General features: G+C 41.1%; 3 protein-coding genes across 10 annotated transcripts; all 3 read right to left on the bottom strand.

Moving 5' to 3' along the window:
• Window positions 1-2,652: 2,652 nt before the first annotated feature.
• On the bottom strand, window positions 2,653-60,257 carry LOC118236199 (capping protein inhibiting regulator of actin dynamics-like). Of its 4 annotated transcripts, none has more exons than XM_035434352.1 (12): window positions 59,947-60,257; window positions 16,601-16,680; window positions 13,367-13,535; window positions 12,849-13,005; window positions 12,093-12,281; window positions 11,212-11,277; window positions 9,116-9,274; window positions 8,445-8,556; window positions 6,601-8,163; window positions 5,220-5,347; window positions 4,819-4,906; window positions 2,653-3,498 (listed from the first exon to the last, which is right to left on the bottom strand). In XM_035434352.1, the coding sequence occupies exons 2-12, from the start codon at window positions 16,665-16,667 to the stop codon at window positions 3,329-3,331; spliced, it is 2,868 nt and encodes a 955-aa protein (XP_035290243.1). In that variant the 5' UTR covers window positions 16,668-16,680; window positions 59,947-60,257; the 3' UTR covers window positions 2,653-3,328. The 4 variants fall into 4 exon arrangements, with proteins under 4 accessions (XP_035290243.1, XP_035290242.1, XP_035290244.1 ...); XM_035434351.1 differs by lacking the exon at window positions 59,947-60,257 and adding an exon at window positions 23,025-23,147 and having other exon boundaries at window positions 12,873-13,005; XM_035434353.1 differs by lacking the exon at window positions 59,947-60,257 and adding an exon at window positions 23,025-23,147 and having other exon boundaries at window positions 12,093-12,239; window positions 12,873-13,005.
• Window positions 25,879-29,094, bottom strand: LOC118236203 (lysozyme g-like). 2 transcript variants are annotated; one of them, XM_035434360.1, is made up of 5 exons: window positions 28,954-29,094; window positions 28,479-28,562; window positions 27,495-27,691; window positions 26,860-26,998; window positions 25,879-26,743 (listed from the first exon to the last, which is right to left on the bottom strand). In XM_035434360.1, exons 1-5 carry the CDS (start codon window positions 28,955-28,957, stop codon window positions 26,610-26,612), a joined length of 558 nt encoding a protein of 185 aa, XP_035290251.1. In that variant the 5' UTR covers window positions 28,958-29,094; the 3' UTR covers window positions 25,879-26,609. The 2 variants fall into 2 exon arrangements, with proteins under 2 accessions (XP_035290251.1, XP_035290250.1); XM_035434359.1 differs by lacking the exon at window positions 28,954-29,094 and having other exon boundaries at window positions 28,479-28,602.
• Window positions 60,258-73,734: 13,477 nt separating the features above from the next.
• LOC118234858 (AF4/FMR2 family member 2-like) lies at window positions 73,735-241,012 on the bottom strand. Of its 4 annotated transcripts, none has more exons than XM_035431675.1 (22): window positions 240,646-241,012; window positions 200,054-200,174; window positions 191,794-191,847; window positions 190,378-191,256; window positions 143,929-143,973; window positions 136,861-136,947; window positions 133,771-133,807; window positions 133,497-133,551; window positions 119,307-119,358; window positions 113,075-113,112; window positions 89,608-89,767; window positions 86,812-87,843; window positions 86,486-86,601; window positions 84,663-84,921; window positions 83,785-83,921; window positions 83,262-83,325; window positions 82,027-82,163; window positions 81,517-81,588; window positions 79,878-79,971; window positions 79,465-79,514; window positions 77,281-77,510; window positions 73,735-75,960 (listed from the first exon to the last, which is right to left on the bottom strand). In XM_035431675.1, the coding sequence occupies exons 1-22, from the start codon at window positions 240,696-240,698 to the stop codon at window positions 75,839-75,841; spliced, it is 3,894 nt and encodes a 1,297-aa protein (XP_035287566.1). In that variant the 5' UTR covers window positions 240,699-241,012; the 3' UTR covers window positions 73,735-75,838. The 4 variants fall into 4 exon arrangements, with proteins under 4 accessions (XP_035287566.1, XP_035287567.1, XP_035287568.1 ...); XM_035431676.1 differs by having other exon boundaries at window positions 84,663-84,918; window positions 240,646-241,011; XM_035431677.1 differs by lacking the exon at window positions 191,794-191,847 and having other exon boundaries at window positions 240,646-241,010.
• Window positions 241,013-288,358: the final 47,346 nt, after the last annotated feature.

Genomic DNA, 288,358 nt, shown 5'->3' with positions numbered 1-288,358 from the left:
TGAGTGCATCAACTAATCCCAGTTTATCCACATATAATAGCTTTCTGTAATTATTCCTGACATGACCAGCCTGGTTAAGAAAATGAAACCAAACCAAATGCAGAGCAGAAAACACTGCCTGATATATGTTCCTTGTTAACCCCTTCTGTAGCGCTCCCCTTTTAATCCTGAAAATGACATACCCAAAATAAAATAGTTACTACTCTTGAACCCGTTGCGACCCTGCCCAGGATAAGCGGGAATAGATAATAGATGGATGGATGGACTATTCTTGAACCTTTGTGACGAAAGTCATAATTCTGGTTACTTCTGAAACGTAACCCTTGGGAGTTTGTTTTACAAGAATCAAAATGACTGTAAATACTGCTGAAACAGTAACAATAACTCAAACACAATGGACATTGTTTTCTCACCTAAACTATTTTTTTGAGTAGATATAGATGCTTGTGGCTGTGGCTGGTCAGCTTAAAAATACAATGTTTGACAAATCCTGGTTAAAATTTTGGTGTATTCTGCATTGTTTTTTCTGAGCTATGTCTAAGCAGGTTTCCAAAAAGGCATTTGGAGACTCCAAAAGGACACTTGGTAACCAAATTATATTGGTCTTTAGAGGTGTAAAATATAGATTGCATACTGTATGCTTGTGGAAGAATTGCGATGAAATTAGCTCATTTTCCCACTGCCCATCACCCTCCCTCTCCCTCTCCTCTCTCTCTCTCCCCACGCTGTTTCCTTGCCGTCTCTGACTGTAGCAGGTCTGGAAGATTGTAGAAAAACTATATAACGATTTGCTATCTAGTTTACTAATCCATTGATTGAGGTCCACTGATTGAGGTTTTAGTCAAATACCACACCCCCGTCGACATGTAAAACACATCCAGCAATTTCACATGCCACATTTATTATTCGAAATCAGACCTGAGTATACATCTGAAGAAAAACGTTTTCAATGTACAAAAAATGCCAAGTTACTCACACATACAAAAGCACTGTATACAAGTCATTAATTCAAACTTCAAAATTCAAAATTTAGGCCTGTCATTAAAAGTACTGATATCAACATTAGGCCAAGTTGTAAGAAACAATATTGGCTGTCTTAGCTCAGACAAATTAAACAAGCTGTATTCCAAAGCAATGGTACCCAATGTGTCCAAAAGTATTTAAAGTAATTTGACTGATTGTTGGCAATGGAAGGAGAAAGGTGGGCGAGAGGGGTATGCTTATGCTTTCCCTCTGCCAATCATCTGATTCTCAGCGAAACTGTAGACAGAACTCTGGGTAAGTGGAAATATACCTTAATTTCATTTTTTTGGTGAACTGCACCTTTAGGGTATTTTTTATGCACGAGCATACAAAAATACATAAACACACATTACAACAAATGATAATAAATTGTTTTAATATAGTAGTATCCTACACTTAAGGTGCTTGAATAAAGCACATTTGGAACAGGACATACATCTTCTAAAATGCCATATTTTCTCTCCAGAATTAATAACACATTTTTCCTCTGAAAGAAAAACCAAGTGGAAGGCCTTCCTCAGTTCAGTGTCCACCACATTTACAAAGAAAACCTTTTGAAAAACTGGACCTGGAGACTTTTTAAAACTGACTGGGTTATACTCACAACCCACATAAAATGTGAAAAATAAACTCAGATTAAATTTCCTAATGTATACTGGTAGTTCTCCCATTTTCTTTAGCCCTTTCTCTTTGTGCATTTATAGGTTCTTTAGTTCCCTCTAGAGGCAGTGACTATGAATTACATGTTGGTATTTTGATGACTACACCATGCTGTTCCATTCGCTGCAATTTAGAATTCAGTCACTCATGAACAGATTTGAATGATAAACACAATATGGTTCATATATGGTAGGTCAAGAGGTTATTCAGTCAATCACACGTTGACCCAATACCCTCAAATGGTTGTTATTGGGCCACAGGTTTCATATATAGTTTTCCAGTGAAAACTGAAGACCTCTTCATACTCTGTCTTGGAGGCCCTCCAATCACCACCCCCTGGAAGTCCCTCCCACCTTGTACATGTATTCAGGATGTGGAATTATTGGGGTTATTTGTTTCTGTTAGGGCTTATTATGGGTGTAATATTTATGGTTCGAGAACTCGTATTTTGGTTATTGGTTACATTATGTTACATTACAGGCATTTATACAGCTGGATATATACTGAAGCAATGTAGGTTAAGTACCCTGCTCAAGGGTACAATGGCAGTGTCCTACCTGGGAAAAGACCATCTCTTTACCCATTATACTACACTGCCATCCCATAGCATAGTTAACTTGCACTATTGCTTTAGTGATGTTGTATCTATACACACTTGTCTGGAAATGTTGTTAGCCAGGTCTGGCACTGTTGCTTATATTCATCAGGTGAATGCACTTGACCTCTCCTACATTGTAAGTCCCTTGAGTCAAGAAGTGTTTGCTAAATTAATATAATGTAATATATAGGAATAAAGCTATAGGACACCAGTTTAACATATTTTTGTTAACTCACTCACAACTCACATTTATCTCACTCACTCACCCACACACCACCCCTCCTCTCTCACTGTTTTAGCACTTAATACCGGAGAAACTAATAACAAATGAAATTGTAATACTCCACAAAAATTAAAATAGAGATCACAGGTGTTTTAAACAACACGATCTTTATTAATAAAAGACAGGGGAAAAAAATCAATTTTGTCACCAAAGGCACAACATTACTAATCCTACTACTTATGACAGAAGGGAGGTGGAGGCCATGGTAGATTTAATTATACTGAATTTGCGCTGAATATTTGTTCATTTTCTTCTAGTGCAGTTTCTATATATTAGCGACATACAACCCAGAGTGAGGGAAGTTTGACACAACGCTAAAATTCTTACCTTCCATTTTAACCACTTGGGACCATGGAATCTTTTTATTCAGACATGTTTCTATTTGGAGGAAACAACCCAAAGACCTTTCACAGTGTACAATATTGATTTCATTATTTTAAGCTTCACATGTTATATACCACCTCAGTCTCTTCACTTACAAATTACAAGGGCCAACACAAGCCATAGAATGCATAAAATAGGTCTTTCAATCAGTTTTATCCCCAAAATAAATCTAAAGGCTGTATACATATACATGTACATGCATACAAGCACAGACATGCTGACCACCCTGAAACCCTCATAAACCGTAATAAAAGCCAAAGTAGAAAAGCTGTAAACGTCTTGATAAGAAAACAATTTTTTTGTTCAAACTGTTCAAACGCAAATGTACTTGTGTCTTTTTGGGGATGGGGGAATGTTCTGGATCTTCAGGAACTCTTTGATTACTGCACTGTCTGGGGCATCTCGCTCCAAGCTTTGGCCTTCTTCTTGGCCTGTGCCAGCCAGGGAGGCTCCTCCTGGCCCAGAGGAGAGGGGGGGTGGGAGTGAGACAGGGCACTCTTCCCCTCTTCCACAGTTGCAGGTCTGGAGATCTCTCGGGAGCAGGATATTGCTGGAACAGTGCAAGGGAAAAGCTTTAAAAAAAAGCTCACCGTTTTGGGTCGATGATATGTATTAAATGGACTGTATCAAAGTGCGTCGGTATGGTGGCAATAAGACCAGTGACCGTTGAAAATCAAGCTGGCTTATGGTGTTGGAAAGTTGAAAACAATGAGTTTGGACTACATTGTTTTGGGATGGAATGATCTCATAAAAGCATGGTCATTTTAGTATGGAAATGCAAGCAGTTTTGCAAAATTGTGGGGATTTACTAACTTGTGGGCGACATTTGAGGCTTTAGACAAGCAAGATTTACTGTGTGCACTGAAACAATGTGAAATGCACTGTTTAATTGACTGATGAAAAAATACCATATTTAAAAAATGTTAAACCTGTTAGACTCCAGTAAAAAGTCTGCAGATTAATGAGAGGAAGCATCCATTTACATGAGTATTACAAAAACATTTAGTTCATATGGCTTTACAATAACATGTTTTCTTGAAAATTCTGAGAAATTTGCGCAGATCTGGAAGAATTTTTAAAAATGTATTGCCATCTGAAGAGTTTAAGTACTTCAAAAACTTATTTGGCCCTGATATGTTTGCCACACTCAGAATTGAGTGACCACATCAGACAATATCAATGTTCCCTCCATTATTGTATGGTAACTTTGTAATGCAATGTACCACTTTGTCCACAAAGGGGCAATATTTCATTACTTACAGCTGTCCATCACACTGTAACTATGGGTATTTTCACACTTGGTTCATTTCAGCCTCTCAAGTGGACTGAGATTGATGACTTAGCATTTTTGTGCATATCTGAACACACCAAAAGATCTCAGGCTCCCCTGAAACAAACTGAACTCAGACCACCCCTTTCCTTTTCGAGGTCCACTTAATTTGTGTATTGTGAACCCAAAGCAGCCCCAGTCCGCTCTGCTGTACACTTCAATGCCTCGAGACTTGCCATACATTGATTCTAAGCAGCGACTTCTGAGTGTAACCAGCTAAAGAGAAATAGCAGAATGGCTGCTGGTGGCATTCAGGGGGTTGTGTGGTCAGAAGAAACCTGTGCTCTTCTTGCATCAGCTTCCTCAAAATGAAGCCCAACTAAATGATAAACACATCTGCAGAGACCATCTTGATGAAAATTACCCAATGATGAAGGGTTGAAATAAGTGGTACACAACTGCACATTGACGGCAAAAAGATCAAAATGCACTGCAATTTGAAATCATAACAGTAGAAATTATGGCCATGCATTTAAATATGTAGTATAGCAAAAATGATTTCCAATCATTAAATGAGTAAAATCACAAAGAAGTAAGTACCTGTTAATGGTGAACTTGAAGGCTCTGGCTGTTCTGCGTTGGTCTGATTTAGCGATATTGGCAACAATATTTTCCTCTTTGGTTCAATCTGCACATTGAAATAAAAATATGAAGACTGACACCAACCACACAATTATGTACGGGAAAAATATTCTTTCTTAATATGCACTCTTGTGCTCATTGCAGTGTGAGCTAAAATATTCATGGACTTGCACAGATAAGATCACTTCTTCATTAAGACCTGAAAGGGTGAAACAAGCAGAAACAGCCTCTGAGATTTTCACCACCTTACTTCACAATATGGAGTAGTTCTGAGAATGAAAAGCCACCCTGATATAGCACAGCATCTGCAAATATTAAATTCATTTCCCAGTCTTGATCTGTCATCCAGCAAAGCTCACCTCTAAAGGGGATTGTCTCGTAGGCGTCTCTTCCTGCAAGCTGTTTTTGAAGACTTTCTGCTTCTGCCTGGCGGCAAAGATCCAGCTTGCTGAAGCCACCTTTCTTTCAGGTGCATCAAGCCCCAGCTCTGGAAGAACACAGGTGAGGGAAAGACAAGGCTTTCTGTATCATTCAGTGGCCCGGTCAGAGGAAGAGGTCATGACTTGTCGGAGAATGACAAAGAGGTATATAGAAACAACGATGTTCTCAGTGACACACTGCTTTGAAACCATCACAGTGTTTTTCTCTGCAGAGTCTTTTTTCCTTGAACAAATCAGTAATAGTGAGTGTGTTGTAGCTCAGGCTTTTATGGGGTTCTGGAGATCTCACTCTCCCACCAGTTGGCAGCAAAGGTATGCATTCAGATAGGATTTAACAAAAGAATTTAACAAAACAACTCCCCAATATCCAAGCAGTGAAAGCAGGCTTTTAATGTGATGTCCTCTGAAACCTCCCAAAATTTTGCAGCATGGCTGTTGAGTGGATACTGCAATAAATGGCTACATTAACTGCTATCAAATTAGCTTTATATATTTTTTATAAATACTGAAGTGTAGAGAGAAATTAATTGCTGTGCATTAATAATTACTTTGCTCAATGTGCATTTTGAAAAGACTAGAGTTTCAGATTTCATAACCTTCATTACTTTTGATCTGGATCAGAGTCATCCAGTCCTATCTTTAGAACAGCCAGATTAAACTCGCCCCAATTAAAATGAGTTTCAAAATGAGGATTTACAAAATCTCATGAGCCAGATGAAAAGTTTTTGAAAAACAGCCTGAAAGTACGGCAATGTCTGGGCAGCACTTCCAGATTGCAAAGAGGCAGTGGCCAGCTGAATGTGTTTTGGAGGAAATGCATGCAAGTCTGTGATTTGGTGGAGGGCACTGCAGAAACAGCCTATAAATATGAATGGCATTCCAAAATGGGATTACATAAAATACAGATGACAGAAATATGTTCAGAAAACAACAGCACAAACAAATTACAGTTGGCAAATATGCCTTTCTCTGTCCTTATTTAGGTTTCACAAATTAATGTCTAGTTTACAGAAACAAAAATATTTCCATGTCATGCACACTGCTGGACTCATGCAGGTCTGTGAAAGGGGTTAACTGTGAGCATCTGCTGAGGAATGAGGTCAGTGGATCTATAGTTGCCGAAATATATACACAAGGATTTTCCCACATCTGGAGAGCATTAGCAAGCATAATAATATGCTTCAGAAAACTTATGCTTATATATGCTTAAAAACACTAAGCAATAAAGTTTACTGTAGACCGACTTAACTGCATTGCAATAGACAAGCCACAATCTACTGTAGAATATACAAGCTTATACCTGGTGTCTTTTTGACTTTGGCAGTGGTGTCGTCCACCTTATTGAGAGGGGAGGATTTGGTGTTGCGAAGCTGAAATACGGGTAATTGTGGTGGGTTGAACGGTTCTTTTGGTGTAGCGTTTTCCAGGACCACCGATGAGCCAGAAGCGCTGTAGCGGAGCAAAGCTGAGGTCCCCCTTAGCTTGACCCCAAACGGATTCTCTGCACTAGCCACCTCTTCAGGTGAGTGGCCTCGAGGTGTAGAGAGGAGTGCTGCACTTTGGGCCTTATCAGGCCAAGACAGGGCATCTGCCTCCTGAGGGTGCAAGAGTCCCTCATTCTGGTCCATCATCTTGTGGTGAGGGTCTCTTGCACCATGTGGCGAATCCTCGAATGCCTCAGGTTCCACAAGGGCAGTGAAAAACAGCTCTTTGGAGCTGCCTGTCGGTAGTAATCTCTGCCAGGCAGGGGCGATAGTGAAGTGTGCTTTGCTCCCTGGACAGGCTTGTGGTTTCCTAAGATCATCTGAGGCTTGTGAGAGATCATGTTTCTCTGTGCTGGGTTCTGAGTCAACCCTCAAAGAAATGTTTGCTGTGGTTGAACTGGTTTCTTCTAGGCATGGCAGGACAGAGTCTGAGTTGAGTGAGCTCATGATTGGTGGCTCAGGAGTACATTTGCCCCCTTCCACGGCTTGGACAGACCAAGAGAACTCCATGGTGCATTCCAAGCTTGTATTGCTACCACACTTGGAATAGGTGTTGGACAGCAAGCCTGCTTCATCTGCAGAGTCCTGGACAGCCTCCTTCTCCTTCTCCTGCCTTGGGGAATCCTGCCAATAGACGTGTGTGGCCACCTCCACCTCTGCTTTCATGCAGTCATCCTCAAGCTCCTCCTCCCTCTGAGACAAACACTGCTCTTCCCCTTCCTCCTCCTCCTCCTTCTCAGACAAACACTGCTGTTCTCCTTCCTCCTTCTCCTCTTTCCCCTCCTCAGGCAAACAGTGAGTTTGATCTCCAGTGTGGCTGGCAAATTCCTTTTCCCCATCACACCTTCCCAATTTCTCACGCCCCTCTTCATTTTGTTCTGGGCTGACTCCTTCACGGCCAGGTGACGAGAGTTCCTCAACATGGGGAACGTCTGGGGTAGCTTGACCCTCACCTAAACTGACCTCCAATCTGCACCCCTGCTGTGTCTCTGGGACCTCGCCCTCAGGCTCTGAGGCAGGCAGGAGGGTGGGGGTACACTCCATAGAACTGGGCATCTCCAGAGGCAATGGACCAGGTTCCCCATCGTTCACCTCACCCCATGTCTGAAGGGGCTGCTGGAACTCCTGGACCAAAGCTGGGAGGATTTCCTCTGTGTCCAGTTTGCACTTGGTGATGGAATGAGACATACCCATGTGCTGGGATCCCATATCAGAGAGATCCTGTACAGCACTCTGTTCCCCCTCTCTCAGAAAGAGCTGGACCACAATTCCAGGATCCTCTCCTGTCTGCTGGAACCTTGAGAGATGCTGGGCTTCTGTCCTTTCTCCCTGATCCTCAAAACTGTCTTCACCTGTATGCATCTGCTCCACCGGCACAGCTGTAACAGAAAAAGCATGTTACCTCTCCTAAGAGGCAAAACAGATTTACCTATCACCTCCTGCCTGAAGTCCTGTTGTGCCTTTGAGCCAGGCACTTCAACTGCTGATGGCAAAAAAACAGCTCTGCACTCAAAATGGGTAACTGAACGGGAAAGGATTCCAAGTCACCTTGGACAAAAGTGCCCGCCAAATAAAAAAAATATAATGCAATTTTTCCAAACTATATCTTCCAAAGGATAATTCGGTGAGAGATCACAGAGATTCTGCAGACAATTGGCACCTTTGCATCCCTGTTCTTCTGCATCTGGCTCTGTGCTGCCTACGCTCAGTTCTTCATTTAGCCCCAGCGCTTCACCCAAAACCATTGATTTACTGCCATCTGACATCTTCCTCTGGAAGAGAAACATTTTCAGCCATTCAAAGGTGCTCACATGGTGTGTGAATACTACAGTGCTCACCAATGTCAATTCTGTTTTGTTACTACTCATATTCTGTAAACGATTCCTTCATGTAGCTTTATGGAAAAATCCATTTACTTTACTATCGCTTATCCATATAAAATATGGGTAACATATTTTTTTGAATGTTTTTTCATAAATGCATATAACTCTTTCATAAGTACTACACAGACACTCAAAATCTTATAAATAATGGAAAATAGGCATGTTGGGCCACATTCATGAAATGTGTATGATCACATTTGATCGTAAACTGGATGTAAGAATTTTTCGGCATTCATCATTTTTTTCTTATCTGTATTTGTTCATGGCTGTTTCCTTATGCAAATCACATGAACAGGATTGTGCATAAAATTTACAAACAGTCAGCTTTCATCATCTCACACAAATGGGATATGCATGATCGCATGGGCATTCCAAACGGGGTTGAAAAAAGGGAATGGCTTAATAAAAATTATAACGTGCATGCAGGCGAACTGAGCGTTCTCCTTACCCTGGCAGGCTTCCGTTTAGCGAAGGCCTTGTGCTTGATGGCAATACGGTGGTGGGCAGCTGAACTATCTAAACAACCAGCTGGACTGGCGGGCTGGCTGAAGTCCACTGGGAGGGACATGAGAGGGGTGGCTGGCCTGGAAGAGGCGTCACAGTACAACTACGAGAGAGAGAGCAAGAGAGAGATATGCTCTAGAGAAAAACAACTTCTGTTTCCACATTTTACCATTGCAATGCAATTTGATTCCTTGCAACACATTATGAAAAATACATGAAAATGATAAAATTACAAATTACAATCTGCGCCAATGAATAAATGTATCAAAATAAATGACAAATTATTGGTTTAGCAAAATGTATTTAAAATACAAGCCTACATTTCAGAAATTGTAATTCTGGCATTTCTCAAAACTGACTTTGTTCAGTTAAGCCATACCATTGTTATGAATTAATGATAGACTTGTGTGTTATGTGTCATTGAGAATGACAAATATGTTCCAAGGCCACAAGGCCAAAGGAATGCATTTGTAGAACAGCATCAACTAAATTACAAACCCTGCATGCAACATTGTTCAATATCCTACACATCACAAGAGAGATCTCGTAGAGATTGGACACCCTGAGCCATCCTAGAAGATGGAAATTATTTTTTGCAGCTTAAATAAAACAAAAGTGGTGGCTGCCATTTTGATTCCATGCGAAACATAGGGGAGCACTGCTAACAAACGAAGCCCATTTTAGTTGCGATCACCATTAGCAATTTCCCCTCAGCTGGGGTCGTAGTGTGTGTGCACGCCTGTGTTTCAGCAAGCCTCTGTGTATATATAGTGAGCGGGCCACCGCACAGAGTAAGAGCTATTGATAAATATGTCACGAAAGGAAAATAGTTTTGACTGGTGGTGGGAACGTTCCGTCTGTTGAGCAGTTTATTTATTTCTAGGAGGCAGCAGATGAGACATGATGTATCCCCATGGGGCAGCTAAGAGCTGGCCAGCGGAACCTCAAAAAAAACAAAATGTTAATGCCCTGCTGCATCACACTCTCAATCATAGATGTGAAAAAGCTTTTAAGTCCAAGGGAAAAAAAAGGTTTTTAAGACTTTAGAGGTTTAAAGCAAAAAATCTTGTGCTGTGCCTACAGCACTTAATAAAATAACAAATGCAAATGTTTAGTATGTTCTGCAGAACACACTGCTTACTGTTAGAATATTTAACAGTTTTACTCCAGAGCGAGTATGTGCTCATGGTACATTACACAAAATTGCATGCCCCTTGTACGCAATTGTATCCAAAATAGATTAAAAAGTTGCTGAGGGTTTAATGAAGAAGTGTTGCAGCTGAAAGGAAAGCCGAATTTCACAATGGCATGAAGACAGACTTTCACAAAATTGTTCAAAGGTAATGCCAGGCGATGCATGTCCTCATTGTTTTAGCCACAGAATTACAACAGACACAAATCGACTGATTTTCCTAATCTCAGTTCTGCTTTATGATGAATAGTGTGCTTAAAATTAATTCTATTTCCAGTTTTCTACGGATCAATTGTTATAAGGAAACAACATGTAGCATATACATATATATGTATGAGCATACACAATTTAACCAGGGTCAATAGTTCTTTGAAATCATTAATGGGTAACAGGAATCAGTGTAAAGCATTTTTCATATAACTCTGCCGTGATACACTATCATTAGTCAACACTGCAGCTGTATTTTGAAGTCATGGCTACTTTTTCCAACAAAGCATGGAGCACTAATCAAAGAACGAAAGCATTTGTCCCAAAAGCTCTTTACTCAAATTTACATTTTTGATTAATCTTTTAACCATATTATAACAGTTTGTAAACCACAAAAGGAAAGTGCAACCTTCAAAATAAAATGTTGTCATCTGTGACCTTTTTATCTGCTTAGCTAAAATAAAAAATGAAAATAAATGGAGGAAATAAAATTCTTTCTAAAATATGAGTAATGCATAGTCCTTTAATTTTCAAGAAAAGCACATGTAATTCAATCTGCAATCATTACACCTTGTATAATTTACATTGATGCATTTTAAGTGGTGATCGAGTTTAGTTTAGACAGGTGTAGACATAGTTACCTGGTCATTGTCAGTGTCCGATCCCTCAAGACTCAATGAACTGGTTCTTTGGATAGGGTTTGAGGACTGGCAGAAGGGGACAGGTAAAACGCAAGAGCAAAGACAGGTGAGGGACCCCATCATTGCAGAAGAGAAAAACAACTATACCAACAAATGACTGCATGGTAGAACTAAAGTAAAGAAAACCTGAATTTGCAATATAGGGCCGAGATGCAGCTACAGAATTTGTTAAATTATTTGCTAGTGCTGGGTGTACAGAAGGTCCTGGGTTCAAATCCCAATTTAAGCAATTACAATTACTTTTGTGCCCTAGATAGTGAGGTCAAACCTGTTTTGGCGATTTTTCAGAAAACATATTTTAACAGTTTATTTTTCATGCATGATGTCATAAATGCTACAGTACAATCAAATTACAAATCAAATAAATGGCAAACTTGTCAGAAGATAATGGTTGTTTTCTTTAATACGATTTAAAAAAATTAGCCACTTCCCTCAGCATGTATATTGTTTTGGGGTGCAAAATTTGGGGATACTGCACTGTAGATTGTTGTTCAAACTATTTTCCTGGTGACTTAGCCACCAGAAAACATGCACACTGCCAGCATGTTAGCTATATGTAACAATCTCATCGTCCAAACTAGGTTTAGCTGTCTAGTCAGGTAAGAAAACATTTTCTAGGGTCTCTTTCCTTAATTTGGTATATTTCTTTGTTAAATTACCTGTTAAAGTAAGCCCCGATGCCAATTCTGTTTTATGTTTATGTGTGGAACGCCCATTGTGACTATATTGTGGGCCGAACATTCAACCTCACTACTCTAGGTGTGACCCACAGGAAAAGCAAGAAGTGTATTGATGATGCTGTCATGAGGAACGTGACTCACCCTGTGGGATGACCCTGCTAGCACTGTGTGGAGGGTGTAGATCTCTGGAGGACTGTGAGGCAGGCCATCATCCTCTGACAAGGCCCCTGTGTCATCCCCTTTCTTTGGGCAGATGACGGCTGGGTGGGGCCCCACACAGATGGCCTGCTTCAGTTGCAGAAACCCACGTAAACTCTCAGCAAAGTCATCCTCCACACAGCCACAGGTACAGAAACCAGCATCATCTGTCAGCGAAGTCCTTCTCCACTTGCATATTCCTATATTTGTCATTGAAATGCAAGCTGATTGAACTGGGATTCATCAGTCTAGTTTGCCGATTTATTTGCACATTATCAGTGAAAAAATTCAGCCTCTTAAGACGATCCTTCTACACACCAGTTGAAATAAAATCCTCCCTTGAGCAAATGTAATCACATTCCTGCTCTTTTCCCTTTAAAAATGGGAGATGCAACTGTACATGCTTTATGACTTTAGTGTGGTTATGCTGCACAGGAAGACAGTCAGTGTCTCTAAGCTTACATCACCTTCAGTACATCCACTACTAAAACCCTCGGGGGTCAGTACACTGCAGCAGGCAAGGTCTGGGAAGCACTATCTCTATGTCTGTTGGGCTTACGAGAGAGTTTCTAATTCTATAATTCTATGCTGTGCTCAATCACAGTGGAGACTACTGCTTGTCAATTATAGATCCAAGCTGCCATGTAAACCATGTAAAAGAGGCCTTTTCTTGTTGGATTCGCATTTGATGATCATCACCTGGATTTGTGGAAGATAAAGTACCTGCAGAGACTTGACTTCCCCATGAATGTTCTCCTGTGAGGAGATCAAGCCATCGTTGGGTTCAGATGAAGGCGACTCAGAAACGAAGACACTGTCACGTGACAAGGCCTTGGTTCCCATGTTAACCTTAGACCTTGGAGAAGGATATGAATCCAGTAAAATATTCAAATTTATGACTTCAGACAAAATAAATGAGTCTTACTGCAAGTTGACATTGACAATTTGTGAACCTTACATAAAAAATAGAAAGCAAACCAAACTTAAGAGTAGCTTTCCAGACCCAAACCTATTGTCTGAGAACAGGTCATGGAAATGCATGTATCAAGCATTACAGCTAATGAATGAAAATTGGGAGAAACAAGTTCAATATGTACTGAACATTTCACATCGTTTAAAAATAGCTATAAGTGTTGAACATTCAGAGTGAGACTGATGCCTCTGAGTAGGCTTGTTTGTGGTAGCTTGCAGCAGGTAGGATTAAAATTCAGTCTTACGCTGAGTCATGGTCAGTGTTGGACTGGACCAGCAAGGGCTCAGGGGTGATGACATCATCTGTGGACTGACTGGACTTCAGAACAGTAACCCCGGTGGGTGAGGGAGCCTCATTTTGTTTGTTCTTGGCAAATAACTTCTTAAATGCCTGGAATTTTGACCTTTTCTTTCCTAAAGATTGCAACAAATACATTTTTTCGACACAATCGCACATGGTACACTTTGCCTCATGCATTACACATCTACAAATATAAACTGTTATCTCAATGATGTTCCTCCCTACAAATATGGGGTTTAGCCTGGACTGCATAACAAAGCTCACCTTCTATACTTCCTCTTTCATTGGTTTTTAACAACACACGTGATTCAATAATAATAATCACTCTGGATTAAAATACAGAAACACAATTAAGAATAAAAATCATTGTGCATGGTTTAAGTGGGCATAATAATGGTCCAATTTTGGTTGCAATTATGGTCACCACAGAAGCAATGTATTCTGAAAGACTCCATGTCTAGATTCACACTTGACAGAAATAAAGGAACATTTCTGCTCTCTGTCAGTGTTTCACCTTCATTCATTTGCCTTTTTAAACCGTGAACACAAGTACCACCATGAGTGACATTTAGACTCTTAGCACTGTAATGCATCATAAATCCATATATACCAAGTGCCTGATGGGTGACCTGAATCCACATAACTCAAAAATCAATCATCATCTGACAATATTCCAGCATGAGCACCACCTGGTAGTTCAGCATTCCCAAGACTCTTATATCAGTACCACTTCACTGGCAGACTCTTCTGTAATAGTTCATTATTGTCCTCCGATTCATTTCAGTGAACCATTTCAGAGAGGAAAGATCCTTGGTCAACATTAAGGCCTTCCTTTCACTGCACTAAGTCTTTTTAGCATTTAAATTCTGGGCTCATTTACCAGCTGAAACAGCCTCACCTCAAAACCTGGCCTGATTTGATGAGCAGGAGCAGGCCTGGCAATAGGCCATAGTAATTTTGCTGTGCCCGTAATAGGATTTCCCTACTCAACCCCTAATTCAGAATTCATTCCAGTGATCGATCAAAATATTTCCTAATTAAAATATGCATTATGTACCCATAAGGATTCATTACGCTGTCCCTGCTCATACAGTCCTTAAAAGTGGGATTGTTGCACATGAAATAATAAGCCAGGGGTTATTATGGGAGTTCAATGAAAACACTCCCAATCCTTGTTATTTGATTTAGGGGTGATGGAAAACTCATCACTTCAGTTTTATGACCATATTAACTTCTCCCCAGTGTAAATCCTTTCCCCTAAAACCACAATATATTTCACTGCACTGAGAAATCAGTTCACTATAACAGGAGACAGCACTGCCTGCCAAAATCTGATCAAGAAGAGCTTTACAGAGCACTTTTAGTTACTCATTAAAGTTACTGTTGCCCTTATTCTTGCCACAATGTAAACGTTATTATTTAAGATAGTGCTGCTCTCATTGATCATTATTTGGCTGCCCGTTTAGTGTAGAATGATGCAGTTATGTTGTACTTAAAAATAATTGCAATGCACAACAATGTTATTATTAGGTATTCATTTTTTAACTCTGGGTTTCACCTTTAATGCTGTTATTTTTGCTGCTCTGTTCACCACTTTAGTTTTTTCTTGTTCCTATATATGTTCCTATACTATATTAACCATACAATAAATTTGTCAAACGAATACCATATGTTATTGTGTAAAGGCAAAGTTAACTCTCAAGTCTGGTTGGATTACAGTTACAAAACAACTCTGTAGGAAGTCCAGTAATGTTTTAAACATTGCTGAGATGATTCCAGGGAGTGAATTGTAATTGCTTTGTATAGCATTAATGGAATACATAGCTCACCTACTGTCCGTGTCAGCAAAACTGTGAGACTATTTTTACCAACAGTAACATTTGGTAACATTTTTTATCACTTTATTTCAGCAGTAGTAAGAAACAACCTAGCTGGATGGATGTCTTAATGAGTTAAGTCATGTTTTGTGTGGTTTATCTATCAATGTTATGGTTTTTCCTCACTGATGTTGAAACAAAAGATTTACTGTGATGTGTGTGAGACAGAGAAAGGTTGTGTGGCTACAGTTGCTGGCCTCCCAGTATTGGAAAGATTGAATTGGGTCAAAAAACAGTTTCTCCTGTCAGCAGCAGAACTATCAGGTGAGATTAGATACAGTGGAGGACAGACTAAGACTCTTAATGTTCAATAGATATCTAGCCAGGAAGACCTGGTTAACTTAAGTGAACCTTTCTGAATAGGACTAGGTTCTGATGAAAAAACTATTAATCAATTAACAGTAGGAGATGCCCTACTCCGGGATGCTGTTTTTGAGTACACAGTATGCAAGGCAGTGTACATCCAAGGTAAGATCAGTGTTGATGTGTGCCTGTGGTACAGCAACAATACCCCTAAACCTTTGATGACCTAAGATGGACACTGGTGCCTGTCTGTGGCCGATGCCTGGTGACACCTTGCAGTCTTAATGCTATTTTTCTGTCAGATCAGGCTCAAGTAGTCACAATAAACCTTTTCACTGTTCCCCCTTTAACAGTTGGCTACATGGTTTAACATGAGGCAGGCAACAGAGGATTACCCTGGCCTGTGGTGAAGTGTGTCTCTGCAGTGTTCAAATAATTACTTGAATGGACTTTGCAGTACCCTTTTCTATCTTAAGTCCTACAAAATAGATTATCTCCACATGACAGCGTGACCTGCTCTTGAAGAAAATGGCTAATCCAGTCGTGACACCTGTGACCAGACTGAGCTTGGACCAACTGTCAATTGATTTCTCACTTGCACAACACAAACCCATGGTGTGTGTGTGTGTGTGTGTGTATGTGCATGCGTATGTGAAAGGGAAGACAGAACAAATTGTAAAAGAAAACAGCTCATCTTCATATTAACCCACCACATGTATAGATAGCTTTAACCATGTTAGTACAAGCTCCACTATTTCATGCACAGAAGACCAGTACTTAGAAAAACAGCAGCACAAAAAATTCTAAATACATCGGCATACATTAGTTTAAAAAAAACAAAAAAACATCAGTTTTTCTCTAAGCAAACAATTTATCTGAAACAAAACATACCGCAGGGTAGAATAACACCAAGGGACATATTGCACAATTTTCCATTTAAAAGGAAAAATGAGACATGGTGATATGTTGAACTGATCAAAATCCATAAAAACCTTCACCTGGGCATTCATCTGGAGTGCCTGTTGGCTCCTGGTTTGCTGCCACATCTGATAGCCCTGAAGCCATTATACTGCGGTCCCTGTCAGAAACAAAGTAGGCATTTTCAACTTAAGAGTGGAACAGCACCTCAGTGAAACGCAGAATCCTTTAAATGCTGTGGCCGTCAGACAGAACTGAGATGTTTGGCCTAACGAAAACTGCTGTTTTCGTTTAGCTTTTCTGATCAATTTTGCATGAGAGTGTTGTGAAATCAGCACACTTCCAAGTGTAAAATAGCAGGAAAAAAAATTCCATCTTGTAACTAAAACAGAATATTGAAATTTAAATAAAGAAACTCCTGAGGCAGCGGCTGCACTTAAAAATGCATCAGTGCTGTTTCTTTGAGAGAGTAAAAACCAGAGAAGATGTTCAGTTGGATTTACCAAATGATCATTAATCAGCCTTGCAAGGGCATTAACCACACATACTTTCTATGGCCAAATTAACATTTTCAAGTACTTCTGAAATTTTTCCACAGAAAACATTTAAGGAAGAGCCCATAAGAATAAAACCATTGTTGCTTGCTGCAGACAAATTTCCTGAAGCCTATGAGTGGGAACTTGATGAAAAGATGAAAGAAAACCCATATGCTGCATGGTGTTTGTGGTTGCTATTACGCTTAACCCATGAATGCCTAGATTTTTCCCAGAGATTTCTTACATAAGCATCTATAGTCATCCAAAAAATATTCAGATGGAAAAAGAGTGGTAGAGACTTCGGCAACTTTAGTTGCCCGCGAGCTTAAATGGGTTAAAAAACATATGGTAATCATTGATATGGTTTATCACCCCACTTCAATCCACAAAAGTTCTCACAATGAAGCTCTTAAGCTGTTTGGAATGTGCTGGACCCTGTGACCATCATGTGAGCATCATACCCCATACATACACAATATTTATGTTCATATTTTTGAAAACCATATCATGAACAATGCATATCATAAGTTTACCATGAGAGAGAAATAGAGTCCATTTTCTTCATTCCTTCTCATTGGCTGAGTAATACCTGCAGTCACATTAGTGAGGTGAAAGGGGAAGGGTGGAGGGTGGAGGGGGGACGGCAGCGTTGACCTGTCACATCTCTGAAACACTGCGGTGGACTGTCATCTCAGTTCTCAAGGCAGCCAAGCTACTACTCCTCGAGAGAGAAGCGATTGAAAATGGAGTTTTACAGCCAGAGGGGACCCCTCCCACTCCTCCTCCCCACCCGTCCTCTTTAAAGAAACCCGTGACCTGCTGCGCAGCTCTGCAGGCCCGTAACCATCGACTGCGCCCCTGCTGAGACTGACATTAATTGGTTGCAGCTGGAGGCCTGGCTTCTCTGAGGGTGTGCGGAGCAGCGGAGACAGGAAACGCCTTTGGAGTATCTGCGCTGGGTCACTCTTCAATGAGACTACAATCACAGAATAAAAGTTGGGGCTTCTGTGAGATAGCCCTTTGCCCGCTGCAATGGCTATCCTCCTTGCAAATACCCACTACTGTATGATGCTCAGGATCATTACTACTGACACCAGGACAGCAGGACATGCTTTTATTTTGATTATTTCTTTACGTGTTGAATCTAGCCTTTGATAACAGTGGAGGCCAATTAAGCGTTACAACGTTTTTCAAATGTAAGAATGACGCAGACTACCATTTGAGCAATTACAACACGAGGGATAACACTTCAGTTATGAATTCATCAATCAAAAAATGTACTAAAAAAATGCTAAATTTGTATCTTTATTAGCAGTTCCCCTTTTCCCAATAGGGCACCAGTGCAGTGCAGCAATATCATAGGTTCTGCCACAACTTTGTTCAAACTTAAGGTAATGCAATCCAAAAAATTAGATTTATATTTTATGATACAATAACAGGAGTTATACATTTTAAATGTATCAATTTGAATATTTTAAACTGTGAATGCCTCCAAACTGATGATCTGATAAATCTTTTTACATAAAAGTTGTTTATACTTTTATACTGGATTTGAGGTTAACCACACCCCCTTTCATACAGTCCACAGCTGCATGTAAAATTGCGTGGAATGTGACCATTTACCTAAAGGATTTACCTGCACCATTTGAAGCCTCTGACCGCATTTCACCATCCTAACTTGAAATTTTAAATCTCTCTTGGGTAGACATTATCGGCTCATCAAAGCTGCAACAGCAAACTTGATATTGCACAGTTCTTGGTTTCTCACATTTTGAGGGCATAAGGAAAAATAAGTTCAGATAGTGCGGAGAGGCATGCTTGGTGCCTGTAACAAACTCTAAACTCGAAGCTTCCTTTGGGATATACATGCCAAACAGTTGGACTCAGAACAGCAGACTGGCTAAAGGCAATTTCACTTAATTTCCAATCAGGAATCAAATTCATAAAACAGAAGAGAACAAGGGAAATGGTTTTGTTTCTTTAGATCAGTCTACACTACCAGCAGATGTCAGAGTAGAACGAAGACAAGCAGCACTATTTTACCGAGAATTATCTTAGCAAGACTGTGTTGCATTTGATTCATTTTCCATTCTGTGAAATTGGTGCTTTTATCCTGGGACTGGAACACAGACATACTTCTGTAAGGAGTACTCATCTACACAGAAGATTCTGTATGGGAATTTGGGAATTCAACTACTAACAGTGTCTGATGTTTGCACTTTAAGCCTTGTGTAGAGATTTTGTAGCTGACTCTCATCAAGTCTTCTATGAATCAGGAGAAATCCCATGCTGGCTCTATCACATGATGCCAGGCAGCTGCCATCCAAGGACGATATGGATTGTTAGCATCATTTTGATCTTCATCTGATTGCTTTCTGAAAAAAAGTGTCCTTTGTCATGGTCAGGAAATGTGTGCTGTTAACACTAAAGCAAGCAAAAAAACAAAAGGAAATACACAAACCTATACATAAGTAATTAAATAAAAACAAAAAAACTTGTGACCCATGTGGGCCTTGGAGTCACAAAACTTTATGTTTACAGTGTAAAATCTCAGATTTTTAAGCATTGGCATACCTTCTTAGCATTCCGGTAGTCTGTAATGTAAATTGCCTGGTGACACAGGAGGAAAGAATCTAGAAGGTCGGATCCTGTCCCTGTAATGTGTGCAGTGTAAACCATGCTCGTATGTACAGCACTTGCACAAGGTGGGCCTAAACTTGGCACATAAATGCCCCTTTTCCACTGCTGTGCCGCACCGTATAATGGCGCGAAACCATGGTCATGGGTCTGGATGTGTTTTCAGTGCCAGCAGAAAGAGTTCTGTGAATAGTAACTGGAACTAAATTTTGCAGCCCTTACAGAGATACCAAAAAAAGCACCAGGAAGTAGCTAGCTGTCTTGTACATTTCTAATCGGTCAAATGCAAATTTCTTGTGAATCTGAGCAATCCAACCAAAACGCCATTCTTAAATACGCAGCTACAAATTAGTCGACAAATTTGAAAGAAATTCATTTAGGACAGTCTTACCAAATGAAACTACAAAAAGAATATCACCAAAAGCCTTGCAGAATATACACTATCTGAGCAAAAGCCCGGGTTGTTTTTCATGGTTTTAGTTAGGCCCCTTAGTTCCAGTGAAGGCAAATCATAATGCTACAGCATACAATCACATTCTAGACTATTCTATGGCTCCCCGACAGTTTGAGGAAGGCCCTTTCCTGTTTCAGCATGACAATGCCCCCAGGCACACAACAAGCTCCATATAGAAATGGTTTTGCCAAGAACATTCAGGAAGAACTTGACTGGCCTGAACACAGCCCTAACCTCAACCTCATCCTTTCGGATCAATTGGAAAGCCAACTGCGAGCCAGACCTAATTGCTCAATCAATGCCTGACCTCACTAATGCTCTTCTGGCGGAATGGAGGCAAACCCCTGCAGCAATGCTTCAACATCTATAATTGTGTTTGAGTATTATTGCAATAATTCCGGAAATTACACATTGTGGTGACAGTGTAATTCAGATTTTCAACTAGTAAACTGGTATTAAAATGCTATTTTGTGAAATAACCTAGTTATGTGAGAATGCTATAGAGACTGAAAAAGTTTGCCAGAAAAAGATGAACAGCCATATGTGGGGACAACATATTTCCCCCTTTATTATCAGCAAAGTAATTAATATCTGCTTGTTAAATCGATAATTCTTATGGTAAAAATACATTATTTAATCTTAAGCATTGATGAAAGTTTTGTAAAGAGTTCCAGTAATGCTTTGATTGGGCTAATCACAGCTACAGCCTTTGATATTTTCAGCTGACAGATGACCCACAGTTAGCAGGGAGAAAATCGTGATTCGTTTTGAACATCAAAACAGAAAAGTAGGAGGCCATTCATCTTCCAGTCCCTGCCATTGCCGGATAATTACACAAGAGTTAATTCTGTCATCGACTTATATATACAATGACCTATTCTTGGCCATATGTCAAAAACATCCTGATACTGGTATCTTGCTGACTGAATTTAAAAAAAAGTATAAACAAAAATGTCCCTTCTGCTTTAGTGTCACAGTGCATTCTTTTTTGATGATACTATCACGGAGTTCTTTTTTTAAATTATTGTCAAACCGTCTTAGTCGTACACAAATGTTTGGTGGAAGAGGAATAATGGGTTGGGCCTGTTTTTTATGGTTTGGGCTAGGCCCCTTAGTTCCTGTGAAGGTAAAGGTATGCATGGATCACAAGCAAGCACACATGCAAGGCTCTAGCTAAGATGCAGATAAAAGTTCATTACACATTATTGATTTTTCGGCTCATTTATTTATCTTATCCATCTCTCTGAGATCACTCTGTGCATTCAGCAGTTTGAAAGGGGAAAAGATTCATTTAAGCATGTGTTTTACTGTACTACTGGAATAGGAGTGTGTGTATGTGTGTGTGTGTTTGTGAATATTTTACGACAGATCTGTTCTTAGAGCTGTTACAGGATATCATATGTAATACAGGGTCTGAACAAGTGGCAGGTTAAAGTTTCTGTTCGCTGTGTTAATACTTCCTACTCTGGGAAACCAACAGTTACCATTCTAGACCAGCCTGAATGACTGCATAGCCTATATGAGCCAGATATTTCCTGCAGCATCAAATCCTCTAAGTATTTCAATGTCCTTCCAGATCTAATAAGCCACCAGGTCATCTAGTTAACTTTCAACAGGATTCTGTTAAAGAATAGGCAAGAATACTCACCACTGCACTTAAGGAGGCTCACTTTTGCATTTTTGACTGATCTCTGACATACGTGAAAATATTTTTTTTAATTTTTTAATGCAAGGACAAGCAACCTTACATAGCTGAGTTATGAATACTTCTAGTCCCACTTTCAGTGAGTTTTATTACCCGCTTGGCCTAGCGTATCCTTGATACCATTTAACATGTGCGGCTACTGTATGCACTTCTGCATACATGCTGGCTGTAACTTAATGAGGGACAAATTCAGGAGTATACAGTTCTTCGGTAAATAAGGATTTTTGGCTCATTTTAGTGGATTAATTCTTTGGCAGATGCTACACTTCAACTCAAGAATGCAATATAATGTGAAGACGTCAAAGTTCAGCATTTTTTGTGGGATTCTGAGGAAAATTTATTTGTAAGAATCTAATTAAGCTAGGTAACGTAAGACAAAAGGATAAAACAATGAGACATCAGAGTGAAACAGGACATTGTAGACCATGCCTGAAAACTGCTTCTAGAACATGAAACTAAACAGATGACAAGCAGCCATTTGCCAGACCCTTTATCACAGTATCTTTTTTACACTGAGCATCTGCTCTCTAATGCCAGCCTGAAAGCATGTTGTCACTTAAAACTAGACTATCAAAAAGACACAGAAGGAGTATGCAGTAGCATCAATTTCAATGACCCAAGACCAAAGAAAAGGAGGGGAAGGCTTTGGGTACACAATGTGAAGTCAAAACTCATTCCCCAGACAGTTATGACTACTGTCAAACAATCGTGTCACACAATCATACTTGGCAGCTCTTATATTAGGCCACTTATACCACAGCCACTTCTTGGAAAATGCTTTTAAAAACAGTGATCCAGTCAAATAAGTATAAGTAATCACCAACATTTGCCTCTGTAAAACTATGCTTCAGTCTTCATGGCATCACACTTGCATACTTACACACAACCCGCTACTTGTTCAGACCTCATACACTATATGATATCCTCTAACAGCTCCAAAACAGACCTGTCATTAAATATTAAAGATTAATCATTAAAGACTAATATACATTGTAGACTTCACAAAATATTTTTTCTTTATTCCCTTGCTAACACCATTAGCATCAGTGTCCACAAAAGCACTTAAGTCTGGAAATACAATATGTGTAAATATGAAACGGAGCTACACGCATTGAAAACAAATGGCTAGAGACCAATGGCTAAGGCTTATTTTAAAAGCAGCTCAGACTTACGTTTTACCTCGTAGACAGTTACAAAATCCAGCCATTGTGATACACATGTGGAAAAGGCACTCCAAACAATGTTTCTTCTCTAGTTCATCCTTTTCAGTGAAATACTGGGCATTGCCGATGAGGGGGGGGGGGGGGGGGGGGGGGGGAGTCTGTCTTCAGAGCCTGCTGTTCAGTGAGCACATCTTGAAAACTCCAAGCAGCATGCTGGCTCGGTAAGTAGCCGGCTAATGACATAGTTAAGCTTGACCAGACCCCTGGCAGTGCATGGCCTAGAGCAGCAGGGGGAGGGTTGTAAGCCTGCCCCATACTGGTCTGGCCACACCCCTTTCTCCCCCCTCCTCTCATCTATGTCACATGAGCTGCTGATACTGTCTAAAGTCTGGAGCTGTAATGGGCGGCTGTGTATAAAAAAATACTGTCATTTCTACATGGTAAAACCAAAATTTATAAAATACCCTTTGATAACAGCTGAAAATCTGCTCTTTAACCACATGTGAATTGTATGATTACAAATCTAAAATTGTAGAGTACAGAGACAAATCAAGAAAAAGTATGTCTTTGTCCCAAACATTCTGTATATTATGTACAGTATAAATGTATAAAATATATCCAGTATATTATATAGAATTGTAAATATATATTCTATAGACTTGGTCAGAACATGCATTTGAAGCAAGTAATTAGAAATTACTTCTCAAAGATGTTTTGAATGGAGCTTATTTACTTACTGTTCTACAAAGAGCCATTTGACCTCAGGTGAAACTCAGGGCAAAGTTGTGCTTCAGGTGGGTATGACGGAATGTTCTGGCATGGGAAGCACTCAGCTCTAATTGTGACAGCTGTCCTAGCTGCCACCCTAGGCTTTGAAATCTGACTAACCCTGCAGAACGTGATCTGGTCCATTACAATGGCCAGGCCAGAATGCTCCATCTGAGATAAAGTATACTGTGCTGCTTCCTATGTGGAATCCCTGATATCAAAGGAGTTTGCAAAATTCTCACTCAAAACCTTTATGTTGGGACAGCAGAGAACACATAAGGCCTACTGGTCTTGATAAACAGCCAGAACCTTTATTAAACTGCTTCAGCAGCTGCCATGGTAATTTTAAGGCAAAAGGAAGGCCTAAGCAAATAACAATAGATGCTATAGGGCAGCAGACTGTTATGCTGTCCTTTTCATTAGTCTAAAGATATTTGCTGTCGGCATGTCAAGGTCTTCAGTTATTGAATTACTGGGAAGTGCATTTTCTGCTGGTCTGACTTGTATTTTCCCCTGGTCTGTCAGGAACATCTGCGACATGCTTTGGGAATTTTCCTTTATTTTCAATCCACCGGAGTGGGCCCAGTCAGCCGAGCTGCTGCTGCACCCACATCACACCGCGATTAGATCATAGTTGGCGCAAAATCAACTCCCAATGCAAGAATGAAATGAGGAGGCCAATGAACAGCCTCAACAGGGCACAAACCCAGTTCCTTTTTAACCTTTATCTGAAAACAATGTTTCACAAATCTGAAGTCTCCTAAACTCTGCTTTTATACAATGTACTATTTATAACAGATGATTTGTATTAGGGTATACAAAGTATGAGTCTGTCCCTTAACCTGAGCATTGTGAGTTTGAATCCCATATGAGACACTGGGTTCATTGCAATCACTTATTTTCACTCCTTGCATCTCTTCCTCATGTCCTTTCCTCGCAATCCCAGGCCTGGAAACCATCAACAAAACCTAGTTGCCAGGGTATCTGAAGCTGTGGTGTCTGATATGACCTCTAACCATGTATCCTACCATGGGCCTATCAACGAAACATTGATGAAGGAGGGTGCCCACCTGAGGACCCTTGTGAAGCTTCTTCCCCTCCACCCTGCACCACCAGAACAGCCACCTCAAATCATCAAGGTGCAGGTAAGAACCTATCAACTGAAGGGATTGTGTAATTAAGTCCTATGTACTTGAATTGAAGGGGGAGGGTAGTGGTGCAGAATTTGTTTTTCCCAGCCCAACTTGACCTGTAATTTGTCACATTCATCCTCCCTGGTGTGAGCCAGGCCCTCAAAACATTTATGTTTAGGCCTTTTCACATCATCAAATGAGGTGCTGCACGTGATGGTATTTAAACTGTGCCCATGGTGATTTTTCATTTAAATGCCACTTCACTCTACTTTGGCAGACCAGTAGGTAGTCCCCAGTTGTGAGGGGGCTATTTTTAGAAGCAAAATTACTCATATTTTTCAGCTTGGCAACTGCTGCCGCCACACCTCCAATTCATTTTCCAGTGAATTACTGGAAGGGCCAATATGCAATGTACCCAGCAAGAAAGATGTGGAGAAAGAGAATGATACTGTACTGGCATATTTTTCCAAAAGCTGCAAAGGCAATAAGTAAATCAATTTGACAAATGAAATTATTAACAATTCAGCTTAATATCAGTTCTGGAAGGGTACATAATAAGAAAACAAGGCACAGCAAAACAGAGGGGCAATTGCCATCATTGTAGTATGTGCTAGTGTATCAGTGTCATTATTTCATGTCCACTCACTATTTAGCAGCTTTCAGAGGATAATACAAGAGCATAGCTCACATTCAAGAGCATACAGTTCCATTCGGACACAGAGAAGACAAAACAATCAAGGCCTCCGCACATTGTTAATCAGTTGTAAATAAAATGACTGAAATTTCAGAGTAATTACATTAGGAGGATCAACTGCATTATTTGTTGCCGACGCCTGTCCTCAAGGCATTTTATGCTGCCAAATCACCTGGTATTGAGGTTAAGCTTTTTCAGCCTTGAAAAATTAATAAACTATTCAACAACTCCGATTCCATTTCTATGCATCATTCAAAGGCATGAAGAATAAGATAAGAAAAAGTTTATTGTCCCAAAGGAAATTTGTCTTGGACAAACAATGCATGCTGTCTAATTAAACAAATTTGTTATTTAAAGAAAGCACAATGGAAATAACACACACACAAAGACGCAATTTGAAAAAGCAAAGGGAGTACAAACAAAAAGGGATACACATGACTCAAACTACTACCAGTACCTACCAGTTCCCTTCCCTTCATATTAAAGGTACTCCTTTTAACTTCGTAAACATTGTGCTAAACACTAAGCCTATTGACATTAATCATTCTACCAGTGTACCTTCTGGTACCTTGGAGACTCTGCTTGATTTAAAATCATGTACGCAAGGGCTTGGACTATTACATATACAGTAAATGTTAGAAGCATCATTTCTAAAATGGATTTATTAACATACTTCAAACCAATCCAGACTTTTTTATTATTACTGATTAATTGTATATATTTCAGATTCTGATATTACGTTGTGATGCATGTTATGTCATAACCAAGAAGGGCCACTGAGGGGACGTTGCCGAATATTCCCTGAATGGTCTGAACTAACTAAGAAAAGCAAAATACTTAAAGCTTTTTATAAATTCATCAGATGAAAAGCGCGCACCCAAATCAGTCCCCAGAGTCCACATCAACTATACTTATGTAATTGTTTTTGAATTAAATGATTTTAATCCAGCCATCTGAATTTCATTTCCGTGACCAGGGTCCAAGGCTTATTTTTCTCTTTTAAAAGCCATTCCGCTTGAACCACTGGGCTCTGGCCACTGTATCATTGGAATAGTCACCTCCAGTGGTCCCAACGTCCATGCGTTCATAAGTTTGGACATTTTTGTCTCCGGCATTGTAGGCTGATATTCCACCTAGAAGACATGCAACACCAAATGTCTTTGAATGTACAAACATCACACAGCCATACAGCTTCAGTGTGCATGATACCCATGTAGTTGACATGGAACTGAGGAACTTGGAAGGATACCTTTAAATTGGTGCTCCTTGGGCCAGCCTGGGAATTTACTCTGGATCTTTTTTATGAAGTTTATCAAAATCTGGGTGCCTTGGGTGAGGTGCTCCTCGCTGTCCCATGCTCCCCTTGGCGTGTGGTACCGCTTGTCAATCTATGGCACGGGTCAGATTTAAAACCACTGTCATATGTTACACAGCAAGTTAATCGATAAAGTTCTTCTTTGTGTGTGTGTATTTGTGTGTGCACATGTGTGTAGAATGTTTAATTAACTGATGGAAATGTCCATACACATTTCAAGAGCACAGAATCATAGGTTTCTTTATAGATTTTCTCAGAAATAAAATATTTGCATAGGAATGCTCTCATGTTTTGCAACACAAAACAGTAAGCACCTGTGTGCTAACAATACTCAGAAGCAATGAAAAACAATGCCACAATATTATATCAAAATTCTAAAACATCATATTTCAAACTCTACTATCTGCAGATAATACCCTAAAGTTGTAAGCTCTCAGTTCCTGTAAACTGAAAAAAAAAAGAGAAAGAAACGAAACTGGCTAGAACAAACAAAAGCTGTTATTTTACTTCCTCTAAATCTTTAATGGACAGAAGTTTCAGTTCTGGTTACAACAGGCAGTTCTCTGTACCTGCATGAGTCCAAAGCCATTTCCATGGTCGCCCCAGCCATCCTTCAGTGCAGCCCCAGCCCGAGACTCCCGGGAGATGATTCCACTAATGACAGCCGGGTCCATTTGCTGAGCCCGTCCCACCTTGATGATGAGGTCACGGTATTTTTTCATCCCGTTGAAGTCATGTTCTGCAAGCTTGTAGGATGCATCCACCCCTTTGACAATGAGAAGACACAGATTAATCACAAAATGTTATCATTTTAATATGTCAGCATGTATGAGAAAAAAATATTCCTGGCCAACCAAAATGACTAGAACTATGTTTGTAATATTTGTACCTTGATGTAACTTTACATATTGAATTAATTGAAAAACAAATGAATGCTTTTTAAAAGCATTAACAGGAAAGAGAAGGATGCTGGTTGAAAAGATTGAACTGTAAGCTGCTGAATAATAAAACATCCTTTTGGAGGACTCACAGCTGTATACAGTTTAAAACTTTATTCACACTTAGCTTTGGATGTGCATTGTATTAATAAACATTAAACACAAACCATGTAGAGATAATATTGGCAAATGGGATCATGTATTTTAACAACCAAAATGCATTCTGATTGTATTTATCACTTCAGCTTGGGTTGCTATCAGTGGAAATAAGCAATAGAGACAGAGAATAGAGATAGTATACCTGAGTGGGATAGGATATTTAATTACTAGACCTTCTTTATGGTTTATAGATTTTTGCCATTTAACAAGAAGCCTATGCCTCTATACCAGTGATAACCAATCCTGGAGATCTACGATCCTGTAGATTTTCACTCCAACCATAACAAAGCGCAATTCATTCAACAGCTAGAGATCTTTTTGAGCTACTAGTTAGTAGAGTCAGGTGTGCCAAATTAGGGTTGAAATGAAAACCAACAGGATCTGCAGGAACAGGGTTGGTTACCACTGCTCTACACCATCCAAACAGTGAATGTTTGATAAAATGTAGGTTCTGACCTTGAACAGTCAGTTTGTCTTGACGAGCAGTTTTTTCTGATGCTCCTGTTGTGTCAATCTTCATGACATCCCCATAAATGCAGGCTAAATATGAAATGGCACAAAACATGCACTAAAAATTACACATTTCATACTTCATACAAACAAGCAAAGGAAAGTGGGACTTAGTTATAGCATATCAATACACATGGCAGTGATGAGAAAACATTTCTGTGAGGTCAGGATTACTGTTTGACTGTTTTAGCCAATTTAAACCTGGATGAACAATTCATTTTTTGGACCACCGTAAGCAACGTAATGTAAACTCCTTGACATTTATGACTGTTCAAAATAAGTTACTGGTACAATAGCTTCCTATTAAAGAACGTTGGAGTGCATGTGTACACAGTTGTCGTATCAAACTAGATTTGACTGCAATGAACTCATATGAAAACTTATACGGAATAATTTTGAGAAATTTCTGAGAAGAACTTACTCATGTTGTTATTCTTCCCCGTGGGTTTCCTGTTGTGTGCCGTTACAGTGCCAACTTCCTATTTACGTATAGAGAGGCGTGGAAATATGATGTTTGGGAAAGGAACCCAATGGACAGGTCCCTCTGCATTTTTTCCTCTGATGCGCGTACGGCAGTTGCAAAAGCTGGGGAGGAGCTTGGCACAACTGCCAACAGTTCAGCACAACTAGAACTTCCCAGATCTTTGCAAAAGGCCTCATGACACAAGCCTCTTTCCATGGCCGCATGTGATTTTCAGCAATGCCAGGAAGTTTTCAGAACAGCAATTATTACAGTACAACTTTCCCAACGATGAAACTGCATTTGTTTTTGCAAAAATAGTGATTTCTTCAGGAACATACTTGCCTTGAGTGAGTCTTTTCACCTGTTATTGGCAGGTGAAAAACTTTGTCTATGTCATAATACCCTGCAACCAATTCTAATTGGCAAAACTTCAGTAATGACATATATTATTTGCTGCTACTTTTGAAAGGATTTTTCCTAATATAATTATGAAAAGTAATACAGCTGTATGAGGATTAAACACAGGAGTTTTCACCTACCAGTGAAATTAATGATATGACTGGTACCTGGTTGTTGTTAAAAATCAATACTATAAACTAAAATTGCCAATATAAATGTACTCTATCGTACACTAAAAAGTACAACACATACGTTGACATTTACTAGAAAATGCACCTGATTGCTTTTTGAAAGGCTTGAAAATGAGGTTTCTCTCTTCCTTTCCACTTTAGCTAATGTGTGGTGAGCGTTCTGGTGCAAAATGGCTGCCATGTATCACCCAGGTGGGTGCTACACATTGGTGGTGGGTGAGGTAAGTTCCCACTCATCACTGTAAAGCACTTTGAGTGTTCGGAAAAGTATAAATGCAATAATTCATTCATTCATGCATATTCTTCAAAAACCATGGCCACTGAAAATCCACTGGGTTTGCATATGGCTGACAGCTCTCATTTCCATATATCATTTTTATGGAGCTTCATCTTATGCCTTTTTTGGCAAATCATACAATTTTTGATGGAATAGCTTTTTAAGTGTTTTTCAGAACATTTTAATTGGTGGAAAATACAATGCAGAGATCATGATTTCTTGATAGGCATTTGTTCCTCTTGAGGAGAGAGACCTGTGAACCAAATTTGTGAGAGCAAAATGAGCAGGGGGGATGGCCTTGTGAAGATCAAAAATTTGTCACATGCATTATACCCCCACCAGGTGGACAAAGTACAACATATGCTACAGGATCCGAGGGTTCAGCCAACCAAACAAGCTGACCAAGTTTTATTAGCCTCAGACGTACCAAATATGCAAAAATTCTTTGACGTTATTTAAAGGGAGCAGAAAAAAAGAATCCTAAAAAAAAACAGTAGAATTCCAGCAGCTGCGGTGTTTGGACCCCTAAATACAAACGGTTTCCAGCACTATGTGCCTTGACCTCTAATAATCATCGCAACAATAATAATGCGACAAATAGTTGGAAGAACTTGCTAATTATTTGAAAGGATGACATCTATCTATTCCAATGCATTTTATGAATGGCAGTGTACACAATTAAGAAAAATACACAATGGCAGATGTGTACATGGCAGCTCTTAACTTGTAATCAAATTAAGACATGTTAAACACCTTCCCCAACTGGCACGCAAAAATTCAAGCAGTTTAAAAGCATTATGCTATGGTTTTGCAGCCTGTCTTTATAGCCGTTTTGAAAATTTGAATAGGACAGCATGTTCAGTGCCTCTGGGGATCTGGACTTGGCTGTCCATGGAAACCTCAAGGAAGCTAGAGAGATTTTGCTAAAACAAGAGAGCCAGAGATATACTTTTGTAGTTGGATATTGCAAACCTAAAATCTACTTACAGGCAATTACAGGTTTTAAAGGCACAGATTCCACCCTGACTGTATTGAACCAGAGTAGGCAATTGCTGGCCTGATTGGTAAATTATACACTGTTATACACATTGTCACCCACAACTTACCCTGATGAGAGTCTACTGAACATTAACACAAAATCCACTGGACAGGCCTGAAAATAAGACAACAAGGGCAGAATTATGTGGGCACCTGACATTCAACATCTCATCCAAAATGATGGGCATTAATATAAAGTTGGTCCACCCTTTGCTGCTATAACAACCTCCACTCTTCTGGCTTTATACTAGATGTTGGAGTATTGCTTCAGGAATTTGCTTCCATTCACCCAGAAGAGCATTAGTGAGTTTGGGCACTGATTGGGCCATTAGGCCTGGCTCACAGATGGCTTTCCAATTCATCCCAAAGGTGTCAGATGGGCTGAGGTCAGGGCTATGTGGAGGCCAGTCAAATTCTTCCACACAAAACCATTTCTATACGGAGCTTGATGTGTAGCTGGGGGCATTGCCATGCTGAAATTGGAAAGGACCTTCCCCAAACTGCTGGGAAGCGCCGAATCGTCTAGATTGTGACTGTATGATGTAGCATCAAGATTTGCCTTCTATGGAAGTAAGGGGCCTAGCCCAAACCATGAAAAACAGCCCCAGACCAAGGGGTGTCCTGATACTTTTGGTCATATAGATTCACTATAGATTAGATAATGTTTATTATTTTTAGTATTTTCAAGATATAAAATTATGACCGAAAGTATCTGGACACCCCTTGGTCTTGGGCTGTTTTTCATGGTGCACTTTCATGAAGTACCCTTTTCCATCCACAAGATGGGGTTAGAAGGACATCACAATTATTCTCTCATGCTGTCTCCCGCTAGCACAGGGATGTCAAACTCCAGTCCTGGGCGGCCGCAGTGCGGTGCCTATTCGTGGTTTCCTTTCAATCAGCAGCCAATGAAGGCCTTGCGAACAAGGCGTGTAGACTCTTTAACCAATCAATAATTTAAATAGTGCTGAAACTCACCAAAAACCAGTAGATACTGCAGCCCTCCAGGAGTGGAGTTTGACACTTCTGTTTTTGCATGTTGTTTGGAAGACCTGCTGCCAGACTAGTTTACCAGGTACAGAGAGAAATTCAAAGTTTGAAAAAATTATGCTACTCTGAATACCAGGTTTTACAAAACACAATTGTTTAGTGCTCATGCTAAATATGCTTTAAACTGATTTACTGTGTTGTTCATTTTGAAGTCACAAAGGGCATTTGTAAATATCTGACATTTTTTTTAGCTTGGCTCAAAGCATCTTGTCTTTATTCTGTTTTCCTGTAAACCAAAATGTTCGTACAAATTTTCTCCAGCGGTAGCCATCTTTGATCATTTAAAGCATAAATTATCATTTTTACTTTTTTATCCAGACTTTTTCTGCAGTGCTGTCTATTCTAGAAGATGAATATCAAAAATGTTTTCATTGAAGAAACCTAGTGAAATAACCTTGGACAAAGCACCAAATATATTTAAAGCTTGGTGTATGAATACGTTTGTAGCAGTCATTTGTAACAGACGATTCAACATGTACTCTAAAGTTGAAATAATGGTTATTCTGCGTCTGTGCAGATTGACCAGGTGTGAGTGCAGAGAAACGAGCCAAGCACAGCATTGTTGATATGCACGAGTCAGCTCTTAGGACTCTAAGAAAATATAACCGTCTCCTAATCTAGACATGGTCAGGAACTGAAATAAAGACGTTTTTTTTTAAAGATGTTGTTCTAGTCTAGTTTTTTTGTATGGGGCTAAACTGAGACTTGGAGCTATAAAGCTCAATGTCGCTTTATTGGACTGTTTTTACAATCACATCCATAATGAAAGGAGATACAGTATATATGGCCCATGTTTCATTTGTCTGATGACTTGAGCTGACCATGCTAATAAAATTATCTAAAAATGTTATACCATTTCTCAGATCCAAAGTTTTTAAGCTTATTGCTCATGTTTGTTGCCGTTCTGCTGCTCTTTTATAAGATCTCTGTGTTTTGCACAGGTGATAATGCTGTTATGCTTCTGCCTCATACAGTGGGGTGTCATTTGTTCAAATATCACTTTTTTACATTCAGATAGATTCAGAAATTCAACATTTTACAAATGGCACTCCTTATAAAACTGTGAGGCCTGACTATTCTGGCTCCATATTAGCAACTTATCACTCTCACCGATAACGACAGCATTCTTTTGGAGGTCACCATTTTACATTCTTCTTCTTCATGCCAGAAAATTACTTTCTGCAAACATTCTATTGCTCAGGATATGCTGAAAGTCCATCCATCTACAAAACTACAGGTTTTCTGTGTACTGTACAACAGAGCACAGTTTACATGGACAAAGTATTATTAAGGACTTCAATAGCAAATGCAATATCATCTGGTCATAAATTACTTGAAGGCATTTTTTTCCTGGAAAGGATGTATTGTAATAGCAGTGTTCCATTTCAATGAGGTATGAGGTCTGGAGAAAAATGTATGCATCTAATTCTTGGCTTTTGCTTAAAATATCTCTACTAAATAAAACAATGCTGGGCATAACCTTGCCCTCAAAGGCCCTGCATTTCCCTTACAAAATAAACTGGCAAGGAAGCTGAGGCTTTAAAACCAAATAATTTGTTATTGACAAAGTGGCTTGTAAAGGCATTAAAACAATTACATAGATGAAGATGAGTTGAAATGCCTGGGGAGTATGTTTGGCAATTCTCATGTATTAACGGCTCCCATGACACTATTGAAATTAAATTGCAGTAGGTTTTACTTAAAATACACACTGCTTGGCAAAGAGGAGCTACCAAGTAATCAGCCCAACCCTTGTACAAAAAACCTTCAAATAACATTGCTCGGGCGCACCTCAGAGTGCTCATGTCAATGCATTGATCTCAAAATGCAGCCGTGTACTGTGAATCAGCTCCAGTAAATTCGTTTTTCTTTATTTTGGTCTGGAAAACCCCGAGGCATTTCATGGGATGGCCAGTCCTGCGTCCGATAAATTGTTTTCTCCCCACATTTCCTATCTGTAAAAACTGCAGCCTCTCGCCACCCCAAACCCCCCCCCCCCCCCCAAACAAAGAACAGTCAGACCCCAACGACTGTCCTGACTGTCTGGCCCCTCCCCCTTCCCCAGCGGATTCATATAAATGTGCGGCACAAGCGAGTTGCAAGGTGGGTTCCTCAGAGACCACCAATGTATTCAGCCCTAGCAGACAGGCTTCATTGCCAGCTGGGCTGGAAAATTCCACTGCCTTGTTTTTTTGCCATCTAAAAGCAAGGTCAGGCCAGTCGGAGATGGATTCCCAGGCTGATTGAAGCTGATATTTTAATTGCTCTCGCCAAAGCAGAATCTCATTCATTCTCTGCGACTCTGTGTCAGTGCTTTTAATTCCCCGTCAGAACAGGTACTTTCAAGTGATAAAATATTTTGCATGAATAATTTTACTTAGTTGTAAAAAAAAAAAAAAAAAAAAAAAGTACCTGTATGAGCGCTTGTACAATAAAATTTGCGGTGTAAGGGATGAATGTTAATTCAAAAAGGTGTCTGCATTATGTACAGGTCATTACTGGCCAAACTAATATTCTGCAACCTGTGAAATTCATTTAACAAAAGGTTGTGCTTAAATCATGGTCCACTGTGAGCACCTCAAAAGCAAACTTATACAAAATATTACAAATAATACCATTACAATTTAGTCATTTAGCCAAAGTGCCTTTACGAAATGTGGAAAATAACATGCCTAGAGACACCTCTTTAAATGTGCTTGCAAAACGTCTACGCCATGAGAAAAAAATGCTTTAACAATTTCAAAAAAAGTTTAAGAAGAGTCATTGAACAATATTAACAAAACCGCTCAAGTTTTACCCTTGAAAGAAGGTAGACCTGATGTTGTCTCAGCACATTAACATTTATGCCAACCTATTATAGAATTGCCCACAAGTCATATGGTTCCTGAGTTTGAAAGAGCACACTTATTAAATGAACGTAAATACACTGTTAATGGGACAAATTACTCTCACAGAAAAACAATCCTATAGCAAGCATGTTTCAGACATCTAGATAGAGGGGTGTACTGAATACCAATCATGAAACACATTTGTTAATCATAACTCACTTATGGTAGGCAGCAGCATGGAAAGTGGTTCGGGAGCTAATTTTGTTTAAAGATTTTGCAAGTTCAAATCTCGTGTGGTATGGGAAACTTTTTAAAACCCGAACTGCATTTAACATCTGGTTGCATATGTAGATAATGCGAAAATGTAGGCAACTCACAACGGGCTGGGATTTCTGAACAAATAAACACCAATAATCGTAGAAAACAGGCTCCTCTGAGTTGTGGGTCCTCTCTGTCTCCGATAACTTCATGCAACAGCCCAGAGTAAACACTGCACATGCTCAGTGCAGCACGGCTCTCACCGAGGCTTTGGACCTGTGTGTGTCACAGTTGGGTGTTTAAGGGCTCAGTCTGTAAATCTGGGATGCACTGTGCAGTGGATGAAGGGATGGATGGAATTTGGGGGAATGGATGAAGCGAGTGGCTCCCGGCGCTGCCTGTGCTTTTTTTGGGACACGGTGACTGACGTCTGGCCCCAGGGAGGAAACATGGCTGAGCCGCCAAGGAACGACGGTTTCTTGGCTTGTCTCAGACGTTTCTTGTGATGCTGTGACCACCATTGTGAACATAAAGACGATAATTGTCAAATTCATAATTTAGCGTGTCATGTGCTGGCTGCATGGGCTAGATTATACTTGCTGAATGGTTAATAGTTGCAAATGTTTTATGCGTTTATGTAAGTTGTTTTGTCCAATTAGCACCAGACAAACTATGTGTTGGATCACAGTTTCCATGTAATACCACCCATAAAATCAAATGACTATTTAGTCACTGGAATGATGGGAAATTGGAGACATGCAGTAATTTTGCACAGCCGGGTTATTTACTGAACACAAGAAGGATTTTTTCTTCAAAGTAGCATTGCCAGCATCCTGACTCCAAGTTACAATATATGCTTCAGGCCAAGTTCAAATTCTGTGTGTACACAAACTTCGAAACAGCCAACTGGGCTGCATCATGAAATAGTCTGTGACCTATTACTTTCTGCAATCAAAGAGACTTTGTGATTATGAGCATTCCTTTAATTAAAGTTGAAATTCTTGGGATTCTGTCTGGAGGGTCTGGAGCCGAGCTCATAAAACAAACCCTCTGAACACAACTGGCTATGGAATAATGCAGCAGGAATCCAGTCTTGCACACCGCAAACGTGTATTGTTGATGTTCATGCCCTGAGAGATGTGAAAGAAAGCTCTCTTCTGCTCATATTTGCACTGTGGTGGAGTGCACCTTTGTGCACACATCAAAGGAAAAATATAACATTCCGTCTGTAGCTTCCAGTCTAGCTGGCCTCACATAACTCGTAGTGTGAGTATGACACGAGTAAAACCTCTCTCTTTTTGCTCAAATGACAACTTGTGGAACTTTCCCGTAACTTGGATTCACAAAGATGTCTGTACCATGATCTATTCAACATCGTTGCATCCCCAGTAATTCACACCCTTGAAATAAGTAAATGGTTCCGAGCTGAGATATGTCACACAAACCAGTGTATTTATTGTATAATGGTGTGCCCCACCTCCCCAGGGCTACTGGAACTCTCTTGAGGACTAGGGTGGTTAGTACTCATGGTACAGGGCCCATCGTATGTGTCTGTGTCACAGTGGCACATTCACAGACAAGCACTAACAGATGTTAGGATTTGTAGCAGACACTGCCTCACAGTCCCAGCATGCCCGTTTAACATCACAGGCAAGGACAGGCACTGAGGTACAGAAACGAAAGCTACCGCATGCCTAGAGATACATGTACTTTATACGCAAGTGTCTTTGTCAAATGTATCTCAATTTATTTGGAGGACAAGAACAGAAAAGCATTTGCCTGCCAGCTGACAGTTGGCTGTTAATGGCTGGGCACGCTCAGTGCTGAGGTCTAGGCGACTGTGCCAGAATGGCACAGATAATTCGGCTGTCCTCTGCAGACCCGCCATCTGCCACAGCAAGGGGGGCATGCCCATGGTGAGATTCTCTCTGACCCCCTCTTCCTGGGTATGCAAGTGCCATCCTGCTGCTCATGAGTGGTGTTTAGTGATGTCACAGAAAAACATCAAGACCTGTCTTGAGACTCTAATTATGAACCAGGTTCAGAGATAAACCTTCTCTTCACTTCTCCATGTATTTGGAATCAGGAGCACAATGGCTCATTACCTTCGTAAAATGTCACAATAGTGTGTGTGCCTGGGACTAGGACAAGAAATGGTGTCAGTCCAAATCCAAAGCCACCACCTGTAAATGAATTATGACATCTGGGATCCCCTACTGTTTTGATGGCACATCAAACAGGTTTCTGAACAAAGGCTGGGAAAATAGCCGGTGATGACATGTTGCAAATCAAACCACATCATTACCCATCTGTAGCAATTGGGATTCTTGTAAGAAGAATCAGTCAGCATGAAAATTTCTTGGGGTGTTTCAATGAAAATTGACATGAAGATTGGATAAATAACTGAATGCAGTGTTTTTTCAGTCAGTCAGTGTGAATGTCTTGCTAGCTCTTTAAGGCACTTATATACTTTGTCCAGCCACAATATTATCTTGTATACACAGAAAAATAAGGTTTTTATTTCCTTTCACAGGGATCAGGATACAAGTTGTCATCAGTCTACATTAAATACAAAATACCCATCAAGTAGATTCAATAACATGCCATTTAATGTAGTCAGATGTGCTTTTATTGTCAGAATTCTGAAGGAATAGGTTTGTTTTCTTTTTCCAAGATAATTTTTTTTGAATAAACTTATTTTTCCATGGGGTATGGCATTCAATTGTACAATTTCCATAAATTATGTTTTTAAATGGACTATTTCCAAAAGACATGTTCTCTCTCTAGCATTTTCAACCATAAAATGGATAACTGATGCATGAGATAGAACAAGTTCATTGTGAAACCACACCCATTTATAAGGAGACCCCAGGACAAATTTTACTGGTCACATTTATCTCTCTGCTTTGACAAATCTTTGTGTGCATCACAGTTTTAGTTACCATTCTACATGTGCCTCTAATGAGAACTAACTTCAAAGACACATATTTATCATCTATGACCTCATTTTCAAGTGACATGCACCATATGTTTAATTTCACTGAGAACCTTTCCCATGGAGATGCATTAAAATGTCCAGTAAGCACAGCGCCTGAACAGTCTATGAAAGCACAAAAATGTAAGATTTGCCTACTAACCAATAAAAGTGATTTGCAAGTGTGTTAGAAAGCTCATGAGCTATAGTTGTTATTAATTCACACAAAAGCTTGCCAGCAAACCACATTATTCCAGACCTCAAAGGATAAAAACTTTACAACGCGGATTCACATTATTAAATCAATAGATAATCCGAATGCTCACATATCTTTCAGATAAGTGGGTTTTCAGTCTTAGCAGAGGCTCAAGCATTTTGTTTTTATTGTTGATAAATGTCAGTTACATTTTATGGTCTGGAGAAATTCACAATTAATTATCTTGCAAATTAATCTACAAATACCATTGTGATTAAAATCACTCCTCTGAGTCAGCTTTGCATGGGATGTACTCATATCACACTATGTATTTTGCACAGTAGCCTTGCTTTCTCCCTTACTATATCTCTTGTTGACATGGACTGCCACTGGAAGCTTTAACAAAAGATTCGCTGTAAACATCAGCTCATCCATGGCTCTACTCCCAGAATCCTTCACTCCGCTGTCACGTTTCCTTCCTTCTTTGACATGGATTCTGCAATTTGTGCCCTTCTCCGTGCCATCTGCTCTGACGGGCCATCATCTCAGAGTGAACGGGACCATCTGCTAGCACTCTCCCCGAGTCAAACCCTTTCCTTGGGGCTATGAAGTGGCATGGCTGTAAAACCTGAATAGTAATAGCCTCGGGGAATTGGACGTTCGGAGGAGGATGGCACCTAGCTCTGCATGGCATCCTCGAAAAAAATAATGGTGAGGAGGGAGATTTGCTCAAGATCAATTTTTGTGGGATTTATGTCAAAGTCAAATTGGACAGCATATGATCCATGAAAATCATTGTTTGGTTGGCACACATTGCATGGGAAACCCCCAAAATTAGCAATCCAGCCTACACTTGGCTTTAACTTACATTTCAGACCTGGTCTGAGCAGGTGGGGGATGAGGGCACATATCGTAAACCAAGAGGTCCCGGAAAATTGCAATGAGCTATACCAGAATTGCAGTCCGCTGCTCGATCTTGACTGACACTCCCCCAGCAGTGAAAGCAAGGCGAGTCAGGAAATGACCAAAAAGCTCAGGTATGTCAAAATCCATAACAAAAACACCACTTCTCATAACATGCCATGCGCTGGCCGAAAAATAGAGCCCTTAGTATTAATACCACTTGTTCAAAAGAGACTGTTTTATGAAATGTAATCAGTACCTATGCTGACAGGAAGCCAAGTCTCAAACATATATACTTCATTTAGAATACATTTACAACACTCTTAAGCCATTGACTGTCACCACAAAAGTCATTAGCTTTGCAATTAATGTTGCAGCAAATTACTATATTTATGTGAGAATGGCTTCAACAGCTTAAGATACTTTCAATTTGAAAGCGAAGGATTATGTAACAATTTGAGCACGGGTCTCAGTGGAAATAAGCAACATTACAGACCATGCGCATGCAACAATTTAATGTACAGGGATTAAAAGCTCCCAGTGTCACATTTCACACACTTTATAATAGATTAACATTTTCCTAAAAGACAAAACAGTGAGCTCTTTAAATTGATAATTGCTTTGAAATATTTTGGCAGAAAAATCATGCAATAATTCCAAAAAATTCCTACTTATTGTGGTACTGCAGATGCCAGTTAGATATAAATATATAATATCTCCTTCTGCCTTTCTATGTTTCTGGCTCTGGTGAATGATGGAGACTCCTAGAATTCCAGTACTGGATTTCGGAGGTCAATACTTGGATTTTTGCAAGAATAGTTTTTCACGTCATTGAGTTACAGAGCAGGACAACCCAAAAACCAATACTACAAGAAAACAATATTTTTCTTCAGTCTTGACTCCTGATCAGCCAAACAAATGTGAAGGCAGTAAAAAGCTTTATGTAACTGGTGATGTTGGTCATCATGCAACATAACTGGATAACCTAGTGTACTTCAGGAAATTGAGTTGAGTGTGTGCAAACTACAAGGGACAATGAGAATGGGTAAAGGAACTAATGAGGGTATTATGTTTTGCATTTCAGTACTGGTATTGTAGGGGACTTACATAATGTCAGGTAGGTAATTCATGTTTAATGATAAAACTTTGAGAAAGCATGTGCTCTGCCAGTTTAAATGTAATAACATGAAGCCAGATTTTGAATAGAAACTAAACCTGTTACCAATGTTGAGGAAATTCAACCAAGCTGGTAGGAGTCAGTGAATTGCAGTGACTTGCTCAAACTAGACAGGACAGACACACTGAATAAATGTAAAGTTCAAGAATAAAAAACACTTGCCTCAGTGAATATTCATATAGAGGACACTATTTTTCATGATTTATTTAGAAATTTGGTTCAGGATAAAACCCCCCTGAGATGAAACATAAATTTTATGTTCTGTAATGTCTACATACATACAATGTAAAATGCTGACATAAAAAAGAAAAACAAATATGACAAGTAATTAAGAATCAGCATAATAGCTTGGAATGAAAATTCTGTAATTATGTTAAAATGAACTACACTTGTATTTTTACTTCTGAGATGACATACTTGGCCATTATTTAAATGTTCATAAGTCATTTTGACAAGAAATTACTCTCATGTAGATTATTACCACAGCAAATATGACAGCCAAACATGAAGTAATCTATACACAGCGACTTGACTTGATTTCCCCCAGCTTAGCAGCATGTCTGTCCGTCTGTCCTCAGTTTTGTTGAATGGTAATGGTTCTTCTTGTTCCTGTTACCATAGCAATGTTATACCATGAAAATAGGCAGAGCTGCGGCTTCGCTGGCAAACTCAATCCAGATAAATTGCAGTCCACTGACTGGACTGTGGACTGACTGACTGGAGTTGATTAATTCCATCACTGGGCTGTGTTTGCTAACAGATTCCACGTGACACTGAGCAGGTACTAAAGACCGGAGGTCTGTTTTCAGTCTTTTCGTGACATGCATATGTGGTACATTTTGGCAGCTGCAACTACTTGAGTGTTTAATAGGGAGGAAGAGGGGAGTACTGTGTCACACCGTGAATATGGTATGGGATGTTTTGGCATTTTGGCAATTTCTCATTTAGGCTTAATTTAGGCCGTTTGTCAGTTAGTCATGTAATGGTAACCTCATGAATCAAATGAGCTTGCATTCCCACCTCCTCACATTACCAAGCCTCTAAAAATTAATGTGCACAACTGGTATAACCCCACCGCAGAGACCGGATTAATTTATTTCCTTGTTTACTGGCACATATATTCTCTGGGTGAACTGTGCGGCACGGTTGTAGACTCCTGCGCATTGTTGTTTACTGGGTGGAGAAAATATTACCTTTTCATGCATGATTCACCAAACGCTCCATCTGTTCCTCAGGGGTTAACAAGAGCACACATTACCCGCTCCTAAACGGCCCATCTGTGACAGGGACCAGCTTTTAATGGTGCTAAAAACTGCTCTTGAATAGGGTCACTTCACAGGAAGATTGGAGACAACGTCAAGACAGCGTAATTAGTGAGCGCTGGATCTGATTACGTGACTGGTTCATTAGCAGGGCCCCTTGGTGCACTGTGTGAGAAACTTATCACTCAAAGCAATAAAAATGTAAATGACCAAACAGCTATCATTTCTATGGCCTTCAAGTGGCTTGTCTGTGGTGGATGCAAGCAAGGGAACGAGGGGTCAGATTCCTTATGAGGCTCCGTAGTCCAAGATATCAATAATTCACCATGCAATCTACAAAGATGAAAGAATGAGCACCATCTCAGAAGTAAACAATGTATTTACACTTTTGTTCTTTTGTGAGAAGCGTATGGTTGTTTTAGTCATCTTAAAAAAGGTGTGGATCTCCCTATCATCATTCTGACAGCTTGATGAGAAGATCTATAAATATTTATAAATATAATTAATATTTAATACTGATAAGATTACTGAATATTTAATGTACACATCAAGAAGGGGAAATTACATTAATTACTCTACTCTCAATTTGTGTCATTTTTAAAAAATCATTAAAGAACTGAAGGGGTTGGATGGGGAGTAATGTGCTGTCATATCTTGAATCTTTTATCTCCCTCTCATCGATGCCTGAAAAACACTCCTGTTTGAATGAGTCATGCAGGCCTGTGATGTAAGGCCATTCATTCATGGTCACACAGCCACACATAGTGCACACCAATTGTTCTGGCTTCCAGCAGTATTCAACTGCAGGAAGTACAGGTAAGTGAAATGATTGAGGAAATATTTCAATTTTGAACTTTAAACTTGCTAGAATACTTGCTTAATTGATCGGAGTGTGCTCCACATATCATAAGCGTGTATAGATAATGGATGGATGGATCAAGCTTTTGCATCCGAGTACACCTAAACCCCATTGGAGAGATTTTGCATGGATGAATGCAACCTCCCATGTCATTAGACTGGCGGGGCGGCAGTGTAGTATAATGGGTAAGGAACTGATCTTGTAACCTAAAAGTCACAGGTTTGATTCCCGGTTTGTACACTGCTGTTGTTCCCTTGAGCAAGGTACCTAATTAACCTAATTGCCTCAGTATATGTCCAGCTGTATAAACAGATGCAGTGTAAATGCTATGTAAAAGTTGTGTAAGTCGTACTGGATAAAGAGTGCCTGCTAAATGCCTGTAATATAATCAGACATTACACAAGTAAGTTTGGCAAAGAATGGGTGCCAAGCTAATACTTGTGACACATTTAAAAATTATTTTTTGTTGAATAATCTTTTTTTTCCTCTGGGCAATGGCATCACAATAAAGATAATTTTCTCATTTTACTGAACATAGAAAGCAAGTAATTAAGTGAATTTTATCCAGCATTTTCTGTCCATATTAATTTTTGGTGCCAATCATTTTGGAGGGTATGTGTTTTAAATATGTATTTTGCAAGCTTACTAATAATAGAAGTGATTAAATTATTAGTATTAGAATTGGAATTCTGCTAAGTAGCATGTCTAGCCAAAGCACCAGTCCTTTATGCAGTGATGCCCCCATGACCTGAGCTCAACTGTGACTAGCAGTCCTGCAGGCTGACTCATAATTGGCCATAGTGTTCACTCAGGGAGGGGGGATTTTGGTCTGCAGGGCATCACCTGCCTCAGTGGCTTCTGCGAATATGGCCAGTTGGACTGAATGCTGGGATGGACCTTCAAACATAATCTAATGTACCAACCATGAGAAAAATCGAAACTAAGCCACAGAAATATAGCTAATTATTGGAATATTTACAAAACTTATTTCAAGAAAGGATTGGTTTGGCTATACCCATTTTCAGATTCTGGCTGCTGATAAAAAACAAGTGTTTTAATATGACATCTGGACTGACTCACGGGAAAATGAATCCCCTTTCTCCAAAGAATCTAATTTGTTGCCAAGGAGTTGTCCATGTGAAACATTCTCCATGGCAACGGGGTACATTTTGCCAAAACCCTCAACCACAATGCTTAACAATAATTTCCATTAGGATCAGCCTGAGAGAGGTCATGATGGTCTGTGTCAGTCCGAGGACACCGGGCAGTACAGGTGCATATACACACAGTTCAGTGAGCCTTTAGACGGTAAAATATTACATCTTTCCCTCCCTGGACACTCTAGTCTCTACTGATGGCTGTGAGCTCCAGAGACACATCCTGTCCATTTAATTACCGTCTGTCATTCCCTGTTTGAGAGATGAGGGAAGCCCATTCCCCAGAAATACTTCCTCGCCCTATGTAAGTGGATCCGTGTTAATAGGACACCTTCCCGGACTGACCAGATCAAGCTTCCAATGACCAAGGGTCGCGGTGAAAATTGGATACACTAATTCAGAATCAGACCCTGCCGCAGGCAACAAGATCAGACAAATTGTTATTTCATACAGTAATTATGACACCCCTTTGTTAACTAACTGTGACTGCTGAGGTGAACTGGGAGGTTATGTGAACTGGTTAGGGGTGAAGCATAACCAAAAACCCATGGAAGAATGTTGCCAAGTGCAGCAGCCGTTAACAAACCTGGCCCTTACTAATTGACAAAATGACACACCGGCAGAGAAGGGGAATTAATTGGGCATAGATGGTAGGCCACAATGTCCACCCTGGGGACCAGGTGAGAAGTAATTGTAATATCGACAGATGGTCTTTGTATGGACTCGTATTTCTTCTGTAAATAATTAGACTTCCACTTTGTACCAAAATGAGAGGAACACAATTTTCACCATCCTTGATAGTGTTTCTGCTGCTCTGCTGACAGGAAAAAATAGCAAAGAAATTTGAGAAGAAATTAAATATTGGAATGATTTGCATTCTGAGCAATAGCAAATAAAAATAAAGAAAATTCTAGTATGTAAAAAGACAGCATTATATGCTGTAGCAATACCAATAATTATGGCTTTGTGATAGGACTCTATGGACCACGATCATTTGCATATGTAGAGGGTATAAATGACTCAAACAATACGAGTAATGCTTTATCTTATGTTTCCTAGCTTGTAATTGGCACCACATTTGATCTTTGCACTTTTCATTTTCATGGGAATTGAACAATTCTCTGAACCAGATAAAGTCAGATCTTTGAACCACATGTTAACAGAGGATCACAAATACACAACTGATAGACAATTCTCTTTAGAGCGAAGAAGAGCAGGCCTACGAAACAAAGCTTCTGACATGTGCACGAAGGGCGCAGAGATTCTAATTCACTCCAGCTTTTGCCTTGATCTTGAGAGGTGCTGGTTCATTTGGTTACAATGCAGCAGGAATAAAACTGGGCAGCGTATGTTACCTACATACATCTACATCACTAATGACATTCATAAAATGCTTGAGCTGACAAAACACAGACTGTCTTAAGAGAGTACTGTATGATGGAATGAACATCCAATAATGTCTGGAATATACAAATCTATGCTCTAAATATACAGAAGATCTATGGTAATAGCACACATTTGGATCATAGTTAATCCAGTGAGTTCTGAAGGGAACTATATCATAATTCATTCATGTAAACAGAATGTAAATGGATCATTGGTAAAAAAAATCTACCCATTTAAGACTAAGCACACATATTGATCGGTTTTTTGACAAAAACAACAGAAATATTGAGTTTAGAAATATGTAATTGCACTACAGAAGTAGTTTTGAACACAATTTTGAGACATTACAATCTGTACTAAGACCTGAATCCAAGCCTGTGACCATGATTAATATTCACGTTGTATTTTTCTTCCGACTTGGAAGGATTCCATTTTTGTTGCGGAAAAGTTGGGTTGGACTCCATTTTGTTTTGAGAAAGGGCCTTCCTGAATCACAGTAGCTGAGGACACATTTTCAGGGGGAAGAGCTGAGCGACTGTCATAATGAGGGGCCTTGTGGGCCAGCCTGAGAGCATAATCAGTTTGAAGCACTCCCGGCCACAGGTCTCTGATCCCCAACGTAATTAAACAAGTGGCAGCGAGGACACTGGTCCAACACAGAGTAATGAGATACTCAGGGCTCCCATCCAGCCAGAGGCACTTCACATTAAACATTTACTAGGTTAGAGAAAGTTTCTCTACCTTGGAAAGCCAAAAAGGGGGACATGTGGAGGACAGACTGAATGGAAAAACTAAAAATCCTGAGGTTTTTTTTTTTGGTTTTAAAAATCATCATGCGACAACAGAGCCTGACATGAACTAAATTATTTATTTTTTGACGCCAGTTCTGGGTGGCACCATTAAGAATGTGAGTATGAATGGATTTTTCAATTGTTTTTGACGGATTAAATAACCGGTAAATAGATAAATAGCACATTTACCATTTACCAAGCCATTTATCTATTTAACTATTAATTATTTAGCAAGCAACTACAGAGTCAGAACTTCTGAAAATTCAGCAAATGCAGTCTGCACTACAGTGCTGAATTCCGCATGATGTTACAAATTTGAATTACAAAAGTGGAAGAGTGTGAACACAGTTACTATGCCATTCATGGACGTCAGGTAGCCTCTGGACACCACAACCAGGAAACATGCGCTCATCTAATTGTTACAAAAGGCTTATGATGAATATACTGTCCCTGTCGCATGGTTGTATGTACATAATTTCAACAGAATGTACCATTAATAACACCCGGATAAAACCATTACCACACCTGCTACATTGGGCATCTAGGACAAAAGAAAATCTGATTTTTTAAAAATTAATGCATTGAATGAAGGTTCAATTCACAATTTATTTTTGCACACCCTGCATCAACAATTTGTAAAGCCCAATCATAGCTGTAGTGCCGTTCCACTGATGCAAGATCTGCCAATTTAAAAGGTGCACAATGCACAAGTACATGCAGTCAGCTAAGGATTTGCACTTCAGATCCAAATAAGGGCCGTTGTACTTTCCTATTGCAAATGATTAAACATCTTACTTTTCAAAGCACTGGCCTCAAGTTCTGTCATTTTTCTATTCTATAACTTGAAATTGCACTCATACTTGAATGACTATACAATTTTCAGCCACTGTATTCTATCTTTAATTAAACGGTTTTACTAGTTTTCAACCAGCTGCTGCTCCTTTTCAATTCACTCTCCACTAGCTGAGCTGTGCATTCATTGTACCAGAGGATTGCACCACTTATGCAGCTGAGACAGGTATATGGATAGTCAAACAGAAGAATTCCAATGACATAATCAAGTGGGGAAGGCCCTGCTTCCAGAGGTTCAATGGGTGAATCTATGACTAATTGTGTGTCACCCGGCAGGATTTGATTTCAGATGCTGGGCTGCATCACTGCACTGAGCCAAATGCTTTGTTTGGGTATAGCACCTGGGATTGCTCAGTTCACTTTCCTGTGGAAAAAAACCCATTGCACTTTGAAATACAAAACTGTTTGTTGTGTTACAAATTGTTTCAAACTAGTTACACTATCCTATTCTAACCAATCAAAGAAAGGAGGGAGTTCAGCACTTTGACTGAATCTTTCAATTAATGATGAGCCAGTTAACTTAGATGGTTTAGCTTTTCATTAAGTAGGGCTTGGCACACCACATGTGCTGTTTAAATACATGCTGCATAATGGAAGCTCAAAAGTGTTTGAGTGCACTGGAGACTACTTTGTATTTATTAGCAAAGATTTGAGAAGACCTATGAAACAGACAACTGGAGATGATGGCAATGAAATGTGAACTTTGTGAAGGATTCTTGATTTGCGAACACGAATGTCTGTGTTTGACATCTATTTTTTCTGGCGTACTACCAAAAAGGACAGGCATGAACCACAGTGACCATACCATGGTGCTGAACAACTTATTTCATTGTTTTGGTGCTTATTACATCTGATAAATTATTATTACATCTGATATTATTATTATTATTAATAATAATAATTTAATAATAATAATAATAATAACATTTATATAGCACTTTTCCAAATGCTCAAAGTGCTTTACAGTGAAGGGGAACTCACCTCACCCACCACCAATGTGTAGCACCCACCTGGGTGATGCACGGCAGCCAATTTGCGCCAGACATAGGCGTAGGGGCGACATAGCTCAGGAGGTAAGACCGGTTGTCTGGCAGTCGGAGGGTTGCCGGTTCAAACCCCGCCCTGGGCATGTCGAAGTGTCCTTGAGCAAGACACCTAACCCCTAACTGCTCTGGCGAATGAGAGGCATCAATTGTAAAGCGCTTTGGATAAAAGCGCTATATAAATGCAGTCCATTTACCATTTACCATTAGAACGCTCACCACACATTAGCGAAGGTGGAGAGGGAGAGAACTAGTAATATACAGTGAGCTCCATAACATTTGGGACAAAGACATTTTTTTTCTTGATTAGGCTCTGTACTCCACAATTTTAGATTCGCAATCAAGCAATTCACATGTGGCAAAACTGCAGATTCTCAGGTTTTATTAAAGGGTATTTTAATACATTTTTCACCATGTAGAAAGCACAACACTTCATTTCATAATTTACATTTTAAAAATTTTACGTGCCGTGGGGATGACAGTTTGTCACACAGCATGAGGATGAAAAAGGCTTTCATACCAATCGCTGACACTAAAAGTTGTCAGAATTTGAAAGAAGCAGAGGAAATGTACTGTACAGTATCAGCAGACAGCACGTACACATTTCACAGCCATGGACTTGACTGATCATTACAGTAATTTGAATCAATCCCTTTGTGTGTCTGTTTATCAATGCAGGTGCTCACAACATTCCTTAAATCCTTTATTATAGAACTGCATTGCTTAGTGAAGGAGATGTGGATTGAGCACAGACATATTTTAATTGAAAAGAAAATGGCAGAAGTCACATTATGCCAAAGCATTCTTTTAACTCAAAAATAGCTTAAGCTCAGCTACCAGTTTAGAAACATAAAATCTATGAAAAAAGAAATGTATATAAAAACTGGCCACTCATAATAAATACTGTACGGTACCTATCCATAATATGGTTATTAATAAGACTTTCTATTTTTATAATCTGCATTGCTCTGCATTGATAGGAAATGTTGAAATGATACATTCCCTGGAAAATAAATTTAAATGAACAGCACATAAAATGTACATTTTAAAATGATTATTTCTAAGCACTTCCAATGGTTAATTTGTAACTTTATTTGGTAGTTTTTCCCTTTTCATAATAATGCATAATTGATGAGCAGTAGCTGCATTTATTACACACCATTACATATTGTACTTATAACCGGCCAATGAAACCTAGTGACTTTTAAGATGGCTGCGATAACTGCTGCAGTTAAGGGCATCATCGAAACAGGAAATTCTCTACAGGAAGACAACTGTCAAATGACACCACAAACTGAACTCTTGTGTAAGATAAAATATTATGTCCATACAGACCTTCCTCACACACTCATACCCATGGGCAATTTAGAGTCTCAAATTAGCCTAACCTGCATGTCTTTGGACCGTGGGAGGAAACCAGAGTGGACACAGGGAGAACACACACACTCCACAGAGAAAGGCCCTGGCTAGCCTTTGTGTTGTGAGGCGACAGTGATGCCCTCGACTTATCGTTGATGTGGAGTCAATAACGCTGGAAAACAATACACCATAAAGGATGAACCCTGAACACAAGCTAGAGAACAGGTCTGGAAATAAACTACAGAAATCTAACATTTTCACACCTTTTCGTCCAACTCCAGGTTTCTGACTCCCAGAAATTTGCAGAGCAGTACTTAACACAGAGAGGTTCTACGAAGGACAAAATAACAGAGATCCTCCAGCCCCATGTCCACAGCTCTTAGACAAATTGGCCCATTGAAGCGTGTTGCCAGTGTAGCATTATAGTTCAGGAACTGGGCTTGTGATGCAAAGATTCTATTGCCAGCGGGGAGTCTGCCATTATCCCTTGAACTGATGTTGCTTCAGTAAAAAATATCCTGCTGTATAAATGAATTGTATGTTTATATGCAATCTGTGCAACTTGCTCTGGATAAGGGCATCTGCTCAATGCCTAAATGCAGTAGCATCTTTGTTTCACACTTGGTCAGATAACAAACATGTAGACTGTGTTGAAAAAGGCAGCTGTGGTTCCTCCATAAGAAAATAAAACCCAGGGGATTTTTTGGCTGGACCGCAACAGCGGGGCCAGCCCTCAAACGCGAATGTCTGTGACTGAGTGACTGCGTGAGTGATGAAGTTACACCATTGGTCGGCCAGAGAGGTCCAGCCATATACTATGTTTTGACCTGGTCTTGTTTGGTTGGCAATGCTGTGGTTTTATACATTAAAACTTCTGAAAAGCATTCTTACATACTATCTGAAACACATGCTGCGTGTCCCCAGAAAGGTATAGTTAATTTCAAACCCAATAAGATGTGTTTGATCTTGATCCATCCCAAGTGATTTTAAGCCAGTTACACACAAATCAGGCTCATGCATTTGCAAATTATTGTTTTTGTTGATCTTAAACCTAGCATAGAGAAAAACACTATGATTGCTACATTTTACCTCTGGTGAAGAGAGAGAGAAAACAATCAATTTTCAATCACTGAATACTCAAGGGGGAACCTAGAATGTTAGAAACATCAGTTGAAATGCAAGCAATTAAAGCACCAAATACATTATTCACAAATATTAAAACCTTATAATGGGTATCTGCCATATTTCCTTAAATATGGTCTCCATCTCTAAAAGATGATACCTGCTCTGGCTGAAAGATGACCAGGGCTGCCAAATGTCCACAATGATTTTCCAATAACTATAAGGTCAATTGTATTTCCTCTGACCCCTACTGTTTTCTTTAAGACAATAACAGCCTTAAATCAATTACTAATCCTGAATAAATCTATTTCCACCATTTTAAGCTGAGGGCTGAAAAATCTGGCTGCTGGGTGGTTCATCTGATGTACCCTTGAGTAAAGTACTTTCTGAATTTCTTCAGTAAATATCCAGTTGTATAAATGGATTATATGCAAATGATGCGGTGAAGTCAGTCTGGATAAGAGCATCTGCTAAATGCCCAAAATGTACTGTAGATGCCCAGGAGCAGAGACTTGCGCCAAACTCTCAGACATTACACATCTTTCATGATATTTTAAACTTATCTCTAATGTGCAAGTGTGTGGCTGTGCCCTGTATGGTGCATGTGTGTGTGTGTGTGAGACTAATCGAGCCCTTCCAGGTTGCAATGTGTGAAAATGCAGTTAATGGAGAAGGACTTTGATATTTTGTCATATGAGGGACTGGTGCAAATGGGCTTACAAGATTGATTTGGCACATCAACTGACTCACTGTTCCAGGAACACTAGGACAGGGAGTGATATGGATTTCCCTCCACACTCAAACCTCTTTTTCACTTTACATTATGGCACAACTACACAGGGGCCTGCAAATAACTGCCACAAAACATCATCTTAGGCATTCAGCAGAATTCAGCTCCAATTAATCTTTCCCCTTAAATTTCCTTTCAGCTGTGCGGAAGAGCTCATTTATCCATTATCCCTCTTTGAGGGCAGACCAGATTTTTGATGCATTATAATGGAAACAGTCAAAACAATGTGTGCTACCAGGTCATGAGGTTCAGCGCTTTGTACAATTGATTTTGTGTTCATTCAAATGTAACCATTTTGCGTAACGTGAATATTGTGCCAAATGGACTAGCTTTTTTTCCTCCCCACATGCAATTCTCTGAAATGAAGGGGTAATTACAAACAAAGCAGGCACAGCACTCCGTAGACTTTATATCAACTGAATTATAAATAATGATTGCAGAGATGGCATAAAATACAATCATTTACTTAATGTGCTACAAGAAGATTCACTCTATTTTCTATGGTCTACAAATTGATAGGGAAACAATAGATATCATACTATATAGCATGTAGGCTACATAGCTATACCTCATTGAATACTTAAATATTTTAATGGCGTGGATGTTTTATGCACCTCATTCTGAACGTACACCAAGAACGCCTTAATTAAATCATAATTCTCTATGAAACCTACAGCGGCAGTGTGATTCAAACACAGGTATGCGTTTCACAAAGACAATCAATCAGCTTGGTTTCCTGGAGCCCAGCAGTGGAGCCACTCACGCCCCACCTGCACTCCGCAGACTCCTGGAGCCCCTCCAGCATTGAGCCAGCACTCAGCGGAGAGGTGGAGGGAAAACAGACCAAACACAGCAGCCCCTCTCTTCGCCATTCTTCATATGTGAAATGTGGCCTGTCTCAGGGGGTGCCAGGCGGGGGGAGCGGGGATAGTGTTACATCATGTCTCCGTCGGTTACAGTGATCTTGGGAAGGCGTGCTCCCGCGTTCACCGCGTAGGCTGAAAATCAGTCACACGTTCTGCCGAAGTCAAAAGGTATCCCCTCGCCCCCCCCCCACCCCCCAACCGCACAACCTCCTTTTGAAAATCACTCTGCAAAGGGATTGCGGGAATGGTTCATTTTTTTTCTGTGGTTTGACAAAGTGAAGGGGTCAATCACTGGCAGGCATTGAGCACAAACGATATGGGGCACCTTGTTAGCCTGTGACGAAGGGTGCCCCTGAAAACAAATTACCGCAGTGATTGATAAAGCACCCATACTTTTTCGGCAATAGATTTCAAGAAAGCCATCAAAAATAAGGGTATATCCATGTATATCTTATAGATGAATAAGAAGTACCTCCATAAACAAAGTTTAGTTAGGTTTACTAGTTGTTTTATGGCTCTCATTACCAAGGGACCTGCAACACCTGTATGATTTGAATCGCGGAGAGCAGAGTGCAATGGCAAAGTGGTGACTCAATCAATGCTGCTTTGTAATGAACAGGCTTGGCGTGGATATGGCATTGAGACAGAGCCACTGAACAGGTCCAAGATTCCTCTTCCCGTAGCTCATGGAAACATCTTTCTCATCGGCATAAGAGACTGTGGCTTGTCCTCCACTGAGTTATGTTCTGACCTGAAGGACTGTATCCCGCTGTTGACATTGGCATTCTACCCGCCATGTGAAAGAAACCGGGAGGGGCTAAGACGCCTTTTCTCCGTTTCTGAAGGTGGCCTCTGGAGGCATTAACTACACTCCAGATTCATCAGGGGAGATATACCCTTTCCAATTTTTCGTCTCACAGTTTTAAGGATAGGCTTCAGGGTGTCAGGCATATAAGTTTACTGGCAAGAGCAAGGGCTCACTCTTTTTTTGGTAATAGCTTTGGTTTTCACAGTTAGAAACTCCAGTTCTCTCTCCTATCTCTCCTCAACAATAACAAGATCCCTGACTCACAGCTGTTCCAGAGACACTCTCGTGGGAACTGGAGATTTCAGTGGAAAGTTTTTCTTACCTCAAAACACAAATATATTAAATCACAGACAGGGGTGTAGTTTTCATTCTTTATTGGTGCAGAACATCTCATGCTAGTTCACTGTTGCCATTTCAGTGCCAAAACATGCTTTTATGATAACATTTTGGACCCCATCATTGGCACTCAAGACAGCAGCCTTGCCGCTTGTCTCAGTGAAAATGCAGACAGTGGCAAATATGCAATTTTCTTCATGATTGTGCTAACTTGTTAGAAGTGGGTTGGGAATAATTAATAAATGTGGTTGTGAAAATCCACGGTACAGAGCGATTTTGAATCTGACAACACTGCACCAGTAAATGTTGAAAATAAGATTTCACTTATTTTGTTAAAAATACTGTTACTCTACAAATGTGAACAGGGGTTTTTATTCTCAAAATATGAACACCACTGTCATATACTCATTTTCATATGGCGTGAAACACAAAGCAATAAGTAAGCTGTATGGATTTCTATGCTTTTCTATGTATTTATAATGTATAGCCTACATTGGTTCTATATTGCCCATAGACAAAGCTGTAAAATTACATTTGAAAACCTGCAGCGGTACATTTTTTCTCATATGACAGACCAGCCTGCCAGTGCTCCTGTATCTACCTCCATCCTTAACTTTACCGTTACACCTCAACATTACCTTGTATGGCTTCATGTATGATCACTGCTATTAGTCAGTGTGAACAGACACATGTCCTTTGATGGCTGAGCTTGCTCTGCTGAAAGCCTCACTGCCGTTAAAGGTGTCCCTGTGGTTTTGGTGTCATCGTCAGCAGTGAGGTACTGTAACAAGTCTCCTTCCCTGGATTTTGGCACACAGCCTGAGAGCGTTGTTTGCTGCTGTTGTGCCCTGTCGTGGTCGCAACACCGGGCACGTTCCAGATGTCTCATCCGCTGGCACGCTCGGCACTGGAACTCCCGGTATCGGCAGGTCTGCGGCGAATGTCCAGCCCTGAGGCAGCGGTAGCAGGGTTTTTCACTGGTCATCTCCCCTCTGCTGTCAACCGTGCCCTGCCTTCTGCCTTGCTTCCCCGGTCTCTGTCCCTCCTGCCTGGCTGTTAGCTGGTCCGCCCTTATGTGTGTCACTGCATGGTGCAATGGCTGAATACTCTGGGCGTTGCGCTCAAAATTATTGACCATGTCCAGCACCTTCACCTATGTCAAAGCCTTGTACGTGTCACTCAGTAATTTTCCCCACAAGTCTTTACTGCTTGTACCATATACTAACTAATCCCTTAACAGCACTTTAAGGGAAGCCCCAAATTCATGTGCAAAATCTAGCCCGTTTCTGATTTTAAAATGCATCTCTCTCACTGAACACACAATGCTTCAGCACATAAGTCTCTGAGAGCTTTCAATAGTTTCTCTAATGTAGGTTCACCTGGCTTTTTGCAGTGCAATTAGGTCCTTCATTCTCAATCTCGTTCGCCCCCAAAAACGGTAAAAAACTCCTCATGTGTTGAAGCTCTTGTTGGTTTCAACGAAGCACAAGCCAGTGTCACTGTTGAACAGCACCATATGCTCGCTTGCTAGCTAACTGGTTCTATCAACTTATCCTAGCCCCTTTTTTTTTTGATCGTCAGCAAAAAAAAAAAAAAAATTACTGAAAAGTTTAAATTAACGTCCTTGATGCAGGGACACATATTGATGCTCCAAAAGTGAGGAGTTTAAAAAAGTCGTCTTTAATTTCTTGCTGATATCATAGCGCTGTGCCTCCTCTTTCAGGCAGCCAATTCCAATTGACATCACAAGCACGAGAAACCATAAATAAAGACAGGAGGAGGAGCCAAAATACACATTTGATTGTATCAATTAAATGATAGCTATGTACAGACTACAATTTGTCATAGTACTTCATAAAATGCATATACCAGACTCACTGATACATATTAGGTATGCAAATGAATTAAACAACATCAAGTTAAGTCACATACAGACCAAATTGTAACACTAAAAAGCATTAATTGCTGATTAATTTCCAACCGAGTGCAAAGTTGTAAGGACCCTGTGTCCTTTCTTTAAAGCCATTGCTTGCCTTACAGCTTGACTAGTGCATTTGTATGAGCAAAATGAGAAGTGTTAAACAACATTTTCCCGACTCAATCAAAAGGCATGGCTGATTGATGGGTGACCCGAGAAGATTTATTCTGCACTGAAATACAGAACAATAAGCTGAGAATCTATTTCTGTCCTTTTATGATTCTGAACCTCAGTCTACACTGATGTGATTTCAAGAAAGACTGTCATTTGCAATCAAAATACCCATCCACATGTAACAGAGCTACGGCCTTTTAGCCAACTAGAACTACAAACTGTTGGCGGAAACTGGCTGAAACTACAAGACTACGTTTTCACAAATGGCTTTAAGAAAGGCCGGGGGCCTCATTTATAAAACATTCATACAATTGTATGCAGGACCATGGTGTAACAGTGGCTGGCTTCCCTGTATTGATGATGCCCAAGCTACCATAAGGGGGTTCTACTTTGTTTTGCTTGCATACATTGATGCTAGCAATTTAGGCACTGGTGTTATCGCAACTCACAGAAGAAGGGGAGAAATTAGTGGCGTACTTCAGTTGTGTGCTTAGCAAAGAGGAGCGCAACTACTGGGTCACCAGGTGGGAGCTGTTGGCAGCGGCAGCAGCAGTGCAGCATTGCAAGGCGTATCTACCGGGCTGTGAGCTTAAAGTCCACACGGATCACGCTGCACTACAACTGCCATTGAGGTTTAAAGAGCTGGAGGGGGTGCCCCTGTGCCAGTAGTCAGTGCCGCCACAGCGAGCATGTGAAGTGGAAGGAGGATCAGGTGAAAAGAACAGAACATGTCAAGAAAACCCTGCACAACCCCGCTGCACCCCCAGAGCGACGGGCTAGTAGAGTAACCGCAGGTTAGCTACCCAGTTGGTGCTGCTCACCTGCACCTGCCCCTGCCCCTGATGTCACACATGATGGCTAAGCAAGAATCTACAGGCTGCACGCTGGCGGCCTTGCTGTTTGGTCATGAGCGGAGGATGTCCATCGACCTGGTGTTAAACCGGCCCCCAATGCTGACCAGCCCACCACGCCAGGCCCATAGTATGTCCATCAGCTGCAGGACTGCCTGGGCCGTGTCCACCAGCTGGCCAGAGAACACCTGAGCAGTGCAGGAGTGTGGCAGAAGAGAAGCCATGACCAGCAGCCATCCGGCTGCTGCATCTTGTGTATAGTTTGGGTGCAGCCTAATACTTCCTGGTTTTATGCAGATATTCTGGGACTGGACTGTGAGATAAGCCAGTTAGGCAGTTAGGTGCTTGGCTGATTTGAATATGGGTGGCTGGTTGTGTTATAAATAGAGAAGACAGCCAAAGCTCCCACCAGTGCTAAAAATCCCATGCTGTTTAATGCTGCATTCTACTTTGCCTATGAATAAGTGAGTGCAATGGCTCAAGGAATTGATCTGCCTGGTTTGTCCTTCACTGAAATCACTACAATAGAAATATTTTAGGAAATGATTGTACACTCACATTTAGGATGAATTCCAACACAATTTTATAAATGAGGCCCCTGGGAGCAATATATTGTAGTGCACGAAACATTGGCCACAACAATAAAACAGTCGGCCATCCTAGCATTTACATCACCATTAGGGTGGCTAACTAAGTGTATTGCATTGCTAGGTGTTTATATGTACAAGCACAATGGCGAGTCTAACCTTTCAATTCCAGGACAACAATTATATAGCTGGAGAGAACATTTACTCACTGCAGGTAGCTGGCTTCTGGGCTATGTCATCACATCATTTGTGCCAATAGGATCAGGGGCAGTATCACTTGCAGAGGGTTTTCAATGTTTAAAATGTACAATCTGGTCAGATGTGGAATATAGTGCAGTTTTAATAATTGTATCGACTATTTAAATGTATTTATGTGCTGTTACTGTAAGTCATTGGAGAACTGGGATATTTATCCACATACATTTTATGTAAAAATTTATATGGTCCTAGAATATATGCAACAGGTAATGACTTGCATTCAGGGCTGGCTGAATGGAGAGGGAGTAGCCTAGGTGGATCAGTTTGTTAAAGTGCAATAGTAATAATTGAAGCTGGAACAGAGCTACATGCTCATTTTGCTTTCTTGTTTGGATAGATGTTTTTGTTTCCTTTTCGTTATATTTTCCACTTTTAATTCACTCTAAATAAAGTCATCTTCCTATCTGTCCTGAAGAATAAGCCGCTCCTCTTTGGTATCAATATCTTGGAGTTCCTGCATCATTGACTTTTACATTGCCACAAGGTCATTCCCCACCACACAGAATGTGTCTGGCCCCTCATGAACCCACGGTGAACCTACAATCAGACCCTGTCACACCAATTCCATTTGAGACACTCACTTCTAAATAAGTTCACCAGAGAGAATGACCCCAAGTGCTGGTGAGGCTTCCTCAGTCATACTCCACAGTGCTTGTGGGTTTCCTCTGAAAAGCGGATTTCTGAAAGGCGAAAGAAAATGCCTGTTCATGAGCTGCCATGGACAATTTCCAAGGACACCAGGTTTTCACTGTGCGCACAATAACGAAACGTAAATTGATGAAAGATTAAATGTTGATGTTCTGTTCCTCTCGACCTCACCATCATATATACCTAATTGATGGCAGCGGCTAAACCAATGAGTTTCCTTCTTGTTCAGCAGCGACACTCGGGTCAGGATCATGGTCATTTTAGAAATCTGTGACATCTTGAGGGTGGGGGAGGGATGCTCCTATTCGGCACACAAGTGATTGCAGCCACTGGCGACAACAGTTCCATTACATTATTCAACCTGCTTTAAACTGACTGGCAAGATCTCTCCACTTCACCCATGAACAGGTTGATGCATCCATAAAAGCAACAGACCTAACGCTTGGTTGAGACAGGATGAACTCCATTAAACATCCCAGATTTTTGTTTGCAGGCTGAGGTTCAGACGTTGTGCACTGACACATTCCATAGTTTGAGAAAGGTACAACACAAGACACTTTTGTTGTTTCTTCATGAAATTCAATATCACTTGGCAAAAGAGAATATACAATCATAACAATTTACAAGATAGCCTCAGCCAACGGAAGCCTCAATAAGAAGTAAAGCAGAAGATAGGTGATTTCATTAGAAATTGTGCTATAATGACAGGACTAGTGCCATGAGAGCATGCTAGAGACACAAACTTGCATGTACGTTGAATCCAAACCAATGAACAAGCAAATTAAATGTTAAGAGTGAGTTCAGTCAGGAAACTGCAGCAAACCATTAGTCCGCCTTAGCAACTACCTGTTCCTATACTCAGCCAATCAGATACACATATCACTAATGACTGCACCTTCATAAACCTTTTCTAAACCAACAGTCTGACCTTTTTTAAACCGACATTCAAACATTTTTTTAACTGACAGTCTGACCTCTCTTTGCATGCTTTGCTTGCTGCTGCTCTGGTAATGAGTTACAGCTTGCCATCACTTGACAAAATTTGCATTCGCTGCATTGAATTTGTTCTGCATTTAGGTTGAAGGAAACAACTATTTCACAAATGCCTTGTGGAGTAGGCCTAATTGAGTCTGTCTGAGCAGAGTAATTCTTACAAGTAATTCTGGACATTTTGTTACAGAGATGTTTCTTTAAAAACGAAGTAGTGAATGATTTTATCTGTTTTCAACAGCCAGTTCAAGCTATTACACAGTATTTGTCCTATATTGGCAACAAAGTACAAATCATGCCACTTTATTTTGTGCTACTTATTAATTCTTATTAATCTTACTTGTTGCTGCACTGGACCAAATAACAGCAGTAATCCAAGTGTGACAATACTAAAGCCTGTATTGCTTAGCCTAGCTGACTTGAAATAAATTTTAAGCATCTTTTTTAAATCAATGCAAGGCTTCTTTCCCATATTTGCTCTATTCTGTCTATTTGCACACTGGTATTATTATAATCAGTATCACACATTACTAGTGCTAGCAAGGCACTATGTTGGATTTTAGTCAACACCTGAAAATAGCCTTTTATGTTGCATCTGCTAGGAGATTTAATCATTGATTTCCAAATCTGCCCCCTTCCAGTTGCACTACCACACTCAAAAATGTTTGACAGGCTAATGGGCTGCCCATTTCTCCAAACTTGGCTAAGTGCGTTGGGCACTTACACACTTAAGTGATGAATTGTGATGTGGGTAAATGTACACATATTGTTCAAGTATGTATTAAGTGCCCAAGTAAGCAGGAGTTTTAAAAACAATTGGGACAGACTTTGTTGCGTAGTCACTATTTAAAATAATTTATTGTTGTCAGACCACTCTTTATAGCCAGTAATAGGTGTACAAAGATTGATGTGGGCTTGCTAACCAAGGACAACTTAGCTTACTGACGTCATATTCAAATGAACAATTCCAACATGATGCTACAACATGAATAAAACAAAGTTATAACTTTTGTACTTTTGCATTGTCCTCCAGGAAACGCATAAGCCGACAACCCTGTGACTGGTGTCAACAATGATCACCAAATTTTGGGTTTGTGTGCTTGGCGAAATACCATTCCGGAGTGGTCATAGCGTAAGTTTTGATAAAGTACACATCACTGGGAGGGCACATACCTGCCTCGCGGGACTCTGTAGCCTACCAGCAGAGTTAAAGAACAAATTCTTAACTAGTATTTACATTTGAGTCTTCCCCGGATGGAAACGAGACAGCTACATCAAAACTTCACTGGTTACGACTCATATCTCTAGAGGCCTGGGCCGGGAATGTATAATTCGGTATGAGCTACCCTGTAGCAATACGCTTCCATGTAGTTAAATTTGGTGTTATTAAAATAGGCTATATATGGGGGCTTGTGTAGTTTATCACAAAACCCACAAATCAATAACCCATACGCAAGTTTTAGAATTACTGTTTTACTTCGCGTAACCTTCCTTATCTATAAAAACATACTTCCCGAACACGCATACATACCAACACATCTACAAAATAAAAATGTTCACAAACGGCCATTAAAAAAACCCGTTGGCGCGTCGGCGTACTCACGGCTTCTGCAGATAAATGGTGAGGAAGAACTTGGAGATTCCAACGTTGGAGACAATCCTTTGAGAAACGAGTCGATCCCACACGTGGGTTCTCTCCAGAGTTCGAGCAGTCTTTCCTCGGAATTGTAGAAATTCAGTTGCACATTCGCTCGCCGTTAAGTCTCACGGATGTTCTCCATCCTTCTCCCAACTCTCCATGGCTTCAACTCTCACTAAAACGATCTCCAAACTCCTTTCTTCTTTCTTTAAACATCTCCGACTCAGACTTAAATTTAAAACAATGTTACAAACAAAAAACTCGCAGCCAATCACGTAAAAACCAGAGCCGTCACGACCATAGACATATATGCGTGATCGCAACTAATTAACCAATAGGAATATAGAACATAAGCATGGCCATTTGGTATCATAAGTTTAAAAAAAACCACACACATTAGGGACAAAAATTTTACTCCGTGGATTCTTACAAATGTTAACCTGTTTCTACTGTGGTTACGCAAGAAATGGGACATACTTGCGCACTTACTGTACACTGAGGAGGACATGAACGCGCACGCCAAGTGCCCAAGCGTGTAAGTATGGTCAAGTGCGCATATTGGGACATCCTCCAAATGTTCGTGTAGGACCTGCTAACTCCCTCGGGTTCCTGGGCATTATGTTAAATAGTCATTTTATGTAAACTTCCCTGCCCATTGAGAAACTCTATCGCATCTGGGACATCATGCACTCTTTCACGTCAGTGGCATTCAAGAGCATTACCAAACGTGATTAGCTTCTCCGTTGGTCATTCGAATTTTGCAATGAGGGTAATTATCAATGCGCCTTTTTTCTAGGTTCCTTGATCTGTCAAAATCGAATCTGCAGGACAAGCTCATATCATTGTAAATGAAGGATGATGTTCAGACCCACATGTCTGGGCCTTGCTGCTGAATCGACGAATCAGCATTTCATTCTTATAATCTTAAATCTATTACAATTCTATGCCAATGTGGCTCCCTCTAGTGGTTTTGGGGGCTCAGAGGTTAAATCAACAGTGCTTTTAGGAATTTTACTTAATCATATTTTGTAGGGCATATTCAGTTTCTGCAACAATGAAGATGCAGTCAGCATCATTGACAAAGATCGCTCTTTCATGTCATTTATTAATAGATTAATTCAATGTTTAACCTGGACATGAATCATGTCATGTCTTGGATGGGCAAGAACATAGCCTGCAGTCATGTTCAGCAATATAATAAAATGAGTGAAGGACTTATGTAAAATATATGAATATATTTGCCATTATTGAAAAAAAAGTTTGACTTGTATCACAGTGGTTGAGGGTTCTGTTCCTAGGTAGTGTACAGCCATGGTAGCCTTGAGAAAGGAATTTGACTTGAATTGCTTGAATAATCAACTGTATAAATGGATACTATGTATAAAATCTGGTATGCATAAAATAACCTTGCCCCAAAAAGGGGTATCCGCAAAGCAAATAGAGAGCATAATAAAGGCTTTTGTAAAATTCAAACTTCTTACACTTTCCGAAGGAAAAAAGCAACTCGCTTGGCATGATGAGAGAATTTCAGAGAGAAAGCCATAACCAAAAGCTGCCTTAAAACATGTGGGAGCTATTTGTTAAAGATTCCTATGGAGTGAGCGGTGTGTGATGTTGTCTCAGAGAGGTAGTAGCAGCAGGGCTGGGGTCCCCTGTGCTTCTCATGCAGCCCCCCGAGGGTAACTGCGGGGCGTGAGCTGAGCACAACACGCTCGTGGGAGGGTCCTGCAGGGGGAGCGCGTATCTACCAGCCGGGTCACGGCGAGGGGCCAGGCTGCAGGTTTCGCATGTCGCGCAGATAAATGATGGCTCCACATCTGGAACAGTTCAGTGAATAAATAACGTGATGGCCCATACATCATCGCGAACCTGTGGTGGGGAAGGAGTTTGGAGCAGGGGGGAGATAAAAGTCTTATCGTAACCTCAGGAAACAAACATTCTTACTTGCGCCAGGTGTTTTATCTTCAAGAACAAGGTGCTTTTAATTGAATGCAGAGTCGAGAAAGAGCGACGCGTATGTTATATCCTAAAGCAACACAGCTTTTGGCTTTTGTTCTGACAAACACTGGCTCTGGCCTATAGTGCCTATTGGGCACACGGTGCCATGACTGAAGTTAGAAAATGTTCAAATGCTCATCAAAAAGTAAATAAGTATAATAAAAGTAAATGTAAAGATAAATACATATTGCTCTATGTCACTTGTAGTATAAAATAATTTAATCTATCTGATGTGGCTAAATGATTAGAAGACAGGAACAAAAATGTGTTCAGCAAACAGTCTATAAACAGTGAGCTATAAATTCATTACCTTCGCAAATATGTATAGTTACAAGGGTAACATAGAAATATTTCAGACTTATTACAATGCTGATATTAGGTTGGAAAATGCCACAAATGGATCATGTTAGAATTAGTGAAATTACACTTTGATAACCGTTTTCCATTTGATATTAAATATTCAGAGGAATATAACAGACTTCTACATGCAGGCCGATCCAGAGGGCGAGCGAGAGATTGATATAAGGTATGTTTTCCAAAAAGCAGCAGAAATGCTGAAGAAACTATCTTGGTATGAATGAACAGGCTAGTGGTTTTCATAAGGGAATGAAATACAGCATATATTTCTGTTTGTAAAAACAACATCTATGGATTGATATTGCAATGCATAAAACAGGAAAAATAAAAATGTGTTTTTTTCATTTTCACATATTTTAGAAATAGTTGTACACATTTGAAGTAGACTGCTTGAATGCATTCGACAAATATATAAACTATATATGTGATAAACCTCCTGTACATTGAGAGAATACCTTTCAATATTCTGCAGAAATGTAATGCAGTACTGTACAGATATACTGTGTAAACAAACTGAACATACGGTGAATAAGAGAATGCTGTGAAATAATCTTCAAGCAGTGATAAAAAACAGACCTCATTGTTCAAACATGAAACAGGCTGCACAACAGAGTACAATTGCTTATTTGTCAATGTGCTATGTTATAAAAGTTTACATTTCGCTTGCTTACTGAGACTATTGCCAACCAGTGTCAGTACATTTAAACCAAAATATTGATATGGACTGAAACTGAAATGGCACCTAAAACTGAAATTAATCATAGGCCTATGTTTCGATTATGATTATCTTTGTTTATGTAAAATTACAGATTTACAAATGCTGCTACCTTTGCTACTTGCAACAGCATTACCACTGCATTGATTGAATATTTACCAAAAAAAGAACTGAAGCCTGTGACTGACAGGTTTATGCTCCTCCTCCTTGCCTTATGTACAAGGTCAGAATGAATTCTCAGATTACATCTGCCGCAGTGGGATACAACATCCTCTGTGAAATTAACAGCCTCAGACCCAATTAATGCAGCAAGCAAAGGGGTACAACTGAGGTCACAGTGAGTCATGTGCTGCTGTCCTCATAAGGAGCACAGGGCAGATGGAGTGGGTCACAGGGGAAGTGAAAAGCGTCTGCACAGAGATGCTGCTGTTCTACTGAGATGTTTACCTCTGCCATAGATCCACAAAGACATTTAATCCCTTGTGTTGTCTTGAGGCTGAGGAATACCTTGGCAAGTATCTTGCATATGATGGAACCCACAAGAGCTGGGTTTGCATTCAGCAGGACATTCAAAACGAAACCACGCCCTGGAATAGAGTTCTCCCAAGTAGAGATTAGCCAATGTACTTTGATAATGCAGAATACTATGACGATATTGAAAGAGGACACTGAATGAACAGTTCTGTGGATAAATATTGTGCAACATGCACCAGATTGTTAATGGCAGTCTAATAAAATGTGTTGTTGTCAAAGGAAAAAAAGAAAAAAACAAGCATGAGAAAAATGCTCTTTAAAAATTCTAAAGACTTAAAGGTTCAATACAGTTTTGACCTAAACAGGATGAATAACTGACAAAAGAACTGATGATAAAATTTAATCGTACCAGCATGGCAATTAATGGGAGATTTCCACATTTTCCTTACAAGGCTATGCTGTATGGTATAAACAGTATAGCCCAAAGCTGTGCCAAATGTTTAGTCGTGCATGCTTTTATGAGCTAATTTTATGATCTTATGAGCTATTTAGCTAATGCTAAATGTTGGCACAATTCATTGACACAATATGCAGTATAAACTGCATCTTAAAAAAGACATAGCTAATCAAAGTACATTATATACCTCACCTGTTGACTTGAGAGAAATGTCCATTTCACACCTCCATTCAGCTGCAGCTGAAGGTAATTAAATTTAGTCCTGTTTAATTATGTGACGGAGAACATGAAATAATGGCTTTATGTAAAATGGAGGATCTAATAAGGTTTTTCTGTGTGAACATTTCAGTCATGATCAATCTAACAAGCAGCAAATTAGAAACCAGTGAAATGTGACATGCTATTTTTCATCAGAGATTCAGTTTAATCAAGAATCATTCAATTAAGCGCTTAACACACTTTAGTCAAAACTGGCGAGTTTTAAATGCACGTGAATAAGACTCATTAAATGTATTGTTTTATGTTGCAGCAGAAAAGGCATCTGCAATTAACTGGAATCAGGCAGATATAGCATCAGTATAACTGCCTCTTCTTGGCTATTAAATGAAAATGCTGCACTCCAACTGCAAGAATCTTAACAGTAAACACAAAAGCGAGAACATTTTTCTTACCATTCCATGAAATTAAATTATTAAATTATTTAATTATGGTCTTAATTATGGTCAAATTCTATGCTGGAAGAATCAAAGGAGGAGCATTTTTAAAACAGTGTAAGCAATCAACAATTTAGAGGACACAACCACATATGCAACATAATCCGATACCTTAAGAACAGCACAGTGTGGCCAATTGCTTTTCAGATGAGATTTGGAAGGGAATTCTAATTGTGTGTGTGGCTCAAGAGAAGCTCGCAAACACCAGCAGAATAACCAGGTGCAAGAAATCCTGTCACACCCTCTTCATTTTAATACAGAGGTGAATGTAGCACAGACTATGATGTATATAGTTTGACCAAGTGTCATGTATCATTTAGCAATATTTTAAATAGGAAACTTCACAGTTTTTTTCATCCATCCATCCATCCATTATCTATACCCGCTTATCCTGGTCAGGATCACGGGAGGTGCTGGAGCTTATCCCAGCGTGCATTGGGCAGGAATACACCCTGGACAGGCCACCAATCTATTGCAGGGCACACACACCATTCACTCACACACTCATACCTATGGGCAATGTAGGGTTTTCAATTAGCCTACCTGCGTGTCTTTGGACTGTGGGTGGAAACCGGAGTACCCGGAGGAAACCCACGCGGACACGGGGAGAACATGCAAACTCCACACAGAAAGGCCCCAAGCCGAGATTCGAGCCCATGACCTTCTTGCTGTGAGGCGACAGTGCTACCCACTGCACCACATGTATTCATATATTTATAAATTTGATCTTTGGATACCTTGTACCTATAAATGAATGTGAAATGTGAAATAAAGCACAAGGAATTATCATTCAGTGGTCATTCATTATTATTTATAAGGCTAGAATATTTAGAGATTTTTGAAGTAGCACAAAAAAGCAACAACAAATAAATAAAAACACAGTGAACCTCTTGTTATAGAATTTCTTGGAAATATGTCCACACAGAACAGATACATCCTAATTGTTGGTGATATGTCTCAGATCATGCTAATTTACTGCAGTGTCCTGTGTCTTGTCTGTATGAGATGATGTTTGTGACACAGTAGCCGTTTCACAGTTGCTTGTTTCTGGGTTTGGCTCTGTCTGTATGGATTTTCCCTGTGGCATTTCTGCTTGATTGCCCTATCACCCAAAGTCCAAAGACATGCTCTCTAACTAAATGCTTCATAAATTATTTCCCCTCTGTGTATGTGTCATGTGATTAGCTTGCCCCGTATGGGGTTTAACACCACAGCTTACAATCGCGTGTGGCACATCTGAGTGCAACTGAATCAAATACAATATTCTATTTAGCCATTGCTGCATGGTCACCAAAATCTACAAGTCACACATATCCCCTACGACACTCAAGTAATTGCAATCGTATCTGTTTGAACTTATTGCGTATTGCCATTTGTTGCCTAATGCTTTTCTCATGCGCTTTTAAGCCACTCTATATTAGTCAATATAATAATAATTGAATGTAATGTTCACATAATGTAAACTGATATTTTGAGTACCCATATATACATTACAATGTCGGATTTCTCAGAAGAATGGAAGATGAAAGCAGGTGAATTCCTCTTCTGTTCCTAATTAATGTCTTTCAGTATCTCACGGGCAATGGATTCACCAATTAGTAAAATACCAAATTTCCCCACAAGACTACCGTACGTGTCCTATATATTAGCTTTGCAGTTAAACCTTGCTTTAAACCTCAGCCAGATTAAGTCATGGCGCTAATGAGATGCTTCAGCTTAGAACAAATTTGCACCTGTAACCTGCGGAAATATAGCCGTAGCAGTTGAAAAATTGCCTTGATGGTTTTCTGTGCCACAAAAATTTATCTTTGAGATGATTTTATTGCATGGTTACCCCAGGCAATTAACTCAATAAATCTTAACTGTCAGGGAGCTGGCTCAGCTCCAACAATAAATGAAATGCTCAGAACCAGTAAATAAAAAAGGGTTTGAGAAATCTAATTTAGGAAATTATTTAGCAGGTGGGCTTCACGCTCAGCTAGAAGACCTTACTCTAATAACGAGTCTTTAAAGGAGCATTTATTCACACATCAGAAACATTATCAAGTAATATGTACGGATATGAATGCACATCTCCAGTGATAAGCAATGAAATAAGTATATTAATCTCATGAACAATGAAAGATACACCATTAGACAGAGCAGTAACAAAAGAAAATTTATATTTGGATTGTGATACTGGTTTTATTATTTAGAGACAATGAATATATATTTTTAGATATGCTCATTTTCCCTAAATAAACCTAGTATCACAATCCAAATATAAAATTGACATATATACACAGAAATAGATATAAATATATGCACACATACACACACACACACACAAAGTGAGCTCTTGAATGTTTGGCACAAAGACCTATTTTTTCTTCACTTGGTATTTTAGATTTGCAATAAACCAATTCACATGTGGTAAAAGTGCAGATTCTCAGCTTTATTAAAGGGTAGTTTGGTTCTACCATGTAGAAATAACATTTTACACATAGCCTCCCAATTTCAGGGTACTATAACATTTGGGACAAGTGACTTTGCAGGTGTTTCTGATCAGTTATGTGCATTCAATTGCTTCCTTGTTGAAGGTATAAGAGAGCTTACAGCATCTAGTCTTGATTCTTGGCTTTTGATTGCCATTGGAGTCTATTATTGCTGTTTGTGAACATGAGGACTAGAGCGGTTCCAATGAAAGTCAAGGAAGCCATTATGAAGCTGAGAAATAAGAAAAACAACTGTCAGAGACATATGCCAAACCTTAGGCTTATCAAAATCAAGTGTGTGGAACATAATTAAAAAGAAGGAGCAGCTGTGAGCTCAGTAATTGCAATGGGTCTGGTAGGCCAAGGAAGACCTCTTTTGGTGATGAACAAAGAATTCTCAATATAATGAAGAAAAACCTGCAAACATGTCCATCAGATCAGAAACACTCTTCGGGAAGCAAGTGTGGATGTGTCAGTCACTACTGTCAGCACAAGGCTTCACAAACGGAACTACAGAGGCTACACTGCAAGATGCAAACCACCAGTTAACCCAAAAACAGGATGGCCAAGTTACAGTTTTCTCTGTAGGCTACCTATAAGAGCCTGCAGAGTTCTGGAAAAAGAATTTTTTAGACAGATGAGACCAAGATTCACTTGTATCAGAGTGATGGCAAGAGGTAAGTGTCGAGGCTGAAAGGAACTGCCAAATCACCAAAATCACCCCCCCCCCTCATCTGTGAAACGTGGTTGTGGGGGTGCTATGGTTTGGGTATGCATGGCTGTCACAGATACTGGCTCACTTGTCTTCATTGATGATGTAGCTGCTGAAATAAGCAGCAGAATGGATTCTGAAGTGTGCAGAAGCATCGTATCTGCTCACCAGAGAAAATACTCAGCACCTGGAGATGTCTATGAGTCACAGACTTCAAGCAGCCATTGCATGAAAAGCATATGTGGAAAAGCACAAAGCATGACTACTTTCATTTACATAACTTTAATATGTCCCAAGCATCATAGTGCTCATCAAATGCAGGGGCTATATATAAAAAGTGCTGCACGGTGAAACCAAAATGTATTAAAAAAATACCCTTGAGTTAAAGCTGAGAATTAAAGCTGCACTTTAACCGTGTGAATTGGGAGTACAGAGCCAAATCAAGAGTATTTGTCCCAAACATTATGGAGCTCACTGTATATGTATCTATATATATAATCCAATTTTCCCCCTGGGGTAGCTGTGAGAATCATTCCCTGGACTCTATCTATTCACTGTATATATTAGAAAACCCTTTGTTGATTACTGGAGGGTATAACAGGTTAATGCAGTATTAGTGCTGCGGAAGAGGTCTTTATCCCTAATGGGAACAAAGAACACACACATCGCTGTGATCCACACAACACATTTGCTTTCCCGTGATAATGATAACGATCATAAAAAGAATCAATTTGCAGCCTATCAATTTAAAGGCATCAAGATTACAGCGTTGTGGTTTACATCTCACCAAATGCTCTCCCTGGAGCTAGCCAAATGGATTCACGTGAGAGTCACTCGCAGTATGGGTTGGTAAAACACATAAAATGTGCCGCGGGGCGCCAGTTAGCAACAGCTCAGTATTGAGAAGGCACTGCAAAAACCTTAAGTCAGCATAAGCATTTCGTGTGTGGGAACAGTGTTTCCTCAAACAAAATAATTCTGGTGCAAAAGAAACAGACCACGTAAGAAAAAATAAGAAGTTAACATCCTCCTGCAATGGCTGGAGTATGTTACCCCCTTTTTACCCCCTAGTGTTAAAACATCAGTATTGCTATTAAATGCTGAGGGAGCCATTTTATGAGTGAAGGAAAAGACTAAACTGCTTGAAAAACAGAATGCCTTCAATTTACAGAAATGTTTAATAAAAACTTCTTTTTCCAATTTTTTCATTTCCATACAATAGCATAATTAACCCTCTTATAGAGAAGCAATTATACTGGTTATACATTTTTAGAGAGACATTAAACATTTAAAAACAACAACTCTTACATTTTTGTACAATACATATGACAGTTTTCTTATAAAATAAACATACAATAAGCAAAAATAATACAATTAAAAAAATCTCTGCAGAACTCGTAACTTGTGCAACACATTTGAAATACAAAGCTAACCAGGCAGGAAAGTTTCTTTATACACAAAGCAATAGAAAATTAACAACTATACAATATTTAATCAACAGCATAACAATTACCCTGCTCTGTACAAAAAAAAACAAACAAAAACTTTACAAGGAGAGCATGCTTGGAACAAAGACATCTTCTGCCATTGCAATTCATGAGTACAAAGTCCTTCCTCGCCTGCCAAAACTCAATGAGGGTGAGACGGCTATTGACTTAGAATAGTAACCCTGTTCTCCCCTGACATTTAATCAAGATCAAGCATCCATTAAGGAAATAGGTAGCATTTCTATAAAGCTCAGGCCTCCAGATAAAAGGTTACTCTGTTTACCAGTGAATGTCAGCTTAGCCAATAAATGTTTACCGGAAAAATTTGTAGTTCCTTATAAATTGTCTCGTATGTACACAGTTTTAGCATACTGTTGAGCAAAGGCTAAATCATAAAGGACTATATCACAATAGTGACTGATTATCCATTCAGCTTTGAACATGGAAATGTGACTTCCTTCCTTCTTATGAAAATGACTTTATGACTTTGACTCTAGTTTAAATTTGTATGTTTGGGAGATCAAAATACTTCTGACTATACAGAATCTGACAATTATGAAATAGGTCTAACAAAATCATGACATTTCATAAGGTGAATATACAAACAATGTTTTAGGTCATCCTGAAACCGTCCATTGAATTTCTCTTTTAGAGATCATTTTAGGAGTAGGAGGTACAGCAATGTATAGAAAATGACTTTGTTTTGCCATAAGGAAACTTGCATTTTCTTTGAAACAATACGCACATTATCACAACTGTTCCCTCTTTGAAAAACAACTTGATAACAGAAGCTAAGGTAACACACTCTGGGTCAGATTGAATTTAATTATAATGTGGGAACAGAACACGTAACTAGATAGAATACAAAACACCAGACAGCCAGAAGGTGAAACATTACACATCTGTAATAGTTTCAAGGCAAGTTACTTCTGCTGCAGTTATAATTTCCATCAGTTTTAGGGGGACTGCAGTATATTCATATAGTAACTATTCTTAAGACAGAAGAACATGGAACATTTAGTTTTATTGTACAGATATCGACAGTTAGCATTGGTAGACCGTTGTAATTTTCCCAAGTACCGTACAGTCCATGAATTTATTTTACAAGTTAAGGGACACTTGGATGAATAAAACATTGATGAAAGACTGAACTTTAAATTTGAAAAAACATTTTAATCTGAACTACAGTCAGAGTCGATCTTGACAAAATGAAAGCCAGTACTAATAACACAACACCTCATGTACCTTGATGTACCTTCTGCAATTTGATGTCATTCTCTCTCTGCTGCTCCAAATGGCTTTTCTAGAGTGTATATTTGTCTATTTTACATAAAAGGGATATTGTATGTTATTTTGTATCACAGTTCAACAAGTCAAGAATCAGCATTAAATTACTGGAAGTTTAATTGACCGACGCTGTGCATTATCTTGTGTTAAGTGCTATTTACAGTGCTTCATCGTGGAGTTAACAGGATGCTACCTGCTGGTATGATTTAATAATGAAGATAACTTGCATTGAAGCACATAAAACATAGGAGTAGGAAAGACTGTAATTTGCCAGAGACAAGACTGAAACACTCTTGCTTAGGAGTCTGTGTCATTTTCAATCCAAAATGAAAGGCAACATTTTCAGATTTCTTAAAATAAACAGAACCTCAAACAAATGTGCAATGCTAGGCCTTTTTAAAAAATAGCAATGCCCTGGTAGTTGCGATGAATGGTCCACAGACACACACTGATAAGTTTGATTGAATCATACAAATCAGGCCAGTGGTTGAAACAGCTACCTCTACTTTTTCATTATGTTTGCAGAATAACATATTTTTGAACGTCTCTTTATATTTTCAGCTCAAAGACAGGGGAGATTGGCACTCTTGTCCATATTTATAAAATATAAGTATGCACAGGACAGTAAAACAAACATTAATAAATAAAATCCAGTACCTATTCACATAATTAACTTGCACTTTGTGATGCATAAATAATTACTAATGCACATTTTTAAAAAATATAACGTATATTGCAATTGAAGGATTGTTCAATGACAGCTTCAGGTGAAGCTTACTTTATGATCACCATGGTGCCAAAACATTTAAATTTGAAATAACTTTGATTTAAACAAATTTCTGTTAACATAAGTGGAATAAATCCAAGTAACTCCAAATGAGACATAGTATTCCAAAAAGAAAAAAAAAACAATGAAAGTTTGGGACTACATTGTTTGTAATCAAACTCCCATTAATTACAAGCCATATCTCCTTGTGAACAACTGATTTGCAGCGCAGCTAAACTGCAAACTTCAGATGTTAGCCAATATTTTAAGGACACTAAACAAGAAGGCCACATTGTGAATGTTAATGTTGTAGCTACTTTTCATTTTTATCGCCCTTTTGTTTGGTGAGAGTTGGTCTCACATTTGTATCATTGTTTTAGGGCAAAAGGGGGCATTCTAAGAATAGCATTGATTTTTAATCTCAACGGTTTTCTATCTCCAAATTAGCTTGTGGCAGGTACTGCCAATGTAGGCACTTGTTTATACTCTAGGATGGATGAGCCTCAGAGAGCCAGTGTTAGCTGGTGCTGACTGGCAGCCAAAAATGGGCACACATTTTCCAGACAGAATGGCTTGTCTCTGGCACAAGAAGGAGCAGCTGTGGAAAAAGCCACTCGAAATGTACAAACTGCCCCCTAAAAAGGGACGACAGTTGGTAATTTTGGACTGGAAGCGAGAATTTCAGAATTTGCATAAAATTAATATACACAACTTCTTTTCTGGTGTTTACACAGGCAGATGATTGTAACATTGTAAGCCAAGTTATTTTGTCATGAAAATATCAGACAAACATTGTTCTTACAGAAATTATGGATTATGGGAAAGGGTGTACTTGAAACTCAAACTAATTAGCTTTGCAGCACTTTTTGGACTGAATCTTTTTCGGCTATAGTTATAATCAGCATTACGCATTTTGTACAGTTATTTATGCTTACCTGCATATTGCTATTTGTCCTTGGAGTGGAAATCGACTGCTATTGCATATTTTTGCTTCTTTAAATAACAATTAGCATTATTTATTAAATTATTGCAAATCTCAAAACACTGCTAATGAATTCAATACGCTACAGGTTGTTGGTTTATGGAAAATGGCAAGGCTTTGGAGTCACTAATTGTTTGCTTTTGTTTTTGTTATTTGTTTGCAACCAACAGCACAAGTGAAATTTAATTAGATATTTGGAATAAATATGTCACACATTTTTGATTTTTTAAAGCCAGAGCAGTTAACAGCATTTTCAATAAAAGCGATAGAAATAAATAATTGTGGAATCATGAAAAATAAAAATCGAATATACCAATATGGTATGGAAAAATCCTTTAGATTCATTCTTGTTGGTTTATATAGTCTAATAGCTTCCACTGGATAATGAGGCACTTTGTATTGTATCATAGTGAAAGGAATATTTCACGTGCATGCATACACACACACACACACACATGCATGCACACGCGCACACACACGCATGCACACGCACACACACACTCATCATCATCACCACTGGTCCACAGGAACACATCGGGCTTTAGCTAGGGCTGATGATGAGCCTCTGGGAATTCCCTTCCCAAAACCATCACCATATTGCACACAAAGCGCACCGCACATACGTTCCCATCAAAAACTAAACAAACAAAAAGATGTTCATAAATTACCTCAAGGTGCTGTGAAAAAAACTGAAGAATTACCATGACAACTAATTGACACTACGATTGAAATTGAAAACAGCATATTAGTCTACCACACTTAAGGACAAATATGTAGGTTAGCTGCACTATCAATGGTCCTGGTTAAGACATATGCTCAACAATCTCCCTCAGATCAACATCTGTAAATGCACAGTAAAATAAACCTCTGTGCTGTATACTGAAATGCAAGTAGTTAAACTGAATGACACGTTTGAAAAGGGACTGCTAATTAATCCAGAGTACCCCACCAAGAAGACCGTGTGGCAGTGTGGTGCAGATGCTTACATGGGAACTAACTGTCCAGACCAAGGTTATTATCTCCGCCAGGCAGAGCCTGGAGGGGATCATGCATTTGGACACGTATGTTTGTGCGTGTGTGTGTGTGTGTTTGTGCGTGTGTGTTTGTGTCTCTGTCCGCAGCTAATCTCGCATACTACTGGGCCGATCAGCCTAATATTTGTTGTGCATGCTGACAGCAGGCCAAGGACCTGAATTCTCAAATATTTTGCAAATCGGTCAACGACAAGTATTTTATTTGAATTAATTTCCATCATTGTTGTCCATTGAAATAGATTGAGTGCTAACTCCTAACCGGCCACTAAGGGCTGCAAGTGATCAACAACTGCTTCCGTTTGGAATGCCTGGCGGAGATCTGCACTCTACTGAGTGCACTCTTCTAGTTATAGTTTTATTTTTAAATTGAGTTTTAAGTTTAGTTTAGTTTAGTTTCGATCCCACTGTCTAATTTAGTTTAGAGTGTTTGCTAGTTTCAGTTTTTCAATGTATTCCAGTTTTAGATTAGTTTAAATTTTTAACATATTAATTATTATTATTATTTTTAGTATTTTTTATTATTTTCAATTTGATTTGCAAGCCATGTACCCCACTACCTACAACAACCATACGTTTGTATTTGTCAATTAATGTATTATACTCAAAGTAAACATATTTTCTCAGATCGCTATTTAATGCTAGCCATAATGGTGGTGGGTAATATCCCCAACAACCTCAGGGTTTGGAGTGGGACTACCATCTTGCAACATACAGAGAGCTCAATAGTGTTTGGAACAAAGACATTTTTTTCTTGCTTTGGCTTTGTACACAATTTTAGATTTGTAAGCAAACAATTTACTTGCGGTTAAAGTGCAGATTCTCAGCTTTTATTAAAGGGTATTTTTATACACTGTGGTTTCACCATGTAGAAATTAAAGCACTTTTTATAGTCCCCCATTTGAGGACACCATGTCTGGGACAAATGGTTTCACAGGTGTTTCTGATTAATCAGGTGTGTTCAATTGTGCTCTGAAATCAGGGGCTACAGTATATGTTTGTAATTGTATGTAATTTCAACATGGAGAAACTAAAGTGCATGGAAATACCATTAAATAAAAGTGGAGAATGTGCTCTTTGATCACGTGTATTATTTGATTACAAATCTAAGATTGTGGCGTACAGAGCCAAAAAAAACAAGTATTTGTCCCAAACACTATGAAGCACAACGTCATTTCAATTAACAGAAAAAAGATCATTTTATTCATGTCAAAATATATACTCTCATACACGCTTGCGACCAGATCAAAACCAAAAATATTAATATTTGTTTTATATGATATATTTATATTAAATATATACATTTTTATATATTCGTTTTTGTTTTTAATTTCAGTTAATAATAATTACCTTGGTCCAGACACAGTGAAGATGAAGAGACTATTATCCTGCCAGTCAGATTAATAATGTACTCTGCCTCAGGCCTATGCTAGCCCTTACAACTGTGGGTAAGAACACAATAAAATCTACTCACACTGTGACATAACATATACACATATATAGGAAAAAAGGCCAGGTAATCTCTTTTATGGGGTGGGAGCTAATGTAGTGTTTCAGAAAGCTGTACTGTTAAATAAATTAAAACAGTGTTTTCTGTCCCATGCAATCATGGGAAGTCTAGTTCCTGATCTTACCAAAAATGAATGCTTTTAATGAATCAGTAACACTGAAGGTTAACTTTACTTGTGATACCTGCTACCAGTGCTTTCACAGATGGATATGCAATGTTCAAGACTATTTGGCAACACGCACATTGTGCTCTTCCCTATTTAAAACTAAGGTATTTCTCATAAAACTAGTAAGTTAGACCTGTGGTTTCTAATAGCCTGCTAACTTGATATATTGTGATTCATATATTTGCAATTTGCCCAGTTAATGAAATACTATTTTACTTCATGTCTTAAACACAAACAGGTATATATCTCCCACTGCAAAAGAGTTGTGAAGCGCAATCTTAAGTAGCTGACTGAAATACATTATATGGTTTGTTACAGATGATTATGGTCTTCTTTTTTAAATGGCAAAAAGAAAATATAGCATTTAACTCAGCCTTCAAAGGAGGTTGTGAGTTACTGCTAATTATTCTCAGAGTGGACTGAAAGGACCTTGTGCGGATGTTCCGTAAAAATATTTAGAACTATATATTTTTGAAGGGAGGGTTCTAAACATCCATCCAACCTGGAGGTGTGGTTAAACTTTCTGGCAAAGGAAACAATTGTTCCAAACAATTGGAAGGAGAAAATGTGAAGAAAGGTGACCTTGGGATAAAGATGGAGCACGCGAGCTACAGTGCTGGAGGAGCGGGCGAAGGCAGCCAGGTCCTCCGGGCTTTATTGGTGGAGATGCGTATGCTGGTAGAGGTAGTGATGGAGGTGTGAGTGACGTGGCGCTCCAGTCCCAGCACTATAAGAGCTGCGCCTCTATCCGCAGCCAGTGCAGCCCTTGGCGCACGTAGCGGACCAGTTCTGTCATGCTGCTGTGTTGGGTCAATGGCTCCATTACTGAGTTCAGTTCCTGAAAGAACTCTGCAGGAAGAGAGAGAAGGAGAGAATGGGAGAAAGAGAGAGAGAGAGAGAGAGAGAGAAAGAGAGATAAACAGAATGTTCAGAAACATGGATGTTCATGTCAGGCTCTACACATTTCAGGCTGAGTAGAGGTTCTTGCTAAGCTTTAAACATCAACAGGGACACCTGTGAATGATCAGTGATTAAATTCCAATACCATTTTGCTATTTTGACACTGAAGTGCAATAATGCTTAGCAACAGAAAACAACTGAAAGGAGGTAAAACCAAATGAGCTCATAACTCAAAAGCTCAAACTGAAGTTACAGTCATGAACAGGCCTTGTCAAAGGAGTTTCCTCTTTTTGAAGCCACCAACCAAACATAAAATCACCTTCAGCATAAGCCAGAAACTTGCACTTTGTTCAGGTCTAAGCAGGGTCCATTGACATGTTGTTGCAAGAATAAGCAACTGGTATAATGTTTCAACTATATCAAGTGAGAACACTCAGGAGTAGAGTGCAAATTGCTTAATCAGGATATTTGTTATTTAAGATGTAGCTTTAAAGTCACTTATTTATGTTTGACTACAAACAAAAAATAAATAAATAAATTGGGACTACATAATGCTGCTGTCAAGTCAAGCCATTTTCTTCTAAGTGGATATATTTCAGTGGTGTAGTTAATGCTGTACTGTGTTATTGTCCACTTACATTTTTAATGAACACAGTCTTGAATACAAGTTGTTGTTTAAATGCAGAAAGCGCATTATGCATTTTTGGCAAGCAAAAGCCCACTGTCAGATGGCGAACCTCTAATTGCTAATCAAACAAAAATAAAGCATTGTTCTGACCTGAAAGTCAAAGCTGTGTTTATGTATTATAGAACTGTGTATTGTAATCCTCACTATTATATGATAAAACAAAAATAACCATCCAACCAAAACAGAAAACAACACTATTGTGGCTGGTTAAAAACACTGCATTTTGCTTCCCTGGCTCAGACGGCTCAGAATCTCTTTATAATGCTTCAATATTATGCTATACTTACAGTATACATTTTCTGAAGGGTAGGAGTGGTGATTGGACCAGGCTTCCCCTGTCTAATCCATTGTAAAACGGCTAAACTGATCCCAGATCAACGCTCTCACTCTTAGATGTTCAGTGAGTACATTTCTCCACAATTTATATTGCGGTGGAAGTGCAGTCCTGTCTGAATGCCTGACTGAGTTTTACTCAGGACTGCTATGTACAGCGTTCTGAGCCCTCAGATACAGCATCTGTGGAGAATTCTTCGCAGGCATGAGAGTGCAGGCGTTTACGGGAGCCTTTCGCGCCCGGTCACCTTGGCTTTCCCGGGAGAGCTTGTCGGCGGTGTCCCAGTGCTCGTAGCTGCGCAGGACGTTGCTGGTGATGTTGACGTGGCTGGCGGCCATGTGGTGGATGCGCTGGGGGATGGCCACGCTGCCGCCGGAGGAGGAGGAGGAGGAAGAGGAGCCGACCGGGCCCCCGCTGCTGCTGACCGAGCTGACCGGCGACGGGCTCAGGGACATGGGCGACGGGGTCCCCGTGCTCCTGAAACGGGGCGGGCGAGCCGAAGGTGAGACCGCAAAACCCCGCCCAGGACGCACACACCACCAAACGCACTTTGTTCTGCACGTGCCACAGAGTGTACACTGTTACGCATATCTAACAAAGGCAAATGACTTCATCTAGCAAAAGCCAAAGTGCATTTCTGTTGCATAAAACCACATTTGTAATTCCTGCTCAAATCTGTTTATCTGGGAACATTACAGGGACATGCTGTGAATCCATTTACAAGTGCCTTTCAAGTGTCAGACATTAAGGGAACATCAAAAATACGCCTTGATGCATTCAGATCGATATCTCCACACAAGACGGCTACCTGAACAATTCAAATTCTGATTGTTGAAGCAGGTAATATGTGAAGGGTGCCCCAGCATCAATCCTACTGCGTTTTGCCCGAAGGACAGAGTGTAATGCTATTAAGGAAATCAATATTGTTCGTGGTTTCCCCTCCGGTTCCTCGATCCTGGGTGGTCTCTGCATGGTCAGCACTTATCCTTTACATCTGCACACAGACATTGTGCATTTAGCCATCAACGCTTTTTCATGAAGCTCACCCGTTAATCGGCACCACTGATTTGACCTGCCTGACTGTCAAACAGCAAGCTTTTTTTTTTTTTTTAAACCAGACACGTATGCCTTAAATCTCTGTGGGCCACCTCCAGGCGTAAATAAGTGGAAATATTCATCAGTCTTTCAGCGCAAAAACCCAAACAAGCAGACTCTGGGTCCTGTAATTCAGTAATAAATTGAAACTCGTTTGTGAAGTTAAATTATGTCCTTTCTCAACAGCTCGGTTCGTTTACTGGGCTCTTTGGGGTTCTGCTCAAATAAACAGTCCCCTATAAGGATGAAAAATGGAAATAACCCATGACTGAGGATTGCTGAGGACAAAAAAAAAACAAGACCAGGTCAAAACCTAGTATATGGCTGGACCGGCTGACCAATGGTGTAACTTCATCACTCAGTGACTCAGTCACAGACATTCGCGTTTGTAGAGCTGGCCCCGCTGTTGCTGTCCAGCCAAAAAAAAGCAAGTTTGCAAGCTGGAGTCAAATCCTAATGTTGACTGCAGTCCCAGCATGTAGAGCAGACAATAGCACTTAGTATTTAGCAGTGCAGTATACACGCTTATGTTTCCACGATAAACAAAAGGCAGAGACAAGTGTGCGAAGATAACTGTTTTGACAGTTCATCACAATATGTAGCATCACAGCCAGTCAGTGCTGACCTAAGGGCCAAAGGGAGACAATAATCTTGAGTTGTTTCCACAGCCCCCCTTCCCAGACCCTGGTGGGTGGCCATGGATTGGCTGGGAGAGCGCTAGGTTAGCTTTTGCATGCTCCCTTTGCCGATCCATCACCTGGATTCAGTGCTGATTTACACATCCTGGAGAAATGCCTCATCCCAGGGGAATGCTCTTAGCTCTGCGTTTGGGAAAAAGGCTGGCGGAAAAGTCGTTTCATCTTGAGGGGCAAATTATGGTCCAGGTCTGAGGCTAAAGATTTTACCCTGTCCCACGTTGAACAGTAACTAATGCGAAAAACCTCTTAAAGGACACGGAAAGGCAAACTATGTTTACATTACGCTGCTTACGTTATTTGTACACACAATCCATTTTATATGGCTGGATATTTACTGAAGCCATTCAAGTTAAGTGCCTTGCTCAAGGGTACAACAGCAGTGCCCCACCTGGGAATCACACAACCTTGGAGATATAAGCCCAGTTCCCTCACAACTTCCGCCCGTGATCATGGAAAAACATTTTATACAGGGTGTTTCATTTAATGACGATGCAGAATGCATTCAGCCACCACGCACAGCGCGTATATCAAAGTAAATGTCGTGTCAGTCATGTGACATTCGGGATAAGCAGGAGCGCTAATGGGACCTGGCTACATGTGAATAATGCGAATCGGATGCGCAGTAGATCCACACTTACTTCCCGTTGGTCCCCCACGGAGAAGGTGCTTGAGAATTCTTTGCTGAATTCTGGAATGAAAAGGCTCGTCAAAGTCATCAGGTTTGCGGCGGTGTGCATTTTACCAGTCGGCGACGCTAAACAAACAGGCACAAAGCGCAAACTGACAGCGGTATTAGTTTCCTTTTTATCTACAGCGTGAGTTGACATCTCATGCAGATAATTGATGCAGGCAATGAGTATACAGACTGAGAAAATGAATGGCTTTTAATAACTGAGGATGAAATATTAATGAGTAAACATTACCCAAAGAGATATAAATTAGATTTAGGGAAACAAAGCTGGCTTACGGGTCTTGCACTGTATTTATTTATTCGGCACCTGCGTGCGCAACCCAAAGCAGTGTTGTGGGTGCGGGGAGACAAAATGGGTACCTTAAAATATTCCATTAGAGAACGGGAATACTTCATCGCATGGTCCTTCTTCAGTCTGAACATTCTCAGGTACAGGAGTGATAAACATCTATAGCTGCATAAAACATGGACAACAGTTGTGAGAATATATTAAACATATCGGGAGCCAAGGAAAACACTTTTTTTGAAGTTCACAAAGTGAAAAAAGCTTAATCAAGTGTGTTTTTTTAAGCATTCCTTGTTTATCTTTGCGACACGTGTGACGACATCCAATCCTTTTCCCTTATGGTGACGGGGAGGAGCTATGCAAATCAGCTACTCTACAGACTTGGGCCAACCTAATACACAGGCTGAAGGTTCTTCCCTATACTGTTGTACTCATTTTCTTAAAATGAGTACAATATGCAGAAATGTTCTTCTGAAGTTATTGCACATGCCCTTTCCCATCAGAAATCAGAGAGCTGCCAAAACGACAAACCCTCAGGCTCTCAGAAACGGTCCTTTCCTTATGTTACATTGTTTCATTTCAATATATTTGCTGCTGCCAGTAAAGGTCATTTTGAGAGCATGGTGGTGTGTGCTATGCTACCTTGCTTACAAAATGCTGATAGAGCTAACGGGTGAGATATTTATATATTTATATATATATTTATTGAGAGTTTATATGAACTAAAATACTGTAGGCCACAGATTTGTCTACAGAAATGAAGGCTCATACAACAATAAAATGTGCACTTTCGTTGTAATTAAAAGCACATGCTCTTGTTTGAAGCCTTTTCTGAGAGATAGTTTGTGCCAGTGTTCTGAAATTCTACTGTTCTCATGTCTGCGTTTGGTGATTGCCTGATTTCTATGTAAATAAGATTCCACACGACCCTACAACAATTATTACCCATAATGATAAGAATTAGCTAAAATTAAAATACATTATGTATGCATAGACACTGCACACTGAGCAACATAGGCTTCTATACCTAAACCATTAAATGAACACGACATCTATAATTGAGGCTTACTCTTACTCTGTGTTTTTTTACTTAGCTAAAATAGTGGGCTGCACGAATCTTTGGCAGGATAAATTTCCATCCCAGAAATGTTTCTCAAAAAAGGGTTTCAGACATGCCCTGTAAGCAAACATGCAACCATAATAAACAGCCAGAAATAACCTGATAGGCAGCGCATTCATTTCTCCCTCGCTGAAGAAGAATATGAGTTTAGATCGCTGCTTGGAGAGCGTAATTAGTTATTCCCTAATAGCTGCATGAAATACAAGATTAACGATCCCTGTATGGTGATTAAGTCATTCAACTGTGTTTTAAAAGCTCTCTTCAAGATGCACGTGATGATGTTGCGTGACATCTGGACAGAGATTTCAAAGCAGCTTTATTTCTTTTAAACAAAGTGAAGGATCTGGACCCAAATGTTGTTTTTAAAATACACTGGATTTCCTGAAGACGTATCCCCACACACGTAGGTCAGAGCTTACAGGATACAGTCACACAAGGCCCTGAGTCCCACACACTAAATAGAGAAACTACCCTGCATGTTGTATAGGGAATTGGGGAACTTGTATAAGTCTTCTGTTAGTACCAGCTCATAATGGGGGAGGGGGGTCAGAGAGGAGAAACCGGGCCAGTTTGAACCCGAGCAACAGACTTACCACAAAACTGCTAGTTTCTTCTCAGCCACAGAGGCTGAATGACTGGTGAAGTTCTTTAACCGCAACGCGTACCTTTCGGAAAAACAAAAACAAATCTTAACGCGGCGTGAACACGACTGCAATCCCCGGGAGCGAGCGGCTGCACATCAAACGATTAAGCGCCAGGGAATGCGTGACAGCTGCAGCCTCTCCATAAACTTCTCGCGGCTCGGCTCGGCTCAGCTTGAGCTTCCTGCCATTATCGTACATAATACATTTTTCATTAAAATATTTCAATCACCGGCACGCGGATCTCCACGGGGCGACGATTCGCCGGAGAAGTCCATCCGTTTTAATTTACATTGACATTATTACGGCGAGGGCGCCTAATCCCTTCGCTTCTGCATGCCGCTGATCGTTATGTGACGCCTCCCCCCCTCCCCCCCCCACCCCCCCCCCCCGCCCGTTTTTTAATCACGGTGGGTCGGCGTATCGGGCTGGGCGAGAGCGGGAGGCGGGGCGGATATTAACCTGATGAGCTCCACCGTCTCCGAGTACATGGTGTACGGCGATTTGGCCTCTAATGGGTCCCGTTCCATGGCGTTGCCGCACTCGATGAACGAGAGCGCGCCGTCGGTGTAGTTAACGGCCTTGCCGAACTTCTCCAGCTGTCCAGGTGAGAGAACAGACAAAAAGGCAATTAGACACGTCAGCCCGAGATTAAAATGGGCATGTTGAAGAGCGCCAGACTCAATGGCGCAAAACTTAAGCATCACCTGAAGCAAAAGCATAGAAGAAGAAGAGGGTTAAGTGAAGGGTCGCACATACATTTTTCCCCTTGTATTAATCCTGAAGGCAATTACAGGGCAATTGATTTGCCCCTTTCCTCATTCACCCCTATCAGTCCAAACCCATAAGAAAGAAAAAAAAAAAAGGCATTATCACATTACTCAACCCTCGCCACCAAACACACATCCTTGTTGGCGCGGGGCGGTAAAATTGATTTGCGGGCCGCTCTCCTCTGAGATCAACACTCTCGCGGGTCCTACGCCTCCGAAGTAAAGCTTTCTTTTTTTTTAAATTTTTTTTTTTTTTTTACAAGCCTTGGCTGATGGAAGATTCAATACGTGTCTTCGCACTGATTGCAGTCGTGTACCGTTACACGGACAATCAGTTCGCCTCGCTCTGTATTCATGGCCGGCTTTCTTCCCAAGTCTAGATTTATGGTCATATGATGTAACTTTCAATAAAGGACAATGTCTGGAAACATAATTGCCGGAATCCAATTATTGGTATAAAGTATAAATCAAGTGTGGCGCCCGGCGCTGAGGGTACTGAAGAGGCGTGTGAGCGCTTCTCCTGCACTCCTTCATAACGCCTCTCTCCCACAAGACACGGGGAGCTCTGCGGAGTGCCTCCCAAAACTAATGGCCTTTTTTCGGCTCGCATTTGCCTTTTTCTTGTTATTTTAACAATCAAATCAATTGCCTGCATTTAATATTTCAAAGAGGTGCTTCTGAGATTTTGAGTTCTGCAAATTTAGACCACCGAAAATCATTAGGTTGCACACAGTCTCTGCAGAACAGCTGAGAGAAGATAAAAATTGTGTAGAAAAAAAAGTGTAGAAATTCCATTAAATGTGATATGAAGATACAGGCTGTTCAGTTAGAAATGTTATAAATGTTATAAATACAGAATGTTCAGTAAATCATAAACTGCTAACCTTGGCAGCTAAAAAAACAAAAGATAAACATGACTAAATTTACCAGTGCATCTGCTTTGTGCTTCAATTTCTTGGCTTCCAGCATGTAGTAGTCTGCATTGTGAAGTCTGTTTATGAGGGAGAAATAAACATATTTTAGTTTGATTCAAACAAACATAAACATAATATATTACTCTCTTATAATACCGTTAATCTTTAAGCAATCTGGACAGTGATGCTATCAAGGCTAGTGCCCAATAACTAAACAACTGTACATCAGAATACAGCTGCCAACAGCTGAAAACATTTCTGACCTTTACAACTGGTTTATGTACATTCAATCAGAGATGTTGCACAATAAATAAAGGATACTGCCAGAGTTCAATTATGTAAAATACCTGTCATAATTAAATGCACACATAACCTCTTCAATTAGACAAACGTGTGTTAAATACTTGAACTAATAGCTTATTTTCTTGTATTTAAGAGGTTCATCACTACAAAATTAACTTGATTAGCACCCTATCTGTAATTCACAGTCAGCGATACCATTATGAATACTGCGAGACCTATACTCAAAAACATACGTGTCATCAAATGTCAGCTTTGGCCGCCTGTGTTCCGAGCAGTCCAGCGATGTCGACAATGAACTTGGCCACAGGTCTGTGTCACTTTGACTGCTGCCGTGGAAACTTCCGGAAGGTTTGCTGTAAGCATCTTCATCCTGTGGGGAAAAAGCAAACAATATGCTAATTGTGTTCAGCATCTCTGAAAAATTAATCTGCAACATTTCCACTAGGCTACGTTTCTTGCTTGTCTTTTCTTGAGCTTCGATAGATTAAAAGAGGATTATTCCACACATGGGACACATTCACATGTCTTTAGTGCTGTTCTGAATTTTCTCCAAAAGGTAATTAGTTTAGTAAACAGACAGGAAATTATGCTAAATGACTGAATCAAGACACCATCTGAAAGAACAGACCAGGCTTCCAACCCTTCTTCCTAGCCCAAGGTGTATGTTGACTTGAGAACAATACATTGAATCCATACCTGAAACATTACACCGATAAGGTGTTTAGGAATTATGATCAATGTGTTTTTAAAAATAAATCTGCAAATGAACAAAACACAAGAAAATGAAACAGAAATCACTTTCAGAAATAAGTCTTGTGGTAGTTTGTTCAAAATACATTTCCTTCATCCTTTGTGAAGTCTGAATGGGAGTTGTCTTTGGGTTTCGAGTGAAACCCAAGCCAAATGTAAACAGCAGTTTAAATCTCATAACCTTTTGATTTGAACCAAGAGACAAACTGCCCTCAACATTTTAATTATAAAGTTTCCGCTTGCGGATGGAAAGATTCTTTCAGATTCAGTGTCGCCAAGCTATAGTTAAACAGTGATTAAACTGTACTTCAGATTTTCCCCATTCAGTTCTAGCCAGTTCCAGCATTCTGTTTTTGCTTACATTTACAGCCTTGGAAAGTGTGACCGATTTGCTGTCTAGTTTGCGGTGTTTGTACGAGGACGAGGATGAGGAAGATGAAGAACATGGAGGAAACGAGCAGCTGGGGGGTAGGGTGCTGGTAGAATTGGCGCCACCCTCTTGGCTGAAAGTGCTGCCTTCACTGTTTCTGTGCTGGTGTGTGGTTTCACTGGAGAGAGGAGACAGCGGGGGTGGAAGGAGCTTCTCCTCTCTCTTCCTTGGCTGTTTCCTCAATATGCTGCTAAGAGAAAAACAGCCATCAATAGTATCTAAATGATTTAGGAACTCACATGCACATATTCCAGACGTCTGAAAGATATTTTAAATAGAGTATGTTTTCCAAATGCTGGTACTCAGTCAAGTTCAGTAAGTACAGTACAACAGAGTCACAAGCATAATGTTACGTTTCCCTATTAAGAGACCAATAGCACAACCATCTATCACATATGCACACATACATACTGTACTGTACTGTACTGTTTAATAAAACAGTGGAATGGTGGCCTACTCTTATAAAGGCTGTCTATAATCTGCTATATCCTCAGGCCTCTTTAACTTTGCAAAAAATGAAAGGCATTTTCACTTTGATTCCTGGGGAATGATGCTGGCCTAGCTTTTCCACTGGGGGCTATAGTCATCAAGGTGTTTCTATACAACAAATACACACACACATGCATGCAGGTTTGCACACACGCACACAATCACACAATCACACACACACACACATACACCACTTAAGTGGCTGCACTGTGTTGAAGTATTTTGAATCAATACTGGGTTTTAAAGTCCCTGAGGCAGTGTTGGGCAAATATTCATCACTATTTTTATTTTCCCCCTATCTTCCGCACAGAATCATTCTACCCCTTATCATAACTCAAGGGATATACTACACAAGCTCTACTGTAGATAGCCTGAAGCATAAACTAACACAATACTGAGGGAAGTTAGGAGTCTGCTAGGATAGCAAAAACAACTTCTGTTTTTACTGAACAGAAAACAAATGCTCAATATCAAATATCTGGGTATACTCCAAATGTATTTTCGGAGAGACAAATAAAATTTTGTGAGTCCAATTGAGTGGACATTAAGAATGTCTTTTAAGGCTATAGGAAATGCCTACCCAAAGGTCATATGGCAGGACACCCAGATGGAAAATTATTGCTGTTAATCAAAGTTAAAATGGGCTACTGTTGCACACAGGTTTCAAAGCTCGCACAGGTTTCCCATACCTCTTGCTAAAGAGACTACAGAAGATAGCCACACAAATACAAGACAAAATTTTAGCCAGAGATTTGTTTCGAAACAGGATGCAATCAAATCACATTTTTACAGACAATGTATATGTTAAGATACGTAAGTATATGAAAATAAGTTAATAAAATAATACTACAGAGACCCTCACTCCTCTTTTGAAATATTGGTTCCATTTCTTTTCATTCTATCGTGTCCTATCCAATTCTGCCCAGCCAATGGTGAAGTATAACAAGGCAATCTTATGACACCATATACCACAGAAGTACAGTAGTCACTGACATGAGGAGTGACATGACACAATCCCTGTGGTCCTGGTTGTTACCTGCACCCTGACTCAATGAGAGCACTCCATTCCAGAGAAGAACAGTCCCAGCGAGGAGCTGGCCTTGCTTCATAACAAGCACTGCCATCCTACATACTGGGAGCACTGATTGCTGTCAACGAGGTTTCCACCACAGGGTCATCGATTTCTGCCAGCATGTGCTAAGAGGGATGTTGTCTGCACAGACGTAGCAGGAAAACAGAGATGTGCAAGAGCAGGTAACACTCACTCTTTTGTGCTGGTGAGCTTGTGGGTGTGTATGGGGGATATACACGGTGGAAGCAGTGCCGTCTCCTTCTCCAGCCGCATCTTCTTGCTCCCAGCGACTGCATCACAGTTCTCAGACTGCGGAGACAAAACCGGACTTTATGAGACTGTTCATTGCTACAGATGATCTGGTTTTCGTTTGCAGTTCTGCAGCCTGTCGGTCGAAAGGCAGTGCTGCACAGCACACAGAGAATGCCTGTCGAAGTCACATGACAACAGAGAATATGTGTCGGATCACATGACAACGGAGTATGTCGGTATGTTTGTCGAGTCAAGCACAGCACTTGCCTTGTGTTTCCTTTTGGATTTGCTGGGAGGCTTTTCTGCAGGGGCAGGGACAGGAGACTGCCGTCTGTGCTTAGCGCTCGAGTCCCGGGCTTCGGCTTTTGTGGGGGGTGGGTCTGGGGGGTCCCGCCCAGGGATTCGGGACAGAAAGCTGAGTTCAATTTTGACCCAGAGTGACTTGACCTCCTCCAAGTCTCTGAGCGGGGACAGCAGCACGCTCTGGGCAGCGGGGATGGGTGAGAAGAGGGGGTCCTCCAGCAGATCCCCAGCCCCTGGGTCGGGTATGGAAGTACTGCTGGTGCTGGTGAGGCTGCTGATGCTCAGGATGTTGCTGCTGCTGCAGTCCTTGGCTTTGAGCAGGCCACCGACGGTGGGGCCGGGGCAGAGGAGCGGGATTTTTGCCTGCTCCTCCAGGTCCGAGTGGCACTCGGACGATGAGGACTCCGTCTCGATGAACTCCTTGGACTTTGGGATGATCTTGCTTGGCCCTCGGTGCTTCTTCTTTTCTGGCGCGGGGGCCGGAACACTGGCAGGGCGGGGCTCTTTCCTCGGGGCGGTCTTACCGTTGGCACCTTTGCCCCGAACTTTGGGCAGCTCCGGGGGAGGTGGTTCCTTCTCCTTGGGGACGGAGCTGGGGATAGCGGGTTTGGGCCAGCTGGGCTCCTCCCCACCAGGCCCACGCTCAACCTTCTTGGGCTGCTTTTTGCCTGTGGTCCTTCGGGGTGGGGGCAGTTCCACCACAGGTGGGGACTTGAGCTTGGTACCCTTGCCCTCAGGGGCTTTTTGGGCTGTCCTGGGCTTCCCCTTCTCCCGGACAGGGCTGAGAAGGGCTCTTTCCTTGGTGTCGGGCTGAGATAGGGCTCCACTCGGTTTGCCCTTCTCTGGGCCATGGCCCTCATCTCCCTGGCTGTCACCAGGTTGAGAGTGGCTGATCCCATGGCTCTCAGGCTGGGTGCTGATCAGAGCCTTGCTGTGGGGATTTACCTTGTTCAGCCACTTATCCAATTGCCACTTATTAGTTGATGGAGGTTCAGGCTGCAAAGAAGCAAAATACATTTACATTCCAGTGTTTAGCACATGATCTTATCCATAGCATAAATAGCAGGATATTCACTGGCACAATTCAGCAAGTACCTTGCTCAAAGCTGCAACAGTCCTATAATTCCTATGTCATTTTGAGGTGGATAAAGCATTACTTTCACTGAGGAAAGATTTGTACTCAACTTTTTAATGTAAGATCTGCCTAAATGTTTCAAATGTACTGCCTCCATCTGTGAAATGGCATTGTATTCTCATGGCATATATAAATTATTTACATCTTTGCATATGTTTTTCAAAGAGCTGAAATAAAAGCATGATGCATTTCTATTTGTATAGTATTTCTGTGAGTTATGTACTCATTGATAGCTGACCTGATGATAGAGGCTCTGACTGGTAGTCCCTCTCTAATCAACTTGTACACCTATGGTAACATTATGGAATTAAGTACAGTATAAGACTGCCATCAGCATACAACACCATTTCAAGGAAATGTGCAGAAAAGTTTGAATATTTTAGCCTCATCTTAACTAAAACATTGCATGTGGTTAGCTACTGGTACTCAGCATGCAATAGCATGCAGGAATTTGTTCAACCTTGTCTTCTTCAGTCATGTCTTCTTCAGGCATCAATAAAAAAGTACTGCTGATTTTGATGTAAAATGGTGGATAATAATCAGTTTTCCTCATTCATTATAAATATGTTCTCTAAAAAATGAATAAAACCAGTGAAGGTATTGACAGATGCCATAGACATCTGATCCGTTGTCACTCTTGAGCTGCTTGGATGAATTTGTGCGGGAGATGCTTTCATCACTCATATTATCCCACTGTTGCTGTGAAGCATTATGTTTTGACACAAGGATAAATCTTTCAAACTAAATTATCAATGACGGTGCTGAGTTATTTTTCAAAATGATGGCAGTTTGCTGAGCAAATAATTGTTCACCGTGGACAACCTACATAATGAAACATTTAGGCTGAGGAGTGTAAACCATGCTGTTTGACCAACATGTTGATGGAGGCTTCCAGAAAATGTGATATTTCACATTTTACTGTTTCATTTTTTAAACCATAAAACTGAATAATGGGGGCATAAACTGAAATTAAATTGAAAGAACATTAACAACATATCAGAAAAGCATAAAAACATAAAGTAATAGCAGGCTAAAATGAAGAAACATACCAAACCATTTGAAAATTTAAAGACCCACAAGCCAAGAAGGATATGTCAGACCAACAGCCAACAGTATCTCACACTAGGGGTATGGAGCGTTTATAAGGCAAAGTGTTTCTGAAACTTGAGAATCTCCAGCACACAACTATGGGGTGGATCTCAAGTTGCCAATGAACTTTTTAGGATAACACTTTGGACAGAAACATCTGCAACCATGGCAAGGCCAGGTTAAATCAGGAGAGGCTGCGCTTGTTTTTCTGTCAACCCAAAAAAAATCTGTCAGGAAGGGTTCTGTTCTGGACTGTTTTCTTCCTTGAGAGAAGGTGTGAAAATGCGCCTTGAGGTGTAAAGTCCACAAATATCCACATACTCATCAACCCTGAAGTGAATGGAACCACAATGAATTCTTAACTGACTTGTTCGAACAAATCAAGGTTTTTTGTAGTGAGTTAGCTCTACCTCTGAAGCAGCCCTGTTGGAAATGTAGTGAGTTAACTTCACCACCAGTGTGGCCCTATGGGAGATGCAGTGAGTTAGCTCTACCTCCAGTGTGACCATATGGGAGGCGCAGTAAGTAGGTTGTACCTCTGGACTGGCTCCACGTGACGCCTCGTTGCACTCGCTGTCGCTGGAGCTGCTCTCGCTGTCCGAGTCTGACTCCGAGCTGCTCTCCGACTCGCTGGAACTGCCCGAGGCGCCGCTGGAGTGACCTGGCTCGCCATTCCGAACCGTTGGCCCAGGGAGACTGCAAGCACAGAAAGAGAGGGACAGGGCAGAGAAAGTATTCATGTATTATTTGGCTTCTTGTGGTTATGGGTACTGACTTTGCTTTGGGAGTTCCTTTATATTTTTCATGAACTTCAGGTTCTTCTCCCTATGACTGCATTAGCATGCAATATACTGCCTTTCCACACGTTAGCAAAGCATCAATGCGTAAAACACAGCAGCAAAAAATATATAATGTATCACAGGCGGTTCAGCACTGAATAATTTCCTATGCACCCTGCATCGATTGCCCCCCTCCATGTCTAGAGGCATCACACGTCACTCTCAGATAAACAGCTGCCATTCCTCATCTCTCATGAATGTTAATTAAAAATGAACATGGGCAATGCCCATCAATACTTCATGCTTTACATGTTTAAATCCAGTATGGGAAAAAAAGTGAAAATTGTGCAACTGATATTAAAACAGAGTGGCTGTCAAAAACAGTTGCTCACCACAAACAGAAAATATCAGCTGTACTCAGGCCATGATCACTCGGGGCATTAAAAGAGCATGCCACTACACTACATGCTAGAAATATAATGTTGAGAAGAAAGTGCACCGCAACCTGGCCAACAAATCATAAAAATTTGACAAAAACAAGTGCCTCACAACTGTCCCTGCACAAACTATATCTGATTTGAAGCTGCTCGTGAGACCACTGAAGACAGAATCTGCTGGGTGAATGGGATGAAATTCTTGTCAATAGCTGTAACAAGGCTTGGATTGAGGTGACTAAGCTTATGAATTGCTATCGCAGTGAGAATATCAGCGACAATATTGGGAAAAAACAGCAGCAAGGTATCTGAGTAGGACCCAGGGAACCTGTTGAGAGCTCTGGACGGCTGTAAACAAAACATAAGAAGGAGCTGCTCCAGATATAATGCAATAACTTACAAAAGAAGCATAAATGATTGAAACAGAAGGAAGTTCTACAATATGACGCAAATGGTTAGACTATGACTTGTTTAATGTATTGTGCTATTGTATAAGTTACAATTACAGCATCCGCTAATGTAACTATGAAACATTTTACGATTTTACCTTTAACCTATTTTTCCTCTTTAATTTGAGTCTGTCGCATAGAACACTGTACCAATGCTGTCTCGAGTATACATTTGGAAATATGACTACTGCCTGTTTCAAAACAAACATTTATTGTTTGTTTAGCATGTGTCAACCTGGCTAAAGATGTTACCCCTGCTTTCTAAACAAAGACACAGCTTGGGCAATCCATGATGAATAGCTCCAAACAGGCCAATTTTCTACCACCCCCACCTACATAGTTATTCCCCCACATGCATTCAGTGTGTCTGTCAAAGACAAGCGCAGTGCTGATTTACTGTCTCCCTCCAGAAAGGCCAGTGGCATCTATTCCAATAAAAATCTCATTCCTGTACCACTTTTGGCAATTTAGACCTTCAAATGCCTTACATGGATGTACAAGCAGCAGGCCAAGGACGAAAAAATTAAATACACCTATAAAAGTTGTGCGTGTTTATGTGGGTGCTTTGTTGTAAAAATATTGCATCTTGAATAGTGACAGGCTGGGCTAAGGGCCCACTCTCAACTATTACACTGGCTCTCTGCCAAACTGTACCACTTTTAAAATAATAAACACCCGCAGTCCCAGCTATAAAAGTCACTAAAAACATGCCCTTATTTGAGTGTTTAAGCCAATTTTGCCAATTTACACCCCTTAGCAGAGTTCTACTGCCTGCAGTATTTGTACTTTAAACTTCAAGACACAGTCAAGGAGGTTTAGGGGAAAGACTGAATCCCATATGCCAGTTTTTCGTGTGATCCAAATCAAAGATAAGGGGCAAGCAAAAACAGCTCTTGGGCATGTCTTAAATCCTTTCTTGCTTTCCTTTAAAGGCTTTCCTTACTGGAGGTGGCTGATGGCCGGCACACTTTGGGACGAGTGGTGAGAAAACATAATAAGGTCATCTTGGAACAATTGGTACCACTATCCCCTCAGCTCCACAGAGGATACCATCTCTTAACCTTAATCCATACCATGGACTCCTGGCTTCCACTGATGTCCCCCTGCAGGTCCGCTACCCACAGCCTCACTCTGCTCAACTCTGCTCCCATCTCAATTCATAACACACTGTGTTCCCTTCTTTAAGCCTGTTGTAAATGTATAACAAAGCCCCAAAGACGTATCCACTCGACTCAAAAGAAAAGGAGAAAGGAGAGATCATGTGGCACAGTATGTGGGATGGCTGAATCTCATCTCAAGCCATATATGAATCTGCCCGGGTGGCTGGGGGTTTGATCCCCCACCATGGCACTTTCTGTACTGTAAACCCATCTCTATCTGTAGCCCTCTCTGCTTTCCCTCTGTCAGAATAAAGGGGAAAAAAGGAAAGAAGGACTCTGCTCTCTTTTTAAAATGAAAATGAACGAGATTATCTGTGGAAAGTGAACACAATTCAGGATGTAAGAGCGGTGGCACTAATCCAAAAGATGTTGGTTTCATTCCAAAAAAAGCATTGTTGCTCTACACTGAGCAAAAGACATTGAAACTTATTAAACTTCATTTAGCAAATCAATTAATTTATTCAGTAATACACCCAACGCTGTAAATGGATAATGCAAAAGGAACACTGAAATTGAATGAGCATTCAATGAGGGGAACAGCAAAACTTAAATCAGCCAAACCTTAGCAACCCTAATTAAATGGGAATGGGTTTTCAACACTGGAGACGCCAGCAGGGAATGATTCCCAATCAACAGTGACACACAGAACCCAGGGAATTCCACATCACACGGCGGATTCACATGCTTGGACAAACAACACAAATTTAACATTCATATGAACAACTGAAGCGATAGTGGTATAATATCCAGTAAAACTTTCTTATTATGATAGTAATACCTGAAAGTTAGTATAATAATAGTTGTCCTTTGAAAGTTTCCTGAAATGTAATCACCTGCAACTTTAAAATGAACTCTAAGCATACTAAAAAGGAAAAAAACAAACCAAGTGCAAACCCCAAAAGTGTAAATGAGGGGTGTCCAATCTTATCTGAAAAGGGCCGGTGTGGGTGCAGATTTTTGTTCTAGCCCAGCACTATGACACCTGATTCCACTTATCAAGGTCTTGATAGAAGAAAATGATTAGTTTAAGTGATTATAAAGGTAAATCCATGAATATCTTCAGACTACATTGTATGGGTTATTATGGGATGTATTAAGCATCAGCAACAGTTGGAGAAATCAATTGCACTGCAACATCAACTTATATCAGTTTAAACACTCCCATCTATTCCTGTGTGGGATTAGATGGAAATGGAAATTAGATTAGATGGAAATGGAAATTTCTCCCACCATTTCCATCCCTTTGTGGTGGTGCTACCTAGGTGGCTGGCTAGCTAGACTAGTTGTATTACCCCTAGAGCTATAGAGCTAAAGTTTTTGTTATCGCTATTACATTTACATTACATTACATTACAGGCATTTGGCAGACGCTCTTGCCAAAACAACAATTTAGTTTGTTGTGAAGCCACCGTTTGCATTGCAAGCATGCCAAATTTACCCCCTGTATGTGCCCTCCCTGGATGCACAATCATAGAGGATGAGGTCGAGGGTAACGTTACAGTGTCATTTCTTCAGTTTCCTAAGAATGACGCAATTCAGAAGAAATGGGTGGCATTTTGGAAAAGCTATGGCTACACTGGCACAATCAGTGCTTGTACAGTGACCATTTCACAAAACTGGACAGCTTTCAAAATTCTCACCAGAGATGTCTTGGCTTGGCCAGATTCCTGAAACTTGTTGCCGGGGCTGTTCCCAGCTGAGCTGGTTGAGGCTCCTCTTCTGGCACATGCATATGCGGCTGTGTTTGCATGATTGCACTCACAGCTGCAATGCGCTCTGCCATTCTCGATAGATGGACGAAGCCATGCTAGCTAGCTATGCACGCAAGTATCATTTACTTGTGGGCGGTATGTTTTTGGAGTTGAGGGGGGAGGCGAGGTGGCGCAGGGGTCCTGACCACACCCATACAATCTTGAGGTTTTTTCAATATCAGATTTTATGTATGGCTTGAAATGTAAGTTATTATATTTATTGACGTTATATTGAATATATATTATGTGCGTAGTGGATACAACTCTCTGACAATTTCATTTTATGTTATTTTTTCAGCCTCTTTACAGTCACTTTAATTAGTTGAATCAGGTGTTGTAGTGCTGGCTAAAACAAAAAACCTGCACATACAGGCCCTTTCTGGATAAGGCTGGACACCCCTGCTGTAAACGAACAAATAACATTATTTAGTTACTGACCCCATAAATATTCAATATCTAATAATGAGGCTATTATCCAGGGCTTGGAGTCTGGAAGAAAATGGAAAACATTAGAAAGAAAAGTCCCCTGTCTCGTACCAACAGCATTTGGCAAGACATTTGAAAAAGGGAGCAGGAAAAAGAAAAGCAGAAACAAGAGAAGGGAGGCGTACTCCTGCGGGAACCTCGGGGGTCAGAGCCAAAGATTGGGACGCCCGGGGCCGGCCATGCTGACAGCTCCGGCGGCACGCTCTCATCGATTTCTGATCTCTCTTTCTATTTACACAGATACCGTAAGCCCAGATCAATGGCCCAGAGAGATACAGACAAGCGTCTGGATCAATGGGGCGAGCGGAGAAGAAGCACGCTGGTGTTTTTGAGGTGGTGAAAGAGAGGGGGGGGGAGGGGTGGTAGAAAAAAGAAACAGAATTTGTCAAAAGCATTATGGGCTCTACTTTCTGGAGTCTGGAGAAGCATCTCACTCAAGCGCTGAAGTACTCATTGAAGGTTCGCTGCTCGAGGAGCACTGAAAGCAGTGGCAGGCTGAACAGGTGGACAGGGGCGATGCCAGGGATTCTGGGCCTCGTGAAAAGACCCCCACCACCCCAGGCCACCCCATCCCTGCACCATTACTGCACTATTTTTTGATGGCCCCTGTCTGTGAGGGCCCTTGAAATCATCCTAAGTTTCCCCCCCGACACGTTGCCCCAGAAGGCGGAGCACAGCAATTTCTCTCTGACTCTGAATGAAGGTCCTTCAGCTCCTTCTCCGTATTTGTTGTTCCTGATGATTTAAACATCTAATGCTGGCAAAGACCCACCGCACCACCCTTAGCAGGTTAAATTAACATTCTGTTATCCTCCAGGCAATAATATCCAAGGGCAGACCTGTCATTTCACTCTCCAATAAAGTTTAATCCTTAATTATGGATGAATAAATTCTGCTGCGGTCTGAGGAAGGCGAAATCTACACCGCACTCTGGAGACCGTGTTTGATTTTCATTCCAACACCAGCGTTGCCCGTGTCTGATACTCATTTCCTCGCTCAGCAGTGCCATTGCAATATTAACAGCCAGAGCCCTCGTTGTAAACTCCTGTTTTAATAAAGCGCGCATTATCATTTTCACGAGGAGACTGAATCACCCTCAAAAAATCTTGAGGGCAGGAATCAAGTGACGCTCAATCATGTACTAGCGACGGGGGGTACTGTGTGTACACATGTCTGCGGGAGAGAGAGGGAGAGAGGCGGAGGCAGAGCGGAGGGAGGGTGCTGTCCATAATTCATCCGTCCTCACTCAGCCCCTCTGCGTTATTAAATGAGCTTCAATGCACCGCGAGCTCTATTATTTTTATACATCTCTCCGAGGACAACTCGCCGCAGATTTCCAAAATGATAATGCACTCTGCCTCCCGCCCGAGAATTGATTAAATCCCATAATCTATTAAACGCCAAAGTCCTCACTCCGAAAACGTGTAGCGTCGACTGTTGCGGCCCCTCCCTAATGTCGTAAAGAGCCCCTCGGAGGACCCGCGGCTCGGCTGCGGCCTCGGGGAAAACCGCGCGCCTCGGAATTATGGCCGTCACGTTTAAGGAAAAACCAATTACGGTAAGCAGAATTCCCTTGATCGATTGTTTGACTTCAACGGCGTCCTAATTCACTTAGAGGCCCCGGCCTGCCGCGGGACTGGCGCGGGCGCATGATGAATTAGCTTCTGCGCCGCTGGCCGCGGAAGTCTGCCTCCTGACAGGGCCCTCTGCACTTTTATTTTTCTTGGACCAGAAACAGCACGGGAGATTTAAAAGGCCATCAGCAAATAAATAAATAGATCAATGAATAAATAAATAAATAAATAAATAAATAAATAGATAGGTGTTCTGAACTATAAAATGAAAACTTTGCTACAGACGGCGTAGCTGCTCGGTATTCATAATGTTCAAAAGTCTGTGGTGAAGCCTCCTCCACGTATGCTCTCTACTCTCTTTGTCAGATTTTTACCTGTCCCTGTTTCCTTAGCTCCGCAGCTGCTGTGCTACAAACCGAGAACTGGGAAAAAAAAAAAATTAAATTCTGGGTGCACAACAAAACAACAACCTTATTTAGAATTCAACAGACATCCACAAACATCTGCAAGCCTTTGTGTTCTTAGCTTCAGGATTCAACAGACATACAAAAAAAGAAAGAAATCTGCAGGCAAAAACTTAACTGCATGATAAATGTACATAGACTTTTGCACTGGAATTGTAATATATATATTTCATATTTTGGCACATAAGATTGGGAGTTGCAACGAAATGTGCAAATACAACACCACTGATAATGCAACAGTGTCCCTAAAATGTTTTGATTTGATATTCTAAAGATTCTACTGCAGCTTGAGAACAGCATATTGCCAAATGCGACCAAGTTTTAGAGACATCATTCATAGTGGGGCGGCCATGTTTCCAGTAGATACAGTAACTGCAGCAATTAAGCACATTTCAAAATGACATAAAATTCCGATGAAAGTCTGAAGCGGTCATGTGAAAGTCAAGCTCGTGCGCCGTGGAATGCCCCAACATTGTTCCAGTGTTTTCCCCAGCAGTGCTCCACGACTCAGAGGGGGTCCCCCCCTGTCAGGCTGCATTATGTTTCTGCTGCTGTGTGACGTCCAGCGTTTGACTGAGCACGAGGGTCCACGCCTCTATCCAACACCGAACTGGTAACCTTGGCAAAGTGAGAAAAGCACGGAAACCGGACCCAGGGTAAACTCCCCACACGCTGCATGTGTGAAAGTGTGCAGGTGTGATGATTGCATTAACGTCCAAGCCGCTCAGCGGCATTTTCTTGACATAATATGAGTAAGTTGCTGGGGCTGAAGACTATGCTGGCAAAGTCTGCCACAAAGTGACAGGTAATGAGATCACAACTGGGGCCCTAGGCTGTCGCTTGAAAAAAAAATGGCGGGACACAAACAACCTTTTTTCTCAAAGCACCCTGAGACACTCTGCCAATGTTAACAGTGCAAACCAGTCATTAATAATGTAAAGATGGGCAGAGGGTGCGTCTGAACACGGAATAGGTAAAACACTCCCCCAGAATTATTATTAGTAACTTGTGAAGTCAGAAAATGTTTGTGCGCACAGATGTATTTACACATGTCAAATGGAATAAATGTTTTACTTTTACGATGCGTAAACAAGATTCCCTGTTTGACTAATAGATTATTTTTTTTAAAGATTCTGAAATGCGGATTTTGGCCAGGTTGCATTCATGATGATGACCTATGCTATTTACACAGAAAGGCCAGGTACCCATTAGGCACTCCACTTCCTGAAATGGGGATACGGGAGAGGCATCTCGCAGCTGGAAGAGTTACACCCAGCGTCTGGTACTACGCCCTTCCCTGCCCACCCTGCTGGCAGTGAGTAACTGCTGAGCCACAGGGTGCCCAGACCAGATCACCACCCACACACTGTGTACAGTAAGCAGTTCAGCGGCTTGAAGAATATAATCAAGCAGTGTCTTGCACATCATTACTTGTAGGTGGACTACGTCAGGGGGGCAGGAGTACACATATCTGAGACCTCAGACATATATTTGTATATGTATTTGTATATATATTTCACTTGGAACTGCATGAGTCTGTATCTACTAAAGCTAATAACCGATTATTCACAATGCTGATTCTAAACTGCTTTATTCCCCCTTTCGCCTTCTAATTTAGATCAGGGACACAATAATCAAATCTGGACATGAAAAATAAAAACAATAATTTAAAAGAGTAAAACAACAAATTAAAACACGAAAATAAAAACAAGTAAATGTAATAATTTGTTAAATTCTAATAACAGAAATTACGGGAAGGGTATAAAATAGAAAAAGGTTTGGATGGAAAAAGGCAATGCAGTTTGCTCAAAAGGCAGATCTAAAGGCTCCTACAGCACCGCACTGTCTCTGAGTAATGGGCTGAGCCTGCTAATTTATGCCAAAGTGCATAAGCACTGGGAGAGATCACAGCCTAAGGAGCCCTCACTTTGGGCCCTGCTTTTGGACACCAGCATTCATAACAGCTGCAACTCTCCTTCATAAACAACCTCAGCACAAACACAAGGCTCAGACTAGGAGCCAAAATACTCACTAATGAGGACTTGAGGAAGGAAGGGAATAATTTGCATGCAAATAACTAGAAGTTTTCCTTTTCTTAAAACTCCTTGCCAGATTTTTTTTTTCTGTCGAGTTTGTGCACATAAAGTCTGTGAGTTTGCTAAATCATAGGTTTATATTTGTACTGTATGTAATAAATAGTGAACTGTATAAAATCATATATAGCTTATTTCAATGCTGCGAAGTAGTTAAAAATGTCTTCCTTTCACACAATAAAACCATTCTGTTAATCTTGCCTATTGAATTCGTTGATGTTATTCATATCTTTCCCCCCTAACACTGTATGTTTCATAGAACAGAACAGCTTTGTATGAATGAGATGCAGAACATTTACTGCAGGGATAATTTTGACTTGGCCAGAAAATTGCCCACAGTTTGTGTCACAGGAGGCTTGGAAATATTCCATCACAGAAAATGCCACTTCATTATTCCAGCCCAATGACACAGAGTCAGTGAAAGGCTTAGAGGCTGGTTTAACTCTGATGACATTAATCGCTGAAATGTTTTAGCGTTTTTTAAACTACCCCCTTCCTAACACACACGCACGCACACACACACAGGCACACACACACACACACCCACACACACATGTGCACGCACACACACCCACACACACACACAGTATAAATTAAAAATGGATTCAGTAAAACGTGGCATGAAAGCCCTGAGTAGAGTGTGTTTTCAAAGGCTGCAGGAGTACACTGACTGAAAGGGGAAACACATTAATGGAAGCCTACAGAGCAGGGTTCTGGAGGAAGCAGCCCATCTAATTATCTTGACGCTAGGAGTCTAACAGGAGCAGCTCCGTACTCGCTTGCTCAAGCCATGGCTTAGCTATAAATTCGCACCAAGGATCGGTCTTCAAGCAAACACACCAGCTTCTGGTTTGCCAAAACACAGAATGTGTCTCTGAATCAGGACCAAACAACAGGAAATGGGAGATGACTAGTTCACTCATTCAGTCAGGCTGGTTTCAGAGGCAGAGCTTAGAGCGGGGAAGTTACACTTCTGGAGGGCTCAGTGTCCGCAGGGTTTTTGTGGTTTCCTTTCAATCGGCTGTCAATTAAGCCCTCGAGAACATGGTATAGGCATTTTAATTTACCAATCAATGAAATTAATCTAATCAATAGTGCTGAACCACACTGATTACTGTGAATTCTGACATCTGTGGCTTAGATAATTCAATTGGCTTCTCTGGTGGGGTCGGGATCTGATGATCTTCTGACTGCCTCTGTCAGTCCCACTGGCCTGAGCAACCGAGTCGGATTTGGGCTGCGAAACCCTGCCCAAACCCCAGGGAAAATGACCCACAACGGTTTCTGAACACACGAAAAGGAATGGCGAGGATTAACAGGGAGCCTCGAAGGTTCCCTGGAGTATCCGGAGGCCTGGCAGCTGTGACATGCCAGAGCATGTCCAAATGGAGCATCTTCACGCGCGCACCTGACCCGTCCTTGCAGCTGCAGCGCGTGATGAAGACTGGTTACGGCTAGGTAACTGCTGTGTCCCCTCGCCAGCTGATCACTGATCCCCGCAGTGCACAGCTAACAGCTGTCCCTCATTGAAGGTGACGACCGCGGCGGTAAAACTACCAGCTGTCTTCATGTCCATGGAACCGAGAGAAATCAATCTTCTGTGTCTAATGTTTGTTTCCTTTTTACTAAACAGAACTGTTGTTCCTTATGATGCAGACATGTCTAGTGTAAGTGTTTTGAGAAGACAAAAACTGAATGTTTTGCTTTGGCCTAGTTGTACACAACATACATTAGGCCTGGATAGGACTATATGAAGTGAAAAGAAACAAACTTCCAGCGTGTTGATGAACAATCAAATGCTCTAATCATGATCTTTTTCATCAAAGCACTATATTCTTTATGAAAGTGCTGTGGGTGAGAAATGAAAGTTTGTTTAGCAAGTAATATCTCCTCTGGTGAGTGACAGCTACAGTGGGAAAGGGGATTAATGGTGTACTTGAAGCACACAGGAGGAGCTCATTGAGTCAAAGGAAACCTATGCTGATATTTCCTAGAAGGTAACTATTAAGAGCTTAGAAATGCTATCCATTTTCCTTCGGAACATTCTACTGAAGATTTTAAATTTATCAAAGACACAGATGGTGAAGAATAATCGTCAATGATGTCACAAAAGAAAACAAGCACTACACAAATGCACTGCGTGCACACCCCCCGTCTTCACAGGAGCTGCTCAGGACAGGGAGAGGTGTCACAAAAGCACATTCACATCTCAAAGGTGCAATAAACTCACCTCACCTCCCCCAACAAGGAAATCCATCATCCTTTTTCCAATGAATTCCCCACACACACACAAATATCCAGTGTTGTCCTGTAAATCAACTTCCTTTAGCGAAGTTTCCATGTAATAGATGAACACCTTTTACACAGCAACTGTTTAAATAAAATTATGGGCCAGTTTCACAGACACAGATTAAGCCTAGTCCTAGACTAAATTAAATTTTGAATGTAGATTTCCCATACAAAACCCAATTTAGTCCAGGACTAAGCTTAATCTCTGTCTGTGAAACCCGCAATACCATATGTCGATGTGCCCGTCGAAAACGATAATGGACATTGTTAGAGTGTTCTTATGGTGTTATATCACACTTACACAGCCTTAATAGCAGGGGGGAGATGGGAGCGCAGCTCTGAGGGCGTTTGGTTCGGCCGAGGCCCAGCCAAACAGTAGCCTCTACTGCGGGGATCGTTAGGACCCATCGGGGCGTCCCAAAACACCGCAGCGGGCTATTGTGACGGCGGCTCTGGGAGCACAAAGGCGCGATAATGCTACCATTTCATACAGCGCGCTCCGCTCTCAGCGTTTTGTTAACCTTTTAACCAAAGCCATAACCACAGATTCTCCCCCTCCTCCCAGCCCATGAATGGGGCATGTGTTTTGGGACTGCTTACAAAACCCTGGGGTGTTTCCATAGCAAAGAAAAGCAGTCATCATGGGCTTGTTAAAAATGTGCCAAAATTTGCATTATGGTAATTACTTTAATGGATGAGGGCTAAATGAAATGACAATATAGCTGAGAGGGAATGAGAATAATATGAATGTTACTGATAAACCATGATGCATTACTTTTTCCTATTATTATTATTATCATTATTATTATTATTATTATTATTATTATTATTATTATTATTATTATTAAGCATTAAATGCAAAGCAGTCTCATAGAGCATTTGCGATATAATTTGTGTACACACAGGGGATGTGTTTTCCTCGCAAAAGGGGTGCTTCTGTCTGTGAATAAAATCCATAAATAAAACCAATAGCCCTCAGCTGCAGCTGTGCTGTTAGTACCTTCACATTGGAAGACAATTCCACCCCCAACAATGGCAAGCAATCACAGCTGGTTCAGCGCATCTGATGCTCAAACAAACACAAAATACTGTAAGTAGGCTACACAGACGTAAACTAATCAGAGTGCACTTAGTTTGTCTCAAGCTGAATGTATGTTATTTTACCAATTTTAGCCATCCATGTGGGTAGACCTGGGTGTGTGTAAGTATGCACGTGTGCAGGTGTGCACGTGTGTATGCGTGTCTATATAAATTAGCTGTATGTGCGCATTTATGTGTAAGTGTGTATGTGTATAAGTGAATGTGTTTTTTTGTTTGTGTGTGTGTGTGTGTGTGCATGTGTGTGTGGACTACGTACTGCATGATTCAATCTGAGACAGATGAAAACAAATCTCAGCTTTATTTTTTCGAGAGCACACATATGCTTCCTGTGGAACTTCGGGCTACATCGCCAGAAAGACATGAAACATGAACGTGAAAAGAAGTTGTATTTTTCTCCACCTTTTTCACTTTGATAAATATATTTTGGAATGTCATTTACAAGAAATGCTCCTGGTTTAACTAAAATAAAGACTTTCCGTGCACTGGCATTCCCTCCCCCGACATGCCCATTACTCTTTTAAGTTATGCCTGATGCATTTTACATTCTTGCCTGCTGCCTGGAAATGTGTTCTGGCTTCTTTCCATTTCGCTTTGGTTTACCTCATTGCATGTGTCCTCCATTTTGGGTCAAATACTGCTATTGCATGTGCGCAAATATTTTCACAGCACACTGACACTGCAATGTTGGAAAACGTTAGAGGCCAGTTTTCGCTGATGGAAAACATTAGAGTCAAGTCCAATTTTCGCTGTATAGATTCATTAATAATGTAAGAAGGGCAGCCTTTATATTGCCTTTGATAGCGCTGCTAATTGCAATTCAGTGTTAAATCCTACCTGAAAAAGCAAACAACTGAGTAATTGAGATTCAATGATTTGTGTTTTTGTGAGATGGCACAGTACGCATAGCTTCAGAATATCCGTTGCCATCAATTGTAATGATTCTGACAGTAGCCAAATAAATTAGTTCCAGGCAACACGCATGGATTTGTGTAGTTATCTCTCGAATATTTACACAGCATATTAGGTTCCTGTCCTGCCCATTTGTCTCAGAGGCTCCATGCACTTTGTGGGTGATGATACAATCTCTCATTATAACTATAGTTATAATGAGTACTGCAAATAATTTGATAGAAAAAGAATACAATAATGTGATGGATATGATGTCAGCGGTTACAATGCAAATATGAACATTCAATACTGAAAACTAGCATGATTTATGGTATGGCAACATTCTTACCGGAAATAATTGCCAGTTCATTTTTACTGTACGTATTTCCTGTCAAGAGAGTTCAGTGAGTGTATTCTGTGTAAGATCAGATGTGGTGGGCCCTTACGGAAACATTTAACTCAGTACCTGTGCGCCTGACTTGCCTGTAATTCTCAACTTTGCCATAAACTCAGATTACCGCTTGGTGGCTTTAGGGCGTGATTCATCTTTCTCTTCATCAGCGTGGAGAGCGCATTTAACAGCGCTCCCATCTCCCCATTAAGCCGAAGGCGGTGTTGATTCAGGTTGTTTTTCTTCTGCGGGCTGTAAATTAAGACCGCCGTGTCACTTTAGCGTAGCGACTGTCGCGTAGCCTCGGGGACAGACGCGATCAGTGGCAGCGGAGAATGCGCTCCTACGACTCGATTAATATTCCTCCTGAAAGGCGGAGACGGGGAGAGGGATTTATAAGACGAGCTGACAAAGGTGGCCCCGCGAGGCTTCGGCAGCCTCACGCGCGGGCCCGCAAAATATTTGCCCGCGGGTTATAAAAGCAAACTGTAAGCAGAGCAAGTGACAAATAATGCAAACTATTTCTGCTGACTTTGACAGCGACAGAGGGAAAAAAAAAAACAACTGAAATGCAGTTAAATGCAAGAGTACTGGGACAATGACACAATTTTTTCACTTGCTGAAGACAAAACTGAAGGCAAAATTCCTCAGAAACAAACAGGAACTGAAAATGGCTACAGTACAGGCCTGGCAGAGCACCACCATGGAAAATACCTAGCGTCTGCTGATGTCTATGGGTCACAGACTGCAGACAGTCTTCAAATACAAAGCATTAGCAATCTAGTGCTAAATATAATGTACTATATATAATGACTTCATTTCAGATTTTGTTAATTTGTCCAATTAATTTTGCTCCTCTGAACTGGGGGGTTATGTATAAAAAGGGATATAATTCCTACACGGATCACCCAATGTGGATGTAAAAACCTTCAAATTACAGCTGATAGCCTGCACTTCAACCTCATATTGTTTTATTTCAAATCAATTGTGGAGTACAGAGGCAAAAAAAAAAAAAACTGCATCATTGTCCTAATATTTTTGCACTTAACTGTAAGCATTTCAATGCTTTGTGCTTAAAAAAAAAAAAAAAGAGTCGCTAGTGGCCTGAAGAAACCGTGAGAGGGTGTCAGCGGTGGGCGGAGAGTGCGACATGTCATGACATCGTCGGCTCCTGTCAGTCAGCCAAACCGGGGGGAATCAGACAGGCAACGGCCCCAATATGACATAAACAACAACGAGCGCAAGCTGAAATCTGGGGTGTAATAAGTCCTTGTTAGCGTGACCTCCACTGATATAATAACAGAGCAACACAATTCCACTGATTGCATCTGCAAGCGCAAGCTATGCCTCACCTGGATAATAGCAATCTTTTAAAAATCACAAAGTTGAGAGTCCTCAAAATGGAAATTGTGTAATTTTCTCTGTTGTGACTAAAGAAATGATTAAATTTGCTGTTTACAAAAAAAGAAACAATGAAAAAAAGTAAGGACTTAATGTTCGATGCTTTGCTTTGGGTAAATTTTCCATTCTAATCAAAGAGAAACCCTGATAGCAATACTCCCGCTGCAAAATGCATATGAATGCTTCTCTGGGTAGTTGCCTGAAGTTTGATGCTCTTTCTCATATGAAACATTCATTTCCCCACCACTTTGAAGTTCATCAGCTCGGTGAACTGCACTGCATGATAGAGTAAATAAGGTGTTGGATGCCCAGGCACCATTGCTGATGGTCTCGCCTTGCCTTTTCTTGAGTAGACAGGGACAGGATGGATGTGGCATTCACACCTGCCCACGGGAGTGTGGGTCTGCACAACACCATCAGAAATGTCTTCCTTCAGATCTGTGGCCCACTCTCCTGCAGTAGAGATCTGAGAAAGTGGGGGCTGTCGGAGCTCAACAACCCCCCCCCCCCCCCAACACCTATTTAGAGCCCAGCACGGGGGCATCGGGGACCGAAGGCAGGCTCCTTGGGCCCGTCCACCCCTCCAACCGCAAACCAAGCGACCTCCCCGCACCCCAAACAATCCTGCTTCTCATGCAGCCCAGGACCTTTGATGACTTAAAAGGGAGCCCTTGCCATTTGATTCAGAGATTCGTCAGAGAGGGGCTTTGAAGCTGGGGAGAGACTTGGGCAGCGGCCATTAAAGTTTTTTTTGGCTGGACGTCCCGTTCACTGCGTAGCTGGAGGCTCTCCGTGCCCCTCGGTCCCCGACTCCCCTCCCCTGTCTCACCACAGCTGGCTCACGGGCCCTTTTTAAAAATTATTTCACCCGTTGCTGAACTAGCTTGAACAAATGCATGTCGCAAGCAATAAAGCACAAATATTCACACACAAGAGACCGGTAGCAGTGAAAGCTCACGAATTCCCATTGGATATGAGCACAATTTATAGGGAAATTTTTGGCCTGGGTATTGCTATCCATGAGAAAAATAAAATGCCTGTGTGTTTTTGACATATAGGACAAATATGGAGTCTGCACACTGGGGGGTTTATATTCGCAGTGCTGGGGAACTCAGCAATGCACGCTGCCATTGTGGACCACCTGTCTCTGCACAGAGGGAGCAGAACACATAACACTGCTCAACACTGTAACTAGTCACTGCCTGTTTAAAGCTGCAATACTAAGGTAGGGAGCAGCAATGGTTAAATGGTAAATGGTAAATGGACTGCATTTATATAGCGCTTTTATCCAAAGTGCTTTACAATTGATGTCTCTCATTCGCCAGAGCAGTTAGGGGTTAGGTGTCTTGCTCAAGGACACTTCGACACTCCCAGGGCGGGGTTTGAACCGGCAACCCTCCGACTGCCAGACAATCGGTCTTACCTCCTGCGCTATGTCGCCCCAGGTAGGTAACACCTACAATTTACCACATTGCAACTCTCATGGACAATAACATTTAATGATTGGCTGACTAACATCAAGTCAAATGCTGCAGAACGAAATTGATTAGCTGAACACAACGGCTGGTGTATTTATAAACTCAGCAAGGAACAAAGGAAAACCCCAAACATAGCAAAAAGAAGAGGAAAAAGCTGACTGACACGCAACAGCGCGGTGCAGCTGTGCCGCGGCTCTACCAAAGGCAGTTTCCACCAGTCATCCGTCGGAGAGTTACATAAGGCGGCCCGACGCCCTCTGTGTGGGATCGGGTGCGGTGCCAGAGACTCCGCGGTCTCGGACACGGGGTCGGCTGCCCCCGCCGCAGGTGAGGATCAGGTAGCCGGGAGGAGGCGGGGCCTGGGCGGCGGGCGGAGTGCGGAGCCAGGAGGACGGCGGGGCGCTGACGCGCAGGGGCGCATCGGTAACGTCTGTATCGATATCAAAAGGCTGGAAAGAGGGAGCAGCGGGGCCAGCTGTGCCGGGCAGCAGCCTGCCAAGTCCTGAGCGGCGCGCTTTCCCCGCCTGCCAACCGCCCGTCTAAGGCCGACAGATTAATGGGCACCAGATAAATCAGGTCTTACTTTTCTCTCGAAAACCAAATAAATCCAAAGTGACTTCCTGGGTGTCTGCCATGCCCCTTCCTCCCACCCCCCTCGCCTGAATCGGCTACGCTCTTGGTCGACACCTCATTTTCACCTCCGATGCTGCCCCCCCCCCCCCCCCCCACAACACCACATATTCAATCGCTTTCCCTCTGAATGTTATGCATTTACATTTTCAGTTGCCACGGGCAACATATGCATGCCTGGTAGTAAATAAACGACCACAGTGCGCCACAGTAATGCAACGGGGTGGACATACTATATGAAAACAAAGAGCCCTGTGTTTCTATTAATTGATGAGCTCGGGTGGATTTGTGTATACTTCTCCTTTGGAAGATCGTTTCGAATTTGGCAGCCCGCTCTGGAGCTGCTTTGATGGTCACATCTGGTCAGGATTAATAAAATATCAAAACAATGTAATTATTCCGCAATTGCTTCACCCCGGGGGCTATCGTGAGACAAAACCGCCGGCACCGTCAGTCGCCCTTTGGGCCGATAATTTGCCTGAATTGTTCCGCATGTACCCAGTTGAAGCTCGATGTGGGTTCCGCGGCACCATAATGAGCTTAGCTGTTAACGTTAAGTGGCTTTTGACTGTTCAACCACAGACAGAAGAGCTAAACTCCCTAATCCGGGTTAAAGAGGATATCACAGTTGTGCAGTGTATAACGAAGGCTCAAGATCTTCCCGGGTTTAAGCGGGCCTTGCTCACCGGGGACCCATTACTCAATCTTCCTCTGAAGCGGAGCTGACAAGGGCAGCGATGCTCTCGTGTACTTGGGGATAATGCCAGCTGGGGTGGTGGGGTTGCAGTAGGAGGGTGGAGGGGGGGGATGGGGGTGCTCCAAGCTGACAGGCGTCAGATGGTCTGGTATTCACACTGGAGCTGCTCCGCTTTTTTCTCTCCACCTCTCTCTTTCTCTCTCTCTCTCTCTCTCCGAGGACCTGACAAATTAGCAGCACTGTCAATGCATTGTAACCTGAATGGTTGGGGGGGCATGTCTCAGTAAAACAAGCTCCGCCCATGCTCAAAACAAGACCTGCCTGAGTCTGTGACCCCCCCCGGCTGTGCCGTCCGGTACGTCGATGCCCCCTCTGTGGAACACCGACCTCTAACGATCCGTGCTTCTCCTTGCTTACGGTGCAGGGGACACTCAGACATGGTGGAATGGAAGAATCCCCTGGACACCTGATAATGACTCCGCCTCAGTGTCACAGCCCTGCGGACGACGTGCGGACAAGCAGGTCGAGCCTTCCCCGGTCGCGTCAGCTCACAGAGACGAGAGAACGGCGACCGCCATACGACACCGGCGTCCTGTAATTGGTTTCGGATGGAGGGCCAGCTCTAGTATTTTCCTACAGCCATTCAGTCGAGAACAATGTGGCGAGCGATGACGGCATAACAGCCCTTGCCTGAAGACCGCATTCGTTACGGGAGCCCGGTGATCTTCCACTGCCGCCGAGGGCGGGCGGAGAGGCGCTCATTTTCAGCGAGGCTCAAAGCGGGGCCACCGCAGTCGTATTCCAGCAAGATTTTTTTTTAAAAAAGGACCGTTATCAGGCCCTCCGATGCACGGCCACAACACCTCGCACTGAGCCATTTACCACCCAATGCATGAAACAGCAGGTGGCTTTCATGGTTAACCACATATAGAAGCAATTAAATGTGGCGGCCTGTGTCGGAGGGGCCCGGCAGACCCCCCGCTCCACAGTCAGGTGGAGTAATTACCTCTCCAGACGGCCTCTTCGATCCGCTCCCTCACGCGCCTGTAACACACTCCATTTACATTTTTTTTTTTTTTTACCAAGGCTATGTATCTTACATCGCCATGTAAAATTGACTGCTGCTAAGTCATTACGGTTTAATTCAACTAAGTTTCCTGGCTGTCGCCATTAATAAAACCCTGCAATCTTCTAGCACAGAGCTGCTATTAGATTACTGACCTGCAAGGCAGTGTTATCCCAAGAGAGTAAAAAAAAAAAAAATCGTAACGTGAAAAAGGAGAGTGTTTATTCTGATACTGTGATTCTTTTCTCTACGTCTGTCACCCTCTCATCTACTGAACAACTGGCTGGGGAGATCGTACTCTGAGTTTGCTGAGGTTGTGAATCCAATTGACACCTAGTCTCACTTTCAGAGCAGTTACCTACCAGAATTTCACAAAAGTCCTCAATAAAATTGTATCAGTCTCAAAAACATCTCCGTATATACTTCTCCACAGACAAAATCCAGACCAATCCAAGCCCACCTACAGCAAACATACAGCTTAGATTGCTAAACTGTTCATTGCAGTGCAAACAGCATAATACGCAGTGCAGGGCAGAAGACCACATATCAACCGTCCCCTGCTGTGGCGTACATTCTGGGGACAGATTTATGACAGAGGCATGTCCCTGAGATAATGAGGCACATAGATGTGGGCGGTGAGGTCGTTCCTGGTCTAGGTTAAAAGCCTGGGGTATCCTGTGGAGCATCCAACCCGAGCTGCTGAAAGAACACTGCATCTAAGGAGAAGGGAGATGCGTCTCCCCCCACCAGCAATGGCAGCTTAACAAACCTGGTGGTCATACTGTAATTACAAATAAAATTCTGATGTGAAATAAAACGCGGTATATGTCTGATTGCCTATCAAAAAAGAATGCTTACCAGAAAACTTCTACATGGAGTTGAAAAAGAACCCCAGAGCTCTGCTGAATAAACCAAGCAAACCTGAGGTCAATGGCCATTACCAGGTTGATTTCAGAACGCTTGAGATGTCCAACCAGACACTTTCCTCTTGTTTCATTCTCTCATAGAGCAAATTCAGGAGACTTAACTGAAAAGCCACAGTGAGTACTGCCCCTGCAAAGGAAGCCACGGTAACCAGCTTCTATTGCCCCCAACAGGGCATCCCGCATTCTTTGTGCAGTACTGATCCCAGCAGGAGGAAACACGGTCCTTACAATGCCCTGGTGAGCAGGTAACCAGGCAGAGCGTTAAAAAAAAAAAAAAAAAAACTTCCACCAGATTGAGAGAGCCAACATGGTGAACCAAGGTTTGTTCAGGAGGCTATGAGCTCATGGCTTGGCAGGGCATGCGGTAGGTAACCAGAAATGCCGGGAGGGGGTGGTGGGGTTAGAATGGCCTGTTCCAGATCTCATCCATAAACACGGGCAGGAGGCAATGTGAAATCGGGCCTGGACCCCATCCTCTGACGGTCCTAAGACTGAGGGATCCCTGCCATTTTCTTTTGAGCAGCAAGAGCAGCGAGCGGAAGGCTCAGCGAGCAGCACCGGCCAGAGCACCGCGCAAAGGGAAAAGCACTCCCTGTACCCTCGTAGCGCCGCCGCCCACTAAATCAAAAAGACAAACCGTTAACTTCCATTCCATTTCCTGGCCCGAGTGTTTCGCGGGCAGGTTGAAGTTAATGGCGGGTGTCGATGTTTTCCAATGGGACCGGCGTGCTGGAAACAATGCAAAAAGGAACTCAATACGGTATTCAGGGTCAGACCGTGTGTTTTACCAAACTGAACTTTAATTTGGCATTCACATAATGCCATAATCCAGGCAGCAGCGCCTGCTTGCAGCCAGAGGGTCAAGTGTATTTACGTCTGAGTGAAACACTCAGCAGATACTTAGCCACACCGAGTGTTTTTCTTCCCACCGGGGAGCTCTTTTTACTGCACTTGCTTGCTTTTTGGGGGTTCTGGCCAGGTTTTCACCCAATTTTCCTTCTGTTTCTCTGTTAAGTGTCTTTGTGACAGTTCTCTCTAAAAAGCCAATAAAATTGATTTGATTTGAAACTTTGCACTGCACTATCACTAAGGATGTGAAGTCTCCAATTATTTATTCCTCTTCTTCTCCCCAAATTTGAAAGTACATTTAATTGTAACTGTGTATATTTCACTGCTCTTCGCTGAAACCTGCAACATCGATTCAGGAGACTGCTCTGAACCACAAAATATCAGCTGCTGCCTTTTGTCACACCGCAGTTCGCTTGTTGCGCTTGCACAGATGTGGGTCGGAGGAAGACACTTTGAGCAGATCAACATATGAACTTACAGGTGCCAGATCGACCATTGGGGATCTATGGTATGCAATCAGATGCTACTAACTTCTCGTTCAGGCTAACTGAACCCTTCCCTGGGCAATGCTAGTACAGATTGTGTGTCACCCTCTGAGGCCACTGGTCACAGTTTGCAGTGCCACGTTCTAGATTTGATACCCGATCACGGGACCAATCCATGCACTAGAACAGCACCTCAACAGGTTGAGCCACCCAACAGTCCCAGACTTCAACAATCTTAATAAAGACTGCAGCATAAAGACCTAAAACCCCTGTTGGGGTAGACCATATGATAATTTTTAATTTTTTGCCAATGATAAATATATTGTGAGCCTGTATTTTTATCATTTTTTTGAGTGTACAAACCACAACAGTAGCAGAGAGACTGTCACAGTCAGATTATATAAGGGTGCAGGAATGTCAGGCAGGAGACAGCAATAGCTAGCGTAAAGGTATGGTGATGCAGGTCTTGTTGATTTGATCCTCTACGGATAACCGCAATGACGCGATTCTGAAATATTTCATTCTCATTTCAAGGTCAATTATCTTCTAAGACGCAGTTATCATATCTAAGACGTCATTTCTTTGATGGAAATCTTGTTTGTAGCATAAACAAACCTTTAAATTGTATCCAACTGCGTTATGCATTAACTAGCTGAACCGGTCACACGATAGCACACATCCCACAGCAAGAGACACGCCGAATTTCTGCTAATTCATGTCTCTCCTCCCGCAGATGTCAATAGCACTCACGCAGGATGCGATTTATGAGCGCATAAGCAAAAGCTATTCATGCTTGCGGGAGGAGTGCGATCGCATGTCTTAATAATTAAAATGTGTTTTTAACAATGCAGATGGTGATATGTCACATATGGTGATATAAATCTGCTTGGGTCCCTGCTCTTAATGCCTCCCGGGGGGGGGGGCGTGGCTGCGGTCTGCCGGCGATGGCATCGCTCCGCGGGAGAGACACGCCCGGAGAGGCCCGGGACCGGCGGTTTCGCCGCGGCGGTGAAGGCGAAACGGGGTCAGCGCCCCCCCGTCTCCGTCGAACGCACACATTCGCTGCGGGCTGAGACGCGCTGATGCGCTGACACCTGTTTGAGAAGCGTGCGCGGTCGTTAGCGGCGGCGCCGCGTAGCTCCGGGCTCCTCTGTGGGGAGGGTTTTAATGGGCTCGTTCCGCCGCAAGAAATCAGCCTCACGCCGGCGGTGCCCAGCGAGAGGCGCGGCGACGCTCCCCGCGGACCTCATAATTTAACCGCGCCGCAATAAAAGGCATTTTCAAAATGCACTTTAAAAAGCACTTTCCAGCCGCCCGGAAATTTCACCGGCGATCCATCCGATTTATAAAAAACGACTGTAAAAGGCATTACGATAATTAATACATGATAGGTAGACTCGTGGCTTCAAGCTCACAAAATGGGAGTCAGTGAAAATTCAATCGATGTTGCGGGGAGGGAGAGGCTGGCACAAGTGGCTCATAGAAAGATTTCCTGAAGTCCCCAATGGTCAATTGTCAGAAAAGAGAAAAAAGACGGCAGCCTGAAAAAGAACTGTACACGATAGCTACAGTACCGTAACGCAATAGCGATTTCAAGTAGGCGTAAATCTGTGGATCTGATCCACATTTCAGGGCATGACAAAATGTTTAGGGCATTACAAAACTCCCTGTATTCCTCTGAACCCGGATCCCATCGATATGCTGGTACCTCCCTCCCTGACTGGGCGACGGCCTCTCTTGTGGGTTCTCAGGGGAGCGAGGGAGATTGGGTTCACCCACGGCACTGGCTGACTGCAGCGCTGCGGGTGGCCTGGAGGGCGCTCGCAGCGACCCCGGTCCCCCGGTCCCCCGGCTCCCCTCGCGCGAGTGTGCCGCAGGGCCACGTTTCGCACCGCTCCTCTTAATGAAGCTCGTTAGCAGGCGCTGCCGTTCCCGCGCACCAGGTCAGGAACCATTAATAACGGCGCTCTGGCTTTGTTCAACATCCGTCCTCTGACTTACAAATAAATGTAAGCGTTCTTCCTGTGAGTTCAGAAATCCCCAGCATTAACTCTTCAAACTGTCGGAGGAAAAGCGTACAATAATTCTATGTATGCCTATGTCAAATTTGATGGCAAATGCTAAATTGGGTTCAGGCCAATGAGTACACTATTGCAATTATATAAAGGCAATTTTGTGCTTGCTGTTCTGTTTGCATAAATGGTGCATCAGTGGAAACTGGTCAAGTCTGCAGCCCAAATTACACACAGGCCAGAGCATTATGTGGAAATAAATGACAGATTTGCCTGCAGTGAGTTTATTTGCAAAGCCTCATTTCAACAGCATAGCACCACCGAGCACTCATGTTTTTTCATTTTCCATGTGTGCAACAAAACTGAGCTGAAAATGCAACCCTTCTGTGTCCTCTGGTGTTCACTTCTATATTGAGAGTTAATTATAGGCCCTTCTTCCTTTCAATTGTCTTAATTGCAAGATAACACTATTGAATTTCACTAAAATAATTACGCCAAAGGACGATGACCTTTGTGGGAACAATAGCATCATCAACACCATCAGTAAAATACCAGGGTGCAGACTTGAATGCAACCCACAGAACTGCAGTAATAACTTACTTGAGAGGAGCACTTCTTTGCTTGGTCTTTTCTGTAGCCTGTGAAACAAAGAGAAGCACACTCATTCACTTGAGTTAAAGATACCAGCTACAAAGGACAAAGGATAGAATTCACTACCAGACATAAGCAGACTAAACAAGCAGATTAATCCTGAAAAAATACAAAGGGAAATGATTATATTATTTTATTAATAAATAAAAACAGAAACACAATCTCTATATCTCTTTATCTCTCTCTCTCTCTCACACACACACACACACACACACATACAGGCACACACAAGCACACACACACAGTGTGTTTGTTGGCTCATACAGTTCATTTTAAATTGTGTCTGGAAAGTGCAATTGCACTTCTGTGTCACTGCAATTCTACAACCTGTTTTAGTCAGGCACTTACAGCATGCCAAAACATTCGCCTGGAACCCATCTTAAAAAATAGATTGCATCGCTTATTTAGTACATTTCCAGAAAGCACCCCCCACTAAAATAACACATCAATTACTCTGTGTTTGCAAAGAGACTCGTAATTATCACTTCGGTGTATGCTGCTTCGGGTCCCTAGTCAGAAATCAAGAACTGTAATTTAAAAAAAAAAAAAAAAGAAGAAATGTTTTAAACGTGTTTTCTTTCCCGCTGCATTTCAGATATAACCGTCAGGAATCTAGTCAGTAACCTTACAATGTGACTCAGAGAACATATCGAGAAATGTTAACACCTTTTTTGTATGTAAAAGTGAAGTTGCGACAGACACATACAGAACCTCCTATAAAAAAAGTGCACAGCGGTGAACCCTGTGGCCTTAAGGAACCTGTCCCACCCTAAGCACCGTGGCCTGGTCCTGGTGCACATCCTTGCCCATTGTTCTGTGTACAGTGCATTTATCATTCATGAAGGGAGCCAGTGATCTTCACAGTATATTAGATGAAACAACTCGGATCATCTGTCAACGGCACTCTTATTGCTGTTTCCCTCTCTGCAGGGATTTCGGCTCCTTCGATCTTCCTTGAATTCTCATGTTGCTAGGCAACGCGGCTAGGGGGCATGGCTGCCAGAGTGGCTTGTATACTCCACCAAACTGTTTAACGGCGGGAGGTTCTCTCGCTGTTGAGACAGATTTTTTTTGAGTCGGTGTTCGAGGTCACGGTCGTTGGAAATGTTGTCACTGAGGCACGAGCGAGAGCCAAATGTGTCTGGCACGCCAAACGCACAAAAAAGCACACAGCAATCATTGAGTCAAAATGAGAAACTGAAAGACCCCGTTCACCTCAGTCACTGAGCTTCAGTTTAAAATCACTGGAGATGCAAAAATGCACACTGGATTTCAGCATGATGTTAACCGAAAGTAACGTTTCTTTCAATTGAAGATATTTGCTGTCGTTCTATTAACTCATGGAATATATTTTCTGAACCCATGAATATTAAAAACCTATGTGCCATTCAGGTTTCTATCTGCCAGTGCATTATTCAATGTCATGTCTATTACATGCCCTGCATATGATATTTGTATTTTGCAGTTGTAATTGCCTGTCTATACACTTGACTGAGTGTGTCAAGAATGTACTAGCATATTACAAGAGCAACAGTACCAACCACAGCAAGGACATCCAGAATAGGCAGTATCGAAGAAAATAAGCACAAAGCTAAAATACAAAACTGACAATAGTAATTACGTATACATAACATACACACAGAAACTAATAAATACCCTTATAGGCCTTCGTCCATCACACTACTATGCACACAGTACCTAATAATGAGCTACATGTGCACATTTAGCCTATACTCATATGGTGCCATACAGAAACCAATATAAGCAACATTAGCACACAGCAAGGGTGTGTGTGAATCCATTATGCTTAATGACTGCTAGAGTTATCTCACAATATAATTACAGACTTCAGATTTCAATAATGTACTGGTCTGAATCTGGGTACTACTGGGATAATAAGGTCATTTGCTCATCTGGGAAGCAGGGTGACAATGAAAAGTCACACTTTTTACACTGCAAAAACATACTCAGCATAGAACATCACGTTCAGACATAACCACGTTCTAAAAATAATCTGTCCAGGTCTGACGTGAGAATGGAAGGATGCTATGAAAAATAATGAATGTGTGACAAAAACATATTCTCTGACCTAGGGCCACGGATAAGTGGATAAGTATCCGTACACCTACAGACCAGGGGCCTTATAAATCTTTGCAGAGATTCTACATTAAATGGTTACGTACGCACAAAAAAATAAAACTGCGTACGGACAAAAATATCCTGACTCATAAAGCCGTCTGTGCACTCACCTCATTGTCTAACAATCAGCTTGAAGTTAGCTCACACAATTGACCATAAATGGTTAATGGAATGCCCAATGCAAATATGATATGCATATAAACAAGCTGGTCATTCCACTGAATTGACAGGGAAAAAGGAGAAGTCACACTGCTAAAAAAGAAGAGCAGCTTCATGGAATGTGAGATGCTCGTTACAGAGGTAGAGGCCAATAATTAAATTATTATTATTATGGCCACAAAACACATACGGCTGTATGTGTTTTGTGGCCATAATAATAATAATTTAATTAATTCTACATTCTTTCTTTATTTTGCAACTTTGACATCGGATTCACCTATTCCCAGTCTCCAAAAATGAACGTATGAGTCATAGTTTGTGTAAACATGAGCACATTATGGCATCAAGTTTGTCTTCATAAATCCCAAATCCGCGGAGAGCGTGGCGTCTGCATCTATTTTTTTCTGCGCACGCAGCATTTAAAAACAAGGCCCCCGATGTGTGAAATTGGATGATGCTTTCAAATGAGCTGAAGGAAAGAAAAATAATTAATGATAATAAACCGATACATAATCATTTCATAATACCTTATTCGACATTACATTGTAGCGTGACACATAATCCATGTGTTTTCCAATGGCGGCGTACTGATGGACTAATTGAATTCATACAGGGTCAGCCTGACGGCCAACAGCGGTAAATTAAGCAGTTAAGGCCTGCTTTGTCATTGGTTTTAAATCAGCTCAGCACAGCTTCTTCCATTTCAAAGATTAGCTTTTGATTATCCAAGGCTTTGCCATATCAGATAAAAGGCCTCCTCGCTCATCTTCCCTGTTGCCTCAATACTCATTATCTCCTTCCTCTGAACAAATGATGTCATTGAACTTGAATACCCCTTGTAAAAACACCATTACTTTGTCACAGCGTGTACTTCAGTCGCACCGGTATCCAATTTAATTTGGATAAAAATGGGAAAAGAAAAGTAAGCATAAGCACAAAAGTACAGTTTTAAAAGGAGGTTGTTTGGTTGTTGTTTTTTTCCGGTGGCCAAAGCAAAAGACTGAATTCTTCAGATCATGTGTTACACACATTAAAAGCCCTTTACAGACTAACAAACTACCTCCGATCTTCAGCACGCATGCAAAATCAATGTAGAAATATCATGTATAAGGCAACCATCTTATGTTGAGACTGCGAAGGCTTTTTGACATGTTGCTGTTTGACTGAAAAGCAGGTAATAAGGGCATTGGGGAGAATTATTGATTTTCATGTTCTCAACACAAATGAAAATAAATGATTCATGTTCAAAATCGCAAGGAATAAGTCATCTGTAATGCTGTCACGTGTGTTAGCGCTACACTTTGGCTGGGCAGACGATATTTTACAGTTACTATGTAGAGGTACTGTAATTACATCCGCGAACACAAACAGGCCTAAATGTGCATAGGTTTAAAACAGCCAGTGCATTTCGTTCAGTCACTCGGCAAAAGGCTTTTCATGAACACATCAGGATGATTTGAGTCAATATTAAATGTTTCTGTACACATCCTGTTTAAGCACGTTAAATACAGCGAGTTAACACCCACTTAATGAAACCTGTTGCCACACTATGAGTGCACTAATAAGCATATGTCAGCACACACTGTGATTGCTGTAACCGCGCACGCCGATAATGAAAGCAGATCTCCGGCGTTCAGGTAATTACGGAGCTTCGCGGTGGAAATTGCCTGCGCTGACGATGCAGCGGGTCAATAACGACACCGCCGCCCGGGCGGCGGGATTTACGGGCCGGCGAGGTCAGCGCTCGGCGGCAGCCGGATGCCGGGACGGCGGTGGCGGCGGCGGCGGTGATGGCGGTGAGGCGATCTGTCTGAGAGACGAGGGCACCCTGACCTTTCTCTCTGTCCGCTGTCACAACAGAGGCAGCGGCATGGGGGGGCGGGGGGGCGGGGGGGGTGTGCGGGCCAGAGGGCGATGTGACGTTAATTGCTTTGGATGGAGCAGCACCGCGCAGGAAGATGGAAACGAAATTACCGCTACAGTTTCACATCCCCCCCCCCCCACCGCCACCGCCACCGCCCCCCATCCCTCCAACCGCCCTGTCGAAAATATATTTATTATACCCCTCTGCATTGGCATAGGCCACAGACCGCGGAGGCACAGACACACACAGCTTCTCTGACTCACACCGGGGAAGTGCGCTTTCCGGGGGATCAGATCTGCCCAAGACCGACTGACTACCGTACAGGAGTACGATCTGAATACTGATGATCATTTTAATGTAGCATATTGGAGGGGGCGTGGTGTCTTGAGCGTGTCACTAGACTTGGCCGGTGTTGTTCTTTAGGCGCTGGCGTGTGCAGAAGTGCACGTGTGCAGTAGGAGCAGGAGTACGCTGCGTTCTGGGACTGATGTCAAAACCCTCATCCGTTGTGCACAGGCTAACGAGGTACAAACTGGAACAAAATGAAATGTACCATCCCAAAATTCTAAATTGGAATTTTTTTCCCCCCTATGATCTCTGATCCTGTGTCTCCATCTCTACTATGAATTAAGCTTAATTGCATATGATATGGTACAACCAAGAAATTGCTTGCGAAGACTGTATATTGCTCAGGTCATTACTGAATGTGGATGGACCTGTATGTCCTGTGAATACTAACAACAGAACAACTAACAACAGTCAAAACATAAATAGCATTTGTGTCTGTGTTTATCACTTCAGGCTAAAGAAAAGATACATGACTTTAATATATTAGATTGCCATGTGTGCATTTTGCATTATTAAACACACATTTGGGAAAATAATCAGAAAATTACCTGCAGAGTTTTAAAAGCAATGTGGGAAATGCATAATCATTTATGAACACTAATAAATAATAAATAACCAAATCCTTATGATAGCCATTAAACAAAATACTGTGCAGTTAAATGAAACTTTATACTACTATGGCAAAAACATTAAATTTGACAAATAATAGTACAGTAGAAGAGTTTGGAGAAGAGTGGCAAACACGGGCTTCAGACAACATTAAGTCTTTAAAATTGCATCAGTTACATCACAGTTGTTACTGGTTTCAAAGGTTTCATTCCTTAATTTTGTGGATTGCTCAGTTTTGAAGAAAAACTCTGAAATCGTGAAATAAAGTTAAGAAAACATAAATCTTGGATTGATTTTGAACACGCACACACACACACACACACACAAACACACACAAACACACACACTTTAACTGCGGATAAGCGCCATCAAATGAGGAAAACAACAGGCTTTTACATAACGCAAAAAATGGTCAATATATTAAAAACGACATTTTTAATGTTTCCAGTGACAAGAGCACAGAAGCATTAAACAAAACGTACACTTCTCAGAGACGTAACATAAATAGATAAATAGAAAGATAAATACATAGTCTGCTCAAAAGAGAATGTGGCACAGTGGTTCTCTGAGAAGCGCAATATATCTTGTTTCTCCTGCAGGCTCTCTCAGAATTAAGGGTCCCTCTACCGCACAGTTATAGCCAGGAAAGTACTGCCAGGAAGTGGGGTGCACATATAAACAGGAACTTACTGAAGCCTTCATCCATAGCATATATCCTTCCTGCTCCACGACTGTATGTGAAACCCACAAGTCATCTGTGATCGCCAGCATGCTGTCCCCCAGACTCATGGTCTTATTTGTCATCCTATTCACTTCTATTTGTGTATAGATTTTTATCTTTATTTATTTAGTCCATTTTAGCATATGTCTGCATATTAAAAAAAAAAAAAAAAAGAATACTTTTCCTGATTTGGGTATATTTCATAACAAGACTACACACTATACACACACACACACACGTGTACACACGCACACATGCACATACACACACACCCACACACATACACACACACACACACACGTGCGCACACACACACACACATAAATCCCCATGCCAATTACCTGTTCACTGTCCTCCTCATCGCTGCTGAGTTTGAGGTCATCCTCCAGCATTCTGTGGGGGAGCAAACGCAACGCATCAATCAATCCCAAGTCATCTCTGGAATGGCGGCAGTGCCCGGCGACAACCAAATGTAGATGTAATGCTCAAAGAACATAATAATCTCTAGGAGCCAAGGTTGACACTGGCTGCCACACAGCTGCAATGATAAAACCTTATTTCCTATTCATTCCCTGGATGCTTTGTTCATACGTAAATGTCAATTTCTTATGAAATGTATATTAACCAACACAGAGCACTCTCATTAACGGTGAGCATTGCTGATTGATTGGAGGAGACATCGCTCGACGTATCAGACGCTGAAGACAGAAGACGTGGCCAGGGCTCCACACATGTAAACCACTAAGTGGAGCTTTTGAGGGTTGGCGATACCATCTGACAAACGGTTCCAAGGCGTACTGAGATCATCCTAAAAACGCAGTGAGCTCGGGAACCCGCACTTTGGGCAGAAACACAATGCCTTACGGCTGCTGGGACATAAGGCAGAGCTGTAAATGTTCCCGGTGAGGAATTCCCCACTGAACCTGAAAAAATAAAGAAGCCTTATAAAGAGGAAATGCATTTAAGGTTCACTATGACCTAAGCTCATGTGCGCCATCTTAAACTGAGCGGAGCTTTGCACAAAACTACCAGTCATTACCCTTCTAATAATTTACAGATGTCAGGGGAAACCTGACCACAGCAAGCACTGCAGGATAATTCTTTGCTGCTGGAATCAAACTAAATGCGCTCTGGCATGGTGGGTTGTTCCTTTCTTTTTATATGGTTGAGTTAAGCCCACCAAGCCTGGAAAAAGACGGACGAAATGAAAAACCCTTACACAAAAGAAGCACTTGTTTATTTTTTTTAATGGGCCAGGTACTGTACGGAGACGCATTTTTACACCGGCTGCCATTTTGGATCTCTCAACTGTATCCGCTCATCTACCCCTGTGGTGTTAAAAAAATGGCAAACGCAGTCATTCAAAATAATTCTTAACAATATGTTACTGGTTCTCAATAGCGGACTCTCCTTGTCGGATTTAAGCAGTGATCACCATATGACCCTCAATGACATGCTAGACTAAACATCCTCAGGGGATTTCCAGGGAAACCGCAAATATTCAACAACAGCAAACCAGCCTCTACACCACTGCTGGAGCCAACTTCCGTACCCCAAACCAGAGGATGGCTTTAATCAAAGCCTTACTCCAGATTCCACTGCGGGCAAGTAATGTCTATGGTTACACCTGTCTGAGGTCATGGCTCAGATCAGTATGGGCACAAAATCAAAAACCAGACTGATGCTGATGACTGATTCTAATCTACAAAGCCAACGAGAAGAAGGAAAAGGATGTTCTTTAAGGTAATTAAAAAAAAAAATTACAAGTCGTTTTTCTGTTTAATTTAAAAACCTATATTTTAACAAAAACAGGAAATACACAAACAATAACAGTTGCATTATCTATTAAAGAATGTTGTTAATATATACTGTTAATCTTCATTTTCCAGAAGAAAATAAGAAGTGTTTTCCACTGTGAACTAAAAAAGCCTGAAAAGCTTATTTTCATTTGCATGACTCAAAGGATCAGAATGCAAATGTATTAGGTTTGTTTTTTTTAAACAATGCACTAAAAGAATCTGAGGCAGCACTTGGCATTAGGACCGCACGCTACACTAGTGATGCTGGTATTTAATAATGAGAGGAATGTGAAGCAGTATAAATTTAGTGCTGTGCCTATTGGCCTATGCAACAGCATACATTCAATTCTTCATAGGCCAGGACACACTGCTGTCTCAGTCTCGGCCAATGTGCACAGCATAGCAGCAGACACACTTTGCCAGAGGTTCAGGTTGGTAGTAAATCTAGCCCAGCTCACGTAGTTCTCAGGAGGGTAAAGATTGGATTATGTGGGGTCTCTAATTCAATTATTGGGGTTTGCAGAGATTATGTTGCGAGAGCGGCTGAATGAACTGCCACTGCACTCTTCGAGAGGCAAGGGTCCCCCTCGGCCGTCTGGACAGGGACGCGGGGACGTGAATCGAGGACAGAGTGGAGTCCGACAGAGGACAGCGCCGGTGTGCCTTCTCGGCGTGTCCCTTACTGCACCCCGGTGTATCAGCCCCATTTACATCCTGCACTCAAATGAACTGGAGGAGAGCAGCGCTCGCAGGGTGAATAAATAAGGCAACGCAGATTAGCGCATGAATGGATGAACACACGCGTTTACCAGAGGCGGGTTAATCTGTTCATTCGTTCATCCTGTGTCTGGCGAACGCCAGAGGCGAACGAGCGACGCCTCGCGCAGAGCCACCGGTGAGTGCAGGTGCAGAATTTCATTACGCGAAGTCGTCCGCAGAGATTGACAGCGGCGGAATGGAAGAGAAATCTTGAACGACGCTCGCTTTACTCCGGCGCTTTACGCCGAGCATCCTGGGAGCAGCGTGGGTCTCGGGGGGGTGGGGGGGTGGGTGGGGGGGATAGAAGCTCGGCGAGGCGGGGCCCTATCTTCCCCAGCACAGCTGGCGCACGGCAGCTCAGCCAGATAAAGTGTCTCCTGGTGTCGCTCAACCAATTAATCTAATTACAGCTGGTGGGAGAGGTAAACCCTGTGGTTATTACCCATTAGGTAACCTATAATCACTCCCACTGTCATCTTCCTGCTACCTGTAACCACCAGTAAAAAAAGGAACAGAAGCGGGGTGGCGACTGACTCAGATCCGGTTAAAGGGCAACGCAAACGCCGTCTTTCAAGAGCGACATCTCAGCTGGGCTAAAAATGTCATCCCAAAGGACCATATAACAGGGTTGTTTTTACAACCTCCATCCCCGCCCCCCCCCCCCCCCCCAAAAAAAAAGCAAAAACATTGGTTTACAGTGGTGTTGTTGTATGAGGTGTTTACCGTGTGCTTCTGAGTGGCAACACAAGCATCGTCCAACTTCTCATAAATATAAATGGTGTTTTTCTTAAAAACTATGTTATTTCGCAAAACGAAACGTAATGCCTTTTGGAATGAGTGCACTGGTTAATGGAGATATAAGATTCAGAAAAAAATGACATACATTTTCTGTTTCAGATAAATGTTTGTCTGGAGGTGCTGACACCGGCAAGGGCAAATGATAATTTCTTTCCCGGTTTTATTAGCAGAAGAAACACAGTCGAAAATATCTCTGCCTGTGCCCTTAAAACTGCATCATATGGCACAAGCCCAACAGAAACTCCAGGGAGCACCTAAGGTATCGGATTATGACAAAATACAAATTGTGTACTTCACATAAAATTCTGTGCTTGTGTACATTCCTGTTAGCCAAACCTGCCAAGAAAAAGTGGTCACAGTACACATGATGCCGTGGAAAAAAACCCCTGTTATTTATGCAAGATAAATATGGAAAGTTATTTACCTAACTAGACAATGCAGTAAAATTAAAAAAATATAAAATTTAAATAAAAAAAATACAATGTGAGATACTCCTTCCATCCTCTGCTTAATCTCATCGCATTATGCAGCTAATTAGCATTTGCCATTGTCTTGAATGCCTTATAAGCAAACCACGTAAAATCAATTCACAGATTATCTCCAGAACAATATGCTGTTAGTTAGATATAATTAGCTATTATGCATCATTATTGGCTGACAACACAATTAAGTCCCTGATAGTACTGCACGGTAGATAATAATGGAAAACGGAATGGTTTTCTTCACCATTGCAATGACCAGATGGGATTCTCAGCTATCTAACTATAAAACAGAAAGTATACTATTCTCTTTAATTACCAGTGAACGTCACTGACTCAATAAACAGAGCCTGCCATTTGGAAGAGAATGCCTTGAGTGGTGCTTCAGACTACGCTTTACTTGCTTCATCCCGTTTTTTAACCACGATGACCAATGACACAAGACTGATCTTGCACCAGTAAGGTTTTGAAATATAATTCTATAAATGTCACGATGTTGGAAATTTTTTTAACCTATATAACTTCAAACCATCTTTACCTAAAGCGAGGTTTTTTGAAGCTGCTTGACCGAGAGACAAATCAAACAGGTGGATTTTCAAAAACAGACCAGCTAGGAACATTAAAGCAGCTAACAATAACATGTCTTAAGCTTGTTAAGCATTCACAAAATACAAAATGGCACACACAAAATGGACACTAGGGTTAACGCTGTGACTTAGTTTCCTCCTCAGCAATGATTCCATGAAAAAACAGGGATTAATGGTATACATTTAAGACAATTAAACTAAATCAGACAGCAATACTCCTTCCTTCAGATGATGTAGGTTATCAGTGCACAATCACTTTCTCCAAAACAAACAACAGTTCATTAGCATCTAAAGCGATGTTGAGTCTAAAGGTGTCTTCTGGAAGCTAATAAATAAAATATCAATTTGCTATGAGTTATTAATACTATTATACTATTCCTGCTTTGATTTTAATTTCAATATGACTATGCTTTGTAAATGTAACCAACCATCCCTAAAAAGCTATTGACTGACCTAGGTCAGACAGTCACCTTCTCTGGCTTCACTGTATTTCTCAGGTTTGACTAATGTTTCTGTTGTCAGAGTGGGACGGAAATTGTGACATGACTATGTTAAGGTGATCTTGGCCGTGTCTTCATAAAGTAATAATAATAACAATAATCATTATGTCTACATACCATGTACAGACACATTGTAGTGCAGTTGTGTTAACTGTAAAATGTTCATTTTAACTAATGTTGCAGTATGATATTTTAAGTATACAAGAAGTTCTTGACCAGGGCATGGTGTATTTCTGAAATAATACTGACTTCAGAAAAACTCACAGCTACATTAACATTATCCAAATTACATGTCAGTTTAAAAATATGGATTCCAATGCAGATGACACTGTAGCCACAAATAAAACCTTTTCTTTATTGAAAATTAATACCTTTTATGCACATTTCAGAAATGGTACATTATCGACATTACAATCTCATAAATATTGCAGATAACAGCACAGATCTCCTAATGTTCCCCTGATGGATGTTCAAACAACTTTCATGTGTCAGACCACAAAAACAGCACCACAACCCCCAACCCCCGCCCCTCCCACCCTTCCAACTGTGATCACTAAAGCCACATCTCTGAGGTTTCTTTTTATAAAAGGACCACCATCAGTGGCAATTTGCCATTTAAGTGAAGTCCTCTGGGGTTTTTTGTTTGACAGCAATGGCTGCCTTTGTTAACATGAGCCCTCAGCCCATTTAACTCAGCAGCATTACAGCACCACAATAGCTGCCCTCCCCCGGTGAGCAGTCAGTGATTTAGCGGGAGGACACAGTGGGAGTGCATGGAGAAGAATGGGGTGGAGGGGGGGGGGGGGGTCAGAACATCAGTCTCTCTGGTGTCCAGCAGGCTGTTCTGCCATGAATGTTGCATTTACTCCCAAAAAAGCTAGTGCTTAATTACTTAATTGATTAATGGATTGAGTCAAAATCTAAAACTCAATTAAGATGTGATTTCTAGGAAGTAACAGAACACCATGTCAGAAACTGTGTCTCCCTTCTTTTCTATGGTCCATGAGAAAATATCATTAATTTAATTAATGCTTTTATGTTGACTTAATAGATAATTTGTGAGAGAACTGATACTTCATAGGTAATTATACAAATACAAATATACCAAAAACAAGTGGTTTTGATTAATACAATGCATTATTAAATGCATTAACATACTTCTTTATTCATTCAACAATTTTCTACATGAATTTTCAACTGGATTATTTTTATTTCACACAAAAAGACCAGTGAAAGCACCAAAAACACATTCAGCCACTAGCTATTTATCTCCCACTTCATAGTGCAGTATTATTTAGTAATAACATTTTAGAGCAGACCACTGAAAACTGAAAGACAAGTCACAACACAGGTCGATTTTTGAAGTTTTATCAGTGAACAAACAGCTGAAATCTCCCTTCAAGCGTAAACTTGTAAAATATGAATAACAGAGACAAGGGCTATATGGGAAATCAGTTTCACAGTGCATTAAACTTGGTCACTAAAAATTTAAAGCGAACCCAACACAGGTAGCTTTTTCAAACTTCCTCTGATCGGTTAAATCTGAAAGGTGTGGCAAAATCTCAATGGGAATATTAAGGCAATGGCAAATTTATGCAAGCTCCGGCACACTTTCACTTTGGCAGACTTAACACCTATGGGTGTGTTGGTGCCACCCAGTCAGACTTCTGTTAGCACCTAACATTATGGTGCAGCCATGATGAAAATAACTTTTGAATCTGAATCTGAATAAAACATTTTCATCTACATTGAACTGTAAATGGCAAGAGATAAAGTACTGTAGTCTCACGATTGATCTAACGAGTTCAGATATAGTAAGAAAATGATTCCTTATATGCCCTGCAAAGCTTATTCTGTGTATAGGAAACAAACAAATATGGGTATATTACAGTAAACTCACCTGTTTCAGTGCTTAGGTGTGCTGAATTGGGTCGGAAACACATTTGAGAATAGAACAGATCATGCTGTAATAAACATGTGTAAGAATGCTCAGCTTCACACCGAGCTCTGTATATTATTTTGGCATGTGAATATGCTAAAAAGAAATCTGAATAAATGATCTTGCTAGCTACATAACCATTGATTCCCATTTTAACACAGACAACTAATATATTTGCATTGCAATGTGCAAAGGATACTAATTTCAGATAGCATTTTAATTCGCAAAACCAAATTCCAATTTGGAATTAAATTGCATGTATTTTTTTAGACATTCAGTCACTATTTAAAAATCAATTATTGCTCAAACATTAAACTATATTAAAACATTGGTTGCCCAATAAATCAGATTCAATGGCACTGATATTTTATTAATATTAATTTTGTACACCACTGGCTACAGCAAAGATATGTTTTTGCTTTAGGATATTTTTTTTCCGAATCAGAAATCATTGCTTTAAAACACCAGTCTGCTGCCTGCCAGCTAAAATGACAGTTATGACATCTGTGCATTTCCGCCTGTTTTTTCAAGGAACTCGATAAGCTATTTAATCAATTCATTATTTAAGCTTGGTCCCTCATGTGAAAATAAACAGACATTGTGCCTTTAAAACTGAGAGTGGAATTGGGTATTTAGTGGCGGTATGCAGCTTGAAATAACTTCAGCCTTCCATCTGTCAACCTGTCCATCCGTCTGCAGTACAAGGAACTGCACTTAAGGACCCCAACGCCAGGCAGAGAATAAACGTGCTGTGCATTTCCTCGTGTTTGGTGGCGGGCTTATTTACTTCTGCCTGGCGTGCACGTTGAGGAGCCGGCCACAGCCGCCCCAAGACACTGCTTCGTTCCAGATCTGTCAGCGAAGCACTTGTCTGAGTAGTCAGTCAGCTGAGAGAGGGCCATAAACACCCTCTCTTGCTTTCTGTGTGTGTGTGTGTGTGTGTGTGAGAGAGTGTGTGTGTGTGTGTGTGTGCGTGTGTGTGAGGGAGTGTGTATGAGCCTGTATCTTTCTCTGTCTGCTGGTGAGAATAAATGTGCGTGTGGGTTCACGTGTGTGTGCGCACCCGTGTGCATTTACAGCTTAGCTCAACTGATTGCTATTTCAGCTCATAGCAGTGATGCTCATGGAAATCTAATTTAGATGACTGCAGCTATCAAGCAAAAAAGCTGCCCACCCCAGAGACTGCATAACTATGGCCAAGCAACATGTTAATGATGGTTTTTTTTCTATTCTCACTAAAGAGACCAGGCTTGGAATGAAGAGAGAACTTGCCATAAAGCCAGTGGAATACAGATGTGATAATGTGAAATGTCAGAGATAATGACAAACCTACAAATCTCTAAGTCAGCAGTGCTATTATTACACTGAAATTTACTAAGGAGGGGAAGGGACAGATTTTCAACTCTCATATGAGCAGAACTCAAAAAGGCCTACTTATATGAGAGTTATTATTATTATTATTTTTATTATTATCATTATTAATGTGCCAATAACATCTTAGGTTCTTGAAAAGGTAGTATCTGAACAACTTATAGAATTCTGGACAAGGAAGTATCTGAACAAATGGGTTTAGAAAAAATAATTAAACTGAAACCACAATTTGCTATTTTATAAAGGAAATGAAATTAAAGCTTGATAAAGAGGGTGCTGCAGGAGCTGTGTTTCTAGATCTCAAGAAGGCATTTGATACTGTCAATCATAATGTTCTTCTGACAGAATTTTCATGCTGTAACCTCTCTGGTGCAATAACATGGATGCAATCTTATTTAACAATGAGAAAGCAATGCACTATAATCCTTCATTAATTGACTGTTCTGTTGGTATTCCTCAAGGGTCAGTTTTGGGGCCACTTCAGTTTATATGTTAATGGCCTCCCTAGTGTTTGTGGTGATGTTAAATTCAATTGTATGCTGATGATACGGTCACCTATGTACATGCTAAGAATAGACAACAGGCCTCTTATAAATGAATATCATAAATGGCCAGAACTTCTGACTGGCTAACAGAATCCTGCCTCACTCTAAATGTAAGTAAGACTGCATCCATATACTTCTCAATCAAGAAAAAGGAAGTAGTTCAGCCAGCTGTAGTTGTTAAGGGTGAAAATATTCAGGTTGTATCACATTTTAAATATTTTTGCATTGTTATTGATTTATAAAAACATGTGAATGCTAATCTTAGGAACTGTAGATTGATTAAAAATCAAGTGTCAACAGATGCTGCTAAGTCACACGGCATGTGAATTCTATTATTTTCTCACATCTATTTTATTGTATTTCAAGCTAGTCCCCAACAGAAAAAAACACTCTCAGACCTCTATATACTTTATATAAGTAAACTCTGAGATAAAGAATATAATTAAATTATCATAACTGTAATATAATCAAGAAGCACAATCTCCTAACTCGTGATAGTTTTGTGCACCTTGCAAATACTTGCATGATGTAGATGGTAAGAAAACTCATGACCTTGTTCCTCTGGAAATGAAAGAATTCATTTTAGTGTGGAGTGGTTATTGTGTAGTACGGAAAACAACACTTTTCACAATTGAAACTGTTACGCAGTACATACTGCGTTTATTCCTTTTCTGTTTCTGTTTTTACTAATAATGGTGATATTATTAGTTTGTCTGTCCTTTAACACTGAAATTCTATGTACAATATATTTTACTGGTACCTGCCTAGAGACAACTGATGAAATTTAGCTTGATAGCTAATTCTGGGAAAGACAAGTGGCTGTCAAACAAACAAACAAACAAACAAACAAACAAACAAACAAATAAATAAATAAATAAATAAATAAATAAGACAATACAATTAAACTAGGAAAAGGTCAGGGACAACTTAGGACTGTCACTACCAGAAATCAAACTGTATTTTGGCCTGCAGTAATAGGGGGCTCTCAGTTGACTGGACCACTGTGAAAATTACCCATAAGCCCAGACCTGAGCAACTCTCTTGCCTTACAGATCCACTGTAAAATCGCTCCTGATACCTTCTATCTTTCGTCAGGTTCAATTACTCGTTTCTGTGTAGTTATAAAAAAGGGATAGTAAGTCCATAGCTCTGGCCTTTACTGCGTCTTTCAATGGGCTCCAGAAGAAAACTGACCTGCCTGGAAGAATGGAGAGGACTTAAAGCGGTGATACAGACACGGGCGGAAACCGCAGGGGGAACTGGGAGGGCTTTCTGGAAAGCCTCAGCTAGCCCGCTGCTAGAGCTCGCAGATAAAATGTGATTTAGACCTCTTTAGATATGATCAGCACCCTGCTAGGGAGGCAGATTGCTAGGCCACTCCTATTCATCTTCAGAGATGGATATTTTTCTGTGCTATGGCCTATTTGGATTGGCTGACAGTCATTTCCAAGTCACAATATGGCCTGTGGGGCGAGTCTGAACTGACCTGAACATCATGCATTAACTCTGTACTGTTCTGTCCCGTTTGACCACAAATCCTTCATATTTATGGGCCCGAGTAAGAAAACATGTATTTCACTTACAAGACCCAAGTTGTAAACAGTATTTCAACACAGAAACTGCAGCTACTCTTTTTGTGACAAGTTATTGAAATAGGGCCAATAGATGTACATAAAACACAAATATTTGCCCTCCGAATTGCTGGGAAAACATTGAGAGTTTCCATAGGTCACAGCTCCTCTGCACCGCAGAAATATTTTATTTTCCATAACTTCAAAAGGAAACTGTACTAAAAACAACTACTATCACGCAACCACACTTCAGAACATATCATTCAGCAGAAACAGAATTGTCTGTGTGTGTGTGTGTGTGTGTGTGCATGCATGTACATGTGAAAATGTGTCAGAACCGATTCAGGTTCCCTGTCTAACAGAATATGGTTGTGCTTTGGCGAAATACAAGAGAGGATGGGTCTTTATCACATGCACACAAGAAAGTTGCCTATGCCTTTCAACAAAAACCTCTTCAAGGTTGGGTTACCATGGCAGCAGTTGAAACCACGGAATCTTAATCCAGTCTGAAAGGTCATGGGAGGTTGTCAGAGTCCCTTTCTGCCTTTGAGGCTGTGCCGGAGTGGAAATATTATGGCTCATTAGAGTCGCAAGCTGATTCCTCTTCCATTAAATACTGGAGGCAAAGAGTAACCTTTCTCTTCACTTTCCAAGTGCCAGATATACACTCAAAATGCATGACTAATTAGTTCTAACGAAAGCAAGTCTGATGTTTCTATAATGCTCCTGAAATCTGATGTACGCCGCAGAGCAATGTATATAAAGTACAAACCATCGCTAACTGCCAATTAGGATGATGATGCTACTGTAACTGCTTGATGTTCATCTTTCTGACTGCCTTGTCTGCTGCAATATACATTATGCTAATGATCTTTGTTTGCACTATACGGAAGAACGGCATGTATTGTAACTTGTAAAACATGCAGGCGACCTAATATGAGTTGCAATAAGGCTGTCCATAACTACTCTGTGTTTGTGGCAAAGGGTCTATTTGACTGTGACTAATGTCTGATCTGATGTGAAGTGCAATGTTCATCCTCTGCAGTTACAGTTATGCTGTGGGGCTAAATATCTGCAGATACTGGCCTGGTTTACAAGCCACAGAAGCAGTAAAGTCTGCTCTGTACATTAATAGATACGGAATTTAAGAAATACAGTATCTGAGACCAGCTGGAATTCTTTGCTCTCAGTCTTTCATAAATCGTTTTTTTGTGTGGTGTGATATCATTGTCGCTCCCCTGTAGTAAGACGCATTCCCTTGCGGCATTTTGAGGCAGGCTATAGAACATTCCTTCTGAATGTTTCTCAGAGAGAGCAGGGTATGCCCTGGCCTTGCCTGCCTCCAGTCCGAATGAATAAAAATGGCTCTAGCTTTCAGAAGGCATCCAAATTTAAGAGACCTGGCAGTTTAAATGTACGCCTTGGCCCTTCTGCTGTGGTGAAGAAAGCTATTCTTGACCTGCATCAAGCACTGCATGTGCCACAGAAGTGTCCCAGTCATGCTAGGCCTGGCTAGGCTGGTGTGAGAGGCAATTTAATAAAGCTGAGAAGACAGGCAGGGACAGGGGCACAGGCACTAACAAGGCTGGCTTTGAAGAGACTTGCACACCACAGCCAAACTCGATATATGTATCATGGACAGCACTCTTTTCTTCATCTAAATGAATAAAACTGCACAAGCCCTGTTTAGCTATAAATAAAGCTTTACATCTGGGGCTTTAAATGTAGAAATGCTGCCTTTAAAGATACCATCAAAACGTATACCTTCATTACCTTGTACTAAACTTAAAGCCTGTCTCTGTAATCACAATTTAAGTCCATGTTTGGATCCTAGCAGTAAATGTAGTTTGCACAAATATGCACTTTCAAATAGGACCAATATTTCACATCAAAAAGATTCTTTTGATTTTTAAAAGTTATTTTGATTCTTTTCAACATGTCACCATAATGTAGTGTGGGTCAAGCATGGTGCTTACTGATCGTAAGCTATCATTCATCTCAGACAAAGCAGGTATTGACAAATGCGTGCCTTGGACAGTCATTTTTGACTGCCTCAAAAATACAGGCAGGTGATCAAAGAAAACAAAAAAGGCAACATCTTACTTAGTGAGAAAAACAGCCTGTGCATCACTGGCAGCCAAGCAAGTGAGAAACTGCACAGAGGGAAAGCATATCAAGTGGTCTATGCCACTCTCATTCAGCCTACTCAAGCTGCCTTTTTTCCACAGTAGTTGGATGCAGTTTATGTTCATTGTCATCACCTACAGAGCTGCAGTCCTGACAATGATGCATTAAAATCTAAATCTTTCACACTGTGATACATTGTTTCATCCAGACGTTGTTGCCAATGTCTCTGTAAACAGTTAAATCTGACACTGTCAACACCTCCATAACACTTCAGGATGCCAGGTATGAGCAATAATAGGAATGCATAATTACCTAACATGCAACATCCACACTGTTGTTCTCTGAAGTTAACAACTAAAGTATACACTAAAGTATTAAAAATGCTGCGTTAAAATATGTGGACAGGTTTATCACTGTTAATGACATCCAATTCAATCAACATTTGTCCTTTGAGCTGCAGTATGCTACTTCAATGAAAGTTCCATGATAAATCGATCATGATAAATGGCCATGATAAATCTTGAGCTAACAGGGAATTAGATTTTGTGGGAGAAATTCATCACCTCACATCATGTTTATGTTCTCTAAATCGCTTTGTCCATTGTTTACAAACAAAATCATATCACAATGAGCTACAATTTAGGGGTATGCTCAAAGCCCCTCAAATCGTGCTGGCCATAATGTTCGGGGTTACAATCACAATGGCAGAGAGTGCAGTCAAGTAACCCGCTCCTGTAGAGTCACTGGCGTACTTGGAGCCAAAAAAGGAATTTGTCAATGGCAATCCAAAGCAATAAAAGAAAGTTAGACAAATTACACTTCAAGAGAAGAACTTACAGTAGTAAGCTACAGGGAATGAAGGCAAACTCTGCGATGGAACTGTTTTTACTCGACAAGTTAATATCAGTACATTCTATTTGCCATCTCATTTTAGATAGCTAGATAGACAGATAGATAACAATTTTAGGCTGCTTCCTAAAAAAGTAAATATCCTATACATTTAAAATAGATATTTGCCTGCTACCTAGGTAGATATTCAATTTATTCAGCTATCAACTGCACTTATATACCAACCACTGCAGACATCTAAGTTAGTTAGCTACATAATTTAGTTACTTGGTAAATTATGCTGCAAATCCAGCAGTGGAAACATTAAGGTGTCAGAAACCATTTTTACTTATTCATTTTCTGTTCCAAGTCCAATCTCTTATTGCAAAAGTGGTAACTTATGGAATCAGCAAATGTTCAAAATAATAATGAACATCTGCAATTTAGGAAAAGCAGCCCTTAATAACCATGTCTGACAAGTTACACATCTAAATCCATGTTCCTGCTATCTTTCCTTAAAACTTCAGGAATATACAGTCAGCCAGATTGCTCTGCCTAAATCACTCACTCACTCTACCAGGAACAACATCCTTACCAAATAATACAAAATAATATGGATGTTGCCTTGTGTTTTTTCCAGTATGTCAGTCACTTTGGTTGTATTTATATTTTCACTTCACTGCTGATGCAATTTACATCTGTTACCACTAGGGTGAAATGCTGCCTACTACACCTTAATTGGCTTACAAATAAATGCAAAAGTTTTTTTTTTAATTCACAACTTTTTATTCACAATTTGATGGGTTCAGTGATTAAACTTGCCATTGTTGGAGAAGAAAACAAAAAATCAACTACTTCTATTTAAGTAGTCAACGTTAAGTGTTGATTTCATCTATGGCAATGTCTATGATCTACAATTTAGTCGTTTATCAGACAATTTTAGCCAAAGTGATTTACAAAAGTGCATGACAGGTGTTAATCAGTGATACAGAAAAGAGGCACATTCTGCTTTTATTTATGGAAAGAAATCTAAACCATTCCCTGCGAAGGGTTAACAGGGAAAAGCCTGTGTCTGTGTTTGTTTGCGAGGATAGTTTAGTTCCACTGGGAAATCTGAAGACTCTCAGAGGAGTTTGTTTTTTTCTTTTTTTTTCTTTCATAAGAGCAAGGATGAAACGATAGTGTTTCGCCAAGGGGCTTTCAAACAATTAATCAAATGAATACTTACGACTTCTGTGGAACCGACTTGGTTGCAGGCTTGTTACTGGAAACATTGCACCTCTCTGCAGAGAAATTAAAAACAACATCAAAAGTACTGCTAATTAAATGCTGTCCAAAGAGAGGGCTGCCATGAGTTTAGTTTTTTCGATGTCATGTGACATTAGATTTGAATGTGACCTAGCCACTCTTCCAGTGCAAAACGAATATCTCATTCCAAAATTCAACAACAAGGAGGGATTACAGGTATGCTCATAGACATAAAGAAATGGAGGGAGACCTACTTTGGCCGTTGTATCCTGAGGTTATATGTTGCGAGTCCTGGGCAGAGAGACAGGCACAAAGACAGAATGTTCATTAGACACTGTGGAACACGCAGAGGGAGGAAATAGCAAGAGAACAAATAGGAAGGAAATCATGTCGCTGGAGGACTTAATTGATTTTACACTAATATAATTAGACAGAGCACACAAATCATGTGTCAGTATGTGGGCAGGGTAGGAAACGTCTTTGTTAAATGATGCTACCATTAAATCAGGATTTATGGATGCTGCTTATTATTTAAAATGTCATTTAGGTCAAGCCATGGGATTCAATCCATGTCCTATTAAGATAGAAATAATAGGGTTTAAGCTGGAAATGAGACAACCTGGGATTTCATAAGAGAAAACACAGAAAATCATGGCTGGGCTGCCAATGGGAGACGTCACGGCAACCAAATTTCTTGAATGACAATAAATAATATGCTGCTTGAGTCATACTGCTCTATAACGGAGAGCACAAGAGGAGTAACACATAAAAATGGCATCACTGAGCCATCTATTATTTTCTCTGTGATATATATCCTTGCTTGGCCGCCCGCACATCATTCAACCATAGGAAGGTCTGTAATCGATCCAGATGAAAGTCTGTAATTGATTGTGGCTCTCTGTGTACGGCCATCAAAAGGTGTTTTCAGCCTGCTACAGGTTACTGCGCAGTCCGACTGACGAAGCTCTGCCATGACGTTTTAAGGCCAAACTAAAAATAACTTTCCGTGTGTTTTCAAAATGGCTAGCCACTTCGTTCCAGTGTCAGTGTGATAACTGATAAGATATGGGGTACTAAATTACCCTCCTGGCACCGTGTCCATTAAATCAAAGCCAAAGTGTTAGAACACATTGCTAGGACACAGTGTAGCTGTTTGTAGAAACTATAACCAAACGCTAATAAATATATTGAATCTCCAATGGTGTCCCTTGCATTCTGATTATATAATCAATAGTACAAAAATCACACTTTGTTCTTACTAAAACCTTAGTGTTATAGATTAGAGTATTCTTTTGATCTTAATTAATTCACTACTGTGACATTGAAGAACAGCAGTAGGTCCTGTTATCCCCTAGTGATTAATAGCATGACTGTTAGCAGTGTTAAAAAATGCCTTTTTTACGCAAGTCATTATTCTTAACTGTCTCATCTCGGACATCGTCAAAGCTTTGTCCACAGATTGACAGGTCTGACCTGTAATAGACACAACATACACCTAGATGTGGCTCTCTTCAGAGAGCTTTATCTTGCTCCATTGTACCAGATCTTTCATTTTTAAGAGACAACCAGTGGATTGCAGGCTCTGTCTGCCTTCAATATCCTGTGGTAGACCTAAGATCTATGGTAATAGTTCAGGTCACTTTCAATTGGCTGCTTCTGTACAGTGAAATACTCGATTCACCCAATGTGGCCACGCTAACTTCTGATACCAAGGTTTGCTATTTCTTGCGCCATCTCACATGTCATTAATTCAGCAGAATTCCCAGGTCTCAGTCAGCAGCAGGTGGATATGCGTATTTAAAACTCTCAGGGCCGTGGGCCTCTGGGAAAAAGAGAGGTTAGCACTTTTCCAGTGCACAAAAATGGAAGTGTCTCTGATGTTAAGATGCTACACTTGTATTGTCATTATGTCAATAATCTATGCAAATAATGAAGTGAAGCCTGAGTACAACTGACTTCTGTAAGTCCACTGGGTCCAAATACATTTCTTAAAACAAAAACACATTCATAAATACTATATATATATATATATATATATATATATATATATATATATATATATAATTCCTAGTGCCTGTCCCATAGCAGTGAAAACTCATTCTTGTACAAGGTTGGTAATTAAATGCATTTTTCTAAAAGGATGATATATTGAATCAATACAATAACATTTAACTTCTTCCCATAGGACACAGTAATGAAACTAGATTAGTTATTTTGCATAGCATGTACCACAAGAGCTACCTTAACGTTCAATTTAAAACCCATTCAGGCACTTCAGTGAACGCACACCATCAGCAGCAATAATTGGATCGTTGCTTAATGCTGTAAATTTCTTCATCTACTCAGTTTATGTACCGTAATACATCATGATATCAAAACGTTCAACGTTTAACATTAGCCATAGCCAGGCACTGCAGACTAAATCAAATTGATCTATTGGCGAATATAGAGCTTGATCTTTATTGATTAACCTCTTAACCTGCATTACAGGGACTGCGAATTCAAACAGCCATGTTCTGAGGGTTATATTGGATGACACTGAATAGTGTTTTCCCCTCACAGTCAGCAATATTCCACGTTATTTCCAGCCATTATACCTGATTGGTCCTTTGATATACAGTCTATTTTACAACGATTATTTACCTCCTAGTCATTCCAGAGTAATTCTACGCTCCGCAGGTTCATACACCTGTAGGCTGAAGTCAGCTAAATGTGCATAACAGTTAAAGCAACATGAAACGTATGGAACGCAGCAAAAAGCGGAAGAGAATTGGTCTCACATGCTGGGAGGTAACAGAAGGGTAAATCTATTTCAGGTAAATGGTGCAAACTGTGAGGTTAATGGCTACAGCTGAATGTATATGCAACTGCATGCTGGTAAGACTGCAGCAGCCGCACAAAGCCCTTCAACAGAAATACAACAGAAGCGCAACTCAGAGCTGTAAGCTATTATTCTGCTTGCCTGAGCTTGTGACGTCGTGCACGTGAGAACGTCTGTGTGCGTACGCTTGAGACAGTATGTGTGTGTGTGCACGTGAGAGAAATGCACGTGAGATTGTGTCTGCGAGTGTGTGTGAGCATGTGTGCGTATGTGTGTGCGCATGAGAGAAAATGTGAGTGTGTCTTGTGAGCGTAGTGAGCATAGATGAGTGCGTGTGTGTGAGTGTGTGCGTGTGTGTGTGTGAGTGTATGTATGCTTACGTACATTCCTGTGTGCATAAAAGTATGCATTAGAGCATACTGCGTGTGTGTGTGTGTGTGTGTGTGTGTGTGTGTGTGTGCATGAGCACCCATCTGTGCGCGGGCACGTTTGTGTAAGAGGAAGAGTGAGTTCTGAAGCTCACCTTGGAGGGGATGGGAAACTTGGTCTGTTCTGCCTTGCCCGGCGTGTGGATGGCGGTCAGAGGCGGAGGCCAGGAGTGGGTCATCTCCTGCGGAGTGAAAGATCATGTCAATACGCCAGCCGAACCCACTCCCACACACTCCTCTTCACCAGCCATATGCACACACTCCAAGCGGGTGCATGAGTCAAGGAGCAGAATACTCCTCTAATTACCTCAGTTCAGAGGCCACCAAAGACTCATGCATATTAATGGCAGAGATGGAATCTGAGCCACGCTGGACGTCCGCGCTTTCGTCCCGACTTCATAACGGCTTGTTTACTTCTTTCCTCTCCCGCCTGTGACTTGGTCCCTCTTCCCAACAGGGGAAGACGGAGAGAGCGCGCGTACCGCCGAAACCAGCGTGCAGATCAGAGGCGAGCGGGTGCCCGTCACGCGGGCGGCGACCCGACGCGGTGCTTGGCGCTCCGGTTTTTCCGGCGCGAGAGACGGCGGCGGCTGCGCTCGATTCGCCACGCTCCCGGCGCGAAGCTGAGCCGTTCGGATTTGTCAGCGGTTCGCGCGGCGTAATGTACTCTGATTTAGGTTCGCTCGGGGACGCTTGTGCGAAGGAGTGACGGATAAAAATGAAATAAATCCGCTCCTATATTGGGAACGGAATACTGGAGATGGTAAAATGGGGACACCTTCAAAGAAATTTCAATATGGAGCGAGGAGCTGCACTGAGAAGACTAATGGGCCAGATTATGAACACATAAACAAAGGCTCGCACATACTCAATTATATAACTTATGCTGTCCCAGCGTTTTTACACTGTATAATGTTAACACTGTTAATACAGCATATAATATGCTTACTGTACAGGTTTGAAGTAAACAGGAGCATGCCTAACTAACGGCTGTCCTAACCCAACCTCAGGGAGGTCTACAAATCTGTTTTAAAACCCACAAATTTTATAACAATGTTATGAGATAAAATTTCCAGTACCTGAAAAATGGAAATGTGGCACTAGAAAGCTAACACTGTCATTTTTAATAAAGGATTACTTTTATATTTGATTATTTAATAAAAACACCAAAACCAACATCCAGTATTGCATGCTGTTCACACCAGTGGATAAGTTCGTTTTCAGTTTCCTTAGAAGGGGAAACCACTAAATAATCCGGCTTCTGCAATAAATTTAACATGCAACAATAGTGATGTATGCTGCATGATGTATGTGAGAGAGACACTCACTAAGCAGTCAGTTGCAATAACAAAGCAGGTTGACCTAACTCTACTCACACCAGACCATGAATTAAAAATCACTATTTAAATGCATTCACAGTACATTATGTGTATGGAAAATGCAGAGAAATGCCAGAAATCAAAAATTTGTACACTTTTTTTCATTTGTCTGCTTTATATACAAATGGAATAGGGTATGAACATTTATTGCAATACAATATATATATAGCATAACCTTCCAAGTATTGCTGCTTTATGCTACCCAGGCAAGCAATGACATCATATTACCTTGTGGTGAGTCAGAAGCTTTTAGTGTAATAAGGAACAACTATGAAATATGTCACACAAGCAATATTAATGATCCTTTTGAAAGAATAATTTCATATTTAACATTATGTAAAGGAATAGAAAATTAAATAAAATTAATTAAATAAAGAAATATGTCAAGATCAATATTGTGTACCAAGGGATTCAGTAATGCTTATGAAAAATGAAAGCTATGTTCAGTTTCAGTATTAATTTGGGCAGCCTTTCAGCTGAACAGTAAAAATTTCTCAGATCCAAGCACAAATTTGCCTCAACATTCAACAGCAAAATTGAAATTGCCATGACTCACTTAGTTAAAACTATTGCCCTGGGTATTACACTGTGTAATTCCACATTAAGGTAGTTACTATGTGGTCAAAAGACTTTTACGGAAAACTACAATGCTCAACTTTACACACACACACACACACACACACACACACACACACACCAAAATGTCTAGTGGTAATTCAACTCCAACAGAGTTTATATGAGTCCAATAGGGATCACATATGCACTGTAAGAGTTAATATAACATGAACTATTTTACTGCACACACATTTTTCCTATTGTCCATTGTGCAATTTTTCTGCTAATTAGATGATTACCAAAACACACAAAAATATCCATAAAGAAGCTTGGTGGTAATGAGTCAGTCGGTAATGGCCTTAGTTTGGGAGTGGAGCCAGTTTTCCATAAAGGCGGGATAGAGAAATAAGAGGTTTAAGATGTATTTCTGATGTATTTAGATGTATTTCTGTGTTTTCTGGACACAAACACAGCAAAATGTCCAGCCTTAATTCAACACTAACAGTGTTAATTGAACTCTCACTGATAATCTGTGGGAGTGGAGTTAACACTGTTAGCGTTTAATTAACACTGGACATTTTACTGTGTACCTTGCTTATTTTGAGTGACAAACTAGCGTTATGCTTCAAAGTACCAGAGACAGATCCATGTTTCTGCAGGAGCAATTAGCGATTTACAGGACTGCTAGCTTAGCATAGTTCCTGATACCTTTTTAGTATCTCCCTGGAGGAGTAGCAAAATTTAGTTCAGAGAACTACAGTATACACCGTATGCTTCTGCGAGCTAAGGAAACAGATCTAGAAACTGTGAGCATGTATGTACAGTAAGTACAGTATGGCACTGTAATGGAAATGGGCCCTTGGTCACAATGGTTACAATCATCTGTGTGCTGCCACAGCAGTGCTGAACACAAAGCCTGTGAAGACCATCCAGGTCTGGCTTCCCTCAGTTGCCACTAGAACAAAGCGGCTAGCGTGCCTGATCGCCACCAGACTTGTGTAGCGGTCAGAAGCACCTGCGGTTCCTCATGCTCAGCCAGCAGAGTGAAGGCACGTCTGGGCCCATGTCAGCTGACTGCGTCAGTGCAGCCCCCTGGCCTCTTCGATTGGCACCAACAAAGGCTCATCTCATATATCGACTAATTACTTCCCTTTCTTCGGCAGGCTGTTCACGCTCTTGCTCTGACGAATTGGTTTTACCGTGTGTGCAGTGAAAAGCTGTGATAGGGTGACCTTTCCGCAGTAACACCATTGTCAATCCCCATCCAGGGTAATAAAAGAAAATAACATCCGACCTAACGGTCCTTCAGCATGACACTGAGACATTTGTAAAGGCTCCCCTTCAACCTTCTCTTCTTTTTATGCTTTTACTCCCTTTTCCCCTCAACATGGAATGTCCAATCATATTCATCATCTGTGCTCATTGCTACAACCTCTGCCATTGATTTGGTAGAGCTCAGACAAGCATGCGCTCCCCTCCAAAGCTAATGATGTCAGCCCCTGCTTCTTATTACTCTGAAGTCAACAAGCCGGACTCGCACAGAGATGGGTCAAAGGAAGTTGTTTCTTGTACAGCTCAACAGGGGGGGACTATGGGCACCCAATCAACCAGTGGGGGTAATAATGGCTAACTGAAACTCTAAAATATCTAGGCCATTAGCGCCGATTGTGCATCCAGTTTCAAAACCGGACTGTGGGGCCCATCTAGGCGTTACAACAGTGCCTTAACAGGATGAGCCACTCAGCAGCCTCCCTTCGGCCTTTCTGACAATTAACACTATCCAGCGTGATCCTTTGACACCACAGTACATTTGCTTTTAATGATAAAATTGGTGATAAAAATAAAAAAAGGACAGGTCCCCCAGATAGGCGTGGCGGTGGGAAGCATTGGGAAGAAAAAAAAATACCACAAAGAAATAATAAGAGCATCAACCGACGACCACACGAAAACCGACTGCCATTCTCAATAACGAGATGAAGCGGCTTCTGAAGCACAGTCTGGCCGGGGCCAGAGAGACAGCCTGAGGGGACGGCATAACATGCATAAACATTACTCTGCGGCGTAATGTATAATGTAATAATAGCCCGCTCAGGGCATCGCGCCGCTGCTCCGCCATTGTTTCCTGCGTCCGGCTCCGGGCAGTCTGCAGCCCGCTGCTTCCCAGAGCCGGGACGAGGGCGACCGACGGCGCGTTCCAAAGGCGCTGGAGCCGTTGCCGGCCGCAGAGTGGGACCAGAACGCTGCCCACAGCGGCGTTTATCTGCCTGTCACAAATAAGCGCAGTGGGACCTGTGGGCCAATTATACGAATGTGACATTTTTTGAGACCGCGACAGAGTAGCTTCTGTTCTTAGAAAGCAAAAAAAAAAAAAAATTACTGAATAGTGAAAAATAGCTGAATAGTTATTGAAACTAGGCCTGCCTGGTATGAATAGTTTTTTTGTAATAATTGCCTTTTTAAACTTTTATATGACAGGGTTGGCACTCTCAGTATTGTTCAGTATTTTTTCTATTGTGCAATTTTTCTGCTAATCAGATGATTACTAAAACACACAAAAAAATATCCATAAAGGTGGTAATGAGTCAGTCGGTAATGGCCTTAGTTTGGGAGTGGAATCAATTTTCCACAAAGACAGGATAGGGAAATAAGATGTATTATCATCCATCCATCCATCCATTATCTATACCCGCTTATACTGGTCAGGGGGTGCTGGAGCCTATCCCAGTGTGCATTGGGAGAGAGGCAGGAATACACCCTGGACAGGTCGCCAATCTATCACAGGGCACACGCACCATTCACTCACACACTCACACACTCATACCTATGGGAAGTGTAGAGTCCCCAATTAGCCTATCCCGCATGTCTTTGGACTGTAGGAGGAAACCAGAGTACCCAGAGGAAACACACAGACATTGAGAGAACATGCAAACTCCATACAGAAAGGCCTCTGCTGGGATTCCAACCTGGGACCTCCTTGCTGTGAGGCAAGATGGGCCTACTAACAAGGCAGCTTAATCTAAAACACTTGCCATGGTAACAGTATTATCGTGGAACAGTGATGCAACTTATCAGGCTTAAATCAATAACACTCTACTTTAATAAGAGATAATTATACAGTCCTTTTTGGTTGCATTTTGGGAGATAATGATTTCAAAATGGCTGTGAATCAGACAGCAGTAGGAGACAGATTGTCACATTAAACTGACACAAAAGAGAGAAGCGTCTTGCATGGCTTTTTGTAAACTGAATTTGTTTTTTTTTTCCTGATGAGACTCCTCTGACAGATGCCATCTCAGCTTTGACTGTGTGCAAATATGTTAATCCCTCTAAATGGCAATCGCTCTGATAAAGTGTGACTGGCGGAGACACCTGAAGCTACCGCTAACAACGGGAGAGGGAGAAGGTGTGCGAGCGCGAACAAGAGGGAGGGGGGGTAAACACTGCAGGGGAAACGGTGAGCAGACTGAGAGCACAAACACGCTAATCTGTGGCCTCAAGCTACTGGCCTCCCAATCGTCCAATTAACAGATGAAAACACCTGATATTCCACTCGCTGTTTGACTAAAAATAACGGGTTGTTTATCAAGAAGGCGGGTGGCGGCAATGTTCCGCCCGTGTCTCTGCTTGTGACATCGCACTTAGTGAAGGAGTTCTACACGGCCGTGAACCGGGACCGCTGCTTTAATGGCCCACTTGGAATGTGTCTGATATAAAAATTAGGGAGAGCTAAAAAGGAGCTAACATCTTGTCGCATGAATTGATATTGCAAAGCGTGGGCTTCAAGATGCTTAACTGGAGCTGGAATGACCTCACTTTCCTCTTCCCGTCTGATAGGCTGGAGCGTTTCGAACGTGAGTCATCCCCAGGCAAAAGGTTCGGCCTCTGAGACCCAAAGCCGGGCAGAGAGCGCACGCCACTCTCCGCATTATATCTGCACAATGAGCTCCGCAGAGCAGGGCCCGGCGACGCCGTTATTCACCCGGCCTTTTGAAAAGCGGCCGCGCTAACTCATTCTCCCTGGCAGCTCAAACGTCAGGTTGCCCGGCAACCGCTACGTGACATCACTGCCCTTCCAGCGGGTTCCCACGTTTTGACAGGAGCACATAATTCAGTGGGTCAGGCTAGGTGCTGCCGCTTCTCCCGGTGACGTCTATCGTGCTATCGTGCGTTCGCAAGGGGGGCGGGAGGGAGGGAGGGAGGGAGGGAGGGAGAGAGAGAGTGAGGGAGTGTGCGAGGGAACGAGGTCCTTGCGGAAAACTCTGCTGTCAAGATATTAGCTCCTTTTAGCTGTCACATTTCAAGCATGAGCCGATTGCTTCCACAAAAGCAAACAGATGCAGCTGGATCAATCTACAAAAAGGCCTTAAACCAGACAGGCACTGATTTTAAACACACAAAGTGATACAGTGACTGAAGTATGCTCCTGTCTTTAATCCCTGCTGGTAATTCCTGTTTACCCAACTGTTCCATCCCTGTACTGTATGTTATTGTCATTTCGATTGTTGCTTTTGTATCTTGGTGCTTCGTGTCAGGTCTTCCTTGTGGAAGAGATTTTAGTTTTTCCCGGTAAAATAAAGAATAAATAAAAATAATAAAATAATAATGTGCAAATTTACAGTTTTCAATGGCTTTTTAATGGTTCAGAGTTGCCCCTGCTCATTTTTGAATAGTGAATGCTCCTTCATTGGCTGAATGATGAAAGGCTGTTTTCAGAATTTTAACCACGATTCTGAATATAAAACAAGGCCAATGACTCTAATACATCCATTCACTTCTAAACTAGGAAACCTATAGTGAGTAAATCTAAAAAACTAAAAAATTCTGCATGCTGATAAAATGGTTTTCTTTCCTAATCTAATATTTGTGGTTTGGGATTCTCCAGAGCCAATAGTGAATATCTTATGAGAAACAAGACAACTCAACATCACCAGCGTGATGCTTTCTGGAGGTAAGTTTTAAAAAGTAACAATTTCTGTCTCAACCACCTTCGCCATAAAAGAACTTTATTCAAACTTATGCTGTACCACAGAAGCTTATACCGTCACCTCTAAAAGGGCTTCACTTCCTGCTTCACAGACTCCAAAAGCCTGTAATTGTCATCTCTTAAAGACAGGCTATTTCTTCCTGGCTCCGCAGCCTTCGGATGGAGAAGTGGCTTTGTGCGCAGAGTACCTCAGCTATTACAAGGTGTAATTAGTGGGAAGAAGTAAGGCTGGGAGTCTCACTCACCCGTAGAATTTCCTCAACGCAGCTGGAGTCGTTCGACAGGCTGACCTGCGGACGGAAGAAAAGGGTTTTTCAGTGTAAGCGGAGAGAGAAAAATACACAACGGACAGTGCAGAAGAAAGGAAAGCACTTTTGTGCAATGTTTAAAGAGTGAACTGCAAATGATGCACCGGGAAAACCTCACAACAGACTCATGGAAAAATACTCCAGTAATTAATACATTATCTATCTCATAATTTTCCAACACTTAGGTTATTAGTACAAAAATTCAGTATTTTGGTTCATTACCAAGTTACCTGCATGTGGATAAAATGTGGACAAAAGATGCAAATGGTTTTTTTAACTTAATTTGTGACAAATTTAGGCACTACATTCTGCTAAAAAAGACAACATGTTAAAATAACCTGTTACACCTCTCTCAAAAATAGCAGAATTCGATCTTATAACAACTTTTCACACACTAAATTCACACACTATCCAAGGAGAAAGAAACGTGGTGAAATAAGTGTCACTAGTTTACACAATGTGTTTCCCCACAGACAAACATTGTTTAAATAAAGTTTTATAAATAAGAGCTAAAAAAAAAACAAAAACAGTCAATAATCTGTCATGATTATCCATGGTAACAGACGGCCTTGAGTTTACATCACTGGCATTTGGCAGACGCTCTTGAGTTCTCAGTGACCATGTTTCGTCTGCCTGTATTTTGGTTGCAATCCTCTAGCAGGGCTGTGTACATGACTCACTCAAAGACAAGGGCTAAAACATACACAAATAGGCCTTCTCTCTTTCCTGGGTCATATCTCACGTAGAATGAAGGCATCTGCCACAGATTGGATACTGGTGCTCAAGAGGCAGCATTTATATGCTAATAAATAAAATGTTTGGTATAATAATAGTAATAAGAACCAGGTGCCACTTTTATGTTTAAAAAAACTGGAGTGCTAAAGGGGGAATATGGTAATTAAGTAAGGATCAGGGTCCCCCTTATGCAAGTCTACTACATAACTGCTCTGGCTGAATGCAGTATTCATCCCAGGCCACTGGCAGTTACTAATTGCTCATGAATTGCATAAAGAGAAGCCAATCATAATCGCAAAGGGAAACCAATCATAATACATTTGGTTGCACCCAAAAACCATCATATCAATTAAATATGACAATTCTGACAATTGAACAAACAACATCTAAAAGCCTCTGCACACAAATGACAATGCATGTGGCTAAAATTAATGGTTTTGCAGAAACAGGATCAAAAACCAGTGTGAACAAAATCAAAATATGACAAAAACGATAAAAATCCAGGCACCCGAGGACATAAATTATTTTTCAGTTCCTAATTGTGCCTGGCTTGTCTCTGCTGCACTGCAGAAGGTGCTTGGCCTGTTGCAACTTGGGGGTGGAGCCCAATGGACACCCCCCCCCCTTACTGTACAGCATTGTATCATTTTGTATTATTTTACATTAGTGTTATGTCCCTTGCATTTACTTTGAAAGTAAAAACTATCAAAAATAAAATAAAATAATTTATTGTTGTGGACAGGGAATGTACTGTATTTTCACGGTAGTGGTATCTGTCGTTATTTTCGCATCTTCGCATATTTTCAGTCTGTGGTTTTTGGGTCTCTACTCATTTTCCATGAGCACCTTTTGCAATTTCATTCTGCCTTTGAGACACTCTCCCATGCACCTTTAGTGAAGTGAACTTTTCATTTCCCTGTAACTGCAACTTGTGCCTTGTGAATAATATGTTCATATTTTATCTTTACAAAGATGTCACATTTTTAATGATATTGAGAAAATCAATTCACAAAAACCTGGTTCACACAAAAGATACAACAGCCAGGTAAATCAAATCAATTACCTGCATTTGACAAGATGTACGGTATTTTGGGACAAATTATATACAGGGAAGCACCCGTACTAATGCAGTGGGAAGCAAGAATGCATAAAAAACCATTTGAACAGCAACAGGAGCATATTAAGGGAAATGCACTGAACGACCGCCATTTACAGAAGCGAGAAGCTGAACAGCAGAAACATCATGTGCTATTCAAAGCAGATGTCTAATATATGATGACCAGCAAATGGATAAGTGTCTGAATGTGTCTGCAAATGCATTCATATACACTTACGTTTCATAATGTTTGTTATTTATTACTTCTAAAAAAAAAATAACGTACAGAGCTCAGTCTCGCCCTAACAGTACAAAGACGCAGCAGGGAGTCTTGACTGTTCGCTCCCTTTGTGTCTGCGGGGAATACGTGTGATTCTCTAAGCGGCTGGGTAACATCACTTCAGACGATCCAGGGCTCCAAGCCCTGTTTGAGAAAAAGCATGCCAAGCGTTTGCTGGCTCTCGAACATAACACTAAATTGACACAGAAAATCGCTTGAATTTTAATAAGAGTAAACACGGTATAAGGATTTACAGTTCATGCCACGAGGTATCTATGTGACCCGTTCCACTGCTGCTATATTATGACAGGTCTGCATTCGGCAACCTCAGACAAACTCCACCGCTCTTCCCCCCCTGCTGGTGATGTCATGTTATCTCTCTCTACCTGAGGTGACCTTGTGCGATTGGGGGGACATTTGCGGCCGGAGCAGGGGAGCCTGTGGGGACCTGCTGCTATCTGTCGCCTAATCGTCCTATTGATATGTGGCAGTCGACCGGCTGGAGTAGAAGGGAAGGCTACATAACTGTCTTCACGGCTGAGCGGAGCGTCACACGCGGGGTTAACCAGGCATGCGCCTTGCGCTCCTGGAGAGGCTCCACAGCGGCGCGCGCGCGCGTGCTAACGTCAGGCCGCTCATGACTGATGTGGCGTGCTGTACGGGCGAATCGCCGCCTCTCACAACACTCAGAAGTGGAATCGTGCGCCATTACGTCTCGAATGACCTCTAATCCCTCACAGCAACTGGAAAATTGAACAGTTGCCAGCAAAAAAGCTTTATTTAACCCCCCAGAAGTTCAATTTTGTTCCCATGGAAATACAATCCTCACGATGATCAGAAACGATCTTTTAGCGCGTCTCGTCTTCTTTGTCTTATTTATGTCTAATATCAAAAGTGGAGCTTACTACACAAAGCCCAGTACTTCAGGATAACTAATTTTCCAGCAGCAAAACATTGGGATGGCAGGTATGCCATCCCGCCAAGTTACGCCTTGGCGGGGGCATGCCCCCATACCTATACAGCACCGAGAGTTTGGCACTTTTCAGGGTTCCCCACAGAAATAACCACAACAGCCACAGACACTCAGCCCTTAAAAACATTAAATTCTGTACATTCTGACCCCATTTCAACAGTCAGAATTCATAAACAACTTCACATGTCCACACAATAAAGCCCCAAACTAAGGGGATTTTGCGTTTTCTCCTTCTTCTTCTTCTTCTTCTTCTTCTTCTTCTTCTCATTCTTATTTTTCCTGCCGCCTATCCCACTAACAACATGTCTCCCCATTGGACATTTCACTAACACCAGCCAAATCTGCCCTACACGACCCAATCAAAAACGCGCATACACACGAAAAATACCCATACATTTTTATTCTGAAACATTTCCCGTTCAAACAGCTAGTCCGCCTGTGGCCTAGTGGGTAAGGTTACAGTCTTGGGAACAAGGGGTCTTAGGTTCAAGCCCAGCTTAAAACACGTTTCTTTAACCTGCTTCAACCCTCACTAATAATTGTCTACTAGCCTACTTATCAATTATTGCTTTTGCACCATATTTACCCGCCATTCACCGTTCAGTTATTAACCGGCTACAATATTGCTAAGCCACATGGATTCAACAGGAGCTCTTCTGTGCTTACTGGCCTGTGTTCTTTAAAACCACCGGCAGGTTTGCTAATGATATTTCACGCATTGCATAGCTATGGCATTAGCTAACGAAGTCACGGCAAATGTATTCCTTTCATTAAAAAGTTACACCAGTTCACCACTGTGCCATTTCTATTAACTATATTTCTTCACTTGGCTACCGTACAAAACTTTCATATCAGCAAACGCCACGTTTCTATTTCTACATTCATGTTACCTCGCTCTGTTCTCTATCTAGCCACATACGCTACAAACAATTACTACTTATGTACATTCTGCAACTCCGCAATTTGAACAGCTAATCCATCCGTGGCCTAGTGGGTAAGGTTACAGGCTTGGAAACACTGGGTCGTATGTTCAAGCCCAGCTTGAAACACGTTTCTTTAACCTGCTTCGATCCTCACTAATAATTGTCTACTACTTCTTAATTATTGCTTTTGCACTATTTCTACCCGCCGTTGACCGTTCAGTTATTAACCGGCTACAATATTGCTAAGCCATATGGATTCAACGGAAGCTCTTCTGTGCTTACTGGCTTGTGTTCTTCTTTAAAACCACCGGCAGGTTCGCTAATGATATTTCACGCATTGCATAGCTATGGCATTAGCTAACGAAGTCACAGACTGGTAAACCTCACTCACTCACGGCCACCCATGTGCATTTCATGACGCAAATGTATTCCTTTTATTTAAAAGTTACACCAGTTCACCACTGTGCCATTTCTACTAACTATATTTCTTCACTTGGCTACCGTACAAAACCTTAATATCAGCAAACGCCACGTTTCTACATTCCTGTTACCTCGCCCTGTTCTCTATCTACCCACATACGCTACAAACAATTAGTACTTATGTACATTCCGCAACTCCGCAGGTTGAACAGCTAATCCGTCTGTGGCCTAGTGGGTAAGGTTACAGGCTTGGGAACACTGGGTCGCATGTTCAAGTCCAGCTTGGAACCCGTTTCTTTAACTTGCTTCGACCCTCACTAATAATTGTCTACTACTTCTTAATTATTGCTTTTGCACCATATCTACCCGCCGTTCACCGTTCAGTTATTAACCGGCTACAATATTGCTAAGATATATGCATTATGACTTACCGTCTGTACGTTCAGTTATTGACCGGCTACAATATTGCTAAGCCATATGGATTCAACGGAAGCTCTTCTGTGCTTACTGGCTTGTGTTCTTCTTTAAAACTACCGGCAGGTTCGCTAATGATATTTCACGCATTGCATAGCTATGGCATTAGCTAACGAAGTCACAGACTGGTAAACCTCACTCACTCACGGCCACCCATATGCATTTCATGACGCAAATGTATTCCTTTTATTTAAAAGTTACACCGGTTCACCACTGTGCCATTTCTACTAACTATATTTCTTCACTTGGCCGTACAAATCCTTAATATCAGCAAACGCCACGTTTCTACATTCATGTTACCTCGCCGTGTTCTCTATCTAGCCACATAGGCTACACACAATACTACGTATGTACGTTCTGCAACTCCGCATTAAAACATTACATTTAAAATCATGATTCACTCATAAGTATAACTACTAGCACTGAACATGAGAAAAACACATTCGTGCAATAGATTACATTACAGGTAAATAATGTGTGCAATGTTATTTGACCCTCCACTTCAACAACCAATGTTCAATACCGACTGTTATATATACCATTTGATAAGGAATATAAGCTCGCTCGTGGTCACTCCATTTACTTCGCACTATACTCCGTGATCATGTCAACCTTCACCTACATGCCCATTCTGCTAAAAACATATTGTTTCAACTACGGAATTTCGTAATTTCATTTTAATTTCTCTCGCACTGTTGTTATTCTCTCATATGCAAAGCCTGCTGGGACATATGCGTCTGCTCCTATTCTCCACTATCATGTTTTCCGGTTCTAGTTTAGCAAAACGGCGAAGAGGATTCCTACCTGCAGATTAGCCTATCAAAATGCCTTATAAACCTTACAAACACTAAAAGTGCATCTCCACGAAATAACAGACAATGGAGCAGGACAGAAGGATAAACCTTACAAACACTAATAGTGCATCTCCACGAAATAACAGACAACGGAGCAGGACAGAAGGCTACACAAGTTGCGACCTAGGGAGTTATAATTCTACGGGCGTGTTGATTATTTTGTCAGTCAAGGCTCGTTGGATGGACGTCAAATCCGTGAGTACATACCATATTCCATCTGCGTTTCTGATGCGTTTACGCTTACGCCACTGCATCCTATCTCACAGCCACTGTTTTACATATATAGCAAACCGAAACTGCTGAACGGTACACGCTCATCAGACTGTACAGATTCACACAACGATAGCCATAATCCACAACCGTTTCTTGCAGGGTCGCATTTCTCACTCTCATAATAAAACGCTTTGCAAAAAGAACTGATATCTCATAAAAAACACGTTTTCAACGTACAAAAATGCCAAGTTACTAAAAAGTATTGATATCAAAATGACGCCAAGTTACGATACTACAAACAATATAGGCTATCTTGCCTCACCGAAATGACATAAGATGTATCTCAAAGCAATGCTACCCAATATTTCCTCAGTTCTTTCAAGTCACTTGGCCCTGTGTTTTCTAATCTTACCATTTCACAATGTCATGCAAACTTTCTGTCAGATCAAAGAGACAAATATTTCGAATTGCCTCATGGAACACATTGAACATTGTACATTGAAATTAATGTATAAATTAATTAATGTACAGAACTGCTGCTGAGCAACGACAGGAAGCACATTTCTCCAGAAAACATGTTTATACTTGCTTCTGAACTGAATTTGAGTACATGTGCAAGTTATTGTATATTTGCTACGTACAATAAATACTGCATGTAAAACACACATTGTACATACATACATAGAGAACTTCTTTATCCGCATGGGGACATTTCCCTGGCAGCATCTTACATTCACATTCACGAACACACTTGTACCAAGAAACATACTATCATTCACGCAACAGAAAGCCTGGGCAGCGAAATACATAGGCCTACATACCAATACAAATTGGACATACACACACCTATTCAATCAATCTTGACTGTGAGAGAGCCATCCACACATATATTTGGCCTGTTCATGTAGTGCATGCTTATACACAGGGCCAAGTGACTTGAAAGAACTGAGGAAATATTGGGTAGCATTGCTTTGAGATACATCTTATGTCATTTCGGTGAGGCAAGATAGCCTATATTGTTTGTAGTATTGTAACTTGGCGTCATTTTGATATCAATACTTTTTAGTAACTTGGCATTTTTGTATGTTGAAAACGTGTTTTTTATGAGATGTTTGATTACAGACAGAGATAAAACGTGCTTTGCAGATATCTGCATTTACTGTACATCCTTTATTTATATTCAGCTAGATACAGATTTCAATGAGGAGAGAATGTAAGAGTTTCTCCTGAACAACAACTTCGTCAACGGAGCTGTGCAAACATTCTGTCCTCAAAGACAGCGGTACTAGTTAGATACAGATGCTATTTATCAAAAACAGAAGATATCTTGAGTAAATATTTTTAAATCTCTGCTAAAAATGCACTGTTAGAGACTGGAATCTGGCATGCATGAGTTGTAAATTCAAGTTCAAAATATGTATTTGCAAAATGTATTTATATAGTAATAAAATCAGCTATTACACTTTATATAAACAGCTTAGGTTCTATTTCCAATTCTGTTTCCTACTGAGCTTTGTACTTTCATGTACATGCACTTTCCCCACATGCTGGTATGACTTTAAGAACTAAAGGTGCATTTAACAAATACTGTACAGAGTGTTCTTTGTGGCAGTTTCACATTCAGATCACATTAACATGTCCAAGGAAATATACAGGAAATAGATTCATGAGATCCCTTCCTGTTTGTGTACAGAAACCCTATACATACAACTCGACATATAGTGTAACCACAGTATTGAAGGTTCAGTGCTCAGGTACCAGTCGTAAGGCAACCCAATGAAATTGTGAGGTGCGAAAAGGGGGAGGGAGATAATAAGTCTCAACCAGCTGTATGTATAAATTAATAATATTAGGAATGAAGCCGTGCTTTGCAAATCTCAGTGGATAACGTTGTTGAAATTATAATAAACATAATAAATGACGAAACTATGGAATATGCAGTTAATCATAATCTCATTTATTACAGGCTCAGACATGTGGAGGTAATAAAAAAATGGATATTACCAAAGCCTACTTTGAACATCTACATACTTTGTCAGATTGTGTTTGATGTTATATAGACATGCTAATGGCGACTGGTATTACTCACCAGAATGCTATGAAGTCCTGTATACGATTAACTTAAACTATAAAGATAGACAGTACAAAATGACTGGTAAGTCATAATAATCAAGTTCCGTTACCATATCATTTGAAAAAGCAGGTGTAAAAGGAAGCAGAATATATTTACGAGCTCATTAAAGCTAGAATCACCTTCATTTGTCTTGTTCTCCAATGTTATTTTACAAACTGCTAGCACAGAACTGTCCAGCTGAGATCTTATTTCTGGTCTCCAGCAGAGATTCCCCATGTACCTGCCATTACAGTCATATTGAATGGCTCTGAAAATTATTTCTCCAACATAGTCAATTTTTCCATGAGAATGAAAGATGGCCTGCACACAACAGGTACTAGCCTCTGTGATAAGCAAACACGAGAGAAAAAAAACAAAATACAGGATTTTTTTTTGTATTTTCTTTGAATAAAACAGACAATAGATTGTGTGCAGGCATGAGTGCACTCACACATGCACCATGGACACACTTCGAAATGCAGTATAATACTGGAATTCAACAACATAAAAAATTGCTGCGCATTTCTGGAAGCATCAGAAGCAGAGACCAATAAATGGCAAAGACAACAATAGCCTTGAAAGACCCCACTTATAATTTGGTGCTGTTTCCTAATAGTTATTATTGGAAGGGTCAGTGAAGAAGAAGAAACCCTGACACCTTGTACTATAAGACAGCAGAAAGACCTATTTCTCTGAATTACCTGAGAATTCAGACATACTGCACAGGCAATTACTGCAGCCAGAAACATATTTTCTTCTATAATAGCTGTTCGGAAAACATCTCTACATCAACAACAGATGCAACGTATTTACCCTCGTTTTTTAATAGAAAGTAGTCAAGCAGCAGCGATGCTCTCCGTTCCTAAATCATATTTAAAGTGGATGAGTAGCTACAGGAACAAATGGGTCAATTTCAGCTCGAAGAGACAAATAAAATGGAGCCTGCTACTGAGGGCAGGCAGATTAACAAGCAGATGGAAAACACAACGCATGAAACAAAGATTTCACAGAACAAACACAGAGTCAGGGACACTGTCGACAGACCAACCAGAGACATACTCATAAGCAGATTTTTGGCATACTACTCATGATATGCCAAAGGGTTCGAAATGATGAAATCCTGCACAGTGGAATTCTGTGTTAAATCAACTCTGACAGAGTTAACTTGACAGTTTATAGAGTCCAATATGAGCTAAATGTCCTATTATAGTTAGAAGTACTGCATACTATGAGACTCCATACAGGACATTTTGCTGTTTTTACCTTACGTTTGAGCTGTACTGCTCAAAGCTTTGCAGGCCATCTACGATACGATGCACACTTCAAAGGCCTATTTAGGGGCTTCACTAGGACCACGAGATTGCAGAAGGTGGCAGTGATCCAGTTTGGGGCAACTGGGGTGAACCAGCTCTCTGGCACAACAAGGACCTCACAAAAGACCCTTCATTCATAACAGAAAATTGTTATTAGAATGAGCTTTACTAAACACTGGGTCTCACTCTGGCCGAGACACTGAAATAAAGGTGATCGGTGCAGGAGTTGAAGAGGTCAGTTTTTTTCCACGCAGACAGCGTGAAAAAAAAAAACAGTGAGTCCTGATGAAGTTGTCAGCACATGTCTCTTCAAACTGTCAAAGCGTTGCCGTGGTTTTTTTGAGGCTGCCACTCAGACAGAACCGGGATGGGTTTAGGTTAAGGTTCGCTCCGAGGATACCTTCCTCCTGAGCAATCTGTGCCTGGCCTGAACACAGACACGCTGGCGACTGTCTGATAAAGGCAGAAAGCAGGGGGAGGACAAACGGCAACAAATGGTGCTTCCATCTCTGAGCAAAAAATACACAAATAAAAGGGCTATGACTGAAGGGGCATTTGTTTGACTTGTTTAATGTCCTTCCTCTCATGCAGCCATGGTGTTGGATTGGCAGGCCAGATTCTTTATCAAAGCAAGGTTGGAAGAACAATCACATTTACATTTAGTTATTTAGCGGAAGCTCTTATAAAGCTCAGTGATGTACTCTCCATTATGAAACCCAATCCTGACCATCTGGCAGTCCTGTGTAAAAGCGCCTAATTGGTGGTAACATTATCCAAGGAGAAAGAGTTTAAGTCAAGGCTATCCCTCACTTTACCCTCACCTCACTCCAAAAGAGTAGCTCCTTTGGGCAACAGGATGCCTGTAGTCTACCATTTGCGAAAGCAGCACGGTCTTCTGCCACAATGACCGCACAGTGAAATGCAGTGAATAAGAAGCGGCAGTTGGCCACATGCACTTTGGAGGAAGTGTGTGAGCAAGTGTGCACCCTGCCCATCTGAATCAATGGAGGATGACACTGCATTAGGACAAGTATTTCAACCTGGTTAAATATATTAAAACTAGCAATAAAATATTATTATATTATATGATGTATCCAAATGTAGGTTAAGTTGATCTGTGCAAATGGTCAACATAGTGGAATAGAATCCTATTCTTGCAAAAGCAAAAAAAGAGGATTGTTGCATTTCATTTAGTTATAATTGCAACCTCATCAAAAACAGTAGACTAAAAGAAGAGAATTTAGGCAAATTAGAGACTACTATTCAAAAATATCAAAATCTGATTCAGAATCATATTTGTTTTCTCCTTTCCCTAGGCAAAGACAAAACAAACAGGTTGCAATTCAACGCAGTAAGTTGGAGAAACTGCTTATAGTTACACATTACTTTGCCACTGATCACTTGTTTCAGAATACAGAAAACACATGCAGTTATTGAATAAAGGCTCATTATACCATTGCTTAACAACTAATACATTTGGTTAATTCAAACTTGACTCAAAATCCAATACCTTTTAATAACCAATTTGTGTAATGGATTGGCTAAGCTGAACTGCTATTGGTTTAATGAGTTTTCTGGATTATGACGGGGAAGCTGTGACCGCTCATTCACATTCTCACTGCCTAACAGCTCGCAAAGCTCTGGAGACTCCCTCGATTCTGTGGCCATTCACCAATGATTCAAATGAAACAGGAAGAGGAAGTGTTTTATCAACTTAATGAGCCGGTGCCAGGACAAATTGCCTGTGCTTCAGTCTTTGTCTGATTTACAATGAATCCTTCTCTTAAAAGCGTTCTTTTTATGTTCACTTCAGCCCAGTGCTGCTGAATGACAGTGTCCGACCACTGCTCTGTGAAGTCTCCAACAAGCAATTCCTCACAGTGAAAAAGAAAACAAACAATTCCTGGGGTTGAAACAACTCAATGGATAAATAGATTCCACGTGTTAAGAGAATAACAATGCAAATTGCAGGCCAAGAGTTCAATTTGCTAATATTAGCCTTATCTGTACACATTAATACCAACTTGCGCAGGCCTGACATTGCACACATCCACAAGTGATTTAATCTAAAATGCTCAATGAACAGGCACAGTTTCAGCCTCAAACCTCTGCAGGCAATCAAGATGATGACTCAACACACAGTGATGTTGTCTCATCGATTACTTTGCTCTGACATTATGTTCTTGAAGACTGTTGGAGAAAAATGCACGCTGGCTGAACACTCTCAATCCAGGGGAGAAATAACATTCCGAACAATGCAAGAGGTCACCGCCGAACCAGCCAAAGCTCCATAATACTCTCATGAATGATGATTTGATTAAAACAACATATGCGCGTTAGTCATTCTGGTATCCACAAAACTGGACCTGCCATCAGCAGATTCACCAGCCCGACTCCATATTAACATGTGAATGGACACAAGGAAACACGGTGTTCGTGAAAATGACCACTTTAGCGGACTCTCGAGAACGCTCCTTGAGATGCCATCCCCTAAGCCTGGCTGGCTTTACTTCAAAGCACCCCCAAATCAAATTAAACAGGGCTCGGTGATGAATGCAAACGCTTTTTCTCTCTTTCTCCCTTCCTCTTTTGTTTCCCTCCCTTTTGTGGATTTCTCCCAACCCTTTTTTGAGAAGGTTTTGAGCAGCTGCCAGGATGGCAGTTCAAAGCCATAATGCCAGGGTACACAGAGAGAACAGGTCTGCCAGATGCCAAGACTAGATGCCGAGGAGCTTGGGGATTACCAAAATTTGGCAAACTTCCTAAAAGTTTACTTGTTCTTCAATATGATTTTGAATGACTGTTTTTTTTTCTTTTTTAACCATTGGAACACACTGTTACTACAGTACTAAATCTTCATAAAATCTTATTCCACAAATTCTGTTTTTATGAAAAAAGACACTCTCTACCCAACATAAGTAAGAACTTAAGCAATTTAAGCCAGTGTGCTAAAGAGCCTAATATTTGAGATTACATGACTCAGACAGCAGCACGGAGCACTGCCTGTTGCATATTGAATTGACATCTTTCGTTACTGCTTAATTATGAAACACATTTAGCCACTGCCAGACATTTCCCAGCAGTGCTGCAAACAGAAAATGAAAAAGCAGAGATTTTGTCTCGTTGCGCGGTGATTCGCGGACACGCTTGTTCCATTGATTCCAAAATCCTTCTTTAATTTTTAAGCGATAAACAAAACTCATTTTCTGCAGGATTTCAGTAATCGGGTATTTTAGCGAATTCAATTCCTGAAAGACCTTTTTGTTTTTTTAATCCTTCTCACCTCTCTTTTGGCTCAGACACATATATCCATTTCAACACTCAGCATTGTTGGAGGGAGTGCTGTGCATTTTCCGCACAGCTAATCTGATTTCCACACTTCATTTACGATGCTTTGTGTTACCCTGTCATATGTTCTCCTACATTACTTTTTTGGACATTCTACACAAACAGCCCTATCTGGCACATGTAACTACCTCCCAGATATGCTGAGTATTGCAAGCTTGGGATATCGATTCTTCAACCACAGTATATATAAAAAAATGTATATCAATAGCATAATACCGCAGAGTGGTCAATCTACTGAAAATGGTGTACGGTACAAGGGAACAAAAATCTTCACTTAAGGAACCTCCTGCATCTTTGAGCATCCATTCTGTTGAGCTTCTTAAGCAGGTGTAAAGTTGCCTGAGGAGCCACAGGCCACACATCACAGAGACCCAAGATGATATGCAGTGGCACTGGAAACCATGGTGAGGTCAACAGTCTCCATGGTCCATGACTGAAACACTTCTCAGTGCTGCTGCTGGACACATGGAAGGGCCGCTCTGGTCTCCAGGCAGAGCCCAGAGAACGCCACTCCCCCCCCCCCGAAGCGCGGGGTCGGCTGCTGCTCAACTGGCGGCTCAAACAGTTCAGAGGACAGAGCCATTGATCCCAAGGCACAGAGTGGCTGGAGACGCTAACGCTGGGCGAAGGTCCGATCGTATGGGAAGCATCCCCACAGCGCCCCCGGCAGCCCCTGCCACCTCCGCTCAGCATGACGCATGCCACAGGGCCAAACATCGGAGCACCAAACAGAGAGATGTGTCTGAAGACATCAACAGGCTTGGCTTCAGCTCCATTTTGTCTAAACCATACGACTGGCTCTGTCATTATAAACCCATGCTAACAACACAAGTTGCTAATAATAAGTTGCACACATCTATTTTTTCCTAAAATTTATTCCTAAAGCAAGATAATGCTGCTTGACGACTTTTTCCATTTTCCATTTCTGCACAATGATATAACTTCCTCTTTCAGCAAAAACTCTTCCTACTGAAGCCTTCCTGATCCAGTACCAGAGAGATAACTTCCGAGTGAGAGAAAGACAGGTTCTTTTTCTCTCAATGCCAAAAGCAGATGTAAATATGTACACATGCATGCATATAAAAGGTGAGTGTGTGTGTAGCATAACAGAAAGAGAGAGAGAGAGAGAGAGAGAGAGCATGGGCGTGCATGCCCATGTGTGCATGTGAAAGAGCCGAGCCAGAGGCCTGGGGGTCTCCAAGTGCTCCCCTCCTGCCTGCGTTTCTCAGCACGCCAGCCAGCCTCTGAGAGCTCTCACCAGATGGGACAAAGGGGGCTCATTGCCATGCAAGACACAACATCCCTCAGATGCTCAGAGAAACGTGACTGCGGGAGGAGCGGGTCCTGGGGAAATTTTCAAAATATGACCACCCAGGCATTAAGCAGACCACGGGAAAGGGAGATGTGTAATCACCAGGTACTTTAATTCAGTATTAATCCAGGGCTCACTAATCATTCAGCACCTGGAGCAACAGACCAGCCGTCACTCTGCCCCGCAAAATTCATTAGCTCAATTGGTACGAGCGAATTATGAATGCCACGCTCATAATTGAATGAATGTTCAAGATGGGGGAATTGAGGGGGCACAATGAGAGGGATCCAAGACCCATGATCTAAAAAAATGTGGCATGCATGTTTTAACACAGGATGAGGTACAAATGCAGGCGTTGGAGGTGCTGGCTAATGATCTTTCACCACTTTTAACACTGCATACCCAGTCATGGTGTTTTTAGGGTCCATGAGACAGAAAAAGAGAAAGGTTTTTAATGCTCACTGATGAGACATTGCTGTGTAGGCCTTAGGCAACGCGTGGAACCACTGCGACAACTAGAGCAATTCACACCCTCCATGCAGGTGAGAGGAGCGTGGCAGGTGCTATTAAATGTAGGCTCGTAATTATGCTGAGGAGACGGTTATTCACTCAGCCGAAAGGCAGGAAGCTCTGTTCTTCGAGGCCTGAGGTGGGAGAGGAGCGGATAAGGCAGAGAACACCTGCTGACCTGCGGACCCCAAATAAAAAAAGTGGGGCATTCCTGCTGCCAACACTCAGTTTACCACGGATACCAATGTATAACACACACACGCACACACACACACACACACACGCACACGCACACACGCACACGCACACGCACACACACACACACACACGCACACACACACGCATGCACACACACACACTCTATACAGGTGAACCTTCAAAATACAAATTCACTAGGAATGAAACTCCCAATTTTGGAATGGAACAATTTGTTATTGATTGGAATCATATAACTACAGCAGCCTTATGTTGAAATAGGTGAACCTCAATACATTCCTTAATTTAAGTTAATAACCAATAATCAAACCACAGGTAATTTGGATCTCATCTGAACATGAAAGATTTCATCAGTGGCCTATTCGTTTTAAACTCCTGAAAACTGTTTGATTTTAAACCAAACCACTGTATAGTCATGTTTTGGCAATTTTAAGAAACTGGTTAACTAAAAAAAAGGAAAATAACACTTGACAAACAATAGGATACTTACAACTACTACTACTACAAATAATACTAATAATAATAATAATAATATATGCAGAATTATGTCGCTCTTATTTTTGTTTAATTACGAAATATAAATGAAACATATTGTAAATATATTCTGATATCAGATCTAGGTCAACATTAGCAAGCACACTTTAACACACGGCCTTTAACGGTCTGTGGAGAGACGGGCATTTTAAGCCCCACCGCTGAGACCCTCCCGGCCCCCGGGCCGTTACACAACACCTTAGCGCTGGCGGTCTGCGGTAACCTGGCACAAGGCGCTAGCGCTGTTCCGTGGTTCGCCTACGCCGCGCTGGCCGCGCTAGCTGTGAAAAAAGGGGAGGCCTCGGGGGAGCTTGGGGAGGGCGGGGTCACGGGAACCCAGGCCCGCCTCAGAAAGCGTTCTCTTGCAAAGCGCTCGTTCCCGACCAAGCAGTCCTCTACGTGCCGCGGCTTCCGTCCCTTTCATCTGGGGGGAAAAAAGCTTCTCTGTGTCCTGACCTCCCTCGGCTCTGCCGGCTACGGCTAATTAGCCGGAGCAGTATGTTTCACATGCGTTCCAATTACGGGCAGAAGAGTCGGGGCTAAGCGTCCCCTGCTTTTCTCGTTATCAGCTTAATTTAAATTTTTGCTTATGACTCAGTTCGGGATGACGTTAATCTATGTGCTCCAGTCGGTCCGAGAGAGGTCGGATTCACGTCACGGTGCAGTCTAATTAAATATAAAATATACGCGCAGTGTGCAACTTCAGTCCAAGGCCCATCTGTGTGCCGACATTTGAAGAGCGGAGGATGGAAAAGCCTGTATCTAGAAGGGGACTGGGAAGACTTCTAGAACTGCGATGATTTGAAATGATTCGAGACTCTGAGGAACTTGATGAAGGGCCCGTACTCTGGGCGTAACATCACTGAAGACTGTCCACCTAATGCAGGTCTTTCAGTTTTACTGTGACATCTGCTATAACAGCTAACTGCTAAATAGATAAGGAAAAGCCCAATTAAGTACAGACTGATAGAGAAAAACAGTAGAGGGAACTTGTTGCTGAATGTGATTTGAGGAAATGTTGAGGTTTCTCAGCATAATTTAATTCCCCAGATCTATTCCAATGAAGACATATTATGAATATTAATGGCTTATACATTGGAGTATGGCCTCTGTTTAACACAGTACACAAGCTTGGTGTTATTTTTGGGATACTGTTTTAAAGAGCTTTCTACATTTTTTTTATATCAAGAGCTTGGGGCATACTGACACAAAATAATTATCTGTACAAAGCCAAGAAATACAATGCTAGCTTAAACTAAAAGCTATGGCAACATAGAATAGTGGCCTAACTATTCCTGGTATCAACAGTATAGTACTGTGGTAAAAATGTTTCTTCCTATTTTCTGTCTCTTAGCCAGCTGTTACCTTGACTTTACAGTACTTAGCCTACGTTGGAAAAAGATGAAATTCAATGAATCTGGCACTACCCTACAGCCTACTTTACTGCCTCTAATGAACAATAGCACTGCTATCCAAATAATACCAATATTATTTTCCAATATTATAACATTATAAGAGTATTATTCACATTAATATTCCCAATGTGTTCCTTATTCTTTCCATCTGCTACCATTTAAACAAGTGCAATTAATGTTTTATCAGATGCAGTCAGAAACCGTCTGATCTGAAGAAGTAGTACATTATTGTCATTATTGTCATTTGTTTTTCCTTATCTGGATTGTTCTTTTACGCTCTTCAAACTTAATGCCTGCAAAGCTTTTAAGATATCAAAGCCATTATTTGTTCCCTTAGCTACTCTGGTTCAGTTCAATCTGATAGCAATCAGAAAAGTTTCTTCAGAAGACAAAAACCAAAGCAGCCGCGGGAGAAAAATGGTTTTGTCAGTTAATTACAGAAAAAAAGAAGTTTTTCTCATTCATTCTTTACCTAGGCTGTTTCTCTAATTTCATTTCATAGACCGTCACTCTACAGTCCAACACTGTATGCCACAGCCATAATGCACACACGCGTTACACATCTATACTGTGGAGTGACTTTGAAGAGGAAGACCACAGAGGATGTCGGATTCAGAATTTTCAGTTTAGCTCTGCAAGCTGACTCGCTGGCTGTCAGAAGCCACATTACCGATGGCTTGCGAGCCACATTAATATTCATCGGGTAGACCAGGAGAGCAAGAGAGGGCTTTACCTCCCCGCGACACAGACCCCGCTCCGCATGACTGAGCCCTCATTTATTCAAATGAGCCTCCCTGAAACCTCTCAGCTGCCTCAGACAAAGTCACGAAAAGTCAGGTGGCCTCTTTTTAGGGACGGGTGACAAGGGTTCTACCCTTTTTATTTAGGGCTCTTCCGCGAGCCGTGAGTCCAACCCCACAGGCTCCTCGTGCTTCTGTTACATCATATTCTCAGGCCGGAGCTAAGGCCCAGGGCAGGCGAATTTGAAAAGCAATAATGCGGGGGATTAGAGGAGAATAAATATTTTATCAAGAGCTCTCTTACGACGGTGTTGTGGGCAGCCGCGTGGAGACGGGGCAGGGATAAGCTGCTTCACAGTTAATGAACAGCGTGCCACTGCTGCTACGCTGACCTGGAAGTGAAAACGCACGACACGCAAAGGCAGGCAGATCTTAAAGCGCAATGCCTACACTCAATCCAAACAGCTACCGCGTCGACTAACACCCTTCACTTTTTAAAAACCACTTAGAACATTTTGCAGTTCTTCGTTATCATTATCTATTTTCTGCAAGACTTTGTGGAAACGGGGGCTTCCGAGGGATGTTCTGGAAAAGCTCATTTTACCGACCTTATAGTATTTGCGTATTGACTTATATTTATTTGAATCTTTCCACAACAGAAACTAGTGCAAAATAATTTGAAACTAAAGCGCTTACACCACGTGGACAGGGCAGAAGGCCGGACATGTGACCTGCTTTAGAACAACACTTCTCCATGTAGAGTTCATTCGTCGAGTGAATCAGTTGACTCCGTAGCGAAAGCCAGGAGGGCCTGACCCGGCTGATCAGCAGACGAGACCTTATCGACAGCGCCGAGGACAACGGAAAGCCTCTGAAGTCGATTAAGAGTCACCCGGCGGCCCTGGTGTGGGCCAGTCTGGGGTGAAGTGGCCCCCTGCATCTTTAATGGGCAGGAGCCCTGGCGCGGACGGAGGAGGGAAACGCAGGTGGCCCGGGTACAGAGGAGCCTGAGCAGTGAGGTCACATGACACTGGGGGGAAGTGACAGGTCACGGGGCTGCGTGCGAAACTCAACCTGATCCGTCAACGTCCCCTGGCGGCACTGGCTCAACGAGGTTCCCAGAGAAGATCTCTGACAAGAGTCCTAAACTCTCATCTGTGGTGCGCAAACACAAACACAGCAGAAGCAAGAACCACTGCAAAAATGTCCTGTAAAAAGGGTGAAATCCTTATGTGCTGCATTATGCATGTTTCCATTTTTAACTGAAGGAAGCACATGGGCACACACGCACAAGATGGAGGTTGAGGAATTGATGTGGAAAAAGACACCTGAGTGGTAAACTAAGCTCTCGGCTGATTGATCCCAGAGGTAAACGACCGGCTCAATCCTCGGGTCATTTCAGACCAATCAGGAGAGGCGGAACAGCTTCAAGGAGATGACATAACAGTTCAGCGGCGCGATGTTAGGCGGAGAGCCACCGTGATGCTGCATCACTGCGCAATTATAAAAAGACCCCGTCTGGAGAAAAATCACCCCGTGCCGTACAGCTGGGACCACGACTAACAGCCAGGCCCGAAATGAGAAAACTGCGCCATCACTTAGCGCATACTGTAAAGTACCACCTGGTACTACAGTTAAATATAATGACTGCAGCAAATCTAATTTCCCCAACACCCAGGGCATCAATTTCCTGACCCGCGCGCAGCTTCGACGCGTCGCGCTCGCGAGCGAGGGAGCCGTCCGCGGCCCCCAGGCGGCCGGAGTTTGTACACCGGCGTAATTGCGTTCCGCGCTCCTCCCCAGCCGTGGGGGGGGGGGGGGGGGCGGCTCAAACGCGCTCGGGTCGGCCGGCGTAGGGTCGCAGAGGGGGAGCCGATAAAGGGCGGAGAGGGACGGCTGCGAGCGCGCGGTCGTTCCGCGGCCGAGCCCGAGGAAAACGAGCGTTCGCGGGTCGACTGAGCGTTCGCCCGGCGGGAAGCAGAACGGCCGGCTCATGCCAATAACAAGCATCCCTTCCTCAGGAAGCTGAATTTCAGGATGCCAGGGGGAAAAAAAAAATTACACGCACAAAAAAAAAAACTATCGAAAAAGAAACCCGTTCTTATGCGGCACTTGGTCTGTTTACACCTCTGCGTTTTAAAAAACAACTCGTAGAAACAACTTGCGGCGCCCTGATTAGCATATTTAATTAGTGTGCACAGTTGACAAAAGCAGCCCGCTTTTCCCACATGAGCGCAAAGTGTGAAGCCAGTTGTTATTCCGGATATTGGTTGGAGCTGAAGTGACACTACCGTCGCACGGTGTATAGAATGCTATCTGCAGGAAGTCAGATAAGGATTGGATTTAACATCCAATTAAAAGGTGTCATTGAAAAATTACATCAAATAAGCCTTTTATTTTCTTTAATCAGTCTTCGATTCAAGCCTTCCGTGGGCCCGCTCAACTACGAATCAGAGGCTCATGAATTTTGATTAAAAAAAAAAAAAAAAAAAAAAGGATGGGAGCCCCATTTCAGGCTGAAGCTGAATTTTCTGCTACGCGTTTGATAGAAATTTAATAAATCTATGAGCCCTTGCTAGCCCCATTTATCATCTGCTTTTTCCACAAGACTGGTCCATTATGCCCTGGCGGTAAATTATGAAGGAGCCAGCAAACCAAAACTTCAGACGCCGGTATTGAAGGAGAACTATAATCACCACCAGCGAACCGTGTAATTGCAACAGAATACGAATAGCTGAAACAGTAGTCCTGTTTCTAATGTGCGGCATCCCCGTGTTTGGGTAAGGCGCAGCACTGCCGGGCCACAACGGGGACCGGAGTGCGACCTCTGTGGCCGGTGACATCATTCTCTGCTCCTGCTGTTCATCACCTCACGAACGCTGGCGTTGTTCCTAACTGTATACTGTACAGCTTCATCGACTGAGGTTAAGTATATTCCCTTACTTATGGCGGGGATTCAAGACAGCCCCATCTCTCCCAGCCGCCACACAAGCTTGTGGAGTGTGAATTAACAGCCTTGTATTTGCGCTGAATTTGGAAAGCAACGGTGGGGCACTGTTTTTGTTAATTAAACTCAAAAAACCTTGAGTGACCTGTTGAGGACAAAAATTGAAAATAACAATATCGTTAGCTGGCTGTGCTGCGGTAAATTTGTGGTCTTACTGCAGACTTACGCCACAGGGTCCAACCATTGCCATCTGCAGAGCAGGGAAGTCAGTGCTTCCTGAGTGTGTGTGCTCCTCACAGTTTGTTAGGGTAACCACTGTCGTCTATGATTTGAACCGCTGAGGAGTATTCCGATTTCCTTTGCATTTCATGCATCATTTACGAGATATGGAAACGCGGCAGACGAAGCCAGAGAGGAGGAAAGCGCAAATGAAAAAGGAGAGACGCAGGCCATCCTTCCAGAGTGTTCCATGGGGGGGGGGTGGGGGCTGGCCTTGCGATGTGATGCCGCAACTGTGTCCCACCGCTTGTGCTCGTGGTGACATTTCGACAGCAGCCAGGACACGCCTGCGTTTTGCCCAGGGGTGCAGAGGGCAATGGGGGCAAGGGGGGGGGGGGGGGCACGAGCAAAGACGAGGAGGATTTCAGAAGGAAGGAATGATGCAATCTATCATGGAGCACCTCTGCGCCCGCCCGCCCGCCACCCCCCCCCCCCCATGCAAAAATCCATTACCGGCTTCTTTTTTCTTAAGCTGCAGAAGATGGCCATCGTCATTAGAGGCAGAACAATAACAGCTGCTTGATAAATGCTGTGTTATTCATCGGGGAGGCCCCTGAGTGCCAGCTAGTTTATCACTTGTGTTTTTCTGTACAACATAATATTCCTCTCTTATGAGCATTTATGTAAATGCTGAGCTGGGCTAAAACCATAATTATGTTTTGATTTATTCTAACGTTGCTGACCATAACACCAGTAAAGGTTGGAACAGCCAGCTCTGCTAATAACTCGTATTCAGTGTCCTGGTGGCTTTTCAAATGGTGTCTCTGGTTCAATGGTAAAATCGAGCATGAACTCCTTACTGCTCTTTGACACCATGAGGTCACAGAACACCAATCTTTTTTTTTTGTCCTATATGCTTTAAATGTACAAAGAACATACACTGTTGTTTAAAATTTAACAACATATACTATCTTTTTTAGTGTGCCATAGACCAAACAGCAGCTTTGCATTAAATTTTCCCCGCTCCTGATTTAATCATCAGACTTTAATCAGTGTGTGTGTATGTTTGTGTGAGTATACTGAAAGAAGTTGAGGAGAATACATAATTCATGAATTTGTGTGTATGTATGTGTTCCCAAAAGTGTATAGTATGTATATATTATACAGTATATGTATATGATGGTAGGTCTGCACAGACATAGATACTAGGCATTGCCAGCGGTAGGTAAAGAGCTAGCTGGTGCTGTATGGGTTAATGTGAGTTAGTACAGTCATGGCCAGCACAGTCACAGTCATGTGCTCAATCACAACTTTTACACAGAGGAGCCGCCAGAGCCCAATCAACCTCCCCCCTCACCGGGCATAAACATCGCCTCTGGCCAGTCAGCACTAGCATGGGGCATGGTCCGGCACGTAGGACGCATCGCTGCCACAGAGACACTCTTTTCCTGCCTTTCAGGAAAAGAAACTGACACAATCAGACCTTTTACGTGTGATAAAATAATTCTTGCTGGTTTTGATATTGATGGAAATGAAATGTGTCAAAAAACAGTTAAATCCCACGTATATTTTGCATGTTCTTTGTTTTTCAACTGATGTAAGTTTCCAAGTAGCATTTAACTGCTAGGATATAAACTCCACTGAGGACTGTAATTGCTCCCATATTAGAAATACTGACCTTCGCTCTCACTCCATCTTAATCTTGTTTTACTTTTTATGGGAGCTTTAACATGTTTGCCAAATCAATTTATTCTGTGTGTCTTGGTCTGATGGCTGATCCCTGCTAATGAAACTCTCCAGGACCTGTCCTTAAGGGCAGAGCAGTGGGAGATAACCAGATGTTCCTCAGTGCAAGCACACACACACACAAGCATGGGTGCACACACGCACACGCATATATGCACACACACACACACACACACACACACACATACAAACATGTGCGCATACATGGTACATACATGGCACACACACCAACGGTGAAAGGCTGCCATGCAAGGTACCAATCAGCTCGTTGGGAGCAATTAGGGGTTAGGTGTCTTGCTCAGGGACACGCCCAGGGCGGGGGATGGAACCGGCAACCCTCCGACTGCCGGACAAACGCTCTTACCTCCTGAGCTATGTCGCCTCTATATACCCATACACGCACACACACACAAGGGCACAAACACAAATCCCACAGCTCCCATGGAAGCACAAGGCAACTTGTACCACACATCTTCACCACAGCAATCGCACAAGCAGTTATTTCTCTCCCACTGCTAAAGAGGCACTCACAAACCAGCATAACTACTTTATTATATTACACTGTTATCAAGATAGCAACAATTGTGGCTTTTACCACGCCACTTTTGTACACAACCGGCAGGTTTCATTTCAGTGACTAACCTCCATGCCTTCGCGTCTCCAGTGGAATTGAAAATCCACCCATGCCCCAAATTACGCGCGTCTCTGATAATTCGAATCAGTGCGCTTGTAAATGTCAATAGTTAGCAGCCACCATAATTGTGATGGAGGAAATTTGCATCAGATACAATCTCGAGGATACGGGGGAAGCGGGGGAACAATTAATTGCTCCGCAGCCGCTATCATCGCGCCGCCATCGACAGCGCGGAATAGGCCGAGACACGCTCAATAGAGAAACGCACGCAAAAACAACCGCCGTTCGTTTTCAGTAAGCAACCGTGGTTTGAGGACCTGACTGCGCATGACCGGCCTCTTTCAGGGAGCCGGCGGCGTCCTCTGTGACTGTCAGACCACGTGCAGGGCCTTCCGGGAATTTCAATCGCTGCGGCCGAAGGCAGCGTCAGATGCTGCAGATCAACCGGCACCAGCACGCTCGGGTAAAATTTGGGGGACCTCTGTGATCCGCTCGCCAGGCCTGGGGCCGGCCCTATCGGTGGGGAGGAGGGGGAGCAGCCCCCTTGGGGTGGCGGCAGTCGCCGCTCATTTCTCATCAATCGCCACCTAGGCCTGGATTCAATCCGCATTCAATTCAATTTTGTCCTTTACTTACAAAAATGAAAACGTCAAGTTTTCTGTTCACCAACATTACTTGTCAGACTGCGTAGAAAAAACTAACAATTGCATTTAAGCATTTTCTTAGACTAAATTCAATCCAGGCCATTGTGTGAAGCTATGCCTATGAGCCAATCGTGATTCGGGAGAGTTTTCTGTCTGGGCATACTGGTCAGCATACATCAACATCAATACCACCAACTGCACAGCTTCATAAGATTAGTCGGAATTAACATATGTCCTTAAGTTTTGTAAAAAAAATTACTTGTCAGTGCAAACACAGTTTTTTCCATCAGTTTTCACGACTGCCAAAACTATGTTTGTAAAGAAAAAATACACCAGCCCTTGTACATAATTGCTGGAGTCTGGTAGACGTGGAAGTGAAGTTAAGGACAAGTGTTGATTGAATCCAGGCCATGTTGCCCTATCAAAGTGAGAAATGGGGGCCTATTTTTGTGACAACATAAGTGCAAACATGCCTGGGTGCAAGTGGAACCGCTAACTTCTTCTCCGACAAACTGAATATTTATCGCCTGCACCAGGTTTGGTAGTTTTGTGGACTGCAGTAAACCCGTTTGTGTTAAAATGGATTGGGTGCAAACTAAGGGGTGTTGCGATAGAAACATTTGGCGCTGTCCAAGTTAGGTGTGGAATAATGTAGTTGCATCTAAACCAACTCAGACCAGGTTTTGACCCAAATTCAGTCGCATTACGCTACCTTGGTGGTGCTATGAATGCACATACAGTATGAAGGCATGTACACATAACACAGATGCGAGAAATAATTTTTGTTTATTTAAATCTATTTGATATGCAAGCTGTGTTCAGTTAAGCAGTCCAATGTACTGTATGTATTTATCCATCCATGCTTTATTGTCCGCTCGAATACCACAAGCCTATCGAATGTTTGTGCGGCCAAAATAATACACCAATCACGTCACAATCCGTGACTTTGTGACCATAAACACTCACCGAAAACTTAACAATTTGGCTCTGAGAGTTATGACAGCCACCACAAAGGAAATCGACGGACTTCGCTGCGCTCCTCAAAGCACCTTGCCTGACCAACGAGAAAGAGTTGGCCTGCTACCGTCCGCAAAATAAACCAAGCTGGTTCATTTCCCTCTGACAGCTGTTTTCAGGAACAAGTATCTACATACTTTTCCTCCATACCGCCCTTGCGGCAGGACCCAAGTGGAAGATTTGTGCACATCTCTAGTCATCTTGACTGGAACCCGTCGCGACCCCAGAAGTTTCTCAAGAGTCCCTGCGCACCTGCCACGGACCTTGGACCAGCTGACGAGCTGATGCATCACCTAATGGCTTTAAGGATGGGCCTCCCCTTTTGTTGCTGTTAAGTATTGAACCGCATTTTATTTAACACTGACATCAAACAATAGGATAGCGTTAAACTTGTAATGCCTGATTTAGGTCATTTCACTGCTGTTACTGCTGTTTACTGCTATGCGTGTGTCGATTCCCTGACCTTGTTGTTATAACATAGTTAAAACGTCATTTTATGAGACTGATTAAACAAAATAACCGCATAATATAGAGACGATTGTCATTAACCCATAACACAAATTAACCTTCGTTAAATGGTAGTACTGTTAACCTCTGTGTTTAGCCATCAGAGAATGATAATTTCCTCTGATTAGAATCGTATACTATTATTCCTCATATTATGCAAATTATTGTTTTCAATTAGCCTATTCACACATTCATTATCGTAGCCAATAAATATATTCCAAAACCATTGTTGTGTCTATGTTATTTCACTAAATTGGGCTCTACAGATGCACAGAATTCTGATTGGTTGTTGAACTCAATCATTCTGACCAAACCTCACTGCATTCAATGGTGCCCCGTGTGATGATTCTTGAAACGGATAGGTTTTAATTACGTGTCCTCACTATTCTACAATTTGTAGAGGTGTTTTCCCCGACACTGCTGCACCCTTGAGCAAGGTACAGTAATTAACCTGAATTGCTTCGGTAGCACGTCAGTAGCCTATATACCCAACTGTATAAATGGATGTAAAAAACACAAAAGCTGTATATAAATGGATGCAAAAATGCACAAGAGAGCAGGGACTTGTGGCTGTGAAGTTTCTCTAGTGCGTGTGCATTCATCTTATCAAGTGCGTGTCTGAAATTAATGAACCGCCATTGAAGTGGCAATTTTGTTTATTTTAAAAAGCGGCGTCAAACTAAAATTGATAGCAAACAAACAAAGAAGCACTGGCATATAACTGGAAAATATATTTCGTTAGAGGGGGAACTAAATATGAGAATTAAAACTATTCAGTCTCACCTTTGTTTTGTCATCAGTAGTGGCTGCTAATGGGGCCTCTCTTACCATGCTCAGCCTTCGGCCATGATGAAGTCAGCAGTCGGCTGTGGCGCTAACATGCTGTGTTTAAAGTGGGGTGATCTGATTGGCCGTAATGAAACCAAACCCCCATCACAGGCACAGTTCATTTATTCCTATTGAACCAGCTTCTACTACTGCGTCATAGACACGCTAAAGCCTGGCGTCACCAAAATTGCCAAAATTGAATTGGACATGCCTTGACAAATGCGCCTTCACTGTTAAAATAGGGGCCAAGATGTAAAAAAAAAGAAAAAATAGGGCTGTGAGATTTCTCTGGCAGACGGTCTCACTCACAGATAATCTTTCTGATTGTTTGCTCAGGAATGAGATGAAAGGATGCGCATGGGTTAGCCCAGGTGGCCACGCTGCTCAGGAATTTGAAACACGATAATACGGACCCTGCCCTCGCACATCTGCACCCGGTCCCATGATGCACTGCAAGACGTTTCAGCTCCACAGCTTCAGACATGACCTCAGCGCCCACGTGAAAAAACAAAGCAGAACTTTGTTGATGTTCCTCAAGTCTCCTCACTTCGACCTGGCAGAGCCCTGGGGGATATGTTACTTAATCCCTCTTTCCAGGAAAAAGCAGTTATTGACTGTAGGCAGCAGAGGGAATGACTCTCCAGAATACCCATTCTTTTCTACTTCAGTTCAGCTTGGTGAGCGCGTAAGATGGCTGAAACCACACAGATTACTTAATTATCCATCCACCATCTTTTTCCACATGGCAATAAAATAAATGTTCTCTTGATAAGTGTGGCAGTGAATGAGCAAGTAGGGAAATCTTTCATTCCTACTGCTACCTACCCAGAGTAATAATACATCCACTCCCACAAAAAAATTGTTTATATACCCAATTGTTGCCTAGCACAAGACCTCCTGCATGGGTCTGATACGTTAGCAGTTTTGTAATGAGAGTGGTGAAATACACTCAGTTATTTTTCATGACAGCTGTAAAATAAAGACAGTATCCACAAAGAGAATTGGCATACAAATTAATTCAGGAAGCACTGTTCTCAGGAGCCGGGTTTGTCGATTTGGAATTAAATTTGCTGGATAACGATTTATTTTTCCTGAAACCAACTTGATTGCTATTACTTACACCAAACTGAACTGAGCCACTAGCACCAAATGAGAAACTGCAATTATGTTGAGACCTCGACTACATTTTCAGCAATAGGCAACACTGCTCCAGGCTATTATGATACCATAAAAATATATTGTAGAATATTACATTTTTATGTTTTTGGTGCTGCGCCAATTTAAAGAATTGCCCTATCAGATATCTTGATACATTATGAATATTGTACAGTTTCCCTTAAGCTAGATGTCTTGGTAAGAAAGACATAGTCTCTGTCTGCTGTTCCAAATCAATATCTATACTTTCAATTGATATTTCTTATTTCTACTTGATGCCTCAATGCCGTTGAAAAATGATTGATATATGGGCAGCAGCCAAACAAATTGCATCAAACAAATAATGACACACATTCCACTTTTAAAGTTTAAATGAAGATGGAACTGTTTTGTTTTTTCTTTGACAGAAGTGAGTGTAATACAAGAACCAATGATAAGATCAATAAACTGCAGACCGTTTGCAACTTTCTGCTCAAGGCTCTTGCCGTTTGGCTTTTGCACATCTAAAAATTTGTCTTCTTGCACAAGGCTTTTTAATCATTCCGCTCTCATCCCAGTCCAAGCCAAATCTTGAACAGCTACTCAGCCCTGTTACTCAATCTGAGGAGAATCACTTCAGGGTTTGTATTTCTCCCAGTTCATAATCTGTTGCAGAAGCTAAATGATGACATCACAGCGGCCGCCCAGCAGCAGGGAAGGGTGTAGCCATGCTCCGTGTGGCCGGACTCCTTTGCCTGGGGGTGCCAGGCTGCTCGGCGGAGAGAGGCAGAGCTGGTACCCTTTCCCTAACCCTCCCCACCCCACTGCCAGAGTGCCTGCTCTGGACCCTCACCTTATTAATCTCCATTAATATTCAAGGGGGACGATACCAAGTTATGGAGCATCCCAGACACGGGGCTGATGTCATAGCATGTTAATGACCGCAGACCGTGACGTGAGAAGACGCACACGGCGCTCTATGTCCCCGCTGCAGAGGAAACACACAGGGGTCTATGTGCATGCTGCCGCCATCAACAAAAAAAAAAAGGAGAGAAAACGAACCCTGTTTTGCCGCCGTCGGTGCACAGTAACTTCTCTGGCCAGGAGCCGGAGCTGTCGCCGCTCCCCGGCAGGACCCCGGCCCTTATCGGGGCTCCGCAGCGGCTTCCCACGTGACCCGGCCCACCCCAACCCGGGGCCTGGCGCGGACGCCGGGGCTGACGCGGCCCCCTCCGTGCCCCGGGGCTGCTCGGGGGAGGCAGAGGGGAGCGAGGCTGGCGCGTTCTGCACAGCTGCAGCCCGGCGAGGAGATACGCTCCTAATTACAGCACCGCAACGGTAAACAGCTTTCCTTCACTTGGGCGAAAATGTCGTGGAAAAAAAAAACCTCCCAAACAATTTATCTGACAGACCAAACACAAACTTGGTATTTTTATGTAGTCTATGCCGTATAAATGTGGGTTCTTTCTTCTCCTCTCTTGCATTCTCTCTTTCTGAGAGTATTTTTACTCTGCCAGCGAGAGATTTCGCATGCAACAGGGTCACCATGGTAATAGGTAATGATGACTGATGGCTGTGTCAAACTTTGCCCTTGCCATCACAATAAAGCAAAGAGCTAAGGCATCACTGCATTGCTTGAGCGCGAGGGGGGTGCTACACCAGTCTGTATCTGTCTGAGAGCAAAAACACTAGCATTTCACTGGAGACCCCTCAGTCCGGCAACAAGCAGGCTCCCGCACCTCATTAAAGGGAATATTCCCTAAGAAGTCTCATTGCTTTCATTTTCTAATCCATGTTAATGGACATGATATACGCACGCCGCAACTGTTGCATTTATCACTGCGCCTCCAATCATGATCCATATGTTAATATATTAGATCATTTCAAAACGATTACACAGAGGCCACAATTCTTGGAGAAAGAGCGACCTAATAGTGCCTGATGTACATTTCAAATAAAAAGAACGACAAAACCACAAAGAAAGCGTATTTTAATAATTGAATCGTGTTGCGTTTGAATTTTTTGTGTGCCAGCGCTCTTGAAATAACTAATGGCTACTCACACCAGTTAAATCCTCTTGGTTGTTCATTAATTCTGCTAAAATCAAATCATGAGTATGAAAAGATAATAGACAACCACGCAATTATGTAAAGCATATATTGGCACAGTGGGAGATAGGAGAAACGCTTATGTCAAGCCCTCTAATCTAGACAAAAATTTGTTATGCATTGCACTAGACACAAATGTATGAAATTCATGTGTAAAATGTATTGGTGCAAAAAATTTGACTTTTATATTACAACATGACCGAAATGAAGACAAGCCAGTGCGTTTGTAAAATGGCCTACAGTGACAGTATTTGTAGTATTGTCATGTTGTCGACACTTTCAGAATAAAACAAGAGGAAAACAAAGATGACAACAGACTGTTTGGCTCATGATTGTTTATCATTTGCCTATAATCTGTCTTTTCCGCTAGCGCAGGGAGGGCTCCAAACTGGGAAACGGAAAGGCAACAGAAATTAATCAGAGGCGTTTCAGACTTCCAGAGCCCAGCTGGCTCGTTACCGGAGGTACGCGAAGGGCCGCGTCTCAACCCCCGAGTCGGGCGCCCGCGGGTCAGATCTGTATCTCCAGGCCCCTGCTGGACTTCCTGGCATGCGTGTTTACAGACAGGCAGGCCGTGTAGTATTTCACACCCCGTAGTTCAAACAAGCGCGCCAGAAAATCAGAAAAACAGAAGAGCAGGAAGCAGCTCATGCTGATCACTCTCATTCATTTCCCTTCCCTGAAGGTTAGCCCCGTGTGCGAAGGAGAAAACATGGAAACTCCACATTTCAAAGAAGAAAGAACAAATACATTTTCACTGGATACATTTTTTCATCTACCCTGACCCTCTTTACTGGTGGAGTTTTGATGAACTCACAATGTTTTGCATAAATCAGAGAACTTAACACATAAAGCATAACACAAAATATGTAGCTTTCAACCCTGTCAAAATTTGTATGCAAATATTCCCAGTAGCTGACGTGAACATTAATAATGCCCAATTAAAGTGTTACAAAAAGTCATGTTGCTGCAATATCCTCTATTGGGCAGTTCTGTAGTAAGCTACTGGGAAAGAGCTCAGATATGTCACTTCTGTGCACATTCAATATTACATGTATACAGAAAATACCTGCCCTTTCAGCTGCTTCTTTATTTAATTTTATATCACTAAAAAAATCATGTTTACCCCGATTTACTTTTTATTGAATGTAGGACACCTCATAGATAGTATTTATAGGCCTGTCTCACTACTCCATTAACCTCTGTCAATATTGGCAAGCATGCATGCGAGTAATGTGCAGTTCATGCGGCTACTCGCTGCCTGTCATTCTGAAGGCCCCGAGCCGAGCCGCGCAGTCTTCGGACTGGAGGACCCCCGTCATGTGCAACTGACGCCAGAAGAGAGCCTCGCGCACAATGAAAGGGGAACACTCGGCCGACCGAAATGCCCCTCCCACCAAGATGCTGCAGTCTGACTGTTTATCGTCCCGCAAGACTCCTGGCCACAGCCGCCACTGGCGCCGTTACAGGAAGGATTTGATTCTGGGCTGCGAGTTGCATCACTGTACCGAGGAGCGGGGCTTTAGCTGATGAGCTGACAGCCACCTGGGACGCTGCTGATTTGGAACAGTTCAAGACAGACCCAGCCAAGGAAACATGTTGGTGACCGCCATTAAATGCATAACGTAATCACCTACATCAATCACGTACAAAGTTTGGCACAATGAGGCTGGCATCACTCTCACCATTAACGCAGAAGACTTCGATGCTCCACATCTATGGGGACTGCAACTCACGACTCTACTAATCTGGATTTTGTTGCATAAGGTGGAAAATATCTGTGTAAACCTACGTTAACATGTGTACATACACATTCTCTCTCTCTGTCTCTGTCATGGACACACACACACACACACATGCACACACATCCCCCAGATGCATAAAATTTTACAAATACCTGTACGATAGCGGTTTTACTCATATAGGATCTTGTACGGTTGAATTGACACTAAATATTTTACAGGTTGAAGCTCTTTCAGTTGGGCAGGCCCACGTCTGTGGACAAACAACGCGGGTCGGGTGGGGAAATTGGGAAAATGAGTCAGCAGTGCTGAGAAAGTATAGACAAATAAATTAGAAGAAATTAGAAATTAGAAAAAAAAACAGACCTGCTGTGAATTAACACAGTAACTCATATTCTAAACAAAAATAATCAGCACCAGCAACCCAATTCAACCAAAAAAAAGAATAATATTTGCTAAAACCGCATTACTTCAGCAAATATCCAGCAGTATAAACTGATTGTCAAGAGTCTAAACTGTATAAGTCATTCTGGACTTCTTGGCTGAATGTCTAAAACATGAAAACGTAACATGCAAATTACTTCAGAAAGGCCACAGATGGACCTTGATTGATCTCCATCTCCACCTAATCTCAGAAGACATAAACAGAGGATGGGCATTTCATCCCTACAAAACTTTCTGACCTCATCGGTCCAAGTGAGTCTAACTTCAGCTCACCCTCAGGCCTGGTCTCACCTGTGTTTTCCAAAGGGATACCCTCACTGGAGATACCTAATCAGCGCTAAATAACCCTTTACATTGTCCAACATAACACGGACACTATCTTCTTAGAACATGCAGAGTAGACAGCTTCCCCCAGTCTACATTAGTCCCAACATTCTGACTCTCAATTCCATCTATCCTGGTTAACAATGCAATACCAGAATGAAAAAAAAATAGCAACACTGCATGGAGCTATTTACTGTTTTCAGTCAATAATTTCTTGGGAAGAAAAAAAGAAACGAGCACAACATACACTCCACAGCAGACACTGCTGATCAGCCCTAACCTAGGACAATCCACAAAGCTTAGTAAATTAGCCAGAAGTATTGTTTAGCTAAAGCTTTGGGCTAATACCACCCTAGTGGTCTGCGGTCTGCACATTTTGCTTTGGGAATAAAGTTGGGATTTACAGCACACAATGAGAATGAATAAAAACAGCTTGTTTTTGTGTTTGTTGAAAGGGACAGCTATGGGAAACTGAAGAAGGCAGTTCTGATGGGTGATATCCCAGCAGTCGTGAGTCCTACTCACCCGCTCTCTTTACTTATCACCGCTACGCAACGGAGAGGGAGAGAGACCATGTCACATCCATGAACGCTGCCCTCATCACTTATCCAGACCTAATCACGCACCAGAAATCCAGCAGGGAACCTCCCGTCTTCTCGCTCTGTTCTACATACACCATCAAAAAAAACCCAAAAAAAAACAAAAAAAAAAAAAAACAAGAACAGACCCAAAACAACAAACTATTTTTCACAGACGATAAATAGGGATTTATATTCGGTCTTGCCACCTACGTATTATATATTCATTGATTTCTAAACTGCCTTTATGAGGCCTGCAGATGTGAACTACCCACAATTCTGCTTTGGCACTTCTGTATTAAATTTGCATATCTGGTCACGCTCCGCTTGACACACTCGCAAAATTGCACAGCGGGTATTTTATTATGAGCTGCTGCAGACATTCAGCAACAGCAAAGAGCATCAAAAATGAATTAAAAAGACTAAAGACCTAGCAGTATACTGCACTATGTATTGTTTTGTAATGCCCAGAGCTATAAAGCTTTCTTTTCTTTTTTTTTTTTTCCTGGGCAACAAACGTACGCGGAGCAAGGGGAGGGAGAAAAATCATTTAGTGCGCAGTGTGCTCAGATGAATTTTAATTGCCAAGGTCTACAGCCGCACAGCTTTCACGGCGCGCTCGGCACGGTGAAGAAACCGGCGGTTCCGGTTTAATTTGCACGGTGCTGTTCACAAATAGGTTGTGTTCTCAAACACACGAACCAACAGATATTAAGTCATGTCATTGCATGGCTTTTTACATACACGTCCTTCATATCTCATGACAAATTACAATTCAGTACTGGTCTATATTTTAAGTGCAAGGTGCTCTCCGTGTAGTCAAGGAAGCAAAACTGTGGAAGTGGTTGGGTCAGATACATAATTTAAGCTCTTTAGACACCGGTAAAATTTAACAACACTGCTGCAGATTCCTGATTAATTGGATCCACGCTACTACCTACAAAGCAGAATTTTTTTCTCAGTACTAGTGAAAAGAGAAGTCAAATTGTCAGTAATCTGCCAGAATCTAAAATGTCTAATAGGAAACACAGGTGTATTAATAACTTGATAATTTGCGAGAATAAGCTTCCATTAACATGGGTGAGCCGTGAATTCAAACCACAGATACATCCTACCCAATTACCTTGGGTGAAGAGCTACAGTGATGACCTGGGCAGGTGACACGCACTGACTATGGCCTATATTCAATCAACATTTGTACTTGACTTACAAGTGAACACACGAAAGTCAGTTTGACAATACTTGTTTTTAATTGTGGTCAAAGGCCAAATGTGGATTGAATCCCATGTGATAAGCTCTATCCAATCAGTGATCAGCCAGTGGCTTTAGCTTTCACCAGCTAGCATCAAATGGCAGGATGATGAAATGTGCGGGACCTCAGAGTCAGATGCTTACCGAGCGTGTCTGTGTGTGTCGTGTGGCCCGCCTGCCACTGCAGAGCAGTAAATCTACCATCAGATTATGCGCACCCATAAAGCCCAATTTACAGCGGCTAAAACAAACACGAAACATGTGGTGCAGAACGGGACTGATTTGATGAGCGGTTGGGTCATTTTGCGTGTGCGTGTGTGTGTGCGTGTGTGTGTGTTTTAATAATCAAGACTACAGCAACATTTTTAATGGCCAGGGTAAAAAGGCTTAATTAGTAAGTGTTTAATTATATTGAATTATAAAAAAAAGTTTGTTCAATGTGACACGTGGATGCATTTGGTGTTACCTTAATACCAATAATAATACCTACAAGCTAACTAATTAAAATTATGATTTCATTAATGAAGAAAATTTGAGAGAAATTATTCTTTACAAATACACACAGGTCACAAGATAATACATCTAACCAACACTATTAGAAGAAGGTTCAGTTTACCAGTTAAGAAATGTAATAACCAAATTTTGGTCTTGATAGTAGTTTAGTATTTTAATTTTTTTTATACTAATGAGGATTTTTAACAAAACACAATTTTGAAGCAGAATTATAAGAAGATTATAATTTACCGGCCAAATGAATCTCTCTCATATGCAGTATTTTTCTCTTTCTCTCTCACTCTCTCTCTGTCTCTCTCTCTCTCTGTGCTTGTGTGTGTGCGTGTGTGCGAGTATGTGTGTGTGTGTGTGTGTGTGTGTTTTTGTGTGATTTTGGAGCTTTGGCTGTTATCGCAGTGCAGCTATGATTTCTTTCTTTTTTTAAATCGTAGGTTGACAAGCAGTCAGGGAAAATGGTGTTTGATGGGTATTATGCAAATGATGCCAGCTGTTACTTCTAATGGGTAAGCTTCCTATTAACGTGTTTTTTTTCCCCCAGAAAAGAGGAAGCATCCATTCATCTCCCTGTTAATCCACTTGGGCATGCAGTTGTTGTATCTATAAGAATCACCTCAGTATATCCTAATGCAGCTTAACTCAACGGTGCAGCTGCAGTGATTCTCTCCCTCCTCTCGTCCTTATGGAAGTGCATTGTGTCTCCTGAATGATGCTCATTAACTCTGTTCTGACTGCACAGTCCAAGAAGGAGCTGTTGATTCTCCGAGCGCTTACAGTGTACCGTGAGCAAGTTCTTCAAGGTCACATTAGCCTGCTGTGTGGAGAACTCCCATCAGGAGACATCACATTAGCATAAAGGCCTAACTTGGGCATGCAGATTACAGCCAGAGACCATCCATAATGGGGTAAAATATTATACCTGCTTCAGACATTCATACGCACTTAAAGGAGGAACAGGCTCTGTTACTGTACAACAGTGTATGTATATATTGTGAGTGCACAGGATGGAACATATTGCTGATGCCCCTCTGTTTTACCTCACAACGCAAATGCAAACTACAATGTTCCACTTGCATAGAAAAAGTGAAAGAGCACAGCAAGTCAGCAAATAAAAATGTAAATGCCGAAATATAATGAAATTGTAAAGCAGTGGGAACGAGTGTGTATCCTTACAGACTCAACTGTGTATATATAAATAATTGTTATGCCAAAGACTCAAGGAAAAATAGGAAGCCACTGTCAACAATAAAGTTGATAATAAAATAAAATATTAATAATCACATTATACAACATCTCAAATACACTGTTGATTTTTAGCCCACCAGTAAAAAATAGCAAATATAATATTTAGGAGGAGGACTTACAATAGGGACTGTTTTATGCTATATACTGTCAATCTGGCCACCCTGGGCTCTTTTAAATAACACATTTACAAACGTCTATCAATTTCAACAAACCATAAAAAATATACAGTATCTTATATACAACGGAATTATTTCACTAAGAATGAATGGCTGCATCACTTACAGTGTTGTAAAATAGTCAGAAAGAGGTACTGTTGACACATTACAAACATAATAATCTGTGTATTTAGTCTCCAGTGTCTTTTTCCTTTACACTGTGCTAATCATATCTCCCCTCTTTTTCTGTCCATCATCAATTTTACAGCAGCCTGCAGAGACCATGTCACTGTGCTACACGTATTCTACATGCATTTCCTTTTAATGTTTATTAGACACATTATTGACTGTATCACTGCGTGTTACAAAGATTCACATTAATGAACTCCAATTAATTCAGATGCGATTTTAAACAAACGCTGATGAGGAGAACCCATCAAGCATGACAGGACAGGGAGAAAAAAACAAGCTAATTCCAAACGCAACCCTCCGCTGTCAATTTCCATCACAAGGTACATCTCCAGCTCCACTCTAATTCCCCCAAATTATAGAAATCATTGTGTGTAAATACAGTTAATAAAAAAAGAAAAACATCTCTTCTACTGATGAAGCATTTTTTCTGTTTTGGCTTTCATAAAATTGGGCGGTTGAGGAACCCCAGCGATAGATGCTACCTTGAAGTGCGAAATTGTTTGTCCTGCTGCGGCTCGGAGTGAAATTTTGGTCAAGGCGGCTGGGGGGTGGTAGGGGGTTGGTGGGATGGCCCGACCCCTCCCTCGCCCATTCTTCCACAGCGGACCCAGGGGTGCTCTGAGTCAGTATGCTGCGCCCAGGCTGTTCCCTCACACGTAATGTTCAGTCATCAACTGAAAACACAGGAGACCACGGGGGACCTGGAAACCTTCCAACTGAGGGCCGAACCACAATCCGCCTCACAGCTCACTCAACAGACTATTAACCCCCACCACTCCAGAGCCACTCTAACAAATAATACACACAACTGGGTTACACAGTACGCCCTGTCATCTGATCAGGCCAGCTCCAATTAAGCTTACACCCAGCTACAGTAACTAATTTATTATTCACAACCGCACATTGCTTGTCACATTTTGAAGTGCCGGAGGGCAAAATAACATTGTTGAGTTTGACAATGACAACAAACTGCAGAGAAAAAAAAAATTATAATCAAAAAATTTGTCTGCGACACAACAATCCTTTGGGTGCTTCTGATCTTATACAATATGTATTGTCTAATCTGAAGACAGATAATCAAACTGAATGTAAAATGACAGCTGGAAAAAAAATACACATCTGGGTAACACCAATCAGAGACAGGGTCATTGGCTCAAGTGTACTTAGATGACCTCACTCAGCACACAGCAACAGAAGACAGAGAAAGTACCTAAGTAGAGTTCCACTGAAGCAAGGTTTACTTGAGAAAAAAAAAAACACAGAAATGAAAAACAAAACTAACTAAATAAACAAGTGTTCTAGATTTCATGCTTCCTCCTGGATGTTTCACAGGCAATTCCACATACTACTGTGCTTCCCCTATCGGTTTCACCAGGAGGACAGCTGAATTCCCTATGATGGAGTACAAAGAACTCCTGAACTTTGTGATGGATCCACCATTCTTGAAGTTTCTCATGATTTCAGATCTTAAAATATCTAGGTGGAGCTGTCAAACACAGTATAACCCGGGCTCATGTAAAATCCTACACATTCTGTTTAAATGAGTAGAGTGACAGGAAATACAGGCAGTCTTTTGAAAGAGGACATTCTTAAAAAGTACAACTGCCTTTTCATCAAATCCAAGGTAATGAAAAGAGGTATCTACAATGGCTATAGCAAAACAGAGAGAAGACTTCCATTATCTGGTAAATCACACAGACAAAAGCAAGAAGAGAAATGCTTACATATAAAGGTGAGGCCTTTGCGCATCCATTTTTATTTTGTAAAAGTGAAAGTGTCTTACTTCTGCAAATTGCATTAATTTATCATAACTTCACTTTTACATTACAGCAATGTGACACATTTTAACTGCAGTGTGCAGGTGCCTTTTTTCTTTCAGAGAAAAAGTATGAGGTGCAAAACTAAGCACCTCATATGTTTTTACTGAAAAGCATTGTGCTATCAAACGGCTATGTGCTTACTGAATGAACCTAAGTGGCTAACCTGAGAACAGGCCTCTGTCAAATACTATTCCCAGTGAATAGAGCTGTCTTAAAATCCTGCAGAAAGAAAATGTGCCATTATGAGCACAGAAGTGCCACCACTACAGTGCAACAAGGTGAGGTTTTTTTCTTAAGTAAAGTAGAGGCTGACTGTGTTCAGTGCTGAGTAATTTGCTCCTCATGGAACAGATTTCCTGTCTGGAGAGGGAGCGGTCTCTTTTGGGTCAGATAAAGACTTCTGTGCATCAGACCCCAAGAACGGGTCAATAATCCAGACGACTAATAGGCTAATAATCTGAGACATGGGAAAAATGTAACGATTACCCCGGGTTTTGCAAAGTGAATGAACACCACCCTACTGCACATCAAGTGTCCTCCTCCAACTCATGTCTGTGTGAACCCGACATGACTGGACTGCAACGCGATTGTGAACAGGGGTAACACTGTGTGCTTTGGAGGCGAGCGTATGCCTGTCTGCACCGAGCGTTGCAGCTCAAGTATGATTGGCCACTGCAAAAGAAGAAAGTCTGCCAACTCTCAAGGAACACACCGTTTCTAAAATGTATAAGCAGCCAAAATTGTGATGGCTACATTAAAAATAGCCTACATTTTTGGATGAATTGTATAGCCTTTTGTCATGCTCACAATGGCAACCACTTTACTAACTTGATTTCAAGGGCCGACTGAACATACAGTACAAGGCCACAAACTTTTCATGGAAAACCAGGAGGAAAATATCAGCCAATTCTAGTCATTCCAGGCACCAGGACACAAAATTAACATGCAATAAACCAATAGTTATTTATACCATCTCAAATCTGCTCCTTAAACCCCATCTGACTTCTTATCAGCAGGGTCTACAAGATTTCATGAGTGGTTCACCGAAAATGTGAGCTGAATTATGATGAAAAATGATGCAGTTCATATCTTGTTATGCTTCCCTTAAGCCAGTGTGTTGCATATAAGACAAGCATGCAACATTGATATGCAGTTCTTGCTCTCCACCATTATATCTGATCAGAAAGAGTAATCAGATGAGGGCAAGGATTTGACACTAGCCAGGCCTAAACATGCCTGCTGTCTCCCGTAATCAGCGATGAACTTGTGAGAACACATCATACGATTAATTTACAGTGCCTCTTCTGAGGTTAAGGGCACTGAGTGAACTGTCACTTAGAGTTAATATGAGATGGCAACTCTGACATTAAACTTATGAAACAAATCTATTACACGTAACACAGAGAAATGAAGGGATATTTTCAGGAAATGTGAAAGCAGCTTGTACATGGTTTGGGACACATTGTATTTTAAGAGTGGTGGTAGAGCTACCTTTGAGGATGATTCAAAGTCTCAGGACAGAATGTTGTAATAATCAATGGCATTTATAAAAAGTTTAATTCTACCTTTATAAAGGAAAGGTTTAAAAGATTTAAAGTTATATTTTAAGCAGAGCAACTTTATATACAAAAAATTAAATGTCCCTGCTACTGTTTTTTAATGTTGTATTATATAATTATTTACATAAATAAATACCATTACTGGTATTCCTATGAAAGACAAAAAAATGAACAAACCTGCATTCACTATTGCAGTTTAAAGAAAAATTAAAAATGATGAAAGAAAATTAACATTTAAAATGATGACTGGAGTTTAACCAGTAATTACACTATATGGACCGACTACAGTTTGCACAGAAACGTACAGTAAAATGTAATTGTTTCACAATGGAAAGAAAACAGGAAAACCATTACATTCATTTTAATCATAATGCATGCATCAATTAGGGCAATATTAGAATATATTAAATAAATCCTGGGATTATTCCAGAAGAGGCATACTTCCATCCATCTATCCATCTATAGCCTATACACGCTTATCCTGGTCAGGGTCGCAGGGGGTGTTGGAGCCTATTCCAGCATGCATTGGGCAAGAGGCAGGAATACACCCTGCAAGGTCGCCAATCTATTGCAGGGCACACTCACCATTCACTCACACACTAGAGACATACTTGCAAATAGTCTAATTACTATATATAATATTAATGCTTCCTTATACAGAACAAAAATTCAGATTATGAGAGATAACCTCTAAAAATGTCTCTCAGGTCATCAAGAATCAAAATATACATTCCAAATCACTCCAAAAATGCTGCTGCTGCAAAAAAAGTACATAGTTGCAATTTATCAATATGAATTAATAATGTTTTAGTCTGAACTATTTTAAAAGCCTCTGTACAGCCACTGTAAATAGTACAGGGCTACTATTTTTCATTTTATGGGCAGATGTTAGGTAGCTATCTAATTTAAAAAGAGAATTTATTTGTTTTCCTTTAGAAACCCAAGCAACATATTTAGATTAACACCGAAGGAAAAGCCCTCATGGGCAAGACATTAAGCACTATGAGGAACAATGCATCAGACAATATAGCCAGCATCTCAATTACAGAGCAAGTTACCATAGCAAGGCATCTTTTCACGCGAAGGCTCCTCTTCCCTTTAGCCCTCCACAGCTTTATTATAATATTAAACTGCAATAACTGCATTAAATAAGAAAGAAGGGAAAGTAACATGTCATTAAAGCTTGACATTTATTCTATGTGCAAGTGACAGTGGTTCATTTAGATTTCATAAATTCTATGTGGTAGACTGATAACACTGACAAAGCAGTTTCTCTCTCAGTCACTTTCCTTTGACTCTCTGCAAATGGGCTGCACCTGATTAGCTGAGATTTAGGACGCGGTTTTCAGGTCTTAGCCGTCAAATTCAGAACATGCTTCCATGCATTTCCTTGCACTGAGAGTAAAATCTGGAACTGGAATATATGCTAGGCAAATTCTAACAAAATAAAACAAACATTGAAACAAACAAGGACCCTGGCGTCCACCCCATATGCTGCAATCCCCTGCACATACAAAAAATCCAGTCTATATAAAGTCACAGGCAATATAACAAGCAAGAAAAGGCACTAAAATATATACGTAAAACTGTAAGAGATCCAAGCCCTATACATGTGAAAAACAGGCTTGTCAAAAAAGCTTTCCCACATGAAAAAGATATCCCCTTTTTGTTTCTGTACCTACTTGAAAGGATATATAATCCTGCCTCCTGTCACAACAAATCTCCACTTAAAGGGTTAGCGATAAGACTATTAGTTATATTAAGCCAACATAATGCCCAGTGCAATAACTGTTTTTGGAGAAATCAATACTGTTATCTGGTTGTCAATGTTTCATACTCCCTGACACAAAACCTGGGCAGCCTTTTCTGAGTAAGCAGTGAATGGAGCAAACTGATCGATACATCCAGTGATAACAGGATGATTCAAAACCCATTTAACAAATGCTTATCACTCCAGCCTACACTAAATCTGACAAAATGTTTTTCAGGAGGCCGTGCAGGGGTGGCGGCCTATAACATTTCAGCCAGACGGGAAGGCGAAGGTCTCTGACTGGACCCAGATCTGATTGACATTCGTAGCAGGATTTCGCTCTGTACGGAAGAAAGCGAATGTAATTAGGTTTGAGATGCCAAAACATTCTCTTACTGTACTTCAGTACAGGGGGAGTGGATTTATTTTCAAGTGGTCGTAAGAGACAAAGCCTGAGCATCTAAAAAAGCAGACGCAATCTTCCATAAGCTGCTGAACCATCTCCAGTGAGGAAAAATTGTGGGTAAATAACCTACACAAAAACACTTCCTATGAGAGTGTTTAATTGCAAGAGGATCTAAGAACTTCCAGACAAAGCACAAGCAAAAAAACAAAAAAACAAATTGGCAGCCCAGAGTAATAACAAGCTCAAACAACCAGGACACCAAGGGATCACAAGAGACAGTTTTTCAACATAATCTACGGCTCTTCACGGGAAAGCAAAGAGGAGAAAATCAAAACCTTGAAGGTGTTTCTCTTCTAAATGCCTTTTCTAAACAAAAGCTCTTTATTTCCTCTCCTAGCAATGTGAGCATCCTGCCAATTCGGGGACAGCCCGGGTGACTCATCCCACAGAGAGAGGAGATTGCTTGGTCCTGTAAACCACAGTCTGGGGCCAGCTGGGGCCTGCACCCCAGGGGGTCCCTCTACCCGCCCACAACCCCCCCCACACCCCCCCAGCTCCGACAACAACATCCATCACCATTTCCTTGGGAGCGGACCATTCCGAGGGTACGCCCGGAGCAATTAAAATTCCTTACGATTTCTGCTCCTACCACATGCTAAACCGTACTGTGCGACTGAGCCATATGTTTTGAGATGCTAGATCTAGCGATTAAGAATTGAATTGCCTTCCGCTCCTTCAATAAACAAAGCAATGCAACAGCTGCTGTGTTCCTCCGTGGTTGGCTGGAGGTATGCCAACCTGTTCTGTCAAGTATTACTCTTATTTATTGCTGATAATTCATTTGTTTGTTTTTTTCTGACAACGTACGAATGTAAAATGAGAGAAGGGATGACTTACAGAGGGAATGACTTCTCAAATGTCCAGGGCAGGGGGCACACAGAGGTTGTTTGGTTATGAACATGGTACAAAACATAAAAGAAGCCCCTCAGGCATCCTGGGACTTTGCTCTGTGGCTGATGCACAAAAGTACCTCAGTAGCTCAGTGCTGGTGATATGCTACAGGCCTAGCTTTGCCGCACCATTGGCTCTAGGAGGCTAAAGTATGATCCAGGAGTGGTGCAGCTGCACATGGGTTTTCGTCCGTGAATAAGCTCTTTTCTCTGCTTGTATGACTTGAGTTTCTTATCTTATCTGCATGTGGCTCTCCCTTCAGTATGTAATTATGAAAATGCTTGAATGTTGTGTATTACAATAAACTGTGTTTAAAAAAACATGACAATGATGATGATGATAATGATGGTAATTTATTACGATCATTATTATTTGTATTATTACTGGTGGTGGTAGTGGAATCATGAAACTATTATTACGATATTATTGTGAGCTCTCTGTTCTCATGCCAAACTCAATAAAGGAATACACTGTATGTTACTTGTCCAAGTGTGAAATGAGTGCAGTTAATTCAGATATTTTGAAATAAATTCAAAAGGCTACAGGGTACACAAGCGTTGAAGTAATTCAGCTCAATATGTGTTGAATCACAAATAATATGTAAAAAGACATCTGGAGCACAGACGAGGCAGGCCATTGCAGTCACATCACAGTCCAGATCGTGTGCCAACCTCGCCTCTGCTAAGCAGCATCCCCAGTTCATGGGGCACATGGGCAGATTCACATAGCATGTAGTGTAGCATGGGTGAGGCCCATGCCAGCCAGATATAACCAGTCCTGGCTCCCAGTGCTGAGCTCAACAGCAGCAACCCCCACTGAGACTCCCCTCCCCTTTCCCAAGACATGGAGTGTGACACACAAACACACAATTCCCACAGCCACTGCATTCAAGCGTGTACAAACATGCACACACACGCACACATACACACACATACACACACAAAGAAAGGTACAAACACACACACACACACACACACACACACACACACAGAAGCATACACACACACACTCGCATACACTCACCCACACAAGCATACACACACACACGCACATACACATTAATGATCTTTTCCACCTCAGTGCCACAGTACATTCTCTCTGCATAACTCCCCATTAAAAGGACTGAGGCTTTAACACAGTAACATTTCACTACATCATGCCCGGATTGAATATAACTATTGGCAATGGTTCAAAGACTTTAAGTGTCTAGCAGATTGTCTTCATGCAGATAATGTAACCTCACTCTGGGTCTCATATGAGGTCAATAAGGTTCTTTTTTCTGCTCTGCCCCAGATGTGGTAATTAAACTGTTAAAGTTGACACCCATATCGCATATATTTCCTTAGTCAGATGAACAGTAAATTAGGAACATAAAAGTCCTGTAATGAACATGCACGTGGACCATGAATGTCATTCTCATCCTCTGATCTGGAAAGCTTCATGAAGATAAAATCATGTAGGTGAACAGTAAGTAAGCATGTTCATCATCATCATCGTCATCATCATCATCACCACCATCATTACCACCATCATAAATTACTATTCGGGGTCCAAGCTAGAACCCTATTGTAATTGTTCTGTTTTTTATAATTTTATTTTTTCTCCAGAAAAAACACTCATAACTTCCAGACAGAATGGTGAAACATGGTAGGTATGTTTGGGATGTGTGAAATTGCAATCTATTAGAACAGGGCAGCAATTGACCTCATGGAAAGTCTACAGTGCATGTAAAAAAATGTCATAACTGTTCATACCTTTGGAACCATTTAACTCGGAGACATGCAACCTTGACTATTAGATGCCCTTGGTCACAATTAACAAATAATATCATTGTACCAATAAAATGCACTTTGATTTTCAGTAATTTAGAATTTTCTGAAAAAAGAAAAAAATCTTCTTTTGACTAGTCCCTAAATAAAATGCAAAAACAATAGTTGATACATCAAAAAATGGCTGAAGGGCATGTAATTAATTCCAGACATGGTAATTCGGCCTTGAAACATGTTCTGAATCGAAGCCCACATGGTTCTGAACAAAGCAAAACATGAATGGTGTTGATATCTTGAGAAACATGGCCATTGTTCATTCTGAAAAAATAATACTTAATAAATCTTCTACTCGTGAAACATAAGTCTGATCAAGATGCCATTTCTAACTAAACTGCGAAGGAAAAGCAGCTATTTTCAAAGATGCCGAAATGACGGGCAATGATATTTAAGTATATAAAAATTTGCATACATTGCTAAATGACAGCAATAATTCTTGGTTTGATTAATTCCAGATTTGGTCTTTGGCCTTGAAACATGTTCTGAGCCAAAGGGCATGTTGTTCCGAACAAGGCAAAACTTGAATGGTGTCAATCAATGGTGTTGTGGCTTGCTGGCCTTTTAAAGTCAGAGTTTTTAGGTAGACATGGTTGACTTGCAGCAAGGCAAAACTTGAATGGTGTTGATTGCTTAAAGAATATTCATCATGTTTGGCCATGATTCCATTTGAAAAAATAATACTTCTAAAGATCTACCTGTCATGAAGAAAACATCAGATCACATAACTTCTGGATCATGAACCCTTTGTTCAACAAGCATGGACATGGCTGATTTCAGCATCATGCTGCAAAGGTAGACTTGGACTGCTTGGACCACATAATCACTGCTTTTCAGCTACTATTATTATTATTATTATTATTATTATTATAATGATTAATATTGGTTGTACTGTCCAGCTATCAATATTAATTGACAGGTCGGAACTCCAAAGTAGCATGGAGGCTGTAGGGGCAGTGATCTCTAGGGTCCTGTCTCTGACTCACTGTCCTGCCCAATGTGGAGACATTGGTTTTGCCCTGCTCTTCTCCAACACCCCCCGGCTGACCAGCAGAGCCCCTTGTGGGACCACTTTGCCTGCAATTATTTTAAGACAGGCTGAACCATTGAGAAAATTCCATACAGAGGTGTGAAGAACGGTTTGAAATAACAAGTCTGTTACCCCAGGTGAAGGAAAATAAATAATAACAGCTTCAGTGTAAATTTATAAACTTTAATTTCAAAGCAATCACATTTTGCACCATGAAAAATATCCTCCAGCAATTGCACTAGCTGAGCTGAAAGCTCGGTGCTACTTTTGGACCGAGGCTCCATAAATCCTCCAGTATGGAGAATTACAACAAATCTTAAGAACATCTTAATTGTATCGCCCCAGAACATTAGTATAAGATAAACAGCCAAAGTTAATCTGTACCCCTCCCCCCCAAAAAAAGAAAATACTGCTGCAATAACAGACACTTAGTCTATCCTGTCTGTGCTGCTGGCAAAGAGTTTATTATGACAAGTTTTCCATGGGTAACAAAATACACAAGGCTTGGGTGGCCAAAGTTCCTAAATCAACAAGGGATTAGATCATCTGTAAATTGAAGCCTATCATTTTTTACTTTGTTTTGATTAATTAAAAGCTCTGGTATAAAATGTCAACATTAGACAATTGGTCTCTGATTGTACAATTTGAACTCCATGCTCTCCAAAGTCATCAGAAAAAAGTCATTATTGAGTTTCAAAGTTTTCACTCCAAAAACCTTGCTTCCCAAAGCATGAAACAATAATTAACAAAAGATTGTTCGGCCTTCATGAAAAAATAATTTAAAAAAATAAGAAGAAGAGCACAAAAACTCATCCTCTTGCGCTAGCAGTCATTCAAAATTCAGACCCAGAGTTTCCCATTCAATCCCCACATTTAATTCAAACGAAAATATGTGTCTAGTTTTTTAGACAATTATGTCAAAACAAAAGTACTGCTGTGATTCAAAATGTCACGCGAAATGATACTAATTTCATCGCTCATCACAAAGCCTCCTCAACAGGACTTACTTTGCAGGGAACAGGCCCTTAGCCATGTCTGGAACCCATAAAAACGCCAGTGTGCGTGAAACAAACCACCTTCGACCGACACGGTTCACATGAATGCCGGAGGCTGAGAAAGCCATAGAATGCCTGAATATTAATGAGCGGCTCCATTATGTCACCTTGTCTCACTGCCAGGGCCTAATGTAAACTCAGCCAAGCCAGAGGAATGTCAGCGGGGCCAATTCAATCTGCCCCGCTCCATACCTCTGCTTTTTTCTGCCTGAGGATCAAAAAGCAGACAAATGTTGAACGTTTCCCCCGGTTACGTGCGAGCGGTTCCTACGCAGGGCGAATGAACGGTGACACGTACCTCTCCGGGCTGCGGCAGGGTCAGCTTGGGCAGCTTGCTTTTGGTGTTGCCGGCTCCGCCCTTGCCCTCCATCAGGCCTCCGAACGGGGCCGCGCCGTAGCCGTCCCCGATCTCTGGGCGGGGCTTCAGCTCCGGCGAGTCGTTGGGGACCTGGTCCTGGCCGTCCATGGGCCTGACGTAGGCCGTGGGTTTCTGCTGGATGGCGCTGGGCTTGGAGTGGATCCCCGGGGGGAAGTTAGGCGTGGAGAGTCCGCTCGGGAGGAGAGAGGTGGAGGCCACCGGAGAGGAGGCGCCGTGGGAGGCCAGGTCCTGCTCCGTGGGAGATTTGCAGCGACCGACCTCCTTGTGGCCGTGCTCGGAGGAGGAAGAGGGGGCCTTGGGGGGCGCTGCATGCCTCCGGGACAGGGAAGATGTGGGGACGGGACTGGCGTCTCCCTGGCCGCCAAACTGGTCCTCATACCTGCCGTGGGGCAGCTCGTGGGTGGAGGCCCCATGCTTGCCCCTGCCGCACGGAGGCCCCGCCCCCTGGCCAGGCTGGCTGCTCGCTGAGCTGTGGCTGCCCCGGGCCCAGTCGGTGGAGCGGGACTTCTTGGCCCCCTGTTGGAGGAGCGCAGAGCCGGAGAGGGTGGAGGAAGCGGGTGGAGGCATGGAGGAGCCGGGCTGACCCAGGCTTGGGTGGGAGGGGGCCGTCCTGCCCTTCTGCCCCTCGGGGAAAAAGCTGGGCTCGTCCTCCTTCTCCACTGGGGTCTGCGGCACCGAGTTTTTGGGGATTCCGACCAGGTGGCTCTGGTTGGAGTGGTTGGTAATCAGCTCCTTCATCTCGTCATAGTTCCCCAGCGTGTTCTGAACGCGGTTCGCCAGGGCGTCGCCTTTGTTGGTCTGCGAGGAGGAAAGGAGAACCGTTATCACATTTCTGCGTATCACATTTCTCCCTCCTGCACTGTTTCTCTCTCGTATCATTCCTCAGCATGCTCACACATGACTGTAATGCACGGCTCCAAACCAGGGTTGCACAGCTGCAGTAAGCCAGCGCAACTGCGACAGTCTGCAAGCTGGTAAAGGGTGGATGCTCGGGTGCAAACATGCCTTAGTGAGCAAGACAATTACGGCAGTGTGTAATACAGCAGTGCAATTAATTACACAATCGTGAAAAAAGTGTCCTTCCCCTAATGCGATTATGCAGGCTAAAATAGCTTTACTCTTATTGGTATATTGTGTAATGACAGCAAAGTGGCACTACCCACGCCGTAAAGGAACACTTTAACTGGCAATCAGCAGCTTCTAATTAATACAGTTTGGGGAGGGGGGAGGTCAGTGAGAGCTGTTCAAACAGGTCTGTTAAAATGCACCTCTTTAAAGGTACAGTATTTAAACAAACATTATGGCTCATTACAGTGTGTATCTAATAAAATATACCTTATGGTCTGGGTTGTGGGTCTCCCCCAAAGTGGAGTGACTTGATGCTTCTATCTGTCATTGTGAAGAGACAGGATACGTAAGAACTAGTCATAGCTAAGGGAAAATATTCCCAAAAATCTGTATCAAAATGTACTTTGAATAAAACCATGTGTTACGTTTAATCAGTAGTAATGGTAATAATTAGACTTTATTCAGTTTTTAAATCAAATTCTATATTAAAGTCAGTCAATGCATTTCTGTTTTTAACAATGCCTCTTTGCTGAAATTTCCAAATCCCCTATTTCTTTGCTGCAGGAGGACCTTGTTACAATAATTATCCTCTTTCAGGTTTTTGAAGCATATTAGTTTATACAGTAAGTCTGGGAATGAAAGCATGCTAAAGTATCCTATTGCTTATTTACATAATAAGAAACATAATGCATAATGTGCAGCACATTGATATTTTTCCCCTCAGTTGAAACCTGCTAGTAAGTAAGGTATTTAACAATTTTCTGCAACAAATTGCAACTGGAAAACTATTCAGTAAGTCCTACTGCTCATTCATATGTGCTTATAGTACATACCTAAGAAAGAAAATCTCTACAGAACACATAAAGTACCTGTGTATATATTGTAAAATTTAATCTGGTCAGAATCACAGGATCAATATACACAGATGATGTATGGATAGTAGTATTCTGGTGTCTCAGCATTGTAACCAGTTCAAAAACAAGCAGCCATTCTACATTTTTCATAGTATCACCACAGACAACACAATACCCCGCACACAAATAATGGGAATAAATCAAGGTGATGAACAATCATTAGGCTGTAGCATGACTAACCGCGGCCTCTGTCGCAACAGGAGAGGGCCTCCTGCGGAGATGCTTTGTGATTCTTAAGCGCTGACCCTCACGCACTTAAAACTTAAGGCCATTTTAATGTGCCCCATAAATCTTTAATGGTATACATGGCGTGAAGAGATTTATCGCGGTGAAAATCGCAGTAATGGACAGTCGTCCGGAGATCTTCCAGCGCCCTGTTTTACAGCACATTAGCTGAGTAAACAGGAGATCATTACGAGCAAACAAAGAGACCGCTTTGTGTTTAATACAACAGCACTCATTACAGACAATGACAGGGAACTAAAGTAAATTAGAAATCAAAATGCATTCTAAGAATCTACAGCAAGGTAATAAGTATGAACCCCTGAATCAATGTGATGCATATTTCCTTCTCGTTGACCTATTCTCTGCTGATATTATCTAGAAATGATCTTTCCTCATCCGGATAGTGCAGAATAACTTTGTTAAAGATCTCCTGAGAGTCCACTTATGCCTTTGCATTTGGAAACAATAAAATCATTTGTACTGTGCATCCTGTCACAGAATACTGCTTTACTTAATGCTACAGCTATCTCATTCCGTCTAACATCTTGACCATGATCCTATTGTACTTTCCATCATTTTAATTGATCTCATCTGTGGTACATATAGTGCATGTAGGGCTGTCACTTGTATCTAATTTGTTAATTTCTATGGCATGAAATGAATCAACATTTGACCTCAACTTGGACTAACATTCAAAATAAAGAATGAATTTACATATGCATACATAAATGCAGTTTGTCCACTTAAGTAATAACAAAAACAAAGTTGCAAGTTTGTGAAGAAAACACTTAATGTTAATAACAAATGTTGAACACAGGCGCATGTCTATGCTGTATTTTTAAATACAAAAATCAATCAGCAACAACATAACATTATATTATTTCTGAAAGCATAAATAAGACAAGAAGGAGATAATATCTATGTAAATACTTTGTGAATATGTACATTTTGGACAATTCATTTGGCTAGGCCTCTTTTCAAAGTCAATACTGCATATTCGTTAGAAAAGAAAGGAAATGACCAACTGACATAACAGCTAAAGTAAATGAATAAGCCTGATTCATAACAAGTGAATTAAAGGTTTTCAAAAGCAGCGTCATATTAACAATCAGAACTGTAGCTCTTGTAATATGATGTAAGGCTCCTTAGAAATAACAAGATCAAGCAAGATCATTTGAAGAACGGGAGATAGCAGTGTTCCAAAAACAGCCTCATTATTTTTCTCTCTCTACAGCTTTCCGAGACATTTTCTTTGAATGGTCAAACTGTCATGCACTAATTTATTTGACAAGTATGAGGCACTACAGTCCGCTACAACAGCAGGCCCGGTGTTTCTAGAACTGGTGCTGGGAAGGGTGCTTTCAGGGCCAGCTGGGTGAACCTCCCCAAGGCACTCATTTTCTGCCAGGGAAAACCCATCTGGTCTGAGCAAAAAAGGGAAGACCCTTTGTGGCAAAAATCACAGCCCTGCAAACTGGCAAAGCCTGCACCAAATTAGCCGTCAGCTACACAGAATCTGGTTTACCGTGCATCTGTGGATGTGATTACACCAATGGATGTGATTGCATCAGTGGATGTGATTACAGATTACAGATTTGCCTCTGGCTTACTCTGTGAAGGTTTAAACTCCAAAGCATATTGTGACAAATCCTTTGTAAAATGCACAAAAGAAATAAAACTGATTGATTGATTACCTAAAATCTTTTGAACCAATTCTACAGGTACGATCAGGGAGGCTCAATGGTTGCTATTTTTTTGGTCACTGCATTTCAGTTCAAACAGGAGGAATGTTTTAAGATTGTAGCATGAGTCAAAGAGTGATATTCTGTATGTTTGAGTGCAGTATAATTGAACGTATACATGACTCCCAAAGATTTTTAAAATGACATGCTACAGTGCAATCCTCTTCAATGTTGTAGCAATAATGACATACTGACAAGTTGCACAACAGGTAGAACAATCTGGCTTTTAATAACTCTTTTAAATATAAATTGTTATTATGTATTAGACACAACTGAAATGTACTAACAGTTACTCTTCTAAATATAAACTGTTTCTACGTATTAGAAACATGCTAACAATTACTCCTTTAAATATAAACAGTTACAATTTAGTAGACACAAATGAAGTGTACTAACAATTACACTTTTGCAGTTCTTCCAAAAACCTTAAATGACCCATCTGCATTGATTCTTAACTATTTTGTTTGAGGTTTGAAATAGATATGTGAACTAAAACTTTTTGGAAGAATAAAAAGCACGATTCTAGCCCTCCCACCCCCTCCACCCAAGGATATGCGAAGCTGAAAAGTACTTGAATGGGATGTGAAATAGAATGTGAAATAAAACCACAGAACCAACTATTGGGGATGTGATAGGCCGTGGTGGCTCTGGCGAGCAGGGTCCTATGGGACAGCTTTGCTTTGGCTCAATCCGTGCCCCCCCCCCGTCTAGGTTAGACAGCACAATTCCCACACGCTACGAAACTAGCAACCTGACCCAGCTGAGTTAAACAAGTCATCAAAGCGTTTTACACTTGAGACTTCTGCATTCATTACGCCCCAAATGTTTTTCTCACTTTAGCGGACTTTAAAGCCAGTGGAGCCCTGTGTTTAGCATGGCCTAAGCAGCCGGAATATTCTTCCTTCCACGCCTTTTGGCTTTACATCATATGACCGAGACAAGACCTGCGGTGATACCGACATTCCAGCCGAGGAAGGAGCTCCCGCCAAGACGGATGAGGCTGAGTGCATTCCGACTCTTTGTGATGGAGCCCGTGTCGTTAGGACACTGGGAATCTAGGATATACCTCCCTGCTGAAAGCTAGTGGGAGGGAAGGTCCTGCTGTTTTAGTAAAAGAAACAAAACTTATCATCCTCCCAACGTCCAATCAGCCACAGAAGAAGCAGTGACTCCTAATCCTTGTTTTATTTGAAAAGCGAATTTACGTATAAGTATCATCTGCTTTTACTTTCCTGAGTTTAGGCCCAAATGAAGTCCTTTCTGTTTAAAGAGTACATTACCCAATAGTGCTTCTGAATATGGATTATCGACCAAGGCATAAATATACTAACCTACCAGGAATTTATTTTAAATCAGTAAAGAATATACTGACATACTGCACATGAAAAATGCTTCTTGTTTGTAATATGGAAACCTAAACAGAGTATGTTAAGAATGAAGGACAATAAAGAACCAAGAATGTCGCTGCAGATGCTACTGTGACTAGAATTTAACTAAACAATGACTTAAAATACCTCAATCCCTGATAAAACAAGCTGAAATTTTGACAGCGCAGACTGCTCAAATCAGGAAAGAAGAAGCGGAGGTTAAAAAAAAGAAATAATTCCTTTCTTAAATGCTGTAGGGGGTACAATTTCACATTGCATAAATTATCATCTTCCCCAACTTTTGTCCTTTGCCTCAACGGCGGCCATGAATAAAACATATCGCGAGCAAGGAATGACAGGGAATACATTTGCAGTGATTCACCGCAAAAAAAAAAAACTCTGTAGAGTAACAGAAAAACTTGACTTCTGTCTCCTCATATAATTCTTGTCTCCTCATATACTTCTTGGCAGTTGCTGGCTGGAGGTGGGAGGTAATTTGGGCATATTTGCTGAGGAAATAAGCGCCTCTTTGTGACTCTGCTTGAGCAGGAGCACTGGCCTTTATCCAAAGACACCCATTTGACCTTTGCCAGATCCACCAGCTGCGTGAAAATGCATGCAGGAACATGTCCATGTGCGCAGTTTGCAGCCACGGGGAGAGGCTGCAAGTGGGCAGAGGCCAGCATCCGAGGCTCACAGCCCACCACAGCCCAAGTGCACTGGGACTCCCTTAGAAGTGACCAGTGGAGCTGGGAAGCAGTAAATAAGTTCTGCACAACTGTGACCTGTAGAGTTCCATTAAACAGGATTAAAGGGGGATTAACTAATACTGGCCCGAGAGATGGGAGCTCTACAAATAATGTCATGTAGGGGAAAAGGTGCATGTATTACATTTTCTACAGCACACTAAAGACAAATGCTCTAACTTCCATTTTTGACTAATATGCCCCAATACAGAAGGAACCAAGTTAAAAGACATGTATGGAATTGCATGAGGTTCTATGGAAAATAGTGGGTTGAGGATTAAGGCCCACAAGGTGACCTTCATAATTTATCCAGTACAACATTATATTTAAAAAATGTAACAATGCTTCTAACCTTTTCTGATGCGATTACTTTCAGAAGTTGAAAGTCAGAACTCTGCAGGTTCAGCCTTACGGAATATATGTATCATGTCTACTTCCTCCACTTGTCTATGCTTTTTGGTTGTTTCTTCACTCATAACGTGACTTCTTTCTTTGTTTTCAGGTCTTTCAGATAATTTCTTTAGTATCAGTAGAAGTGGCTAGCACTGAAACCATTTAACCCTTTTTGTCCCAATGCTGCTGCTGAAAACTGAAAAAGCTGTCATACTTCATTTATTTTTTATTTTTATGATATTGCTTGGATTGCATTTGTTTCCAAGCACTGTTTTCCTGAAAAGCATGCCATCTTCCACAGATGAACTATCTCTAGCATTTTATAGTTATATAAAAAGGCAAGATAATGAATCCATATAAAAGTGTATGTGGAAGAATATTACAATGAAAGTAAAGAACTGCGAAGGTCCAATTTGATTCTAGCCATTTAGCTCGCGTGGGGGAATCAGAGAGGCACTGTCAGCTCAGGTCCTGTGCTAGATAAATCTCCTCAACATCTAATCAATCACAAGGCTGCTTTCTCATGAGTCATAGTCTTTAAAGCTCCCCAGAATTAACTGCATGTGTAAGACAAAGTAACAGCACATCCTGTAGTAACTGAGGCAACCAAGCTAATCAATGTGTTTCCAAATTCATGCACAGTTCAACCAAATCCCCATGAAGAAAAGCTGCTTCACCAATTCATCTGCTAATGTTTCAAACACTGAAAGATTCCAATGAAACTATTCAAAATAGCAAAAAACTGAAATATATGCTATCTTAAGTAGTAGATGCATAGCAAGACTTAAACCAAAAAATGCAACAGACAGAATTAGTTAGGGCATGTTATTGTTTTGTAATTATTCCCAGGAAAGCAACAATCTCTTTACAGATGATGATAGATTATGGGTTTTGTGCTTCCAGGTTATCAGTGGCTAATGTACTCTTTATGAGAGAGGACTGACAGAGAGATGTAGAGTTAGAACAAGGTTCCCGGTAAGCTGGGTAAAGTGTTTCTTACCCAGAGTGGCCTGGCATCTTTAACAGTAGGTATGAGCAGAGCCCTTGAGAAGCAGTAAAGGTCACCCTCACCTGCTCCTCAGTACCTCTGCCACCTCTCCAGGAACCCATCCATCCAGTTTGATTACAGCACTCAATCCACTGGAGAGAGAAGGGGCCCTGCAGCAAGAGAGGCCATTGATCCCCGCACTCAGGACCAACGGCAAACTCGATCCCTCAATATTTACACGGTTTGTACCTTCACAGATGTTCCTCAGAGTGGTTTGCCTTGTCATCCCGCTCGTGGTGGGGAGATGGATATGTTTAAGAAAAAAGGGCCTTTGCAAACAAAAACAAAAACAGCGAGCTTCCCTTCCGCTGCCACGGTTCAGCAGGGAGGTGTCAGTGAAAAGATCATAAATGTAGACGAATGGCTGTGATAAATGCCTGTGACAAAAATGAAATAGGTAGAAAATGAAGAAGTCTGATGGAATTACATTAACCTAGATTCTGCTAGCTTCTGTCAGAGCGTTATAAACAGCCCTGCACTGTTCACCAGTCAGTGGTCAGGAGGAATTGTATATTGGCTTTCCCCATAACACAGAAGAAGAGACGGTAAAAGTGTCCGTCATTGCTCAAAGTTCAAACTTTCGCACCGAGCCCGCATTACAAAATGTTTCATGCTCGGTTTAGTTACGCCAACATGTTCTTAATGTAATTTTCACAGTGACTTTTCATTGTGTTTTACCATTAACCTTCAGAGTTAGCAAAATGGGTGTTGTAACAATAAACTGAAAATGTAAGACTGTCTCCTTGCCCACTTCAACAAATATGTCAATGATGCCATATCCCTGCACATTAAAATGCCTAATACAGCTCGAATACTAGGGCAACCTCCTACAGTAGGCTGTATCTCTGCACTGCAATCACAGAAGACAAGGAACATCTAACAGAACAAGAACTGCTGAGCCACTCTAATCTTGTGAGACACTTCAATATAACCGCTATCACGATTAGGCACGCTGTTATCTCGTTACAGTTTTCAAATTAAACAGGCTAAAGGACATTAATGCTGCCACCTTAAAAGAGTAGACATAACTGCAGAATGGAGCCTGCTGAGACAAGTGCCTCGCAGTCAAAGGCAGGTTAAAACAATTAACATTTTTACTGCGATAGATAAATAATAGATTGTTTTAGAATCCGCCCACAAGAACAAAGATGCTTCTTCATCCCTTCGCAAACACCTGTGATAACTCGAAATTAGATCATTTATAAAGTACTGTATGCTTTTTGTCTTTGTTTCAAACACATGACCCCGGAACTTCCTAAGAAAACGTGCACTTGCATGCTTCCTTATACCAGTCTAAATATCGTGATATTTTCAGGGGAGGCATTACATTTTAGAATTTAGCATATGCACTTACATAGATTTCATTTTTAAAGACAATCCATTCATACGGCTGGATTTTTTATTATTTGTTTAGCTGAAGAAGTTCAGGCAAAGTGCCTTGCTACAGTAGCACCTCAGCTAGGAATCAAATCCACAACCGCTGAGTTACAAGTGCAGTTCCCTAATCATAATGCTACTCTGCCACCCCCTCATGCTTACAATGAGGAAATCATGAACATCAATGCATCTTAGCTCATATATATCATTCTGACCATTTGGATTGCTCACAGCAAGGTATGCTGAAGACACAAAAACATCAAAATATGACTAAATAATTCCTTTATTCTATAGATTTTACCTGCAGATTATACAGTACAAGTTCAAATAGTGTCCTGGATATGGAGTATAGTTGTAAAGTGCAGCCTTAAAGATAGAAATGCACTGACATAAATTACCATGAGGAGGTGATCTGGACTCTTTCTAACAGTGTGATTGAAAACAGCCAGATGCTGCTGGATGGACATCTGGCTCAGGCTGTTAACTTTAATTTTTTGCATGTACCAGTGATGCAAAAGGGGGTTCACATATTCAGCAGGGCCGAACTATTTGCAGTGTATGTGTGTGTGTGTGTGTGTATGTGTGTGTTTTCGGGGGGAAGCGGTTGCAGAGTCCCATGCTGTGCTGCTCTACATCTGTTTAACAGTGCCCCACGCCTGTTGCTAGGTAATGCCCTCCAAGAGATGAGAATGCGGCGACTGTGATTGGTCCTTACCTTGTATGGCTCCCCAAACAGATTAAACCCAGAGGAGAACAAATCTTCATCTTGCTGCACTTCCTGAGTCCTCCGCTCCCACTCTTTCTTCTTGAGTGCACTGCGGTCCTGCTCGTAATGACTGTGGAGACAGGAAGTGAGGCAGAAAAAAAGGGCGGTAAGAATGACATGAGATAGCCTGTGAGGAATAAATATTGAATCCCTTCCATGAAAAGATTTAAGAGAAGCCCCTTATCTCTCTAATGGACAGAAGCTGGCACTAAGCAGATGAAGGAAACACAGCCCCACAGACAAAATGACTGGATTGGCACTTAAATACTGTGTTGCAGACTGGGAAGAAAGCTGCATTTCAGAATGACATGGAATACGAAGCACAGCAGGCAAAAAGAGGTTAAGAAGAGGTTAAGGAGTCTAGAAAAAAACATATGGGCAGAAAGGGTTAACTGGTACTATGGGTGTAGCAACGATTCAAACATAGGAAGCAAAGATGCCAGTTGCCAAAGAAAATAAACTAGTAACATCATAGACTGCAGTATGGACAGTAACATCATCAGATAAAGGCCTGAATAAGGGTTAAAAATGAGGTGGAATAGTTAATATGCTTATCTCAGCAGCAGGCCCTCAACCAGTGCTTGAGACATACAGAACTGCTGTTCACTTCTAAATGACACAGCAACCCACGTAATGTCTAAAATTCTGCACAGGGAAATGAGGTGGCTATGCAAAATGCCTTGGCATGACATTGCCTCGGTTGCTTGTTAACACACAGTTGATTGCGAGAGCTAAATATTCCAGATAGAATTCAAATGTGAGAAATGATAAGCAAAACGTTCTGTATAAAAAACTCTAACAGAGGAAAATGTCACTTAAGCCAGATAAAAGCTTAGCAGTTTTCCTTCTGGAAACATAAGGGCAGAAAAAGAAGGTTTACAGCATGTTCCTACTTCAAAGCATGCAGTACATTTCCAGGAATGTTTGGTCAAGTAGACCATAAAATCAAGTGCACAGTACTTATTGCATAAATTGAACGAATTAAATCTTGTATAACCGAAAAAAGCCTTTACTTCCAATATGAGATGTGCGCGTAAAGGCCACAGTTACAATCGAAGATAATGGTGGTAACTTTATGTGCAATTATACCAGGATGTGGGTGACAGCCTGTTACTGCAAGGCTGTGCTTAAAGTATCAATAATTTAATGCCCCATTATGATGAGAATAAACAACACTAAGCTTATATACACTTCATATACGATATACAGTGCCGTGAAAAAGCATTTGCCCTCTTCCTGATTTCTTCTATTATTGCATATATGTCACATTGAATGGATTAAGCTCTTCAGTCAAAATGTATTGTTAGATAAATGGAACACACAACACATTTTAAAAATTATTACTTCACTTTTTAATAAATATATAAAACCACAACAGGTCCTGCATATACAAGAATATATGGCACGCCAGGGTGGTGATCGGCCTGAGGTTTTAATGTTTTTTCCATATATTTGCGCTTGGTGTATGTGAATTCCTTGTATCTAAACTGTACTTTATGTTTCGTAAAACTGTCACTGTAAATGTTTTGTATTGTAATCAGGGCTCCTCTGAGAAAGAGACCTAGGTCTCAGTGGGACTTCCCTGCAATAAAGGTTTCAAGGTTGAAAGCTGAGAAAACCACCCTGATGTGTGATATATTCTTTCATATGGACTGGCTTGGAGCGGTTTATATCTCTTATGCCATGGCTACAAACAAAATGCATGGAAAAAGTAAAATAAAATGGTATTTTAAAAACTTTTAATCAAGTACAAAACTAAAACCATTATGTACACATCCATCACTTAGCTACATATCCTTCCGCTGGTAATGCTAGTTGGCACTAGAGTTTGGATGCTACAGAGTTGTCTTTCACTATCAGTGAACAAAAACATAAGAAAAGAGAAAAGACATTTCACAATGAAAAACAAAAATACACAGACATGTGGGTTTATAATTTATATGCTGAATCAGTGCTCACTTGACATTGAGTAGAGATGGTGAATTTTGCCCTGCATAACAGTCTACATTATTAAAACCAGGACATATACCAGTTCAGCCATTTGCATAGTAGTCCCACATTTGCTTCAATTCTTGGCAACTACAGCGGAATTACAGCATTTTTTTAAAATGATAGGACTAAGCAGTGAATGTTATTTAACCTCAATCAAACTAAATGGTAAAAGCTCCACATTAGCTTCAGGCACTGTAACCTCTGTTCTTACATCCTGAGGTTCTTCCACATCAAATCTGTTATGTTCGAAGATGATCAGTGCCTGTCAGTGAGTATTATCATTTTTCAGTGTAGCATTTCGTTCTTCATCTGGGAACACACTCACAAATTTGTGAATCCCGCCGCCTCCCCCACATAACTGTCTATCATTAATTACTTTTGGCTTTGGAGGGCTCAGGGGCTTAAAGGCTGGAGATGTTCGATAAGACTAGAGCTGTTTCGCACTCAATATCGGCCAGAGTAGCACCTAGATAAGAGCCGCCACCAAGGGTCCATCCAATCAGGTATTCGGTTTGCCTCCTCATTTACATAATAAGCCCCAGTCCTATATCCCCTGCTTTGGTCCAGAGCTCCATGTCTCCAGCTAACCACAGGCCTCCCCAGGGACCGCAGGGAGGGTGAGAGCACGCATTAGAGAGGTGGTTAAGCCAGGAGCTCAAGACGTGACAGAAATGAGAGATTTCCATTGTTATGTGGTCGGCTAGAGGGTTCCAGAAGTAAACTGCAGAAGCCAGACAGCGTGATGTGCCTGCCAGTGCTTGTGTTCTTATTTCAAATCTTATTTCAAAATGCACAGTCAGGTATGAATACGAGCAAGAAATAGATTCAAAAATAAAATCTCAACTATGGCATGTGCAGTCCAAGTAAATCTGATATGTCAGATACATCCAATGTAGAAGAAATACACAATATATACATGTATATTATAAAAATGCCTATTTGGTTTTCATTCTCCAATGTGGTTGTTTCTGGTGAAATATTTTGACAAGTATAACAATACTATGTTTTGGAAAAAAATATTAACTGAATTAGAATATACAGAAATTTCAAAAAATATGACAAAAATTTAAATAAAAACATACACTATGGTAGTGGTTCCCAACCTTGGTCCGGGTGACTCCCTGTGTGTGCTGGTTTTTATCCAACCAAAGTTGCAACCTGAATTTTAACAAGCTGTTAATTTTGGTTAAATAGGTGCTTTTCGTGCATAGTGGGATTATTTACCCACGTAAGCCACATTGTCAGAAATAGCGATGCATCACATGAAGAATAAAAATCCCATGCTCACATTGTGCTCATTGTGCTATACTGCAAATAATTACATAAAAAGAAGAAACAAAAAATTTGAACTCATCAAATTAACAAAGGTGAATCAATAGGCTCCTAATTAGCTAGGTTGTTGACCACATGTGTTTACAGTAAGTTCTACAGTAAGAAAATATTTTTTTGCTTAAACTTATTAACACAATCCAGGTTTGGCTCGTTATCATTTGCATTGTCTTTGAATTCTTCATTATATACCGAATGGTTAGTTTTAGTGGCCATGTGTCCACACTTTCACCAATTAGGAACGCTACTGAGTAACCTCTTTAAATTTATCAGTTAAATAATTTTGTTACCTCTTTTTATGTAATTGAGGTTGGGAACCACTGCATTATGCTATTGTATTGTATGGTATGTCATTTTAATTCTCATTTTATGCTGACATCATATCATAATGCTATCATAATATGAGAATTCTTCCTGCAGGTAATGCCTGTGTGTTCCATTCCAAAATCTTTTGTGAACACCCTGAGAGTGAATCTTGTACACGTCCATCATCACCCCAGTAAAAAATAAATAATGAAAAAGTGATAACAAATAGGCAGAGTCAATTGGCAAGGGGCACTTTGTCTTTAATCCACTCTTGCTCAGTACTAGAAAACCTAAGGGTATCTTTTGGATTCTCAAAAACATTTAGGCTATGCCCCAACCTGATTACCCCAGAAACGGAGAGACAACATGGGGACACTGGGCCAAGTTTGAAACCAACTCAAGCTTCTTTTACGAGAAAGAATAACATTGTAATGAGAAAGAGGGGGAAAATAAGAGATGACAGAGGTGGCATAGCAGTACTGACAGTGATGTCACTAATATTACACGCTGGCCTGTTTTGCACACAAGGCTATGCAAGCAGAGCGTGATAGTAATTTACAGCTGCCACGGGCTTCTCTGAAAATGTGCCATCCTTCGTCACAGAATTGTGTTGCTAATGCAATAGTGTTTAGAGTCAGTCTGCGCTTCATGGGGAGTAATTAAAACAGAAAGAGGGAAAGACTTAGATACTCTTAGTGCACATTGATAAGGACCATATGACTTTCTGCTCACTTCTCCATACTCTCCGTTCCTTTTATATTGTGTCTGTTTCTGTTTTTGCAAATTCCATAGGCCAATTTAAATATAGACAACCTCTCCTAAACAATATGACCTTTCCAGTTCTCCTTTTTCTTGTTTCCCCCTTGTTTTCTTGTATTTCTGCACCTACACACCTCCCCCCCCTCATCTCCTTCCAACAGAACATAAAAACTAATACTGATATCCAATGTGAACCGAGTAAATTTAATCTCAGCTGAGCTCCACTGCACTTGGAAGATAACCAAATAGCTCTGACCGGATTTTTTTCCCCCAAGCTCCTACCCAGTTCGGTGTGCAGTTCCATTGTGTGACTCATATGGCGAGATACAATAAACAGCGTAAGGCATAGATACTAGACTTTAACAGCCATTGTTGATTCCAGATTTAAACTGCAATAATGAATTGGAGGTACCAGCTCATTAAAACCACAGTTAAATGTTGCAGTTATTCTATAAGTTTGTAAAGGTAGGGACCTGCTTACCTCTCCTGCTAAAAGTGGGGCAGTGAAGGTGGCATTCTTATTTTTATTCCTGATTTACCACGGAAGGGCTGAATTTGATGATCAGATTGTCGATGAAATTTTCCAGGCAAGTTTATGAAGGCTTAGAGGGCCATAAGCAAACAGCAGTCTTTGAATTTGAAAAAGACAATAAAGGGTCACAGACAGTAGTTTTTCCTGCAGCACCGGGTACACGTAAACATAAAATGCATTATGAACTTAAGAGACCACAGTATTTTAGAAGAGTCTCAGTGCACCTAAACACTATAGAGCAAACAAACTATCACGTGGGGTTAATGCTCTGCATCTGTTCCCTTGAGTGTTTTCAGCCTGCAAAGCCTCGGCCAAGAGATTTTGAGGATGAAAACAGAACGAATCTTGCCAGCCATCAGGGGGGTCAACAGTAACCGGGTCACGGTTCTGTCCTGGATTCACCTTGGCATGACCACACAGAGTGAGCAGATTGTGAACGCTGTGTGGCTGTGGAGAGCTTTCTGGAGCGGTCCTTTGTGGTTGGGTTGAAGGACCTACGTGGGAGAGTTCCGGCGAGCCTGATGTCAAAACGCAGCTGTGCCCTGTACTGATGGTGACAGCAGAGCACCCCGCTGCCTCATCTGCCCCCCCGCCCCAGCTCCCCACCCCCCACCCCCACTTGCAGGGGTTTCAACGCCCACACCAACCACTAAGCTTCCACACACATGAGAAAAAAAACTACAGCCTGAACCTGCTCATACGGCATGTACATGTGTGTGGGCGTGTGTTTGCGCATACATGCCTGTGTGTGTTGCAGCACCATAGCAATGTCGCAGCAACAATGGGCAGCAACCTTTAGCGAAGCACACAGATTACAAAAATGTGAAAATACTTTCTAATCCTGCGCCTTCAGTTCAACATTACTTACACTACAATCTGCAAACCCATCTGAGAAATCATACAAATGTGAGTGCTTGCTGTTTATCAACAGCTTTACCAGTACGGGCAATAGGATACTACAGATGATATTGAAGGGTCTCATGGGTAATATCACATACATTTCAATGGCATGCCATTACAAATTGAACTCTTTTCTTTTCTGTAAGCTGAAGGTCAAAACAGGTGCATGTGCAGAAAGGGCAAACATATAAATAATCAGCTAGCTGAGGCAGGTTCTGGGCTGTAAACTTCTCAAAATGGTAATAAAAGACACTAGTAGCATAAAATGATTTAAATGAATGAACGTTGGGTAAGACGCGAGCCTCCGGTTTTAAAAAAAAGAAGAGCCTCTCATGTTAATGAGTTTCACTCCCAGTAATTGGCAAGCAGCAGGTTATCAGCCTGTTTATTAGCGCCGTCACCTCTGAGACTCTTCCCGTTTGGTCGAGTAGGCCGCGGCGTGCACGCGCTGCACAAACGCCGCTGAGATCCGAGAGCTTTCAGACACTCGACAATCTTTTCTCTCTCCTCGGGCCCTTCTGTTCCAAAAACCCGTTTCATTCATCTCGTTTCTCTCTCCCCTTCATCGAGGACCGCAATCAAGTGCAATGGCAAATTCTTATATAAATCCCGCAAAAGGTGCAAATTTAAAGTGTATCATAAAGAAAGGCTGGCTTTCTTCAAAACTTTGCAAACGATTTTTCATGAAAACATTTAATACGTGAATACCGTTATTAAGGGCAAAAACAACATGTCTTGCACAGACAGGAACATAAAAAATGAAAATACAATGCTAAAACATTTAGCAAACCCACATGTGATGCACTGAATCATAATGTGTTCAAAACCTTGTAAACTGTGGTCAGACTATATATGAAATACAGCTGAACTCCATAGTTGTTTAAAGATTGCTTTGTGCATGATTCCATTCCCTTGGGCGGGGATGTAGGAGCAGTTCAATACATTTAAAAATGATAGACCAATGAAGAACAGTATAACTCATGGGAGAGGTAACTATGAGGCAGTTCCCATTGTAATTATGCTACAAAGACATATCATGGTTGAACATATATGGTACTCGACAGACAGCATAATCACCACAGGAATTTAGAACAGCACGTTGATTATACAGTAATGAGCATGCAGTGCACATTGCATTCCATTTTCTGCTCTTCATGAATTTCATAGTTCATAATCATATAAAAGGCAATTACTTAAATGATGGTAATTACTGATCTGCAGCTAAATATTACAGTGTGTGGGTATGTAGACAGCGTAGTTACTCATATTCCTTTTGGAGTTTCAACTACCTTGAGATAATGCAAATAAAACTGTGAGCTATTTGTGCAAATTCCTTTATACAGGAGTGTAAATAACTTATTTAGAGTGTATGGATTATAAATGAATGAAACAATGCAAGCAGTAATGGAACCTCAATCAAGATGCGCTAGGGAAATATCACGAACCAGCCCTACCTCTCTTTAGCTAAACTTATTACAAGCCCAGCAGTCACACGCAATAACAACAGTGGAGAAAAATGCAAATGGTGCGAAATAACTGCTATTAAGACAGCAAAGGGCTTTTTAACCTATGAATCTGTGACAGTAAGTATACTTCTCATTTTGAAGAGAATATCTTTTGACTCTGGATGATGACGTGTAATAGCAGAACTGGGGACATTTATTATGAGTTCTGCAAACAGTTCTGCATACCTGAGCTTGCTATAGAACAACTGTGTTCCCCCTTGCAGGTGCCGCATCTCAAAGAAAAGGACATCTTTATTTAACTCCTTCTGTAGCATTGGCTGGCTGTGCACTAGGAAGACGTTATACTCTCCACATCATTTTTGACACACGGCAGGTCCCACTGGCGACACTGAGGGACTGCTTGGCCAGTACTGGACAGTGAACCTTGGAGGTGGCTTCATTTTGTTCCAGATATATAAAAAGTACTATGGATTTTGTTTGAAAGACCCTTCCCATTATTAGGGTACTGACATTTGATTCAGGATACCAACCCTGATTTGTGTCGTCTGTGGATTTCCAAAATGCTTAGAAGATGAGGACCAAGCCTGTTTTGCCTACCCAAATTACAAAATGTGGAACCACTGTCACGAAAACATTGGCATCGTAAAATATTTTATAGAGAAAAAACCCAGAGTTTTAACACTTTCAAAAGGCATACTGTGTGACCAGATTGATTGAACGTTTCACAGAAAAAAACAGAATGAATCCAAACAAACCCACACTGGGCCGAATACAGGCCAGCACGACTTCAGGTGGTTAAATAGTACACCAATTTTTTATTTTAAATAACAGGCACATTCACCTTTAATTCAGCTTTATTCTTATTTAATCTTACAAGGGCAATATTTCATTGGCTTGCAAATAACAAGAAGTAGCTATATTGGAATGATCATGATCCAGTGAAGTTGAGTTCCTTCCATAATAATGATACTATGAAGTATTATACCAAAATACACATTCATTATTCAAAATGAATATTAAATTGACTTTATTTAACATTTATTTATTGTAAATAAGCAACATTTTCCTGAAAGGAACATACGTGTAAATCTTATGTTAAAAGAAAAAGCAGTTATTTTATAGCAAATGGGTCAATATCAGAGTGAAACCTCCTCGCCATTTCCAGACTTAATTTTACACTTTTAAAATATGTGCTTGGTATATTTGGTATTAGTACTTATTAGATAATGTCAATAACATAAAACGTCAGTTTTATTATGTTTGCCGGCTGCATTAATGACTTTTTAAACATTTTTCATTTCACAGTCAGCAGGTGGTAGCTATAAAATTTCATATAAATTTGACGATAAATCTCAATAATTTAAGAAGCCCAAGTAGCTAATTGAATGCAAAGGCCCTTAGACCAATAAGACTACAATATAAAACATTATATAAAGTTGTCGACATCTTTTCAAAATAGAGACCAATTTAGCCAAATTAACATATTAATTTGAAAAGCATATATGCATAAAGTATGAACAGTCTCTCCCGGCTCCCAATCTTCAGTTATTATTTAACTGGCAGAATGCAAATCAAAATCGGCTTATTTAAAAGAAACATTAGTTAAGGACACCTCAGCTTCAGTTGGTTATCCTTAATCGGATTCCACGATTCAAACTGGCGCTGCAATAAAATTGCCCCTAATAAACTGCAAATTACATCAGCTGCAGAGGAATCGTGATCACTTCCTGTTTCCAGTGAGAACACTCACAGTTTAGTATGATTAGGGTGATTGTCCACATAAATATGCTCAATAAGGACAATACTTCATTGAGCACTAGCCACACCGTAATCACACCAGTCAGCAATTAAGCTTAGAGAAGAGAGGGACAGTGAATGAAATTAGAGCATAAAGCGATGTAATGAGACGACGGCTATCCCACGCGACAACACACGGCAATAATCTAGCATCTTAACTGACGTTCCAAAACATGCTTAGTGGCACATGAATACGTTAAATGACAGTAATAACCATTTTTTACACAGACTCCAGGCAATGCATCATATGGGTGCAATGCTAACGAGCTGGTATGTGTTTCTCTCCTGTTAATAGTCTGTTTGTGTTTTCTGTGGGCCCAGAACATGAAAAAAATACATAAGTAAAACGTCTGTAGTTTGGATGGTTTGCTCACGCTGTCACCGGGGTATGAGGAGTATTGTTTGTAATATTTACAGAAAAAGTGGCACCCCCCCCCCCCAGGCTGTCCAAAAAGAGATGCGAGGCAAACAGTCCGGCCTGCGCACCAGTCTGTGATGATGTCACTAATCAGCACTCAACACTTGCCTAAGTGTCTCGCTCCACACTAATGCACAGTGTTTTGAAAGCATCCAGACAAAAGCCTACTGAGAATCATTTTACAGGCTGGAACTGTAAGTGGATTTTCTCACTTCAGGACACCAATGGTTTGGTAAACTATGGCATATGGGGAAAAACTGGCACTGTGACCCAGGGCCCTTGGTCACAGTTCCCTTTATAACTCACGCGCCGAGGATCATACTCTCATGACACACTTTCTGTCATGACCTTCATGCTCAGGCGACACAATATTTTCACCTTTTCCTTCTACTATTGAACTGCACACAAAAAAGAGAAAATTCTGTTTTTCAATAAAATACAACTTCAAGTAAAACTGCAGTAAGAAAATGATAGTAATAAGATGAAAGTAAGAGATTTAATGCAACACAAAGGCAACTGCAAGCATTCAATTTTCATTCAGCATTTAACTAAAAGTAAGTGCTGCATTTACTGATCATTTAGAAAAATAATACAATATCCTCAACAAATAAACTAAAATAAATTAGATTTTTTAAATCACTTACTGAGAGCCATATAAAAATGAAACAATTCAAACAAAATTTTAAAATTGTGTAGTGGCAAATTAAGTTAAAATACATGGAAAGAGCCTCAATATTTTCATGCATTCTCGCTAATTGGGGTAAACCTGTTAACACAACATTTTTTATAATAATAATTTTAGCTATTATAACTTCTATTATTAAACTGTGTGAGCCTTTGAAGTTCTGATATTGATATTAGTCACCTGTTCAGATGAGAGTATAAAGCCTTTTATGCTGACTCCATTATGGCAGACCGGGTAGCTCTCAGACAAATGAAATGTGCTCATTTCACCTGTGAATGGAGATGATCCCCATCACCTCCACGCTTATCAGATGGAACCATCCCTCTAATGGGAAATAACAGGGGTAAGAGTCTGCACCCTGGATTCCTTTCCCCAGCATTATCATCTTCCCCCACACAATCAGATATTGGCAATTTTATTCTCCGCGAAAAAACCACAGAGGAGCCGCACATTGCCGCAGAAAGGGGTGAAATGAGATGTCAACAGCCTTTACAGTTTCGCCGTTTCTCCGAGCCACAGAGCGTTTCTCTCCCTCTCCGCTTCTCTGCATATTAGAAATTCCTCTTGGCCGCCCGTAATTTGCTGTGTCCACACTAAAGGGGATCTGGAGTAATCAGTGGCTTTGAGAGGGAAATGGCACTAATGGCCCTGACCCTCAGATGAACAGACACGTTACCAGTCTTCTCCAGAGCCGGCGACCATGATGGTTTATTTTAAATACCAGCCCTGTGAGAGGGGCCCGGCACGAGGAAAGATATCGTCTCACCACTAGCCGGGGTTACCGCATGTCTGAAAACTCATATCTGGCTAAATAAATACAGAGAACAGCTGCATTTATTTTTCATGCTGCGGGCTAGCAGATTAAGCTCTGCACATGAAATACACTGAAAGGAGCTATAATTTGAAAAACATGTCGCATGTTCATTCATGATCTCAAATGCAGCAAATGCATTTCCAGGACCGTGGTTAAGCAGCCGAAGGGTAGACACCATGTATATTTCGATCTGTAAAACTAAGGTGGCTATCATTCTGTTCACGTCCCTGATATCCTGTCACAGCGTTCGTCGAGTGCCGCTGTGAAGTGGCTTTTCAGTGTCAGAAAATAAATAGGCTACTTGACAATGTTCAATATGCAAACATTTTCAAAAACATAATCAGGAGAGCAAATACAGTGTGGATTACTGACCCAAATACCCATACAGAAGCCCTGCGTCGCGGCTGATAAAAAGCCTGCCGGGCCACTTGGCTGGCAGGCCGGACACTCAAACAAAGAGCCTGACAGAGTGGGCCGGCCCAGGAGAACCGCGGCACTCGCAGATGGGTTTGTTTCAATAATAATACGGACGAGTCGAAAAGGCAACGGCGCTAATCTCGCCACAGGGGTGACAAGCCAGAACAACCAGGCCAACCAAAGAGCTCAGCCGGCGTCTGAAAAGACAATGCCGCGATCGGAGTCGCTGGCAGCTCCGAGGATGACTGTCTGGAAGATTGCGGTCCGTGACCTGGAGTGCTCGTGTTTTTTGTGCGATTGAGGTTGAGTCAAGTGTTCAGTGACATTGTGATCCGCAGATCATCTCTCCGCTTCACCCGCTGTTCCAGACGTTCTGGCTTCAGCTTCAATGCGGTAATGAGAGTGAACCATCAGCTCCAGGCCGGATCCAATATCTTCTGCCCCAGATCCACAAGTCCAACACAAAAGCAAGAAAGACCCATGAAGATCAGAGGCATTTTACCAATGACAACGTATAACCATTATTTGACTCTGATCATGACTTGTATGCAAATTTGGAAATTCTTAATAAGCTATACACTTCCTTACCATCCACTGATATGAGCACTGGTATGCAAAATTCACCACAAAACCTACACCTGATTAAAATGTGCTATACTTCCTTCACTGAGAAAAAAAAAATGCAGATACTCGCTCAGTGGCTACTTTATTAGGCACAACTGCTTGTGAACGCAAATAGCCTGCTCCTCCAAACTGAATCATGTGGCTGTTCAACCAAACGTTAGAATGGGTAAGACAGATGATCTAAGCAGCTTTGACTGCGGTATGATGTTGATGTTGATGCCGGACGTGGTGGTTCCAGAATCTCAGAAACAGCTGCTCTCCTGGGATTTTACACACACTACAGTCTCTAGAGTTCACAGAGGATGGTGTGATAAAACATACAGTAAAAGGTAGTTCTGAGGGAAATACCTTGTTAAAGAGAAAGGCCAGAGGAGTTTGGAAAGACTGGCCACAGATGCTCAAATAACAGCTGTTTACAACCGTGGTGCGCAGAGGGGCATCTCTGAACGCACAACACGTCAAACCTTGAAACAGATGGGCTGCAGCAGCCGAAGACCATGCCGGATTCCACTCCTGTCAGCTGAGAACAAAAAGATGATGCCAGAGTGGGCACGTGATGACCAAAACTTACCAACTGAAGATTTGAAAAATGTCTCCTGGTCTGATGAATTTGGTCAGAACTTGGCATAAACAGCCAGAATCCACGGTTCTGGAGCCAAAAGAGGGTCCTACCCAGTAGCCTATTAGATAGGTGCACCTAATAATGTACAGGCCACTGAGCATTTATATATATATATATATATATATATATAAAACACACACACTCATATAGCTAGTTTATGACTATATATATATATATCATGAAAATATCAGCACAGATGATTTTATCATTTTATCACACTTGCTGCTGGTGGCCCTTATTTCTGTGATCATCAGATTAAGGGCTTTAGGGTGACAGAGCACCAATTCCTTCTTGATCTTCATCTTACGGCACCTCTCTCCATCTGTCTAGCCAAACTATTCCTCCGCTGAGCCAGCCAGCGATTAGGTCTTTGAACGGGGCTGCAATTGATTCCATGTGGGCCGGTTATACAAAGACCCATTATATTTTAGAGATTTCACACAAGGAATATCTGTAATGTTTGACTGCATCTTGGCTTCCCCTTGACTTACACCTTATACACACAGGAGAATAATCTAAGAACTGTCTATCACTAATCGTGACTCCCTTAAAGTCTTCCCTGAAATACATCTCTCTCTTTTACTGCAAACAGGCGCATCAGAGCAGCCTACGAGAGAACGGTGATAAGACTTTAAAGCCATCGTAAAAATTCATAGTGTAAATAACAGTATAAAAACTGCATCATTGAGCTGACAGTTTATGATTCCCTGTTATAATATCAAATAACCGCCAGGAACCATTTGCATAATTATGATCTCTTAAACGTTTACACTGAGCGATTGATTGAGATGTGTGGCTTATCTTAAACTTGCTGCCACGTGATATGCTACAATGACTGAGGCAGAAATATTTTAAAAACAAGATCAATGGCAATTGTTTCCTCAAGCACTTGAACCTTTATTTATACAGTGGCAAATATGTTACTAAAAAATCAGAATGTAAGAGTGCCAAATACCACTAATGTTATGATAACACTGAAACATGAAATTATTTGTATAATATCAGGCATTTAATCTTTGCTTCAAGGGGGCTATGTTCACTACACTGGAATGGAGGCTACTGTTCAGCAGAAGGGGGGCGGGGGGGGGTTGTGGATCATTAAAGCCAGTTGAGAGAGGCTGGTCTGTATGAGTGACAAACAACAATTCACTCAAGCCAAACTCTTGCAGGTAATTACCCTGCTTGAGACTCGTCTGAGTAGCTGAAGTGACCCTCAAATACCCACCAGCTGAATATTCAGTGCCATCCTAATAAATTCTGACTACACATGTCAGCTTTTGCCCGCAGATTGCATTTAAAACTGCATAAGTCACACGGCTTAGTGTGTCTCTGGACCACTTTGGAGACTTCATATTACCCCACAGAACAAAAAGAAGAATCTAATATCTGTTCAGCAAGCGAAGTCTCCAGCACAAGACCGACCAAAAATAAAACCAAACACACTTAAATTCTGATTGTTTTTCAAATCAAAACAGTGACATACACAGCTCAGATATAATGGACAGAGCTGAGAATTACAGAGCTGGCCTGCGGGGAACAGGTCCTTTTATCATTAATCTCATTAAAGCCAGCCGTCAGAAGGTCAGCACTCAAAGCCACGTTGCCTAACGGTCACAGTCACGTTACATCTGCCAAGTCCCCTGACCCCTGGGCCCAAGTGCCGGTGTCTGACACAAGCGCTAATCTGCTGAAAATGACTCGCCCGGTCGCAACAGTCTCCCTTTGTTTTCCGAACTGGAAGGAGCCCAAGCCTTCAACCCCCAAACAATCAAAAAAGCGTGCTGCGCGGCTGCAAAATGCCATGCCACTAGTCATGCACTCCAGTGGTCATCCAGTATAAATACAATAGGTGGATCTCCACCATTAAAAACAATCCCTTGACCTACAGTGATGTATGACATCACGGCTGCACTTTACGAGGTGATGACTCCCCCACGAAACACGGCACGTAGTGAGGAAGCAACAGCTGCTTACATGCACAGTGCGCGGATAAGTAGGCTGTGCAGATTAGATAGGACTCTGTTAAACCCACTCTACTTGATTGAATTGAATTGAGGAGTCTGGTTTTAAGATTAAGTAAAGCTAATCTTCTCTAAATCTTGTCTAACCTTGCGGGGGGGATTCCCTTTCCTTTCCTCTCCCGGTTCTGACTGACCATGTGGTCTGCTTCAGGGCTACAGTCTGCTTGGGGGCTAGGGTTAGGGTTAGGGTTAGGGTGAGAAAAAGAGAGAGCAAGACAGAGAGAGAGACCGAGACTGAGAGAGTGAGAGTGAGTGAGAAAGAGAAAGAGAGAGAGTGAGACTGAGCGAGTGGTAGTGAGACTGAGAGAGTGACAGAGAAAGAGAAAGAGAGAGGGAGTGAGAGTAAAAAGAAAGAGAGAGAGACAGAGAGTGAGAGGCAGGCTTACAGGAGCAGCCCTGATCTTTCTGCTGCTCCACAGACAGACAAACACAGCCTCTTCCCTCATTTTAAAGGTAATTGCTTTTACGGGTCCATCTCACCCCCTCGCAGTAACAGCCAGCAGTGATTTCCCGGGAGGCCTCACAATTATTTTGAGAGGGTGTGCTTTCATAGTATTGTTTTATTACGTTATTAGAGCATGCATAGTCGGCTGCCGGTGCCAGGGATTTTTTATTTCCTGACCTTATCAAGGTGCGTGTTAGGGCATACTGAGACGCTGGTAGCGCTCGTCTGGCCCCACAGGTTCTATAAAGAGATCAGTCTGGAACTGGAGGAGACTGTAAACACTGCGAGCGCCAGAGGCGATCATTCTCCGCGCGGCGGCGCAGGTTCCTCCGCGGGGGCTCTCGCTGGAAGTGGAAGCAGAAGTTTTTCGTCAGGCTCCTGACTTTATGAGAGCGAACGCCGCCGCGGACAACGAACGACGGCGGCGTTTCTGCTTAGCGCAATGCTACTTGTGCGCTAGCGAGCAGGACCGAGAGACGGCTGTCGTCGTCAGAGCACGTTTACGCACAATGACCGATCATTGACATCACTACAGCAATACAGCAGTAACAATTATTTCAACAGAGACAGCTCAATACACCACACAAATTTTTACACTCATTTATTTAGCAACTGACAATTCCACAATCAAAACATGACTAATGCTGACACACACTGTCCATTGGAACGGCCTACTTTTACTAGGTATTGCAGTATTACTATGTATTGCTATTAAGCTATGGCTATTATGTGACAATACTACCAAGAGTACAACTAATACTACAACTAGTAATATGAGCTATTATTAACAAAAATATGATCTCCAAGTAGTATTAGTAGCATACTAACATTTTTTGAATGAAATCTAGGCTCTAAAAACAAACGCATTATTGCAGACTGCAAATAAGAATTCTGATTCAGGTAATTCAGCAGTTGGTGGGTTTAAAAGCTGTCCTTGCACACAAGATAAATGTGGAGGATTACTCACTGTAGGAATTCTCCAGTTCTAAAGGAAAGCCCAGTGTTCAGTGATTTACGGCACGGATCTTTAATGATGAAACCCATTTTCACATGGACCAAAAGGCTATCTTGGCTCAGAAGGGGACCTCATGAAAAAAAGCACTTGTGATGTTCCAGTCTGCGTCACAACTGGATGTAGTCTGAGCCCAACATCAACAACACACACAGACACACACACACACACCCACAGATACACACACACACACACACACACACACACACACATCCCTGATAACAAAGAAATAACAGCAGACAGCCCCTTTATCAGGAGGGAGACGAAAGACAAAAAGGAGATTAGAATTATAGCCCCGACCCTCTGACTTCCCCCGCATGGGTTGCTGATAAATCCACGGCGAAGGGCCTGCAGGCCCGAGCGGATCAGCCCGCACCCCATGCCGACTGCATAATTGCGGACGCTTACGGATTAATCAACCTCCAGCGACGGACAGGGGTGCGGGCTCTCACACCCGCGCCTTTTCTAATCAGCCCCCCCCTATTTTTAGACCCTCCCGCTCCGGAGAGCCCCGAGACAGCTGCCGATGCTCCATTGAAATCAAAAGCGAAGGGCTGCTGGCATCTGCGCCGGCCGCGATCCGAAAGCGTCCGTCGTTAAATCCCCATTGTTCTCCGGAACGATTTCCTCGCTCCGCTGGCGGCGCGAGGCCGGACGGCGACGCGCGCGCCCCAGCCGCCAGAGACGAACACGCCGGCGGGCCGCCCGGAAAGCATCGCTCGCGAAACATGGCGCCTCCTCGCCACGCGGCGGTCTATGAGTGTCTGATACCGAAGCGACGCGGCGCTACTGCACACACTGTAGCGCACGGGCCAGCAGGAAGACAGTGAATGTTGAATCGGGTGCACTCCGGCAACGTAACATCACGAGCCGGATTGAAGGGTACTCTTTGTCTTTCGCCGCAATTCCGATGACCTCACAGCGTTTTGTTATTTTTCTCATACGATAAATCCTTGCTCCTTTCAGGGCGCTGTCTAGCCGGAACAGCGCGGGATTAAGACGTGGGTAACGCGTGGGATTTAATATAAACCTCAGGAACAGAGCAAGGGGATCTTCTCTATTGTCTCAAAGGGCGTGCAATGTATCGCTAGCCAAGCAGTCGTGACAGAACAAACAGACGTGTATACTGGGTCAAGTGTGGAGAGAGAGCTAGTGGGAAACAGACAATCCTGGGGTCTGGATCTGAGGGTCACCCTCTGAGCAGAACACATTTCCTCTGGTACGTATGCCTGCATCACCCTCCCATGCAGAGTAATTAAATATTTGATCCCCTTTAAACGATTCTGTAGTATAAAATGTAAACACAGAGTAAAGACTAAATTAAACTTCATTCCATCGAGTACGTTTTTCATTTCAAAATGAAGCACAATCATGAATGTTCAAATTAAGCTTGAGTGGTGCTAATGTGTTCTTTAATTGTTCAGTTTGGCTGAGCTTTCAAAGCTACCTAAATAAGCTTATTATTATAATCACATTTTTTTTACATAATATTGTTTTCATATTTTTTTTCCAATGCGTCATTTTCTCAGTCAAAAAACCCATGCTCTGAAAACTGTGGAAAAAAAAACCCGAAGGGCTTTAACTATGACCAAACCCCCGTATAAATATACTACATGCTGCCTGTGAACTTGCGGGGAATCAAATCTTAACGCGATGACCTCCGTTCTTCCATCAGCTTTTCCGGTGCGGGGGCCGCTGAGCCGCTCCGAGCCGCCGGTCGGAAGCGGTTATTTCAATTAGCATACGAGCGGGAGCGGGGATTCTAAGCGCTCGCCTCGCCATGAAAAAAAAGGAATACAATTTAGGTCTCCTGCCGCATTAACTCTTCCCCGGTTTCCATAGCAACCCGCTCGCGGTCCAGACACCGGGATGAGGGGGAGAGGCCTCCAAGGACAGAAGCACTCGTGCTGGAGTTCCGAAGCAACACAAAGCCCGGGGCCAATTACCCCGATCCCGGCGTTCCGCGGGTTAACCTCATCGATCAACCCTCCGCATGCAGATGAGTCCTGGCTGGGTGGCCTTGCCTCAAAAAAAAAAAAAAAAACACAAAACACAAAACACAAAAAAAAACAGAGGAGGAGGCAGAGAAAAGGATGTAAATAAATAAAAGCAGGAACAGGGAGACGTGCGGATATGGAAAGTGTAATCAGCCCGAGGAGACAGCTTGCGAAAAACGCCACCGGTATTGCCGCGGTCATCCTGTTAAAGTTTGAGCTTTCAATGGAATGGGAAGGCGGCCTGCTTCAGCAGATTAGCAATAGCCCCAACGTTGTACAGGATCATAAATGGCCATCCTATTAGAAATCAAAAGAAAATATTAACAATGAAACATCTATTTGACTTTTTTCAAACAGCAGCTGCAAGAACACACGTCAAAAAATAACAGAATTTTGAACCGAGAGACATTTGTCATGAAAACAAAATAAATGTTCAACGGCAGCCTCCTCTGCCAATAGAGACACGAAACTCAATCAAATTCCGTTGAAAGCAAACACCACACAAACGCTTACACTCGTCAACACACATACTTCCCTACGATTTCGGCCTGAAAGCGCCTTCAGGTTTATTGTGATTGATAGATCCCAGCTTGAAGGACTGAAACGTCTACCATGTACTGTGACACTATTACAAAACATTCACACGGGCATGTTAGGAATTTATAATTGAAAGCAACATGCAGTGTAGGGGTTTGTATTTAAGTGAAGTTACATTTTCCGAAAAGACAACAGCACAGACAGAGTAGTGATTGCAGATACAAGAAGCCATGCATATTATGTTAATGAGTGGTGAGAGGGGTCAGAGGAGTATGTCCTCAGCACAGGTTTATGTTTGAGTTGGTGTGTGAGCAGACACTGGGGAGCAGTTCATATCACCATCTTTAATTCAAAAGGTTTGCCTCAAAAGGTTAGATGCCAACTAGAATACAGCAGTCCCATGGTAACTGGTAAACTCAAACACATCTTCAAAATAAAACTGTTCACTGTGCTATACCAATACATTACAATGAGAATACGACCTTATGAGTATTATTATGATTATTATTATTATTAGACAAGTAATATTTCTGTCTTAAAGTGAATATAATATGAGCATTTGAATGAACTCATGGCAATTAGGTTAAATTAGGCAATCAGTCATGACACTGTACTCTTAACAGGCTAAATGGAATTACTTCTCATTTCTTATACTGGATTAAATGTTCATCTGGTTTATTTCCCTTTTGGTTTATTTTGCTTAGTCTTGAAACAGAGCACGCGCTCAAAGACGAGGACACCTGAGTCACAGTAAACCTTGCAGACCGTGCGGTAGCGCTGAAATGGCAGGCCATGAAAGGAGACCGTAGCTGATACCAGGCGACGCCTCTGAGCTGTGAGAGGTTGAGACCCCCATCCATCAGCGGGTTAAGAGTCTCGCAAACAGTCTCTGAGCCCTGACAAGGGTGAAGGAGCTTGGCGGCTGGGGAGCCTGCCTGGTGCGAATGTAATGAGGGAATGTGACGTGGTACGGTCCTGCCGACCGGGGAAGTGCGTAGACCGACGCTCCCCGTGCATCACCGCAGTCTGGTGGGGGATCGCGGTCTGGGAATTTGGGTTGTCACTATATACAAACCAACAATAGAAAAGGGTCAGTCCAAAAGAGGCTTTAAAGAGCAAAATAATCTATGCCAGTTGTCAGACATTGCGCAACACCTGAAATGAGGTGCCCTGATGATCGTCTTCCAACTCTTTTCTCATGATTAAGACAGTGCATGTATTTGAGTTAGAAAAGGCAGATTTTAACACTTGCTTTTATATAAATAAACTGAGAAGAGGCTATTGGCAGATGGCCACTTCGCCATACTGTTGAGGATGACGCTACTCTCAGCACATCACCATGGATTACATCTGGAACAGGGCAGGGCGTAAGCATGTAACTGGTATGCAGCTGCCAGTGCCAACAACACATTATCATCCCTCATTACTGCCTCTTACTTTCAAAAGGAGAAATGCTTAAAAAAAATCCCTGGTCTTACTACCATTTGTAGAATTTTGGCACAGCAGGAAAAAAAACCGCCTCCATTTCATCCAATGGCATTCAGAAAGCACATGACACATACATGATGTAAAGCCAATGACAAACAGCGCCCGGCTCTTAATGCCAAAAACAGAGCTCCAAGCAGCTTCCATTCTTCACGCTCTGATAAAGCGCCATTGCTACTTATTAGCTTTAGCGTACAGCAACACAAACAATTTTTCCCAATGGATTTATAATCATTTTCATGAACCGTTACTGCAAAAACCCACTCATCTTGACTTCACAATCAATAGCAATACGTCATATTTGTTTAAGCTATGGTTCGGAGGCCAGTTAGTTTTAAACGTTCACCCGCTAAAAACCGGATGTGGCATATACACTACATCAATGTCCTCTCATGTGGCTTACTTCAATGTGCTTATCCTTCAGTGGAATGCAAATCAGAAATAGGGACATCTTGGTCAATGTTGTGGTCTTCACTCTCAATAATAAAGGTACGGTGGAGGTACATTTCTGTTTGGTAAGGAACATAGCCTATTTTCCAAATCTAATCAGAAAGTATGTTCTATTTGGGTACTAATAAGTGTCTTTTATAAGCAAAAAAGATACAAATTAATTATGTATGGCAGGCTAGGGGACCTAGAGTACCACCCCAGTGACACGCATTTGAACTTTTTTTAGGTACTTTGTTGTACCTTTTTTCTGAAAGTCTTCCACACCAAAAAAAAAAAAAAAACTCTAGGTGCATGCTGCCACACATGCTTACACAACAATTATCTGGTTTAAGGTAGTACCAGGAAGTCAGGTAGTAAGCCGTTTCAACAATCGTTTATGTACGCCAGTATGTCAAGAAAATGAATAACATAACTACCCATGTCCAACAAAAAAAGAAGATCAGAAACATGTATCTTTAAATATCTTTTGATTGACTCAGGTGTACTGAGATGTTCTTTCACGTTTGTTTGAAGCAACATTCTATATCACATGCTCATAACTTCCTTCGTCAAACCTGCATGGAGATTTGGCAGTAAATAACACCCGACTCATAGTTGTAAGGCAGGACTTTGCACCTGTACTTCCTCTCTTGGCTCCACAACACACAAGTGGTCTTGCTTGGCAGGCCTGTTACGCGGCGCTTTTGATTCCGCCGCGGACAGGAAGCTGTTCACGTTCTTATTCATAATGCATTTCATACACTTGCGCATTGTAAAATCCCTGATGGCTCTAACCAAAACTGAAACAAAATTTGTCTTTGTCCTTGTGGCGTGGGCCAGGCTGTTCTTTACATCAATGGCTCTCAACCTGCAGGGAAGGCCACCAGAGGGCCAGAGAGAAATAATGGGGACAGTGATACCTGTTATATTCCCAGGTGAATATCAATCATTCAATCAACATTTGTCATTCATTTTGTTTCATTTGTCAAGTCCTTTTTTTTGCATCACAGAATTTGGTAAACGAATTTCAGACATGAATTCCCTAAACTGTGATAGCGAGAAAACATCCTCAAATTTCACAGTAAATCAAAGGATAAATGTTGATTGGACCCATACTGTTATATGGTCTGTTAGCATTTTTAAAATGGGTAATGATTTAGGTGCAGTAATTTAAAATTAAATTTTTAAGCAAATTTTAAAAAGAATAGGCTACCGCATTTATTTTACTGCATACGCATGATAACCTTTTTTATTCTTTTCCCTCACAAATACCATAACACTTGTCAAATAACAAAGGTGCAGAAGTGGGTAGTCCACATCCCCCATACAGCCTACCTATAAAGGGAGTAAACTTTAAACGTCATGTTTAATACCGAGATTTTAGAATGCGACCGATCAGTTCTCAGTTCCACAACAAGGGTCAGGGCTGCGGCTTGAAATGTCAGGGAACTCCCGACTTAGGCTACATAAAAGTCACAGAGCTCATTTTTTCTCCCCATAGGAGAGACATATTCTCCCCGCAATTGTTTCCCAACGTTTGTCTCAGGCACCAATAAATCACATTTTGGAGGACCTTGTTTACCAAGGCTATTCAATCTGTTTTAATGCAGTCCATTATTAAAAAAGGATGGAAGGGAGACGGTCTGTCAAACTCTATTACCACGATCTTGAATGAAGGCAATTAATTTGATTACAATTATAGCGAAATACGCTAATCATGCGACGGTTTCGAAACGCATTATTATTGACTTCATTTATTGCGTTCTTACTGCTATTATCGCTAATGTGGCAACGGAATCTTGGGCACGAGCCAAGAAAAAAAGAGGCACGACACTCGCATCCCAGATGGACCCAGTCTCTCTGTGCGCTTTATTTACGCTTTACTGCCGGACTAATCTTGTGTTAGTGTAATGTTTGCTTTAAGCTCTCGATAAACAGTCATACACAGTGTTCTACTAGCAAGCCCAAAGGGTTTTCTTGGATATGGTTTTATTTTTTCTGCATTAATACTAATTCTGTTATCACAATGTAAATGCTCCATCAAATTGCACCAATCGATGTTTACTACAAAAATGAAAAATATAAAACATTTAAAAATGAATAAACATTTGCACAGATGCAGCTTGCTTGGCATTTATTTGATGACAGACATTATCAGTGCAAATGAAGCAAAGACCACAGAACTGGGATTATATGTTCACCCGCAACTCATCACGAAACCGTAAACATTAATGCTAAAGGGAAGTGGTTTTAATATAAGACCCTTGACATTACCCAGGAGCAAATATCTCCCAAAACAAATCATAAACACATCGCTCCAGTGCGCAGAGGCAACAGCCAGCAGTCAGTCAGTGTAATTAACATGGACTGCTGAAAGGTGAGTGTTAGTGTTGTGTAAATGGCAAGAATAAACGATGGCCCACCTGCTCCCCTTACGTCGCTTAATAGCTCAATTCCATGCACTGTATCAGTGTTCCGCTGAGGCCACAAATCACGCAGATCGACTGGGGTGCCGTAGATTCAGGGTGGGAAGTGTTATGGGTTATTAATTTTCAGTTGACTTTTTGTTTCTGCAATAATAGTTGAGACCCGTTTTATTTATCCACAAGTAAGGCTAGGTAAAGCATCGTGTGCTGATGTCATTAATAGAGTACTATGACATCATCGACAGAAACCCATAAAATGGATTTATGCAGGGCGTTTATTTAAAAAGATAATGGAAACTGGATCCATTTTCTCTCGCCCTGCAATTACTTGTGGATTCTTCTTCGCAGACTACTGAGTGTACCCAAAGCCCCCTCGCCTGAACAGTAACAGCTGATTAACCACAATTCGGCACTTAGAGATTTTTAAAATTAAGCCTCTTAAAACATACTGAAAACCATTAATTTGGTAAAGAACTCTTATAATGATAGAACTCAGCCACCTGCTAAAGATTTGTAGAGATAAAAAAGATTTTCCAAATTTCTGCTGATATCGGTTGCAACCTGTGCCATTCCAGCTGTGTGAGACTGCAGTGAACATCCATCCCAGCTGACTTCAGAGAACACAGCAGGGAGACTTGACATGACCCCCAACCCAAAGCCCCTTGTAAACTTTTGGGTTTCATTATAGGTGCTAAATCATTAGCCCATCACTGTTTCTCATATGAATGGTCTGGGCTGAGTTATTTACACCTGTGCAGATTGATCCACTGATATATATTCATCTATACAACAATAATTGGTAAACTTCCTTTATAACTCAGCTATCTGCTAAATAGAAACTCACAGAGTTATAACCTCCACTCAAGGGATGTGATACTTTTTTAATTCCCTTGTCCCTCTACTGAATTTTGAAAAGTTGGGTTTCAGTTATTCTGCACCTTATAGCAGGAACAACTTAGGGGAAAAAAATCTTATCTTAAACCGGACAAATTAATTTCCATTGCTGATTTTAAACATGTAATTCATGACACAGTGACTGAATTATGCTCCTGATTTTAACCTGTGTTCTGCTCTAAATTTCTGTTATACTACTGTCTCATTCCATATTTGATGTTTGTAACTTGATTGTCAACTGTCTTGTAAAGGAGATTTATATCTCAGCGGGGAATTCCTGGTCAAATAAAGGTTAAATAAAGAGTAGCTATATAAAATAAGACTTTGGCACATGCAGAGTATTCTACAGTTTAATCTATAGCTTTACGCCACCAGTTCTGAACTCAAAAGCGTTATCATCTGCAACACGGAAGAGTTTTTGGTAGCTTGACTAACCAAGCCAATAGTAAAAATCAATAACACAGAGGCTGATATTGTCACAAAGAGTTAGATGGTCCAGACCAAGGCCACACCTGGGTTAATCAACGGTCTACCAATATTGTTCATGACTGATGCCTTATACAGTATATGTTCCCTGGCTTTACCTGCTTTTTGGAGGTCACATTGCAGTCATCAATTAGCATAGGCTATACAATTGCAGCTTGAAGCTTCATTTAACTTTTTTGGAAAAAAGTCAACATATATTGAAAGGCAATAGGCTAAATCACTATGACACATTATACTTAACAAAGGAATATTCTTTGTTCATAACATGATTCGAGGATGGAAAATAACAGGACTTTTTCCATCTCCATTCTCACACACACAAATGCACGCATGCATGCACGCACGCACGCACGCACGCACGCACGCACACATCACTCCATCAAGCTTCACAAAGGGCCAGTCCCGAACGTATCAAAAAGACCTACGCTCCACAGCAATGGTAAGTATAAAGGATACTTGCAGCTCACACAATTTAGCATTACTGCAGACGATATTCTTGGCCACACTTGACCATTTCTCCAGGAGGCCATCTTGTTTCTCTCAACACATCATCTCTTCAGTCTGCCAGAACCGCCTTCTTTGGCAGCGCATGACCCTAGAGCGCCGTGCCACCCTTAAATTCATTACAGCATATTGGCAATAACATGAAACAGGCATAGGAGACTTCAAAGCAACCACAACAGTCAGGCGCTCTGGTGCTTTGCATTTTTCGCTCAATATCTGTCTCTTCCAATCTCTCCATGGAGAGCCACGAGGCATCTGGAGATGTACACCCAGGGCCCCTGGTAGGAGGTCAAAGCCAGCACAAAAAACACCTGACCTTTTCCCTGTCTGCAAGGCTTGAATTCAGCCAACTGCTTTGACTCCATACTAATTATATTTATATACACACCATTTGTCTCCATTTATTACTTATAAATACCAAAAGCATGAATGCATAGTTGGAGCTGATTGATTTTCCAATAAAATCACCATTATCAAAATAACAAAATTGTGTTTATGCTCCTTTTCCATTACGGCACCACACAATGGCAGCCAATACTTAATGACAAGCAGTTGGGCTTTTGCATAATTTAACAAGAGACACCTTACGTCGATTTTCTCCTGTTGCAGGCAATTATTTTTCCCTGTTACTGCATACAAAATCGGGGATATCAGCTAATACTGCGAGTTTGCCTTCTAAGCTATGCCACAGAGGGCCAAATTCACTCTGACCACAAAGAAAGTACTATGTCCTTAACTGTGAGAAAAGAATTAAGGCCAGCATTACTTTCTAACGACTTTTTTTATACACAACAGTATTTGCAAATTTAAGAATCAGGGGGAAAAAAATGTAACCACATTGTGGTTTGATTGCCTTTGAGCCAAATAAAGCTTGTTTTATTTCTATTTAAACAATATAACAGCAGGGGATTGAACATTCTCTGTACATTATCCACAGCCTTACATCCAACATGAAATTAAAAGGAGCAAATATAACAGCAAATAATGACATTGGGACTAGCTGTTTAGGATTTTGATCAGTTCTTCTCCAAAGACTCTTACTGTGTTCTACAGAGTCGCACATAAATAAAAAAGCAGGTCTACAGGGGTTGTGCTGTAACCTTGGTAGATGGAAAGCAGCCCTGAGCATAGAGGGGAATGGGATGGGGGGGGGGGGGCGGGGGGCGCCAGGCCTGGAGGCAACAGCCTGGGGCCCGGGGCCCAGGGGGGGACGCTGGCTGTGAGAGAGGCCGGTGGCTGCCGGAGCATGGACGGCGGCCGGCCGCGCCTTATCTTTAAGCCCGCTGAGCTGGGCTACCTAACCTCCCCGCCACCAGTCAGGGTTCCAGCACGTGTGCGTATGGCTCCCAGTATTCCTGCAAAGAGCAGATACCATTCACATGGGTACCCAGGAGCACCCCATGCCATAGGACCTTACCCAAAAACCTTGATGAAGACATGCCAGAAACGAGCACATTTCAAACAGGAGGTTTTTTTAAAAAAAAATTTCCATTCAATTCTGTTTAAATGTTTAAAATGTTTCCTCACTCACAATGCTTTTGTGTATATCCCTATCCTAGTCTAACCTTCCCCCATCTCATATGGTCACTAGAGACATGCACCCTGTATAAATACATAATTATTCAAATTGATATGTACTGCAGCTAAGTAGGGCCAACATGCAATGGTACAATACCTATCTCAAGAGTACAATTTACTAATTTACATTCATGACACTGAGTTCACACACCCAATTTTGTTGTAACCTTTCCCTTACCTATAGTACAAATGGTTTAGAAAAGATTTGTGCTAAAATCCACCATCATCCTCATATTCACGTTGTAACAGCATCTTTGATTTATGCATATTATTTATCCAAGCCGCCTGTAGGGACAGTACCCACTGACCTGACCACACGTCTGATCTGGAGCCCTATCATGCGCTCTCAGGATTTAATGTACTGCCCTCCAAGCGGGACAGAGCATTACACGACTGTGCATTTGGATGGAGGAGTTGCTAACACATCAGAACAACACAACCTGGGCTCATGCAAGTGACTGCTTCGGCTGGTTTGTTGTGCTGTCGGAGGAAAAGCTAGGCAAGCTTATTGATTCCTTAGATTCTTAATCTGACCTTAATGTAACTGAATTGTGTTAAATGGGAGCACATACATGGGTCTACAGGTATACTTTGTTGCAGATGTAAAACCCACTGGAACTATGGGTGTAGCGCCAAGTTCACCAACTTATAGTCTTTCATATTGTGCTCCATGCCCAAGACAGAAACAACAAAAGCAAGGTCTATGTTGTTTGATAAAATGCAATGTTATCACAGTTATTTAGTGGACCTATGGCTTTTCAGTGGATTAAATCTCATGGCAACATATTTTTTTCTTTTAGTGCTATTACAGCCATACTTCAATAAGCTGAAATGTTTACTGATGTCCAACATTCCCTCACAGTTCAGGAAACACTGGATGCGGACAGGTCTGAGGTCAGAGATGCACCTGCTAAGTTATACAAAGGTCACTCCCAGTTACGGCTTTGTAACAGAATTGGATGCGGATTGACTTGTTTTTGGGGTCATTTACCGTGGGTTCCATAATGTTTTTATTTGTTAAAGTGCAGATTCTCAGCTTTAATTAAAGGGTATTTTTATACATTCTGGTTTCACCATGTACAGCAGAAATTACAGCACTTTTAATGCATTGTCCTGCCATTCCAGGTTACAAAAATGTTTCAGCCAAATCAAGAAAAAAAAACCATATCTTTGTCCCAAACATTATGGAGTTCACTGTACATATGCATGAAAGGTAGCATGTATATTTGAGCCTAGAGGACAGCTCATAGTCATTACTGAATACACTTAGCCTATTTCTAATGTGGTCCTCAATGGAAATAAGCAAATACAGATCTCAAAACACTAACATTACAACTAAGAACAACTATGCGTTACAGCAGCATGATTGAACAAGAAAAAAGCATATGCTCTCGATCACCAGAACACAATTTAGTAATAAAGAAACTAGGTTTACAAGTGCTACCCTTTGTAAGTGGTACAGCTCAGTTTGGTAAACTTCCTAAAAGATGCAGCAGCATAAAAGCAGAACTAGTTTATTTAAATAAAAGATAAAATAAAGAAATAAACCATTTCTTATGCTATTTCCAAATTACTCAGGTTCACCAATTTAAACAGCCTCATTTTTCTAACCCAGCATTCCTTGATCAAGAGAGGGAGGCTATTCAAAAGACAAATACATGCTGGTGTAAATAAATTGAGCTTTCTGTAGAACTTTTTATTACTGGTACATGACAGAATACTTGCTTTTGAGTTTGTGTTGGCTATGGACCACAACTGCGATTTGTTTGTCATCTGGGGCACTGCTATTAATGATGTGAAACATAAGGTTGAGTTACAGTTAGTCTTCTCTCTGTTCAATTGGGAGCAGAACTGCTTGTTGCCGTTTGTCAACCTCAATTGATATCCTGAGGGGAACATTAAGAACATATCTGATAATGTTATTTTGAAAAATCTGCATTGCATTTTTCAGCTGTCTTGAGAGGCCACTTTACCATGTGGAGCATACATAATTGAATCAATACTACTAAAAGCTTCTTAGCTTTGATATCGAACATTCTGGTGTTAGGATAAAGAAAGTTAAGCTTATTTAAGTGAACATTTTCCAAGCTGAGTCTCCTCAGCATTAAATAGTAGTTCCAGCTCAATACGACAGGCAAATCATTAAAATGTGAAAGGAAAAGAGATGGTCTTAGAATAAATCACTGTGGCACCCCAGTGATATCACTTTTTGACATCATCAAACATCACTGACTTGTGTTCTGCCAGATAAATAAACTCACATTTAGATCCATGATCAAAGTAAAATGCATAGTGTTAATTCAACTCTTACAGAGTACATGAGTCCAGTAGGGACCATGCACTCTGCATGAGTTGATTCAACATTGAACATTTTACTGTCCACTTCAGTTTTGACAACGGTATGTTGTGGTTCTCAGTAAACAGTATCAGCTTCTCTCAAGCTCTGACAAACCTAACATCATACGGGCAACACACACACTTAATTTGTGTGTGTGTGTGTGTGTACTCTTATGTAAAAGGGAATCCAAGGGTGGAGGATTCAAGCCAGACTGTGTGACCTCCACCTCATTAGCCCCCAGAAAATATACACTTGTCAGCTCCCAGGGAGCTCTCTGCAGCCGTGTGCCTCTTTAATTCACACAGTGGAAAATCAGTCAGAACCATCAAACAGCAGAGGCTACAAATGCTGCAGGCTTTGTCTTTTTTCTGCGATCTCAAACAAAGCTTCTAGCAACACATGAAAAGCCTCGTTCAAAAAGGCTGCAGAAAACAAAGTTCCAAACTGGACAAATATGAGGCTTCTGGTTGGATATCGAACCCTGTACTTTCTTCTCTCTACACTTTCTTCACCAGAAACCAAAGGCAACATTAGACAGTAATAAGGTGTGTCCATCATAGCCAACACTCTCGTATTCTTGGGCATATATTGCTTCAGGGGAAGTGCATTTTGAAGCAAATACAAATGTTAAGTATAAGGTACATTATTATGAACATTTTCATATTTTCTTTTCTGCTGAACTGCTTTTGATTATTAATGAATTAATGGTGCTCTACGGGAAAGTGGGAGTGGATCAGCCAGAACGAGAATGAGAAAGAGAGAGAGGGAGGAGGGGGAGAGGGGGAGAGAACACAAAGTATGGGGAGAAGGTGGCAGATTACGACTTAATGGCCACGGAATAATGATAATTTCACTATTCTCTCCAGTCGCGCGGACCGCGCTAATGGGTTCATTAACGTCGCACTCTCTGGCGCGCGGGAGAGGACGGTGTCACATCCATCTAAGTCAGATCATAATAAAAGTGGTTAAGCCCTATACTGATCCACTGTAGGTGTCGGGGAAACAGATGCCAAAAAAATCAACAGAATATCAGTCCAAGAAAAACACCCAAAAAACAACACCTCTGGGCTTGCTGCGGCTTGCTTCAAACCAAAACAAAGGGACTGAGTTCTCACGGGTCGGCAATTCACATTTTGCACTATCGCACAGTTCCATCAGATCTGTGAAAAAAAGCATGCTGGGAGGAAAGAACTGGTGATGATCACTCTCAAGATTTGGACCCCATACCTGCACCATCACAACTGCTTTTTCCTGAGTTTCCCCATTTAAAAGAGCCTTTTCATCGAATCCCTCCGGCACAGTTTTAACACAAGCCTTGATTTTCCATACGGTGTGGAGACTGAATTCTTACCAGGCAGAGAGACTACCAATGAGCTTCAGGGAATTCCACAAGTGCTTACTGGAAAACATTAATGCACTGCTAATGTTTGCTGGTTTGCTGTTAAAACAACAGAGCCAGCCAAAGGAACTGCACCAAAGCAGAACTGAAACAAGTATCATGTACACTCCAAATGTCAAAGAATCTTCTGTTCCGTTTATTTCCCTCAAAACAAGCTTCGAGCCCAAAAGGAAAAAAGGTCCACACTTATGTGTGCGAAAATGGGAAAGTCACACTGGTTTTCACAATGGTCAAGAACCGAATGGATTTAAGCCGAATGTATACAGTGATCTAGAGTAAGTAATGCAGCCTAGAAGATGCTCCAGGAATGAGACACAACTATGTTGCTCATTTAGGTTTCTGTAGCTAGCTATAAGGTGCAACGTACCCAAAAAAGCCAAAATAATTAATAGTTGAGCAATCTCCTGTTCAATCAAAGTACTGCTGCATTTTGTCCTTGCCTTTCACCAAATAAATTAAGAAATTATGCAATAATTTTTAATACATTCTCATTATTCAATACTATCCCCCCCCCCCCACCCCCCCCCCCCCCTCGAAGTGTTAATATGTGCTACTCATACATTATCTAAGGTCAAAGCACTACAATAGTTTGGATAAACTGAATGCTCTGGAAAGCAAGAAACACTGGAGCCATGGGAAGGACAAAATGAAAATTCTCTATCCTCATGCCTAATAAAAATCACAAAGTATGCCTTTGTAATCAAATCACTGACATTGGAAATGACATTTCAATAAAAACCTGGCCTCTTGTGTGTTGTTTATCTTTCAGCAGATAAGAACCATCATATGGCGCCAGAAGCCATTGTGGGTGCGAGGAGAGAGTTTAGAGACTGCATGAGTTGCGTGAGAGTCAGACACTTCAACAACTGAACAGAGATCAGACGAATGACGGTAAATATGCTGATACGATATACTGAATCCCCTTTTCCCAAACTGTCTCGACACCCGCAAGAACTCAATAGCCATTAACCGTCTCTGTCCCCCTCCATATACTGACGCATTAAAGTCTGACGTAGAACTAGCGTCAAGTGTAAATCAGGGATGCCTTAAGATCTGTCTGTTAGATGGAGTGTTCCAAGCTTGGGATTGCGACCTACAGTTTAAAAGAAAGGAATCGCACAAAAGAGCCGCGTCACCTGCCCGGAATGAACTCGTCTTCACAATGGGGAATGGCACCAGCGAGAGGCAAGAGCTATGATGTTGTTATTCAGCTTCCATCGATGCTTAGGTGTCTTTATGTACAACAACAACAGACTGTGTCACGCTCACTTCCACTATAAAGACCTATACTGCGGCCCGTCGCTGTTTATTTATGCATGAACACGTAATACAGTACAATAGCAGCCTCTGACATTTTTATACCTAAAGATTGAATGCATGGTTGGAGTTGTTGCTTGCTGTGCTGGCGCAAAGTAACGCAGCGTCTGAAGTTGGGAGCAGAGTAATAGACATTTCTATGAATATCAATAAAGTGCACGATATTCTAAAGGCTGACAGCTGAAATGCTGAGCTATAATGGCAAAAATAATAGCTGCTTTCCAGCCACATGTCCTAAAATGGGGGATCAAAACTCCAGGGCAAGTGGAAAGATATTACAGAGCAATGATGCCAAAGGATCACATTGCCTGCAAACTTTATTTTTCATTTCCAAACCTGTCTCAGTTTGCTAGTTATGTTTGTTTTGCACCTTAAAACAAATGGACACAACCTGAACTGATGTTATAGAAAATAATTCCACCTGAAATACAGTAGCGCATAACTGAAATGAAGATTGTGTTCATTGTTATTTGTCAAAATTTTCTGTTGTTCCAGTACACCTTTTCTCACTCACTTTCTGGCTTTTCAGTTCTCTCTAGAAAACCCATTTTGACTGAGTTTTTATTGTAAAAATAACCAATAACATGCATTTTGATCAATTTATTGTTTGAGATGAGAGCACTCTCGTAAACCTTTTGTTACTTTTAATTCATAGACATCCATTTCTTTCTCGACAAAAAAGCCATTTCCTATCAAAGCCCAACAGACTTTTGTGGTGACACAATTGCTTCCTCGACGACATTTGCAATCGCACCGCGCGACTGAAGTGCGCGTCCCACCGAAGGCCCAATTTCAACCGCGGGATTCGTTCCTCCACGGCGACACTGAATCGACGGACTCAGGGCCTCGTTTGAGGGCCATAAATACCGGCACGGCGTCGGCCACGCCGCCTCCGCAAACAAACAAGGAGTGATTCATCCGCGCGCGGACTGACGCACGGTGTCCCCCGGTCGCCGGCCGGCCCGACGCGCCCCGACGCCTTCCGCAGCCCGCTGCGTGGGAGAGACGCCCGTGGCCCCGCCTACCCGCGCCGGGCCGCCCGCAGCAAGTGCCCGCAGCAGCCGCCCGCAGCAGCCGCGCGCTGGTTTCCGACGGTAGCCGCTTCCCGGCCGCGGCGGAGAGTGACTGACTGCTTTTCGGATTGCTTCCTGAGGCAATGATCTTCTTTCAGATTTTCGGCACATCTGGCCCCCACGCGCCGATCTGTCGGGGAGCCGCGCCGCGCCAAAAAGCACGCCGATATCAGCCTGTCATATTGGGTTCCAGCTCCCAGCAGCCTCCTGAAAACACGCATTGGGCGAGACAGACAGCCCCCAACTCCGGAGGATGATAATATCTCTGACAGCTTAATGCTGCCTTGTTAAGATAACAAAGAAATAGGAGCATAATCCTTTTGTGATGCTTTCCCCTCACACGGCACTATGGTGCCATAATAATTGTTTTTTATAAATTGCCTTCGTACCAGGCCTAACAAGTACACAGCTCTGATTGATGTTGCCATTATTACCATAACAAGCAGTTTATTTGCCTAATCCTTCTCTCCGTGATATCTCAGGAACAATTCAATGCAGCTCAAACATTTTTTTGTCACGGAGCACGCAAGTTTACAACTATTTTAGCTTTGCATGACTTCTTGTGAGATTAAAGTTATAGCCCTAACCACTACTTCACACAACCACTTTAACTGCACACTATACTCCTTGACAGTGAGAAGCAGCTATCTGAAGAAAAAGATGGGCATTACATTCAAAAGTGGAAGGCTGACAGCACAACTGTGGCATCCTTACGGTCACACTTTTACTTTTTCTAAGCGTAAAAAATGCAGCCAGGCCTAGGGCAGTAATCCTGCCGTTAGGTTCTCCTTTTGATAGCACAACCACCGTAATATCACAAATTCTTTCATCTTTGGCATAGAGTATAAACAATACCTCTTATTCAGAGCTCCTGAGAATGTTTTGTTCCCTTCGAGGAATGTGCAATTTCCTTCGGCTTACAACAGACCAATCACTAAAGGTCAATCAAAGAAACCCGATTTACCCTACCAAAAAAACCCTCTCAACAGCTCCTGGGCTAGCTCTAATAAATCATCTTATTTGTCATTCACTGTTTTCAGCTGAGGCAGTGACCTTTGAAGTTGCAATGTAAATTGTTCAGTAACATTAAGCGTAAGCTATGAACTCAGAGCAACACAACCTCCATCCAGCCAATAGGGATACAGGACTGGACTGGAGGCCTTAATGCTTCTGAACCAAAACTAATTGCTCCTGGATTTCAATTACTTTTTTCTGTATGAATATTATCCAGCTTGAATAATTCAATTATTTTCCTTTAATGCTAATTGCAGTTGTAGCTACACACAACCCAATCAACATTGTACGTCATCTAGGCAGAGCACTGAATGGGTGCCCAAAAGCGCTCGCTAGATATTCTCCCACACAAAATGACAAGCTTGCAGACCATTATCAACGGCTATTCTACAGTTTTCCACAATGTGTCTAATGTAGGCTTCATTAATTTATTATGATAGCTGAAAGTGGAGTCTAAGGTCTACCTGAATACAACATAAAATATCTTCCAATACTGGAGCATGCAACTCAAAATATATCTTTATTTATGAAATCTGTGACAGTTAGGGACTTAAGCCATTAAGACGAAATCTCCACATACTATGGCAAACAGGAGATCATTAATAACAGCAAGAAACAACAAAGTCTTTTTTCCAATAAACTAATGGATGCAACAGCATGCATCACATTATCTTTCTAGGCACATTACATTCTAGACACGTTTCAATATGATCTATACGCGTTCAGTACATTTCACACAATCCTTTCTGTTTAAAGGCTGAGGGGAGATTGGCTTTTGCATTTTCCTCAAAGCGTGTAAACTGTCTGCCCCATTTCACGGAGCTACTGAATACATAATGTTACTCTACCTCCTGTATAGTTCTGGTGCACCTTCTGAAAAGCTAATATTTCTCCTTGAGAGGACAGCAACCACGAATAAGCGAAGAAACATGGGATCTATGCATCTGTAGGAAAACAAGCTGTCTTCAGATGTGAAACCGAATCAGACGCCGACTGCCTGAAGCATGCCTGCTACCCTCAATCGTCCAGACTGATGGAACGACTTAAAAACTATACAGCAGCCATTCTCCTCAGGCCAGGTCTGTAGCACAACAGAAAGAGTGCTATTCACTCTGTGCCACGTGTGTTCTCGCAGGTCTGTCCCCTTGCACACAGTGGATGGAGCAGCAAGAGCAGGCCAGCTTGCGGTCTCCTCTTTTCGATTCACATTTACATGCAGACGATAATTGCAGCATGTCGTATCATAGCTATCGTAATTAGCACTCCTTTATCAATGGAGAAGGTAGGAGCGCTGGTGAGAGCTACAGCTAAAGGTCTATATGCTGGCTCTCCCAAGCTCCCGTAAGTTGGGGATCGTGCCTCTCACCCCGCCCCCCCCCCCCCCTTCATCCCCCTGAGTGACAGGAGGCAGATAAACTCCGTGACAGGCAGCAGCACTGGCGCCCGAGTTAAGAGATGCCCGCCAGCGCCAAGCGGCACGGACGTGGGCCGGCTGCTGCGGCGCAGATAAAACCCGCCGTGGCCCGTCGCACTTCACCCCTGCCTCTCTCCCCCGCCGCGCGGGAAGACTGCCGGATTTTCGGGGGCCCCCTCCTGCTCCTCTCGATCGCGACGCTGCGCCGGTTTTAAAGTAAGCGCCGCCAGCGGGCGGGCGGGAGAGGTCACGGCCGCGGGCCCGGCGGGGTCCGCCGCTGCAGACGAACCCGCTAATTGCGCGGCGCCCTGAGGAGGCGCCGAGCCGGCGAGCTTTCACCTCTTTCCCCCCCCCGCGCCGGCCCGGGCTCCTCAGCACCGCCGGCCCGGGCTCCTCGGCACCGCCGGCCCGAGCTCCTGGGCACCGCCGGCTTCATCGTTCGGCGGCGTCTGACTGCCTTTGGCAAGCAGCGGAAAAGAGAAAAGGGCCGGGGGACGGCAAGCTTGGCGAGCGTGTCCGCGGGACACCGCTGCGGGTCTGTCCCGGTCGTCACGGCGATGGGGGGACGAGAGGGGGCCTGGACGGTGCCGCTACATCAACGGGCCTCCTGGCACGGCCGTCTTTTCACGCGAGGCCACAAACGAAACCGAAGCCGTGCGCCTTAATGTACGGACACCTCCTCCACCCCACAGCAGTAAGCCGTGTCAAAGAATGAGAGTGTCAATGGGAGAAATGTGGTGGTAGGCAAGGCACCGACTTCCAGGGGAACACAACATCTCAGGCATTATACAGTAGACCAAACCAAAAGGGACCAAAATCCCTTGTTCTTGCTCAGTACTTAGGCTACATCTCCTCAACCCCCAAATTACTTAATACTGATAAGTACCACATTTACACAAATGTGTCCTCTTAAAGTTGTGTTTTATAACCTTGTAACATGACCACTATGTCTACAGCATTTGGTATTTTACCAGCACAAATCTGTATGCAGTACCTGTAAATATGAATATTTAAAACATCTCATTACATAACACTGGCTGCAACCCAGTGACCTCTTTGTTATACTTTTAAAGCAGCATTGAAACAGTTTGGCTATTTATTTTGCTTTTCTTGGTTCTCGCGGTAGCCATAAAAAGTGCACCAGTAAAATTTTACACATGTAACTTTACAGTATAAAGTCACATTTCCCACAGCACTCTGATATTTGAGTTTGTGCATTTCCAGACAAATAAAAACCATTTATTCCTGCAGAAATGAATGGTCTTCACCACATGCGGGATGATCAGGGGGGTGGTTTCTGTTAGAGAGGCGGAGTAACTGAGTAATAATTTTGGGTGGTGGTGCACAACCTAAACATTTGGCCCAAAAATGAACTGTGAGCCTATTCATTCAATTTGAACCCTTATTTGTAATCACTGTTTGTCAAATTTTCATTGTAACTGAAAACAACACTGGACACATTGCCAAGACCATTTCCTACAGTTACACTGCCATGACCCGAAACCAAGAACTTCAAAGAAATAAAACCCCGGGTACGTCAGTCCCTTAATGAGTGTACTTCGTCAGCGCAAAGAATGCATACTTTAATAAGGTAAAGCACAAGAGGTAAGCCCAACTAGTGGGGACACAAGTTCACAGGAAGCAACGCAATGTTGCAAAAAAAAAAAAAAAAAAACCAACGAAGAGAAATATAGTGGATCAGGAAAGAAAGGAAAATAAAAAATTGAAAAGCACAACTCAAGAAATTTAGAGTTAAGTACATTTAGCCTATGTTTGGTAATTAACATGTACCTGTACATTTGTGGAGCACAAAAGTAAACTTAAATTTAAAATAACCAGCTTCACTTTTGCATATATTCAAGTCTGGGCCACTCTTTAGGCCACTGCAGGAGCCTGTTTATGCTATTATACATAGCAGAATAAATGCATTACTATTCATCAACCAGGCCTACTTGCTGAGGAAACACTAAATAAACATACTGTACAGCAGTATAGGTGTCAATTAAACAAATAATAATATGCCCTTCATATTGTTTATTAACTAGTCTGATTTAGAATCAGCTACATTTAATCTCGGCCTAATTATAAAAACCTATTTTACAACCTGGCATTCATTCAAAACCACAAATAGCCAAAGGACATTTTGAAAACACTGATCACATAAATTGGCAGTTAATTTACTATTTATTAATTATTCATGTTCCAGCTTTAAATATGTATAAATACAGTAGGCTATATTATCAATATTTTTTTAATAAGCTCCCAAAAAAAATAATGGTGAATAAATACTTAGCGTGTGTCTATTGGATATAAATTGGAGGCAGTGTGTTGGTCCATAGTGAGCAGAGAATGCAGGGTTAAACCTCTGATGGGGCACTGCTGCTGTACTCTTAAGTAAGGAACTTAACCTGCATGCTTCTGTTAATACTCAGCAAAATAGACCAGTCATTTTTCAAAGTTAGCTTTCCTTGAATGACATATTGAGGCCTTTCTTTATGTCTTGGTCAGCTTTTCCCTCGCATTTACATTTATTGAGCTGAAGTATTTTGACAGAATATGTTCATAACAGCAGTTACAGTGAGCAGTGAATCAATAAATTAATTCAATTTTGCAGTGAACACTTAAAGCATTGCCTAAGCAATCATCTCAACAAGTGATCAGCTACAAATGAAAAACAGTAAGAAATATATTTTTGTAAAAACATTAAACATTAATATTCAACATTTCCAAGTGCCTTCCAGGTGCACCCAAAAACAGATTTACCAGATCCATGCTAAGCATGTTAAGTAGTCTCTAGTGTCGTCAGCAGGTATGCATGCAAAAGCATGCACTAGGCTACAAGCAATTAAATGTATCAACACAAAATAGACCAAAAGCAATATGCAGGTCAATATGGTACATACACACATTAAAAAAATTATTTAGGACCAACCAAACATCCTAACCATAGACAAAAGCAATGTCACTGAAGCCACTCAACTTAATGATTACAACAATATTTGAATACTTTAATTTCAACTGTACTCCTTCAGAAATAGAAGACAATTACGATATGCTGTTACCCAGTTCAGTGATTTTAAATTTACAGTATAGCCTACTCCAATTAGACTGGAACACAGTATTTACAGGAGGCTATCCACAGCCTTTAGTTTGTCAACTTTGGTTTAGGCGGCAAATTATTATGGACAATGTCTGCTCGTCTTCAATGATTGAGCTGGCTCCAGGAAAATACCCCCAAATAAAACATTTCTGTTTTGATATAATCGTAATCCTAATCAGTGTAGTGTTTTTGGTACTTCCTTTCAAATGAAAACATATGCTGATTGCCCATGGGCATATTTCCAGCTTTTTTTGCTGTTTGTGGAAAAACAATCAGGTCAAAGAGAGTTATTCCTTAGAATAGGATTACCAAACCTCTTCTATGTATGCTCCTTGGAAGTAATGAGTGCAAACTGCCACTCGCACACAAGCAATGCAACCTTCTCAATAAATACCTGCTGTTATAGCTCAGTTTAGGTAAGAGACTTTGCCATGGATTTTAAATGCCTTAGGTGGAATGTTGCTTCAAAATAAAGGCAAATAGAAATCTGAAGGAACCAGACAGACAATGGCATAGTCTCGTTAAAAAGCGCAGTGAAAAAAACCTCTGTGAACCAGAAACAACGGTACAAGAGAATCTGACCTCTGAAGAAGGGCAAACACAGATTTAGAGTGAGCCCAGATTCCCTGAATTGTGTTGACACTAGAGTAGTTCAAAATGACTTCAAAATGACACAGCAAGTCAAACCGCTGTGTGAAGGAGGAGCTGAGGAAGAGAAACTCCGAAAGGGAGGAGGTGGGCGGTGTGGGAAAGCAATAAAGGCCATCAAGGGAGAAGACAGAGAGAGAGGGGGAGAGAGGGATGATTGGGAATGAGGAATAGGTAGTGTAAAAGCAAAACAAGTGAGATAATGCATGTGTTCTGTCCCTCAGCCTACAGTGGAGGGCACTGGTTTCCACGAGGGCAGTAGAGAGGTATATGTCTTTGTAAAGAAGAACAGTAACTAATGGGGGCATGATAAATGAACATAATCGCAGACTCTTGGAAGCTTAACTTTGAGAACTCTGACTTGCACCATTGCAGATTCTACATGGTGATAACATGCCAGTTTTAATAAGATATAGCACAATTACTACTTTGCTGCAGCCTGTAGGAGTCAGAGGTCATTGTCTGTTTCAATGCTGCTCCACCCCTTTCAGCCACATGATGGCGCCACTCTGAACTGCATTGACATGGACTTTCATACCAAGACAGCCATATAACGGGAATTTTTCAAAACTGAGTATTTCACAAATTAAATGTGAAGAAAACATGAGCAAAGTTACTGATGCTGCAATAGGTCCAGAATAATTTCTGAGATGTGTTCTGCGGAGAAGAAAAACTAAAAAAGTTTGTGAGTCATGTTGTTTTGTATTGCATGAGGTCTTTTTTATGTGTCTGTTGCTTATATTTTATTTTAAAATGACTATTTAATGGGTATTTTTACTTTATTAGTTTATATTACATTAATATTACCAATATCACCATAACTGTCATCAAGGACTGTGACAATATGAATATAAAGAATATACATATTCCAAAGCAAATTCCTTTGTGTTGCTTAAGAATTTAACGGATGACAAATACCATATCTGAAATATGAAAACATAAAAATATACTGGGAATACATATATTTTTAGTATATAAATAACATGATTTTAGCTGTTTTAATCCACTCTAATATAACAAATGTTATGAATGGAAAAATTTAATCCAACAGACATTTGTAAAGAGGGTTTGTATCTTACACCTGGGTGAAATTCAATGATAAAATCGAACTTATTGATTCCGAAATTCCAAAACACCGTGAGGAGTGATAGAATGTAAATGCAAAAAAGCCTGCTTACAGTTCAGGTGGTAAGAGGAGTACACACACGCACATACACAGGCTCGTGCGCGTAAACACAGACACACACACACACACATACACAAACACACATGCATTTAGAAAACTCCATTCTTAGAACATAGTTACTATATTTCATACTGACGAATTGCATCCAACTTGAAAATACTTGGCAGGATCTGCCAGAATGAACTGTATCACCTCACATCTACAATGTTAACTTCTTATCCATTTTACTCTTCTTAAATGCGACAATTAAGACGCACACGCAGTCCCATAACTTGAACTCCATCAACGGTATCTCTACACAGCAAGTAACCAGCGCTTTCTAGTAGCCTACAGCTTTCAACAAACGGTCCATACTGACGATATAATAAAAGCGCACGAATGAAAGAATGCGAAATCATCCTTCACAAGCATCGCTTAGCCTATACACGTTGCTAGCACAAACACGATTATTCCGGGATGTCATATGCTAAATGCCCGAGTGCGTTGATGTGTCCAGCCCAGATCGGCATTTGAAAACAAAGCTTGCTGACAATAAAGGCATATAATGCTAAGGAAACTGAAATGTACTTCAACGTACCATTGTTGCTCCAATTCCCAGTCCCTGAAGAAGTCAAACTCGAATAGGTCCATGTTTGGTCCCCGTGGTATGAGTCAGTAAGGAGCCGGTGGCCGCTCAAATGCACCAGCCTGCATACAGCACTAATTTGTGTGCGTTTCCGTTAAGTGCAACTAGCTACCTAGTCTTACTGTATGTGTTCAGCCGGGCTGACACACAGCGAGAGAAAAAAATGCTACAGCCCTGACTGCCTGCCTCACGCGTCTCAACAGCACAGTTAGAAGAAGGCGGAGCTTGAGAAATCCAGAAGCCGTGACATGGAGTCAACATATTAGGAACCGAGGGATCTGGCTCATAATATTCGAAAAGAAAAAGAAAAATAATAATAACGGTACAAGCTACATTTTTACTCCCCCCGCTGTTACTCAAAATCAGCTGTACTGTGCCTAGTGTGTTCCGGGTGAAGTGAGGTCAAACGCAACGATTGATGCACAGCATGTTTCCAATATAGCTCTAATTTTTGCCGAGAGCAGGTTATGGCGAAAAAGCAACACCATCAAGGTTGATATTAATTGACCATGATAAACACAAAGACAAAATATTCAAATTTAAAAATGTAATTATTTCCCCTATTCATGATAATTTGTGTAGTTAAAGCACAAAGTTATCAAGGGCAGTACTATCTGGACTCAGAGCCAAGGAATGAGGTTTCCCCTGATGTTCTGATTCTATCATGGCTCCTCTTCAAAACCTTCTTCAGATGAGCCCCCATCTACTGCAGACACAAAGGCAACAATTTACATGAACTTAGCACTTATAATGTATATGCACAGGGTCTGTAGGAGGGCCTTGAAATGAAGAAACCGCTTCCTGCATGGTAGCTTCATTGTTCTAACGTATGCTTGCGTGTGCTACTGCTTGTACTGAAATGTGACAGCCTGAAGTCAGTCTATTTAATGAGGTGCATGGCCTTTGATTTCTGCTTATGTAATACTGTGATTTTGGTTTGTGCAGTATTAGACAATAGACAGCTCTTGCTAACAGGAAAGCTTGATTAATAATGTAAAACACTGTCAAAGATCCAATTATCCAAGGATAGCTTATTGATTTTAAATAAGCACATTGCCCTCTGTAATTGTGTCTGTTTAGACAGATACTCAGAGAATAACTAATATCAAGGGTTCTAGAAATTCCATAATGGTTCTGTCTGGGTTCCATGGTGGTATGGGGTTCATTTTGGGTACACTAATTTTCTCAGAAGACAAAGCCAATCTCAGTTGTTGCTTAATGGTACAACAACCATGTCCCATGTTAGAGCATTTCTTTCCAAAAGAGATGGCTTTCTTAATATGGCTGAAGATTTGAATGTATGGCATTAATGTTATCCATACATCATGACCTTCTCAGTCCCCATATTTGAACTTAATCTAGTTTTCATGGGATATTTTGAAATTATGTCTATGATGCCATTTTCCAGTTCCATCTAAGCATGAGTTTATTGACTTTGTTGCATGAATTTACATGCATGAATCATTGTTTTTGTATATTTTCTTTATATCAGTGTTTCTGTACATACTGCATATAAGGGTGATGCAGTAGCAATGCCCTGACAGCATCCCCCCCCCCCCCCCCCCCCCCCCCCCGCCCCCCGCCGCTCTGACTCCAGTTTTGACATTTAAAACAAAATGGCTGTGAATCAGTAGTTTATGGGTGATGACACAGGTAAGGGGCAAAGAACCCTGTGTCTCTACAGCCATTTTGGAATTTATACAAGGCCCGTAAAAAGGTGAATTGATTGGACGGACTGAAAATTGAATTGACCCGTCTTGTCTCGATGAACCCACACCCTGAACCAGCCAGAGGAAGATGGGGAAGAGGGGTTTAGGCCAGAGTGTACTATGAAGCATATTGTTGCAAAGTCTTTGTAAAATTCTATATAAAAAATATTAAAATACATCTGTTTGATTTAAGAAACTGCAAAAGGATTTTACAACAGATTTGCAATGTTTTGCAATGTGGTAGGAAAATTGGATGCATTGTTGGGCTTAATGGCCTGGTTTCATCATTGTGTTGTGTTATGCTGAGTTGTGTTGTGTTGACCAATATCATATTTGTATGGTGCAGTTACAATGCTGAATACAAACTATCTTCTGTGGGTATTTACAAATTACAAGCATTAACTTTTAGATTTCAGAATAAAAAATTAATAATCTGGAGAGATAGTGGCAGCCAAGAAGACATAAGGAGACATGTGTCTTTATACCTATTACATGGTTTTGTGGGCTTCATATGTTGCTCTGTATAATTAAATACCAATATTAAAACAGTATATCATATTCATTGTGTACCCTTAAGACATTTTCTAATTTATAGCACATACTTCAAAGCTGGTATTAATCTTCTCTGGAAATGCCAAAGAAGCTGGAAAAGATAAATTCTGGGAAGAAAATTTCCTTTGATAGGTCCATTGGAGCGGTGTTCTTCTGAAATATTTTCCCGTGGCCAGAAAGGAGTGGGCGTCCTGCACTAACAGCTTTTGTTTCCCCAGTATAAAAGGCCAGAGCAACAAAGATTTCAAGTGAAATGAACAAATGGTGTTGACCAAGACCTTCTGGACAAATAAATATAAACGTTTCTCTTTGACGCCATGACCGGAGATGGTAGGGATGAAAATGATCTGTGAACAGCTGTCTTTCCTAATGATTAGGGGACCAGAGGATAGAATGCCTCAAAATCTAGGCCCAATCTCCTATATTTCAAGTACGAATGCAGAAAGTGTGGATGGGTTTTTTCTAGAGCACAAACAATCTTTCTGACTGGTGGTAGGGAAAAAAAAAAAACACCTTCCACCCCTGATGCTAATTTGTGATTACCTTGTGGATTACCACAGGTTTGCTCTGGCCACGTCTGGTTTGTTTCTCTCTTCGCAGGAATGATGAACTCCTCTGTCCCGGTTTTGCAGGGGTCCAGTTTGATCTATACAGCTGTCTGTATCAGAGGTTAAGAGCTTTTCCGCTGGGGCCTGCCTGTGGCAGCTCGCACTGGCTTCTAGGGGCTCTGTGCTCTTGACATTCTGTTGACGGTGCTTCTCAGAGCACGGCTCTCCTCCACTTAATTGCTACTACCTCTGCAAATCCACTTGATTTACTGTGGTACGCGGTGCTGGGGTGGTCACAGATAAGGAAAGCCTTCGAATGCTTCGTTAATGGAGCGATTAGAAAGCTGTGGAATGGTGCCGGGAAAACAGGCAGGTGAATGAAAGGGAGAGAGTGGTCCAGATTAGGTACATGTCAGGGGTGGAAAAAACATACCTGGCAGAAGGTGGGAGGCGGTGGAGGGAAAAGCAGACGCTTTACATTCTGGGGAAATTGTAAGATTGTGTGGCGCTGATGCGTTTTAGCCCTGTGTAGGGCTGATAGAAAAGCCTGGAGACCCGCGTTGTCCCTAAAGACATAAGCTGAGCCTCCGGCAGTCCTGTAGCCTTATGGGGGAAAACTCTGCCTAAATGGAATGGCTGGAGAGCAGTGGTATGGATGCATCAGTCAGCTAGCAGGTCTGATGGTCTGATCTGGGGCAGGGTAGGAGGAGGCCTTTTTTGTTTGGGGAGGGGGGTGCGGGGGGTGGGTGTTGAGGGTAAACAAATGGAGGATGTTTGATTGCTAAACCCATTAGGGAAAAATTCTACACTAAATGCTTCAGGCCGTGCCAGATCAGATCATTAGCCTGGTGCTTAGATCACTGCAGGGCTGAGCAGCTCCTGTGCCCGACTTTACAGCTGGCATCCCCAAGTGTAGAAATCCATCATTGCAGAGGCTTGGGTCAAGGGTGACTAGTTCTTAGCAAGAGCGGGACTCATGCACAAGCCATGCTTTTGCCAGAATTGGCCACACAGAGAAAGTGTGTAAGCTAAAGCAAGCCAGTCTTACTATTTGTTCTAACTATTGTTTTTTTCTCACTGTTCTTGTGTTCTCACTAGTCTCAGGTTTTGAATGAAGTCCAGATATCATGAACTTGAACAGACCTTTAGAGTGCTTTGTGAATAACTATTGTTGAACCTTCTTTAAGAGCTCTCATTTATGCTTCAGTTCTTGTACATGTATAAGAATGACAGTCCAAGGATGTATGGAAATACTACTCACTGTGTATTGCAGCAAATATGCCTTTTAAAGGTATAAGCACACACTTCAAGTTGGTGCAATCATCTTAATGTACACTTGACCGTATGGAGACACCATGTTCTGTACTTAATGCAGCTATTTTCATTATGTGGGTATAACCTTTAGAACTGCAACATCTTCTCAACCCACATGAATTTGTGCCGCTGGTTTCAATTTAGTGTTATTTTGCAACTCGAGAAAACAGATGCTCTGTATCTCCTGAATGTCGACTGAAATTCAATCAATGAACGAAAACGTTTGCAAAGGGTGAAAATGCTACAGTATATTATACTCAAAGCTTTGGAATGAATCATAGAAAGTCAAAGTAAATATTTATTGCACTAAAGGCTGTCCTCAAAGCTCTGAGTGTAAGCCAATAATTAGCATTAAAATCTCCAAAACAGTACTATTTGTATAACATTTAAAGAACAGCACTGAGAGAGAGAGAGAGAGACAGAGAGAAAGCTGAAAACTACCACAGATAGTGTCCACAAAAAAGTCTTGCACCACCTCTCACTTACTGTACTCTGTCAATACAGTACAAAAGGGAGAAGTTTTACACTGTCAAATACAAGGTGAAGTGAGTTGTGTGCCATTAACATTTAGGGAGGCCCAAAGAAAACCAAGATTTGCAGATGTGATCCACGTGCAGCATAAAGTAAGAAACTGGCATTTTATTCTTATTTTATTGAAACTGTTTATTTTTACTTCTCTACAGCTCCTGACTTCCAATGGCTATAAATAAATAAGTCACAGTGACATAAAATGTCATCATTTGACAAAGGCCAAGTGTAACCAAAGGCCAAGTGGCACCATGCATTGTTGGGGTATTCCAAGAGCCCCCCCCCCCCACCCCGGTAAGGATTGTGTTACTCTCAAGAGATAAGCTGAGACGAACAAAGACAAATAGTGGCACTTCTGCATGGCACATTCTTAAATAATATGAAAATTGCTTGAAAGGAGCAAAAACTAGTGGACATGAGAATACTTGGGAAAACCCTTTCCTATAAAAGCCTTATGATTGCAATCTCGAAATGACCAAATGAAAATGCTTTTCCTCTCACAGGTGGTGCAGCACCAAAAATAATTTTCCGCACATAAGCACTTGTATTCTGCAGAAACATAATGAAGACCACAAGTAATTGTTTCGCTCATTTGCTCGTTTGAAGTTCACTTCGCTTCCGTTTAAAAGAATGCGCTGCAACAAATGCACACCCAAGTTAAAGCCATTTGTTGAAATTGCCACTGGCAAAGTCGTGTTTCAGAGGATGTAATGAGCGCAAATGGAGATAGACTTAATCAGAAAGACCTAATCAGAGAGGCTGGAGTCAGAGGCCTGACTCTTCCCTCTTTTAATCTCATTGAAATGAATAAAAGAGTCATTATGAGATATGCTGATACAGGCTGAGGGGGATTGCCACCTTATCAAACTATAGTAAATTCATCCTTAATGATCTGCAGAGGCTGAGGCATGGCTTTTCGCTCCATTTGATTGGGGACTGCGGCATGTCGCTTGCCCCAAACCGAAAGGGCCCTTTTAAAGCAAACTTCCAGAGGTCAGGGCGATCCTTATTCCCTCCTAGCCTAGTTCCCACCCCCCCACCCCCACCCCACCCACCCTCGACGACCTGTGGACGAACAAGGATCAAAGGCATTGCTGAGGGGAAGGGACAGGCATTTGATCAGGATAACTGACTTGTAATGTGCATGGGGTCTCTGTGCTGTGGCCAATGTCACATCCTCATACACTTCTCCTGAGTCACGCATGCAGCTGGGCTACACAGCACCAGGTACAAATCTGTTAGTCATTACAGTCATTGCTGGAAGACAAAAATCATTACCAATGCACACGACACTAAAAGCAGAAGACATTTTTCTTTGCTCTGTTTCTGGTTATGCACTATAGCCCTAATACGGTGCCGTGGTACGGTACAATGGATTGCATTACATTTTAGTGCTATGAACATGCTGTTTATGGTTGTGATGCGGTTTGACATCGGGGGCTGATATAAAAGAACATTGTTTTTGGGTTACAGATGACTTCCATGCTTTAAATTATGGTCACATGGTAAAGACCTTAACCCAGATTTGATTGTAGCAATGTGGTACAGCATCTTGTGCATTGCAATAACGTGAATACTGCAGGATCAAAGCTCCTTCTGCATGATGTGACCTGCATGGCTCGGATGGGCCTGTTGTGGCTTGTGCTGGCATTTTTGCTCGTTCTGAGCGTTTCATCTGAGCGCCAATTACTGCAGATTGGAAAAAGGATATGCCCTTGCACAGGATGTCCTGTTTGTTCACGAGGAGCAATGTTCATAGAGAACAGCATCATGAATGATGTGCTTTTTATACTTTCGTGTTTGTGACATTATCTTGGGCCACGGTTAACACGAAACCTTATAAACTAACAGCCATTTTATATGTATGTAAAATCAGAAAAGCCATTATCGATTTTTATCATGGATGATAACAAATTACATGGAGAACCTTGACTGTGATTATTATTCATTAAGTAGCTTCTGCTTGAGGGGAATACTCCTCCATGTGACGTATATCATATTACAGTATATCATATTATGATTCTTGCTCCCTGGACTCTGAGCACCGAGTGACAATAGCTGAAATAATGCAGTTATGTATCTTACACAAATGCATGACATGTCAGAGTGAAGTTACAGTATGCCAGAGTGGGAGTCTGCCTACACATGCAGGCGAATGCTAGCCTGGAAACTGCAATTGCCCTGCAGGATAATTGGTGGTGGCTTTAGCCGCGGGGCACTACGGCATCATCTGCAGTCGAGCAACCCTTCCCGCTGAGTGACAGATGTTAATTGGCCTCCTTCGTCAGCCACCTAATCATCTCCTACTGTAAGCCCTCGGGAAAGCCGAACGCCCACAAAGTGCCCACCGGTCCCGCTTCTCCTGAGAGACGGCTCTGATATGGCATCAGCTGTCACAAGACAGGAAGTCGCTGCATGAGGCTCACCTAATTCCTCGCCAAATGTCAGCCTCCCAATTGCGCTAAAAGGTCTCCATTGTGAATTACGGAATTCTTGCGCTGCAGAATGGAAGATTAGAATGACAAACAACCAGAATAAATAATACAAATGCCACCGCTCTCATCTCTCTATCTGTGTCTGTCAGTCTGGCTCTCTCATTCGCAGCACTGTCCTGAGAGGCAAGAGCAGCTTTTGTCTACTGAACGGACAGGAAAACTGTGAGACACTAAAAAAAAACAGAAATATATCAGTTGCTGCACACGTCCCTTTGATTTTTAGTGTATATTCATTTTAATGAATCAATTCACACCGAATTTCACTGGTTGAACCATACACATTATTATTATAATATTTGATTTCCCTCACATGTATGCATCTGCAAATTGTATCTGTTCAAAGCCGTGATTCAAATACAGAGAGAAAAGAGGATATGCTGGACATATGAAATATCTGAATAATTATTCAGTGTCCATGAATCACTTCTATTCCACAGCAAACAAATCAATGTGGAATGCTCGCCATCGCGATTCCTGTGTACAAACACCAACTGTAGTGTGTATACGAATGCAAGCATGTCTGGGTTCAAAGTCTCGCAATGCATTTCATTTCAGCCGCACAGAAAGATGTTAATGTTATGTATACGCGAGGAAATCCCAGTGAGTCATTTTAGTGAATGTTTTGCTTTGTGTTTGCCTGCATCTCATTGTGGGCACCCTCTGTTCCACGAGGAGCAGAGAAAGTTCCACAGAAATAATGACCACAGAGACGCAGGCCTTTGAACAGCGGAATCAAAGAATTCCTGCTGTCGAGATGCGGGAGAATTGATAATGATAGTGTTTTCTGTGGGAGGGTGGCATTAGTCAGACTCCGAGAAAAGCATTTTTTAGGGGAAAAAAAAAGAAGAAGAAGAAAATTCTGGCTCCTAATTCATGTGGCGTGAACACACTGCTGAGCACCCTGGGGGGTAGGACATCTGAAATGGTGTTGAGCAACACCTCGTTAAATACACTCCCCGCCTCATCTGCGAATGAACTGGAAGACAATGCTGCAGTCAGAGCAACAGCTCCCCTCCACGAGGAGAACCAACAGGACGGAGGAGGACGCTGAGAAACTGGAGGCTTCAGGCACACTCTGTCCACAGTTACAGGCAGCTCCACATCGGCGCTTTGTCTGGCACTGACGCCGAGGACATTTTTCTAATTTGGCCTGTACTGTACCGATGTGATGCTGAGCGGCAAGCGGTAACAGCAACCGGACAAACGGCATGGCCATTTTGGGCAAATAATGCGTCAAACGTTAGCTTGGTTTTGCGGTGCTTTATCGTGCTGCTTTTGAATTCGGAGAATTGTGGCAGCTGAGGGGAAAAAAAAATAAAAATAAAATTCAATCAAGAATCAACAATGCGGAAAGCGGGAGGAATCAAAACTGAATGCGTCATTGTCCGGATTCTTGAGCAGAACAGTTTTTGACTTGAGTTGTAATCAGATTTTCATGCTACCTGCCTGTTCTTGGAACGATTTGAATAAATCTATAAATGTTGAAAATGAAAGCAACTCATTTATATCACAGCTTTGGAAGGCGGTCCTGAGAATGCTTTATGTTAAGACACACCCAAATCTCATATGTCCTAAGTACTAATACCCATTTTAGTAACACCGTAAAAAGTGACTATTGCAATATGCCTGTAGTATAGACAATCTATATGATTCTGGTAACTGTGAAGTGGTACACCTCCTCAATATATATATATATATATACATCACTCTGTAGTCTGTAGATACAATTCAAGTAAAGAACTGACAAGGAGAGATATTTCAGTTTCACATGCACTGTACTGAAGGCGATGCTTCTTGTCTTTTCCCCTCAGCCGTCGCATAGATGTCTATTGATCTGTTTTGCTCGGCAGGCACCATTAACTTCGGCTGACAAATGACATTTCACTCATTCGTACGAGTGGATATTTTGTGAGGTAATTCAGGCCGGTATCACGCTCAAAGGTCCATGTGGTCCGTATCTGTTGCCTCCTGGTCATGGGTACATTCCGCAAAAAATCCTATCCCACCCCCTGGGACGCCAGATAAAACCACATAATTTGCTGTTTCTCTGGTCTCTCGCAGTGGAAAGAATTCTGCAGAAGAGCCTTCCACAGTGCACCCATATTACCCATCATGCTTTCTGGCAGAACCTCAAATAAACTTGTACTTTATGAAGTTGAAAGGGCTAATAAATAAACTCAGCGCCCGTACATTTGTGGGCTGGAATGAGAGAAGAGACACTATAAAAGCAACAGAAAATGGGAGAAAAACCTGTCAGCTGGCACTGCAATTACGTGCTTTCAAAGGGATGTGCTTTCCAGAGAAGACGGTAGAAATATTTGTTGCCACCACCGCACCCCATGTGTTGCCCCCGCTGAGGAGGCATGTTACACCTGCCAGCATGTCTCAGCAGGAGCACATCCACATCCGCTTCCCGTTTTTTACAGGTCCAGATTCATTGGAAAGGAACTGACCCTTGGCATTGTTCTCCATTCCTCTAAATCTGTTACCCCTTGGTAGGCTACATTAATTGACTTTGACCAATGGCAGAGGGACATTGACCAGTCTTCCCTCCCTCATTCCCCCTTGTCCCTGCACTACTCCTAAATTATGGTCTGACTTATTCAATTTACGGAAAAAGCTCTGTATCCGTAACTTTCTCATATAATAATAATATCAATACTGCTACTACTACTACTACTACTACTAGCATGCATTGGGTGAGAGGCAGGAATAAACCCTGAGCAGCACTACTACTACTACTACTACTACTACTAATCATCATCATCATCATCATCATCATCATCGCCATGCTCACCCTCAAGCTCAGTTCAATTGATGTGTGTGACAATATGTGCTGGTATACCGTATTGTGGTACAGGGCAGCAGAGAGAGGGTAGGATCTGTTCACATAGGAGGACTGTAAGGTGCACTGTAGTGCCCTGTTTGCAAGGGCTTGTCAGCCTTCTTTGTTTAGAGATGAATAAGTGACAGATACTGTAGCTCGCACTCTGCTTCCATTACTAAAGCCATGTACCCCGTTACCAGCCAGGTTGTCATAGCGCATGACTCGCTCAGCTTCACAAAGTATTCCCCAGGCAAACGTGGCCAAAACACAGCCAGACTGAAGTTAACTTTTTGTCAACCTCCCTACACCCATTCCCCCACCTCCCCTCCCCATTTTCTCAGTCTGTTTTGGGCCTCACAATGATTTCTTAATTCTGGCTCATCTGGTGTGGTTGCCTCTGATTAGAGGAGTAAACAAAGCGGGCAAGGTTCTGGTTTCGTGCGGCCAGTCGGAGATGATTATTGCAGATAAGTGATGCATAACTGAGAAGGGCTGTAATGAAGGCGGGTGGCACGGGGGTGTGCGGGTGGGGGGGGGGGGGTGGAGTGAAGCTCCATCCACTTTCCCTGGATGGCTTTCAGCCCTCGATCACCCTCCGCTGACATCGCGGAGCGCTGCCAGGCCTGATGGCAGGGGACAGCTTGACCGCAAGTGCTTTGTTCGGTCAGCCGAGCCCTTACAAAATGTCCAACAGGACCGAAAATATTTTAAATTCCTGGAGTAAATCCACACCCGCAGAAAATGTCTTTGTTTGGGAACACACTGTCCACATTCACCAGCTCAGCGCGCTACACAGACCTGAACCTTTGAGAACATTCTGTTCTAAATGCTTTACCTTTATGATCATTGTTTTTGTTCATTCCATTTCAGATTTTTTTTTAACTAGCCGGTTCCAGTTAAAAAAGGATTCTGAATGGGAATTATCTATTTTTTCCCTTTGTGTGTGTTTGTTTGTATGTGTATGTTTATTTATTTATTTTTTTAAAATGATTTTATGTTGGTCTGAGGGGACATTAATGAACTCAATCCGCTCAGTATTATCTGGTCTTAGTAAGGAGTTCCTTCTCCTGTGTTTGTTTGCAGCCAGTGTGCTGCTCTGGTGCAGCAGCTCCCCCTGCTGTAAATAAGAAGATAATGCTTTCTCACAATCTGGGGTCTCCCATACAGACAATCACATCTTGCAACCGGTGACTTGAAAGCACAACAAAGACAACACATTTTTCTTTTTTAAGTATCATGGTATTGGTGTGTCTTCCATATGTCCAGTGATAAGAGTAATAATTTCCCTAGTAAAAATTCAAATACTTTTCTTAAACTTTCTTTTCCCCCCAAAATAATAATTATGTTCAAGATTCAGACTTTTTTCAGAGAACAGCATGAAGTGCCCTTCTAAAATACATCCAAACATGGCCCTGTCACTTTCACCCCTTGAAGAAATAGTCATTACTGCAGCCACATTGCAAGCTTAACCTGCTCAGCTCTGGGAATATATGACAGAGGTGGCAGCACTGTGGTGAGTCTCTGCCTTACACCACAGGATGTCTGACATTATTACCAGCCGCCACTGAGCAGTGAGAGAATTAAGAGCCTCTTCCTTGAGGAGGTGCTTAAAGGAAAGTGGAAGAACGCGTGCAGGGTAGTAGGGGTGAAGGGACACATCCACGACACAGCTGGCTACTGCCGTGTAACACCAGAATCCCCACAACGGTTCCCTTTCCGCTCTTATTAACCCCGAGGCCAGACTCCGCCATGGCTTTCCGATCGTCTGACCACAGAATTTAGTTTGTGGCAGGATTCGGATGGAAGGCTCAAGGATGAATTTCAAGCTTTTTGGGTGACATCGGGTCAGGCTTGTAACAGAAGTGAGGGACAAAGTGGCTGATCGCTGAAAGGGTTTATTTATTCACTGCTCACCATTTAGGATTGCTCATTAGTAGTCAGATGGTGTTTTGGGTGCTATGTTTATGTAGCGATGTAAGACCAAGAAACAAACACCCATAAAATTACTCAGTCTGAGTCAATTTTAATTTCTTTCCCTTCTTTCAATTTTTTTTTTTTTTTTTACAAAATGACTCCCTCTTGCTTAGTACAGAAAAAACACCATGTTCATCACAAAATCACAATTATACAACTGTCTGATGGACTTTGCAGGTCCAAAATTTACACTTAAAATAAATCTGTTTGTGGAGCTGTGCTCCACAGTGCATCCATACTCCTGTTTTAATCACCTAATGGCACCAAAATATGTGCTGGAACTGCACTTTGAATTGCAACCTGCAAAAACAAGTGTCCTTGTACTGAAATAATTCAACATCATGTTCAATTAAAACATTTTTTTCTTTAAATCATATTCCTATTTTGCTTTAATACAATATAAAAATGATCTGTTTGTATGGAAAGTTGTCTCTTATCAGGATTGTGACACAGCCCTGTACAATATCTGTATATAATGCGAATTAGTGAAGAAGATTCAGAGCAAAGTCTTTTATGCTCTGATCATTCTTTTAAAGGATGAAGGTTAATGCAGATTTAAATTGTGCTGTGCCAAGTTTAGCTCTATAAGCTGAAGTCTTTTAATGTATAATATTCAATTACATACATATTAAACCTTCCATCAAGAATATTGTTGATGGTCATTTTGTGTATATTTGATTTCTTTTTTGGGTCGTTCTGGTCATGAGGCTTTAGTTCTATTTGTATCAATATTTTTATTCAAATTTCTATTTTATACTGGAGAAACAACTGAACCTGCTAGAATTCCATCACTTTCATATTTGTCACTGAACCTGCTGCAAAATGCAACAATTGATGCCTTTATTAACTTGTGTATCCCACAGTGGTAACAGCATGATTACAAAATAGAAACACATGCACGGTGACACTATTTTTCAGAGCTAATACTATCAACAATAGTTTTACTGACGGAACTGTGAATACCTATTATTTAACCATCAGAATAAAATACATAGTAGCAGGAAACTGTCATCACATTACCTCCATGCAATGATGTCCCTTTTCACTCCCCATACAGACAAGGGGTCTGGACGTGGCAATTAGACCAGTTGCAGAAGTTGGTTTTATTTCTTAAACTTACAAAAAAAGTATTGTTGTAGTCAGTCCTCACAAATGTCTGATACAAAGACACATTTTTGATATGGTTAACACTATTTCTGCTATGGTGTAGTCACAGTGACATAGTGACACTATCACTGAGACATGTGATAGTGTAAAGGCGGCAAGTTTGCCACTGATCTGTCACTCCTTCTCACTGCCTGTCTGTCCCTAATCTCTCTCCTTGCCCTTTACTATATGATCCGGGGTGACAGTGACAACCCAGAGAAGAAGTTATAAATGCTTTCATGTATGATCATGCCTGGGCTAAGGAATAACTATAATATAATATAATTAATTAACTAATATAATAATGTAATATTCTTCTATGCTTTTGACTATATATGCTCAATTCCTAGTCACAAAGTGTAGCCCATTAAACTTTGTTTGAAATTATTATATAAATATTATGCAAAATGACAAATTATGTAATTTTATCTAATTAAACAGTATAAACAGTAACTATACAGCCATATTCAAACATGTTATGTAAACTATATGATGCCCCCTGGCTACCACTTTGTAGCCTATAGGCTAAATGAATCCCATGTCTGTTTTAAAACACACAAATATTTAAATTACCTCATTTACTGCACAGGCTGCAGACTGTGTAGAGATCATTATACTGTATCTGTATTCTATAATTGCCAAATTTGATTAAATAATAATAAAATAAATAAAACAAAACAAATGAGTAAATACAATGATATATATTTTCCCTGAAGCCTTTAATTTTCCAGGATGGGACAACAATATAAATATGTTGCTAATGCTAATATAAATAAAGTTTTTTTTTTCAATGAAAGGTAAACCACTCATTCTGTAGCATTTTTCCCACCTTCAAAGTGATATCTGCTAGAACTATGGCACTTGATGCTTCATTAGAGGGAGACAGTGTCATGCTAATCAAAATACATTAGGAGACAAGCATCTGACATTAGTATTAAACTCTCTCCGCAAATGCACAAATTGAATTTGACCATGCTGTTAAGAGCTCTAGTAGCCCAAGGCTGGATTAACAAGAGCTCTTTGTTTTGCTAAATGTTAGCATGGTACAAAGGCCTCATTTAAAACAATCTTGAGGAAGTTCAGAGACCATATCCCATTAGTCATGAAGAAAGAGACTAAACCATACTGAGTATATTCAGTACAAACATTTTTCAGCTTAGAAGGAAAACAGATTCATAAGGTTTTCTTCTTTTATTATGGTTTATTAGCAATAATTGCCTTAAAATGCATATTGCATTTTGTGTTCATGATGTATGGAGTACCAAGGGTAGGAAATAAAGAATTATATATGTTAAAACCAGTGTAACTGTACTTTACATGAACTGAGAAGTTCACAATGCAACACACGCATAATTAAATCCATTGTTTGGTCCATTTGCATATCAAGTCGTTTAACCTAAATTGGTCAACAAACACATATGGTTAAGTCCTCTGGAAGCATGCTGGTATGTGAGCTGCTTCTCTGTTTTATTTGATCCTATAAATCCTGGACAACAGGCTCCAAAACAGCCCTGCAGCTGGCTATGCAGAAACAACGGAACAATGCCTTGCTCAACGTTCCGTTCTGTTCCATAATTCCAACATTTTCAATACAGAGTCTTAAGATTGCCGCACCTGCGTGGAATCTTTTGAGTGACTCTAGTCTTGTTGTGATGTAGCGGATCTCAGCTTGAATTGGCAGAATGACAGAGCTTTAGGAGACGAAGCAGAGAGCGATGATGATAGAGAAGGGTGGGGGGTTGAGGTGGTGGGGGGGGTTTGGGTTGGAATACAGAAGCGCTGTTTCCTCTCCCCTCTCCTGTGAGTCATTACTCTCATCATCTGCGCTAAGCTCCACTCAGTTCTCAGCAGGGTGGGAGATGTCATGCATGCTAATGTTGATGACACCAGCGGCGTGCCCTCACAGACGGTTGTCACGATGGCTGGAGGGCATCGCCCCAGAGCGCCCCCCACCCTCCCCAGCATGAGACAGGGATGATAGCAATGAATCACATGGTATGGACAGAGGGGTAAAAAAAGCCCAGCAAAAAGAATAATCTGTTAATACAGGAATCTGGAAGAAAAGCGGTCTGAAGACAATATGTAGGGACTTATTGAGAGAAAAAGACAGGGAGCGGTGTTTGGAACAGAGGAGAATGTGAACCACATTTCCACTAATCCTTGTTAGCTGTGGGTCAGCTGTGCTTGGGAAGAGCTGGAGGTACAGTATTTCTTCAGAAAACTGATCCAAGCCAACAGTATATTGGCCAATCCTACAGGCACAGCAGAGGGCCAGTTTCCTTGGTTGAGCAATGTCTTGTTCAATCCATCTAGGAAGCTTGGCATGTTGGTCCTCACATCAATAGTACAGACAAAAAATTTGGAATTTGCCAAAACTGCTTATCAAGGCAATTTTTTTTTCAGAAAGGAAAAAAAAATCATAGGCAGCTCCAACACATTAACATATACACTCACTTAAATAAAAACTCCACTGTGTTCCAGGGACACGGATGAGGAACTAAGTACATTTCAAATATATAAATGAATATCAATGGGCAAAACAAACAAAAAAGTAAGCGAGAGAGGGGGAAGAACTACTTCTTTTGACAGGGCACAGTTCTGCTGAGTGGTTTTTCACAGCAAAAATACATCATGAATGTTATGTCTGTATAGATGGTACAGCTGTGCGTGCTGTATTAAGGTGCTGCACAGAAAATGCTATGTAATTATTACAAGGTAATATTCTGATATTAACTGCTGGAGCAGTTTACATAATGGGAAAAAAAAATTTATAATGTTAAATAAATGAAATAGAATAGTATGCACACAAAAAACCAAAAAGAACTAAAGCAAAAGACTGCTACTAAAAACAAACCTGCATTTATACTGGACAAAATTTGAAATGATTAGCTACACTTCTGATCAGTTCTATATTTATAATATGGAACACTTTTATGTATGTACTTATTCAAATTATTTAATTGCACTGAAAAATATAAATGATTGGAGGGAGTGTAGCATAATGGTTAAGGAACTTGCAACTCTAAGATTGTAGGTTTGATTTACAGGTGGAGCATTGCTGTACTTAACCCGAATTGCTTCAGTAAATATCCAGCTGTTCAAATTAATTGCATGCAAATAAATAAAATGAAATAAATAAATAAAATAAGCTGTGCAAGTCACTCTGTATTAGAGTGTTTGCTGAATGCCAAAATGTATATGTATTAAAGACATGTAACTGAGCTACAATAATGCTTCAGTCTATAATTGCAATTGTTAAAGCATGTTAATAGGGTTCCAAGACCACTGGTCTTACTTTTAAGCTTCTGTAAAACAGCAGCAAAAGTTAAATGGAGCTAAATACCCATTTGACTAATAATAGACTTTAATGAATGTACCAAGTCTGTCATTATATGCTAATTAAATGGTACTCCAGGCACGGTTTTAAGTGTTGCCATTAATTTCCTCTGCATTTGTTAATTATTCTGTGGCAGACATGTGCATTGAGGTCAGGGGAGGAGGGGGACCGTAGTGGAAGGGGAAGGGGGGGGGGGGTTAGTTAAATGCAGGCACTCAGTGGCAGAAACACAGCTTACAGAGCAAAGGCAGAGGCTATCTAAGGCTTCCTGCTGCCTCTGCTACCAAGTGAAACTAGGTCACTCTCTGGAACATCCAGATGATGGCTATAATTCTGTCAGCACTGGGAGAGTGTTTGTGCTTTGGCGGTTTAATTGGTGTGTATCATGTCGCACAAGTAGAGGAGGAGACACTGCGGCTAATATCAAACCTGTCAGAGCTGTTCAGAGACAGTTCATAGCTGGACGGACACAAGCTGCGCAATCATAGCACATATGCACAGGGTCTACTTTGTCAGGCACAAGGGTGACACCCAGTGGATTCATACAACAACTAACAGTCCTTTACACGAGGCAGAGCAAAACACTACCACTAATCTCTCACCATAGGCTTAAAGGCGAGGAAACTGATAAATGATTAAATTAATAAAGCAAAATAAAATGATCACCTCAATGATATTTTCTTGAAGATATTAGTATGTTAAACATTAGTATGACTTTATATTTAAAGGAATAAAGGCTTTACTGTTTTAATATTTATTTTAAAATAAATATTACACTCAAGGCACTGTTGAGGAAAATTTAATTTAACTGAAAATACTATGAACAAATAAAAATAGAAAACAGCAACACAAAAGCCAGGGGGATATATTCCAAGCGCACAAACCTCCAAGTTTGCAATGCCCTGGTTACAGTACTTCCATTTTCTGTATGCTATAACTCAGTCTACACTGTGAACATTCAACCATTTCTCATCATAAATAATAGACATCTAGCAGGGGCTCCCCTGATCTTTCTCATCATCCCACATTCCTTGACAGGCCTCTGGCTGTTGCCCCTGTTGGGGACCTGAATCTAGGTGCCCTGAGGTTCAAATTATAAAAAGTTTATTAGAGCCATAAGATCATTAGTTTCACGATGGCAACAGATCATTCAACCAATCAAGTCATACAATTTTTCCAGCTGTTGAATTTAGTGATTTTTCAAACTTTCTGAAACCTTGACTCACTAAATGAGTGGATGCAATGTCTGTGCCCCACATCTTAATGGCTGCCCAATATATATTGGAACAAATACCGTGTTTAACTTAACTTGTGTGAAAGTCAATGTAAAGTGTACTGTGTACTAATTATTTTCATGTGTGTCTTGTGATCCTTCTCAACCCTGTCCATGTCCCACAGTTTAGAAACCATTGGTCTACAGAGTATGGAGCACTATGTCAAGCCTGGTCTTGAACACCTCAATGGTCTCTGGAAGACTACATTATCCAGCATGCTATTACATGCAATAACATAGCATGATGTGCAGAAAAACTACTTCCTAATATTAAAGCTAAATTTATATGAAACTAATTTCCACCTGCGTTCATTTCTCTACACAACTCAGCCCAAAATTGCAACCAAAGGCAAAGGCCTGACATCTGGTGGTTTCATATAGTAACTACACTCCTATCCTCCATCATTTATTTTAAACGGAAAGGGAAACAGGCAAACAAATGTGACACAAGTGTAGTCTACACATTTTTTTTTAACCTGCGCTAAATGGTCATTTAGCTTTATGTGACCAGGACTCATTCCACTGGATGTCATCATTCCCTACAAGTCAGAAAAACTCACAAACTGATAAAAATGTGCATTTTCTGTGTGGCAACTGGTCCCTGTCATGCGCAGATATTCCTGCTGTGAAGAGGCTAGAGGAACGCATATACCGCATAAAAAATCCCAGGGTGCCTTTTTGTGACAATGTGAAGTTCACATTGCGGGAGCTGTATATTTTATTACACCGCGCGGATGTTTTTAAGAGGGCGAGACTTTCATTTATTACTGCAAGGAAGTGCTGTGATCATCATTTCCACATTACTCAAACTTGCTTAATGTATTCAAGTCTAGCCAAACTGCTGTTTGGCAAAAGGGAAAAACAGCACCGCTTGCCAAGAACAGTGAGGACCGGAATAGGCAGGGCACTGTCTTTAATGAGACCGGGTGGGAAAGGTGCTGTGATGTGAGGACAAGGGGAAATATAAATGCGTGTAAAATGATTTATAGCAATCTGGAGTCTCAAATAAAACGTCAAACTCCAAAACTCTTCGGAATTTTAAAAGGGGACACGACACCTCTTTGAGTAATGCAGATTTTTTATATCTAAAATTAATCTTAAGCAAGAAAAATAAGCACCGTGTGGGAAGGCACTATGCAAATTTTTTAAAACCTCACAACGCGACTAACTGTGAACAGAATTTAAAATGCCTTTTTTTTTTTTGGGAAATTTATGGTTTTAACCGTGACTACATCTCGCACTAAGCAGTTGAACTGGAATTAACATTATGCCTTTGCATGTATCACTGTACTGCCAAGCAGAACAATTCACCTATATTTTATTACATTACATTCATTTAACTGACATTCATATCCAGAGCAATTTCAGTGGAGGTGAAACATAAGTACAGCCACCTGAATTATCCGAGAAAGGGTGCCATACCTGGCTAACAACATTCTCAGACCAGTGAAAGTATACAGCAACATTGCACTAGTGCAAATTAGCCGTGCTAACTATACAGATATTCCACTGGTAAAGATATTCCACTGGTAAAAGGAGGAAACTTTGCAGGTGTGCCACACAGAATGCAACACTCAATTCATTCATTATTCATTGTCTCTATGCTTCAAAATCACATTCAGGATCCCTTTTCATTTCAGTTAGGTACACTTGAACAGATGTAGCTACTGTACCAACACTCAGAATTTCATTGGTGTACTTTCTCACCTTGAAGGTGTAGTTCACAGTTGTGCACCTGATGAAAAGCTGGGAGCTTGTTTACCCTGCCCCCCTGGCCCCAAAGGGCTACCCCTCACAAGGGGCCCTAAAGCGTTGTCTGTGATGAACCCCTTCACTTTGTTGGGGCTCCTGAGGTCCCGGGCCCCCCACGGATCTTCTGGAGCTGTGTGTCAACCTGCAACCTCATCATACAGAGCTCATCCACTTTCTGGAGGAAGCTGCCTGTCAACCTTACAGTTCAGCCAAAAATATAGAGCTTACAATTATTGGGCAACATTTTCAATTAGCATAGTCTTGAGACAAAGCTTTAGAACTGACCCATACCACAGCATTGTTATAAGAGTCCCATACAACAGATTTTATTTGTACTGCATGTCTGTTAGTTTTCATATTTAGAAATGTTATTTCATGTGTTTAATATGTTTTATAGCAAAATAACATGACCAAGAGCTTTCCGTATAAATAACTCACTTTTGACAAAAAGTTCTAAGGTTAAACCCAGTAATTCAAAGCCCTTGCATTCTTCCTCCACACCCAGAAGCCCAAGCAGTGCTCACAAGGCCTGCAGGACTGCAGAAATAGCCACGTCAGACCTGCCATCTGTGAGGTATGCAAACTTGACACCCTATTGTGAATGACAGGAAGGCAGTGCCCTCACCTTCAAGCAATTCAGATGATGGTCGAGCAGCACTCAGGCATTTGTGAAGCTTTCCGTTGTTTCCACGAAGGCAAAAGGGACCAGGCCATGTCATCATCAAGCAGAGACCAGGCAGCATATTTGACAAGCACTGGGGCAAGGGAGCAAGGAAGATTCGTACTTGTGGCATTAAAGAAGGCCTCTATGGTCTTTGTACATCAAATCAATTCACTGACAAGCACAAGCCTCATCCTGTGGGGCCTTCTTGTCAGTCTCTGTCTCAATGCCAATTCTGACGATTCCAGACCAATCCACAATCCCCTGAATTAGTTTTCGATTTTTGCTGATAATTTCCATGCGCAGAACAAACAGAACAAACACTGTTATCTAACATGAAGTGTTGGCCTCCATATGAAACTCAAAGAGCATTTTTACTTTACCTGTATGGGTACTTTGATGAAATCCTCTGAGAATTAAAGGTCACTCCTAGCCTTCACCACTGCAATTGTCAACATGAAAAACATAAAATCATAATAGAGAAAATATTATATGCTCAGATGAAAGAGAATAGAGTCACATAAAGGGTGTGTGCTTGTGAGACCTGACCTCATGGCAGATGTGGAACATACAGGCTTCTTAATCAAAGTCGATAGCAGTCACCCCGGGCACCTTCCTGGCTTTCTAGATGTTGGCACCATGGGTACGATTGGCCAGTCCCATCAAGTCGTCTCGGACCACAAATATTTTGTGGAAACGGGATGCCAGCTGCCTAGAACTCTGAGCACAAAAAATACAGTTGGCAATTTTTATTCTCTCCGCAATTTTCTTCCAATTTGCTGGGCACAACTGTGTCCATTCCTATCAGCGATCAAAACATGCAACCCACCAGCTAGGCTCACGCAGGCCTTGAGCCAGAGGAGGGCACGTCATTTTCGGCTTGTGCACGCAGGCCGAGCGCCTGACCAACCAGAGAGATCTGCTGGTGTGCGATGAGACACGGACGTCCCGCCGTCTGAAACCACTCTCGCCTGCAGTGCTTTTGGCCACAGTTGGCTCTAACGAGGTCCGGATTCAAAACTATGCTGCGAGACCCACCCATATGCTGGGACAATGTCATAACAGGATGAGTCAGCCAGCAGCCCTGTGGAGTCCACATCAGTGAAATTGAATCAATGGACTGCTGACAAAATAACAAATACGTTTCACAATGAACACTTGCACATCAGCGTTACTCAATTTTTCACTGTTGCTTCATTTCGGATGCAACATCATCTGAATAAATACAGGGACAAACGTACCTCTTAAATGATGTCAAAACAGTACTTAACTGCACAAAACAGGACATTTCAAAACAGTAGGCTGTGCTTTCCTCATGCCATAAATATTTGCAACAAATTACAGGCTGCTTGCATTCTGCAGTTTTAAAAAAGGACCCTTAATTTCTGCAAACAATGGGCCTCATTCACGAAACATGTGTATGATCACATTTGATCGTAAACTGTGTGTAAGCATGTTTCCAAAAACATTTCAACATATTTTGTCCTCCAGAGAAGTCAATCAATGATCGCATTGTGTCTGTTACACTGCAATTCTTCTTTTAAAAATTTATACATTCTATTAAGACAAAAATGTATATTAAGCCTTATTTAACTATTTTGAACAAATAAAACTTCTTAAGGACTCTATTCCAAGTAAATATTGTGGCAGTGGAACACAGATCACAGATAATAAATAACAGTAAAACTCTGCTCAGCTCTTTGGCATGCATTAAAGTAATTTGGACTTCCACCCGTACAAAGTACTGGTGCTAACTGTAGTGAATGAAGAGTTTTGAAAACTGGCACATAACCAAATCAGATTTAGTCCTTCTTTGTACTGTGGGATTACCCAAATTGAATCAGTGACCTGGCTTGTTTACCTGACCCTGTTTCTGGAATTGTGATTTGGATTGTTTTTCTGGCACTGAGCAACAGTTCACAGTTGGCCAGGGGTTGGGAGGGCTGATCTGAAAGTTTCGCCAAGCTCTAAAAAGAGATGCGGTTTTGTTCATTTGTTGTTGGTTTGAGTCCCCGTGTCACCCTGAACTTCCCCAAACCCTCAACAATGCTTACTGTTTTCACATATTTGTGGGTGCTGTTGTTACTGCAGAGGTCTGTACCTTATAATTATGGACTCACAACCAAACAGTCAACCAAACAGGTATTAACCCAGAGACAGCATGTGCAACTGTGTCTGACCAATAGCAATTCTTTAATATACAAACACAGCGTAAGAATGTTAAGACAGAAAACAAATTATAAATATAATTTAAGAAATATTCAGGGTGAACAAGTTTGTCAATAGTTTGAGATTTTGAGTCTGAGAGTACACATAGGTTACAGACATATCAGCTCTGCTGAATGCTATTCACTGAGCTTGAGAGCAAGAGTTCGCTATAACTCATTGCAGCAGCTCACTTGTTGAACAACTCCACCCTGAACAAGTGAGCCAGAAGAGACAGAAGAGCCAGAGAAGCTTACACTTGGCAGTGAGCTTATTGGACAAACCTGAAGTATGACTTAACAAAGAGCCAAATTTGTTCAGTACCAAATGAACAAATCTTTTCAGCGAAATAATACAGCCTAGTTGACAATTGGTAATTGTAATACATGAGGGCTAATTTAAATGGAGAATGACATTTACCACCCTTTTTGACAGGAAAATAGGACAAATTGATTGGTTGTCAAGACCAGGAAACCAAAAATGCCAAAAATGTTTTCTTTGTCAAACATGCAAAAACCAAGTTAAAAAAAATTGGATATGTGCATATTTCTTTTTGGGTATGCACTCTAAGATAAAAGGGTTGCAACAAGAACCATATAGGGTTCTTTGGCTTGTCTGTAGGGAGAATCCTTTATGACCCTAGGTAGAACTACACCACCCTGAAAGAACCCTTTAGAACCTTTTGCCTATTTTTTAAATCTGTGGATTTACACTCTTATAAAAAATGCTGACTAGCTCCATTTTCCTATAGATGTATAAAAACCAATGGTAGTCACTTAATACAGCTCCCAAAGTATTTACAATCCATAGGACTCTTGGAAAATTGTTCTGCCTACCACTACATACTCTCAAACAGCCAGATACTCAGCTTCTTAAGTTCAGGAGCTGTTGCCACTGGCATCGTGATGGGATGACCTCACACCTTCGGCTCATTTTGGCATAGCTGGTTAGTTTGGCACAGCTGCAGCTGATCTCACCACTTCCCTTTCAGCAAGTGTACACTGTGATATCACAATGACTCGCTGTGATCCTGTGTCTTTGGGACCTTGGGGAACAACAAGTGAATGAAATGAAAATGTGCACATTGCACTGCCGCTGTTCTCCTAGAACACTGGCCACGTGGTTTCCCTCTGAATGTAATCACACTTTCAAACTGCATTCAAAATTCACACAGTGGCACAGAACATTTATACAAAGAACTACTGTTTCCAGAGCCAGCTTGCCTGTTCTTTGCTTTGACTGCCTTCATTACAAGGTATGTCTCCAGATTTTTAATGAAAAGAGAAAGCTTCCCTCGCAAAGTTTTTCTTTTGAAGAGACTTCATATGTATTTATGTATGTAATATTTGATTGATACATAATTGTGCCATATCTTTTGTGCTACTATAATATGTTCTTAGCTGATACTTTAGATCTGGGTTTGTTCTCTCCTTTATAAACAGCCACTTTAGTATCAAAAGGCAGAATTTTCACAATAATTGAATGTTTGTTCTGTGGTCTGTTATAATGAATAAAACATATACATTTATTATAAAATGTCATGTTAGAATATAAATGCACTTTTTAAAAGAAACATTGTCAATATGACCAATACAAAAGTGTTTATAATCTTTTTTGCACAGAAATAAATTATTTCAAACACCTGCACTGCTGTTTTATATATCATTATATATACATTTTACGGCTTACTTTGAAAGCCTGGGCGCCAAGCTAAGGAGGTGACATATCAGCAAGCTAAAAAAAATGTAAGTTCAAAAACTTTAACTTATAACGTGTTTCGCCAAATTAAAACGACAGGAATGTAAAACATCAACATAACTTTGTTCCTTTGAAAATGAGTCAAAATATTTGTCATGATCAGAAAGGACAGGATTTTTTACTTTTAGCCTGAAAATAAAATTTGAGCTGTAAATAAATGTGAAAGCTTACACCCTCATTTTTTAATTTTGGGGGGTGGTGGGATGCGATTGCTTTTGGTGCTCCAGGACACAGCACGTTGACATTATAAAGACTCATTGTGGCAGGTCTCGGTTTACGGGAGGAATTCAGGGCAATTAGAGGACCACGCCCACTAGTTAAGCAGGCACACACCTGGATTGTGTTACGAATCAGCCCATTCATAACCATTTTAGTTTTTTATTTTTACTCAGATCCCATGAGGGTGACGGGAAAAGGTTTTTCATTTGTTTATTTTCATAGTGCAGAAAAAGCTCTCTCTCTCTCTTTATAAATAGACGCTGCAGTAATCCTAAATTTCGGCATCTCCCAGCTCTGTCCAGCTCTTCTGTCCCTACCAAGGTGGTCACAGTGTGTGACATTCATATTTCATGACATATGTACCCAATTCCCCAAATATGAGCAGCGCTGTGCTGGGAGCACAGTCCTCTGATGATCTCAATCACAAGCCACTGTTTCTCCAGTCAAAATATATTCCACACAGATCTACAAGAGGGCTAGTGCTACCTGGAGGAGAAACGCAGGCCTCACTGAAAGCCATGTGGAGGAGCCATTTCAGACAGCTGACAAAAAATACGCAATAATACCCCTAGTGAGACAAAACCAATTGTCACCAATTGTCTCCTTGTGGATTCCTGGTCATAGCAGAGGTCCAAGTGTGTGACTTGATGAGGAGGAGTCACACTTTATCATTTTTTGCATTGCAGTCCGTACACTACCTGTCCTGCATTTTAAATTAATTCATAATCAATTTTGTTGCCAGGTAACTGAATGGCACAACCAGATTACATACAATTAAATTACAGGATGCTATCTTTCAACCACAATGTACTTTAGTATGTAATGGACTATTGCTTTTTTAAAACTAAATTCCCCATTCAAAGTGCTTGTCAGTTGGAAGAGAATGCTGTTTGCATCGCAAATACTGTGCAGTGTTCCAATTTGCAACTATTATATTTACGAAGTAAACAGTTCATGAGGATTAACCAGCTAATTCTGGAAAATGAATCATTGTCAACATTGAGTGTCAGCATGAACAGGCCTCCTAGAATGTTTCAGCTACACAGGTATGGACAACCTAAGGTTCTTTCTGTCAGGTCGAAAAGATCAGACCTAAGCTACTTTAGTTTTTAGACTAGAAAAACTGAAGTAGTTTATAATTGGATATGAGAAATGTTACCGGCTGTAGAGAAAGGAAGGTGTTGGGTGGAAAGGACATACAGACAGTGCAGCTCTGTTAATAGTTGGGTTATGCAGTGATATATCACCTCTTATGAAATAGGATAATATTTCACACCCTGAAGGGGCAATAAAATGTGCACGTCTTTTACAGGAAAGATAACTAAGTTAAGGCCTTGTTGGGATATTACTGCTTGGAATGTTACCAGGTAATTTATTGGCTGATAATGTTCACTATCCTTACAATAAATTGGGTACATTTTAACCAGTCAGCATCTTATTGCATGAACACAAGCAGAGTCTTCAGGATTAATGACTTAAACTTTGACCAGTCAGCAAAATAAAGTTGACACTGGCCTCATGATAAACTAGTGTAAATGCATGTGTGTGTTTGCATGTGTGTGAGTGTGTGTGTGAGAAAGAGAGAAAGAGAGAGAGAGAGAGAGGGAGGGAGAGTGAGCATGTTTATAACCACTGAATTTCTCCTTCCTGTTTTTTAATAAGGCCACTTAAGGCACACATTCTGGGGGAGAGAGCTGAAATGAAGTTATCTGGCTTTAGCTGAAGCCAGGATGACTACTGAAGCAACTTTTTGTTTGCTTCAGAATGAAATTAAGCAAAAAAAAAATATTGTGACTTTTTGAAAATAAAACATTGCATAGCATAGATGCATATGAAAATAGATGCGTGTTATAAAAAAATCCTCTAAAATATACCATGAAGCCAAGACAATTGAATGCTTTTTTTGCCTGAGGGAAAAATGGCTGGAAGAGGATGTCAAGAAATTGACACTTTTCCACAATATATACACTCACTAGGTATACACAATATTCCACATAAATCAGTAACAATGACAACTAACACTTAGCTGGTGAAAAGGCAAACTTTCTTTATGTTGGAAATGTATATTTCACCAGGGAGACTTGTTCTAACAATTAACAGCATATTTTATTTTGCATCTTTCTCTACCTTCTCTGGAATATTTATTGCACAACATTCCAGAGTTTTCCACTAGATGACAGTATTCTCAATGAACAAGCAAAAAGAGCAACATTTTGCTGTATTTTGAGTTAAATTAACAATTTACTAACAAATCACAATAACCAGGTGCACAGAACCCATAGTACTAAAACATAACACAAAGAGAAACTACAATTGCTGCTTGGAGGCTATTAAAGGGATAGTTCACTGTCTGGGGTTTACTGATAGCATTTCAATTTAAGTGTATGTCTTAGATTGGCCCAATAAGCTTTGTGGGTTTGTGCTCTAGCGCTGCTATGCCTCCAGTGGCTGTATGTATGTATAGTGCAGATTATTCTTCAAAAAGTGTAATTTAGCATTATTTTCGGTTGGAACTATTTCCTGCGGCATATGCAGTCTGACACCACTGCACTCAAGGAAAGTATGGAAAAAATATAAAAACTAATATTTACGTTTATAATCGAGAACAAACCCCATAAAGTGATTATAATCATCTGCTTCTGGAAAATGTAATACGGATGCACAAGCTAATCTATATTTACATAAAGGGATTTTTTTTTGTTGCCTTCGACCAGAAACCCTTAAATACCCAACATCTGCCATTGTGCTGAAGGCAGGTCATCTGAAACTTCTCTGAAGTAACCTGCATCACACACTTGGCCGGTTCAAAACTTAAATAATACATACAAACATGTTAAATAACCATCAAAAGACAGTGAGAGGATAAAAGCAATTTTCACTATGTGAAACATCCCGAGCTGCTACAATAAGTTAAGATATTGCAAGGGCAGAATTTATAAGAAAAACAAACTCACCATGATCTACTTGAGATAATAATCTTTTTTATTCCCATTATAATATATATATTCAGTTCAACATCTAAAATAAATATCATCAAACACGAACCAGACGCAAATAAATGCACAGATTAAACAGGATGCTGAAGGTAGACCACAGGCATCTCTGAAATCAATTCTGCACCCATATGCAATGAAAACAAATAATGCTCTATAGGAACCAAGCCTGCATGCAACATTGGACATTCACAGTCACATTTTCAAGCCTATTAGTGTGTTCATCATGCAGGCAATTACACTGCAGTAACAAATGAGTTACAGAAGATTTATTGATCAGTTTTGAATGGCACATCTGCGCAGTAACCAGAGAGAAGTGGAGTTAATGAAGGCACAATGTTATTCAATATGCATTACTTAGATAAATAAGCAACATATGGGCATATAATTAAAGAGAATATCGAAAATTATACATTGAAAATTTTCATTACTTAAACAAGGGCCATTCTTAAAATTCTCTTCACAATAGTAACATGGGTTATATTCCCTGTCTGATTTCTCATTTATATCTCTACATTTACTCAAATGTTTCTTGCTGAGAGCACATTTACAGTCTTTTCCCACTGAGCTCATTCTATGCGGGTAGATGCTCAGCAACCCTTTGCTTTTAAGAAGAAAACATGAATATTGTGCTGCAGTTAATGAGGCCATTTTTTTCATGTTGTCTTTTTTCACATAATATTCCAACATTGTTTTCCCCATCACGTTTTTCCGCAGCGGTTGCAGCAAACATGCTCGCAAGATCCTAATGGTCCTCATTGCCATGTTTCCCTGGAGATAAGAGCATGTGCAGGTTTGAGGATAAAGATGCTTTTGATGGAAGTTGTACAATAGCAAACCAATCTGCAACAAAATCGTATCATTAAGGTGTGCTCATTAAGGGGAAGGAACTTATTTAGAATATCTTATTGATGAATTACCAATTGTTCATTCCTTCACAAAATTGATTCAGTTGATGAAGATAAAATCTTAAGATAAAAATAGGTAAGGATGTAGTCACCTATAGAAAAATAACCCCATTTGAGTGTGTTTGCCACAGATGATAATGCAGATTATAGTGTTTAATCCATTCTCCCAGTGGGACTGCCATATTTTCCTTCCTTAAGTGCACTTGAATATTATGGATCATAGATTAACTACAACAATTGTCATTGCTGCATAAAACAATTTTCCTATGACACTGTCAGTGATCAGTACTTGTCCCACCAGCTCTCTCCTCTCTGCAGTGCTAGAGAGATAGCAGATGAGACTAGTGCTGCTTTGTCACGGATCTCCTGCAAGGAGAGAATGTGCTCCAGCAGCAATACAAACAGGAGCAATGTAAATTGAAAGAGTGTCTTTTATGGGTTCTGGAAAGTTCTGAAGGTCTTAGTATTTCCTGTACATATATGGATTCCTGAAAATGTTTAAGGTATAGTTTTTGGGGTAATGAGCTTAATGAAGAAACTAGAACTAGAAACATTTTGATTTTAATATTATGTTTGGATTTGGAAATTGTATTAATTTCATATACTAGTACAGTACTAGTATTTTTAATTATTAGTGTTACTAGTTGTCACGGTTTTCAGGGGAAGGACCCAAATGCAGAGTGTAAAAAAAAAACTCGCGTCAAGAGGTGTCAAAAAGGGAAAATTCACACCAACACTTCACTATCAAGAGTAACAAAAAGCAGGAAACCAAAAAATAGGCCACGCAGGGCAATGCTCAATAAACACAAAAAACTTTAGGACTGAAAACAGAAAACTTCTCAAAATTAAAAACTCACACAGAACAGAACAAGGACAGGTCAGAACAAACAGGCAGAGGTGCAGGCGGAAACAGAGTCAGAAACACAAGGAACCAGCACCCGAGTCAGGGAAACAAAGGACTTAAATAAACTAGACACAGGTGAACTCAATACATAATCAAACAAGAGAGGGGTGGGATAACAAGACATGAACAGAAACAATGATTGAATAATAGAAAACAATAATACAATTAACACAGGGGAAACCAATGAGGGAACAAACAGAAATATAAAACTGAAGTGCCGCCACCTGGCGGCGCAAAATGGAAAAACAGAAACAGAAACACCGAACCATGACACTAGTGCAGTATTACTTGTACTATTACTGTACCACTCTCATGTACATATTACTGCTGTATGTGCAATTTTGTTGCCATGAGACAATGATTAATTCCGCACTGATGACACCTTTGTTTTCACCAGGTGAGTAGATATGTAACAAAATGCTTTGTTTTGCATGATGTCTGACATAGCACATTTTACTCTGACAGAGTGCCTTGTATCCTTATGGGACTCATACTGCATAAACACTGTTGAACTGGATTAGAACTGAATGTTTTACTGTGTGTAATGAGCTAATGCAGTGGCAATTGAAGGAAACCCCTTCCTTCCTACCTCTGTAGGACAGTAGTAGTACAACAATGGTTTCCTGTACTGCGGACCTCCAGAAATTGTTGGTTAATAATACCGCTTCTTTCATTCCCATGAGAGACTATACAAAATATTCAGAATTTACAACATTCATTTAATAAAGATAAGGATGCATAAAGGAGCAATTGTGGTATCACATATAATACTGTGTACAGTCACAACATTAATATTTAAAGGTCCAGGAAACTGAAATCTGTGAATTCTTTACTGGTGTGTTGTTGTAATAATTTTTTGCATTCACAAATGGCCCATACATATTTTCAAATCATCATTGCAAAAAAAAAAAAAAGAAAAAAAAGAATAAAAGTCAGGGCCACGATTGGCTTGCTTTTCCTCTTGGATAAATGTCAGGTTTTCAGTGGGCTTTAGCTGGGCACAGTATGCATCACTAAAACGCCAAGACTTGTAATATGTAAATGATGCTCGTGCCACTTTTGTGCAGCCAAGCTAAATTGGAAATGCCTGAGCATTGCACATTCTCTGTTCGCAGACAAACCAATGTGCATTTTTCTTTTCCAAAAAATGAAGAGACCCACTATAAATGGGTTTGATTTCTGGAGGCCCACAGGCACTGAAATATTTCAAAAACCCTGACAGTTAAAATGTGTAGTGTCCATTTTCACAACGAGGACTTCAGCTATCTACAAAAATGGCGGTTTTTGCTAAAAAGCTAGCGCTGGTACATGGTGCAGTGCATTCCCTCCATACACATCCCTCCCAACTGTTGCTGCTAGTGACATTCCTGGTTGTCAAAGAACAGACACATGATGGATTGGTAAATTGGCCTTAGCTAGTGACAATTAAATAGACTTCAAGCTTAGCTATGTGGAATCAAAGTATATCTTCATTTGGGTGTAATGTTTGAAACTGCTGTTGAGTCTAATGTTCGTGTACAGTAGCTCTGCATGTTTAACTATATGATGGTAAAGCCCGGCTTATGTTGCTTTCTTTCATGTTGTCTGGTAGTCTAATGTCACTGCATGGGACAACCTCCTATAACCTACAGATGAGGAATGGTTTACATATGAGGTGTCTTACGAATATGAATGTTAATTAGTGCAGGATACACTCCCACTCTGTCCTTTTCTGCAGAACAGTCAAGATAATCTATTAGTGTTCATCACAATTTAATGGTTATAATTGGGTTAAAATACTGAAAGAAATATTAAAAAGGCAATCAATGGTGACTTCTGGAGAATCTAGCCGCAATTTGAATCCAATTTCCCGGACCTTTAATGTCCTTAATTCAGGTACAAATACAGCATTTGATTTAGCTCAACTTGCACTGTACAATGTATTATAGCATTGAAGCAAAACATTATTGACAATATTTTTTGGGGGAAATTCAACAATGTAGTGAATTGAATAATTATTTTGTTAACTAAATTGATTGCTCCAGGGATAAATTTATCAGTGGTTGAATAGGGCCAATTGAATTGAATCAAATTTTTTGCGCTGTTTAAGAGATTCAAATTCTGATTACAGCTGATGCCTCTCAGTGCATTAACAGAATTCTGTGCACATCCACTTGATGCGATGTTGACATACTTTAAACAAACATTGCAAAAGTAAATTTATACATGAACAAGAGAATTTTCCATTTTTAAGTTTTAAATCTTGATACGGTATGCTAATGTATACATAGTCCCTCTGGCCAATTGCAGAGGTACTATGAAAAGCTTTCGACCCATCCCTCCAGTTTAGAAATCCAGTGTACAGTTTTTTATGAGAAAGGTACTTTCTCATCAAAAGCTGAATGAACGAACCTGAACCTGAAAAACCCTTGAATATGACCACGGGCAACAGAAGCCAGTACTGTATACAGCGATGGGTTTTCTTACTTCTGCAACAGTATTGAATAAACCTACTGGGCTCTCATGTCACATTTCAATTAGAGCTTGATGTCAGTTATGAAAATCCCACCCAAATGTGCAGCTATCAGTTCTGTAAATCAGTACACTACAGAACACTCAATTTGTTTGTTCTGCAAAATCATTTGTCACAGTGAAACAACTGGATTTAAGCCATAACAGTTTGTTGAAAAAGTTTAAAAAACTATCTTTTTCAGCTTTTTCAGCAGATTTGAGACCCATGCTAGACCTTTCATCTTGCCCCAAATTACTATTTGAGCTATTTGTTGTTACATTTTGACAAAAAATTAAAAAGTAAATGAAAAAGAAGTGACCTTGATAACAGAAAGGTCTCTCTCTCTCACTCTGTCTCTCTCAATGTAATATAAAACATATACTATTATAACATATATAATAGAAAACTGCATATACAACATGCAACAAGTATGATACCACAACACTCATAAGAAAACCTAATTAAAAAGATAAATAAATAAAAATCAACATATTGACATAATTCAAAAAAACAATTAAGATTAATTAAGGTGTGACGAACATAACAAAAATGATATTACATTCATAATATAAACAAATATGCATATTTTAGGTTAAAAAGACTAATTATGGTAGGTTACTCCTTTTTAAAATAGGTCAACAAAACAACAATAGCAAATAAATGGACTTGTCAAGTATATATTTGGTGCAGAGAGTGTCCTCTTTATGTGGCACATGGCTGCTGGTGGGGCTGTAGGCCCTTCTCCTAATATTATTGATCATTTTTCATTGCGATGTTGGAGGAAACAATGTTTATATTTTTAAAGAATTCCTTCCTTTATTGATTGTAATATGCTACAATATAAAAGAAAACAATTCTGTCTCTATGTCGTAGTTTGTGCACTGATCGCACAGCCTGTCCTCCCTCACTGGCCAGGTTTGCCTGTGCTGGCCCTTTTCAAAGGACAGGTTGTGGTCACTGGCACAATATTTGGTCAGGATCTCCCTCTATTTTGTATTTTTGATGGTGACTATTCTGACAATTTTCTGTTTCCAGTTTGCTTTCATTTTCTGTGTGGACTCCTGCATGGGTTTCTTCCCACAGTCCCATGACATGCAGGTCGGCTAATTGGAGACTCTAAATTGCCCATAGGTATGAATGAGTGAGTGAATGTCGTATGTGCCTTGCGATATATATTGGCAACCTGTCCAGGGTGTATTCTTGCCTCTCGCCCAATGCACGCTGGGATAGGCTCCAGCACCCTCTGCGACCCTGCCCAGGATAAGCGAGTATAGATAATGGATGGATAAATAACTGTATCCCAAAAGTCCAAATAAGAGTTTCTGAGGTGACTGATAATTTCATTTACTCTATTTGGAGGTGTTCTTGAGGTGTTTTACTCAGGTGTTGTGAAGTTGGTCTGTTTAGTGAGCTTCAGGACTAGCTGGCTGAGGGGACTCTTCTCTACAGTATGTTATGCTCTTTTCTCTATTTCTCTCACTTTCTCTTTTTCTCTCTGTTCACTGTAGAGGCAGACAGAAGCCTTATGATGCTCAAAGACGGAAAAGGAGGGATTTGACTTGACAGAGACAAGCTGTTGCCTCAAAATGTTCCAGATTCTTTATTATATTAAATGAATACAGAGAAAATGATTGGCTGAAAGGTCCTTGAAGCAAATTATGGACGGAAAGAAAGGATACATATCTCTTTGAGGTGAGGTGAATTTTTTCTTCTGAGTTTGAGATCCCTACATGCTGTAGGGGTAAGTCTATTAAGCAATTAACCACAGCTAAACTACTCCCTCACCCTGTACAAATCAAACAGCAGAGGACAATGTCTTTATTCCACCTTTTCTCCCTGCATAATTACAACCCTCTGCTCCTCCACAGTAATGGATATCATCACCATCATTGAAAATATACAAAGCACATCTGTACTATAAAAGGGGTAGTAATTATCTTTTATAGAGGTATATACATATATTAAATGACCAGATACCTGCACAATAAAAGGAATACATGAAATATTCAGATTCAAATACACTACACTACACTACAGGGCTCATGCTTGGCTTTCAGAACGAGTGTCTTTACAGCATGAGCCACATGAAGGCCCCTTTTAGGAGAAATAATGGGCATGTCAGGCCTAACTTTAGGACCCCTAAGTTTTTGGTCTGAGTAATTCACAAAGCATTTTAGCATTAAATCCAGCTCCCTTTGTAAATCACAAACGATACTAAAAAAGGCTGCTGCCAGCAAGTCTTGTAATCTGTTCAGTGTTTTAGAAACATTTGATGACATTGAGCTTTTTAAAAAGTATCACTTCAATCACAAGAGTATTACGATTATAGTAGAGTGAACAGAAGTGGGAAAGCTGCGTTTATACGGAAGCATATATGTTACCACGCTTCTTTCTTTACTTTTGAAGTGATACCCAAATTTCTCTTTAATAATGTCCTTCCTCTTATGAGCCACTTGGGCAAGAGAAACTGTTCTTGCATGCAGTTTGGTTCGCAGGGCAATGTAGCTTCACACTTGTTGACTAACACTTTGTTATTGTAGCCTAACAATTAAAAGGGGATTTAAATGTATATCCGCTAATTACGAGCTGCCAGACTTGTAAGAGACTGACAATTAGCCAAATATATAATTGACAAGTCAAGTTAAATCAGCAACTGTTAGCCTACATATTTATTTTAAAAATCTTCATTTAAATATGGCAACAGGATCTGCATCTCTCGCTACAGTATTTCTATGATCAATTTGTCAACACAGACCTATCAATCAATCACTGTGCGTATAGTAAGTAAGCTTGTTCATAAAACCCAACTTTGTCCATAGCAATGAGGTCAACATTTCTATTAGCTTAAGAGTTCTCCCTGTCCCTTTGCAAAAGTTGGTAGGAAACTCTTAGCTAAGAACTTTCAGTGACCACTTAGGAGCACAAGTCTTAGTGGTAAGATAAAATGTTTTGTGAATATGGCCCCAGGTGTGATGGGTAAACTGAATATCAATAACAATTCTTTCAGGTAAAAGACCACTGTTCCTCTGCTGCCTCTTACCCAGTGGCATATACACAATAACATACATGATTATTACCAGCTAAAACACACCAGCATATGTGGTCCTTTAGGCAAGCTTTACAGTTGACGAAAGCACAAACCTCATATTTGTCTGTATTTACGCCTCTGAAAAGCAGGCATAAGAGGTCATGATGCGTATCACAATTTACTGTTGTGTAAACACAACGAACATAATAAAAACGAATAAAAATATACGGGAGATTTAACCCCATTTATTGTATTTGGAAAAGGCAATTGTACAGTATTGTTCTCGCCAATATGCTTCCCATGCGGGGAATGCTGCAGCTGCATGAGCAAATGCAGCGCTCTGATTCCCCCGCAGGAAAGCTTGCGCTGATCACATCTTACCAACCCCTTGGGATATATCTGCTATGGATACCCCTGTCACAGCCAGCCCATATGAGCAATGAACAATGTGGGCTCAGCTTACACTCTTGGTGAGTACCTTTACTGACAGGGCCATCTGGAAGCCGGTTACTTTGTTGCCACTTTTGTATATAATAATAATGCTGCACAGTCATTTAACGGTAATACCAAGTATATTTAGAGATTTATAGATAATGTTTTATTCAAAATGCAGCTTCCATGGGCGCTACTGTTGTCACTGATCTGCTACTGTAGTAAAATCTAGGTTCATTGTAATAAGCCTTGCAGCAATAAAAAGGCATGTAGTTAGTATTTCAAATTCAGTTGCTTGTTTCTCCAGCTAAGTTTCTTTCTTTATTTCTTTCCTTTTTTCTTTCTTTCTTTCTTGGAATAATGTGATAGTATTTTGGATTCTAAGACTTATACTGATATTCTCCACTTCTATACATTGCTTGATAAGAGTGTCTGCTAAGTTATTGTATTGTGTTGTAAGGTAATGTAATACAATGACATCATTAAAAGTTCATCACATTCTAACTGCTTGTCCATACTGTGCTGGAATGTACTATGATCTTGTGCTTCAAATGTAAAATGTTTGCATTATAAAAGCCTCTCTGTTTAAATGAAAACCATTGAACCTTTTATAAACACTAGTTTAAAATGCTTTCAACCGCACAAAAGCACAGTCTCTCCGGAAAAAGACGGTGAGGCTGAAGCTTAATATTGGAACTGGTTCAAGGCAATGTAGCTACTATGGATATATATACTTCACAGACAAATCTGAAAAACTTCCAAGAAGCTGACTAGGGTACACGAGCTGGGCTGAAAACAGCACTGCGGCCCGTGAAGGAAGGCACATCTCCTGATAATCTTCAGGCAGTCTCCTGGGAAATAAACAGCCTAATCCCTTTTGTTTTGCTTTGAAGTTGACTCAGGCGAGCAGACTGTAGGAGGAACAGATGAAATCAGACCTGGCAGATGTACTGCAGTCCCACAGGGTACCTGGTAGAGCCAATTGTGGCTTACCGAAGGATCACACAGCCATTATTTTACCTCAGCAGCTAGGATCAAAGCACAGTGTAGACAAAGACCATTCACAAAAAACATTGAGATTATCTGGTTATGCAGGTGAGGCCAATACACAGAGTTGGTACCTATGCACTGACATGGACCCTGTTGACATGTATTTGCTTCAAGGGCTTGAAGGCATAGGTTGCAGGATTTTTAACATGGAAATATAATAAAATAACCAGTGTCATTAATGAATTAGAGTTACTGTAACCTTGAAATTGCTTTCCCTCGGTGGCAAGTTCGCCAAGAGGATGAAAAGTGACGTGAAGCTGTTTTCTGTTGGACCTATAAGTAACGTTACCTCTAGCTATGCAGCTAGGGTTGCCAGACATCCACATTTTGACCGGAATGTCCAAATTTCAAGTTATTTGTATATGTCTGACTTGTGGACCTGACCGAGCAATGGAGCCTAATGCCTGGTTCGAGTAATAGACAGGAGAAGTTTGCCAGTAGTTTCTAATGAATTCCTGGGTTTGTGACTCGGTTGGTTATTCAGGGGTGAGGGGGTAGGGTTGAAGATGGAGGAGGAAACTTTCTTGATGGTAAACACAAGCAAAAAAATCATGCATAGTATGTAAAGGATTCTCCTTAACTCATCCTTATCCTAACTTTTTAGTAGCTAAATTGCTTCGAAGAAATACTGAGAAATAACAATATCAAAATATATTTAAAAATATGGCAGTGCCTGGAGGCTAACTGAATTTTTAAAATCCATAAAGTAGATATAGTATAGGCTGACTATATGCTTGGCTCTTAAGGCGTAAGAACAGCAAGGACTACTGTAATGCACAAACCCCCTTGAAATACAACAGTAACTTGAACAGGTTATTGGATAACAAGACGAGTCAAGGGGGAAAAATCTATACAGCTGCCAAGTTTAACTAGGATGAAGCAGTGCTGATGGCCTGAGCTTCTGTATTCTCATCGTAAAGAGGCCACTAGTTGGCCAAGTGTCTTACTGCTTTCTTAATTAAGACTGTAGATACAGCTTTCGGATCATGAAATCAATACAACTTGAGCTCCACAAGAGATATTATATTTGTATCTTCCAAACAAAGCAGAGGTTATTTAAACTTTAATAAAGACAGTAGTTATGAATCTTTTGTCTTCAGGAAGATCTCAAAAACAGGCAACATAGGACCTAAGGTTTGTATATTGAAGGTTAATGATGAAATAGTCATTCATGATGGATTGTGTTAGTGTACACAATGAATTATTCTGTATTCGTGTATGATGACCTTTTCACAGTGTGCTTTCTTTTGATGCTAAGCAGAGGACAGGAGGATGAAAAGAGGAATGGGGGAAGAACAGTTTATCTCCTTTGATGTGACCAGTGTTGGACTTATTAACCTCCATGTGACCAGCACTGAACTCTCAGTACGTTCCTTCCTAGACTGAAGAGCCCAAGCACTGATGTGTTTAGAGGGTACTATGAAATTCCTGGAAGACAAGGCACTTATCCGTTACATTCTCCTTGCAGAATTCTCGTAAAGATGCTTTTTACAAACCTCACACGCATTCTTAAAGTTTAAAGCTCAATTCCAAAATGTTATGAAAATGAAAAACAATTCACATCTCTAATAAAATACGTTGGGAATTATTCCTAAATGCACCTTAACTACACAGATGCTAATATCATAATGATAGGGTTACTTCAGGTTTTTTAAATGCTAAGGGCACCAAATGGCAAAAATGTCAGTAACATGGTTCATAACAGTAAATTGTGACAATTAAAATACCACTTAGGCTGGAGAGACTATTACTGGTACATCATACACCAGTAATAGCACTCTTATTTTCATTTGATATCCCATAATTGTGTTTCCATTAATGAGGCAGCAAATGCTTTGCTGAATGCAAATAAAATATATGCACACTCAATTTGCATGCAGTGCATTTCAGTTGGAAACAAATCAATGATCTGCTGACACCACCACAATGACCTTTGAGAACCACCTTTATGAATCACTAAATATCATGGAGGGTGGAGATTTTGTGAGATGCAGAGGTGCTCAGCTCAAAGTTAATGAATAAACTGCATCAGCTTTTCAGTTTTAAAGTTCATATTGTTAAAGAAATATTAATCTTGAAGCATGACACATTTTTATTTACTGATGACTCGTTATGTTTAAGCAATATTATTTAGAAATTGAAGACACAGAGCTGTGTGTAATTTAAAGGTAATTCTGTTTTATGTGGGGAGTATGGTCTGTAAATAAAAGATAAAATGCAGATGAAGCACAATAAAAAAAACAAAAAAACAAAGTAATTATGAAATTTGGCATCTTTTTTTATTGAACGGTAATCACCATTACCTAAACTTGACTATTAAAAGTTACAATTACTTGAAATAGCCTTTCTTTTATTGAGTTATTATCACTTCTTTTTGCTTACGCTATATATTTGGGACACAAGAGAGATAAAAGGGGGGGGGGGTAGATTTAACAAGGCATTTTCAGAATAAATGCTGCGTTGGTAAGCACATAAATAATACTGCTTGGCCTAGAATTGAAATTCCATGAGGCAATCACTTCTGCAGAAATATTAACATAAAACACTATACATTATGCAGGGAAAGTAACATAATTAGTTCCTCTGGTGCAAAATTAGGAATGAATGAGAGCAATGAAGAGTAAATGTCCCACATCTTCAGTACACAGGATAGATAAATAAATAAATAAATAAACAGATAAATATATAAATAAACAAGACTGTAGTGCATATGCTCCACTCACATGAAATAATGTGCAGTAGCATTACACAGAAACAGTATTGAATAAAAATAGGACCACAGGGAACGTTTTTTTTTAGTAGCTTTCGGTAACAGTTTAATTTAGCCTATGGAGAAATTAGTATACTTGTCGTCTCTGCTATTCACGCAAACCCACAGTGCCGATGAACACACGCCAAAGGGATCTTTTAAAGCCTGTATGGTGAATCACAATTCAAATGTCAGAATGACATCAGGATCCATCACTTCCTGTTTTGTCATGTTGATCCATTTACCCTCATGCCCCTCATGCCCCACAGTGTCTGTAAGTCTGCAATATTTTTTGGCAGTAGCCTAGGGGTGCCATATGTATGACCCTGTTGTACTTTCCAAGTGTATCATTGTCTCAAAATGGACATGGAATCATAATAAAATACTTTTGGAATTAACAGGGATGCACTGACTCACACTGGCATGCTAGGGGGTCAGACTTAGGCCAAATGTAAACAGGCATTTCATTATTCAATAAATATCAACAATATGAATGATTGATTACAATTGGATACAATTACAATTAGTGCCAAAGTATACTGAAAGCTGTCAGTATATTGTTATTAATTAAAATATTTTAAAATTGATTTAAAAACTTTCATTTTATGAAAAAAGTAAATTATTTACTCTTACCCATACTTTTTTCAGGATATGTGATAGCTCAGGAACTCAGGATTTAATTTTATGTTGTTATATGCATTTAAATTACCTGATTGACAAAACAAGCCTAAAATAAAAAGTTGTATTAATTTACAGTATGCAAAATGATTACAACTGTAATCAAGCCATTACCATTTTTACCATTGATTTCAATAATTTTTTTATTGTTGCAAAAGATACATTTCTACATTTGCAGCTGTGAATGCTATTTGTGCCTTATTAATGAATTAATCACCTATTGATGTAAATGATGTAACCACGCAAGTTTGTGAGTGCAGTTCAGCAAGGACAGTGTTGCTATTTGAGTTGCGAGACATAATGTTTTGGCCATCAGATAAGCTTTAATATTTTGTGAGTGAAGTTCGTGCCAAGTTTAATTTTCTCTGGTGCATTAAATGGGATGGCAGGTATGCCATCAGACAAGGTACGGCTTGATGGGGCAAGCTCCATACCTAGACAGAACAGACAATTTAACACGCATTCTCTTCAGATGGTGAGTTACATGAAATAATTTAGGAAACATTGGGTAGCACTGCTTTGGAATAGAGCTTGTGTAGTTAATTTGTATGAGCTAAGACTTTTATTTCTTATTTATTGTTTCTTCTTGGCCCAATTTTGATATCAATACTTTTAACAGCAGGCTTACATTTTTCAAGTTTTAATTAATGTCTTCTAGACTGCTGGGTATGCATGAGTAACTTGGCATTTTTGTATGTTGAAAACGTTTGTTGGGAAAATAACTACACGAAGGAATGTGGGTGTTTTTAAAATAATTGTATGTCATTTTTGTATTCTGGTACTTAGGTTTAACAGGCACAGTAGGTAGGTAGCAATTTTGGACTTGGGGGGGGGGGGGTGGTTGAGTTTGGTGCACATTTTGCTGAGTATCATGAACACAACATGGCATTCCATTTTGCAGCTATTTTTACAATTTTCCCCCCATCATTTGGCCACCCGCCCCCCCCACCTATTCCTAGAACTGGCCCTGCTCTTATGTTTTTACAAAATATTTTGGAATTTAGCAGCCACTGTTATCCAGTGACTTAGACAAATTAAATGTTTCCATCTATCCATTTATGCTGCTGGATACTTACTGAAGTGATTTAGGTTAAATACATTTAAATTTATAATTATAATTACGATTTGATATTTAGCAGATGCCCTTATACAGAGAGTATTAAGAGCAGTAAAGCATCAGTACCCTTAAAAATAGCTGAAGGGTACAATTTCAGCCTGGGACTCAAAAAGTCATCCAAAACCAAAAGACAAACTTTTATCATTTTGGCTGGTGCACTTGAATGAGACCTCAGTGTAGAAACAAGGAATCTTCCTGTAAAAATTGGTTTTTAACACAGAAACCTACAACACTTACAACAACAGCTCTGCATTGCTGATTTCCAAAGAAGGACATCTACCCAAATAACTACCTTAGACTTCCAAGCTACCCAGGAAAATAATTATAATACTGACTGTTCACATTCAGTATGATTTGAGATGAGATGGGTGAAAAACTTAAGAATGTCTCCTAAGCAGCTCACTGATGTATTCTGTAGTTTAAATACATATAAAACACCCATTTCAAATGGCTAAATTATTTCTCATATCTTTTCTGCCATTTGACTACCAATTTCAATACTGCATCCGCTGCTAAAATAAATAAATAAATAAATAAATATTTCTGCTGTCTCACAGTTGGTTTCACGGAGGACAGCAGCATGAACACCTACATCTCTCCACAGGTAAATACAAACGGTTCTTTCCCAAAGGACACGGGATGCGTTTCACTTGCAGTTGGAAACAGCAGGGCTCTAATCTGATCACACTGGTATTGATTTTCCTCCTAAACGAAATCCCCCCTTGCCTCCCTCTCTGCATTAGTCCTTTTGCTTGAACGCGGGAAGATGGAGAACAAAGCCCAGGGGTGCTTCCTGTACTGGCAGATAGCACTTGCACTGGCCAATTAAGTTTGCTTGACTGGACTTCATTGTAGCACGGGAATCCATCGAGAGTAATTAAGTCTAAATTGGATTTGGTTTATCCACACTTTTTGCCTTTTGGAAGCAGATGCAATGACTTGAATTCATGTGTCATAATTGGGATTTTATCATAATTATAATACTATCTCATATACAGTAAGCGATAGACTACTGCTGTGTACACCTCTTCCAGTTCATCAAAGCAATAAATGTATATTGATGCATCCAGTTGATTGGTAGACTCAAAGATGCAGAAGCAGACTGGAAAGGGAAGTGGGCAGTTTTAGGGAGAACCTCATAATCATTCAGCTAATAATGTCAACATTGTATATAACCAGGCTTCGTAGAATTCACCGATGCTTGCCAATGCTAGACTCAGGAAAAACCAAATGTTGTTGTACTTGGAAGACATTTCTATTTAAGTTCCATTATGTTAACCCTCTGCTTTCACAGAAATGCCTACTTTAGCAAAAGTTACATTTTTTTCCAGTAGTCCACACTACCTACTGTGATAATATTAATTGATAATGTTGTGCTAGTCCATGCTAACCTCACAACTGCAGTGGGCAAAATGCACAGCTGCATTTTTGAAAAGAGTTTAAAGTTAATTGAGTAATTAGGATTGTGGGTTGTTATGTCCCATGCAGATCATATCGTCACATGACATTGTGGTCCCTATGCAGTGGGACCTTAGTAAGGAACTGGGCTTACAACACAGTTTGTGGGCTTGATTCTCAGCTGGGGGGCTGACGTTTTACTCTTTAGCAAGGTACTTATCCTGCATTGCTTCAGTAAAATATCCAGCTGCATGGATATTTTACTGAAGCAATGGATTTTATGTAAAAAATGTAACCAGTGTAAGTTGCTCTAGAAAAGAATCTGCTAAATGTAAGACAATGTGGAACAAAAGTGTTGCAAGCAGAATGATTCACTTTGATGTCCTAGTCCGCAGACAACAGATGTTCATGGTGTTCTGGGTCTGCGCTTGCATGTTGTATAGCACATTAAGGTCACACTCACTGCATTAGTATTATTGCTGCTCATACTTACTTTACGGTGCCCTTATCACATTCATCACATCATTGCAAGTCATGGTTACCACGTCAGTAAGTTTATAACTTTTTGGCATGGCAGGTCCTTTGAATCTTGAATCAAATTTTGCCTTTGTTAAAAACTTTGTTAAAACCTGCCAGGACTTTGGGATGCTCCAGGCGATATCTGGATTGCCTCTTCCTGACTACAAAGAAGTCATGGGGAGTGCAGTCAGACAAAATCCAAGGGAAAAGATGATGTTTTTGAAGTTTTACCATCTGGCATTTGATAAAAATTGAATTTCATTTGAAATACACTTTGCTTGAATTTGTGTTGTCACCTGTGCCTTGTCCCTAGTCATGGGATGTGACAGGCTGATGTGACAGAAAAGACACAATGCAGACCATTGAGAGGCCACTATAGAAGTTTTAGCTAATCCATGATAAGCTGAGCCAAACTACTGTCCCTGCTCAGATATTGAAGTGACAAGTCCAACATTATTAAACAAGTACTCTACTGCTAGCATTAATATTGCAGGTATGATAGGTATTAAATATAATGTGTTAATTAAGTCATTAGAAAATTTCTATTATTATGGAAACTTTGTTACAACATGCAGAAACAAAATTTTCCATATTCAAGTCCAAACTTTCCCCCTGAAATGGTTTTGAAATGAAAAGTAAAATAATGTTATTCTGCCATGCCTCCTGAGTTGAGACAGTAAGGGGTTAAAATAAGAGGAGCGATCTGGATGTGGAAAGCCGGGTACGAGGAAAAAGGGGTGCTTGAGGAATCAAAGATAAACTGCTAAAATATGTCTGTAACTGTACTAATTGCAGCCATACATAATTCATAGAATGTGCATCAGTGCTCCCGTGCATTAGACAGTGTTTGTATACTGTGTCCTGTTTTTCAATAGAGACGTTATATTTTAGGCACTTGCACAACTTCCACCCTTTTACATATAATCCATTTATGCAGCTACATGTTCGTTCAGGTTAAGCGCCTGGTGTACAACAGCAGTGCCCCACCTGGAAGTCAACCCTACGACCCGAGAGTTGCAAGCCCAGTTCTTTAACCTTTATATGACACTGCCACCCTCATATAAATCCTGGAAGGTAAGCATTACCCTTACACAAATGCTTTTTGGCTGGACCGCAACAGCGGGGCCAGCCGTACAAATGCGAATGTCTGTGACTGACTGAGTGACTGAGTGAGTGATGAAGTTACTGTACACCATTGGTCGGTCAAGTTATGAAGTTACACCATTGGTTGGCCGGATGAAGCGTGTTAGGTCCAGCCATATACTAGGTTTTGACCTGGTCTTGTTTAAAAATAAATCATAGGTTGCTTCCCCTGCGTATTAAAAAACATAAATAATGCTGTATTAAAAAAAAAAAAAAAACCTTCCAAGACAAGTATAGTGATGGTAAAAAAAGAAAAAGGCTGCATCCCCCCCCCCCCCCCCAAAAAAAAAACTCCCTCCAGATTGCAGAATTAATTTAGTTTCCTTAAACAGTTCCAAAAAAAATTGGTTTTTATTCCTGGTTGGCCTAGTACTTTTGCTGACAGTCATCTTAAAAAAAAAAAAAATGAGGCAAAGAAATACTATGAGGTAAGCTTATCTTCTAGACTGCTCAGAACCCAGAAGTTTAGAGTGTGGATAATGTTCTTTAATGGTACTACAAAAATGGCCCTTTCCCATCACACTGTACTGTACTGTTAGACTGAGATCACAGCTTCCGGATGCATTTACATAGCTGACTGAAACATAGTGTGTATTGTTCTCAGAACTCAATTTCTCTACTATTACCAGACAAAGGGTACCAGGAAATTGGGGGTGGAGCTAGCAGTCCTGTAAAAACTTTTCATGCAAACAAATATAGGTGAATAGGTAGGTCTGTCTCTATGTGGGTCTCTTGTACTTGAAAGCATAACATTTTGCAAGGTAAAATAAGCAAGGTATGTGTATGCTATTAGGCTGGTTAAAGTATTATTCTAGTGAAGTTAGGCAGTAAGCTAGCCATCTGAAGGCTGGGCAGCAAGAATGCACCGTATGTCTTTTTATAGTAAATTAAGGTGCAAGATGTGTTCATGGATTACTTTTAATCGGTGTAACATTCATAAGTGGTTACTTGCATTTAAGAATAGACAATAACAGTGTTTTTTCATTGTGAACCCTAGTTAACAATGACAAAATCTGGCCCATGATTTCCTTTGTTTCTTTGTATTTCTAAGGCTGCAAATAGTTGTTTTCAGGCTGATTTTTTCGTCAGCAACAAATGGCAGGATTACACTGATGTACATGTTTTTAAAATGGAGGCAAATTAATTTTAACAGATAATACACACCAGAACAGTATATGAAGCTGTTTAAACTCAATTTTGTGGAGACCATGAAGTTTGGCTACCATGAATTTAAAGCAATTCACTGCAAATGATCTTGTTTCTCATTTTTCTGGGAAGTGAGCATCATATGTTAATTTTATTACAGTGCCATTTTATGTCTACTTCATGTAACTGTATACATTCAAATTGGTACCATAAATTTGTTAATTCCATTTGTAATGAGGTTTTCCCAGATTGAGATTGGTAAGGGGTGACCAGCATGCTTCAATGTGTCTACTATACATTTCCAAAAAATAGCAGACTGAAAGTACATTTCAGGGACACTTTACATGTCTGTACAGAAGTACATACAGTACAAGGCCAAAATGCAACTGAAATATGTTTGTAATTTGTTAACAATTTTATCACAATTATTGAGTTTCTAACTCATTTTTTGTGTGTTAAATGTGTAAGGAGAGAGGAGTGAACCAATAGAAGACTGCATTCTAGTTCTTCTCCTTCCAGTTGTAGTTTGCTGATGCAAGAGAAAGGTTCTGCAATTTGCTTCTCAAAACACAGTATGCTAATTAGAGCCCCACTGTTTGTCCAGAGGGAATCCATTTCATCTTTCAGTATCTTTCATCTTACTGTATGGAAAACGGAATGACACAGGTATAGAATATATTAAAGACGCAGTTTATTTTGATTGTATTCCATACCAGATGAGATTCTGTTCTGTATTTGAATGGCAATCTGGCCCTTTGCTGGTTTTATAATGCCCTAGACCTCACATAAAAAGACTCAATATCTTTGGGTAGCACTCCATTTCAGCACAGCATATAACAGGAAGTGGAGCCTCTGTACCTTGTTGTCTCCTGCACATTGAGGCTTTTAAAATTCTAAATTCTTAGCGCCTACGAGTCTAAGGAAGGGAATACGTCCATGATAAAATGTGAAATTTGTGCATATCATAACTGGATTCCACCGCTTCTTGGCCAAATAGGTGGTATACTATAATGCTGTGTCCTGGCAGATGTCCAGACTAGAGTGGGATCTCTGATAAAAAACCCTCCAACTCTCAACCATCCTACCCTCAATTTACAACTCCTCCCAACCCCCGCCCCCCAAATTCCCACCTCCAACCCCCCAACTCCCAATCCCCAACCCCCCAAATCCCAACTCCCATCTTTTCAATGTCACGTTGTATCTGATTATGGAAATTAAAAGGGGCAGCCATTCAATTGCATGGAAAAATGATACCAATTATAAAATATTCTGATTAAGTATTACACTGTGACACTTATGAAAACTGTAGATAATTTTAAATGATAAATGTAAAATAAAAATGGACGATAAGTTACTTTGAGATATGTGCCATTGCCATGTGTTTTATTGTTATGTATAAAATAGTGCAAGATCCATCCATCCATTATCTATACTTGCTTAACCTGGGCAGGGTTGCGGGGGGTGCTGGAGCCTATCCCAGCATGCATTGGGCGAGAGGCAGGAATACACTCTGGACAGGCCGGCAATCTATCGCAGAGCTACTGCAAGGTGATGAATTAATAAATTAACATTAATTTACTATGGTGGTGTTATTACATTATTGCCATTACATTTAAGTGTGAAAGAAGCAATCACAAAAGTCAAGGGAAGTCAAAAATAGGAAAGTAAAGATGAGACAATGATTTGTGGTTTGGGCTACAATGTCTATACACTGCTGCCCCAGAGGAAGGTCGTCTTTTGAGAAGAGGAAATGAGGAAAACTTGTGCAACTTTCTGAAGAATGTGATTCCCCAGGCACATCTCAGTACCATCTTTTTATAATGACAAGAGAAATCCATTTTGCATCAGCATGTTGCACATGCTACATAGAGCCAAATACAGTCATAATACACTATAAGTTATATACTGGTAAATGGACTGCATTTATATAGCGCTTTTATCCAAAGCGCTTTACAATTGATGCCTCTCATTAACCAGAGCATTTAGGGGTTAGGTGTCTTGCTCAAGGACACTTCGACACACCCAGGGTGGGGCTCAAACCGGCAACCCTCCGACTGCCAGACAACCGCTCTTACCTCCTGAGCTATGTCGCCCTATATACTGTATATAAAAATAAACATATGGGTGCCCTTCTATATAAATCTCCCAATAAGCTTTTTCACCATCTCAAGTTAAAAACAAGAATACAGAAAAAATAATTACAAAAATTGCATTTTCGTGAGTAAAAATATGTACAGCCAATTATATTTGCATATAGTCATAATCCCAATCACATGAAATGAAAATGAATAACAAGACAAAAAAAACCCCATAAGTTTCTAAAACAATGTAGAGTGCAGACAAAAGATGCAACTTAGGAAATCCTTTAATCCTTTTCATGGACTAAAACAAACAAACAAACAACAACAAAAAAACAAAAAAAAAAACAAACAGGCTGCCAACATTAACACAATTCACTGTCACTCTATCCTTTGAAGGAAGAGCAGTAAGACATGGTGTGACAATGTCAGGTCATGGGCTAAATTGATCATAGCACAGGTTAAAAAATGAATGCAGCATCCATTATGATTGGCCCCTTTAAGAAAAAAAAAAACATCTTGGAAGTAGGGGGAAACAGGGCACTTTTTTAATTCTTTGTGGCTCTTGTGGGAAAACCAGGATTTGTATCACGGATGTTTCATACGCTAATTGGATTTAATGCCATTCATATTTCCCCTGGATGTATTCCCTCAGCTGAGAGCCAAGTCTCGTGGTTCCCTGTCACCCACAGTCCCCACGTGCGCACGTGCAGCGGATCATCCATTCATCAGA

This window comes from Anguilla anguilla, chromosome 9 (genome assembly GCF_013347855.1).
Source record: "Anguilla anguilla isolate fAngAng1 chromosome 9, fAngAng1.pri, whole genome shotgun sequence".
NCBI lineage: Eukaryota > Metazoa > Chordata > Actinopteri > Anguilliformes > Anguillidae > Anguilla > Anguilla anguilla.
The sequence above is the reverse complement of the archived record's forward strand: the minus strand, read 5'-3'. Positions and strand labels throughout refer to the sequence as shown.

Excerpts from the sequence above, each read along its gene's own strand:
- LOC118236203 (XM_035434359.1), bottom strand. The coding sequence starts at position 28,587 with ATGTTTTGTGCCATTTCATATTTAGCCTGCATTTATGGGGATGTCATG. Across the intron at positions 27,692-28,478 it reads AGACAAACTGACTGTTCAAG|GGGTGGATGCATCCTACAAG; the intron begins GTCAGAACCTAC and ends TCATTGTCAAAG. Across the intron at positions 26,744-26,859 it reads CAAGGAGCACCAATTTAAAG|GTGGAATATCAGCCTACAAT; the intron begins GTATCCTTCCAA and ends CATGTCTTCTAG.
- LOC118236199 (XM_035434351.1), bottom strand. The coding sequence starts at position 23,071 with ATGTGTATCACAATGGCTGGATTTTGTAACTGTCTACGAGGTAAAAC. Across the intron at positions 9,275-11,211 it reads CGGACACTGACAATGACCAG|TTGTACTGTGACGCCTCTTC; the intron begins GTAACTATGTCT and ends TCTCTCTCGTAG. Across the intron at positions 8,557-9,115 it reads CTAAACGGAAGCCTGCCAGG|AGGAAGATGTCAGATGGCAG; the intron begins GTAAGGAGAACG and ends TTTCTCTTCCAG.
- LOC118234858 (XM_035431675.1), bottom strand. The coding sequence starts at position 240,698 with ATGGACCTATTCGAGTTTGACTTCTTCAGGGACTGGGAATTGGAGCAA. Across the intron at positions 87,844-89,607 it reads CACGTGGAGCCAGTCCAGAG|CCTGAACCTCCATCAACTAA; the intron begins GTACAACCTACT and ends GCTTCTTTGCAG. Across the intron at positions 86,602-86,811 it reads AATCCAAAAGGAAACACAAG|TCTGAGAACTGTGATGCAGT; the intron begins GCAAGTGCTGTG and ends TTGTCTCCGCAG.